Source organism: Mesoplodon densirostris, chromosome 15 (assembly GCF_025265405.1).
Source record: "Mesoplodon densirostris isolate mMesDen1 chromosome 15, mMesDen1 primary haplotype, whole genome shotgun sequence".
NCBI lineage: Eukaryota > Metazoa > Chordata > Mammalia > Artiodactyla > Ziphiidae > Mesoplodon > Mesoplodon densirostris.
In genome coordinates, this window is record NC_082675.1 from 20976250 (window position 1) to 21264607 (window position 288358).

The 288358-nt window shown below is 48.1% G+C and overlaps 1 protein-coding gene across 1 annotated transcript; it reads left to right on the forward strand.

Moving 5' to 3' along the window:
• The first annotated feature begins 941 nt into the window (after positions 1-941).
• Positions 942-157472, forward strand: LOC132502420 (uncharacterized). Its single transcript, XM_060118331.1, has 8 exons — positions 942-980; positions 2114-2195; positions 6026-6130; positions 78057-78243; positions 135250-135334; positions 139328-139443; positions 156256-156439; positions 157385-157472. Exons 1-8 carry the CDS (start codon positions 942-944, stop codon positions 157412-157414), a joined length of 828 nt encoding a protein of 275 aa, XP_059974314.1. The 3' UTR covers positions 157415-157472.
• Positions 157473-288358: the final 130886 nt, after the last annotated feature.

Consider the following 288358-nt stretch of genomic DNA (forward strand, 5'->3'; position numbering starts at 1 on the left):
CTCTGCTTTTAACGACTGCATCGATTTCACAGATATGGATCAACCCCTCAGGGGTGCGCCACTCTAAGTGATAGGCATTTCATTGCACCTCTTTTCTCCCTGCTCTCTCTTCAGTTGGGACCTGGTGGTTATAAGCTCAGGCTCTAGTTTCAGATCGCCTGGGTTCAAATCCTGGCTCTGCCACTTACTAGTTGGGTGACCTCGGACAAGTGATTCAGTTTTTTTTTTTGCCAAGTCTCAGTGTGCTCACTTGTGAAATGGGGGTCATTATAGTCTATGTCTCACTGTAAAAATTAAATGAACTGGTATATGGGAAGCGTTTAGAAAAGTGCCTGGCTCCTTGTTAAGCCCTTGATCCACGTAGCTATTAATAGTCACCCATTTGCCACAAGCTTGTTAAACATTCCTTTGTTGTTAAGCTTTGTGCGTGGCACTAAGGGTTCAGCTCTAAGCAAAGCAGGACCCACCTGGAGGAAGCCCGTCCCGTTAAATTCTCAAGGAAGCCCCACTTTACGAACGAGCCAGCTGAGGCTCAGAGAGGTGAAGCGACTTGCCTGAGGTTACACAGCTGGTTAGTGGCTGTGATGGGATTCTAATCAGGTATGTCTGTCCTTCCCTCCAGAGCAGATGCTTCTCCTGGTGGGGAGGGGATGGGGAAGCCCCTTTCCCTGGCGGCTTCTCTTAACAAGCAAGGAGTTGGCCTCCACATCGTGGGAGAGCCTTGAGATAGCTCTGACCATTTGCAAGTGGGCCTGAGAAGAGAAGGGCTGGCATGTGCTCATGGTCCCAAGCTCAGGTGCTCAGGTACTGTTGGCCCTTGTTCGTGGGCACCAGGCAAACATTTAGCAGAAGCCTCTGACTTGTTTCCTTCTTTGAACCTGGGCACAGTACATCACCACTGTGCCCATTTATCCATTGTACCTGAGAATGACCACACGTCCATGGAGTCCATGACCAAGGGTCATGCACCTTTCATCCCGGTGTGCCAGTCCTTGGAAGGGAGCGGCATCACCCCCTTGCCATGAGTTGTGACATCTGGGCAGCTCAGTGGACAACATTTACAGAGCATTTACGATGTGCCAGATGCTGTTCTAAGAGCTTTAAATTAACAGACTCATTTAATCTGCACTATGACCCCCAGTGTGGTAGATACTATGGTACTCCCGTTTTACAGATGAGAACCCTGAGGCCCCAAGAGCAGAAGTAGCTTGCTCAAGGTCACAATGGGAGTCATTGTTAGACACCAAAATACGAGGTCTCATGGGTCTCAGGAGGAAAGAGTGCTCTTCCTGCCTGGAGGCACCCTACCTGATGTGCAGGGGCACTCAGCTCCGTCCACTCACCCAACCAGCCACTTATGTACCACCCTGGTTGAGCAGCGCACCTGTGTGGAGACCCACTTCGAAGCTTCAGATCAGTATGCCAGTGCTCACCTCTCACAGGGATGAGGACCAGAACACCTGCCTGCGTATAAACATGAGGGGTGGGCAGAAGGTGTTGACCACTACACCCACTACCCCTGGTCTCCGTCAGGCTTGGCTCTGAGCCCAGGTCAACCTCGAGGCATGGCCAGCCACTCACCTTTGCCAAGGGCATAGGCTGCTGTTATGTCAGAAGAACTAGACCACATTAATTAATTCAGGAAAGATAAGAACGTCTTCTTTGCCCTTCTGCTACTATGTGACCTGGGGCATGTTCCTTCCCCTCTCTGGTCCTCAGCATCTCCAGGGGCTTAAACTCCATGACCTCTAGGAATCTTTTAGGCTCAAGCAATTGATGGAAAATTGCAAAGACCCTGGAGCATCTCCCTCAACTAGTCCCTCTTTGCTCCCTTGTCTGGAAAAGCCAGTGGCAAAAACGCCACTCTCTCCTGTCCATCCCTGGATTGAAGAAACCTCAGGACTAGTTTTCTGTTTCCACAATTAATGCTGTTGTTGTTATTGTTATATTAGCTGCATTAACTGGACTGGAAGAGAACAATGTGCTAAGTATTTTCTCTGCACTATCTCTTGAATCCTCGAGATAACCTTGGTACCGTGATGCCTTTCACTTAACAGACGAAGAAGGTAAAGCTCAGAGGGGTTAAGTAGCTCAAGGCCATTCTCCGTGCCAGGTCGGGGAGAAGCTACAGTTTGAACCCGGGAACTCCCAGTTCAGCATCTCGGCTCTCGGCCATGAGACGTCCTGCCCTGCGGGTCAGAAAGCAGATCCTCCTCCTTTTGCCCGAAAGCTCCCCTCACGTTGGCCACCCCACATGGAAATATTCTGCATCCAGACAGCCAAGAAAAGAGAAGTAAGAAAGAGGGAAGAAAAGAAAAATGAAGAACGCTTTGTTCCTTGAACCATTCTCCATAAACACCGTCTCCGCCAGGTACATGACTTAACTGTGGAGGTGACCCCCGACCCCCATGGCCGCCTCTGGTCCCCTGGCAGCCAGGGGGTCATGTGATGCCCAGACAGCCCTGGTTGCTATTCAAGCATGTCTGTGTGAAGCGGCTCCACTGAGCATTGCTCCCATGAGGGGGTTAGGCAGGGCCTGGAGTCAGCCTCGGACATTGCCCCTCACCCTGCACTGGAGGAGCCCCTGTCAGGGCCCGCTGCCCTTGCAAGGATACTGGATGCTGAGCCTGCTTCTGTGCCCCTTGCCCAGGAAGCAGCAGCTTAGGTGAGACAAAATGGCTGACGCAGGGTAGCATCATCACGGGGCTTCTGCTCATTGGGGCTGAGCCTGACCTCCCAGCTTCACTCATTCATTGAGTCATTCATTCATTTGTCCCATCACTCATTCATTCATTCATTTCATACTCATTGAGAAAGTATAATGTGCCTGCCACTCTTCTCAGTAGCTGGAATACGACAGTGAGCAAAATAGGTGATATCCTTGTGGAATCTCCAGTCTAGCAGGGTAAATAGCCATTAAACAATTAAATACCTTATTAATTATTCAATTGCAATTGTGCTAAGTTTCAGAAAGAAGGAGTAAGCATACAATCACATAGAAAAGGGACCCAGCCTTGTCAGACAGCCAATTACCAAAATATAGTGCACTCTCTCTCCCTTTCTCTCTCTCTCTCTCTATATATATATTGCAAAGCAGATATTTGCAAGTACTTAGAATCCTACAGGCCTAAAAACATCAGGCATTGGAAGAAACATCAAAGATTATCCCAGTCTTCATGGCCAAAGGCCATGGAGTGATGTGGTCTAGGGCTCAGACCTTTGAGCTGGATTTCTGGGTTAGAAACCAGCTCTACTCTCCACTGTAGATGCTGGTACAAGTTCCTGAAACAACTTCCCTTGGAAGAATGAGGATTAACAGAGTTCTAGAGCTACGGGAGCAGATTAAATGTGATGCTACATGTGAACAACTTGGCATGTGCCAGCGCAGAGCAGCAAGTGGTTCACGTCCCCCTCTATGATGGTTTATCTCCATTGAGAGGAGGGGAACCACATGCCCCAAGGCCACTCACCAAGCGTCTGCACTTGAACCCAGGTCTCCCAACTGCCATTGCAGTGCTCTGTCCCAGCACAGATGAACTTCGGATGCCCCACGGAGAGCTACCCTTCTCCTGCCATTCACCAGCCTGTCATAAACATACCAGAAAATAAGCCCAAGATCAAGTCCTGAGACTCACGTACCCTGGGTGGCTGCACGACTCTCTTCCAGGGCACCCTGGCTGGTGGGAGGGGCAGAGGAGAAGGCATCCAACACAGCATTGCCGTGGCGGGAATGGTAACTTCTCCTAATTATTTCCCAGCTCCCGGATTCATTAACGAGCCTGATATTAATTCAGATGGTTGCATTTATCCCCATCTGTCCCAGATTCGTCCCTGAGACACTGGCGACGCTAACATGGGGGCTTCAGCTACGAAGACTCACCGATTAAAGCTATTGCTTGGAAGGAGGAGGGGCCCCAGCAATTTCTGTTTTAGAATGAGGAAGGAGAGCCCCTACCAAACCCAGACACACCACCCCCAAGCCTCCAGACCCCCAAACCAGGCAGCCCACGGCCCACGGGCAGATAAGCTTCCACCCTGGCCTCAGAATCATAGAAATTCCTTTTAAATGACTCTGCAGACCTCCCCACCCACTGAGCTCCCCTCTTTGGTTAACAGATGGGCTCGGCTAACCATTCCCAGCTTTCCGATAAAGCGGTGTCAGGCAGTGAGGCCCCCTCAGAAAGGCATGCTTGGATAATAAATTCCAAGGCACCCCCGCCATCTGCAGGCTGCCAATCACGGGGGCGCAGGGCACACCAAGGCTCCCAGCCTGCTGCTGCAAAGGAGCTGGGGTGGGACCTCAGCGGGTGGGGCTGCAGCCCACCCCTGCCCACACTTACCTGCCCCTGCTGCCCTGTCCTGCTCAGCCTGTGACCTGTCCCAGCTGAAGCGGGCCAGGACCGTTACTGCTGAGCCCCCTCCATCTATTCACACGAGACCCAGCATGCAGGCAGCACTTGAATTCAGTGCCATGGTCATGAGCCTCAAAGGCAGCGTCGGAGCTGCTGCCGCATTTTGGCTCAGCAACATTCCACTGCTTAATCCCGGGCAAGCCTTCCCCATCAGAGCCTTGGTTTCTCCATCTATAAAGTGGGAGTTAAAGACATCCCCTCCCTCATAGATTCCATTTAAGGGTGTAAACAAAATGCACGACACAATCTCTGGTCCATGATTATAAGTGGTATGGTGGTGTCATAATTTAGAAAGCCATTTAGCCTGAAAAATAGACTTTATGATTTCTGCTTCATATGATTCTTGTGTTGCAGATGTGATAGTAGGTATGCAATGTCTTAACCTGGTACACGGTAGGCATTCATGAAGTGTTATCTGCCTCTGTTGCATCTCCAGTTTGTTCATTCATTCATTTATTAATGTAAGAGGCATTCACTAAACACTATGCCAGCCTCTGTTAGGCCTGGAGAAACAAAAACAAAACACATGGTTTCTACCTTCAAGTCCCTCATGGTCTAGGGGGCTGATGGAGCAGTCCCTGCAAAGGTACAGGTCCTGAAGGTCTCAGAGGTTTGCCATCTGTCTGGAAAGAGGCCAGGCTTCCCAGATGAGCCCTCCTCATAATAATAGAGGATATTTGTACCATATTGCTTGAGCTCTTTCTGATTGCTGACGTTTCCTGAGGCCAGGGATGCAAAATGAGCAGTATGTGTGCTGTTGAATCCCATACTGGGCCAAGACAGACATCACTAACTGATCACCATTCTCTTTTGCATTGAGCCTGGGAAAGATTCCTTGCTCCTAGCAGTCACAGACAGTTGATTGGAACTGGCACTCAAGTTTTAAACAAACATCATTCCAGACTTAGATTAGGGATCAGCTATGTCCAGCTATGTGAGCTACATCTGGCCTTCCACTTCTTTTTGTTAATAAAGTTTTATTAGGACACAGCAATGCTCATTCACTTACATATTATCTGTGACTATTTTTGCACCACAAGGGCAGAGTTGAGCAGTTGTAGCAGAGACCAAATGGCTTGCAAAGCCCAAAGTATTTACTCTCTGGCCCTTTACAGGACAATTCTTTGCTGCAGGGGTTTACTATAAGGAAGTGAGCAGGATTGTTAGCATTGAACTGAGACTGTTAACACCTCACCAAGTCCTGTCCGCTCTCATACTCACATCTGCTTGCTATAAATGCCTGTGATTCTCTGCTTCTGAGTGTTGTCCTGGCCTTGGCAGCCTGCACAGCCTAACAGAGGGCAGGCTGGAGGTGCCAGTGAGTTAATGTCCCTGAATGGAGGTAGGGTTGAGGTGGGTAAATGCCCCAGTCCCCTGAGCCCCAAGGCCACCACTGCATGTGGCAGAATTTCATGCTAAACCATCAGAGAAGGGGTTTCTATCCCTTGCCCTGGCTTCCCAGTGGCCGTGTCTGCACAAGGTTCTATTAGCTAAACTCTTAGCCTTGTCTCCAAAAGTACGTTCCCACCCTGAAATGCCCTACTTCCCTGCCCAGGGCAGACATCATTAATCAATCACAGCCTGACTTTCTCTTTGCATCTTTTCCGGTAAAGCACGCCAGACAGATGCTATCGACAGATGGCAACTGGTACACCAGATTGAATGCATTATACGGGGGAATGCCCATGATACAAAGCTGAGTGGAAGGAAGCACAATGGTAAGTACGACATAAAATAGTTCTTCAAAAGAGAAACTAAGCCAGTGCAAATGCTAAATGTAGGAAAGTGGTATCTCATAGATGTGTGTGCTTGTCAGGGGCAGGATGGCAATATTCTTTTTCTCTTTTGTGTTACCTCTACACTGAGCATCTACTCATTTGATGCATGTGTTCATTGAGCACCTGTTGTGTGCCAGTCCTGTGTTAGGGGTGTAAGGACGGTCAAGACTAATGTGTAATTGCTTAATTGAAAAGACAATTACAATGCAATGTGATAAGGTAGGGACAGGACCCATTGGGGCACGCTCAGATTAGATCTCCGTGCACCTGTGCTTCTTCTCCATGATGCTCATCGCGGTTAGGATGCTGTAGTTACTTGTGAGATTAAGTATCTCTCTCTCTTCCTCTTTCTATCTCTCTCTCTTCCTCTTAGACTACAGACTCTGTGAGGGCAGATACTGCATCTTTTTGTTTCCTGCCACATCCCCAGTGCCTAGAATAGTGCCTGGCATAGGGCATGGGCTCAATCAATATTTCATTAGGAGGCAGATCCATTTACTAAAAAGTGGGAGTTGGGCATGTGGTCTAGACTGTGATAAGAGATAAAGGTGGAGGACTGACTTGTAAACTACACAAAAGAGTTTTCACTTTGTCCTGAAGGTAGTAAGGCACCTGCTGAAGGTTTTCAATGTAACCAGACAAAAGAAAAACAAACAAAACAGTTTAGTCTTTGCAGATCAACACAAGAATGAACTACCCATGCTAGTGTCCAATTATTAGCTAATCTGTTCTGAACAGGGTTTAATTTTCAGTTCACACATAGGCTCTGGTCCCCGAGAGCTCTAGCTAAAAGCACAGGAACTGACAACACAAACTTGAAATATTGAGGGACAGGTTTGTACCCCTGGAGTGTCAATATGTAACATGTGGTTTGTCCTTAAGCTGTCGGGTCACCTTGATTACTCTTCTTAAAGTGTTTCCTATCCACTGAGGCAGAGAAGGGTTTCCAAGGCAGGCAGTGGAGAGGGAAACAAAAGGTACCACTTTCTGCCTGTGATGCCCAGGTTCCTGAACCACTTGGAGCCTCGATTTCCTCCTCAGTAAAATGGGGTCAATGAGGTTGATTCCCACAGAGTGGTTGTGAGGAGGAAGTTGCTTGACACATTATGAGAACTCATCATCAAAGGCTACACTGGTGATGATGATGATGGTGATGATGATGATGATGATGATGATGATGGGATACTGGAGCTGGTAGAGGTCCAGTTTTGCAGGGGAGGAGGGAAACTGAGGCCCAGAATGGGAAGTGGCTGGCTCAAGGTCACACAGGGAATCACTAGCAGAGCTGGAATCCCAGGGAAGTTCTCGAGAACCAATTCACATACTCTTTCCTCTGGGACTACAGTTCCCAAATTGTGAGCCGGGACACCCTGGGGCACCACAGCAGCCTCCCAGGAAAGCTGCAAGATATTTTTAATTGTCAAGGTCATCCTAGCAATACTTGGCATCTCTCAAATGTCACATGAACTACTAGCTTGAGGTCATTCCCAGTTCCAGCATTAGAGCAAACCACATTCTTTTTGATGATGTCATATCTTTGTGACCCTGGGATTTCGGTGGTTGCTGTGATAAAAAGCAAGGTTTGTGCCAAAATCAACATAGAATGGGAAACGAGGGTGGCAGAGTCCAACCTGATTCCAAAGTTTCAGAAGCTGTGCAGAGCCCAACAGGCATATACATTTCGATAGTAAGTAACTGTTTAGTTAAGACTGAAATAAAAATATTCTTCTTCTCTCAACTTATGTGAATTATTTTTTCAAACTGCTACTAAGTAGTTAGGACATCCATGTTCATTAACTTTGCACCTAAATACCTAATAAACAGAATTATGAGGGATTTCTTTTGGTGAAACAAGGCTGGAACACTCAGGCTGCTGTGAACCCAGAAAGTTTAAGAACCTCTGCTCCATGAAAGGAGGCTCCAAGATTGTAGGGAAGGAGGCAGGCAGCTCTGAGCCTCCATCCAGGACTGAGGCATGAGGGAGGGAGGTGAATACCTTGCAAACGAGACAAAGCAGGAACAGGAAACCTGATCTCTCAGCTGCTGCCAAGCCACTGTTTATTTAGAACCAGTGGTGTGAGTACATTGGAAACTGTGTCCTCGCAGTTCCCCAGCAAGACGGACTACTCGCTCATTCCATGAACGCGTACCCAGTGTTTACTCTATGTCAGACACTGTGCTGATACAGTGATAAATAAGGTATAGTCTCTGTCTTCAAAGGTAGGAGAGGGAAGAGAGGAGGAAGGATGAGAGGCATGAAGGAAGATGGCACTATTTTTATTTTTACAAATAAAGCTCTGTGAAACAGTTTCAGAGAGGTTAGGTAAGTGACCCAGAGTCACACAGCATCAAGATGTTAGAACATGACTCACTGCCAAGACAATGACCTATACCCCTGTGTGTGGGCATTCGTGGTCTTATCTGAGAGCTCAAATGCTGGCATGCAAAATAATATTTGGAGACAGGATTTGACACCACTTAAGAAGGGTATGAACAGTATGGTACTGGCACAAGGACTGAAATGTCAATCGATGGAATAGAATTGAGAGTCCAGAAATAAACATCGATGGTCAATTTTTTCTGAGAAAGATGCCAAGAAGACTAAATGGGGGGAAATAGTCTTTTCAACAAAGGATGCTGGGGACAAATGGATATCTGCATGCAAAAGAGTAAAACAACTCAAAATGGATCACAGACCTAAATGTAAGACTCAAAATTATAAAACTACTAGGAGAAAATATAGGAGCAAGTCTTCATGACCCTGGATTAGGCAATGGTTTCTGAGATATGATACCAAAACCACGAGAGACAAAATTAAAAACAGACAAATTGGACTTCATCAAAATAAGAAATTTTATTCTGCAAATGATATTATCAAGAAAGATGGTGATGGATGTTAACCAGACATATTGCGGTGATCATTTTACAATGTATACAAATATTGAACCATTATGTTGTGCACCTGAAACTAATATAATGCTATATGTCAACGATACCTCAAAAAAAAGCAACAAAAAAATAAAGTGAAAGGATAATCCACAGAGGGAAGAAATTTGTTGCAAATCATATGTCTAATAAGGAATTTGTATCTAGAATATGTAAAAATGTTTAAAACTCAATAAGAAAAAGACAATCCAATTGAAAAATGAGCAAAAGATTTGAATAGGCATTTTCCCAAAGAACATATCCAAATGGCCAGTAAGAACGTGTAAAGATACTCAGCATTATTAGTCAGTAGGAAATTACAAATCAAAACCATTAAGATGGCTATAATCAAAGAGACAGACAATAGCAAGTACCAGTGAGGATGTGGAGAAATTGGAACCCTCATGCACTGCTGGAGGGAATGTAAAACGGCACAACCCTTTGTAAAGCGGTCTGGCATTTCCTCAGAATGTCAACCATAACCTCACGACACGACCCAGCAATTCCACTTCTAGGAATCTACCTAACAGAAATGACAACATATATCCATCTCAAAACTTGGACGTGAATGTTCGTAGCAGCACTATTCACAGTAGCCAAAAGATGGAAACAACTCACATGTCCCTCAGCTGATGAATGGATAAACAAAATGGGGTCTATCCATACAATGGAATATTGTTTAATGATAAAAAGGAACGGGTTACACTAATGAATGAGTGAAATTGCGTCTCCTACTGAATGTCCTTAACAATCATATAAAGTTAACACATTACCACCATTTGACAAGGGGGAAATTGAGGCATAAAGAGGCTAAAAGACGTACCCAAGGGCCTGAAGGTGACACTTCTAGGAGTCCGCACTGACAGAGGTAAGTTGGCTAGGTGCTCAATTCTTAGAGGGTCCCAAACTCACTGGCCATTCATTCATTCTTATTCCCTCATTTAATTTAATACTATTTATTGGGTTCTGTTGGAGCTGCTGCTGCAGTCTTGCTCATGTCTCCTTGGCTTGACCTTTCCAGGGCATTCCAGCCCAACTTCCAACTGCTAGCACGTGTGTCTCTTTGCTCAAGGGGCACTGAGGCTTTCTCTGCCCATGAACATGGGGACGTGAAATTAACGAGCTCTCCTCCCCCACCCCCACCTTCACCCCACAGTGCGGGAGTTGATGTACAAATACCTTAGCTCTCTTCTTCACCCAGTGCCACACCGTCTCCCAGAGGTCTCTGGCAGGGTTGGGCTCCAGTGGCCCATGGTGGTAACCCCATTGTGGTGTCCTCTCCATCCTGTCCGATTTCCCCACTCCTGTACAGGTGCCTCCTGGGATCACCCACGTGCACTGAAGTCCTTGTCTCAGGGCCTGTTTCTGGAGGAGCTCAAACTCAGGCAGGCACCTCCTCCATGTCAGGCACTAGGTACCAACACAGGTTGGTGAGCAAACTGGTGAGGTTTGGTCCTCTTAGGGCACCCAGGCTCAGGAGCCAGCCAACAGGCAGTGATGCCACACCATGGTATATAGAAGTGCTGGTTCCTGATGTCCCATTCTCTTGGAACTAGCATCTTCTTCCTTCTCCTCTTCTCAGCCCAGAACCTGACGTCCCACTGAACACCAAGATTCCCCATGGCAGCCCCACCTCTGCCTTTTGACAACTTGACCAGGAGTAAGGCAGTACTTACCCTGTCTGACAGGTGCTGTCGCAGAAACCAGGGCACTACCCAGGACCCAACTGGGCAGGGGGTGGGTGGGAAGTAGAGACAAGAGCTTTCCTCCCTCCATCCTGCTCGCACCTTCTGTTCGCCCCACCCCAGCTCCAGCCTAAAGCAATGAAGTCATTTGCCGCTGGGACCTGGAGGTGGCAGTAACATACAATCACAAACGTAAACAGTTTTCTATGGTAATTATGACTTCTGCCTATTTGTTTTATCAGTGCAACCCAGACCAAAGATTATTTTCTGCTGGATATAATTCTAATTTTGATCCATCCTCCCCTCACCTCCACCCAACTTCAGAAGGATTAAGATGGGGCTACAGCTGATAATTTGGCATAGGACAGAATCAAGGCCTCTGTTTGCAGGTCTTGTAGTACATGGATTGGACCGTAGTGGACTTGCTGCAGACGCTCCATCCTGCATTGGGCTAAATATCCAAATGGTAACACCCACCATTCCATGGCTGGGCCCAGCCTACACAGCCATCACGTCTTGTCTGGGTTTCAGCAATATTTTCTCCACTGGTCTCCTGGACTCCAGCATCTTTCCTTTGGCTGGGACCAAATTATTCTTTTCAAAACCATGAATCTTTCTGCCTAACTGCTCTTCTCCAGGTGTCCAATGTCTTGCTAAATGGCACCGCTGATATCCCAAGGCATCAGCTAAAATCCCAGGAGTCTTTGTGTATTCCAAACTCGGTCTCATCCCTTCTACTTCCCAAATATCCCCTCCCACAAATATCCGCAGTTCTCCATCTACTCCACTATAACCTGGTTCCAAGTCCTCTTCTCTCACCTGGGTAGCTGAAGACGCTTCCCCACTGGCTGCCCAGCTTCCTTTTTGGTCTGCCCTCTTCTCTCCCTTCCTCCGTCCCCCACTCATAACCTACTCTTCACCCAGCAGCCAGAGTGAACTTTGAAGACATAAATCAAGTCATGCAATGCCCTTTCATTGCACTTAGAAAAAAATATCCAAACTCCTTGCTAGGAGCCTGCATGCCTGGCCTCTGCCTCCGTCCCCACCTCTCATCCTGTACCAGTCTCACCTTCACGCGCTGTGCTCCAGGCATGCGAGCCTCACTTCTCTTTCTCAGGCAAGATAAGCCCCTTTCAGCCTAGGGTCTTTGCCTTTGCTGCTCCCCGCCTCCAGCACTGTTCCCACCTGTCTTGACAGAGGAAGCATCTACTTCTCATTTATGTCTTAGCCAGACTTAGTCAGACTTTCTTTGACCACCCTCGCCCAAGCAAGTTCTTTCCCTGCTCATCCCACCGCAGTATCCTGTTTTAGTTTCTTCTTAGTCCTTATCTAAAATGATTGTATGCATGTATGTATTTACTTGGTTGCTACCTGTGTCCTCCTGCTGAAATGTACACCCCACGAGGGCAGGGATTTTGTCTGATTTGCTCACTACTCTATCTCCAGGGTCTCATGGAGGACCTGGCACATAGTAGGTGTGCAATAAGCAACTGCCAAGTGAGCAAGAGAAGAGCACCCTTCGTGGTTCCCTGGAAAGCCTTTCAGGAGAGGCTGCCAGACCGCCTCTATCCTACAACTACAATTATATATTTATGGGGTAATCAGCAATTGAAAAGTTCCCCATAGTAGTAACTGGAGCTTAACATACAAATAAACTGAACAGCATTAAGGACGTTTTGTGGTCACTGGGGTGGATCAAGTGAGCTAATCGCCCAACTCCCAGCAATTAAGTCAATTAGCCAGTTAGACATATGCTGAGCCATTTCCCAGCTCGAGTTTCCTGGGGGCATCTGTGAAATTTGTGCAACTTATTTATGGTGTAAGCTTCTGGTGGTCGTTCCTAACTGGGATGACTGGGGAAGCGAGAGAGAGAGGTGGCTGGTTAAATAAGAAAAAAGTCAAGGCTGCATCGAACATGTGATAAGCTGTGTGTTTCCCTCTGAAGGCACTTTTCACTCCCTCCTTTCCTGTCTGCAGAAAGGATGGGGGATGCAGCTATTTCTTGCCTTGACTGACGCACCATGTTCAGTGCTGTTTTAACACCTGGTGAGTCACTGAGGGGAGGAGAAAGAGAGGAGAGAAGTGAATGCAGGGTAGCTTGTTGGGACACAGACTTGGTCCTGGGTTCAAATCCTGACTCCCCCCTCAGTAGCTGAGCCTCTGTGTCCTCATCTGGGAAGTGGGGAAGTACAGAGCCTGACTCACAGGGTTGTGGTGGGGATAAAAGAAGACTAACAGTGTAAAGTCTTTAAAGCAGAGCTGGACACAGGGAAAGTGCTACATCAATGGTAGTAACGATCGCTATCATCACTGAAAGGCTAAAGGGCGGGAGATTGAAAGAGTGTGGATAAAGGATGACTTCCGACCCTGACAACACACCTGGCTGGAATCCCGGCTCTTCCTGGTGTTAACATTGCTTTATGCAATGAACTTTGCCTCTCTGAGCCTCAGTGTGCTCATCTGAGAAATGGGGCTAATAATGCCAGGAGGGGTTTTAAGATCAAGCGGGTCTGACCCTTGAAAGGCGCTGGCCTGGTCCTCCTCACTCCACTGGATTCTTCCTTGCATATGCAGAAGAAGAAATGGAAAGGACTTGCCCCAGGTCCCGGAGCAAGTTCAGAGATGGAGCCCAGGTGTCTGATTCTGCTTTCAGAGCTGCTTCCACGTTGCCTTGCTTAGGCATTTTACAGTCATGTAAAACAAAGCCGTCCTTTCAAGGAGAGAGATGCTCCCGGAGATAATTAGCATTTATCGATCTGCTGTTTTCCTTTTTCCCGAGCACTACACAAAGCCTTTCACCGATATTGTATAATTTAAACCTTACAAAGAAATTCTGTGCAGTCTATTTTATGGACAAAGAAAGGACTCAGAAAGGGCAGGTAACTCGCCCTAGATAACACAGCCAGGAAGTGAACACAGGCAGAACCAGGTTCTGCCTGAGTCCGATGCTCTTACCCACTACGCCCTCCTGCCCATGGCGTGTGTGCTGCAGTTTTCTCCATGTGGAGCTCCAGTTTGCAAGGAAACGAAAGCATCCCAATTTCAAGATTAATCAATGGTTTTTGGAGAGGGGCCCTTACTCCCCTCCCCCCCGCCCCAGCCCCAGCTGTCAGCTTCCTCCTCTCCTTCTCTCACTCCCACCCCCAGGCTCCCAGAAGGCAGCGGGTCCTTGGCTGAGGGTGGAAAGCAGCCAGATGGATCGGGCTCCTGAGACGGAGACTGAACCTCCACATCAGAGATCGTCCCCACCCTCTACGTCCAGGGAGCCATGCTGGACCTGCCAATATCCTGGGCCTTCAGGCTCAGCTCAGCCACATCCCTGCATGGGATTTTGGAAAGCACTGGAAGCAGACATCGCCGCACCTAAGACATATCTCTGATCTTCTGTAGCCAGGGCAGCAGGGTTGCCCGAGACTCTGTCTTCCTGGCAACAGTCCACACCAGCCAGTGCCAGAAAGAGGGAGGAACAAATCCCCAGCTGAGAGCATTTCTCAGGTTCCAGCAAGGGCTGAGGCTACCGGCTCACTTTGACAGCGTGGTAAGATGGAGGGGCATTTTTCCTACCTCCTCCTTCTACCTGGATAGAGCTTTATAGTTTGCAAAATTTATTATTATTGGGATGCAATACAATGTATTCAGTATGGTCATAATAACAATTACATTTATGCCTTCTTTCAACCCATGTGTCCACGTCTATATATCTACTGCTTTATCTACTTATCCTTATGCCGGTTCTCAGTCTCTGACTTATAAATTAACAGACAAGAAAACAAACAGTCATGTGCTAATAGAGAGGAGGACAAAAGGGCAGTGGTTATTTAACTTTGGTGTGTGCAAGAATTACCTGGGAACTTTATTAAAAATGTAGAGTGCTGGTGCCAACACCAGAGCTTTCAGCGCTGTAGGTTTAGGTCAAGGCTTGGGAATCTAGATGTTCAAAATGCTACTGAACTGTACACTTTGTCCTGGTTAATTTTATGGTATGTAAATTCCACCACAATTAAAAAAAAAAAATCACCCCAGTGAGTCACATGCCACAGACTAGAACAGTAGGCAAGGCTTCCTGTGAAAGATGCTCTCTGAATCTCCATGGAGATTTCCAGGTGGGCAAGGCAGGGAAGGGCATTCCAGGCAGAGGGCACAGCACGGGGAAAGTTTGGAGCAAGAGACAATATGGGAATGTGGAAAACTATGAGGCTTGATGGGTGAGGGTGGGGAGATGTAGGGGCCAGGACCCAGGCGGCCTCACCGGCCAGGCTGAGATGTTGAGTGTTATCCTGATGGCCCTGCGTGTCCTTGAAGTGTGTTTGATAAGGTTGTGCTTAGAAACGATCACAGGCTGACCCACAGGGACTTGATCAGGCGGGCAGACATACAAGGCATAGTAACTAATTCTAGTGAAACAAAAAGCCTCAAGTTAAATAATGCAGAAATCCATAGAGTCAAAGAAGACCACTTTCCTAAACCACCCTGTTTTAAGCCTTTGTAATATACATAATTAACTTAGCTACATACATTAGACCACGATATATGTGCTATCTAGAAATTACTTTTCTCTCTTAATTCAAAACAAACGTTCCTGCAATACTGCACCTGTTAAACTGTCTCTTTCTTTTTAATGGCTGCATTGTATTCTATTAGATGGATATATCCAGTTGAAATTGTAGATATACCACCATTTTTGACTTAGAAAAATAGGCATTTTGGTTTACTGAACCATTCCCTTCTTGATGGGTGATTAGGTTTTTTTCCCCTATTTTCTTCCCTGCTATACTTAACAATGTTGCAATGGCCCTCAGTGAGGATAAGCCTCTAAGCATCTGTGCAAGTATTGCTCTAAGGTAGATTTCTAAAATGGAATTGCTGCGTCAAAGGGTGGACAATATTTAAAATTTTGGTGGGGGCTTCTAAATGTTCTCTAAGAAAAAAAAGTCATCCATTTATACTCCCAGTGAGAGGAAACTGATACAAGGAGACTGTGTCAAAAACGTTATCTCTCAACACTCACACAAAGATACTGCATAATAAATTACCACAGAATCTCAAGGCATACAAACAAAAGTACGTATTTACTCTTGGGCTCTATAAAGATTATACCCACGGTGTTCAAAAGTGCATATTTTGTAACATCCTCACGAGCAGTGTATGTTATCATTAAAGAAAAATGTGCTGATTGGACCATTTAAAACTGTTCTTGTGGGCCTCCCTGGTGGCGCAAGTGGTTGAGAGTCCGCCTGCCGATGCAGGGGATACGGGTTCGTGCCCCGGTCTGGGAGGATCCCATATGCCGCGGGGCGGCTGGGCCCGTGAGCCATGGCCGCTGAGCCTGCGCGTCCGGAGCCTGCGCGTCCGGAGCCTGTGCTCCGCAACGGGGGAGGCCACAGCAGTGAGAGGCCCGCATACCGCAAAAAAAAAAAAAAAAAAACTGTTCTTGTAAATTGTATTCCTTTTACTGTGAGTGAAGTTTAGCTTGTGTTATGTGCTTATTTGGTCATTGCTGTGCCTTCTTTGATTAATTTCACAGTTATATACTTGCTTCATTTTTTTTCCTATTTATTTTTGTTCTTTGTTTTCTTAATAGTATCAAAGAATTCTTTATATAATGTGTCTATTAACCCTTTGCCCAGTGTATATGAAGCAAGTAATTTTTCCCAGTGTTTTTTATGTCTTTTAATTTTTGAAACTGTAAATATTTTCATTTATATGGAGTTTAATCAATCTGTGTTTTCTCTTATTTTGTTTCTCATTATTTTGTTTTTATACTTAAAAACATTCTCCCTGCTTAAGGTCACAAATTGCTAGCCCACATTTTTATTTGGGGGTCATAGAGTTTTATGTTTTACTGTTAACTCCAGTCCATCAGGAATTGATTTTGCTGAATGGCTGTGAAGCAACAGTTTAACTCTAATTTTGTCCTTCTGTGGTCAAACAATTGTACCAGTGTTGTTTGTGGGATAATCTTTTCCCAACTGAGTTGAAAAGCTACCTGTAGTACATGCAGATTTATACATGTACACTGACCTGTTTTTTAAATTAATAAGCAGAAATGCCTCTAGCCTTTCCCTAGATTACATTTCCTGGTCTCAGCTCTGCTTCTGAGAAAGGGCCTTCCCCCTGTTTTCACTCATTCACTCATCCCTCTGGGCATGCACTCTTTCATTCACTCATTCACTTTTACTCTTTCACGTGAGTTCTAAATGGGTGTGTGGGTCCTAGGATTAATGATACACAGTCAGCTCAGGTGTGTTTTCCATACCAGGCACTGGGCTCTGCAGGTCACCTGCTCCAGTTTACTGACTTCTCCCAATAACCCTGTGAAGTAGGCACTCTTTTTAGCCCCACATTACAGATGAGGAAACTGAGGCTCAGAGAAGCTAATTAACTTGCCCCAAGTCCCCTAGGCAGTAAGCTCCAGAGAAGACATTCAAACCCAGGTCAGCCTAATGCTGGTTTTAACTCTAACTTTGCTGCTTTCCTTGTATAACGATCGCTCACACTCACCATGCATCTACTCTGTGCTGGACATTGTGCTATAGGCAGTGGGAATCCCCAGGTGGCCCGACTCTGTCCCTGCCCAGGGGAGATGGCAGTGTGGTGGTGGAGGCAGGTCACTGAACAGAGGATTATAATCCAGTATGACGAAAGCTAAAATACGCTGGTAAAGAACAAAGCCTGCTGAGGGTTTTCCTGGCAAAGCAAAGGCTTCCAGCCTCTGGAAAGATGACTCTGCTGTCAGCCTGGGAGATTAAAAAGCACATTTACAGGTAAGACCTGAAGGTCCAGAGCCAGGATCTTCTAGCCCTATCTCCCATCCACTTGCACTCTGGATGCAGCTACCGCGCCGGGGATGAAGGACTTTGGGCAGCCTGCATGGGAAAGAGTACAGGCAATGGGAAAAGAAGCAAAAAAAAAAAAAAAAAAAAAATCAACACCCTTCAAATCGGCCTTCTGGGCCCCATAGCTTCTGAAAACCTCACCATCTGTCCACATAAGCATGTTCCAAAGTTTTAAGTACCTCTTTTCATGAAGTCCGTTAAAGTTAACCTGGCTTCAAAATATATGGGGGAAATCTGCTATAAATAGAGGTAAATAGAGATTGTAAAGATAAATAACAATACCAGTATGTGAGGACTGATAATGTACTCTATTTATGGCCCGAGTCTAAAAAGATATGTCCAGCACCGCTGCGTCTTCAATGACTTACTTTTGCCGAGGCAGCCTATGTTCCCTGTTAGGGTGCTAAAGATTCAGTGACACAAAAAGCTTACAGATAATTAAATATTGATTTTTGTTTTCTAATCCTATATAAAAATTGTCCTGGGTCTCCCAATGATGGTTTTATCTCACCAGGACATGGAAAGAGGGGAGGTGTCTGTTAACCCTCTTTGCACCCCTGCTGTGTAATATTGGGGCGTTTCTTCAGTGAGGGTGGGAGGTGTCCAGGGCACATGACCTCTGCAGCCACACAGGACCCTGTGCTCAGAAGGGCCCTATACTTGGCTTTATGCTTTTCTTGTACCCTCTTAAAATTCTTAATAATTTTTGCCCAAGGTGTCCTGCCTTTTCATTTTGTACCAGCCTTGCAATTGTGCAGTTTGTCCTTGGGGGCTGGTCCGACTAAGAAATTGGGGCATCCGGTTCTGGACCCTCAGCTACCCCGCTGCTGCCCAGCATTCTCCCTTCTTTCCTGCTCTGAATTTTGCCAGCCATGCCAGAATCTTCAAATCTGGGAAGAGGGCCAGAGAAAAGTTGGTGATGAGAACAGTTTTCTCCCACCCTCTGCTCCCTTCTCTCTCTCTCTCTCTTTAAAAAATAGAAAAAAAAAACCCCACTTCATTGTCATTTTGCGTCTGGAGTGCGGCAAGGGACATCTGGCAATGTGGTGGAGTTGCTGGCTGGCTGGGAGGGGGTAGCGTCCACAGGCAGGCCAGGCCTTGGGCTCTGACAGCAGACAGTGTCTGAGGCAATAAAGAGTCAGATTCGGAGAGGTGGGTCCTGAGCCACATCTTGCCATGTGTTTGTTGTGTGGCCCTTGGCAAGTACATACAACCCTTCTATGCCTCAGTTTTCTCATCTGCAAAATAGAGATATTAATTCCAGCCCCGTTGCCTGCCTCCCCTCTCCCAGCAAGACTGCTGGGGAGAACTTAAGTTTAAGAATAAGAATAATAATAACACTAAGAATAATAGCTAATGCTTACCTATTGCTTACATGTATCAGGCTCTTTATATAAGTTCATAGAAGCTAATGTATGCTTGCCAAAGACTTTGCTTATTCTCATTCATTTAAACCTCACAATAACCTCATGAGGGAGGTCCTATCATAAACATCCCCATTTTACAGATGGGGAAATGAAGCACAGAGAGACTAAGTGACTCAGCCAAAGTTGCACAGGTAGTATATAGCAGAGCAGAAGTTTGAACTGTGCATTCTGACTGCTGAGCCCTGGCTCCTAACCTCTGCATAGGACCATGTGCAGAGGTTCTTTTGATGCCTCCCTCCTACAGGAAGTGAAAATTAGAGGTCTGCAGGCCAAAATTGGCCCACAGAGCATTTTTGATTGGTATTTGCACACAGTGTCAGCCTGCACTGCGTTTGAAATTGGAATCAGTTGCCAATATTGAAAAAGAATTTCAAGATTTCTACATTAAAGTATAGATTTCCAGCATCTGATAGATGCTCTGGTAAAGATGGGCTCCTGTACCTACATGGCAAAGATCCCCCATCTGCTACAGTCCCTACAACTCCCTATTGTCTCCCTGACACTGACATTCAGAGTCTATTTCCCCATCATTTTACTGCATCTACCCATTGCCCTCACATACATCACCTGCCTAGCCCCTGGGGAAGCTTAGCTTTTGATCCCTTCCCTGGGGTGGCAAGGATCTGCTTATGGAGACAGAAATCTTCCTCCCTGTGGCTTTCTAGGCAGGTCCCCTCTCTGGATAGCAGCATATGTGGAAGGAACAATTAATTTTATGGGAAGGGGGTGGAACGGAATCTAGAGGTGAGTTAGCCCCTGAAAATGAGCTCAGAGTCTGAAGCTCCTTTAAGCTTTGGGTTTCCACGGTCCTCAGTTTAGAGAATTCCAAGAAGCTATGATTGAAGAATATCAAATTTGAAAACAAATTTATAATTACAAAATTCTGAGATTTTATGATCCAAGTAGTTTATAATTAGAAGACCCCCCAACTTCTAGTATTTCATGCCTCCAAAATTCAAACTATTGCAGAGATTCTCTGATCCTAAAATCTCACGATTCAAGTTTACTCACTTTCTAGAAAATGGGATACAGTAGTCCCTTCTTATCTGTGGTTTTGCTTTCCCCAGTTTCAGTTACCCATGGTCAAGCACAGTCTGAAAACATTAAACGGGAGGTTTCAGAAATAAACACTTCATACCTTTTACATTGTGTGCCGTTCTAAGGAGTGTGACAAAGTCTTTCTCCACCTTGCTCTGTCCTACCTGGGTGTGACTCATCTCTTTGTGCAGCGTATCTATGCTATATACGCTACCTGCCCTGGCTTTTAGTCTAGGAAAAACATAGTATATGTGCAGCTCGGTGCTGTCTGTGGTGTCAGACGTCTGCTGGCTGCCTCAGAGCATGTCCTCCACAGGTAATGGGAGACGATCCTGCTAAGAAGGGAGAGCGCTAGAACGCTACGGCTCCCTAGTGCTAAGGTCTCATGGTTCTGTGATGCAGTGATGATCTGCTCTGCAAAATCAGAGAGAAGCTAATCATCAGTTAACTAAACAATAGTTGACAAATGAGGCAGTCTGGTTGTCGTCCTCTTACAAGGCAGGATTGGGATTTTCCTTCCACCATTTAACCTGATGTGACTCTTCCTTCATTTTCCTAATGAGATCAATGCCACCAGGAAGGAGATGTAGAAGTCTGTATCTCACTTTAAACAAAGCCAATATGTAAATATCCTGAGTTAAGAAATGAGACTTAGGGATTGTGTATTCGTTAGCCTTATACACATCAAAACCTTATAAGCATCCCTTCATCAGGCTGTATTTAATGAAAGAGAACCCGTGTTGAATGTAATTCAAGTCTGACTAGATTAAAGGCAGTTTGACCTCAGGGAGAAGAATGTGGAAGGAATGATTTTGGGCATGAGAGGTTTTGGGCTCCTTCAGCTGGAAGGGGGATGCTTATTAGCATGACACTGGAAATGTCATGGTATCCATGGTTCAGACCAATGGGAGATAGGTTTTCAGTTCAGTCTTAAGTTGGAGGTGACTCTTCCCAACACCTTTAGACCTGGCATGGATGGACCACAGAAGCAGCTGGCTAGAGACAGAGTGCTAGGCTGGAGATAGAGAAAGTGACAGAGCCAAAGTAAGAGTAAAATTACCCCTTAGGGTACCGAGGGGCAGACATTTTGCACAATGCATTGGAGGAAACAAATCTTATTGGCTATGTCATTACAAATATCTCAGTACTTGGTGCCAAATTTTGGCAATTACATCCATAAATAGGGAAGTTTCTCTGCAAATACAAAAGGGGAGTCTGACACCAGGATGCCACAGCCAGCACATGAGTCAAAATCGGAGGGAGGTCCTCACTATCAACCCTATTGACATTTGGGGCCTCATAATTCTTCATTGTAGACTGTCCTGTACATTGTAGGATGGTGAGCAATATCCCTGGATCCCCAGTCTCTAGCCACTAGATGCTAATAGCACTCCACCCCCAATTTTTTTTTTTTTTTTTTTTTTTTTTTGCGGTACGCGGGCCTCTCACTGTTGTGGCCTCTCCCGTTGCGGAGCACAGGCTCTGGACGCGCAGGCTCAGCGGCCATGGCTCACGGGCCCAGCCGCTCTGCGGCATGTGGGATCCTCCCAGACCGGGGCATGAACCCGTGTCCCCGGCATCGGCAGGAGGACTCTCAACCACTGCGCCACCAGGGAAGCCCCTTCTCCCCCAATTTTGACAATCAAAAATGTCCTCAGATGTTGCCACATGCAGAACTTGGGGAAAAGAATCCAGGTTACCCAAAGGAGAGCCTGTGACTTTTAGCCATGTCCAGATAAGGATTTCCATCAATGCCCTAACGTGGACATAATTAGCAATTCATATCAGAATTCTACTGTGTGCCACTTGGAGTTTGTTGTGTGTAATTATGCTGAAATTATCAGTAGAGTTCTCCTTCCAGGGAGGGGGTTCAGTCATTCTCAAAGAAGTCTTTGTGGTGACTTATTAGGTCTCAGTTAAAGAATTCCCCTAGGTATTACAGTGGATCGAAGTATGCAAGGTGGGTTCTTCTGGACAAAAACAAATATAAAGCTACCCTTATGGGAGATTGCATTAACTGGTTGAATTTCTCTTTGAAGAATCTACATGGCAATAGAGAATTCCTGATATATAATGACCACTCTATAAACATGAGATAAATTAACAAATAATTCTTATGGGTCATATCTCAGAGATGGAACTTACCCTCCAGGGCCAGGTTCCAATTTATCTGCCAGTTCTGAGCCGTGAATAGTACTGTCCTGAAGCATGCTGTTAAGAAAGATTCTGAGGGAGTGTCCATGCTCAAGAGAAATGTGATTGACAGAGGATGTCTGCTGTGGGTAGGGTAGAGGCTCTGACAGCCTAAGGCCCAGGAGTTCACTCCCCTCCAGGCAGTATCCTGATCAAACTGATGGTAAGAAAGGTCATTTGGGCTACCAAGTGGAGGCTAGATTTAGGAAGGGCAAGATCCAAAGTTAGAAACACAACCCATACCAGGTATTCTAGCAGAAAGAATTTAGTATAGGGCATCAGTTGATCTGGTGTTGACAAACTGGAAAGGCAGAAAGGGGACACTGACAAACGCAGAGGCAGTGATTGCAGGAAGCAGCTATCAATCACCCTGGGCTCAGGGAGAGAGCAGAGAAGATGGGGGAAAAAAAACCCCAAAACTTTGGAGTAGGGACCAGAACTCTGCTCTTGGGAGCTAGCCTGCAGAGCTTGGGCACAGACTTCTGAAGAAAAGCTGCCTGAGGTGATATGAAGAGGCTGGTTATCATTGTGAAGAAGACCTGCCCTGGAACCAGCCGTCACTGCTGGGACTAGGAACCACTGCTGCGGTGATGCTGACAAAAACTGTCGGCAAACAGGGACAAGCGCATCTTTTTCCTGCCAGCCGCCGCAAGTCTCCCACTAGCACCCACTAGGGGCAGAGGCTAACACAGGTCCAGCGGGCAAAGCAGAAGTGCAGTGGGCAGCATCTCAGCCCTGGTGCTAGAAGGCAGAGAATAGAAGGGCAGGTAGTTTAATAGCTTGTACAATTGGGGAGGCTCAGAGAGATGAACCAAGTCACCAAGTGACTAGTCCAGAGCTGGAAGAGGGCCCTCCTGCCTTCTAACTCTGGCCACCTGCTTCTGGGCTCCCAATTACATACAGAGTTGCAAGATACTGATGGACAGGAGTGATGGTTTTCAAGTTACATCCCTCCTAAAAGAAGACTTCCCTTTCTGTTACATCTCAGGGCCCATAGAGAGGTAAAGTTGTTCCTCTAACGCACTGGGCAAAACTCCTTGTGCACAAGCTGTATTCTGTTCCGGAACCTGCACGCTCATTATGCAGAAACATTAAATATTTTACCCAGGGGAAAAAAAAAGTAGAGAGAGATTTCTTGCAAGGTGAATTTTCATCTCCTCTTTAGGGCTTCATCTGCAGTGAATCCTACACACCCTTTTGTGAAGGCAGATCTAGTGAAAACCCTGAGAATAAAAGTGGGGCTTGATTTTATGCTAATATATGTAAAGAATGTGACTGTACAGTCATAGGTAACACAATGAACTTAACTTTTTTTCTCCCTTTTTTATTGAGTTATAATGACTAGTTTCCATAGCAATTACTGCATCACCTTGTACATTACCAGGAAGATCTACTGCACTTTTTCCCAGTCATCCTTGTAAACATTTCTACATTTTTTTTACGATGTTCTAGGAGAAAACACAAGCCCTTTTGGCTCGGCAGCAATTGGAGAGCATATTTCAGGAGATTAATAAAGCCGACCAGAGTGTTCTTATTTTCTAAGTTCGGTGGTTGGTTTTCCATCTTCGCCTTCACCAGCTACTTGTCAGCCAGACAGAGAGGGAAGGAGGGGAGCAGGAGAGAGCAGAGGTGATGGGAGATGAAAAGGAAGGCACACAAGTTACCAGGGAGGGCACGTGGAACTCGGAAGGAGCCGGCCTCAAGGTCCCATGTTTGTGTCTTTGATGATTCTGGGAATTTGAGAGCCATTCCCTTGGACGCACCCCTCTTTTCACACGGGGCTTGGAGGAGAATGGGGGATGTTTCTAGGCTCACAGGAGATCAGGCATGGGAGACACGCAGAGATGCCTCTTGGGTAGCTTTGAAACTGTGTGTCTGAGATCTCCAGTTGCTTCCAGAGCTTCCCAGGGGAGATGGGAATCGAGACACCCCTCCATTCAAAACCCCCACTTCCACTGGCAGCTTCCTGTTAGACTTTTCATCTTGGCCTCTCACATTATGTTTCACTTCTAGAAAGGCCTCTGCAGCTGGTGGTTATTTGCGGACACCTCCAGTTGAGAGGTGAAGGAGGTGCAGCCTCTGCTGTGAGTGAGTCAGGGGTATCGCAGGGGCTGGCCCAGCTGTGGGATGTGTGGCTGGTCCCATTGTTCCCTGCGGACAGTTAGTAGCAGAGGTCACTGTCATGGGCTCTGGTAGACAAGAAGACCCCATGCTGGGCTGTGGGACCACCATACGTGGTGGGAATTCTGAGCTCCCAATCCAAGAGAGGGGGCAGCAGCCACATCCTGAGCCCTCGATACCTTTATTTCATTTGATAACGGGCCTGCTTCACTCCTATTTGTGCACCAGCCCACTGTCCCTGGAGGGATCGGCGGAGAGAGCAATGCCCAGGCGTCGTGAGAGGGCCTAGTGCTTGGGAGCTCAGGCCCTGAAGTCCGGTAGCCTGGGCTCCAGTCTCCTGGCCGTGCCTCCCTCACGATGTGTCCGGGATCTAGTGATTTCCCTTGCTCTGCCTCAGCTTCCTCATCTCTAAAATGGGGCTAATGGCAGAACCCACCTAAGAGTTGTTTGTGAGGATTAAAGGCGAGATGCTGAGTAAGTGCTTATACCTATAAGTTGCCTTGTTGTTCCCCATGGGTACAGATACCCACCTGTGCCCATGGTGTGACCTTGAATGAGTTCATTAACATCTCAGAGCCCTGACTTTCCAACTGTAAAATGCAAAATGTCTGGGCTTCCCTGGTGGCACAGTGGTTGGGAGTCCGTCTGCCGATGCAGGGAACACGGGTTCATGCCCCGGTCCGGGAAGATCCCACATGCCGCGGAGCGGCTGGGCCCGTGAGCCTGTGCTCTGCAGCGGGAGAGGCCACGGCAGTGAGAGGCCCCAAAAAAACAAAAAACAAACAAACAAAATGTCTGCTGGGTGGTCTCAAAGGTTCCTCCTAGCTCTGAAATTCAAGGGCTTTTAGATTCTAATGGGACAGCTGGAGGAAGGAAAGGAGGAAGGGGGGAGGGAGGGAGAGGGAGAGAGAATGAATGTGTAAGAGCAGGTGCCTTAAGCAGAAGGGAAAATTCCCTAAGTGACAAGAAGCTCTGAGTTCACCAAAATGCTTAACCAAGATAAGAAGGATGTAACTGATGTTGGAAAGATTGTTATGAGATTAATAAAAGTGATTAAGGGATTAACACTTCTCAGAAAAGATAGTGAAGGGACCACTGAAGGGAAAATCCTCCCGCACCCTCTGTACTCGGCCTCTCTCCTTGATGTTAAGTCTTCAGTCGTGCTGGCATCTAACAAAATGGTCTCAGCAGACACTCAAATAGAATCCTGGCTTAAGCTCATCTTAGATATTGGAGAAGGTCCCCTGTGTCATATTTATATATCTATTTATACACACACACATATTTATACATACATATATAGTCAAATGACATTTTCTTTCTGGGAATGCCCAGAGGAGTTTAAGGAATGCCTTGAGGGCCTGAGTTTGGGGTCGGGATTAATCAGTGAGGCTGGCCTACTGAGCTTGGAGAAAGCTGCGTCCTGGATGTGAATCAGGCATCATAAAGAAGTCAGGGTGTGTTTGGGGGGCGTGGGGATGCTGTCTAGTAACTGAATGATCCTGATGATCTCAACCTGCTCGCTGAGCCTCAGCTTTCCCACCTGTGCACTGGGGACAAGGATGCTCTCTGTGATGGGACTGAGAGATGCAATGAGTGGGAAAGCACTTTGCAAAGGAATTGCTGGGATTCCCATGCAAAGTGCTTTCCAACACCCCTTCACTGGAAGATTCTAGGCTGCTCTGTGGTTCTAGAATAACAAACAGGAGCCTGGACTGGCCACTCCTCTCTCAGCAATGGGCTCTGAGGGAGACGTGATCAGCCCCAGGGCTTTGAAGCCTCGCGCTCTTCAGTTTGAAACCTGGCTGCTCCTCAGGCGAGCTTGGCCTCCGGGGCATGTGGGAAAGGATGCTAAGCACCAATTCTGGGACCAGCTGTGTGTCCTTAGCTATGTTCAGGTGACAGGAGATAAAGGAGGCCGGATGTGGAGGCTCCTTACAATGGGAAGATGCTCATCAGACCCCCAGGTTCCATTGTGAGCCCCCAGGGGCTGGCAGCGTCTGGGAAGTGCTAACTCAGAGTGGACAGGGAAATTTAATCTGGCACAAAGAGAGTCAGTCTCCTGGCCTGGGAGAGCAGGACCCTCCAGCCCTACTCACACGACTTCCCAGCCCCTCAGCCCCCGACAGTCACAGCACAGTCCCAACAGCATCTCTGGGGGGACAGAGATGTCTATCACGTTGCTGCTGCTGGCAGCTTCCCAGCAGTTGGAAGGAACAGTTACTGCTGGTTCAGCCTCCATGGACCACCCCGGCGAGCTTGAGGAGGGAGGGGCAAGAGCAGGGGACAGCCACAGTCCCAATAACACAGTGATGAGTCAGTGGGCTCCATGCAGGCACCCAGCCCGGAGCAGAGTGACCGACGCTGGGAGCTGACTGCTCCTGGTGGGACTGAGGCTGTCTGGGAGATAAACACCCAGGGATGATGGTATAGTAGGGTGGGGAGTCTGTTCAGAGATGGGGGCACCTCTGCCCCTGCTCAGGGCAGAGAAGCCATCTAGCAGGGAAGGTGGGCAGGCTTGGCCATGAGTGTCTCTGCTGCTGAGGTTGGCCATGCTCCCTGAACAGACAGTCTGAGACCTGTGGACCCAGGCCCCACTCCACAGCCCAGTGAGGGGAGCCCGGCCTTAGACCTGGGCTTCTCAACCTTAGCACGAATGACATTTGGGCTGGATCATTCTTTGTCGAGGCGGGGTGCTGTCCAGTGCACTATAAGGTGTTTAACGTCCCTAGCCTCTGCCCACTAGATGCCGGTAGCATCCGCCACCCCCAGATTTGTAATAGCCAAAAAATGTCCCCTAATGTTCCCTGGGGTCACCGACTTGACCCACGGCTCTCTCTCCTTGGACCCACATTCCCTCTCACCCCAGCTGCTATGTTCTGTGCCTCTTCAGGATGATACACCCTACAAATCCCATGGGCCAACCGAAGCAGAGTTTCTTCTGACCCACCTTGGCAGAATGCTCTAAGCCTGGGGACCTGTGGGTTGTGATCTGAGCTAGGATAAGCTGGCTGACAGAAGAGCGGTGCTGCGGGCCGAGATGCTGCTACGGGGGCAGCCAGGCCTCTCTGGGACACCCCATATCCTGGGAAGAGAGAATGAACAAAGAGTCACATTTGGTCTCCATCCTTTCCTATTGCTCCAGCCTCCACACTGGCCTCCCTGCCTCCAGGCTCTCTCTCTCTCACCCATTTTTATCTTGGCAGCTAGAGCCATCCCCAGCACAGCCAGTCAGATCACATCAGGGTCTCGTGTGCACACCTACTATGGCTCCCTATGGGCTGAAGATCAGAGTCTTTTGTCAGTTTTGAAAATCCTTCATTTTCTGGTGCAGGCCAACCTAAGATCATCAAAATAAAGGCCCTAACTAAAAGATGTAAAGGAAGTAATCCATGTAACATCATGGTCAGGTCTTAATAAACATAAACAATTACCATCGTGATTCTCATCATGTGTGTAACAGTGCATAGCCTACAGCACTCTGCAGAAAGGATTAGAGCAGGGAGTAGCTGGGAGCAGGGCTTAGGGGGTTCACAGCATGTAAAACTCAGTCTCTGAGGTTAGACAGGCCTGAGTTTGAATCCCAGCTCTGCTCTGTGATCTCCGCCAGGTTACTTGACCTCTCTGAGCTTTAGTTACAACTTTTCAATAAAGAAGGGTAAAAAAACCCCTGATTTTCCACATTGGTTGTGAGAACAAAATGATATATGTCAGATATGAAATCACAGTGTGTGGTATACAGTAGGCACTCACTACTTATTATGGCAAGAACTCATGACTCATTTGATCCTCACAACACCCAGTGAGATGGACATTGTTGCTCTCCCAATGTAAAGACAAGGAAACTGAGGCTGGAGGGTGGCGGGACTTGTGCAAGGCATCCTGGCCTTAGTTTTGACCCAGGGCCACCAGACCTCCCTGTCTGCTCCTTTGCAGACTGATTCCCTGAGGCCCCAGGGAAAGCTGGGTACCTGAAACATTATCCCCAGGGGCTTTTCTGAAACTCTGAGTTAAGACAGAGGAAGCAACTTAGAAAGTGGGAAACGGTCAGGTCCCCTCCAGGCCCCCAGTGTTTGCAGCTTGTATCTGAGCAAAGCTGAATCAGGCAGCAAAGGAGCTGCTCCTGAGAGGACTGCTGTGTGGGAAAAATGAGGTCTCCGCCAACCCCTTGGAGGCCCCTGGCACCACTCGCCTCTGACATGAAGGAAATGTGCCCAGACAGGACAGCCGGGCCAGAGTCCTGCCACTTAGAGGAAGATTTAGAGGAAGCAAGTGGGAAGGCCAGACACACTGGCTGCTGAATTTACTGGTCTTTTCAGCAAGGTCGGCAGGAGGGCCCTTCAGCTCTGGGCTCTTGTCTGCAGCCAAGATCCCTGAGTTGGTGACCGTGTCCAAGGCCTCCCTGTCTCCCTGTCTCCCTGTCTCCCTGCACAACGAGGCTGGGCAGAAGAAGCTAACTAGCTTGTGTCCTGGAAACTTTGGGGTGATTCATGGTTATTGCACTATGGAATTTCAAAGCATGGCCGTCTGCCAGGGATTCTGCTTTGAAAGTTAAAAGTGCAGGGGAGCCCTCATCCAAGTGTGTCCTGAGTGCTCACTAGGTACCAGGCACAACTAGCCAACTTAATGGCCGTGAAACTGTTGGCATTATCCTGTTTCACAGACATGGATGTCTCAGAGATGGGCTGTGTCTCTGATCCACGGATATGTATGTATGCATATGTATGGGCTACTAAACCCATCGCTTTAAATAACTGAAGTTTACAGAGATGAGCTGAGTTGCAAAGAGCTCCCCAGTTTATAAGAAATTGAGACTTTCCTATAAATGCCTCCATTTTCTCCCCTGCGAAATGGGTATATTCCTGTTACTTACCTCACAGGTTGCTGATGATATTCCCCAAGATAATGGGTGTATAATTGTTAGCAGTGATCCAGGCACATGGCAGGTCCTCCATAAATGCCAGAAGGTGCTGTTATTCCTGTTTTAATCGGAATGGACTAAAGAAACAAAAACAGGGGTATAAACTTTTCCAGAAGCACACTGTTAAAACAATTTGTTCTTTCATTAGGCAGCAAACATTTATTGAAAAATTGCTCTGTGCTAGACTCTGTCCTAAGATGTAGGTTATGGAAATGAACAAGGCGTGGGATTGTTTTCATGACTTTGAGCAATGAATTACAAAATAAATAGATAGATTAATAGACTATCCTACAAAATGCCGAAGAACAGGTTCTGTGGGCATAAGTGATAGGAGGCTTGGTTTGAGGAGTCAAGGAGTGAACTCCACAGGAAGTGATTAAATTTGAGAGCTGCAAGATAAGTAGGTATAAAATTGGTAGAAATAAAGTGTATGCATGTATATGTGTATATGTGTGTGTGTGTTTATTTGAGGATAGTTCTGAGCATTTCACACCCAGAGAACAGCATGTGCAAAGGTCCTCAGGTAGGAAGGAATTTGGTGCACTTCAGAAATTCAAAGGTCAGAATAATGGAGGTAAGAGAGAGAGGCAAAGGTCAGGTTAAGCTCTGCAATGTCATCTCCCACCCCATCCCCACCCCACCTTCCCTTCCTGGCATTCATGGAGTAGGTCCCCATCCTCCATAGTCAGTACATCTCACTACTTCCATGCTCATCATACCCTCAAGTATGTATCAGCTTCATAACCACATATCTATGTCCTTGACCAGAATAGGACCAGAAGGGCAGAGATGGGAGTCATTTATCTTGGTAAGTGAAACCCCATCCCTAGACCTATGACATCATAGCTAACTCGACCTATTGTGCCTGGGTGAATGAATGAATGAATAAGTGAGTGAATGACTAAATGGCTACTTGCAAATGCCGGGAATGAAATGCCATCAGCACGTCTGCACATATGTTCTACTATAAAAACAGTAAATAGGCATCGTGAGGGTTAGAGAAAAGAGATAAGCAAAAAATAAGATAAAAACATCATGTTCCTACTTTGCAGAGATTGCCTTTGTTAATACCTTAGTATGTATGTATGTGTGTATCCATCCATCTTTACCTATCTATCTATGTCTATCTATCCATCCATCTTCTCTATCTATCTATATCTACCTATCTAATCTATCCATCCATCCATCTTATCTATCTGTCTGTCTATTTATCTGTCTATCTATCTATCCGTCCATCCATCTATCTTTTACTAAAATGTAATCATACTAGCTGTCAGGCTTTGTAACGTGCATTTTTAGTTACCCATCCCCACATTGCCATGAACTCTTATCTAATAACTAGTCTGCATCCAAATCCCCCCTCTTTCCCCCAAGCCTCCCTTCGAGTTCCTTCTGCAGAATGCCCCTCCTTCTGGGTTAATCTGGTGCTTCTCTGTGGTTTCATTTGTCTTGTTGCCCTATCCCCTGTATTTCACAGACCAGACATTGGTCTAAAGGCTGAATGGATTCATGGTAACTTCTTATGACTAGAGCCTTTCACCGGGAGTACTGCATTCGTCTTATAGCCTCAGGAGAACAGTGATTTCTGCATGACCCTTTTTTTGTGATGTAAAATGAAACTGGCCCTGGGTTGGGATGATGTGTGTCATCTCCACCATGCACGTATGTGTTTCTCCTTGAGATGATAAAATGGCATGTGTACAGGGATCCAAATCTCCCTCAACCATATGCCTAATGATTTTAACACCAAATAATAAAGTTGCCTGAATCCGTTATTTCACTGGGAGGTGGCTGAATACTGGTTTACTTATTTTGCATGATTTCTTTTTCATTATTAGTGAGTGTTCTCTAGGGCAATAGATCTTCCCTCCTCACCCAGGTTAGTGGTTATTATGAAATACAGTCTGAATTGTTTTCTTCTGCTTTGCCAGGGCAATGACTGTAAAGTGATCTTATTTTAGCCACCTGTGCTGGATTATTTAACCCAGTGTATCTGGGAATGGGGCTTCCTTGTTGTACCCTCATGGTGATGTTTTTAAGACAATTATTCCAGGGAAAAGTTAAATAAGAAGAGACAGGAGTGTAAAATCAGAGATCTCAAGAGCTATAAAGTTCCTTTAAAGTCCTTCTTGGTTGATGTGTTAATATCCTATGCACCAGCACTCTTAAACTTTAATATGCACACCAATCACCTGGGGGTCCTGGCAGAGAGAAGATGCCGATTCCATGTATCTGAGGGTCCTAGGATCTGAATTTCGAACCAGCTTCCCTGGGTTGCTTATGCTATGGGTACGCACACCACACTTTGAGCAGCAAGGCTCTAGGACATTGCAACCAAGCCTCCTTCCAACTTCTGCTTGGGAGTTTTCTGAACGGTCTTCACAGCCCTACATCATCTGGCTCCATCCACACTTCCAGCCACAGAATCAGCATTCTAAATTATGCATTAAAGATTAAGAGCCATGATTACACTATGCATCTTACATGGATTGGCTAATTTTTGCTGACATGTGCATATCTAACTCCATAGACAAAAAGGAGTGAGAATTTGAGCATCTGCATACTTATAAATACGAAATATCCCTCGGTTAAAGACTTCCTCTGCCTGCCTCTCATATGTATTTCCCAATTCACCTACATAGCAACCTTCACTCTCCATTTCCCTCTCCGAGAAGGTTCTGGCTTCTTCTCTCTGGAGATGTTCAAATTGAGCTAGAGTTTATCTCTATAAACACTTCACCTTATAAAAGAAAATAGCAACAACATTTCTCCTTCTGAGCAGTTGCTATTGAATCGTTTGACAAGGTTTGCAGAGAGTGCCTTTTAAAGGGCCCCCAAAGTAGCTCTTCTAGAAGATGACTAACATGGGTTGGGGGACGGCTGCAGGCACTGACCTGGGCATCAGGGAACCTGGTGGTTGACCCCATTCTGCCATTTTCTTCGGGTAACTTCACAGTCTCCTCCTTCCACCCCAGCCCCTCATTCTGTTTGTCATTCAGTGACTTCATCACACATCTCTTATGTGCCAGACCTGGTCTGAAGAGGTTGCAGCAGGGAACAAAGCAGACCCAATGGTCCTGGCCCTTGTGCGGCTTACGCTCGGGACAGGGACACAGCATGGAGCTGGTGATCATATGAGGACAAAGCTTACTTTTTAAAAAATTTGTTTTGCATTGAAGTATAGTTGATTTACAATATTGTGTTAGTTTCAGGTGTACAGCAAAGTGATACAGTTATATAAATACATATATGTATTCTTTTTCAGATTCTTTTCCATTGTAGGTTATTACAAGATATTGAATATAGTTCCCTGTGCTATACACTAGGACCTTGTTGTTTATCTATTTTATAAACAGTAGCTTGTATCTGTGAATCCCAAACTCCTAATTTATCCCACCCCTTCCCTTTCCCTTTGGTAACCACAGGTTTGTTTTCTGTGTCTATGAGTTTCTTTCTGTTTTGTAAATAAGTTCATTTGTATCATTTTTTACATTCCACATATCAGGGAGGTCCTATGATATTTGTCTTTCTCTGTCTGACTTACTTCACTTAGTATGATCATCTGTAGGTCCATCCATGTTGCCACAAGTGGCATTATTTCACGGGTTTTTTGGGGCTTTTTTTTTTACCGCTGAGTAGTATTCCATTGTATATATACCACATCTTCTTCATCCACTCCTCTGTCGATGGACACTTACGTTGCTTCCCTGAAGCTTGCTTTTGATCACGGTCACAGATGAGCGATGTAGGTTGCTATGAGTAGAGCCAAGGTAGGAGATGGGGACGGAGTGGGAGAACTCAGGGGGCCGAGGAAGTGCAGGTGTCATTGCCCACAAGCCTGGAGGGCTAAGTGAAGGAGGGAGCCAGAGTGAGGGTCCCCAAGGAAGCAGGTGCGGCTTCAGTGTCAGCACCTTCCATGACCCCTGCCCCTTTACCACCCTGCTCCACCGTGTTCGGTGCCCAGGGCAGTGACCCCGTGGCTTTGACAGCATCCATGGCTTCAGGTTCATCAGGCTATGGGAAAGACAGTAGTAGATGGAAGGGTTGGAGGAAACGGTGGGGGGTGGGTATTGACTCCTGCAGCTCCCCTGCTGCAGGGACACCATAAGCAAGGTGTTATCTGAACACCTGAAGAGCACCCTCCAGCCGGCCCCCTCCCCAGGTCCCTTCTAGGCGTGGAGTGGTCCTTGTGGGCTTTCTTCCACCCTTGGAAATAGATTCTTTATCAAAGTCTCCTGAAGTGAGCCAACCTGGGGTCCTGCCTGATACAGTTCAGAGCCCACAGGGCTTGTAGACGCCCACCCTGTGGGCAGGGGGACTCTGCTGAGGGTCCACAGAGGGTGAATGGCATCATCCAATTTGTATGACTTTTATAACTTTCTGTATTGATATAATTTCACGCTTATAGAAAAGTTGCTAGAATAGTACTGTTATGGGTTGAGTTGTGTTCCCCCCACCAAAACAAAAGAGATATTGAAGTGCTAACCCCCAATACCTCAGAATGTAACCTTGTTTAGAAACAGGGTCTTTACAGAAGGAGTCAAGTTAAAATAAGGTCGTTAGGGTGGATCCTAATCCAACATGACTGTGTCCTTATAAAAAAGGGAAATGTGGGAACAGAGACAGTCATGCACAGAGGGAAGAGACACAGGGAGAAGGCCATGGGAAGGTCGGGGTGATGCCAGCGAACATCTGGGGATTCTAGAACCTACAAGAGGCAAGGAAAGATCCTCCCCTATAGGGTACAGAGGAAGCAGGGCTCTGCTGACCCCTTGTCTCAGACTTCTAGCCTCCAGAGCTGTGAGACAGGAAATTCTTGTTGTTCTGAGCCACCCGGTTTTGGGTACTTTGTTATAGCAAAGTACTCCCCAGGAAACTAATAAAAGTACAAAGGAGTTCTGTTTACTTTTCACCAGCTTCACCAATTGTAAACGTTCACCAATTGTCACATTTCTTGATTTTCTCACTAAATTTAAATATATATGTGTATATATTAATTAGATACATAATAGATTAGATACATAGAAGTAGATTATATATATCTCTATATATACTATACTACATATACTATAGGTATATTATAGATATACTATAGATATATAAAGTATTAGATATATTTATTAATATATGTATTAGTATGTTACTAATATATTAATACATAATTGTGTACTTATGCTAATATATTAATATAAATAATGTGTTACATATTAGACATATGTATATAATGAATATATATGTTAGTATAATATTAAATATATAGTCAGTACTAACATATAACACATGGTATATATCATACATATATACTTATATACAATATATATAAATAGTTTTTTTCTGAACCATATGATGTAAGTTGAGTGCTGATTCCCTTCTCTAGAGTGACAAAATCTCCTGGTTTGCCTGGGATTTTCCTAGCTCTAGCACTGAAAGTCCCACACCCTGGGACCCCTCAGAATCATGAGCAAACTGGGACTGTTGGTCACCCAACTGTTAAATATTTCAGAGTGTATTTCCTAAATATAAGAACGATCTCGTACATCACCACAGCACAATTATCAAATTCAGGCCATTTACCATTGCTATCGTGTGTTAGCCTGTACCACAGTCCCATTCAAACCCCACCGATTGTCCCAATAAGCACTTTACAACTACTTCCCCATCCTCATCTCCAGGGCTAGACCCAATCCAGGATTATTTAGATATCGTGTTTCTTGAGTTGCTTCTGGATGTCCAGATACTTCTTCTAGAACAGTTTCTGAGTCTTTTTGTGTGGTTGTGTGTGTGTGACCTCAGTAATGGATTACAGACCACTGACTAAAGTAAGAAGCCATTCTGATAATAAATAGATGCACAGAAGAGAAGGCACAGATCTGCTCTTCAGTAGACAACCAACTAATAAATGCGGAGAAATAATGGAGTTACAAAACCAGCGTTTTGCAGCCATCTTGGCATTAGTAGATTCAGGTGGCTGTCTTCCATGGATGCTAAAAGCCAGGAGTAAAAGTGGGATGAGGATGGGGATTTATAGTTTGGAAGTCGCTGGGTAGAGATTTCAGTCAGGGCCCCAGATCGCTTCACGGTAGAAGTGATTTGCTTTCCCAGGTCTTGCCTCATGGGAACATCAGCTCCCTGAGGCTGGTGGCCCTTTTGCCCACTGCTGTAGCCCCAGTACCTCGCCAAGTACTGGAGACATAGCAGATGCTCAATACATACTTGTAAACTGAACGAGGGACTGGACGAGGAGGGTCTCTTAGGGGCGGGGGTTGGGAAAGTAGAAATGTTTCTGCTGGATCTGTTGTACTTCCCTTTCCCACAAGTGCGCGTTTTCTTCAGTACAGGGTTCCAAAGCAGAAACGGTGGTGGGCGTCCACTCTCTTAAATGTTAACTGCGTAATAAACATGAATCACCAAAAAGTGCTTTTAAAATAAGGTTAATGGAGCTGCGTTTATTCCATTTTGTTGCATGGTTAACTAGATGCAAATAATTACTAGCTCCACATTTATGGATGCTCGTTTTAAGGTTATTTTATGTAGCTCTGTGAAGTGAAGGCTTTTGTTTTTCCCTCTTGGTTTTATAGGGCACTATGGAGTAGAACGTTCAATAAAGGCCTGCTACAAAGGCGTACCCATCCTGGGGGATGACTCCCCAGTGCCCAGGCCCCCTGTGCTAATTCCTATCGGGGACCCAACCCATCCCAGGCTGGGCCATCCCTTTCATATCCTGCATGAATCAAATGCAGGAGTGAAGTGTGGTCCCCTCGGTGTTTCGAGAGAAGAGAGGGCAGCTGACCTGTCACTTGTCACTTCCCCTGTCAACATTATTGTTACCCACTTGGAATTAGGGACCATGCCAGCCCACCCGCCCCCCTTTTTCTCTGCAGTGTGCAGAGCTGAGTGCTTAATCGACATTTGCATAAAATGCCATAAATCATAGAATCTTAAAGCTGCAAGAAGACTGAGAGGTCAACCAAGTGATGAACAAGAAAGCCTGAACGGCCGGGGAAGCCAAGGAGTCAGGACGAGAGACAGGTGGCTGACGGTGTGCATGCTCTTTGGGCACTGCCTCGTTTCATACTCACCTTGCCCTGCGGAGCCAGGATTGCTATGTCCACTTGGCAGATGGGAACACCGAGGCACACAATGATGGCCGGCCTGGGATTCTCAGCAGGATCTGATCTGACTGACCCCACGCTTCACGCTCTGTCCATGGGGCCTCACGGGAACCTGGGGATCTGGTCATCTGGGGGTGCATGACTGAGCCTCCGTTTCTCCATCTGTGAACTGCCTGTGGACACGTTCTGTAAATGAGTTATACAAAGAGTGGAAAACTGAGTCGTCAGCACGCTGACAGAGAATGGGGTACCCAGAGAACCCTGGCTGTGTCCCTGGCAGGGGTCAGAGGCAAAGAAAAGAGTTACGAATGTGGGAGTCAGACAGAACTAGGGTCAAGTCCTACCTTTTCTGTGTGATTTACTGCGTGAACTTGAGCAGGTCGCTTTACCTGCTCTTCTACCTTCGCTTCATAAATATCCAGAGTCGTGGTCAAGTGCAGAGTCAGAAGTCTGACTGTCTGGGTTTAGAATGGCTCTGCCACAGATGACCTGTATGACTCCACACAAGTGATTTATCATCATTGTCATCATCATCACCACCATCTACGTCCTCCTCCTCCTCTTCATCATCACCATCATCAGTATCACCACCGTCATCCTCAAGGTATAGTGCACATGTGATACAATACATAAATCTAAATGCAAAGCCTGAAGAGTTTTTACATCCTCCCACCCTGTGTAACCACCACCAAGATCAGGTTCTAGAGCACTTTCAGCAACCCAGCAGCCCCTGCCCTTGGCCCTCCCAGTCAACCCTGCCCTCCGTCCCCAGAAGTAATCACTGCTCTATTGTCATCACATAGTTCTGCTTCTGAACTTCATACAGATGGAAGCACACAGTGCATTCCTTTGTGTCTGGCTTCTTTCACTCAGCATCGTGTCTGAGATGCATCCATGATGCTGTGGCTGCACAAGTCCATTCTTTCTCATTGATGTATAATATTCTATGGTGTGACTTCACCACAGTGTGTTTATCCATTCTTCTGTTGATGGACATATGGGTTATTTCTAATATTTAGCTCTTACAAATAAAGATCCTATGAACATTCTTGTGCACATCTTTGGCGTCCCTAAATACGTGTTTTTTAGGGGTCTACACTTAGGAGTGGAGCTACCAAGTCATAGTTTAGACCCATATTTAGCATAAGGAAATGTTAGTGTAAGGGTTTTATCTCCTCTCTTCCTCCCCTTCCCCATCTGTAAAATGGTGCCAACCTCTTAAGGCCGTTGTGAGGATTAAATGTGATAATCTATGTTAAGTGGGAAGAAAACAGCAAAATACAGAATGAGATGTACAGCTAGATACCAATTATGTAAAGTTTCAAAACCTGCATGAACAACAAAATATAATGTTTACGGATACATAATTGTGTAATAAACATTTAAAAAATCTATTGACATAGTAAACTCCAAATATAAACTCCTGGTTGGAAAGTAGAAGAAAAAACTGGGATCAGGGTAGGTGCACGGGGACCTCAGCTACAGCTGTGATATCTTATTCCAGTAGAAAAAGATCTGGAGCAAATAGAGGATGCAGTTAAAGATTTTTAAAAGCTAGCGTTTATTATATTTTCTGTATTCTTGCCTGTATGTTGAAATACTTTTCATTAAAAAAAACATTATTACTAAAATGTAATATTGGGGCTTCCCTGGTGGCGCAGTGGTTGAGAGTCCGCCTGCCGATGCAGGGGACATGGGTTCATGCCCCGGTCCGGGAGGATCCCACATGCCGCGGAGCAGCTGGGCCTGTGAGCCGTGGCCGCTGAGTCTGCGCATCCGGAGCCTGTGCTCTGCAACGGGAGAGGCCACAACAGTGAGAGGCCCCCATACCGCAAAAAAAAAAATAAATAAATAAAAAATAAGTAATATTAATCTCCAAAATATTAATACTACATAATGGTTTGTAACCTGCTTAGGATACAGTATGCAAATAAATGCTAGCTATTATTATCATTAATTCTAACAGCCCATTGTACAATGTAATTCTCACCCTTCTTCTTGCTGGGTAAATCACACCTCGAAAATTTGGTCCAATGTAGATCCAGCTCTCACACTCTTGCTGGCACAAAGGAGGGCCTCAGTAAACCCTAGCTCTGGACATTTTCTTAAAATGATCAGAAGTCACCAAGCACGGCGGTTTTGACTAAATATGTCAGCCCTTCTGCGTGTCCAACTCCAATCACACTAGGAAACAAAGACCCCAGGAAATCTGTGCATTGGAGGGAGCCATGGAATGCATGCTCCCAGCTCAGCCCAAGAACCTGGCCAGGTGAGTTATTCTTTTTCTCTCGAGACCTGCATGGGGTACCCAACAGCCAAGCTGCCCTTGACAACAGGCTCCGGCTTTAACAAATGCGATGCTGGAACTATTTATTTTCCAAACGTGTTTGAATTTTGACTCATTGTGGAGATGCAGTTGGGAAAAAAAAATGACCAGGACACACACACACACACACACACACACACACACACATGTTCACACATAGAGAGAATAAGCCAATAGCAACCACCCTTCCCAGGAAAAAAATGGAAAAGATGAAGATAAGCAGAAGAAGCTTTTTCGTATCACTTCAGTTAAGAGGAACAAAATAGTCCCCAGGCATACATGAGTGTGTTTGTGTCTGTGAGTGTCTGTGTGTACACCTGTGTGTATGAATGGAAAGGGGAGAGATTAGGTGGAGAGGGAACAGAGCGCTTAGGGGACTTCCTTGGCCCCCAACCCTTAACCAAAAAGATGCTTCTTGACTTGCATTCCACAAGCTGGCTGGACAGAATAAATGTAGATTTTATTTTAATAATGTCTTAGGCAAGACAAGGGTTCCTTGGCTCTAGCAGAATGGGTGCCCTGCCCTGGCACAGCGTGTAGCATGCAGGATGAAATGTTGTTTCTGGGCTCTGGTGAAAGTGGAGCAGGGGAAGCAGTTGTGCCGCTAATTGCTCCATCGAGGGCTTGGTTTACAGTGATATCAATGCCCTGGCCTCCAGTAGATCAGCATCATAAAAAGAGAGAGAAATAGCAGCCCTTAGGACGGGAAGCAGGGATGCTGGAGAGCAGGTGGACAGGAGCTCCACACTTAGGTCAGCTCTGCCAGTTGAATTTCACTGGTGAAACCTTGGGGACAATGAGGGGTTTCTTCTGCCCAAAGTAAATGGCATTTGGAGCCTTTGGGTTTGAGATCCGCCTCTGCCACTTCCAAACTATGTGCTGGCCCCCTTGAAACTCAGTTTGTCCATCTACAAAATGGAGCAATGCCATCTGCCCTGGGTTAGGGTGACAACTATAATGAAGGATGTCTAGCGCCGTGCCTGGCACAATGCCACTGATGCTGACTGGCTCTTATTTTTAGAGGAAAGTAAGATTCAGACTCTCTGAGCAGGCAGTCTGGTAGGAAAGACATCACATCCAATTGGGACCAGTAGAAAGGGGCTCAGGATTGCGGAGCTCTCTGTAAGAAAGGCAGCCAGGTGCTGCTGGGCACTTGTCTGAAATGCAGCTGGAGCTGGTGCAAATGGCAAACTGGGCTGAATTCTCCAACGTACCTGATTCTTCTCATCAGCAACGGTGACCAGGGGAAGCAGAGGAAACCTCTTTGTTAATCTCCTAATAAGCACCTACCACCTTCCATGTGTTTTACATGCACTGTCTCATGTGATATTTTATCCTTATAATGATGCTATTTTCCTCTCTGCTGGACATCTATTGGTTTTACAGCCTAGCTTCCAATCCTCCTTTCTGCTAAAGATACATTTATACATTTTATTCCAGAATGAAGTCCCCATATGCTTCTGAGAGTGCTGTCCTGTGCCTACTATGGGAGAGCAGGAGTCTGGCCATGACTTAGGCCTGACCAGTGTATTGCATTCCTCTGGTGGCAGCGATTGACAGAGATGAGCATGTGACATATGACAGAAGTGAGGCTCAATTGCAGGATGTTAGCTGGAACTATTGGGAAAGGGATGATCTTTCAGTGACACTTGCTAAACTGGGAGGATATAGGTTTGGAGTTGCTGGCACCCTTTTTGTTACCATGAGGTAAGGTCTTGCCTAAGAATGAAACCAACACAAAGAAATCAGTGTAGAGGTGAGTCAGATGTTTTTAATATTGTTTCATTTTAAAATGGTTTACAGTTGTTCACAAGGAGTTGCGAAAGTAGTAATACTTCACCCAGTTTCGTCCAATGATAATATTTTACATAACCATAGTAAAATTATCAAGACCAGGAAAATGACATTAGTACAATGCTATTAACTTGAATATAACCTGATTTGGATGTCACTAGTTGTATGGGAACTTTTTGGGGTGGGTGTATAGTTCTATGAAATTCTATCACATGTGAGTATTTGTCACCATGAACAAGGTGTAGAGCACATCCATCACCACAAAGAAAGTCCCTCAAGCAACCCCCAAATGGTCACACCCCACCCCACCCTTAATGCCTGGCAACCCCTGATCTGTTCTTTAGAGCTGTAACTGTGTCACTATGAGAATATTCATATATAGCATTCTTTTCTTCATCTTTGAATATTTCCATCTTCCAGATGAATCATATGTAGCACATGAACTTTCAGGAGTGGCTTTTTTTTTCACTCAGTACGATGCCCTTGAGATCCATCCAAGGTGTTACATGTATCAATAGTTTGCTTCTTTTCATTGCTGAGTAGTATTCCTTTGAAAGGATGTACCATCATTTGCTTAACCCTTCACCCACTGAAGGCCAACTTATTTCCTGTTTGTGGGTATTAGGAACGAAACTGGTATGAACATCCATGTACAGGTTTTTATGTGAAGGTAAGTTTCATTTCTCTACAATAAATACCCAAGAGTGAGATTGCTGGATTATATGCTAAGTGTATTTTAACTTTATAAGAAACTGTCAAACTGTTTTCCAGAACAATCCCCCAACAGCAGATTGGGGGGCATATGACCTTCTTGCCCATGTTCTCCTGATAAGCAACACTGCATTTGTCCCTGGATCACAGAAAACATAGCGTCTGTACTTTAGCGTCTGTACTTAGGAGCAAATGTGAAATGAGATTCAAAACTTGCTTTCAAAAACAACTTTTATTTTTTCTGATTATAAACAAGATGCTTGGTCATGGCAAAAGCACAGGCAGACCTCGGAGATATTGTGGGTATGGTTCCAGATCACCGCAATAAAGCAAACATTGCAATAATGCGAGTCACACAAAATGTTTGGTTTCCCAATGCATATAAAGGCTATGTTTACACTACACAGTAGTCTGTTAAGTGTGCCATAGCATTACGTCTAAAAGCCAATGTACATACTTTAATTTAAAATAATGCTTTTGGAAAAATGGTGCCAATAGACTTGCTCGAAGCAGGGTTGCCACAAACCTTCAGTTTGTAAAAAATTCAGAATCTGTGAAGCACGGCAGAACAAGGTGTGCCTGTATTTGGAAAATTCAGCAAAGGGTAAAGAAGAGCTAAAAATCTCCCATAAACTCACAGCCCAGGTGAAACCACCCTTGGGATTTCAGTGTTGGAATCTCAAGGTTCATTCTCACCATCCTCTTTCAACGTCTACAAGTCACCATTCATCCCTGGCCGGTGGCGTGGGTGCCAGGTTTTCTCCTTCCTTTAATAAGAAGAGAACTGAAACAAAACAAAATAAAAAATTGGAGGGGAAAATACGCCCCAGGCCTTGGCTGCTTCCCTCTTATCGGCCTGCCTTCACGGAGCAGGAGTTTTCTCTTACGGCTCTCAGAATAGACACGCTTCTAGTCCTGTCATGCGCCTCCAGGCCAAGCAGCCCATTCTTATCAGCAGAAGCACCTGGTGCATTGTGGGAGAGCCGGCTGGGTGGGGACCCTTCCCAAGAGATTCCCCGACTGGGCCCCTGGCCAGCTGCCCTGCTGACCCGGAGTTGATTTTTGCTTCTCTTTGCAGCCTTCCCCTCCCCACCTTCCCTCACTTAAAGAAGGCTCTGGGCTGAATAGAAATGACTTGCTGGGGTGGTGAGCCAGAGGGACACCCTCTGTGATTGTCCCCAGATCTCTCCAGAAGCCCCTGGGCTGGGAGGGGTGAGGAAGTTGAGGTCATTGGTGAGGGGAGAGTGGACTCTAGGGAACATGAGAACAAACCTGTACACTCTCCGGCCCAGCAGTAGAGACTTCAGATCCACAAGGACCTGTGATGGCTTTATCCCCTCGGGATCCCTGGCATCCTGCTGACTATGATTTTTACTATATATATATATATATATATTTTTTTTTTCCCCCATAGTTGGGGAAATTGATTCAAGTTCATGGTGATAATTCTAATCTGCTAGTGTTTCTCCATTTTCAAAATCTCAGGTCTGGTCACTGTCACACTGAATCTTTGAAATGACCCTTACGGTGGTTGTAGTTATTTTTTCAGGTTTATAGTTGAGAAAGAGGAGGCAGGCACAGAGGGGTGAAAGGACTGACTCAAGGTCACATAGCTGGGAAGGGGCGGAGCGAGGGTTCTGACCCGCCAGTGCCTGCCTGCTTCCGACTTCCTGCTCTTTCCAGCACCCCGGGTCTCAGTTTCCCCGTCGGCACAGAAGGCGGATTCATCTAGATCCTTCCTATGGCTCTGTCTCCTTAGAACTTTTTGATGCTCGTGTTCCAGAATCAAATATTTGCAAAATCCAGCTCAGAAAGGGGCCTTGACCCCTGGAACTGAAAACTTGAACAGAGTCAAGTGTGAATTTGCTAAAATGGGAGAGAACTGGCCCAAATCCAGCCCATCACATGCTGGAGGTGGGTGGTGGGACAGTAAGGCGCCTGGCAGAAAGTGCGGGCAAACAGGAGAGAAGGGAGATGCCTGAGCAGTGCATTTACAATCAATTATTGCTTTGGGGAAAAAAATCACGATTAATATTTTTAAAATGTAAGGAGAATGGAAACTTATAAACAAAAGTCAGCAGAGAGCCTCCCGTCTAGAAAATCCACTCAATGTTTGGCCAAAATGGTTCTAAACATCTCTCTGCACATTTGTATTTCTAGATGAAGAACAGTTTGCAAATGTGCATCGCCCTTGTTTCTGGTCATGGTGTGACCTAGCCCTGGCAAGCTGGACTCTTTGTCCATGTCAGTAAATGACTATCCTTAATAGTCATGGTTTCAGCACGTTCCAGTATTTGAATACATCGCAGTTGTTGAACTAGTGCCCTGTTGATGGATCTTTAAGTGGTTTCCAAATGTTTGTAATTGTGAGCAACCCAAAGCTCAAATGATATCTAGATGGAAGACATTGTAGATATAAGTGATATAGATATAGATGCATGTGTAGGTGTAGGAATTGGTATTGATACCTATGGGTACACATTGATATCAGTATGAGTTTTAACCACTAGCATCAGAGTTTATTTTATAATGAGGGCTTGCTTTTTTTTTTTTTTTTTTTTTTGCTGTACGCGGGCCTCTCACTATTGTGGCCTCTCCTGTTGCAGAGCACAGGCTCCGGACGTGCAGGCTCAGCAGCCATGGCTCACGGGCCCAGCCGCTCCGCGGCATGTGGGATCTTCCCGGACCGGGGCACGAACCCGTGTCCCCTGCATCGGCAGGCGGACTCTCAACCACTGCGCCACCAGGGAAGCCCCAGGGCTTGCTTTTTTGAGGGGTAAATAGCTTGCTAACTGGGCAATATTGATGTGGAAGCTTGAAACCATCTCTCTTCTTCTCATAAGGCAACATGGGCTGAGGGGCAAACACATAGTAAGTTCTCAGTAATCATCCCTTTCCCCTCTCTCTCCTGCCAGCCTCACTTCAGAGACAACAAAGAGGCAGCATTCCTTGAATAATTCATTCAGAAATCCAAACAAGGACTTCACACCTCCTATGCGCCAGATTCTATGCTAGGCATTTGGGACGCAGCCATGGAAAAGGCAGGGACCTCACTTTCCAGGGGCTCCAGGCCAGGGAGAGATGCCCAGATGAAAGGCGAGGTGGGATTTAACAGCAGTGTGAAGAGTTCATGTGAGGAGCCATGAACAAGGTCAAGAGTGACTGTCGTGGTTTGGGGGGATGGGTGGGCATGGTCTGGAAACACGTTCTGGCATCAGAGACACCAAAACTAGGCTTGCAGGGGGGTGATGGGAGTTTGCGGGTGGGAAGTGCACTGCAGCAGGATGGAAGAGAATAGAAAAGGCAGTGGATGAAGCAAAGATAAAGTGGGTGGAACACGGTGGTTTTCTTGCAAATGGCGGGTGAATGAGCTGCTCTGACTCATTACTTCAGTGATGGGGTTGGGATAAGGTGCGTACAGGCCTGGGACAGGATCAAAGGTGAGGATGTTGGAAACAGGAGACACTGCCCTGTCTCTAGGTGCTGGGCACCAGGGGACAGTGTCCTGTGAGGGTGTGGGTCATATGTGGACAGCTCATATAATTTTTCAGGGGGAGGGGAAAATCATATCTTTGACAAAACCCCTCCTGATTTTTAAATATTGGCAAGGGATCCAATCTAAAAACCAAATGAAATATCAACAACCATAAAAACAACTAAAAAACCAACAGCTCCACAAAATGCCTTGTAAAGACTAAACAGAAGGCATCCTGGTGACAAAATTGTACCCAAAGGACCCTGGTTGACCAGCTTGTCACTTGACACCTCCCCAGGGATATGTGACCTTCAAAGACACCCTCCAAATACAAGCTTCAGAAAAGATAAGCCCCTTCCATGTGGCTGGGTTTATTTTTAAAGCAAGGTTTCCTTGTCTGTGTTCAACTCGATGGGTGGAGAAAATAATTAGAATTGATTTCTCTGCACCCGCCAAGGAAGAGAATACGAGGCAACCTGCATCTCTATACACGGCAGAAGAGGGGGAAAAAAAAGAAAGAAACTTCCTTCCAATCTGTGTCTCATCCCACGGATAGTCTTCTCACTTTTTGGACTGTTTTAGGGGCGTCTTTTGATTACAGCATTGGTTTGAAGAGACACTAATTGTACCCTGCTTACAATGCTTGTAATTATGCGTATTACATTTTGATTCATTTCCATATGTCAACACCACTCCGAGATGCAGGGTGGTGGGGTGGCTGAGAACCGCTTTTATAATCGGTTATTGTCTATGAAGAAAAAATCCGCACAGAACATGAGTGAAGTGTTCTTTGTTGAAATTGGAAATAAGATTATACATAAAAGTCGTCCTCTGACACCCAGAAAATGGACAGTTTAAAATAAATTGCCACTGCTGATCAACAAGATTGCTAGCTCCCTTCTTCCCTTTTACACTAATGAGGGAAATACTTTTCAAATCTCTAATAGCAAGATGTTGGAGTGCGTCATTTCAATAGCTTTGTTCTTAATAAAAGGTGACCCCAATATTCCCCCCTTTGCTGAAGACATTGCCCTACCCCGACATATTTGTGATTCCAGGCTCCTTGTAGAAAAGAAACGGGGGAGAGAGAGAGAAAGGAAAGGAGAGGGGATGGGGGAGGTGACGGGGCGGGGTGAAGGGGAGAGTGACAATGTCTCCTTAGCTTGAAAAAACCCAGCGGCATGGCGACAAGCAGAATCGGAGCCCTTCCGGTCTGAAGGAAGATGACTCTGAACCAAAGCAAAAATAAATAACCAAAACCAAACAACAGCTTCAAAGAACCTGTGTGCAGACCGAGCTTCCTCGGAGGACTTTTCCTGAGTGCAAATCCCTTTCGTGCGTGAGATGAAAGGACTTAGGCATCTGGCTGGCATTTCCACGCAGTGGCTGAGGCAGGTTATTGCCTGCAACTCTGGAGCCCGAAAGATGCTGAAGGTTGGCTCCGGATGGAAAATCCTGGAGGTTTGGGGTGAGCCAAGGCTTGAGTGCTTTGGAACAGGATTTGCAAAGGGCTTGGGGTGGGGGGCAGAGCTGGAGGGAAAGGGCATGAGTCTAGGGCACCCCCCTTGTTCACCACTTACATGCTGGGTGTCTATACTGAGTTGTGTCCCTCTCAATTCATATGTTGAAGTCCTAACCCCCATAACCTCAGGATGTGACTGTATTTGGAGACAGGACCTTTAAACTGGTGATTAAGTTAAAACAAGGCAGTTGGGGGGGGCCCTAATCCAATCTGACTGGTGTCCTTTTGGGAAGAGGAAATTTGGACACACAGGGAGACAGCAGGGGTGCACACAGAGGCAGGGCCATGTGAGGATACAGAGTCAGAGGCCACGTCTGCAAGCCAAGGGGAGAGGCCTCAGGAGAAACCAGCCCTGCTGACAACTTGATGGTGGACTTCCAGCCTCTAGAACCGTGAGAAAATACATTTCTGTTGTTGAAGCCACTGGAGCTGTGGTATTTTGGTACAGCAGGGCTAGCAGACTAATACAGTGGGTGATGGAGGGCAGGTCACGTCACCCGGTCTGTAAACGGAGAAGATAAATCCCATCTTGCCCTGCTGCTTAGAATCACACTGGGTGCAGGGCAGTGCCTCTCGGAGCTCAAGGGTGGGAGTTTCTGGGTAAGGAGGTAGGATTTGTGTCACAGTCAATAGATGTATCCAGGGAGAGCGATAACAGAAACTCCCATTGATTGAGACTAAAGCCGGTGCTATACAAGGACTTCCTCATGAATTCCTCCACCAGCCCTGTGAACGGGACTGCTGTGGTCCCTGCTGGAGATGGGAAAGTCATAAGTGGCCGATTAGGATTGGAACCCATTTCGACTTATACAGGTATCCCCTGCTTTTAGAAAGTTCGCTTTATGCCATTTCTCTTTTATGAAACACCTACGTTAGTATCTGTTTTCACTAACTGAAAGAAATTCCAAGAGGAGTTTTGCTTTTACGAAAAAGGGAGAAAAGCAAAAATTGCGTTCAGTATTTGTTTTGCACTGAAATGTTGTAGAGATAGGATGAGCCCCGAGCAGGGCGGGTGGCACCGCTGAGTTCCCTCCCTGGGATCCACACTGAGCATCTCAGCATCCGGCCACCATAGCTTTGAACCTCTGTCCATGAGCATCTGTGCTTTATCTCTATTTATTTTGTGCATCAGTGAGCAAGATGTGTCCTAAGGTAACTATTTCTTCACTTTACGCCGTTTTGGTTTACGGAAGGTTTCGGATAGTGGGAGAAACCTGTCCTGGTTTTCTGTGGTTTGTATCTCCTGATCCTGAGTGTGAAAACTGATCAGACCCACTGTTTGGGAAAATGCCAAGGGCATGATGGAGCAGCCTCTCTTCCAGACATGTTTCCCCAGCTGTCATCCCTCCTCCAGCCTCTAAGTGTTTAGATGTCTTCCCTTCCAGGCCACCACAATGGGAATCAAACAGTTTTGCCCAGACTGGAGGTCAGGTTCAAGGCTCTGAGCAGACATTAATTTCTGCTTTGGAATATTCCTGAGTTTTTCATTTTGCATAGTCTGGCTACACAACAACTACTCCACGATGTGCTTGTATGCTGCCTGGGGACACCAACATGGCATCCTGTGATTTGGTCTTTTCACAGGACTCCACGAGGCTATTGGCCTGTCACTATATAGGACAGCCTCTGGGACAGTTTGCTCCCTGGGGTCAGCTGGCCCTGTTGTGGGGCCTGGTTGTCTGAGTGTTTATGGTAACACGGTCCTGTCACCTATAGAAGGCTGTGCTTTGAAATATAGGAAGAGATGCCCCCAACAGTGGCCTGCAGGCCATCAAAAAGAAATCTGGCTAAGTCCCAACCTGAGAATTTGTTCTCAGCTGTGCTGGCACCTCTTCTGTAACTCCAGCCTGTGTTTACTAATGTGAGTGAATAGTACAAGCTAACCTTCTGTGTCGGGAAGGCCTGTGCTCAGATCTTAGGCTCATCAGAGCATGTCAGCCCTCTGTCCCCAACCAGCCAGCAGGGAGAGGCAAGGACCCCTGTTATTCAGAGGAAGAGACTAAGGTTCAGAGAGGCCCAGCAGCATGCTGAAGGTCACACAGGGGGCATGGTGGAGCCAAGCCAGGATTGGGACACAGGGCTGTCTGACTCCAAAGCCCATGTGCCAAAGCGCTGGGCTGTACTGCCTGCAGCTGCTGCTTTGCCCGGGACCCCCATGCACACCCCACTCAGGCAGGGGCCTCCCGCTCTTTTGGTCCCAGTTGGCCCTGACCGGTCCACCAGCTTCCCCCTGACTTCAAGGCCATTTTGCAAGTGTCTGTGCCCTCTCATAGTGTCCGTGCCCCAGATGACCCCGGATTCTGCTTTTGCCGCCTCTGCCTCCGGGGTCATAATGTGAATGGGAGACCCCTGGGCTACAGGGTCCATTTAGATCTACATCTGGCTTGGGACCTGCAGGAATTCTGCATCGTCCTCCACTTGTTTTTTTGCCTCTGTCTCATCTCCGTGTTTTTTCAACTTGTGTCCTTTCATATTTTGTTTTGATATTAGCTTTTACACTAATATTTACACTAATGCTCGTTGATGGAATTCCAAATAGTCTCTGCCATCCCAGAAGAGTCTCGAGGATGCTGTGAGCCCCACAAGTGCAGGGCCCTCCGTCCCACTGATCCCTGAGTCTCCCTGCCCTACACAGGTCCTGGCTCATGGTTGGTGTCCAGTAAAGGGTAACTAAGCTTCCATGGTCATTATCCATCCATTCCTACCACAGGTGTTTATTGGGCACCTTTTATGTGCCAGGCACCAAGCTAGATCTGTAGATACAACAGTGATCCAAAGAGACAGAAATCTCTGCATTTGTGGATCTTACATTCTAGTGGAAGGATGGTGATAAGGGCGGGAAAGGGGGGGAGGAGGAGAAATCGGAACATAACGGGGAGGAGAGAGAGGGAAGGGGTGGGGGGAGGGAGAGAAGGAGGGCCAGGAGGATTTATGCATAGAAATGTCTCAGAATATCAAAAATAGCAAAATATCAAGAGGTTTCCTTTTTCTTGAGTTCTTCGTCTCCTTTTCTGTTACATTGTCTTGTTTTGTTTGTTTGTTTTGTTTGTTTCTTTTTACCTTTCCAACACTGAGCCTATACAATTGGTTTAATGATCTTTTAAAATGAGGGCTTTTTGGACTTGAAAAGGTAGGAGACCATGATCTGGTCCAACCTGTCCGTTTTATCGATGGGGAAATTGAGGCCCAGAGTGGGTGAGTGACTTGCCCAAGGTCATGGCATGTGAGGGACAGGGCTGAGACTGGGGTTCCGGACAGCCCTCTCTCCCTGCAAATGCAGATCCTCAGGAAGGAAGCTCCCATAGAAACATCCACAGAAGGGTGCCCGGCCAGGGTGGACAGTTCCAGGCAACTTAGACTCGGGCCACAGGGCCCACACCAGGCACAAATGGTGAGGTGTTTGCTTTCTGCCGGGGGTGGCAGTCCCGACCCCTGGCTCAGTCATCACTCCAAGGTCAAGCCTCAGCAGTGGGACACTGGAGCTGGACTCTGCTCCTTGGGCAAACATTTCTGAGAGGTCCCAGGGGAATTGAACCCCCATTCACAGCAGTGACCATGACAGGCACCCTCAAATTGGCCCTCCCTTGTCCCTGTCTTGCTGAACGGACACTAAATAGGTAAATAGTCCTTGAATAAGTAATATGCGTAGTGTGCCAGATGGTGCTAGCAGCTAAGGATAAAATGAACTGACTTTGTGGGGTGGAGCATGACAGGAGCTGCTGTTTTGGAGAGGGTGGCCAGGGAAGGCCTCTGATGAGAAGGCATTTGAACAGAGAACAGGGAGGAGGGAGGGAGAGAACCCCAAGGCTATCTGGAAGAAGAGGGTTCTAGGCAAAAAGAAAAGGAATGCAAACATCCCCTAAGTGGTAGGGTGCCTGGACTAGGAGGAAACGCGCAATGCTCCAGGGTGGCTGGAGGGGAACGAGCAAGGGAGAGTGACGGGAGAGGTGAGGAAATCTAGTGTTAGAGAGATGAATTGATTTCCCCAAGATCACACAGCAGGGCTAGGCTTAGAACCCTGGTCTTTTAGAGTCACTCTTCTATATCACACCAAGCACGGTCCTCAAAAATGTTGAATGGAAAAGAGAAGGAGGGAGGGAGGGAGGAAAGGAGGGAGGGGAGATGGATGGATGGATATAGGGATAGATGAATGGATGGATGTACAAATGCATGATGAATGGATGAATAGGTAAGTGGAAGGACGGCAAGAAATAAGGAAGAAAGAAAGGAAAGATGATGGATGGATGGTAGGAAGGCAAGATGAATGGATGGATGGATATATGAATGGATGAATGGATGGATGATGGATGGATGGATGGATAAATGGATGGATGGAAGGATGGATGATAGATGGATGAATGGATGGATGTATGGATAAATGGATGGATGGATGGATGGATGGATAGATGGATGGATGGATAGATGGAGGGATGGATGGTTAGATGGATCGATGGAGGGATGAAAAGATAGATGGATGGATGAATGGATAAATGGATAGATGAATGGATAAATGGCTGGCTGGCTGGCTGGATCAGTGGATAGAGATCAGGAAGGGAAGTAGAAAGAGAGGAAAGAATAGAGGAAGGAATGATGGTTGGATATATGGATGGATGAATGGATGGATGGATAAGTAGAAAGATGAAAAGGAAAGATGATAGATTGATGTATAGCAGAAAGAAAAGGAAGAGAGGAAAGAAGGAAGGAAGGAAGAAGGGAAGGAGAGAAGGAAGGAATTTTGAATGTATTTAACCTCAGTGCTTCCTGCTCTAAATCTGGCCCACTTCCGTGTCAAGGGCTGCTGCCTGCACCCCGCCCTTTCTCTGCACCCTTCCCCCACAGCCCCCTTGCTGTTAAGCTTGCTGAGCCCTCACCCCAGAAAGGTAATTCTACCCTCTAATTACAGCACTTGTAAAAGTAAGAGAGGAGCTCATTCTTCAGAAATAAATCAATACAAGTTAAAAGGCCATCCTGTTTGTTTCTGTAACAATGCTCTTTAGAAAATTGGGTGCTGTTCCATTTGCTGACGGGTAGCCCATCCGTCATCGGCAGCCAGAGTCACATCATATTATGTTGCCAAACATAATATAGCATGATCGGGATGATGCATCAAGTTGGAGATTGGCAGGGAAATGAATTTTAGCAGAGAGATCTCACTTGAGAAAATACATAAAGCCAAGAAAGAGCAAAAGCTTAGAGGGAGTTTTCCTAATCAGATATGGGATTTAGAAAGCTCAATAGTACAGGAATCCACAAACCAGGAAAATTACACCAATAACAAGATATAATCATAAAAACCAAGAAACATATTAATAATTAGAAGAGAAAGGAAGACAGAACTGTCAGCAATGTTCCCTCCACTGAGACACACACCAACCACAAGAGACAGGTTTTATTATTCCTATTATGTGGTAAGGAAACCGAGGCTCAGAGAGGTTAGGTGAGTTCCCAAAAGTCACACAGTCATTACCAGCAGAGCCAGGATTCAAAGTTGGATCTGCTGATGCTGGACACAGAAGCACCAAGGTGTGTAGATGAACTGGGGCCAGTTTTCTTAATTAGATGTAAATAATACAGTTGATTTTCTAAAAGTCTCAGAAACTTACCTGAGGCACCAGAATATACACATCTCACACTCTTGCCAAGGAGGCATGGCTGGTTTGAATGTGCCTTCCAGCCTTACGGTCCTTTGGGTCTATAAATAAGTGGCACATGGGTTGTGATGGTTCCAGGGAGGGTAACCGCCCTCATTCTGGGAAGCCTGAAGCTCTGCCCATGACTGGTATTTCTGTTGGCACTAAGTAGGAGTTTGATTTTGCACCAAGGGGAAGGTTCGTGGTTAGCAAGCCCATCCTGGATTTATGGCCCTAGCTGGTCCCCCAGTTCTGCTCATGCTGGGGCTTGGAGGAGGATGGGGGTGGCTGTCAACCACAGGGTTCGCTCTGCCATGGCCGGACCCTTTCTCTGTCATGTCTGAGGAACTCCTTTCTTGAAGTCACATGGCCTCTTTTTCCTGGCAGATTCAAGCTGGTGAGATGCTCATGTGAATTTTAGGGACTCCAAAGGGACTTGAACACATACTCTGCCTAGGGAAATTTGGCCTAGTTCCTGCCCTGGAGGGGCACAGGGGAGAGTATGTGTAAACAGACAAGTGTAGCCTGCTTTCATTTATTTGGAAACGGTCTAGTATCTCAAGTGTAGAATACAGTGCCAGAATCATAGTGGGGTTAAATAACTGGGAACTCAGATTGTTGCTTCTATGTAGGAATGTTCAACCATAGCAGCACAAAGGAGAGAGTAATTAACTGAGCCAGGATGAAGCAGTGAGGTTCATGTTGGATTTTGAGGCATGCATAGGAGTTTGGTTGTAGGCAAACCTATTAGAGACAAAGGCATTCCAGGAAAACAGGTTAGTGGGCAGAAAGGCAGGAAGAATGGCATGTTTGGGGAATAACGTAATTTAGGAAGGGGGTGTTTCCTGGTTTGTCAAGTGGAGGTGAACAAAGAATGAGAGATGTATTATAAAACACTCCTTGGTTAGGTACCATGCCACTCTACCTGTGGGTGGCACTAAAGACAGAGTCCACATGCCATGTGCCCCAAACTGCATTTCCCAAACCTGAAGCTAATTAACTGAAATTCAGGAGCACGTAGGACTGTAATGATTCTTTTCCTCCCTTTAGAATCCTCCTTTCCTTCAGATGATAAAAGAGATCTCTCTACTTCAGCAGACACAAAAATCGCTTAGGGCACGTGTGAAAATGCAGATTCTTGGGCCCCACCCCCAGAGATTCTGATCCTGGTGGCCCTTGGACCACACCTGGAGAAACACCACTCCCCGCAGACCCTGAGCGAGGGGCCCACAGAGACAGAGTTCTTTGTGCTGCAGCACCCACACCAGGGATTCAAAGTCACTAACAGACATTCCCCAAAGGAGGCACGGTTGTTTCAAGGTCGTTTCAAGTTGGGAAGAAGGGACATGGGGCGGGAGCTCGAGATTTCACAGCGAGTACTTTGTGAAATCACAATGGCATACTTTGCTGTAGAACCACAGCAGCACCTTATTAAAAAAAGATCAGTGGGGCCCTTGGAATTGATCATAAACTATTTCTGTCAATGTCATACACAACCGTGTTTGGGGAAGTTTGCAGGCACATCTGCTAACTTGAAAGGTTTGGGGGTTTGAAAACAAACAAATAATAAATAAATGAATGTATAATAAAATGAAGAGGGAGGAAAATCACACTTTGAGTTGGGAGATAAGAAATCATAAGAGAAAGGAAAACTGTGTATCCATTTGTGTGTGTGCCTGTTACCAACCTTGTAGGAATATTCAGTAAGTGAGGAATGAATGAATGAATCATGGATAACATATTTCACTGATAGTCTGAAGGCAGCTGTGCCTAGAGCAGGAGCTTAGAAAGGACTGCATTTCCAGTTCCTAGTATTAGTTTTAGTAGTGGGATAGTTTCTTTGTTAAAACGAATTGCAGGGAATTCAGTAGTCCAGTGGTTAGGACTCCATGCTACTACTGCAGGGGAGACGGGTTTGATCCCTGGTGGGGGAACTAAGATCCCACAAGCCATGTGGCATGGTCAAGAAAAAAAAAAAAGAATTGCAAGTTTGGACAACAGTTAAGATGGCAACTTCTTCCATCAGTCTCATTGGGTTCATTGCCTCAGTCTTCCCCCATCAGCTGTGGAATACTGAATTATTCGTTTCAATTCTTGACTCTCCTGTAGTGATATGTTTACACCTTTGCCAGGGCTTCCTAGTGGGGAAGGGTACTTCTCCAACCAGACTTGACCATGTGATTTGCTTCAGCTCATGGGATTTTAGCACATATGACACTTGCCTTTTGTCATGAGTAGTTGATGGTTTAAGGAGGATGGGAGGCATGTGGGGTAGACCCAGAGCTGAGCCCAGTCAACGACAGCCTAGATTACCCCAACCAGCCCTTAGATGCATGAGTGAGAAATCAACAGTTGTTGTTTGCCACTGAGAGGTCTGTGGTTGTTTGTTACGCAGCATTATTGTGGACGTAGCTGACTCATACAGCAGCTGTGTGACCCTTGGCAAGTTATTTAAGCTTCTTATGCCTCCTGCTCCTCATTAGTAAAATGGGGAAGAATATTTTACCCACTGTAATCAATCTTCCAGAGTTATTACAAGAATTATATGTAGTAACACAAGTATTTAGAATAGTGCCTGGCATGTAGGGTGTCCAGAAACTCCGGGCAAGTTAGTATCATCCTCACCATCATCGTCATCGTCATCATCATCATCATCATATGTGAAACCATGAAAATTGCTGTTTACATTGAAAGAGGAATTTGGGGTAGATTCTAATCATGATCAAAGTCTAACAGTATTCCAGTTGAAGGAGATGAATTTTCTTTATGTTTGCAAGTAATAATTGCATTTGCTGAGCCTTCTCTTGTGCCCTGAGCCAAACCCTCAGCCAAATATTATATGTTATTATTTTGTTGAATCCTCAGAACTGGTCTATTTACAGATAAAGAGACTGAGGTTCAGAGAGCTATTTCACCTAGGGTAGAAGTGATGGAGCTGGGATTGAATTTGATGGAAACTCCAGACTCCAAATCTGTAAGCTCCATGCTCACAGCTAAAGATTTCCATGTACTTTACCGATGAAGAAACAAAGGCTCAGAGAGGGGAGGTGCCTTGCTTGAGATCACACAGCAGGTAAATGGCAGAATCAGCTTCCTTTTGATATTATTAGCTCTGTGAGATGAGAGGAAATCTTGGGAGGGTGACTTGGAGATAGAGTCTGGTTTCTGAGGGCCCAAGGATGTATTCTTGAGGTTGGATATAAAAAAGAAACTCTCCTGATATCAGAGAGGTGGTGCCGTGCTGGGCCAGTGTGTGCTGAGGGTAACCGAGCAGACGTTCCTGGACCCACCGCTGGAAAATGTGCAAATGCAGAACTGTTTCCCCTGCAGAGCCGGGTGGTGTGCAGACGAGACTTGCACAGCTGTAGAATCCTGCAGTGCTCGTTGGCCGTGACTCACCCACTCCGCAAAGCCAGCCTGGTCATTTCAGGTGGGGATCAAGAGCACACAAGGTTGAATGTGGCTTTTCTGCCTCCCAAAGGACCTGTCGGATCTGCCACCAGGACACCCCCTCCTCGACTACATCTTCTCTCCAACTGAGTTTTCAGAAACATGGATAAGGCAGAGTCCTAGAAGAAATAATGAGAGAACAGAGAGAAAGGAACATTGATAGAGTGCCTACTGCATGCCAAGCCCTGGCTAAGTCACACTTTTATAAACTCTTGCTCTTCAGAGGCCCATCCCAGCAGCATGGAGAGCTCTGTGGAAATGGTTAGAAATGCAGAATTCCAGGTCCCAGACCTGTCGAATCAGAATCTTCATTTTAACAAGACCCCTGGTGACTCGTGTGCTCATCAGCCCTTTTAAAACTCCTCATTGCCTCCCTTGTAATGTAAGCCCCCCGAACCCCAATTTTAGGGGGAAACTGAGTTTAGAGCTGTGAGAATTTCCTAAGGTCTCCCGGGGAGGAAGAGGCTGCACCATCTGCACTTGGCTCTATCTGACCCCAGAACGTACGATCTTTGGGTCACCTTACAAGCAGAATGGCTCAGAGTTCTGCGGTTTCAGGACCATGATAAAGAGGGGCAGTGTATTGGAAACAGCCTTGTCAGTGGCAACTGTGTAAGTCTCAGCTCTGCCACTAACTTGCTAAGATGTGTCTCTAGGACTCAGTTTCCTCATCCATCAAACGCAGGTGAGGATGCATTACTCTTGGTTGGGAAGTTCTGATTCTAGGATTCCAAGGGGTAGTGCCAGGAGCCTCTCCCATCTCCACATGGGGTCGAACCGCAGCCACCCTCCAACCCCAAGGAACCTCCCAGAAGCTACTCGCACAGCCTGCAGAGACCCCAGGCTCTCGCCATCCCCCAGTCAAACAGAACTGCCCAGCCACCTCAAACACTACACAAAATCGCAGGCAACAGGGCAGAAAACCCAATTATTCTCAGCTGTTACACTGCTTAATTTAATATTTCCAACGGGTTCCTTGAGCTGCTTCTCAAGAATGAAATGCATATTTGGGCTCTGTCACAAAACATTACATTTTGTCAAGGCAATCCATTTTGCTGCGGTAATTTGTAAGTGCACGCTGGCCTCCGTGCAGACTGGGGGTTTTACTGTGTCTTCTGGGAGGAGAGGCCAAAATGGGGATCTCTGCGGTGTCAGGTGGAGATGGTACACTGACAGACCCTGTTGTGGCATCTGTCTTTCTGAAGCTCCAAAGAAAGAGAGATTTGGGGGAGAACAAATAGACCTGGGACTGCCTTTGCAGCTGGAATTACAGAAGCAGGACCTGGGGTTTGGGCGAGGGGGTTGATGGTAAAGGATAATTCTGTTTTTAAACTTTTAAAAAAAATTACACAAATCATCGTTCCTAGGCATTGAAGAAAATATTAATTAAGATAATAATAAGAACAAAAGAAGAAATCACCTACAAATTCTCACCAAGAGATGAAGATGAGTTTTGTTAACATTTTCTTGTACGGATATCCTTTTAAAATGGTTTAGAAACACTGTGCGTGCACACAACCAAATGGGATCCCATATTACATACTAATTTAAATTTAATTTTTGAAATAACTTTAGACCCACAAGACGTTGTGAGAACCTTACAGAGAGTTCCTCTGTACCCTTCCTCCCACGATGGTATTTACATAACCACAGTATGTGATCACAACCAGGAAATTGACACTCTGTGGACTATTTCATTATCTGCCTTCTCCACTTAACACTTTCCCATTAGGTTAAATCCTGGTTCTGCCCCTTTCTACCTGTGGGATCTTGGTCATGAGGCTTTAGTTTCCCATCTGCAAAATGGATTGATAAATGAAGCACTCATCTCATGGCAGGCTTGTTGTGAAAATTAAATGATATAGTACACAATGTGTGACCCACCTGAAATGCTTAGAAGACACCAGATACTGTCTGTGCCCATATGATTTTATCTTTGTATTGTCCCTTCACATCTCAGAGATCTAGGGAGGTGCCTGAGGTGTGCTGGCTGCTAAGAGTGCGGAAGGGCTGAGAAGGCAGGACCCCTGTTTCTCTAGATCCCAGTAACCGTGGCTACTATTTTTTAAAAATCTACTTGATGTATTTGAATTTCATGCATAAAATCTGGTTTTAGGAAAAGGAAGGATTGTGGGGTTTTTGAAATGGAGGAATTCCAAAGGTTTTCCTGATCTCAAATGGCTGCAAAGGATTGTGTTGCATGCTTTACTTAGTCAGTCCCTTCTTGTTGGAGACTTAAGTTGTTTCTGACTTGTTGCTAATACAAACTCCTCTAAAAGGAACATATTTGTGCATCTCTTCTTGCATGTTGACTAAGTATTTCTTTAAGATTAGTTCTTATAAGTGGAATTTTAAGGAAATCAGGGAGACTTGATTAAGAAGGAAGCAATTGCTTCTCTTTCATGAAGCACAGCACTGGGGACCCCTCTTGTAGAACCCTGGATGAGCATCACAGAGAAGTCTCTTTACACGCTTGGCCCTTAACTCGCTTATCATACTGAATCCTCCCATAGTTGGATATGGTGGGAATTTCTCTTCCCATTTTGCTGATGAGAACACTGAGGTTCCCAGAGGAGAAGCAGCTTCTCTCAGGCCATACAGCAGGGAGTCAACCTGTTTGCAATCCAGGTGCACCCCACAAAGTCTCAGACTACCCCGCACCCCCCAACACACACACACACACACACACACACACACACACCCAATTCAGGAACCAGTTTCTAGGTTGTCTTTGAACTGCCACACACAATCTCTTGGTCTCAGTTTCCTCAAGTGTAAAATGGGAAATATATACGTGAGATTATATATTCTAGGGATGTTTGAATTTACATGAAATCCGAGATTTTCTTTACTAAAGGAGTTCTCATAGCCTTTATTACAAGAATGAATATTATGAATCTCTAAGAAGGGGATTTGCAGGGCTGCTGGACATTTATTACCACGGAGTCTTTCTATCAAAAAGCATCTTATGGAGCTGTTGTTTCACAGAATTCCTTTAAGGGACACTTTAGCCAGGTATCTATCCCCATATGTAACTATCCCCAACATTCATTGAACTCTTGGGCAATGCCAGGCATTGTGCTAAGCATTCTGTACATGTAGCTTATTGTTTAATCCTTGTGATCATCTCTGAATGAGTGAGTGATGGTGCTGTTGGGAAAATGGAAGAGTGAAGGAGTGAGGTGTGGGTATCATTCGGGCCCCAGCAGGGGACAGATGGCTCATTCAAAGGGGCTGAGATGGTGGAGAAGAGGTAAAAATAACAACAGAGCTGTTACCATCCCAGGCCAAAGGAAGCAAGGCCAGGGGACGGCAGCAGGGAATTGGGATGAGTAGCCATCAGAGTGGGCTCTTGACAGGGGCCTCAAACCAGCCTACAGCCAACCTGCAGCCCAGCACAGAAGCAGCCAGGGAGTTAATCCTCTGTCTCCTTTCTCCTCCTCCCTCCCATCTCTTGCAAAGCCTGTCATGGGCTGGACCCACCTGGGAGCCCCGAGGGCTCAGGACTGGAGCACCTCTGAGCTGCTCAGCCTCCCTGGGCACAGAGCAGGGAGGAGAGGGGCGGGGAGTGTGTGGAGGGGAAAATGGGAGACATCTCACACTTTGGAGTGAGCTAGTGAAGGAGTGGTGGAGGAAAGCAGCTGTCTCCCTGGGATCCAGCCCCCCTCCTCAAAAGCCACCCTGCCCTCCCTGCTTCAAGCACTACCCAGGACCCAGGCTGGGGGGTCAAACCCTCCTTAGCTTCCCTTATTATCCCATCAGATTGGGGCTGTCATTAGCCCCCAGCGCTGAACAAAGGGCCCTCACCCAGGCGGCCATATCCATGGGGCTAATTAATTGGATTAATGGTAGAGCAGCCCACACTGGGTCTGGCTCGGATAATTTCAATGAACGCTGAACACCAATCCCCAAAGTCATTGGAATATGGATGAGGCAAATTGAGTTAAAATTGAGGAGATTGCTGCATTCATTAGCCCGCCCACCCTCTGAAGTCGCTGGTTAATATGCAAACTATTAATATGCAAATCAGCACAAATGGAAAAAAAAAAAGAACTGTGACTTCCCCCCCACACGCACACTTTTTTTTTTTTTTTTTGGAATCCGGCTACACATGGGCAGCTGCTTCCTGTGAAAGGGAGAGGCAAGGCGCGTGAGTGTAGGTCTCTGAGGCAGGAGAGACTGGGAGCTTTCATGTCAGAAATTAATTAAAAGGAGCGGCAGGGACACAGGACACCTTTATCAGCCTGCAAACACATGTTGGAGTAACTGGGGCAAAGTGGGGGAACTGGATTCCCCGGGGGAAGATTTGCTTTTCTCCCGGGAATAGGTCCCTGCCAGCCTTGCTGGAGGCGGGGGCTCTGTTTGGCTATTAAAAACTTTTATTAGTGTGTGTGCTTTTGTTTTATTTCAACATATATATATATATATATATATATATATATATACTCCATAGACAATACCTGTTCATCTAGAAATATTAAACCGTCAAAGCTTGGTGATCTAGGGGTAGAACGAAATCAGAACCAAAAGTTAAGTCAAATTGTAAGTTGCTTAAAACAAGGAATCATTTTATAAGTGCTGTGTTCCTATATTAAATATTTTATTCATCTTAAATTAGTTGATTCTTCAATAAGGGATACAGGCACATATGTCAGAATTATAAAGGTTAAAAAAAAAAAGGAAAAGAAAAGCAGGAGACAGAGTCATCTGTGTTGTGTCTCCATCGCTCCTCCATGTCCCTGTCACCAGTCCTCTTCCTTGGAGGCAACAATGCTACTCTTCCCTAAATATCCTACGTGCATACAAGCAATTATACTTGTGTATTTATGTATTTTCTCTCTTTCACAAGCGGAGGTTACCAGGTATACTATTTTGCATCTTTGTCCCCCTAACAAAATGTCTCAGTGATTGTCCGTGAAGACCTTCCCTGCCCTATTTACATACTCATGTCATGCTGTTTCCTTCCTGATGCCCTATAGATGGACATTTAGGTTGCTTCCTATTTCTTTGCTATTTCAGCCGATACAAAAAAAAAAAAAAAAACCCTTGCCCATATGACATCTTGAAGGTATAAGAGATGACCCTCAGGGGACACTCCTGGAGGTGGAGTGGCTGCGGTAGCTGGTAGGTACAGGGGTAGGTGACGATGACCATCATCACTGGCTCCCAGCAGCCTCTGCTCCCACTGGGTACCCAGAGAGCCTACCTGCGCACAGCCTCGCCAGCAGAGCTGTTGCCATCTGATAGGTGGAAAACAGCATCTCCTTAGAGGTTCAATTTGCATTTCTTTCCTCAAAAGTGAAGCTGAGCATTTTCTTTATCTTGTGGTTCAGAGCTATTTGTATGTTCTTTCTGTTTACTCTCTGTTCATTCCTTTTTCGACTTTTCCATTACATTTTTAGTTTTTCTTTCTTATTGATTGGTAAATAGAGCTCTTTAAGGGCTAAGAAAATAGTCCTTTCTCAGTGATACGAAACCCTGGCACTTTTCCCCAGTTTTCTGTTTGTCTTGGGAGTTTATGGTTACGGATAAAATGAAAGAATATAGTATATGTTTTCTTAAATCATATCAATATACATTTATTCACCAAACTTTTTTTTTTTTTTTTTTTTTCGGTATGCGGGCCTCTCACTGTCGTGGCCTCCCCCGTTGCGGAGCACAGGCTCCGGACGCGCAGGCTCCGGATGCGCAGGCTCAGCGGCCATGGCTCACGGGCCCAGCCGCTCCACGGCACATGGGATCCTCCCAGACCGGAGCACGAACCCGTATCCCCTGCATCGGCAGGCGGACTCTCAACCACTTGCGCCACCAGGGAGGCCCTATTCACCAAACTTTTGATGCCGGGCCAAGGCTCTACCTTTGAATTTAGCTTCTCTGCCTGGAGGTCACTTCCAGCCTGTGTTTCTTCACTGAACCCACAGCTGCAATGCCTCCTCTCTGGTTACCAAAGTCTCTCAGTGGAGCAAGAATTTAAAACATTTAAAAAGCCACCTGAGCACAGGATTTTTCTCAATCTTTTATGATTCTCCTCTCCTAGTTCTTACAGTTTTCTTGTTCACATCTTATTTTAAATATACATAAATTATTATATTCTAGATTCTATATTATCTTATAATTTATGTATATAAATATATATCTTATTTTATATATTTTTATTATATTACATATGCTATCATATATATCTCATATAAAAGTTATTATACATAATATGTATTTATATTTTTTCTAAATATTTATATATATACATATATATGTATACATATATATACATGTATATATATATGTATATATATATATAATTAAAGCAATTTACTTTTATTGTGTCTTTCCAAGAATTCCACTTAACTTCCTTGGAAACAGCAGCATTTTCTTGCACACTCATTAAGTCACTGGTTTCCCTAAAGTTTAATTAAATGATCTAGTTATGCTTAACTATTCTAACAAGCACAAGTGGAATAAGTAAGTTTTGGAACAAACACGACTGGTTTCCAGTAAGTTGGTGCCTTAACTAGTGGGAGGAGATATACCCAGGTGAGGTGAGGGACAGCCACTGGCCAAGACTGCTGTTTTGGGGTCATGGGCGTTTGCAGTACGTTTGTTGGAAGGGATGGAGGACATTGGTCCATCCAGCCAGGTTGGCAAGTGGAGATTAGTTCAAAGAGCTGCTAGGTCAGTGGCAAAAGGGCGAGGGAGGAGGGAAGAATTTCCTGAAAGTTCCACAATCCCCATCCCTTTGGGACAACTTGTTTATTAAGTACTTATTATTTTCAAGCACCAGCGTAAGTGCTTCATAAGCTTTTCTTCAGTTCTTTAGCCTCATTTTAGACAAGGAAACTGAGATCCAGAGAGGGGAAGTGATTTGTCCTAGTTTGTCCTAGAAATGAGTACTATTATTTTACGAGTTTGATGGATGAGAAAAAAGATGAAAGAAAAATGGAATCCCACTGGATTCCTGTTTTGAAGCTCGTTCTTTCATGTAGGATGTCATACACACTTTTTTTTTCTTTTAAGAAATAAAATTAAATATTGGGCAGATACAGGTGAATATGTATAAAGAGTGTGTAGAGTGTAAATCCCCCTGGAATCCAACACCCACTTTAAGGAAAAGAGCAGCTCGGTGGCCTTTGTCACCATCACATGCTCCCCCGGGGCTCACTCCCCTCCTCCCTCCAGAGTAACCGCCATTCTGAATTTTGTATTGATCAGCCCTTGCTTTCCTTTTTAACTCCTAAGCCTGAACACTATATTGCTTACTTTAGCCTCTTTCTGAACATTCGATAAACAGAACCTTCCTGTTTTACTCTTTGGAACTTGCTTTTTTTCTCCCCATAGGGTGCTGCGGGCGTCCCCCCATGTCAGCTCTGTCTCTCTTCACCCCATGAAGGAGGGTGTACTTGTCACGTGGTTGAACTGACACTTACCCAGCCAGGGGCCGCTTTTCCACTGCACCTCGCTTCCCAAGGGGATCTATTAGGCCATCCTTCCTGCTGATTCCCAGAGTGGGGACGTGACCGTGGCCAGTCTTCTGGCAAATGGAAGATTTAGATTCTGTCCACCATGCAGGTTTGTGGGTGAGAAGCCCCCCGGGAGCAAGCAGGACCTCCAGGCAGGCCTATGAAGGTGACAAGTACCTGATCTCAGCTCAACACCTCTGCTCTCAGGCCTGCCATGGCTCCTCCTTGTCTTGGCTGGACATCCAAGGCTGAGGATGCTTTTGTCTTGCTGTCACCTAGCTCTGGGCTGGAGCAGCACTCAGTAATATTGAGTGAATGAACGAAGGGACCAAGGAAGGAAGTCTCCCCCGATTCTGCCCTGTGCTCATAAGCCATCCCTCTCTCCCCTCTAATCCTGCCAATCCCCTTTCTCTGTCTTTCTCTTATACTACACTCTGTCCATCCTGCAACACTTAGAAATGGAATCTGCCTATGGGTGTTTAGCAGCCTGTGTTGACATGACTTAATCTTAGATGCTGTAGGGACTCATGACTGTATGGATAATGCATTTCCAGTGGCTGCCGCCATCAGAGGTATAGACGTGGAGAGGGTCTTTGCTGGTCAAGATTTTAAGTGTTTCTCATGGAGTCAGCCCACAAATACTGATTAAACATCTGCCGTACAAGAGACCCAGTGCTAGAACCAGGCCAGAAATAGCCAAGAAGGGGCAGGGAAAAAATTATCATACTATTATCATCACAGGTAATGTGAAGTAAGCACTCACTATATTCTGTTCACGCTTCCAAGGGCTTTACATATTTAATTCATTTAATCCTGAAAGCACAGTCTGATGTTAGTACTGTTGCTATCTGCCTTTTTCACATGAGTTAATTGAGAGCTGAAAGAACTTGCTGGAAGCTCACACAGGTTATCAGAGGCAGAGGAGCTAGTATTTATTAAGGTCCTGTGACAGGTAAGCAATTGAACTCTGTGTCTGTGTCAGGCCCTGTAGGGAGCCTGTGAGCTTGCTGATGCTGTTTCCATACTGCAGGCAAGAAGCTCAGGATCAGAGAGGTCAAGTGACGTTCTCAAAATCACACAGCCAGTTAGTAGCAGATCGAGGTTCTGTTGCTTATGAAGGCAACAGAGTTTTACTGGATGGCGGTGGGATGGGAGACGATTGGGACCGAGAGGCTGTTCTTGAAGACACGGTCTAATGGCAGAGGTGGGCAGACAGACAGGCAAGCAGGATGCTGGGGGTAAGTGTGATGATGAAGGGGGCATAGGCAGCTGCAAGGAGACTCAGAGGGCTCCCCATTCTTCCTAGAGGTGATGGGGGCTTTCTAGAAGAGGGATGTGTGTGCTGAGACAGTAAAGATCTGGAGAGAGAAGTGCGGAGAGCAGGGCAGTCAGAGGAAAGCAGCTGAGCCAAGACGTGGGACACGTATGAGCCTGACCCTAGGGGAAATTGCACACCCTTACTGGGCAAGAATTTAGGAAAGCGCAGAGGATGTGGTGCTCATAAGAGCCTTCTTTATTTATTCATTTATTATTTTTGTCCTCCCCCCCCCACCCCATCCCCTTTGGTAACCATAAGTTTGTTTTCTTTGTCTGTGAGTCTATTTCTGTTGTGTAAATAAGTTCATTTGTACTACTTTTTAGATCCCACATATAAGTAATATTACACATTTGTTTTTCTCTTTCTGACTTAAATACTTCACTTAGTATGATAATCTCCAGGTCCATCCATTTTGCCACAAATGGCATTATTTCATTCTTTTTTATGGCTGAGTAATATTCCTTTGTGTATATATGTGCCACATCTTCTTTACCCATGCACCTGTTGATGGACAATTAGGTCACTTCCATGTCTTGCTTATTGTAAATAGTGCTGCTGTGAACATTGGGGTGCATGTATCATTTTGAATTAGAGCTTCCATCTTTTCCGGATATATGCCCAGGAGTGGGATTACTGGATCATATGGTAACTCTATTTTTAGTTTTTTAAGGAGCCTCCATACTGTTCTCCATAGTGGCTGCACCAGTTTACACTCCCACCAACAGTGTAGGAGGGTTTCCCTTTTCTCCACACCCTCTCCAGCATTTTTTATTTGTAGACTTTTTAATGATGGCCATTCTGACCGGCGTGAGGTGGTCCCTCATTGTAGTTTTGATTTGCATCTCTCTAATAATTAGCGATGTGGAGCATCTTTTCATGTGCCTGTTGGCCATCTGTTTGTCCTCTTTGGAGAAATGTCTACTTAGGTCTTTTGCCCATTGTTTGATTGGGTTGTAAGAAGCACATCTATTGAGCACCTACTATGTACTGAGCCCTGTGCTGAGCTTTATGAGTGTTCTCCTCTAATCCTTGCAAAATCTAACCCTCCAAGGTGAGAACTGTTATAGTGCCCACTCCCCAGAGCAGCAGCTGAGGCTCAGAGAGGGGGTGGCGACCTCCCAGGACTCCCAACCATTGCACTCTGCTGCCTTCCTGTTGAAGAAACATCCATCTCCCACCCACCTAAAACAGGCTACAGGAATAATACATTAACTGGTCTGCATTTAATGCCTGTGTGTGCCAGACAGGGCACTCAGCACTTTCTACAAGTAGACGTTTATTAACACGTGCACTCATTCTATGAATTAGGTACTGTTATTATTACTATTATTATTCTCATTTTACAGACAAGAAAACAGGGGCTCAGAGAGGGAGGTGTCTAGCCCAAGTCACACAACTAGGGAGCAGCAAAACTGTGCTGTGAACCCAGGCAGTCTGGCTTCAGGTTTCTCCCACTTAGCCACCTGGCGGCAGTTCAGATGGGTCCAGATGAGCCTCCCCAAAGCAGCCTTGCTGGGCACACTCTGATCTTCAGCACGTCTCTGAGCTAAACAGCAGGAAAGTCAGCCCAAGGAAGACCTCGGGCCTCTCCCTGAAACCCAGGGATGGGACCTGAGCTGGGTCAACTGACGACACCGTGGGTGGCCTGGACCAGCTCATAAATGGAGAATGCCACGGGGCTGTTTGTGCTGGTGACATCATGGCTCCAATGTGGTCCCGGCCGCTGCAAATTAAAGAGAGGGTAATTGACTTAGTGTTAGGATGGCGGCCTCATCATTTCTATGTGGATACTGCTGCCTTAGCTCATGATGGAAAGTTCCTTCATGCCCTCAGAAGAGGCCTTGGCATGGTCTCGCCGGTGGGGCTGATTCCCAGGCAGCTGTTCCCGGAGCTCAGCATCAGCCCTGAGACCCCAAGGCAGAGAGAGAAGGCCTCAGCAAGGTGCCGCTGCAGCTGACAAGGAGGACTCAGGGCTGGCTGGGGATTCACCTCCCCGTCTCCCCACCCCAGCATAACCCGTGTCACCCACTATGAAGTGTGTCCTCCAAGCAAGCTCCTGAGAGCAGAAACTCGGTCAGGCTCACTGCCGTAGCCCCAGCACTCAGAGCACCTCACACACAGTAGGCACACAATAAGTGCTTATTGAACATGTAGACAAAACCGTGAAACTAGATGGAATGTGCACTGAACTATCTTGCCCCCTCTTTAAACATAAGCCAAGTGGGAGCACATGGATGGGAAGAACAGTCTGTGTCCTGATTCTACCTTTCAGTAGCCAGAGCCCTTTGGTGAGTTGTTTCTCTTCTGAGTCTCAGTTCCTTGGTGTAAAATGGGGAGAGTAAGAACTCCTAGCTCCCAGGGTTGTGTCAGGACCAACTGAGCCAATTCACACAGTGGGTTAGGTTAGCACATGCTGGGTCTGTTTGCTCCTTGCCTCTTCTTCACAAACTCTAAGTACCTTCATTAGCAAGAAGTGTATCTATTTCATATCTGTACCCCTTTCCCACGGCAAGCTGCTGGTATTAGTACAGTACATGGCACATAGTAGGTGATCAGTGACTACTTGGAGGATGGATGGATGGATGGATGGTTGGATAGAAGTATGGCTGGAAAGGCAGATAGTTAGATGAGTGGGTGGACAGATGTATGGATGAGTGGGTGGATTAATTGATTAATTAGTGGATGTGCATTGATGGATGGATGGATAGGTGATTGGCTTGATGAATGGATGGATAAATAGATGCTATGTTTTTTTATTTAGTTTTATTCTTTGTCATCCTAGCATTACAAATCAAAATTTAAAAATGATTTTAGGAAAATTCATAATGGCGTGAAAATAATATCCTGGGTGCTCAAATCCATTCATTTGGAGCCTCCTTTCATCTATATCCCCACTTATTGCTTGGGAATATGCAACATCATTTTAAATGCTCTGGTAAGTCCTGCAATAAAGAAACATGTTACTTCATTTAAACCAGAGTTGATTGATTATAGTCAATGACAGCTTTTATTTTCTCTGAGGTTCTACTCCTCTATGGTACACTGTGGTGAATGTAAGTATAAAAGATCTTTGGAAATTTTTTACTTGGCAATCCCTTACTTGAAATGCTTCTGTGATGGGAAAGCCACTGTGTGTGTGTGTGTGTGTGTGTGTGTGTGTGTGTGTGTGTGTGTGTGTTTTCTGATGCTGTGGGCTTGAAAACACTATACTAAGAGAAGGGAGACATTGCATGCCCACCTTGCCAGTGATGGAACTTGCTGTGTGACTATGATGATTCACTATCATCTGTAAAAGGAAGAATATGATGGACTCGGCCTCTAAGTTCCCTTCCAGTTCCTGGCTCTACCCTGCGATTCTGCCTGCTTCCCAAAGTATGTGTCCATATATGGATCACCTACTATGTGCCTCCCTGGGTTTCCCTCTCTCCCAAGATGTCTACCCACTCCATTTGTCTAAGGGACAGACTGTCAAGAAGGGGTAAATTACCCACATGTACTCCAAATATTTAGATACCTTGGTGCTGTGACTTAAGTTTCCATGTCTCCCCCCTCCCCCAAGTCCTGGCAGTGGGGAGGGGGTGGGGAGTGTCGATTTTCCTACCAGGGGCAATCAGTTTCCAGTGCCACTGCTCCGCTCCCAGCTTGGTGCCTGCCCAGAGCAAACGAGCCGGTCACTGTGTTTTGGCCGCAGTCACTTGCTCCTCCTGCCCTCCTCCCTCCTCTGTCTCTCAGGAATCAGCAGCGGTGGCCTAGCTGGCAAAATCATTCCACCTCAGTTATTCCCAAAGCTCCTAGGGGCAGTGCTAGGATCACCATCTCTGCGCTACTGGGGGAGATTGCTGGCAACCCCGCTGAGTCTGCGTGGACCTGGGAGGCTTGGGAAGGTGTCTGAGTGGAGACTGAGGGCCCAGTGCCTGGACTGAGGTTCAGAGACCCCTCAGTGAGGGCTCTTGAGTGTCTGGAGATGGTTATTGCCACCTCCACCATCACCTCTCAAAGTGGGATCTGTCTGCAAACCCCATTCTGTGGACAGAGTTGGAGGGTTGGGACATGGTGAATGGAACCAAACACTGGCACTTAAAATCTATGTTCCCAAGAACCCCTAAGGGTCTCAGCTTGCCTGGGGCCTCTTCCCTCAGTGAGGAGGACAAGGGGGAAGAATGCCCAGCACACTTCTTATACATACTAGTTGCTCAGGAAACACCATATTTCATTCCCTTAAATATGCCATTGATTGTAATATGCACCATTATTTGATGTCTTGCTAAGAAAAAAAACAAGCTACTAATTAGAATATGGCACACCATTCATTGTAAGATGAATCCTGATTCAAAGATAGTAAAATCTAAGTAAGTGCATCGTGGAACCAACTATATCTGGTATCTACTAAGTAAGAGAACCAATGGGTGAGTGGTAGAAGGCTTCGGTTCGTTGTTTGGTTTCTGTTTTATTATGTTTACAGGTGGGGCTGCCATCAACTTGCTTTGTCACCTTGGAGAAACCACTTTCCGCCCCTGGGCCTCGTCATAATGTGGGACCCACCTTCCTCTCCAGCCACGCCATAGGGCTGCTGTAGAAATCAGATAGAACTGGGGCAGTGACCAACCTTTGTAGCTGCCGAGGCATTTAAATGAGAACCCAAGGTGTCAGCCTATAGTGAAATCCTTGTCCGAACGTGCTTGCTGTCAGTGTATTCGCTGTGTGACCTTGGACAAGTTGCTCCACCTTCCTGAGCCTCAGTTTCCCCCATCTCCCCTAGAGAGACAGAGATAAACCTTACAGGGCTGCTGCGATGTTTGTAAAGTGCTGAGCGCCATGGCTGGCACACGGTAAACAGCCCCAGGAATCCTAGTTGCCATGACTATTTGCAGATGTACTTGAATTATCTGAGTGGCAAGAAACAGGCTTTGGTCATTTTTTTTAAGCACCATCATATCACCAGTGTCTTGAAGATAGCTTGTTCGTTGAACAGTCTGATGAACAAATGAATGGATGAATGAATGAATACACGGAGAAATGCATATTCTCAGGTGTCCAAGTAAGACTGAGTTCCATAAGCAGGAGCTTTTTGAAGCACTCAGAGGCCAAACAAGAAATAAATCACCTTGGAGATCTTGTAGCTCTACCCCCATTTCACAGAGGAAGATACCGAGGCTCTGAGAAGTTCAGGAAGTTGCCTGAAGCCACACTACTTACAAATAGACTCCGGTCCAAGCCCCCAACTACCATCGTGGCCTTTCCCCTTCAGCCTCGTACTCTGGGCCAATGTCCAGTGACTCCAAACTCCAGTGACCAAGGCAGGCTGTCGCCAGGTTGAGCACTGCACCATTTCTCCCAATGTAATCTCTTCCAAAGGAGGCCCTGTGAGGAAGCCACTGCCACAGCCTCCGAGACCTCAGACCCAGCCCCTTTATTATTCTTCTCGGTGTAATAAATACATTTTAAGAGAAACAGATGCTGGAACAGTTGGACAGGAAGGGCCCAGGCATGGGAAGAGGAATCTGGTTTGTGAAAATCTGTCGATTTGCCAGACGGTGAGCAATATGGTACCGACACCCAGGTCTGGGTACAGACAGCCAGGTCTGGGTCCGGCTGCCAGGTGGGCTGATCGGGCCTCCCCACTGTGTCCTGTGGGTCCTCTCGGGCCACCATCCTCAAGCGCCCAAATCGGTGTCCAGCTATCGTTCCTGCCAAAGATGGGCCCCGGATGCTCCTTAATGACTTCAGCCACTGAAGCAGGGTGGGGACCTTCATCTTGGGAGCTGACAGCTTGCGTCCGGAGTGGCAGGGCTGGGGAAGGCATCTTCTGATTCAGACCCAGCCACTTCCGTGCGTGGCTTTTCTCTTCCCTATATTGGCTTCACTCTCTGATGGTGCTGGTTACCTGCAAGCAGATACTTTGATACCTGACCCTGTGAAACCACGGTAGGAAAGTATGTCTTGCTGCCTTTCCTGGCTGGTGAGAGTTTCTGTTCTTCTCCCTCCACCACCACTGATGGGAGAAAGAAATGTTGGCTTCTTTACAAAAGATGCTTTGGCTGCTGCAGGTGTAGGGTCCAGCTTCAGTGAGGCAGAGACGCCCAGAGCAGACTTCTTTCTACCAGGCTGGCTACCCCCACACCCTCATCCTTGGCCTGAGCTCACAAATCCTGCCGATCTTTGGCAGGAAGATGTGGCCTGTGGGTAGTGACTGGCGAACAGAACATCAAATGTTTGACCTGGCTTCTTGTCTTCATAGCAATCCAGCAGGTGAAAGTGATGGCCCCCATTTTGCAGATGAGAAAGTGGAGGATCCAAGAGGGAATGTGACTTGCCCAGGGTCACGCGGCTCAGAGGAATCAGTGTTGGGCGGGGCCCACAGGGTTGCCTGACTCTGATTTCTCTCCTCTTTCTGCTGACCCAGCCCCCTCCCTAGGGACAAACTTACACTTCTTCATTCTCCCAAAGCACAGGCTGGAGATGAAGCTGTTCTGCCTTCTCCCTTGCCTTGTCTGTGGTCACAAAGTGGGGCCTTCATCTGTTTCTGGGAGAACTAGTACTGATAACCTCTTTCTTCCCCAGATATTTTGTCCCCCTCCCTGGGCTGACCTACAGAGGGCGATTAACCATGTCATAGGCTTTCCCCCCAAAAGTATGCTTTTCCAATTTTCTCAAAAAGGTAAAAAAACAAACCAAAAAAGACCTGGAAAGTCAAGAATTCTGCATCCAAATTATATTTCTCCATGGATTTCTTGCTCCCAGAAGTAGTATGAAGTTATTATGCATGGTTGTATAACCTGATTTTTTTTTTTTTTTTGGTGGGGGAAGGACTATTCTTTTCTAAAACAGTAATGATAAAAGTCTCACTGCCTATCCTTTGTTGAGAACTTAAGATATTTCAGGCTCTGCACTGAGAGTTGTACACACGTCATCTTATTTAGCCTTCTCAGAACCCCTATAAGGTGGCTGTCCATATTACCATGTCATAGTGACAATAAGGGACACACAGTTAGAAGGTGGCAGAGCTGGGACTTAGTTCCAGGTTTCCTGTCTATGTGTCAGGTCCTCTGGGCGGCTTCCCTGAATTTCCATTCTACCTCCTGCAGCTTGGAGAGGAAGGAAAGGCAACACTGATCTTTCTAGACTCCCTTGCAGCTAGAATTCTGGATGCAGATTCATCCCTACCAATGAGAGGCACTGATGTGACATTTGGGAAGCTGATGTGAAGCCACACTCTGATGACTCGAGGCCACAGCTGTTGGAAAGTCTAGTCACGCAAATGCAAGACTCTCCTGCAGCAGAGACCGTGTGTCTTGGTCCCTCATCCTGGGTCTCTAGAGGCAGTGGTGTTGGATGTGCCGCAGCTCCTTGCTTCCAGCATAATTCCAGCAGTGGCTGTCCAGGTGCCTCTGTTCTGTATCTTCTGGGAGTTATTCCAAGAAGCTTAACCTAGAACTTGCTCCTTCCAGTAGTTCTGTATGCACTTAAATCCCTGTATTAAATCCCATTCCTGCTTAAAATACCTAGACTGGATCTTGTTTCCTGCATAGAACCTAAACTGGTATGCTGTTTTTGACTTCAGGGACACCTACTCTGGGTCTCAAACCTCATTTTCCTCATTTGTACAATTTACGAAGTCACAGAGGGACTGTAATGAGCAAGTAGAAGCAGAAGGGCTTTCCCGCCAGAAAATATTCTCTGGAGAACATGGCCCAGTTGAAATGTGCTCTCCCTAATAGAGAATGTGGGCCATAGTTTCTCCAGTAACTGAGCCCCATCCGTCTTTTACCCTTAAACTCATTACAGAACCAGGTACCTGACCAGCTTGCCGAGGACCTGGAGGGCAGCTGGGGTAGGGAGCGAGGGGGAGGGGAACTGGCTTGTGGCTCCTATCCGCTCATAATCCTCCTCACCTGTAATTACATCTCCTGTGCATTTCACCTGGGATCCTTGCTATGACATTGTGGTAGAAGCTGCTGGCATGTACTCTATTATCCCTGTATTTCTATCTTATGGGGGTCACGGCAGGAGGCTCCAGAAACAAGCTCCCCGATCACTTTTCTTAAAATGGTGCAGCCTCAGGAAGTTGACAGTGTTGATCTGGGCCCTCTGGGGTCTTACTTGCTTAACAGGGAAATGAGTCAGGAGGGGGACGGTCATGAGAAGGGAACCAGATACCTGCCAGGATGCGTCAGCTGCTGTTAGGTTGACTTGTGTGCAAAGAAGCTGGATCTGAGAGGAGACTGAGAGGGTATGGAAGCCACTGGGTTCAGTCATAATTCAATCAACAGTTTTTGACCACCTACTCTGTGCCAGGCCCTGTGTTTGCACCAATAATTCATGGTAAAGAAATCAGGCACAGTGCTTGCTCTCCTTGGGGAGAGAGAACTGAACAGACTTTTGTACAGCACAGTGATTAGTGCTGTTAGGGGAAGCAGAAGGAGCAGTGGGAACCCAAGAAAGCCACCTGACCCAGCTTGGGGGGCGGTAATCAAGGAAGGCTGCCTGAAGGAGGTGACATTTAAGCTGCGATCTGAGGAACATACAGGAATTTTTCAGACAAAAGGGGATGGTGGGGTGGGGAGGGGACAGAATGCTCTTAGCAGAGAAAAAGCTTGAACAAAGCTCTGGACTAAGAATGAGTTTATATAAGGGCTCAGAGTTGTTACTCAGAGACGGGCTGAGTAAGTAGTGAGGGGGCGAGTGGCAGGGCCAGGCCTAGACGCCACAATATCTAAGGTCTCTTCTCCTTTTAAAATTTTATGGTGCTCTTCCTTAGACTAAAAATCCACTCCCAGTTGACTTTAGGAAAAAAACAAAACAGGTTTCACTGGACCCCAGAGGCCTTCTGTGAGTAAGTAAGGTTGAGAAAAGATCCCACTCTCTCTGTGAGGATTTTCTTCCCATCAGGTGGAGAACTGGGCTCTTGGACATCTAACTTTCCTCAGGGGACACTCAGCAGAACCCTTCCAGGAGAAAAGGTGCTGTGCAGTGGCCCAAGTTTGGAAACAAAATGGACAGGAGTAAAAATACATATTTTCTGGAGTTAGGACCCTCTTTGCTCTAGTAATCAAGATTCCCAAAGTACTTACAGCAGCTCCCTTTACACTGAAGAAGGCACGTTTGATGCATTAATGCATGTAGGTCTTACTATGTCTAAAGTGGCAAAAAATACTGCTTTGATTAAGGATTAAAGATTCTCATGTACTCAAATGTAAGCTCCTTGGAGGAGGCCAGAATGGTTCCATTGTTTGTTTCTGCACCTGCAGAGCCCAGGGAACAGCTTAGTGAGTGTCTGTTGAATGACTAGATGAATGACTGAATGAAATAATTTAAATAGTAAATAGGAGGGAGTCTGCTACAGTGCCTGGCACATAGTAGGTGCTCAACTTAATGACATATTTTATTGTGAGCCCCGGATCAGTTGTCAGAAGCCTGAATTATTAGTCTAGCTTTACCTTTAACACAGCTGGGAAATACTGGCCCAATCTCTTTCCCCTCTAGACCTCAGTTTTCCTATCTGTAAAATAAGGGTCCTTCCACTTCAGGCATTTTATGAAATGGATGAGAACTTGGCTCTGGTTAAGAAAAAAAATGGCCTGTACACACAGTGAGATACTACTGCACACTCACAAGTTGGCTAAGATTAAAAATACTGACAACAACAAATGTTGATGAGGTTGAAGAGCAACTGGAACTCTTATACATTGCTGGTGGGACTGTAAAATCGTATAACCATTTTAGGAAAAAGCTTATAAAGTTTCTTATAAAACTCAGCATACCCCTCCCAACCTTATAACCCAGAAATTCAACTCAATATTTACAAAGAGAAATGAAACAAGTTCACAAAAAGATTTGTATAAGAATGTTCATAGGAGTTTTATGTAAAGCAAAGCTAGATATGGCCCAATGACCATCAACAGGAGAACAAACAAATGAATTGTGGTATGTTCACACGGTAGAGTCCTACACAAGAGTAAAAAGAACAAACTACTGATATATATAATGGTATGAGTCAGTCTCCAAAACTTCATGTTCAATGAAAGAAACCAGACAGAAAAGAGTACAAATTATATGCACTTATATAATAAGTTCTAGAAAAAACAAAACTAATAGATGGTGGGAAATAATAAGAACAGTGCTTGCCTCTGGGGGTTAGGGTAAGGATTGACTGGGAAGGGGCTGTGGGAACTTTCTGGGGATGGGTAAGAGGTTTGGGTCACACAGTTTTTTGCATTTGACAAAATTCAGTGTTAGCCCCACTTACGATTTATGTATTTCAATACATTCATATACTTTTTTACATAGAAACTGTAAACACATATTGATATTGCATTGCTGAAATGTTTGCTTGAAATGCATAAAAGATAAGATGAATTAATGGATGAATAGAGGGTTAGATAGATGGATAAACACGATAAAGTGAGTATATAAATGCTAATGGTGGGATCTAGGTGGAGGATATAAACTTTATAAAAAGTTCCAGACTTTTAATAAACTTTCATGAGAAGTTTGCTATAAACTTCTTTCAATTTTTCTGTCTTTGAAACTTTTTATAGTAAAATGTTAGTGAAAAAGGTGGACCCATCTAAGTTTAATACAAAATCCATCAGCTTCACCACTCCCATTTGATTTTTTTAGACCAATGATATGAAAAATAAATTAATCTTAGAAATTTAAAGAGTACATATAAACTCATCTCCTACTTGCATTTTTCTGTCTCTGAACACCTGGAAAAGGATAACTGATGACTGAGTAAATTATTCCTTATTCTTATATGATTACTAATCATTAAAGATGCCTTGGGACTAATAGTACCAACAATCAAGACAGGCTTGATACGGATTCAGCAAACACTTATTGAGCTGGACCATGTGCCAGGCATTGTGCCAAGTGGTTTCTTCTGCTTCATCTTCAAAACAACTCAACAGAAAGTAGACATCTTTTCAACCATTTTACAGACCTCAAACCAAACTCAGAAATGTTTAGAAATTTAACCATAGTCACAGAGCCACTGAAATGGTCTTCAGTGACTATTATTTCTCTCCTTCCAGAAAATGCACCCACTCTTCCTATCTTAAGATAAAAACCCTTATAGTGTAACCACAGCCAGCCCTTTGGATGCAGCAGTTACAGGCATATCTCTGTTTATTGTGCTTCACTTTACTGAACTTCACAGATACTCCGTTTTTTTCAAATTGAAGGTTTGTGGCTGTTCCTGTGTTGTCAGATGATAATTAGCATTTCTTAGCAATAAAGTATTTTAAAATTAAGGTATATACATTGTTTTTTAGACACAATGCTATTGCATCCTTAACAGACTACAGTATAGTGTAAACGTAACTTTTATATGCACTGGGAAACCAAAAAAATATATGTGACTTACTTTATTGTGATACTCGCTTTTATTATGGTGGTCTGGAACTGAACCTGCAATATCTCTTGAGGTCTGCCTGTAAGCTAAAGGATAGTTGCATGACAGGGACAGGCCAATCAGAGGCCTTCTCTGGGATTTTCTAAATTGAGAGTAGTAAATGGACATCTGGCTCTTTCTTATAAATCTCAGGCTCTAAGCTCATAGGTTTGAGGATAGTGGGGGTCATGAGTCCTTGATGTGAAGAATACTTTATGCCAGGATCTCTATACACACCATCACATTCAAACCTCACAGGAACCCTATGAGATAACTTTCCTCTTCCCTTCTTGTGGATGAGGAGACTGAAGGTCAGAGAGGGTAAGTCGATTTCCCAAAGGAACACAGCTAATGAGGGGAAGATTCAAAACCAGGCTTAGTCGCCACAGGATAGGCCTAGAGGACTCCCCAGGGGGTCCAAGGGGTCAGCCTGGAGCTCACAAGGCCCCCTCCAATGCAGAACTGCACTGGTCAGAGCTGTCTACTGCCTTCAGCTCAGACCCCCAAATTCACAACACCAAGCAACTGCTTAACTCCCAGTAACCAGAGCAACCCAGCTAGAGACCTCTGAAGGATCTCCCTGGTTCTCAAGTCCTAGACAACACAGCCTGCCATTGCTTCTGCACAGATTCCCTTCCTGTATCAACAAGATGCACAGCTCAGGATCTGACTGTGGTTATGGGGAAGTGAAGGAATGAATTCTCAGTTCTGGGGGACTTTGTTCCCTATGGCAGCCTCTCGGATGCCAGTCAGTCACAGTGAACTGAAGGCAAAGGACGTAACAGGAATTGGCTTTGGCAGCTGGACTCTTAGATCTGAATCCAAGCTAGACTGTGCCAGTTTATCTCATTTGATTCTTAGAGGTAACAGCAGTCCCATTTTACAGATGAGAAAACTGAGGTCAGAAAAGACTTTTTTAAACTCATCTTTATGAGCTCTTTACTCCATGTAAGCTCCAGTGCTAGGCTTTCTATGTATTTGACTCACATTCTTGCCCCATGATAGGTACAGCCCATCATTCCCATTTTACAGATGACAGAACTGAGGTGTGGAGAGGGAAGTGACTCAGCCAGGAGATGGCAGAGCCGGGATTTGAAGCGACAACTCTAGAGCCTGTGTATCTGATGCCTTGCTCACCTTCTCAGGAGCGGTTCTGCTGGTTCAGGTGTAGGAATGGATTGTGGCTGTGGCCTTTCTGACCCACAGGCGTGAAACTGAATCTGTTATCGATATTTTTTTTTTTTTTTCTTTTTGCGGTATGTGGGCCTCTCACTGCTGTGGCCTCTCCCGTTGCGGAGCACAGGCTCCGGACGCGCAGGCTCAGCGGCCATGGCTCACGGGCCCAGCCGCTCCGCGGCATATGGGATCCTCCCAGACCGGGGCACGAACCCGTATCCCCTGCATCGGCAGGCGGACTCTTAACCACTTGCGCCACCAGGGAGGCCCTGTTATCGATATTTTGAAATCCAAGGTTTGTTTTGTTTTGTTTAATGCTTAGAAGTTTTGTGCTGCCTTCAGATAAAAGAAAGAAAACCTGATGAGGTCTATCTCTCCCACTGCTCACTCCTTCCCTAACACTCACCTGTTAAAAAGTCCCTCGATGGACCCATGAGCCTAAGCCTGGGCTTTGCTGGCACCTACAGCAGCTGAGATGCGGCCACCGCAGGCCACGTGCTGCTAACTGTATTACAGATTTCAGGGGGAGAGGAGGGGAAGCAGAGGGGAAAAGCGACTTTCGCCAGCTCTCCAAATGGTCCCGCCCACTAAGTCTTACTGCGTAGAAGGTGCCAGATCAGATTAGAGTCACCAGTTGCCACATTATCCTGTCTTGACTTCACTAACGCTCATTAAGCTCTGAAAATCCCTTTTACGATGTTTAGGACACCTCCAGAGGAGTTTGCCGTGTAAATATTATTCCACCATTAAATCCTGCCACAAGGCCGCTGTCAACAAGTGGGATTCGAGAAGGTTCCGCCTAGGGGGCTCCGCGGGGTGCCTGTGAAGTGCGGCCAAGGGGCTCCGCCAACAAGCCAGCGCGAGCGATAAAGGCCCCCAGTTCTCCCACGGAAGCCTCCTGCCACTTGGGCCTGCTTAACGGAGCGGCCGCTGGGGCACGATTTGGGTTGAGAATCAAACACACCGTCGGGGGCCCCTGGGAGCCAGGGCCTGCCTTGGACAGCTGGCGTGCAGGCTGGACCCACTCCGGAGTAGGGTCCTCGCGGGCTGCAGCGCATTTGGCGGAGGCTGGGGTCTGGCGCCCGTCTCTACCCCCTCGGCAGCAGATGTGGGCATCGGTCTTGGGGAGGTGACTTTTCCCAGCCGGAGGCCTCTTTGCCTTGGCTGTCCTTTCGTCTGCACGCCTTTATTAATTTATGTATTTGGAGGAGGGAAATCGCTCCATTAGGAGCCATGGATTATTGCGGATGGATAACCTATCTGACTCAGCAGATGCTGCTGCGGCTGGCACGGCTGGCACTGCTTTTTTGTTTTTCTATTTCTTTCTTTCTTTTTTAATTTAATCAATTTCTCTTTTCAGCTGATTTGCAGGTTGCACTCCTGGGAGATGGTGACAGAAGATGGTGGACTTACATATGGAAATTGCACGATGTGGCGCCCGGCCTGGCTTGGGGTGGACACTCATTGTGCCACGAACGACCTTCGAACCCCCTACTCTGTGCCAAGTGCTGCTCTAGGCTCTGGGGACCCAGCAGGGAGCGAGACAGGTATGGTTCCTGCCGCGTGAGGTCACCGCCTAGAGCTCTGGCTGTGCGGAATCCAGCAGTGTCAGTAAGTCCGGGGACGCAGTGGGTGCACAGTAACCTGGGGGCGATGTAATGCACGCACAGCCCCTGGCACTGTGTCGGGCACATAATAATTGCTCAGCTAAGGCTGTCTCTCTCATTCTCTCTTCGGAGGTTGGAGTCCCAGGTGAGTCATTTTTTGCAGCTGTGTGACATTGAGATCATCCTTTTCCCTCTCTGAGGCTCAGTTTCGCCATCTGTGAAGTGGGGATTATAAATCGTGCCATATGGAGCTGTTGAAAGGGTTTGTTTATCCTCATGGGCTTGTGTGACATACAGTTATTGAGCACCTACTGTGTACTTGGTGCTGAGGGTTTAAGCAGTGATTGAGATCTGGTGCCTCCCTTGTGTTTCATAGTCTGCTGAGGAGTTAACAGGTAAATTCAACGACCCCTGCTCGGTGCTGTGATGGGGTAACTCAGGGACACTGTGGAAGCCTCGATGAAGGGCCCTTAATGTAGCCTGCGGGGATCAGCAAACTATGGCCCAACAGGTCAAATCCGGCCCATTGCCTCCTTTTGTACAGTTCCCAAGCTAAGAATGGTTTTTACATTTTTAAATGATTGTTAAAAGTCAAAATAATATTTCATGCCACGTGAAAACTATAGGAAATTCAAATGCCAGTGTCCATAGATAAAGCTGTATTAAAAGCCTGCTGTACCCACTTATCTGTGGATTGCCTGCGGCCACTTTTGACCTATGATGGCAGAGTTGAGCTGTGGCAACAGAGACCATGGGTCCCACAAGGCCTAAAATATTTACTGTTTGGCTCGTTACAGAATGAGTTTGCCAACCGTTGTCCTAGGGGAAGTCGAGGTGTGAGCAGAGAGCTGAAGGATGGGTAGAACTGGTCAGTTTGGGGTGGTTGGAAGGGGCAAGGAGAGGTCTGCTTTGTGGCTTGGAGAAAAAGCCTACCATCTTCGAGGCTGATGGAAGTGCCATGAGGTAAGCTGCAAAGCACCATCGCCACGTGAGTATTGGGAAGAGTGGAAGACAGGTCCATTGACAGCCTCCAGGAGGAAGTACAGTGGAGTAATATTTTTTTTTTTTTTTTTTTTTGGCGGTATGCGGGCCTCTCACCGCTGTGGCCTCCCCCGTTGCGGAGCACAGGCTCCGGACGCGCAGGCTCAGCGGCCATGGCTCATGGGCCCAGCCGCTCCGCGGCATATGGGATCCTCCCAGACCGGGGCACGAACCCGTATCCCCTGCATCGGCAGGCGGACTCTCAACCACTTGCGCCACCAGGGAGGCCCCAGTGGAGTAATATTGATACGAGGTCTCATTTATGATGTAATTACTAGGCCCACTGCTGTAGTTCCCCTCACAGTCTCACATTCAGTCCTCCAAATGGACCCGAGTGTTGAGATCATTAACCCACTTCACAAACGAAGAATCAGGAGCTCAGAGAAGCGCAGACGCCTGGTCAAGGTCACACTGCAAAACACAGATCAAGAACCCCAGGCTGCATTACTCAGAAATCCATGTTCCAAACCCACACCAGTAAACCCAGACATTTCACTGCCCGTATCCTGCAATGTTATACAGCTATGCGTTGGTAAAAAGAAAGGAAAAAAAAATTGAAATGAAACTGGGCTAGAATCCAAAGGATCTTTGCAGCCATTCCTCACCCCGCCCCCTACCACATCCTGAGTGTTGTTTTTTCCAGTTCTCCCCCATCCTGGGGCTCCTCTGAAATCCAGCCACATTGCTGGCAAGGAGAAAGGTGGGTGGGAAGCTAGGCTTCCCAGAAAAGCTAGCAGAGGAGGACTCTCCGAAATGGGTGGAGAGATGCATGTTGAAGGCGCAGTGTGTTGGCAGCCCTGGCTCCCGGCAGCTGTTGGCTGCGCACAGAATAAATACAAACGGATGGATGGGTTCGGGCTGGGAAGCCACCTCGCCTTGCGGGCTTCAGGCAAAACCGAGAGGTGCTGGATGACAGGCCTGCCAGCTGACGGGAAGTGACTTGGGTGTGGGGTTTGTGCTTTTGGCTGCTTGGCACAGGTCTGAGCACCACCGGGGCAGCGGTGAGAGAGATGGGCGGTTCTGGAGGCAGGCACTTCCCGTCTGTGCGTCCTTGGGCGAGATGGTTCATCCACATGAACTCAGTGTCATCATCCATAAGTGGAGATAACGGTACCTACCTTTGGGGACAGTTGTGCAGTGGACACCATGGAGTACCGCCCAGATCCCCTTTCAAGGATCCCCAGATCCCCAGTGGCTGGGGTACCGTTGTCAACAAACAGCTGCAGCTGTCAGCCAGGGACAACCCAGCTCCAGAGACCCACCTCCCCAAGGTCACATCCAAGGACCGATCACTGCAGGGTGTATAGGCCTGCACGGCTCCAAAGGGCCAGCCTAGCTCCAGGGCTGCCTGTGGAGTTGACCCAGGCTATTGTCCTCCCTGCATCAAGGTTCAGCTTCTCCCTCCATCCACTTTCCCTCTTCCTTGCCCAACACAAGTGCTATCCAAAGAGTCTTGCTAATAAATGACACGCATGCTAAATTCTGTCCTACATGGCATCCTGGGCACCCGACCTGGGGCTGTTTGTTTGGAAAGTGCCCATGGTGAGTAGGGGTTCAGTACATGCAGAGAAACAAAGGGAAGATGAGAACTACAGTGAGAACCTACTTCAAGGTGTCCAAATTCCTCTTGATTTCAAGGACAAAGAGTGTGTGCCCTCTTCTGCAGTGCTGGTGTCCACAGAGACATTTGTGCTACTTGATTGCCATCACACACTGAAGCCCAGCTAGGCACTGGGCATGCCCAAACAACCAAAGGGATCATCGTTCCCAAGTGACAGATGTGAAGACTGAGATCGAGAGAGAGAGAGCGATGTACCTACAACTCGACAGAGTGTCCCCTGTGATCATTTATTCATCCATTTAGAAAATATTGAATGCTGGACTCTGGGGTCCCTCACAAAATTCAGAGCCAAGGAGGGAGACACACGATGAGCCAGCCGAGCCATGACAATGACAAATGTCTAAGACCAGTGATGACTGACAAGTGCAGTGTGTGATTTGAGGGTTGGAGTGGGGGACCCAAAGGCAGCCAGGGTGAGTCACAGAGCAGAACTGGAATTCAAGTCTTCCAACTCTGCACCAGCAGCTACCTGACAAATCTCTGTTCAAGGGGGTTATATTGGAGAGGCTGGACTCTCAGTTGTTCCCTGGTTTCTCCCCAACTCTGCTTCAGAGCTAGCCTAAGGACTTCCCTGGCCGTCCGGTCCAGTGGTTAAGACTCCGCGCTTCCACTGCAGGGGGCACGGGTTTGATCCCTGGTCGGGGAACTAAGATTCCGCATGCCGAGGCCAAAAAAAAAGCTAGCCCCAAATGCCCCACCCTCTCTGCAACCAAGAAGCCCACATCCCTTCCCGCAGTTTCTCCTCCGTCAATCCAGGGCTGAGCAAACGCAGTTGCTTTCAAAGCAAGATGACCAAGTTTGGAAGAGACTCTGAGCCCTCTCTTCCCTCTGCATGTCTCCTGGTAAGTGGTCAGCCTCTCCTTCCAGGAATCAGAGCCAAAGTCATCCTAATTGTTCTCCTGTCTCATAGGCTGAAGCATCTGTTCCCCACATAAGCTCTGTCCTGCACTCAGGCACCCCACCCGGGTCTTTTTTCCTGGCAGCACCAGGGAGCTTTTCCAGCCTAGGGAGGAGTCTCTGAGGGTCACAGCTCAGTGGCAACTATTGGATTCCTGGGAAAAGCCAGGTTCAGAGAGGGCGGGAGCCAGAGAGAGGACAGGCAGAGCTGCAGGTGGACAGTGGTGGGTGCAGGAAACTGGCCCCAGCTTCGAAGCTGCAGCTGGGAGAGCACTCCCAAAAGCAGCTCAGGTAACAGGGCTTGCAATGCCTACCAACACAACTCCCAGAAGGTCTGGCCCCTGCCTACCCAAGAAGCATCCTGGCCAGCCCCAGGGTTTTAGTGCCCCTCCCTTAGACCTTTCTCCATGTCAGAGAGCTTTTCACAGTGAAATGTAATTATGGGTTGACCTGTCTCCTTCTCTCTCCAATCTTTGAGCCATTTGAAAGCAGGGACCACCAGGTTTGACTCATCCAAAGGTCACCGGAAGTTAGCTCAGAGCCTGGCATGTAGTAGGTGCTTTGTCACTGCCTGAGTCCATGAGGGTTTCCCCTCTCTCTCCATCTCTTGACTTCATTCTTCAAACAGGCCTCAAATGGTGGCTGGGTTGGCCATCAGCCTCTCTGGACTCATATGCCCCTTGCCTGGAAGCTCATCAGGAGAACAAAAACTAGGGAAGATTCTCATTGGTCCAGATTGGGTCGTGGGTTTCTCCCTGAAGCATCACATGACCTGGGGAAAAGCTAGTTCTGATTGGCCAGGTCTGGGTCAGGTGTGGCTCCTGTGGCTGGGAGTGGGGCCAGCCACATCAGGACCACAGGGCATAGGTTTCCCACAGGAGAGAGGGGTTCTGTGGCTAGTGCAGATGAGGGTATGAGACCAAGAGAGACAGTGGATCTCCACCAAGCACCGTAGTTCAATCTTGGGGAAAAAACTTTTGTTTAACCAAACTATCTGATTATTTTGTGAAGTAACTGGTAGTTTTCCCCAGAAGGAGAGATTCTGAAAGTCCTCATACTCAGAGCCTATATTGGGTTATGAATGCACCCAGTGGACAGCCAACAAATATTTAAACCTGAGGCTGAGAGGTGGGCGGGGCAGAGTGTGAAAGGCCATGAGTGATACAACAAGAGGCCCGGTCCTGTCGCTCAGCACAGTCTGGACCTCAGGATGGCCATCTGTGTTTGTAAATAAAGTTTTATTGTAAAACAGCCACGCACATATTGCTTACAGCTGACTTCACACTCCACCTGCAGAGCTGAGTAGCTGTAAGGGAGACCATCTGGCCCACGAAGCCAAAAATATTTAATAGCTGGCCCTTTACAGAAAGTGTGCTTGTCCTTGCGAGAGAGAGAGAGAAGTGGAGGCACAAGAGTGTCGTAATCCACTCTGTATTTTAAGAAGATGAATTCTGCACTCTAGACAGGGTAAGGAGATATTTTGAAGATTGAGGCTGGACCTTGCAGGTCGTATGGATGTGGTTTGATCAGTTGATAGTGGGCTCTATCACAAGTGGGGTTCTCCAGGAGCTGACCCGGAGACAAGGAATCTGTGCAAGGAGTTTATTTCGGAGGTGATCTCAGGAAGCACCCTTAGGGAAGAGAGGAAGTGAGGTGAGGAAGGGAGGTAGCCTTTAAAGGGGGCAGTGTGTACAGGTTGCCATTCTGGGCGAATGGAGCTCATGCCCACCGTGGACTCTGGGAGCAGTGTGGATCGCACACCTGTGAGGCAAGAGGGAGCCAGGGTATTTATAGACTTAAGTGCTGAGACTAAGACCGACTGAGCCAAAGTTTCCTGAGTTCCAGCCTTTGCCCTGCCTGTTACCAGCTGTGGAGCCTTAAGCAAGTCCCTTTTGCTCTCTGGGCCTCAGTTTCCCCATCTGTAAAATAGGAAGGTTCTAGGAGTCCTTCCAGCTTGGAGAATCGATGACTTTCTTGCCTTATCCCAGACTGTCCCAGGCCTGACTATTGGGTGATTCTGATGACATTGGCTTGTCTCCTGGTCCCTCCAGGACCCAGCTGGAAGTTTCTTTTCCCTCTCAGTGTTCACAATGTGTTTCTGACACACCTTCTAATCTCACACTTTTGTTTTCCTTCATGCACTGGAATTAACCCAATGTCTCCATGTCTGGTTATCCATCTGCAGTAACTTGGTTGTTGCTTAAATGCAGAGTCCTGAAACCTTCCTTAAGACCCACTGAGTGCGAATCTCAGTGCCGGAGGGCCCTGACATCTGCGTTTCAGCAAATGCCCCTGGGGATGCTAAGGCTGCTAACGGTTGTGATTCTGTGCAAAGGTTCCAGGCTGAGGCTGGCATCTCTGACTTGCCATGTCGTTTGGGGGAATCAGCTACTCTCTCTGATCCCTATTTCTATCACAAACACGGAGCTAACCGTATGCCCCACCTTGTGGCAGGGTGAGGCTTAAATGAAACACTGCGTATAGAGCCGTCAGCAAATTCAGGCTACCCTGGCCATCTTTATGTCAGGTCTGAGTCCTGCCTACCAGCTCAGGAGTGTGTGAGATGTCACAGCTGTTTATTTTCTGTAAATCAACTTAATTTCTATTTCCAGCCCCCATCCCATTGGGCTGGAGGAAAACATAACCTTGGACAGATATTCTGAAAGCCCAGTCCCCACCATACCCTGGGTGTTGCCACAGCCAGGGTCTTGGATATGAAACACCAGGAAACCGTGGATCCTGTTCAGTTTTCTGCATTGGCTTTACCCACCCCCAAATGATGACACCGGAGCTGGTGACCAGCTGGAATGAGATGGGAAGACAGAAACGATGCACTGCCCACTGAAACAGAAACGCACACATACACCCAGCAATTTATTTATTTATTTTTATTTATTTTTTTTATTTTTTTATTTTTTTTTTGCGGTACGCGGGCCTCTCACTGTTGTGGCCTCTCCCGTTGCGGGGCACAGGCTCCGGACGCGCAGGCTCAGCGGCCATGGCTCACGGGCCCAGCCGCTCCGCGGCACGTGGGATCTTCCCGGACCGGGGCACGAACCCACGTCCCCTGCATCGGCAGGCGGACTCTCAACCACTGCGCCACCAGGGAAGCCCCACCCAGCAATTTAGATTCAAAATATTGTCCAGACACATTGCCTCCACCCCACCTCACATTGCCTATTTGATTAGACCTTTCCTGAAACACCAGCGAGGAGGGTTTCATTGGGTGGATATGGTTAAAGGATAATTTTAAAAGAAAACTAGAATCACGACTCTGGTGCAGTTACAAAATGAACATGCATCAAAGAGTGTAGTTAACTCAATAATGAGGGAACCAGAAAGATGGCACAACTGGTTCAAAGGAGATTTCAAACAACACACACATATACAGTCAATCAGAAAGGCTGGGGTTAATTTACAAGGAGATGCAAAATTGGTCGATAACTTTAGGGCAATAATCAATTGCATTCTGCTGGACAAAATTCATTTGCATTTCTATGGCATGAGTCATTTGTATTACTACCAGTTTTTTTTTAACTTTTTTTAAACTTAGAGTTATAAAATAGCTCAAAGACAGTGAAAGGCACAATAACCCCTAGGGCTGTGCAAGACAGAACATCCAGCCATCTTTTATTTCATTTTTTGCCTATATCAACGCCATTCGCAATTTTTCCTGACCTTATGATACTGCCACCACCATCCCAGAAAAGAGGAGAGAAGCTGTTTTGTGTCTCCCGTTTCTTAATCTGCAAAATGGGCTTGGTAAGAGCCCTTGACAGCCCAGGGACAAGAGCCCAGCTGTGACACATACAGTGAGAGGGGAATCGTGTCAGGAAAAGGTTCTCAATCTCAGTCACGCGTGTGTCCGCCCTTCTTGATTTTGACCACATCCTTGTTCCACCTTAAAAGAGTTACTATTTCCTTTACAACAATTCTGATTGGATAATACCCACGAAATCAGAGGATGAGGTGCTGGTTCTATTTATTTTACCTTAATACCTACGAAAGTAGACATACAGCCATTGAGATAAGAAAAGTAAGTTCATCCTTGTACCTACTAACCCAGGGCTCGAGGGGAAACCCTGGATGAGGAAGGTATCGGGCAAGAAAGGAAGTAGAAGCCGGCACACAGACTATCATAGACACACATCACCACCACCTCCACCAAGCTCTACAAATCAAGTTACAATTGGCAAGCCCCATCCTGAAAGAAGAGGGAGGGCAAATGAAACCCTATCGAAGGCAGGACTTAGAAGCAGAGACCAAAGGCTGCCCCGGGGAGGGGTTGTCATTCCCTGGACTGTGGGTGGCAGATCCCTGTGCCTCCGTGCACCCCTCCCCCAAGCCCCACACACCCCCCACCTGCCCCTCAAATTCCCCACCGGCTCCTGCTCTGCACCTTTAGATGCCCAGATAGTGGCCCCCTCCTGTGATTCATCCGGCTGGAATGTGGGAGTTCTCACATTGCTTGAGCTAAAGCCTTTTAATTCCCCTTCGGTGATGAATGGGCGAGGCTCTCAAATGAAATGTCGAGGCTCTGTGTCCAGGCCCGCCGTACTCCCCCTGCTCAGCGTAATTATTTCTGTACAGAACGTGTCAAGTGCCCCCGCTTCCCGGGAACTTGTTTTGCATGCAAACATTTGGTGATTAAGTGAGGCTTACTTAATTAAGCACTTTGTAATGACTCTTAAACCAAAGAAGGGTGGATTAGGAGTCCGATTCGTGCTGGTGATGTAAAAAGCGCCTTCGCGTCAGGAGAGGCAGACAGGGATCCAGCCTGGGGAACAGAGTAGGGACTGCAGCAACTGGGACAGCATCATTCATTCACTCACTCATTCACGTACTCATGGAGCACATCCAGGAGCCAGGGTGTATGGTGAATAATATCAATAATAATCATGCCAGGCGTGGGTCTAGGAAGTCTGGTGAATAGCATTACGGTGCATAGGAACAGATAACACTGGTTGAGAGCTGGCTTTCCTAGACACTGTGCTGCTGCCACACATAAGAATAATATTAATAACAATATTAATTGCTTATTTACCTAGTTGTGGTCAGACTCCCCCATAGTGATGTACAGTGAATTCTCTGATGTCTCCTGGTTGCCCTCTGCCTGATGTTGATGTGGTCCTTCAAGCCCTGGAACTCTACTGGTTTTCTGACCGTTACCTTGGCCTTCAGAAACAGCCTCCTCTTTGTCACTGTCTTCCCTACTCAAAGTTTCTCACCCACCAGTGACTCACTTTTCCCATCTGTATAATGGGCAGTTTGATGTGGATCATCTCTAAGTCTCTGTCTGATGCTTGAGGGTCTTTGGAGCAAGGAACGTCTCCTCTGCTTTGGGGACCACGAGAATAACAGTGGCAATTACAGGACCTTGGCTATCAGTTGCAATGTCAGAGAAGGCTTCAGAGCCCAGCCCTGCACAGCTCTGAGCCAGAGCAAGGTTGAGTCTCATCTTTGATCTTCAGAAGCTGTGTGACCCTTATCCAGTGGTTTGCCCTTTCTGAGGCACAGACCCCCTCACCTCTCAAATGACTGCTGTGAGCCATCTGTACAGGCTCATGGGCTATAAGACCCCTTTAAAACTGTCTGCCTGGTGGCAGAAGCCATTGTTTCCCAAACTTGACCCCACAAATATACCCCAAAGTGTCCACTTCCCTACTTGTCTTTGTTTTCTCATTTATATCATAACCTGGAAAAAATGCTTTATAACCTGAATGATTGTCTTATAACCAAGGGCTTCTATGGGACTCTGGAGCCTGGATTGCTATGTGCTTTCACAGTTGTGAGCTTGCTGCGTAAAGACCAAACAGCCTCACAGTGTGGTTCCAATGAAGATTTTGCAGGTGTTTTAAGGGTAGGATGCAGAGTTGCCTCATCAAGTGCCAGATAAAAGCACAGTGGTCTTCAGGAACAAGGAGTCTCAGCCCCACAATGTAGCATGAGACTCACATGTGCGTGGACGTGTCACTAGACCCTAGTTCTGCACGACTGATGTGCAGTCATTCACTGACACTGCGGTTGTAGGAAATACGCGGGGAAGACCTCTCTCTGTTCCTGATGCCAGCAGGAATTATACTGGGTGCTCGTTAAATGATTTCAAAAATCTGTTTCATGCAAAGCTGACTACCATCTTGTCTACTCAAGTGATGCAACATTAACATCAGTAGATTGAGTTAAATGTGAGGTCTGATTATCCTGAGCTAACAAGTAAAGTTTGCCATTTTAGACAGCACCTCAATCCTGAAAGTCATTCTCTGCTTTGGAAGTATACAAGTTAGCCAACAGACCTTGAATGTGGCAACCACTGTTACTCTCTTACCCAAAGTCCATTCTCCCTTTCTTCCCTAGTGACAGGCCCCTACTTTTATCTGAGGTGCTGATATGCCCAGCTAAAGGGTTTTATTCCTTGCTTCCCTTAGATATAAAGTTGCCAAGGCATCATAAGCTGAGGTCATTAGGTGGTATTTCTGACCAGCTTCTTTAAAAAGGGTAGTTGTACCTGGGAGGCATGCTTCCTTCTGTTTTCTTCTCACAGATGCCATAGCTGGAACCATAGCAGCCACATTGTGACTAGGAAGCACCTTGAACTAGGTGACCATGTGCTAAGGATGTTAGTATAGAAAAGACTAGGCATTCCCTCATTTCTTTGACACAAGTGAAAAATAAAACCTCAACTCATTTAAAGCATTGTCATTCTGGGTGCATTTTATTAGTAGTCTTCATTTCCATTCCCAACTGATAGAGTTTATATATAGAAGCAGATCTAGAATGCCATCTTTCTATATTAGACCTGGCATAAGTGGTTTAGATTCAAGAAAGCAGTATCTTCTGCCATATTAAAATAATGTTGATAATTTAAATTCTGTGGCTTCATAGTTATGTTTATAATTATAAGGTGAAGGGGCTTCCTACAAAAATAAGATATAAGAAGTTTATATGTTGACTTAACATTTGTATCAATTTTAAGTCAATTTTAAAATAAAGTGACTTAAATAAATATGAGGGACCTCTTCATTTTCACTTCTTAAAAGAGGCCCATACATTATTTGAGCTCAAGAAGTGCTGGGCCTGGGACTTCCCTGCAGCTGTGGCCACAACTCCTTTTGTACACCCTGACTCGCTGGAGAAAGTGAAGCAGAAGAATCAGGAATTCTCATTAGCAGGTGAGAAGAACTCAAGCTGGTTTTGCTTGAAGTGAGGGTGGGAAATAAAAGAAATGCTTTCTTGAGTTTTGAAAAACTTTCCCACCCAAGACAAGGCCCAGCGGCATTTGTCTTCTCAGGGTTTCCTGGCCCGGAGCGAAGCCGGAAGGCAGAAACTCTGAAGCACCTTGTGAGAGGCTGTTTTTATAGCGTCCCCCGCAAGAGCTGGCCCAGGAAAGGTAGGGGCTCCAAGGGAAACCCCGCCTGATGAGATTTCCAGCTCCAAGCAGGTGGAGCTGCTGTGACTGAGAACAAATTCATCACACATCAGGCCAGGACTTACTGCTGGCCAGATCATGTCCCTTGGTGGCCCCCATCTCTTCATCTGTGAAACAGGACCATGAGACCAACAGAGCTCAAAGGGGCATCCATAGACGGAAAAAACGCGATAACCCATGTTCACACAGGAGATACCTACGAAGGGTGAGGGCTCGTGTTAGAGTTAACTTAGCTTGTTTAAGGTATTTCTTTTCCTTCCAAAGGGATACTTATTTTACCTTTTGGTTGCAAATGACATTTCCAGGTCCACAGCCACATTCAGATGAATCCAGGTGAAGCCTTGGACTGGGTGTAGATAAATGTAGGGGCCGAGGCTGCACCCTGAAACAAGTTCAGAGGTGAAGGAGACTTGGGTGAGAAGAATCATGAGAAAAAGGACCCAGAACAAATCTTTCCCACTAATCGTCAAGTTTAGGGCGGAGGATGTTTGTTTTGAGGAGTTATGAGTGGGCAGAGCTATGTGCTGACTTTAACAAGGTAAAGTTGAACAGGACTAAGCCTGAAGTTGTCCTTCTGGGTCCAAGAAGTCAATGATGTAAGTTGTAGTGGCAGCATTTTTTACTATTATTACAGCTAACATTGGGTATTTGCTATGTGCCAGGCATATTGCCAAGCATCTGTATGTGTTACTTTACTCCAAAGAGGCAGTGGATTCCCCCAGCAAGGGGCTGAGTCCAGCCAGGTAAAGCACCAGGGTGCCTGGGGAATATTGGATGAAGACTGAGTCCCCGTAACAGACCCATCTGGAGTCATTTATTTATCATCCATCTCTCTTACTAGACTGTGAGCCCCATGAGGGCAGGGACTGTCTCTGGCTGGTCTACCCTGAATCCACTGCTTAGCAGGGCATCTGGCACATGTAGCGTCTGAGTGCATTCTGTTACATGCACGAATGCAGGAATGAATGAAAGCCAGCCTCTTGGCAGACATCAGGCCCTTAGTGGCATGTTAACCTCTCTGGTATTCCCAGACCAACCTCGGTTCTGATGTGATTCAACACGTAACAGCCGTGTCATCCAAGATGACACATGGGCTAAGAGTGTGGGTCTAGAGTCATAGTTCTACTGGCTTTGAATCTCTGCTCAACCAGTCTACCAGCTGGAAGACCTTAGGCATGGAAACCAAGCCTCAGCTTCCTCCTCTGCAAATAATACAGAACTTAAGGGAAGAGAGAAGTTGTGAAAGTTAAATAAGATATGTATGCAAAGCCCTGGGCACAGTTCTTGGCCTAGAGTGTGATATTGTGAGCTATTGCTATTGTTATTTGTGGAGTTGAACTTTTGGACCTAGAGCTAGGATTTTCATAGTTCTCTGTTAAATTTCGCTTTGCAAGATCTGGTACAATCTCCAATCACTGGAGATCCTTTGGGGACCTGAATCTTTTGCCCATCAGGAGCCCACTCTCCCACATTTGATCATGAGTACTTGGTGTCTCCTCCCAAACCACGAAGAAAACAGGAGTCCGTGGTCAAGGCAGAGCCACATGGGTCCTTCTGATGGAGCGGCTGTATTTCCACAAAGGCAAAAACAGGGCTGCTAAACAAATTTGATGAAATGGAGTTGGCCTCACTGACCAGGCAAAGAAGGAGCACAGATTTGATCCTGAAGTCCCCAGAGAGGCTCCAATCATGGCCAGCCTTGACCACATTCATCTGGGATCTGGGCACTGGGCTAAGGATTTCACATACCTTATCTCATTTAATCTTCACAAGGACCTGAAAGATGACTTCTATGATTGTCCCCATTTTACGGGTAAGAAACTTAGGCTCTTAGGCTCGCGGAGTGCAGAGTCACACAGGAAGTGGCCAAATGGGATCTGAACACAGTTCTGTTAAGTTGAAGCTTTTAACCCAAGACTTAAGTCATGCCTGACTCAAAGGCTTTTATTAGAGGTTGGCTGCTGTCCGCTTGGCTATGGGAGTCAAGGACTCTGGGGTTTGCAGAGTGACACCACAGGGCGTCTCGAATCCCACCCCAAACTCGCCCACCGTCACTCCTGTGGGCTCTCCCTACAGGGAGGGCTGCCTTGGGAAACACCGAGTTCCCAACTGTGTGACTCCCTGGCTTCAATCACACTTAGGTGGATGAAATGACACTCCCCTCCAGGGACCAGCGCAGCAATTTGTTTTGGCCGTGTTCAAAGCCAGGCTCAGTGGTGAGGGCCTGATTTCCCACACCCTGGAGTGACTCAGAGCATCAGAGATGAAATGAAAGGTTTCGAAAGAGAGAAGATGGAGCCCTGCCTACATTCAGATGTGTGGTGCAAGAAATTTATTGTCATGCATTCTAAACGTGAGAAATGGGAGCCAGCCTCGGAGCCTGACAGTAGGGAAGTGTTTCCACGTCAGCCACTCTTCTGCATCTATTTTAAAATAGGTGCATTCATTTATTCTGTGTTCTGTTGATTCATTTACTCATCAAGTATTTATTGACCCCCTACTATGTACAGAATGCTGGGAAAGATCCTGATGATGCAGCAGGGGATGGGATGGTGGCATCCCTGGCCTGGGGGAGCATCAGTTCATCAGAGCAGACCAGAAATTCATGGGTAATTCCAACACACTCAGGGCTAGGGAACATACAGGTGGCCATCCCTTCATGGGGCCTCCTAGCACGATTACAGGGTAAATTTAATGACCTGGGAAAATCCTTATGCTAAAACATTAAGTGAAAAAGCAGCTTACAAAATTTCTCATGGAGCATAATTCCAGCTTTATTATAAAAATATACGTGTACGTGACTAGGGAAAAAGACTCATAAGGAGATGCATAAAAACGTCAACAGTGGTTATTGCAGAGTTGCGGGAATTTAATATTCTTCCTTTTACCTTAACACAAGGCTCCGGTGCTCAACCACAAGTAGGTATTCATTTCATTTTATAGGTTTATATACATTTTAATTATAAAATAACTTATACTCATTGGAAAACTCCAAAGTCCCTAACTCCCCTCTCCCCACTCAAAACCCCATTATTTTAGTGATGTTCATCCTTCAGGTCACACCCTCCCACAAGCATGCACACACACATATGTACCGCACACTTCTACTATCACTTTGTTTCTGTTTTGATTTGTATTCTGTTTATTATATGGTTTGTTTCCTAATTAAAGAAATACATATTTACATATATATACGTATATATAATTTCTGCAACTTTCCCTTAACAATATAGTTTGATCCTTTTTTCATAACAGCACATGTAGATCTACCCCGATTCTTATTAACAGCTGCAGGGTACTCCAGAGTACTGCTGTAGCATGATTTACTTAATCAACCCCCTAGTGATGGACATCCTTAGATAAATGTCTTTGCATATCTGTGCAAACATTTTAGAGGACAGATTCCTACAATCAGGCCTCTGGTTGGGTCACTGGGTGTGGTCTATTTTTAATCAGTTATTAAATTAGCATTGAAATAACAATCATTCAGTCTAGGTGAGTAGAAGAAAAGAGCTAAACACTCACAATAGTACTTCTTGGTCCCATTTTATAGATGGAGGAACTGAGGCCCAGGGAGGGCCGCTCCTGGCCAAGGTCATGCCACAAACAAGTGCCACGGCCAAGTCTAGAAGTCGGGACTGACTCCCATCAGGGGCTCTTTTCTCCCTCTCACCCCTAGCTCTATACTCACCTGGGCTGGGACCCCAGAGATCTCTCTGCATCCCTCCCTCCAGGCCGCCCTGTCTTTGTCCACAGCTGGTTTATTGACAGCACTTTCAATGTGTGGCCTTGTGGGTGGAATTATTGGCCCTTAATTGAATTGAAAACAAAAGGAGATTGAGTTTTATGGGGAGAGGGAGGCCACGGGAGGGGGGAAAATCAAATGCAGAGCAAGCATGAAAGGTTCTCAGAGGAAGCTCAGCTGCAGGTGGGAGTGTGGGCTGCCTTGGCTGTTTATGGAGCCGCAGAACTTAAGGTCAGTCCCTCCCAGGGGGCCCTCTGTTGTCGCCCCCCCAACTCCACTCCAACTGGATGCTGTCCTCTCCCAGGGTCCATGCTGCAGACTCTGTGAAGCACCTGTACTCCCTCCCATGCAGCGGGACAGAATAGGACACTGGCTCCTGGTGACTCAGGCATCTCAGGTCTGGCTGCCTTAGGTGAGCGAGGGAGGCCAGCCCCTCACTTCAGGAGCCAGGTCTGGGGAGAAAGCACGTCTGCATCATCAATCATCTCCATGCCTCTTTATAGGCCCTCTGTAAGAAGGTGGAGCAGACAGTGGGAAACAAGTCCAGGAAAGTCCCACCACCAGATAGCAGCCTGCTGTGGACTGAATTATGTCCCCTCCACCAAATTCATATATTAAAGTTTTAACCCTCAATGTGACTGTATTTGGAAATAGGCCTATAACGAGGTGATTAAAGTTAAATGAGGTCATAAGGGTGGGGCCCCGATCTGATGGTTTGTGTCCTTATAAGAAGGGATACCAGCACGCGCTCTCTCTCTCTCTCTCTCCCCTCCCCCCACCTTCTCCATGCACTTTCAGCAAAGAAAGACCATGTGAGCACATAGCAAGAAAGTGACCATCTGCGAGCCAGGACTACAGTCCACACCAGAAACCGAATCAGCTGGAAACTTGATCTTAGAGTTCCAGCCTCCAAAACTATGAGAGAACAAATTCTATTCTTTAGGCCACCCTGACTATGGTATTTTGTTAGAGCAATCTGAGTAGACTAAAATATGGCCCATCCAGGACCTGAACTCAGGGCTCCAAATTCCCAAGCCCAGTGCTTTCCCCCCACCATTTTTATCCATTCGTCCCTCTGTCTGGCGTGTGTTTCTGTCTGCAGACTGACTTACTCCAAGGCTGGGCTCAGAGGTTATAGATTATTTATTTCTGTTTCCCAGGGCTCAACTCAATGCCTGGCACAGCCTTGGTCCTCAGAGAGCTTTGCTTAATGAAGAGATGCATGTTTATAGAAACATAAATATTCATGGAGCCAAGAATGTCACTGGGAGCGGGGGCAGGGGATGAGGATGAAATGGCCTCTCCAAGGAGGTGCTCACTAAAGGAAGAGAGAGGTGTGAGCTGCAGCCAGCATGGTAGCCATGGACGGAGGAACATACCAGGCAGAGGGACGATGTGAGCGGAACCAAGGCGACTGGAAATTCAGAGGCTGTTCCACCGGAAATAGCAAATGGCTTTCTGATCAGCCAGAGAAGAGTGGATGAGAACCAGAGGGTGGCAGAGGCCATATTGGGAAACCTGTGTGCGTGCCAAGGCCAAGGGATTGATTATGACCCCATGGGATTTGATTCTTCAACTCGTCTTGCAGACCCTGGAGGGACTCATGGCATATTCCTAGAGGAACACAAAACCACAGGATAAACACAGTGCGTCTTCCTGGAGCATTCATTACCTGTTTAGGGTTCTTATTTATAACTATGAGATTTGCAGCCTTGCAGGTGGCTAAGCACGCAATCTCTGGAGTTCCCATCTAAGTTCAAATCTTCCTTCAAATTGCTGGCTGCATGACCTTGGGCAAATCATTTCACCTTCCTTGTGTCAGCTATCTCATTTGTTAAGTGTAAATAAGCACATGAAAACCTGTACTTGGGTGTTTGTAACACTTTATGCATAAAAGCCCCAGACTGGAAACAACCAGGATGTCCTTCAGCGGGTGAACGGATAAACTGTGACACATCCACACAATGCAATACTACTCAGCAACAAAAAGAACTAGGGATACCCACATCAACTTGAGTGGATGTCAAGGGCATTATGCTGAGTGCAGAAAGCTACTCAAAGCTTTATGCTGTGTGATTCCATTTATATAATAGTTTTGAAGTGACAAAATTACAGTGATGGAGAACAGATCGGTAGTTTCCAGGGACTGGGGTTGAAGGGAGTGTGTGACTATTACAGGGTGGTCTGAGAGAGTTTCTTTGTGAGGATGGAGCTGTGTATAATCTGAGTGTGATGGTTGCTTTTACTCTGTGGCTCTGATAAAATGTCATAGAACTGGGTGGATAGATAGATGATATTATCTATATATCTATACATATACACATATACACACAAACACACACACACAACATGAGATAGATGCATAGATAGATAGATACAGGTGTAAAGAGTGCATATACAAACTGATAAGCTCCAAATAAGGTGTGTAGCACTGGAGCAAAGTCAGTTTCCTGGTTTTGACAATGCACTATGACTGTGTAAGATACTATCGTCATCGAGGGAAGGGTACGTGGGAACTCTTTGGCCTATTCTGGCAGCTTCTTATGAGTCAAACTATTTTGAGCTAAAAAGTTATTTTAAAAATGCAGATAGTCACAGTCTCTACCTTGCGATGTGGATGACTCAAGATGATTTGTGTAGGGTATCTGGCACCCAGCAAATATTCTAAATATTCTAGATATGTTAGCTTTTTGGAAAGGGGGTTGGTAGGAGATGGATTCTGGGAGCTTCGCTGAAGCTGACAGTATTTCCTGATGGAAACTCTTAAGGCCAAAAGAGAATTCAGATTTAATCTCTCAAGAAGAAGGAGAGAGAGAAAGAGAGAGAGGCAGAGAGAGGAGCTCTGGCTTGTGTATGAGCCTACATTCCCCGTCAAGTGACGCCTCCAGACGCTTTGCAAGTTCCTTGCGCAACATCTGTTAATCCCGTGATGTCAAGGCCCGAGCTCACCGAGCCTGGGAAATCGCTGCTGTGTTTTACTGACTTCCCCACAGTTGGCAGTTTCCCTCGGAATCGCCGTGTTAATCAGAAACACGCCGTCCATATTGTCAACACTTTGCTTAACCACTTCTATAAATTCAGCATTACTGTTGGAACGGTCCCGAGTTGATGGATGAAATCGGTGGTGGCCCCAGACAGCCCAACCCCATCAAACAAGGTCAGGGCATGAGGCTCTAAAGAGGGAGACACTTGACATTCACTGGGACACGTGACATGGCAATGACTCACCTCTGGGCTTGAAAGCATGGCAGGTCCTACAAGGAAACAGGCCAAGGAGCAAGGAAGGTCTTCAGGTAGTATCCTGACAGGGAGATTATTGGAGGAGTCTCTGCCCCATGAATTCGGGTGATGCCTGGAATGAAGCCGGGGGACAAGAGAAAGTGGAGGAAGCTTGGGGAGAAGGGAGTCCATGAGATGGCATAACTGGTCCACCCTGGTCCAGTCACGCCCATTCTTTTGAAGCACGTGCTTTGATTGGCTGGTGGCCTCCAGTGATGCAGGTAGATGGGATGCATCCTTCCCTGGAGCATGGCCTTCCACACATTCCTAAGTAGGAGGTACAGAGGTGTCTCCATCTGTCCTTCAGTCTGTCTGTTATCTGCCTGGTGTCATGTGCTGACCACAGGCCTGGGATCTGACAGACCCTGTCTGAGCTTTGTCCCACCCTTGGGCTGGGACACGCACAAATGGGAATGTTTTCATTCACTCCTTGAGTGCCTACTGTGTGTCAGGCCAGGTGCCAGGGAAACCACGGTGAACAAGATGACTATGGTTCAGCTCTTCATGGCCTTGGAGTGGGTGAGGCAGACAGACATTGGCCAAGTAATTAATGCAGAATGCTAGAACAATCTACAAGAAGGGCCCCAGACTTAGTTTGGGGGATTGAGGAAGGCTCTCCCAAGGAGAGGATATTTAAGTGACACACAGAGGATGAGACAGGGGTGGGTTAAGAGCAAACAGGAGGGTTCCACGCAGAAGGAATAGCCCTGAGTCTGGTAGGACCGTGGGACTTCCAGGGTCTGGATGAAGTTTGGAAGGTTGGAGCCCAGTGAATGAGGAAGAAGTTGGTGTGGGGAGAAGTTGGAGGGACAGGCCGGGGCTGGACCTCACAAACTCCCAAGGCTTTTGATTCCAGTGGGGAAACTGAGGCCCACAGCGGGCCAGTGATATGGGCAGCATCCAAAGGCCTTAGCTCATGCTTTGCAAAGCTAACCAAGATGGTGGCCTGCATCCATTGCCCACTCCTCTCCCTTCATCCCTGCTCCACAGGGGAAAGGCTGGCTGGACAAGGCATATTCCTCAAGGCTGAGGCAACAGAGACATCAACCAACTCTTGTCTTCAAGCAGCCTCCTCTCCCCAGACTTTCAGACCCTTGGAGAGGGGACAGGCTTCTGACTCCCAAGAAGAGGCTGCCCAGAGGTGCTGGCCCTTCTCCTCCCACACTCCCCCGTCCCGGCTCCCCAGGCCAGCAGCTCTCCCTTCCACATCCTGCCCACCTCGTCCAACATTTTCCAAGAGCCTGTTTTTCCAGAAACACGAGTTGAGCAAAACAGTCTTCCTCCCTGAACTTGAGTCTGAAATAATAACCCCAAGAAACACACACTTTCTTGGAAAACCCTTCAGAGCCTCCCGCTGCCTTTGGACACGTCAAAGCTGGGTTTGTTAAAATAATAATCTTTAGGAACTCAAGCCTCTCAGCCGCCAAATGCCTTGCATAAGAGTATCACGCACCTCCATCCCTGACCCAGAAAACTGGGCCATGAGCTGATGTCGCCCGGCATCCAGAGTGAAATCACTCGCTCTCTCTTTTTCTGTCTTTCTTTTTTATTTTTTCTCTCTCTCTCTCTCTCCCTCTGTCTCTCTCTCTCTCTCTTTTTCATGTACAGATGGCTTCCTGAATCTTGCAAGGTCTTAAGCATCTGAGTGATGTGCTCACGGAGACAGGATGTTTTGAACAGGGTTGTACTTGGGTTAGGGGCTGGGGAGGGGGGTGTGGAGACTGAGCAGGCCAGAGGCTCTGGAAATTGTGAAGCCTTTGGATTTGGTTTCCACTGAGAAGCATCCAGCAGGACAACAAGGGGGCATCCAGTCCAGCTGACTAGCTGTGACAAGTGTCTCCCTCAATGCCTGCGTGGCAGGCTCGTGAGGTCGCCATCTGCCTGAGCAAAGTGGCCGCCTTCAGTGTCTTCACCAGCCATTTGCAGGAAGAAATCCACATTTCCTAGTTTAGCTGGTGGTGTGTAGACTCTTGGGCTCTGGAGTTGGGTGGTCCTGGGCAGGATCTCTGGCTCTGGTGCTTACCAGCTGTGTGACTTGGGCAAGGGACCTTGCCTCTCTGAGCCCCAGTTTGCTCCCCTGTAAAATGGCAGAGTTAAGAGGATCTCACTCGGGTTGTAGTTAACATTCGGGAAGGTGCTTAGGACAGAACCTGCATGCCGTGCAGTGAGAGCCCACTGCATGACAGGATGCTGAGGAAGCCGTCTGCCACCCTGCCCTGGGTGGCACCCAGGATTTCCTCCAAGTGGCCTTGGGAGGAGGAAGCCTCTGAAGGGGGTTGGTGGAGAGGGCAGGGAGGTACACAGGCAGGCTCAGCTGGCCTCTCACATCTGACCTTCGCAGTGGCTGGGTTTCCACCATTGAAAGCTCATTTTTTTTCTGCCTCTAGGAGTTCCCTGCAAAATATCAATCCCCTCTAGAGGGATGGAATATTTATGGAGCATCAGTTAGTTATTCTAGAGACTTGACAGCCCAGATAACAACCCAAGGAAGCACCTACTAGTCATGTCCCCATTTTAGAGATAAGGAAACTGAGTCCCAGAGAGTTTATATCAACTGATGAAGCCACACAACTAGCGAAAACTGGAGAGCCTGGAAATAAAGCAGGTAATCTGATTCCAGAGGCCCTGGGCTAACCACTTACCTTCACTGCCCCCCAGTGTGTCCTGTGTCCAACTTTTATTCCCATTGCCTGTGTTGGGGAGGGGCCTGCTTATTACCTGGCACAAGCTCTGAACTCATTTCTGGGTTCTCATCTCAGCTGTGACCATTCCTTGCTGTGTGGCTTTAAGCAAGTTGCTTTCCCTCTCTGAGCCTCCGCTCCCCCATCTTGAAAATGAGCATAAAAATAATACCTATGTTTAAGTGCGTAAAGGGACACAATGAAATGACCCACATAAAGCACCAGACGCTTGGAAGATACTTTACAAAGTAATCTAAATGGTGATTCTCTTCTTTTTACAGAGTGAATGGATACACTTATGGCCCAACCACTTAGGGAGTATTTTTGTCCAATCCAGTGGAGTCTCCTCGCCTCTTTGTTTTTTTCTCAACCTTTGCTCAGAAGCTAAATCAAAGCTGAGTGCTGGTCCCTGACAGGCGCTGCCTTCAGCCAGCCGCCAGTGGCCGTCCAGCATGCTTTATGGGCCCTCTGCCTCTGCAATTAGCGCCTCGGCCTCAGAGGGATGTGCTGACCTGAAGGCCAGGCAGCATCCTCTTCTCTCAGGGGCACCAACTCCTAGAACCCAGACAGCTGCCTCATATCCTCCTTGAAGCCGGGAGAGATCTGAGGTACTTCTCTGGACAGTTAGGCACCCCATTTTCACCTTTGGAAAAGAGCACTGGGCTGGGTGTCTCACGCGGGGGCATCAAATCAAGTCCCTGGTTTTCAGCCTGAATTTGTGTTATTGTTGTTGTCTTGTTATGGTTTTAACAGAAGGATGCTTTTTAATTTAAATTAAATCATATCTTCCAGAGATGCTATATAGATGTAGTCGGTGCTGCCCTGCCCAGATCTGCTTGTCACTCACTGTCCCTAAGCCCACTGGCCATTTAGGTGGCTATTGCCTTTGCCCAAGGGCTCTCTCAGGGCCACAAGACACACCGGGCCTGGGCAGTGGGTCAGGCCCGGGATATTGAGGCGCTCACTTCCCTGGGAGCACTCCTCGACCAATAGCTGACAGGAGCTGGAGGATAAATACCCCAGCTGCCACACCCCAGGGTGGGCCAAGTGTGCGGTATGTCCTACAGAGTCCCTAAGAGGTCCCCAGCAGGACCAAGTTCCAGTTGCCCACAGCAGACATCTGCTGATTAGCATATCTGTTCTTGGTTTCTTCCCGTCCCTGTCCCCCTGCCCACCACCCTGTGAGGGCTTCCTGAGTTCACCTCCCAAAGAAGCCACCAGCACTGGAGTCCTTATCTCAAGCTCTGTGCTGGAGGAGCCTGAACTAAGACAGATGCATAAAAGTGATCGTAACGACTCACATTTATTTTGCAGTTTCTATGTGCCAGGAGGCACTGTGCTAAGTGATTGCCGTGGGTTGAGTCATTTAATGATGACAGCAGTCCTAGAGGAAGGGATAGTTATCATGCTCCTTTTACAGATGGGAGACACAGGCCCAGAGAGGCCAAGTAACTTGACCAAGTTCACACAGCCAGGATATGTTAGAGCTTCTCTGTTGGAGACAAGAGTGGGTGCCTGGATTCCACCTGCTGACCCCTTCCCACTTCCTCTACCTTTTGAGTTACCCCAGGTTCCTCCAGCACTCACCTCTGGCCCCGTCTGAGATGAGAGGGGGAGGGTTAAATGAGGCACAGCTAGTGACATGCCTGGTGTGCTCTGTGCCACAGGCTGGTAGCCCTGTGTTCTCTCTTGGGACACATTTCCTAGTTACCCTTATCCTATCTGTATGGGAGGCAGGGGAGGCAGCCTAGGGTCAAGATGGAGCCAGGCTGCTTGGGTATGAAGCTTTATTCAGCCACTGATGAGCCACATGACCTTGGGCAAGTCTTAGAGTTTGGTTCCCCTGTTTGCAAAATAGAGATATTTGTCATAGGAGACCAATCATATCTGTTCATAGAGTTGGTGAGGGCATTCAAGAAAGTGACCTTTGCAAGGCACTCAGAACAGCACTCCAAACTATTAACAGTCTAGGTCACAGCCTGTATAGTGATTAATCTTGCTGAGTCCCACCCTGAGTGATGTGATGAAACGGAACTAATGCAAAGGACATGCCTGGAATATCGTAGCTACTCAGTAAATCATGTGTTTTAATATTGATATTAATTCATTACTATTAGCTAGTGAATATTAATTAGTGTTAGTATTTAATATTTAGTATTCCTGATCTTACTGTAATAGAAATGGCTACCAGGTTCTGATCACTTTCTGTGGAGCTGGGCACACCATGAAGTTCACGTACACATCATTTCACTTTATTGTAGCAGCTGGGGGTGCCAGATAAAATACAGAATGCCCCATTAAGTTTGAATTTCAGAGAAACAAAGAATATATTTTTAGTATAAGTATATCCCCAATATCGCATGAGGTATACTTGCACTAAAAACATTATTCATCATGTCTCTGAAATCCAAATCTGTGTTTTTATTTGCTACATCTAGCAACCATAACAACAATCCAGAAACAGATGCAAAAAGCTGAAGTGACTTGTCCGGGGCTGGAAGAGGCAGACCCTAGTGGGGTCTCTCGGGTCCAGGACCCTTAGGCTCATCCACTACCCTGAGTGTAGCTAGCAGAGGGGTGTTTTCTCAGAGGAAGTTGCTCTTTTGATTAACTGAACTATCCTCCGTATGTCATGATGGGGGTACAGTCTGCTAAAGTTTTGAGGGGTCTGCTCTCACTTTCTCACTTCGCCTGAAGACCCCAGGGACTCTTTAGCACCCCCTGCTGTCTGAGTACTTTGGCTGCCAGGCAGGCTACCTGGGCTGAGCCCCCGTGTCCCTGCTGTGGAGGGAGCAGGACCAAATTCAAGGCTGGCTGGTGTCAGGCAACCCTGCAGGAAACAAACAGACGCAAGTGGAAAAGGGGGAAAAAATCCACCAATTACTTAATGCTTTCCTGGTGTCCAAATATTTCGCCTTGAGTGAACTGAGCTTGGAGACTTGGCTGGGAGAGCAAGATGAAGCAGGGCCCGGGAGATGTTTTCTATGCAAATCCAGAGGGATGGAATTGCGCTTTCAGATCCCACAAGGTGGATCGGACGTCCCTCATCTGAAAACATCTTGAGGTCAGAACCAAGGTCAAGGAGAGGAATGGGGCCTACCTAGAGATGCAGGGCTCCCCCTGAGCTGCCCTCCCCAGCCCCAGCCTCTACTTCCTGCTGCTGTCATTCCAGCCTATTTCCCTCCTGTTCTCCTGCCCCTGGGTCCAGCTCCCCTGCTTTTGTCTAGAATGTGTCCCCTCACCCACACAGGCTTCCCTCCTCTGTGAAGGTGTCCCCAAACACCCCCAGAGAGCCAGACGCTCAGAACAGGGCATCTGAATGCAGCTCCCACTTTACAGATATAGAAACTGAACCCAGAGAGGAGGAGGGGGTTTCTCTGAGGTCCTGGAGGGACCTGAAAGCCGGGTCTCTGGACTCCAACACCGAGTCCCTCTTCATTGCCAAATGTGGTCTATTTCAGCGGTCCCCAACCTTTTTGGCTCCAAGGACCAGTTTCGTGGAAGACAATTTTTCCATGGATGGGGGCTAGGGACAGGGCCGGGGTGTGGCTCAGGCAGTAATACAAGCGATGGGGAGCAATGGGGGGCGACAGATGAAGCTTCGCTCGCTGGCCCGCCACTCACCTCCTGCTGTGTGGCCCAGGTCCTAACAGGCCACGGACCGGTACTGGGGACCTCTGGTGTATTTGACAGTTAAAGGACACCGAAGGTGGGCCCTGCTTCTCACCTGCTGGGGGAACCTTAGGGAAGTTGCATAATTTCTCTGAGGCTCATTCCAATGATGGTGCTATAAAAAGTACACTGGCTGGAAAGAAATGAGACCCATATTTTCGTGCCAAAACTCTTTCTTTCTCTTTCCTTCTTTCCTTTTTTCCTTTTTCCCTCCCTCCCTCCCTCCCTCCCTCCCTTCCTCCCTCCTCCCTCCCTCCCTCCCTTTCTTCCTTCTCTCTTTCCTTCCTTCCTTCCTTCCTTCCTTCCTTCCTTCCTTCCTTCCTTCCTCCCTCCCTCCCTCCCTCCCTCCCTCCGTTCCTCCTCTCTTTCCTTCTTTCCTTCCTTCCTTCCTTTCTTTCTCTCTCTTTCTTTCTTTCTTTCTTTCCTTTCTCTCCCACTTTCCTCATTTACTCAATAAACATCTCTGGACATGTCTCTATGATATTGCTATCCTAGGACCTAAGGACATGGAATGAATGAGACTCACACCAAGTCTCCAGGCCCCCTCAGTCCAGGGGGAGAGGCAGACAAGCAAACAGACACAGACAACCTCGAGGCAGACCAGCGAGGGCTCTTCGTTGGGGGCCCGGTGGGCTGTGGGATTACAAAGCAGGAACACCCCTTCTCCCCTGGCCCCTGGACGGGTCAGGGGAGCCTTTCCCAGAATGTCATCTTGGATTGAGACTTAAGAGATGACTAGGGATTATCTGGGTAAAAAGTGAGGGGAGGGGAATTTTAGGAATAAGGAACAGCCTGTGCAAAGCACAGTGGGCTGGTTCTGGGATGTGTGCAGAGTCCAGGATGGGCTTGGTAATGAGGAAGCAGGTGAGGCAGGGATAAACAGGACAGTGGGGCCACCAACCCTCTTGGGCTCTGTCCAGAGGGCCCTGGGGCCCCAGCTTTCTCACCAGCTTCTCTGTGTGGCTTCACTGAGTCTGGAATCTTCGAAACTGGTTTGGATTAGATCAGAGTTGCCAGCCTGCCGTTCTCTAGTCTGAGGACCCTGAGCCAGATCAGCTCTAAGAGCCCTTCTTGCTTCAAGGTTAAGGCCCTGGTGGAGAAAGGGGCTCAGGGACACCCCACAGCACCACCACACACACGAGCTGAAGCGCTGAGCCTGCTTCATAAACCACAAAGCTGAGCGGAAAGACCATTGTATAGGCGTTGGTCATGAGGAAGAATCTCCCACCTCCTTCCATGCCATTGGGGCCTATGACTTGATAAGCTGGGGAAAAGGACCACATCTGATTTCCCCACTGGTTCTGGGCAGAGTCCTGGACGTCTCTCCCCTGCTGACTCACCATCCTCTAGAACTACCAGTAACAGCCACCTGTTCCCGGGCACTCACACTGCCCTTGTGATGTTCCCAGCAACAGCCTTGCAAGTACTGCTAAGCTCCACCTCTCAGGGGGGGAAATGGAGGCTCAGAGAAATGAAGCCACCTGCTTGGAGTCGCACAGCAAACAAAGAGTTCAGAAGGGATTAGAAGCCAAGCCTGTCTTATTCCAGAGGCACCAACATTCCCCTGAGCCACAGTGGTTCTTGGACAAGGAAACTGGAAGATGCACTCCACCCAGGAAACGGAAGTTTAAAGCCATCTAAATAAGTCCCCTGATGAAACAGACAAGAAATATCTCCTTCCCGAGGAGAAAGGACTCTCAGCTCCCTATGGATCCCTGGATGTACAATAAGCATCCTTGGGTCTCCAGAGGCAGGATGCCAGCTGCCATCTGGTGTCCCAGCAAAATGCCAGAGATGACCCTAGCTGCAGGGGAAGGATCCTGGTGGGGTGATGTGTACATGATAGAAAGTCCAAAAGCTACTGCACGCACACACACACACAATTGCAGTGCACTTCAGAGTTTATAAAGGCACTGCCTCACTGCATTCACATGTCCACCCAGAGGCCGTGTGTGATGCAGGTATCTGCATTGTCCCCATTTCCCAGAGGAAGAAACTGAGGCTTAGCAAGGTTAAGGATTCCAGTGGTGGAACTGGCAACAGGTCCCAGGACTCTACACTGTGTTTGCCCTCCTACGGCCCCAGCACATCATGAGTCTTCAGATAGTGGGCGTGTCGTCCTCACTGCAGGATCCCCCATGACCAGCAACTCACTTGAATCCAAAGAAATTATTCAGGTGAACTGCACGTGGGTGGGGACCAGGTCTGTCTTGTTCACCCCGTAATCCCAGAGTCTGGCATAGCACCTCATGCAGAAGAGACTCACAGTGAATACTTGGGAGCTTGAACTGAATTGCAGGTTTATTGAGATAGTGAATGAATAAGTTAATTAAAATATATAATAAATAGACACAAGGTTAGGTGAATAGTTTCACTAATTAAGGGCACTAGGATGTTTGAATGAAATTAAAAAATAGATGGATGGTAATGGAGGAATGCAGAATGGGTGGATGCCTAGATTTATTAGTAAGTATAAAGGTGTAGGATGGATGAATTGATTAATGTAGATATAAATAGATAAGCAAATCATCAGTAGACAATGCATTAACAGCTGACGGGGTGGAAAGATGGAGAAATGAAGAGGGTGGTGGTTCATCAGATTGGCCCACCTTTCTGGCTGCCCGGGGAGAGCAGAGCCGCCTTGGTCCTCAGCCATGCAGCACCCGCCTCCCACCTCCATCAGAATCCTGCAGTCAGACTATTTTTGTCCCCGCTGTGAAGGGGAGCTATCTTTTTTGGACACAGCTTGTTAGAGGAGAAAGCACACAGAGCCCTTTCCTCCCACGGGTGCCTCTTCAGCTGTACATTCCCCCCTCTGTCAGGCATCCAGGAATAAAACTGAGCAGAAAGCCACAGAAAGTACAAGAAACCCAACACAGAAAGACAGAAAAGGGAACTGGGCAAGCTTTCCTGCCTTCCCTAGGGAGACAGAGATCCACAGGAGAAGGGTTTCTTGGGCTGAGCCTGAAATTGCTGACATCCAGTCACTCATCCCACTGTTACTTAGTGAACTCCGTGTGCCAGGCCTTGGGGACACAGTGGGGATTTGCACAGACACAGCCACTGTCCTCATGGAACTTGCTGTCTAGCCGGGGGGGAAGACAAAAATCCTTGAACAAAAATATAGTGTGACATCAGAGTAAAGGAATTGAGAGTGTGTTAATTATCTATTGCTGCATAATAAATTACCCAAAGCTTAGTGGCACTGTTTCTGTGCCACTGTGTGTCTTTGGCTCAGGGTCTCCTGTGAAGTTACAGTCAAGAAGTCGGCCAGGGCTGCTGTCCCATTTGAAGGCTCCACTGGGGCTGAAGGGTTCACTTCCAAGGTGGTGCACAAACATGCCTGGCAAGTTCATGCTGGTTCTGGGCAGGAGGCCTCAGTTCCCCTCCACGTGTACATCTCCAGGAGGCTACTTGAGCATCCTGAGAGCATGGTGGCTGGTCCCACTCTTAAGAATGATCCAAGAGAAAGCAGAAGGAAGCTCCAAAGCCTCTTATGACCTCGTCTCAGGAGCGGCACACCGTCCCTTTTGCCATATTCTATTCCTTAGGAGCAAGTGGCAGAGTCTAGCCCACACTCAAGGCGGGAGGGGAATGGAGCTTTCCCTTTGAAAGAAAGGTGTGTCAGAGGAGATGAGGTTGAAGAGAGGCAGGAGCAGGACTCTGTAGATCAAGGTGCACAGCGTGGATTCTGAACAGCTGGAGATTTTATTGAGTGCTTGCATGTGCCACTCTAACCACTCAAGAACCTCATGTGGGAGGTTCTCTTATTATTTCCAGGGTAGACGAAGTGAGAATACTGAGGAGCAGAGAAGTTAAGGAAGATCACACACCCACCTGTGAATCCAGAGCCAGGGATTTGAACTCAGGCAGGTGGCCCGAAAAGCAACAATCCTAAAATCCTATGGAGGGAATGTTGCCTTTACCATATAGAGAAATTGGGGTGAAAAATGCCTCTGAAGAGAAAAAAGCAAAGAAAAAGGGAGACCAGTAGAGGCAGAGGGAGATACAAAACGTAAGAGAGGATGAGAGACCCAGAGATATAATAACGGAGAAAGACAGAAGGGGAGATAGAAGAGGATTAGGAATGGGGACTCTTTAGGCAGACAGGCACAAGGAGGTGGCAGGAAAAATAAAGCAAGAGACACAGACATGGAGACAGTGGGAGGCGGAGGAGTGGGTGGGGGGCTCCTGCATGCCTGGGGTGTGCATGTGTGCGGTGTGTGTGCGCTGGGCGGTGCCAGGGCCCTGGCAGCTCCGCGGTTCATCTCCCGTCTTGCAGGAGAGCTGGGGGAGGGAGAGGAAGCTGACAGGAGACAGTGCAATTCCAGTAATTCCAGATGAAATAGCAGCCAGAAAACTTGCCTGCCAGGAAATTGGGGTGGAGTGGCCAGGGAGAGGGAGGGAATGGCTGAAGAAAGTTTAGCAAAATAGCTTTCTGATTCCCTCCTCCATCCATATCCCCAAGTTATCCTAGTCGTGGGGGTGAGGAGGGTTTTTCTGAGCTTGGGGCTGGAGGAAGGACATCTGGATGGGCAGTGGTCCCCAGTGAGTGGGAGGACACCTGTCTCCACCAGCCCACGTGAGGCTGGAGTCTCCGAGGAGCCCTGGAAGGGGACCAGAGGGTGACAGAGAGTGGCTTCAAACCGTAGCCCACCTCGCACGAAGGAGAGTGGGGTGTTGAGGGAGAAAGGGATGGATCTGACCTTCCCCAGGCACCTACTATGTGCATGATGGGTCCATTTCCCTTTGGCTAAAGAAGTGCCTACCCGAGTTCCCTCCACACACCATCTACACCTTGTCTCATTCACACCCCTCCCCACAATCCCCTCATAGCATCAGGTGTTCAGTAAGGTCCTCATTTTCAGGTAAAGAAAGTGGAGTTCAGAGAGAGCCAGTCACCAGCCCACTGTCGCCCAGCTGGAAAGTGGCCGTGAGTGTCCAAGCAGCCTTAAGCCATCAAGCAAAGCTACCCTGCATGTCTTAGTTGAGCCCCTTAAATTCCAGGGATGGAGAGAGCGACACTATCCCTCCTCAATATCAAACCTACAGAAACGTTGGAAGAACAGTGCATGTTTACCTTCACTTTATTTTGCCGTGTCCGCTTTCTCTTTCTTCCTTCTCTCCCTCCACAACCCTCCCCTGCATTTAAAAGTAAACTGCAGACCTCAGGGTACTTATTCCTAAATACTTCAACAGGCATTGCCTAAGAATAAGGAACATCTCTTGTAACCACAGCATAGTCATCACACCCAAGAACTTTTACACTGATACAATCATAACATTATCTAATGTGTAGTCCATTGCCAAGTGCACCCAATTGTCCCAACACGTCCTTTAAGCGATTATTTTTTTAAAATCCAGGATCACGCATGGCATTTGGTTTTCATGCCTCTTTTGTCTCCTTTTCTCTAGAACAGAGTTTTACCTTTTTTTCTTTTCTTTCTTTTTCTTTTCTTTTTTGTTTTTTTGTTTTTTTGTTTGTTTGTTTGTTTTGTTTGATGACATGGACGTTTTTGAAGGCTTCAGACCAATTGTATTGTAGAATGGCTCACAGTCTAGGTGTGTTTAGCTGCTTCCTCGTGGTCAGATTCAGGGCAGACCTTTCGGGCAGTCATGTCACAAGTGTATGTGTGTGCTTCCCGCTTCATCTCTTCTGGGAAAACACGACGCCACTCGGCCCTGTTACTGGGGATGCTAAGTTGGTTAGTTGGTTAAGGTGAGGTCCACTTGGTCTACCGTTTTCCTTGTATAAATAATACAAAATCTGTGAGGTGACACTTGGGGACTATGTCAACATCCCATAAATTGGTAAATTTTTACCCAGTAGTTTTTTGTTTTTTGTGGGGATTTTTGGTATCCATTAATAATCCTTGCCAGAACCAAATATTGCAGTGGTGGTTGCAACATGGAGATTTTCTTTAAAGTTTATCATTCTTTTTTTTACACTTGTTCGTTAATAACTTTTGGTAAAGAGTTTCCCACTGCCTCCCCCGCTTTTTTATGTCATATGTTATCCATTAGCATTTTTTAGTGCTCAAATGGCCTCAGAAATGGCCAGTGGGAGCTCCTCCAAGCTGGCCCTTGGGTCTGTTTGCACATGTCTCCCTCATTCTTGGAGAACTTTATAACTTTCTGATAGAAAAGAATATCTCAGGCTCATCTTGCATTTTCTTTACACCAACCCAGAATCAGCTGTCTCTCCAAGACCACCCAGCTCCTTCCAGCAGAGAATGATATTTAGAAACAAAGATATGAGTCCAAGGTGTGCTCATTCCTGCTAGGGTGTCACTGTTTCTAGGATGTGTCAGAGGAGAGAAGATACACATAAACTCATTGCAGTGCCACCAATTCAAATCCAGCATCACAAGGTTCATCCTCACATTTCCCCGATTCCTTCTCACCATCTCTCTGATTCCACCATAAGAACCCCATTTCCCCAAATATCAAATGCATATGCTCCTCTGTTCTGTCCTATAAGCCACATGAACTAGTTTCAGAATCACACCAGTCCAACTATGAGTGAAAACCTATTCATTAAAGTTTAAGATTTCTTTGCAGTTCTTCTTGCTTTTAGTGTATATTCAATTAAGAGGGTGCGATTAAAGAACTGTGTTCAAAGGTTACTTGAACTAATTCCCTGTCTGAGTGATTCTCTTTTTGTACAGTCTGTGGCTGCTTAAGAACTATGCAAAATGTAGTAGCTTAAAACAATATTAATTATTTCACAGTTTCTGTGGATGCAGGTTTGACTTACCTGGGTGCTTTGCTTCAGGGTCTCTCCCGGGCTTCCATCAAGGTGTCAGCCAGAGCTGGGTCCTTATGGAAGGCTTGACCAGAGTGCAGGGTCCACTTCCACCCTCACTCCTGTGGTTGTTGGTGAGATTCAACTCCTTGAGGGCATGGGGCTGAAAGTCCCAGTTCCTCACTGGCTGTTGGCCGATTGCCACCCCATTCTTTGCCAGGCGGTCTTCTCAACCAAGATAAGCACATGAAGAGAGCCAGAAATGGAGGGTTCTAACAAGACAGAAGTCATAGTTTTTTATGACTTAGTTTCTGAAATGACTTCCCAACACCTATGCCGTATTCCATCCACTAGAAGTGAGTCCCTAGATCCGGCCCATATTCACAGGAGAAAGGATTACACTATAGCATGAGCTCTAGGAACTAGGGGCCCCTGGGAACCAATTTAGAAGTTTACCTTCCAGACTTAGCAGTTTGATATACAGTTAGATTCCTCTGTTTCTGTTTGTGTTCAATTTTAGGGTTTGATGTCGTTTTCAACCTTCTTGATTTTTTTTCTTTGAATCTATAAAACCATTCCCGTGGTTCAAGAGTATAAATTATATAAAAAGAAGTCCCAAGGGACATTCACTCCTATCTCCATTCTGTCACCCTTTTCCCATCCACCTCCTGTACTAATCATTTTCATTCACTTCTAACCAGAAGTGCAAACTATCAGTTTTTTTCTTTTATAAATTTATATTCCATAAATGTTGTGACTTCCAATGACAAGTAATTATTTAGCTCCTGAGTCTGTGTCTCAGTGGGGCTTCCTGCTGAGCACGGCTGGGCGCCCTAATGTGTCTCATCCTCTAGGAAGCTAGCTCGGGCTGGTTCTCAGGGCAGCAGGCAGGGTTCCGTGAGAGAAACAGGAAGTGTGCGAGACCTCTCGAGTCCTAGGCTTGGAATTGACATGGCGTTGCTTCTCCTGTGTTCTCTCGGTCCAAGTAAGTCACGTGGCTGGTTGAGAGTCAAAGGATGGGGAAACAGACTCACTTCTAGATAAGAGGAGTTACAGAGTCACATTGCCATGGGTGCGTGGAGAATTGGAATGTTTGGAAACGTAGGGTCTTTGACAAAAGTAATTTAGCACATGGGATCACCTTACTGAGGCCCTGGTGAGGAATTTGGGTATTATTCCAAGTCAGGGTTCTGCAAACATTTTCCGTAAAGGGCCAGATAATAAATAGTTCAGGTTTGACGGATCGTATGGTCTCTCTTGCAACTGCTCAGCTTTGCCTTTGTAGTGCAAAAGCAGGTGGATAAAAATCTCAGACAAATGACCGTGGCTGTGTTCCAATAAAAGTTTATTTACAAAAACAGGCGGCGGGCTGGATTTGGTCCACGGGCTGTAGTTTGCTAGCCCTGGTTCTGAATGTATGAAGAAGCTATTAAAAGGTTTCAGGCCAAGGAGAGCTGAGAGAAAATCTGAAAATGCCCTCAGGCTGGAGAATGGATTGGGGATGGGGGGAAGCCTGGAGACCTCTCAGGAGGCTGCCGTAGTGTCTGGGAGAGAAAGAACATGACGGTGGCCCTGATCCGAGGGTGGCAACGGGGGTGGGGAAAACTAGATACATTGGAAACTCGCGTAGAAGTGGAATCCGCCAATCCTGCCCAAGGCGGGGTTGAATGTGAGCAGTGAGGCACAGGAGCAAAGAGATACATCCAGGTGCTCGGTGTGGGCTATGCTGTTTGCAGAGATGGGCATGGGTGGAGGACCAGAGAAGTGAAATTGAGGAAAGTCTCTCTGCTTTCAAGGAGCTCATGCCCTCAGACGGGGATAAGAGGTCCTCCGAGTCAGAGAAAGAGAACAACATATACCAGAGATTCAGAGCAGGGGAAACTGAGGCCCACAGTGGCCAGACAGCAATTGGCAGTGCACCCCGGACTCAGTCCTCAAAGCTCATTCCCCTAGAACGCATCGTCCCTCCTCGGTTGCTATCTGTCACCCGACTCCTTAAAAGAGAAAGAAAAGGATATTGAGTAACACAACATAGTAAATCAACTATACTCTAATAAAATTTTTTTTAGAAAAAGAAAAAAAAGGAGAGGAACCTCTTCAGCAGATTTGTAAGCAAGTGCGATGACTTGGGGATAATTCTCCTCCACCAGGGCCGATAGGTCTCTGGCTCAGCCCCGAATAGGGTCTTCAGTTTCTGGAAGCTTAAAAGAAAAAGGATTTTGAGCTCTGAGGCTTTCACATCACAAGGAAATAAAGCCCCTAGTAGAATTAGAGGATCAGATAAGTTGAGACAAAAATGGAATTACATAGAGGAAAAATATCTATCTGGATTATTGCTCCACCCTACTGCTCACAATGAGAAATAGGGGATCGTGCTGGGGAGCTTTATTCTGATGAATAGCATCTCCCCACATGTTTGGGTTCCATGAGGCTCTTGAAAATAGAGGGATGATGTGGGCTGGTGAAGAGGAACTCCAAAACACAGTTTTCCCCTTCCCAGACTCCAGAAGGGATGCTTGCTGGATAACCACGTGGAAACCCCAGCTTCCTGCAGGAGGGACTCTGAGGGTGCAGAGCCTGGCTTATAAACACTCCAATGAAAGAGACAGGTTTGTTCCTTGTTTGTCAGCTTATTTACTGCCTCCTCCAGGTGTGGATAAAGCATCTTGGCTTTTCCTGCCGGTCCACGTCCAAGTGCCGGAGCCCTTAGCTGATGGCAGAAAGGAGGCATGGAAACATGTATACTCAGAGGTTACCCAGACTGGGTTGAATCCTACCTCTTTGTGACCTGGGGCAAGTCTGTGCCTCTCGAAGTGTTGGTTTCCCCCTCTGGACAAAGGGGATGAAGATGGTGTGCACTTGTAGGGTTGCTAGAGAATTAACTACAATGATGTGTGTAAAATAATGACACACAGTGGGTGCCAGGTAAACAATGCTTGAATCATCCTTTTCCTGAGGTCTAATCATTGGGATAAAAGGAAGTTGAAAGAATTGGAAAACAACACTTTCAAAGAGCCTATGATGTACGAGGCATTTCAACAAAACTTATTTCATAAGGTACTCATGTAAATATCCTCTACGATGAGTGTTGTGTGTAATAAACACAGATAAAGACACCAAGTTCCCCTCAAAACTGCCAGTATTGGACCATAAACTCGAAACGTAACAGATAAAACCAGCCTGTCTGTGCTCTGGGGTCCAAAATCAGAACATCTCCTAGACCAGGTGTCCCCAAACCATGGGCCAGATCCATCCTGCCACCTGTTTTGTCAACAAGTCTTTATTGGAACACAGCCACCCATTTGCATATTGTCTGTGGCTTTGGGTTGCAAGGACAGAGTTGAGTAGCTGTGACCAAGAAGGTCTGGCTTGCAAAACTGAAAAATACTTACTACCTGGCCCTTGACGGTGAGTATGCCCGAGTCCTGGTCTGGAGCAATGATAGTAACGCCCCTACGGAGGATGGAATGTCCTGGGTGCCAGGCGCCATTCAGAGTGCGGTATCTGCACTGCCGTGCTGGGTCCTCCCACCTGTCCCAGGAGACAGGTTACTCACCCACCTCCTTAGGAGTGTGGAAGCTGAGATTTAGGGAGGTGAATGGGGTAGGAACTGGGGGGAAACCACACAAGGGTAAGATTTGACCCAGGTCCAACTTGACCAGGAAAATCTCCCACTCAAACCTTTTCAGAACGAATAAACAGAATTAAGGGCTGGTCTCCTCAATGACATTAAAATGGCTAAGCTGTGACTCTTACCCCGCCACTCATTAGAATCACGCAGGGGGGCTTTAAAAAGTAGGACCCCTCCTTTCCCACAACCCCAGTCTGACTTAATTTTAATTGGTCTGGGATGAGGGTGGATATTTTTTATAGTACCCCGGGTGATGGTAATGTGCAGCAAAGGGCAAGGTCCTCGGAGCTAAAATAAAGAAAGATGACCAGTGTCCCCCAAACCCCAGAATGACGGAGAGCCCACCCAAGCCCGGTGCCCTTTGGCTTTGGCATCACTGATCAGGTATCTTTAACACCTGAGCCCTGCAATCATGGCTGCTGGCGTGGGACTCCTGAGAGGATGCACCAGGGCTGAGTCAGACCACCCCCATGACTGTTATAGCTCCCCCCCTCCTATGACAAATCAGTGGCCCTGAGGCACACGCATTGGTCTTCTGTGGGGTTAACTAGTTAGTATTAGGCCACCCTAAAGGAAAAAAATAGGTAAAAAAGTCACTCAGTCCAGCAGAATTCACCAATAGGGAGTCAAGAAACTCACATCTCTTTGCAAACAATGACTTCACTTTGTGGGTATATGAATACCCTCTCTGGGCCGGTCACTGGCTAAGCACTGTGCATTTTTTCCTTTATTTAATCCTCGAGGCAAGTCTAGGAGGGAGGTTCTGTTGTCAACCATTTTGATGGAGAAACTGAGGCAGTTGTGGGGGGCAGGGAGGGGGGTGAGGCCAGGTGCCCCAGTCTCCCGTCTGTAACTGAGAGAGTTGGCGCTGGAACGTGGTCTCCCGCCCACCCCCCCCAGCCCCAAGAACATTCTTCCAGGAGGGGTGTCTTTGAATTGCCACACCGACATCTCCTTGGCCGGAAAAGATCTTTGTTCTGGGAATGCGTACTGAGAAATAATAGGCCGGGGCATTTCTTTTTCCCCTTGCTCGGGTCCTCAGCATCCTCGAGAGAGAACTAAGCAATCAGGGGAAGGTTATTCTGCAGCAGGGCCCCCACGCTGCCATAGGTCTAATAAAACAAAACCCCAGCCAAATTAGGGGTATATTTCATCTAATGGGAGGAAATATATGTGGCATTTCTGCCTGGCGCTTGACCCGCTGCATTTATGCACAGAGAGAGGGTTCGATACATCACAGGGCAGTTATATGCTGCTTAAGTGGCCTCTTGGGCAGGCGAGGGACGAGAAGAAAAATCTCAGGCCTGGGCCTGGGTCTTCATCTTCCTGCATTTCTACTGCCTCGGTCTTGGGCCACCGTTTCCAGGCAGTGTCACACGGTTCTGGCACACGCTTCCCAGGAAAGAGCCCCTGGGAATCCAAAGACCAGTTTATAGTCCCCGCTGTGCCACCCACCAGCTGTGGGTCTTTGGGTGAGGTGTGGCTCCTGGCTGAGCCTTGATTTCCCATCTATGAAATGGAGAGGTTGAGGATCAGTGCCTTCAAAAGTGCACTGAGCAATGATCCAGAATTTACAGGGAGAGGGCTGATTTCTAAGACCACCTTGGGGGGCAAACAGTGCCCTAGAGGTGAAGCCTGGGTCTTCCAGCTCTCCTCAACTTCAGAGCCATGCTACTGTGTCTGTATAATACAGGGGTGTCCAAACTATTCAAACTCAACCCCAATAAATGGATACATGGACATATACAAATGTGCTTATACATATGTATAAACATATACACATGTTTATTGTGTGATCATGGACTACTGTATCCACAGATTATGTACATTATAAGATGACAAAAGTGAAAATTTTAAAAGCTGAACTATATATAGTAGTTTTATTAAAATTCTAACACGCCCTCCCAACCACAGGACAAAAAATCCCACCTGCCCTGATGTGCTTGTTTCTTTCCTTCAACTGTATTCTATAATTCGTGATTTAAAACTTCTGCATTCTCCGGGGCTGAGAAATCAGGCCGGAGGGACGGGAAGACCAGATACTGCACCTCTAGGACTGGGGTTCCTCCTCCGTTTCTAAATAAACAGGTTCCTGTAAAACTGGCAAACAAATACAAAGGCATTAAGAAGATATACTGGGAGCAGTTTATGGAATAATCTGGAGACGTTAACCCAGAAGTGGATTCTGTCCAAAGCTATCTATGGGTAATTGCACTGATCCCATAAAACAAGCTTTAGCGCTTGAGGGTATGTATTTAATGAGAGAGGCAAGATATGCCAGACCCTATCAGGTGTGATCCCATCCATTGCCTCATTTAATCCTCAGCCTCCCAAGGAGATGGGTCCTGTGACTAGGGCCCATTTTTGAGATGAGGAAACTGAGGCAATCTTCCAGCCTGATAGAGTCTGACTTCAAACCCGGGCCTGTCTGATCCATGCCGTTCCCCTGTTGCAACATCTAGCTGATGTGAGCCAGGCCAGGTGTCCAACTGCCCCTGCTGCCCTGGGCGGGTGCATCTCAGAGCTGACGGTCCGTGAGCCTGGAAGGCAGACACGCTGAAGGATGGGCTTCTGGGCTACAGTGTTGGCTGGGGTCCAGGCTCTGTGCTGACTGCATCCGGGGGAGAGAAGAGCCCACTGATTCAGAGCCCGTCTGGATGGACAGCCGACAGGAACCGGGCCGCTCCAGACACTCCGGGAGAGCGATAAGCACGGCCTCAGGGTGCCCCCGCAGTCCTGTCCAGGTATGCCACTGTAGGGGAGGTGGCTGCGTGGAATGCCTCTGCAGGTCCCCGTAGCCTCTCCTCACTCCCCTTCTTCTGACCACGTCCAACCCGTCCTGCAGGTCTCTCCTGCAGGCAGCTGCCCAGCTCTCACCCCGGCTGTCTCGGGGGTCTCCTCAGGGCTCTCTCTGCAGCCCTGGTCACTCGGGGACCACCAATTCATCCGCCTCCCCACTGCGCTGGGAGGTCTGTGGGGCAGGGATGGCGCCCCCTTGTTCACCAAGGCCCTCGACGCACAGGGCCTAGCACTCAGTGGATACCCAATAAATATTTGTGGTTGACAGCGGGTGGCAGAGATCTCATCCTGCTGGGGTCTCTGCGATGGCACCTGCCCTTTGTACCACACCCCCCCTCCGGGATAGCAGCTGAAGTAGCGATAGTCAGAGTGATGTGTATGGAGCACCAGGATGGCCTGGCATTGTTCTAAGCACTTTACATTTAATCACGACTTTCATCTTCATCCTAAGAGGCAAGTAGTCTTATCCCCAGTTTACAGATGATGAAAGTAAAGCCCAGAGAGGTTAAGTAACTTGGCCAAGGTTGCACAGTTGGCCAAAGGCAGATCTGGGCAGGCTGGCCTTAGAGCCCCTGATGTCACCACCCACTGCAAGACCAGGGGCTCAGGACAAGCTGTTGGTGCTGAGCAGACATGAGGCTGGGGCTCAACTGCCCCGAACAGTTTTTGCATTACGTATTGGACAGTGAGATTAACTCTGTGCCCAGCCTTGATAGTCATCAGAATATCAGACCAGAGGGTAATTCATGACCACTAGCCACCGCCCCAGGCTGTGAGCTACCCCAGGGTCTTAACTGCCCAGAAGGTCCTTGGCTCAGGCCCTGAATCTGCCCACACCGAGGGAAGCTTGACCCCATCCTCCATGGGGAGGCTACATACATAATAAAGTGGGGACTCTGGATCAAGAGCCAACTTTGCCACTAATTGGCTGTGTGACCTTGGACAAGTTACTTAACCTCTCTGGGCTTCATATTCTTTACTTGAAAACTGGGATAATAGTCGTGCTGTAGTAGGGTTTGGGGGAGGATTAAATAAGCTAATACACTTCAGTTTCTTAGAACAATTTCTGGTAGAGTGAGCCTTATGTAAGTGCTGGCAACAGCCAGGTTCTTAACTTTTTCATCTCCTACCTTTACAAGAGCAAATCACATCACATGCTCTACTCACTCCCAGGGCAAATGGAATCGCCTCCTCCCCAGGAGAGACATGCCTAGGGCTGCAAAGAACCTCTAGGAGTCTAGGAGGACAAATGTGCAAGCTTGAATCCCAGCCCTGCCCCATCTTGCTGTGTGACCTAACCCAAGTAGCTTGCTGTCTCTGGGCCATAGTTGCCCCATCTCAACAAAGAAAAGGGAACTGTTGCTCTCTGAGGGTCCTGTCAGCCCTAAACTGAACCCTTGACCTCCCCATCAGCAACGTGTGGTATTTCAAGGCAGTGAGGAGATGGTCTGTGTGAGAAGGGCGCAGATTTGGCCCCTGAGTGGGGAGAAAAAGGCCCCAGGAGCTGGGATTGATAAGGCTCCCTTGTCGGCCAGATTCCTGGGGAACTTTTTGGCCTCAGCAGGCATCTCACCAGGTCCAAGGGTGAGCAGCCCAGTGGCTCCAGCCCCCTCCTGCGTGCCACCCCGTGTCCAGCTTTATGGGGCTGGATCAGCTTCCTCCTGCGCTCATTAGCTGGGCAGGCAGCTGGGGCCCAGGCAGCTCTGTTCCCACCAGGTCCTGGGGGAGGGTGCTCCCTCAGTATCCGTCCAGGCCAGGAGGGGCAATGCCGTTTCCTTAATTCTGTCCTGGCTGAGGGTGGAGGGGACAGGCGGGCATGTGAGAGGCCCTGGAGAGGACATACTGCCCCCAGGTTTTCTTCCCCTCATGCCCTGGGTCCACTCTCTTGTCACCCCCGATCCACCCCTTCATCTCTAACCCTTTCCCCTCTCAGCTCTGCATCCATGGCAGCAGGAGCCTGGGCACTGGGCCACACAGACCCAGGTTCATTCCTGGCTCTGCCACCTGCAGGCGGGGTCGCCTGAGCAGCATTTGCGCCTCTCTGAGCCTCAGTTTCTGCATCTGTAAAATGGGCATCACAACTCTCATCTTGCAGGTTTGCACAGAGGGTTGACAGAGATGACAGGGGAGGCTGAGCTTTTCCGGGGACGGGGCGGCGGAGGCGGGGTCAGCAGCACTGCCCCCGAGCTCCCTCTTTGCTTCCCTCCCTTCTGGCCCCTCTCTTTGTTCTTGCCTCATTGTTCCAGGTCCCTGCAGCCACTGATTTCCCTTCCTCAGGGCTGAGGGGTCAGTGGCTGCCTTTCTTGGCCTAGAAATTCCCTGTTCATCTTCTGGGTTTCACTTCAAGTCCCTCCTGAGTCCTGCCTCTTGCCCACCTCTCATCTCTTACTTCTCTCTCCCTGCACCCTCCCCACCGAATCTCATGTTAATCTCCTAACAACCTTTCTGACATCAGCTACATCCCTCTTATCTTGGTTAAGCATTTGGGGGAACTCAGAGCTTCTTGTGACTTAGGGAGTTTTTCCTGCTGCTTAAGGATCTCTTCTTTCTCTCTCCAGCTCTCTGTCTCTCTCTCCCGCCAGCACACATACAATAATGCACATCACCCTGGGGCACTGGACCAGTGGGCTGGTCTCTGGGCGGGAGAAGAAGTCACAGTGTGATTCCTGGGAGGGCATCGCTCCTCATCCATCAGTTAAGTCATCTATTAATAAGATGCCTTTGCACTTCCAAGTGAGCTCGCCCTGGGGGAAAGTGAGGCGAGGGTGTAGAGGACAGGGTCCACCCTTCACAGAGCAGCTGGGGAGACGTGGGCACGTGGAGATATGACAGCATCAGAGCCAGCAAAGGGAGTGGGGACCAGTCAAGGCTTCTGGGAAAGGGGAGCTCAAGCCAGGATGCCAGGAGCACGGCTTTCCTGGAGATAAGGACCGCATGGTAAGTGCAAGGAGGAAGGGACAGATGTGCAGCAGTGACTGCGAGCCAGGATGTGTGCATGGAGGGAGGGCCGTGAGGGTGAGAGCAGATGTCCAGAAGGCGGGGGAGCACCCAGGGAAGGCAACTTGAGGCCACTCTGGGGAAGACCTGGAAAACCAGACCAAGCTCGCCTCCCTGGGAAAAAATGTTCCCAAATGCCCCTGACCCTGAGTCATTTCGTCTCTCTCGGGACAGATTCATAAGCCTCCTCAGCCCTGTGCCAGCTCCGGTCCTGCAGAAAGTCACTGCAGTTAGGCAAGCCTCAATTGCCCCATCCGCTAAATGGGCACATGAATAACAATACTATGTATTAGCCTGGGTTCTCCAGAGAAACAGAACCAGTAGGTACTTTCCTCATAGACTTGTTCAGAGACCCAGTGGGGCTGGTGAAGGGCCTGGCATACAATAGGCGCTCAGTAACTGGTGAATGTCATGGTGGTGGTGGTTGAATTTTGCAGTGCTGGTATGACCACTAGTCATGATTATCCGGTGAACCTGAGAAGCAGGTTGGGGGCTCCCCTCTGGCTCTGGAGGAAGTGGACGCTGCCAGGGAGGGTGAGGCAGCCGGTCCCAGGCCTGGCTGGGATCCTTTCCAATGCAGAGGAGACATTCCAGCCCATGAGACATAAAAGGCCAACTGGGGAATTCATGCCAAGCGTCCATAATCGTCTGTAATTTGGATTCAGCCTCTCGAGGCAAAAGGATTTTGTCAAAGGCTTTTCACGGTCCAGTGGCCCCATAGCCCAAGGTCACTTGGATCGAGTCCTCTCTGACACATATTTATTATCAGGTGGAAATGGCACTTGGGTTTCTCCCAAGCTGTGTGCAGACACTGCCTCGAGCCACTGCCGAGCTCCCCAGCGGGCAGCCTTGGCAGAAGCATGGCTGGGAGAAGGGCTGGCCCCGAGGGCACACCGGTGAATGGCAGTGGCCAGGGGGAGAGTGGGCGGAAGTCTGTCTCTACTGCCCACTCAGCAGCTGTGCAGTCTACCTTCAGGCCAGGATTTAAACTGAGCCTCAGTGTTCCCATCTGTAAAATGTACGTAAGAAATACCTGTAAGATGTTAACTGTGCCCGGCCCAGGGTGAGCCCCTGAAAGCTTGCAGCTGCTACGCTTACTTTTATTAACAACTTCCTCCTCATTTCTGAACCCACGGGGAAACCACAGCACAGCACGTAAGAACTTGAGTGTCCTCCCATATGCCACTGGCTCCCTGGGTCGAGGGACAGTCTGCTTGCAGTGAGCGGCTGGGCTGACACTAGCCCTGGAGGGAAGGAGGGATGCCTGCCGAGACCACATTTTACAAAGCAAAACTAAGGATGAGGGCTATTCCCCTGATCTGTGAATTTCTTTATGTACAACATCTTACATAGGTATAAAACTGACATTGCGTTTAGTTATTCATTTCTCAAATGGCCTTTATGGAGGAGACTATGACCGTGTGGTGGCCTGGGAAAACCAGACTCCGTTCACTTCTCCTCTTGCTGCTGGATACTCTGTGCCAGCTGCAAGTTCTGCCACGGGGATCGTGTTTCAGGGACACCCTGTGCTGGGGTCCCCGACTCCAGATAAAGATGCTGAGGGGTTGTCTAGTGGTATCGGGTGGAGGTGGTTAAGAGCAAGGACCATGAAGTCTGAATGCTTGGATTCTGACCCTTACCCACAGTCGCTGGCTGTGTGGACTTAGATGTGTTACTTAACCCCTCTGGTCCAGTGTCTTCAACAGTAAAATGGAGACATTGTGGAACTGACTTTACAGGATCGTTGTGAGAATTACACTGGGTGAGGACACGTGAGTGCGTTAGCACAGGACCTGGAGAATAACAAGCTCTCGGGAAGTCTGTTTATTACTAGAGAGGGTGAGTCCTTTCTGTTTAATATTCATTCAACAGACATGAATCAAACATCCACTGAATGTTGGTTACTGGGGTGAACAAGACAGAAGAGGTCCCCAAGTGCACAACCTGGGCGTAAGGATGGATATGGAGGGCCATTGGCACAGTTGCCTCTTTAATCGCAGCTCCAAGGAAAGGCCTGGTGTGAGATGTGGCTGCAGTCCCTGTGGCCCCCGCGTGGCCCCAGGATACCCAGTCTTGTGATCCAAGGGCTCGTTGTCCTAGGACCTGCAGGGGCATTTTGGGAGGCAGTGCCCTTGGCCAATGTACTCACGTGACATCAAGGCAGAGACCCCCACCATCAAGGCCACAGAGCCAAAAGCTGGGCGGTGCATGGAGGGGGAAGCAGCAGTGGTTGAGCTGGAAAGACCTGGATGGTGACTCAACCCCAACTGCGAATCACAGCCCTCTTGTCCAGCTGAGGCTCTCTCTGGCCTCTGTTTCCACTTCTGTGACTCTCAGGGGAACTATGGGCCTCTAGGGTACAGAGAGGATTCTCCAGGCATGTCTGTGTCCTACAGGTCACCCAGGGAAGGAGGCAAAGTGGAGAGCGAGCCTGGATTGGGCATCCAAGACCATAGCTCAAGTCCCAGATTCCTTGCTGGCTGTGTGACTTTTGAGAAGCAACTTCTCTGTGTCTTCAGTTTCCCCATGGCTATGATAGAGTAATCTCACTTCCCAGAACCCGCGTGAGGTTTGGTGCAATAAGCCATATGCAAAGGCTGTTAGTTGCGTGGCCCTTCATCAAAGATAGCAGAGCATGTCACCAAGGGGCAGGACCAGGCTTGGGAGTGGCGCTGGGCTGGGCTCAAAACCCAGTGCTACTCATTTCCAGCCAAAGGCACTGGGCATATCACCAGACCTCACCTCTCTGGGCCTCAGCTTCCCCATCTGTAAAGCAGGGATAATGGAAACCTTCCCTGCATCCTTGGTCTGTTGTGAGAGATAGAGGAAATACTAGACCACAAACACACAGCACAGCACCTGGAGGGGAGCAAGGGCTCTCTAAGTGGTAGGTAACATATAGTCAATGGTCAACGAGTGTTTTTTGAGCACCTACTAAGGGCCGATCACCTTTCTAGGCACTTGTGATAGAGCAGGGAAGAAAACAGCTCTCCTGGAGCTTACGATCAAATGGGAGAGATAGGCACAGATACGATGAAATAAACCATAGAATAAGTGAATGAAGGTAAGTGCTTTGGGAGAAAATAAAGCAGGTGGAGAGGATAGAGAGTGTTGAAGGGGGTTGAAATCTTGATGGGGTGGCCAGGCTTCGGTATAAATGTGGCGTTGAGTAGAGAGCCAAAAGCAGCAAGAGCATGAGGCAGGGAATTATCTGGGATAGAAGTGGTCTAAGCAGAGGTATGGTCAGTGCAAAGGCCCTGGGGTACATCCTGGGAGATGAGGAGGAGGAGAGAAGCAGAGGATGGGGTCAGGGAGATGATCAGGCAGATCCTTGTGGACATCACAAGGGCTTTTCTTGGAGTAAAACAGGACCTATCAGAGGATTTTCAACACAGCACTTGTGTGATTTGACATGTTCTGAAAAGAGTACTTTGACTGATGTGTTAAGTACAGACTAAAGGGGAAACATTGGGCCCAGGGACACTGTTAGGAGGCCGTGGTCCAGGAAAGAGGTGAAGGTGATGGTGATGGCGGTGAGGGGTGAATATTATCATTGCCTAGCTTACCAAGCTATTGCATATGTGTCTCGTGTGGGGCCTCATGGTAGGCACTGCCTCAAGTTGCCCCCTTGTTAGCCCATCCTGCCGGTAGTGGCTGCCCGCCCCGTCCCCCCCACCCCCAGCCAGAGTCGCATCTCCTGCCGGCCTCTACCAGACATTTGTCAGCCGCCCTTTAACTGCAGCCCAGCCAAGCACAGAGGTGTCAGCGCCTTTAATCTTCCATGGCGCCAATCTCCCCTTCCCCTTAATCATGGCAGCCGGAGTGTGCTGGCCCCAAGCCAATTTGTCTACATCTGTCTGAGACCAAGGGGCCCAGAGTGAACTCCAAATGCTCTCCGGAAACCGCAGAATCATCCCAGCTGGGAGGAGCCTCAGGGAGACCCAAGTCTGGTGTCCCCATTTCATATACACTGAGGGTTGGTGAGGCAAGCCCCCCTCACGCCTTGCACACTGGTTAGTTGCCCTGTTGGTTAGTTGCAGAGCCACCATTGGAACTCTAGTCTGGGTCCCAACTCTGTATTCTCTGGCTCCACATGGAATGGCCCCACCCTTTGCAAAATGTTGTGCCTCGCCCAGTAAAGACCTCGTCTTTCCACTGTACAGACCAATGTCCCTCCCTCTGCTGACCTGAAGACAGGTGGGTTGTTAACCGCATCTGATGGTGAGCCTGGGGTCCACTGGAGTCCACTGCTGGGTGGCCAGAACTGTCTTAGTTCAGATCTGCCATGTAGGAGGAAGGGAGCGTTGAAGAAAGCAAGGTAGGATACAGCGAATCTGAGCAGAGGCTGTCCTGGGAGGTGGCAGGGGGCTTTGTGTGCTGCCTAGTACTTCTCATGACTTCCCTGGGCTGGCACTATCATGGCACTTGCTTCTCCAGGTGGTCAGGACTTTGCTGCCAGCACCCTCACCAACATGGTGTCAGCACACTGCTGAACTTTGCCCAGACAACAGGTGAAAACGATGGTGCAGCTCTAATGTAATATACAGCATGATGATTATAGTTAATAATACCATATTGCATATTTGAAAGTTGCATAGATGGTAAAACTTCTCATCATGAGAATAAAAGTTTGCAACTATTGTTGTGGTGGATTTATGGTCCAACTAGACTTATTGTAGTGATCGTTTTTCAGTATGTACAAATATTGAATCATTATGTTGTATACCTGAAAATAATACAATGTTATATGTCAATTATATCTCAATTTTTTAAAAAGAATTATTGGGGGACATACTAGGATCTGTCTGCCACACAGACTTTGTTGAAGAAGGTCTTTCAGAAGAGATGACAGTTAAGCTAAAACCTGAATAACTAGGAGACAACCATGCAAAGACATGGGGAAGCAGCCAGGAACAGCAAGTGCAAAGCCCCTGAGGTAGTTATGACTTTGCAGAAAAATTTAAAAGCCCTGTGTGATTGAAGTATATTGAACAGAGGAAGGGTGGGATGACACAGTGAACAAATACAGTGCACGAAAAAACAGAAGGAAATCAAATGAGTGAGAATTAGAGCTAGGAACACAAGACTTGAAATCAGGAGACCCAGCCTCAAATCCCAGGCTAGCCCCCTCACTCGCAGGGTAATCCTGGGCCATTCCCTTTCCTCCTTGGCCCAATCTTCCCCTCTGTGGACTGAAGGGGATCGAGTCTGACGGTCCTGAGGACCCTTCTAGCTTGAGCAGCCCTGGAGTCTCTGATATACTGAATGATACCTGTCGCTAATTAGTAAATGATGCCAAATTAATTAAGGCCTGGGAATGTGATTATATCCACCTTGGTTTTCTCACACTTCTCGGGAGTCATTGGGGGGCAGGGAGAACTATGCAACAGCAAAGAAGGCAACAACACATGAAGGGACAGGCGTGGGGTCTTTCAATCCTCCCAAATTAGTGCACAGCATTCTGGACCCCAGCTGGAGTGCCGCAGGTCTGCACAAATCATTAAGCCCCCTCACCAGGCAGGATACTCAGCCTGGGGCTCAGCCCTCCTCACTGACAATCCACACAGAGTTAGTTTGGCCCATGAAGCTTTGGGATCGGATTTCTGCTTGTCCTTGCCATGGAAAAGCAGAAACATGGTGGTGGTTGGGGGGTTGGGGTGTGCTGGGGATTTTCTTCTTCTTCTTTTTTTATTTGGTCAGTTCCAGAAGAAACGTTGGCTTTCAGCAGACCCAGTGGAAGGAAGGGTGGGCCCCAATCAAAGTGGGACTCTGTCCAGATTTCCTCTCATCACTTTTGGGGAGAACAGGCTATTCCCTGCCAGGATGAGGGCAGAACAGAGGGACGATGGATGTTCTGAACACTCGGTTCCATTGTGTGGTCACCTCGAAGACACAGAGTTCAAAGAGAAGCTGGGAGGTGTTGAGAGCAATTGCTAAGAACTGGGGTTCTGAAGGGAGGGTTGGACGTTCCACTGGGACATTGTCCGGCCAAGGGGCAGTGGTCCTGACAGCCCTCCGCTGCCTGGAGATGGGGAGTTTGGCAAAAACGTCCTAGTGTGTGGTGACGACTGATATTGTTTTTGGAAGTAGATTTATTGTTTTTGTAAAATTGACACTTTCCAGTTGTGTAAGAAAATAGGAGGGAGGGAGGGAAGGAGGAAGGGAGGGAAGAAGAGATGGGAGGAAGAGAGAAAGGAAGAACAGATGCTGAAAAGTTCAAGGAAGAAAGAAAAAGTCATCTTTAGGGCTTCTGAATTAGACTTTCTATACTGTAAGTCCCTTGAGGTGGGGGTGGGGGGAACTGTTTCCCACTTGTACCCCCAGGATCTTTATTAAGGGGGAAGATGGTCCTGTAGCGAAAAACATGGTGAGCTCAGGATTTTCCTAGGAGGGCCATTCACATCCAGTTGGTTTGGAAACCAAGTGTGCCCACACCCCCGGATCTGGTGCTGTTCCCTGAAGGTGGCTCATAGTGCCTGGGTCCACTTCCTACATAGCCTTGGGAGCTTCCTTGGAGGGAGAAAACAGGCAGAGTATAGTATCTGTGATTCATAGAAGAAACTTGCAGGAGGAGATGGGCAGGGGTGGGAAATGGGGACACAGGGCTTTGATTTTCATTCATGCCCTAGGCAAGCTGGTGCCACTTGCTTTTGGTACATGGAAAGGTAAGCAACATCTGGAAGCCTAAACAGGGAATAATTTTCTCCTCCATATTTTGTCTCTGATAATAATCTCCTAATTAGAATTTGAGATGTTCAATTATACAGAGGGAGAGTGTCCAATGGCACAGCACTCTCAGGCGTGCTTGATATTCACCAAAGCTGAGGGTTTAATCCTTCCTCCTCGAAATGGAGAAAGCTGAGGCTCTGGGATTGGAAGTGACCTCCTCAAGGTCACAAGTTTATTCAGTGATAGAGGAAGGATAAGTACACAGACCTTCTCACATCTGGTCTTTGCTCTTATTTCTCTAACTTCATTTCCCACTATTCTACCCCAGGGCTTTGTCCAGCACCAGTTGTGAATCATGCGTGCCTCCCACTCTACTGTTCCTCATTTCCACACTGTTGCTTATGTGCTTTCCTCTCTTTGGAAGTTCTCTGTACTTTCTGGCAATTTCCAAGTTGTATTGGGAGACAGTTCAGATGTCCTCCAGGCTGCCTTCCCTGATACCCCATGGTGAAGAAATGCCTGCCCTGTTCCTGCACTGCATTTGTGCCATTTACATTTATTGTTGTAAGCTTTTAGTGTGTCTCCCCAACTACACTGGCGTGCTTGAAGGCAGTAGCTATGTCCTATTTAGCTGTGCTTCCCTAGAGCTTCACACAGATAAATATTTGTTGAAGGAATTTGAATTTGTAGCTATTCTCATAACTTTATGCTGAAATGACAACCATCATATTAAGCTGCCTCCTTCAGCACCAAGCTTAGAAACAGAGACATCTGACTGCCAATCTTATCCTAATGGTGCTCACCTGAAGATAACAGTGCGAATTATTCTATTCCAGTGCCTGTGGCCCCTCACTAAGCAGATAGGAAGGTGCTAGCCCTCTGTCTCTCACTTTCAGGAAAGCAATATGCCCTCTTTCTTTGACTGTCACCAGCAGTGTGATGAAGCTGATAGCTCATCAGTGATCTGTTTTATAATTGAAATATTAATTATAACTACTTCTCATTTTCTAATGAAATGTCCTTGTCTCAAAGTCCATCAACCTTAGAACCAGGAGATAGAAATGATAAATAGCCAAGACTCTCTAGAAATCCCTTGGAGGATTCAAGGTGGCTTCCTTACCACCACAGATGTTGGCTTCAAGGCTGAGTACTTGTCTCCATAGCCAGCGACTTGCTGTATGAACTTGGACATATCATTGACCTCCTCGGCGCCTCCATCTCCCCACTGATAACATGGAAATAAATATACTATTTGCCTTACAAGGCTGCTATGAGAGGGCTCCAGGCAGTGCTAAGCATGTGCCAAGTCATAGAAGCTATTATTAATATTATTGTTGTTGTTATTAGTAGGGCAGTTGGAGCCTGACTGCCTGGGTTTCAATCTTGGCCTTGCCAAGCTGGATAACCTCAGACAGCTAACCTGAGTCTTTGTTTCCTCGTTTGCCAAAGAGGGTAATATTAGTTCCTACCTCACAGGGTTGTCGTGAGGATTAAATGAGATAATAATGTGAACTAGGTCTTAGAATAGTGGCAGGCACATAAGCAGTGCCTGATAAATCATAGCCATAAGTGGGGGGATTTTTAGGGGTCCTGGAGGAACACCCCCAGACAATTTTAAGGTGCCTTTGCCTCTGGAAGGGAAGTCAAGATGCAAGAAGAATGCACACTTGCTGAGTGTAGGCCACACAGGGCCCCTGCCCTCCTGGAAAGCACATTCTATTGGAATATGGCAACAAACAAGTCAATAGGAAAATGACGATGAAGTAGAGCCAGTTGGGTGCTGGGCTCTCTGGATGAGGAGGTCAGAGAAAGCAATGCTGTTGAATAGGCACATGCAATGCCCAGGCCTCCATTCAATCTCCAAAAGGCTTTTGCCCAGGAGCCCTAAGGGTTCATATGCAAATTAGTACTTGGAGATTTGCCCAAATATCCCAGAGTTCTTAAGGGGAATTTGTAGACCAGCAGCCCATCCCCAACCCCCTTGGAGAATGCTTCAACGCATCTGCCTTCAAATTCTGAATCCTCCTTCCCTCATCTCTGCCGTGTGATTTTGGACAGCTTACTTAACCTCTCTGAAGCTTGGCTTCCTCATCACTAATGCAACGTGGTTATGATAATAATACCAAACTCAGAGAGGCGATAGGAGAATTCAAGGAGATCATATATAAGAAAACACACACCTATGGTTCAAAAATGTTAGCCATTATTTATTCTTTTTCTTTACCTTTCACCCCTCTTTTTTATATACCTTCTTCACTCTGTCCCCCATCTTATACTGCTTTCCTTTCATCCTTTTCTTTTCTCTGCTATTTATTCCCTTTTTTCTTCCTCCTCCTACTCCTCTTTCTTAATTCTTCATCTTCTCCTCCTCCGGGTAAATATCAAAATAGATTTTACCCGAGCAGGGCTAAGAACATCAGTGCCCTCAAACTGTCTCCCAGTGGCCAAAGCAAGAACACGTTCTGCCCAGATAAGCAAAACAAGAAAGTTGGGCTGAGAGACACTGCTAGCCAGCCTCCTGGTGGTAAGTGGGCAAAGGGTTCCTCACTCCATTTCCTGGGCACCGAGACGATGGCTGAATTGGCCTCCCTGCTGTGCACACATACCTCCTCTTCTTCCATCAACGTGGAGTATAAATATATTATGGTCATACTGTGGAGGTATGGGGTGGGGCTTGGGGGTTCCTCTCAAAGGCCAGAAACAAAGGCATATTGCTTCTAACTTATTTTAGCAGTTTTCAGTAATGTAATTTTCAGTTCATTTGGTTATCAAAAACACACGTTTCCCCCCTTTCTTCGCACCAGAAAGGTGAAGTAGATCTGGGCCATGCTGGAGGGTGCTACTGGTTTGGTATTCTTTTTTTATATCCCCACTAATTTCTCCATGCTGTGGAGAATTTGTCACACGCGCAGGTCTGTTTGATTTCATTAAACAGAATATTTAAGCATAAAAATTGTTTAATCGCCTTGTGTCATTATGAGATGAATTTCATTTTGCATACATTTGCATATTTCATCAGAATTAAGGCTGCTAATATGCAAAACAGAGACAGGTTGTGGCTGAGGTGTTTATTGTAATAGCTGCAGGCTGTTCCACTTGGACAGCTTTCTAGGTGGTGGGGAAGGAGGGGGCGGGAGGACTTGGGGTGGCTCAGAACACTTCAGGAAGCCCGTGGGTCTCTGGGGCTTCTTCCTCGGTGGAGCAAAGATGGGTGGGCGTGGCCTGCCTCCCTGCCCTAGGAGACTGGCCAATCAGAGTAGGCTGGGCTGAAGAGGCAGGAGGAGGCCCAGCTGTCCGCCCCAGAGGCTCCTGGGAGCTGGTGGGTACCAGGGCTGAGGTGAGGGACCAGAGCGAGGCTGGGGCCACGCTGTTGGCTCAGATGCATGCATTCCCCACCCCCCCAGGATAGGCACATGACATTCTGGAGGCCTCCGCAGGCTTCTCTCCTTGTTTGTGCTGCTGCTTCTTCCTCTGCTTGCATTTTTTCTTTCCCTTTGTTTTCTCCGTGGCTTTGTTTCAAGCCCTATTGAGTTTCTTCTTACCCTTTATTTCTTCTTCTTTATGTTTCCTTTGCAGGTTTCCTTCCTCCCGTGCTTCCCACCACCCCAAATGGGCTGGCATCCTTGTCTACTGTCTTTTTTTCTTCCTCTGCTTCCTGCCCACTTTGTTCCCACCCTGCTTTGCTTGTCCCTTCCGCTCCCGCCTCACCTCCTCCTTTCTCCATCCTGGACCCCCTTTCTTCCCCGGCCCGACACCCTGGAGAGCATCCGCAGCAGCCAGGAGTGACTTGAGGTGAGGACCGAATTAGGCAAGGCCCCCCACTTGTGCAGCCACCCCGCCCCTCCATCTGAAATCCTTGATGAATCCCTGCCTTCATTTGAAGGTCAGAGATTAGATACCTATCATTTTCCTCTCCAGGGCCTGCCCTGCTGGTCCCCTGGAGAGCAGGTTCATAGCCACCCCCCCAGACAGAGGGGAGGAGAATTCTGTTCTTGGTGCATAATGAGGCTGTTTTCAGAGCATGGAGGGGTTCGATACAGAAGCTACTTTCAAAAGAAAGTAGCGTGGATGCTCCCCAACCCCTCCTGTTCTGTGCAGCTTGTGATGAGTCACACCACTCCCGCAAAGATAAGCGAGGGCCATTCATACGAGCAAAGTTGAAAGGCAGCCTGAGCCAGGCACTGGCCTGAAGAAACTAAGCCCCTTCTCCAGGTCTCAGTTTCCCTATCCATCTCTTGAGATTCTCCCAAGACTTCCCTGGCAGTTGCAGGCAGGAGACGATGTGGAAAGGGCAGAATATGTTTATTAAATTAACCTCAATTTATTGGGCACCTACTCTGCACTGGGCACTAGGTGAACACTGATACAGCTGACATTTGGATGGGGAAGGCAGACCCCCGGAAGAAAAGAACAAAGATAATGTCAGACAGCGATAAATGCCAGAGGAGTGGCGGTGGATGGTGACTAGACCCTACCACTCCACTTTCCACTGCTCCTTTTGGCTTCTCTTGCTGGTGGCCGCTTCTCGGGTCCATTTTCTGGGCTACATCCCCACTGGCCAGTGGCCCCTCCCCTCCAGACCACCCAGAGGGACCCGCGGAGAATCACTCCTTTTTCTCAGACTCTTTGAGCATCTCCCCAGAGCTGGTAGAACAGCAGCTGCCAGGCGAACCCGCCCCGGCAAGATTAGCTTCTCAGGCCTCCATTTGAGAGCTGGAGCAATTAAAGCAGAATTAATGGGCTAGTAGGCAACCACCTTCCTATCTGAGGAGGGAGCGAGCGGGGCGGGCCTGTTTTGCTGAGTCCACAAACTGAACACAATGCTCATCGACCAGGGGCAGTGGGGAGGGGATGGCTAGGCGAGCTGGTGGGAATTAGAGACATCCCTCCCTCCCCACCCCAGCCAAGTACAACTGGTTAGCCACTGGGCTCTGAGCATCTCTGCGGGGGACTCCAGCTTCGCTGGTGCGGAACTTTCTGGAATAGAACTTTGCCTTGGCAGCTTTGAAATGCCCAACCCAGTCCTGTTTTGAAATTTGATTTAATTTTTAATATCTTTATTCTCTCCCCAATAGCAAAAGCAATACATTTCCTATTGATTTTTAAAAATCAAATCTTGCAAATATGTATGGCTTAGAAAGCCCTATAAAATTATACATCTGCATATAAATTAGTATCCGACGGGGTGGGGGGAATCAGCAGGAATAGACACCAAACTGTCCATAGCAGTTAGCCCCAGTGTGTGTGTGTGAAAGGGAGAACTGAAGGAGGCTAGATAACATGTAATGTATTGGGGCACCAAGATGGATAACGTTGCTTCCTGCTATTGTTACTGTGGATTATATTGTTTTGTTTTTGTACGATAAAAATCAAACACGTTCATGGTAAAGAAAGAAATACAGAAAGATGTCAAAGACACCTGAGTTCAGGCTCTTCTGCTTGCCGGCTGTGTGACCTTCTCCAAGCCATTTCCCCATGCAGGGCCTCAGTTTCTTTACCTGTAAAATGGGTTGTAGACATCATCCTTACCTCAACCTACTGAGAGAATTGCACATAGAGAACTTCCCACAATGCCCGGCGCATGGTGAGCGCTTAACAAATGGGAGTCATTCGTACTGGTTACTGTCCACACTTCTGGCAGGGTGCCAAGCATGTATGTTTTTAAAGGAACTTGACTTCTGGCATCAAAACCCCATAGGATGCAGGGGCCACCAACATCTCCCTCCCCTACTTCAGTGCGTCCAAGTAAGATGACATAAATAAGGTAGTTCTATTTCCAGGATACCCAAGTGTCTCAGGAAGTGTCAGAAGATTCTCAGAACGGGTTGTTGAAAGGCGGTGCAGAACCCAGAGGGAGTACAGACAAAAGCTGAATTGCATTGACATTGACATGACCTGGGAGCCCGAAGATCTGACTTCTGGTTCCTGGTTTTGCCCCTTCCCACCCCAGGGGCTTGACTCTTTCCTTTCTCTTGTCCTCTGGGGCCTCAGTTTCCCCACCTGAGACATGGAGCAAGACAAATAGCTAATCTAGCACCCGTGAACAGATGGAAAGATATTTTGAATTCCCGTCACTTTTTTTCTTTGAATGAACTTATCTCTCCAGTGGGCAGGGTCGGAGAGACTCGAGGAGGGATAGCAGCGATGGGAATGCCATCCAGCTAAGTTTCTGTGTTTGGGAATGATGCTTGGGCCCACAGAACTCTGGGCAGAGGGCTATGTTGTCGGGCATTGGATGGAGTGCCCTTCTGGAAGCCGGTGGCCGGGTCTGATGCAAGCGTGCCAGGAAGTCCTGGGCCTGAAGGTAAGTGTTTGTGTAAGAAGTCAGGGCGGGGGCAGGAGGGGGGCCGCAGTGATTGTACCAAGGAGGCCAGAAACCTGAGCACGTCCTGCCTGCAGTCAGACGGGGGTCACCAAACCCAGACTAAATAGTCTGGCGAGCCAGGCTCTGGGCTGTCTGGAAAATGATCCCAGGATGGAAAGAACCCGTCGGGGAGGGGCTGAGAGGGGGGCACAGTTAACAACACGGAGCCCTGTATCAGCAGCCACTCCGAGGCCACCTCCCTAAGGTGGGGCCTAACCATGAACCAGACGGACGGAGGTTTGAATTTTTCATTTCAGTTTCCGCTTCTTAATAGGAGAGGGGGAGGGGGTGGGAGGCTGAGGGGCAGCCCGGGTCCCTCCTCTCTGCTCGCCTGCATGAGGTTCAGGGCTGCACACATCGCTCTGTTCTCCGGGCCTGGAGCCAGGTTCTCATACCTGAAGGGGTCCAAGTGCCACTGTGTGGCCTTGGGCTGGTTAATTAGCCTCTCTGTGCTTTTTTTTTTTTTTTTTACCACCCCTCACTTGTCAAGCAGACATAAGCCTGGGTGCCTATGTTGATTGAGACTGGGGGCTGAGCAAGCATATATGTACCTTTGGGTGGGTGGGACACAGGTGTCCCTTCCAGGCAGAAAATGTCCCCTGGATTCAAACCAGCAAGTCAAGTACTTGGACCAGGCGCCCTTGGGCAGTGAACAACACGCGTAATCACACCTGGCAGTCCTGGGCAGGAGCATGAAAGGGGTAATTCCTAGTACATTACTGAGCACCTGCTCTGAGTCCGTCACCACCCTCCATGCCCACTGACACTAGGAGACGCGTGTTCTCTCCCTCTTCTTAGAGAAGAGAACATGGAGGCTCAGAGAGGTTAAGTAACTTGCCTGAGGTCACACAGCTGGTTAATGGCAGCATCAGGATTGGAACACAGGTCTAATCCTAAAGCCCTTTCTGTAACCCCTCGTAGCCTTATTACCATGAATGTTACTATTTCCCACTAACGTTCACAGCAACACAGTTCACAAGAACGAAACAGTAAAAACCATCCAGGTGTCCACTGATGGATAAATGGCTAAATAAAATTCGGCCTGTCCATACAATGGAATATTATTCAGCCTCAGCGGGAAGGAAATTAGGACATGTGCTACAACATGGATGAACCTTGAAGACATGATGCTGAGTGAAATAAACCAGACAGATACTGCATGAGTCCATTTATATGGGGTACCAAGAGCAGTCAGATTCATAGAGGCAGAAAGTAGAGAGGAGGTTGTCAGGGGCTGAGGGGAGGGCATGATAAAGAGTTATAATTTACTGGCTACAGAGTTTCAGCTTGGGGTGATGAAAAAGTTCTGGAGATGGATTGTGGTGATGTTTGCACAACCAAGTGAGTGTATTTAATGCCACTGAGCTGTACACTTAAAAATGGTTAAAAGGGTAAATTTCGTTACCTCTGTTTCACCATAATTTTAAAAAATCACTTCTTTATGGAGACTTTTGGGACTCCCCACTCACCCCCCAAACAAGCCTGCTCCCACAGAGGCCCCTGCTTCCTCTTGCCCACCCTCTGCACCAGGAAAACACGGGCTTCCCCTCTGGGCCCAGAAAAGACAGTGGCCTTGCCTGCCTCCACCCCAGCACCCCCCAGGGTGCCCCACCCCCCAGGGCCAGCCCAGCACCCGCATTCAGGAGATCAGTCTGAATGAATGACACCAACTACAGATTAACCATAATGCCGTCTGTTTAAATGTAGATGATTAGAAAAGAGTTTCCCCGGGGCATTTGAAAATCTGGTTCGCTGAAGCACACTGGAGAAGCCCAAGGCTGAAAGCCCTGCGGTTCTCATCTGGGGAGTGAAGCACAGACCCCGCAGTTTCTTCTGAAAGTCCTGGAGAAGCCCCTTGACATCTCCTCCTGACCTTGACTCTGCAGAGCATGAGCACAGCGACCAGGACGCGGTGACCTGACTCTGTCCCCTCGGCACGTCTGCAAACTGAACATATATTTCTCCAGTCCTTCTCAGGACTTGGAGTCCTGGCTCCACTGCCCAGCTCTCAGTGAGGCGAGCAGATGGTCACAAAAACAGGTGGTGGCCCCGTCATCCTGACGATGCCTGGGGTCTCTCCCAACACCAGCCCTTGGCTCTTGTGACTTCCAGGCCTCGGAGCATCTCACTCTGCTCTGGGTGGTTTTGGAGCCTCCAGCAGAGCAGTGACAGGTGCAGAGAGATGGGCGATCACGAGCCCATTTCAGAGTTAGTGAAACTGAGGTCTGCACCAGACAGATGATGTGACTGCTCCTTCAGCCCGTTTCCCGGAGCTGGAGGACACATTCATTCATTTTGCAAATATTTGTGAGTTCTTGCCAGGCACAGGGCTGGATGCTGCAGATATAATGAGACGGGTGGGGTGGGAGGTATCCGGCAAGCGTGTCCTACCTTTATCTGGCTCACAGTACAGGGGTGGAGAAAAAAGTTCAGCCAAATCTCTCAAGTAAAATTAAACTGGAAACCGGGATATGGGCTGTGAAAGAGAGGAAAAGGAGCTCGGAGAGCTGATATAGTAGGAACTGATATAGTAAGAACGATTGGTCTGGTCTGGGGAGGTCCTGCAAGGCGTCTCTGAGCTTCCTCAGATTAACGCTTCTGAAAATCAGGCTGAAATCTGATCACCGGGAGGGGGAAGAGAACTTTCTAGACAGAGGGAAAGCCATGTACGAAGGCTGGCGTGTGGACCAAGCAAGTAAGTGCAGATCACAGGAAGGTCAACATGGCCAGAGTCACGGAAGGGGCATGCGTGGTGGAGAGGGCTAGCCATCCCCTTCCGGAAGGTCTCTGGTCCACAACCTGGGGGCCAGAGGAGGCATGGGAGGGGCTCGTCAGGGCTGAGACGTGGCTGAGTTTGTGTTTTGAAAAGATCCCACGTATTGCTGAGTGTGCAGTGGCTGGAGGGAGCTGGCAGAGATGTGTTAAGGCTACTGCAGGCATCCAGGCGAGAGATGAGGGCTGCCGGCATCAGGAAGGCAGCGGGAAATGGTGAGAAGATGACAGATTCAAGAGAGATTTTGGCAGGAAAACCTCCAGGACCTGCTGGATGGTGCGGGGGGTAGGGGTAAGGGAGAGAAGGGTGCAGGGAAGCCCCAGTACTGTGATGGGGTCCCTGGAGGCACGGGCCGGAGTGGGGCGATGAAGAAGCTGCAGTCACAGAAAGCTCTTGGAGGCCAGCTGGTCCTCACCTGTCATCTTACAGATGGGGAAACTGAGGTGCTTAAAAGCAACATGCCTTTTCCAAGAGAACACAGGGAGGCCGTGGCGAAGCCGGGACCAGAATTCAGTTCTCATAGGACCGATGATGAGATGTCAGCTACAGTCCAGCCAAGGCAGAAACTTCATTCATTCACTCAATCAGCATTTTTTGATCCCACAGAAATGAATATATCCCAGTTCCTGCCCTCAAGGAGTCCTTGGTGAAGGAGACAGACACACAGACCTGCCATGAGAACCCAGGGTTGGTAAGGATCCAAGGGGAATTCACTACAGCTGTAGGAAGCACAGAGAAAGGAGAATTCATTCTGCTTGGGAGGTCTTGAGAGGCTTTAAGAAGGAGGTGGTTTTTGAGCTGAATCTCTTAGGTATGTGTTTGCTGGTAGTACAAAGGAAGGAAAGAAAATCAGGCATCAGGAGAGGCTTGTGCAAAGGACCAGGGGCATGAAAGTGCGTTGGGCATATTCACGAATTGAAGAAGTGTTGGTTTGAGTGGAGAGTTAAGTGCAGGGAGCAGGGCTGGCCTAGAGGCCTGGGTCAGAGGGACCTTCTGTGGGAGTGGATCTCAGTTCTCTGGCAAACATTCCAGCCCTGCAGGGGATGGCTTTTGTCATTGTTAACTGGAATCCTCCTTTTGCATGATAAAACATTAACATCCTCCAGAATACAAAAAGATGTGATGGTCATTAGCTTTTCCCATGTCTGACTACCACATTGCTTCATTAAACCAAGAGGCAGCTTAGGGTCACTGCAAACAACGGGGCCCTGGAGCAAGCCTACCTGGGGGGTACAGACCCCAACTCCACGAGACCCTGGGCAAATCACTGTCTTGGTTCTCTTGTCTCTAAAATGGTGATACATCTAGGATTAGGACTAACACACGTACAGGGCTTAAAAGAGTGCCTGGTACTCATTAGATATTAGCTATGCTTGTTGATTTCACAACAACCCTATAAGAAAGATGCTGTTATTATCATCTCTACTTTAAAGGTAAGAAAGTTGAGGCTTGAAAAAGGTTCAGATGGAAGTTGGTAGAGCTGGGATTTGAAGCCAGATCCTGAGTTCTTATCTGTTGTGCTACACAATGTCTGATCTGAACCTGAAAGTCAGGGATACATGCAGGTGATTCTAGACCAGGGAACCCAATTTCAGGCTGGCAAGGGATGTACTTGGCCTTCATCAAAGCAGGGCTGGTTTTGGCAGGCCCCTCCGGGGAGGCAGGACTCAGCATCTAAGCCACGACAATTGCTTTTCCAGAAATGGAATAGCTATGGCAGGAGTATAAACTCTGGAGACAGACAGCTGTAGGTGCAGATCCTAGCTCTGACCACCTCCGGGCCGCGTGACCTTGGACGAGGCACGAACACCTCCGAGCCTCGGTTTTCCCATCTGTGAAGTGAGACGTCTGGTTAGCCTAAGTCAAAGGAAACTTCCAGCACCAACGTAACCTCTTAAGTAATAAGTGTCCATGCAGCTAGCTCAGAAAAAGGAAATGATGTCTCCCTGGGACCCGTTGGACTGTGCTCTGTGGCCACCTAAACTAACTGAGACTCAGTTTACTCGCCTAACAAACAGGCAGAGTAAATCCAAGTGGGGCTCTGCCTCCTTCTCAGAGTTACTGCGTGTGCAGGGAATGTGGCTTTGGAGCACTGCAGCCCGGAGCTTGATTCCTAAATCTGCCCCCAAGGTGCCTTTGTGCAAGTCTGAGTCTTAGTCTTCATCTGTAAAATGGGCACGATAATTCCGGTTTTACAGAATTTGATTGAAGAATGATAGGTCACATATATTTAGCATCTCGTGCAGAGTAGACACGCAGTTAATAGGAAATAATGATAACATCCCAGCTAATAGTCTGGGGTGACTCCTTCAGGCCGGGCACTGTGCCTTCTGAGCTTGTATCATAATTCAGATAAACCATATAAAGGTTCTTTGTAAACTGTAAAGTCCGGTGCACATATATATGGCACCAGAGGAAGGTCATTGGATGACCCCAGGACCTCCTTAGGAGCAGATAGCCCCCATACATGGAGATTTCACAGTCACCACAAGATGGTGGCGTGCACGTCCCGCACCCTAAAAGTTTTCTTGTGTTAGAATTTGAGACACTCCCAACTCAGCAGAGGCATCGGCCGCTCCAGCAAGGCGGCAATGAAGTGCCCATTGGGTTCTTTTCAAGTTCCAGCGGCGTGTAATGACAGCCTTTTCCTCCACTCGTAAACCACATATGGAATTAATAGCACCAGCATCAAACCAGACCAGGCTGGGTTTATTCACCAGAAAGAGTGAGATGTTCAGAAAGCAAGGCCAGGAGAGGCAGAGAAGGCTTTAACAAGCTTCTAGGTAGGATTTTTATTCCCCCTCCCTTTTCACTTTATTGAATCTGGTCCTTGCTGATTTGGTTACAGCCTGTGATTTCGGTTTATGATTCAATAACCCATTTGAAAGCTTGTAAATAGCACGGTTTTGCTATCTGCTCTCTCCTCCCCAAGGGGGTTGCCGCTGAGGATAGAGGGGGAGCCTGCGTGCTCTCACAGCTGGGTGGGCAGCCATTGGAGGGGTGTTCTGAGGGTGGGACCACTGAGCAATGTGGACCTGGGGTGGGGTCTTGACCACTGGATAAGGTGGACCCAGCCTCAAGCAGCAATTGGATCCCCCAATCCAAATGAGGATTTCTCCCATCCAGACATGACCGTGTCTGGGTGTTCCTGATTCTCCCCACCCCAACCAGGGCTGGGGACCCCACTGGCACAAGCCCCAGCTCACCCCTCAGGAAGCTGTGAGTGATCACAGTGGCTATGATTCACAGATTCTGTGTCCTCAGAGCCGGATTTCTTGAGAGGGTCATCTACACTCCCTCTGCCACTCCCCACCCCCCAACCCACTGCTAACTGGCTGTCCCGCTGGTCCAAAGAGGAAGATGAGAGACACGTGGCACAGGACCCCACCCCAAGACAAGCCCAGTCTAGAGCAGAAACCCTGGCAACCAGCAGAGGCATGAATGAGTCCAGCCAAGATGAGTCCCAGGCAAATAACCAATCAATAAGTGATTGTTGATATAACTCACTGATTTGGAGCAGTTTGTTTCACAGCAGTAACTGACTGATACACTATCTGCTGGGGGCTTTTCAACTTTATTAACCAAATGACTAAATGAATAGATGAATGCTACAGTTCTCTAAATCGTTGGGTCCATGAGTTGGAGAGGTCTTAGTGGTGGGATTCTGTGCTTCTGAGTCTCTGTGGTTTAAATTCCTGGAGTAGAAGCTGGGCACGATCTCTCCAGGAGAGCAGCATGATCCGTGCAGAAAGGTCCATGCTGATCTTTGCCCCATCCCACGTTTCCATTTGGCCTTGGTGAGAGCATCCCGGTGCCAGGCAGCTGAGTGTAGGGGGAAGTGGAAGCTGTGGTGTAAACAGTTGAACTGAGACACATCTTCATGACTCCTCTGCCCACAGGGAAAAGCCTAAATGCTATGGGAGGACCTCCAGGCTCTGGTTTGATCTATCTCCTGGTCTTGTCTCCTGCAGCTACACCACCATACTCCCTAAGATGGGACATTCAATTCTGCTCACTGGCCTCCAAACACATCATGCTTTTTCATGGATCCTGCCTTCGCTCCTACCATCTCCTCTGCCCGAAATGCCCTTCCTCCATTTAGCCCCCTAATGAACCCCTACTCATACTGCAAAACCCAACCACCATAGCCCTTCTATGAAATTTTCCCCAAACTGAGCTAGAAAACTCTTCCTTGTGATACTGAAATTACTTAATGGCATGTCAGATCACACACCATTTCCCCAACTAGACTGTGAACTCCTCCAGAGCATGTTCAATGAAACCAAAGAGGGTAGATGGGTGAGTGAGTGATCAGTGTGGGTACCTTTCCAACAAGGTAGAATGGTTCTGTGCAAATACCATGGGCACTGGAATCGACAGATCCTGGGTTCAGATGCAGAGGATTGTTACTCCATGAGACTAGGCTAATTCCATTGTTTCATGGGTCTTAGTTTTCCCAGCTATAAAATGGGACCAAGAGTGATCATGGCAGGACATACTATCTCCAGAGAAAAGGCTCCCTCCCTTCTCCCTGTCAAGGGACTCAGCCCTCCTCTTCTGGGGGGAGGGCTGCCTCTTTGGCCTTCTTCCTGGCACCTCTCCCAGGGGTGGGAGGTCTCAGGAGGATGGGAATCAGGGAGAGGCTGGAGCTCAGGGTTCTCTGAAGGTATTTTTCTCTCCCTAGGGAGTCTCTGTGAGCAGCGTGACACCGTCATCATCATCTTCATCATCCACATCAACTCCTATTTATCAGACACCAATGAGGACTTTCTGTTCATTATCTCTCAACAGTCCTACCAGGTAGAGACTCCTATTATCCCCATTTTAAAATAAAAACGCCGAGCCTTGGGGAGGTGCTAGGACCTGGTGAGATGATTTCTCTCCTTCTCACTGTTCTTCTTGGTCTGAGGATCTTTTATCTTTGACCTTGTATCTCTGGGCAGTTAGTCGTGGGGAAACCATTGTTTGATTTGGGGCCGATCTCAGTGAGCCTATGGCTTGGGTTTCCTGGGCTCCAGACTCTGCTCCCTGGAGACCAAAGGAGAGAGAGTGGGAAGCAGGGTCCAGGAGAGCTCCTAGGGCTTGGAATAGCCTCAGTGAGGTACTTCTGCATTTGTTAGCACCACCTGATGCGTTCTCCCCAGTTCCCCCTGTTTGACAGACATTCTTCAGTGCCTAGTGTTCACCAGGCTCTGTGCCAAGAGGAGGAGATGCTGAAATAAATGTCATTGTCATGCCCTCAAGAGCCTACCAGTCTGATGGCTGAGGCAGCCCTGAAGACAAGCTTCTGGAGGCCATTTATCTAAAGGCTGTAGTTAATGACACTTGGAAGTGAGAAACCATTAAGGCATCATCTTGGTGTCAACTCCAGTCAATTGCTCATGGCCTCCTCGACGCTCAAGGGCTTGGAAAGAAAGGATGCTATGATTGATTAGCAATGTCTGCCGTGTGCACGGCTAGGAGAGTTCTGCCCTGTGTGCCAATTACCTGCTACCCCTGGTTGAGCAATGCTACTTTTTGTAGGTGTGACAGCCTACCCAGTCAGAAAGGTTGAAGGAAGCCATAAACAGGATTTTTGCAATCCTGATCTGAGCACGGTCTACATGCCTTGGAGGAAGGAAGGATTTCTGCTCCTGGGAGAGTCTAGAAGGCTCCCAGAAGTACTGAGAAGCGAGCTGAGCTTGAAGGATAAGATTTCAGTGTCTTATAAGTGATTCCCATTGACATATACTGAACACTTAGTGTATTCCATATATTTTTCAGATGGAGAAGATGTCAGGGAGGACCCTTCAGGCAGCAAGGTACAAGGGACATCTTGAATGCAGTGTAGCGAGGGTGACAAGAGAAAGGAGTATGAGAACAGAGCTGGGGGCAGGGGGAGCAGCTCACAAAGGTTCTGGAGTAGAGTTTGGCTTTCATCCCACAGGCCCTAGAAGTAAGGGGGCACCTTGCATTTGAGCACAATTTCTCTGCATGGAGCCACCAGCAAGGGGGCAGCTGCCGGCTGAGATATCTTCTCCCTGAGTGTTCTCAGCCGGGAGAACAGAGCTCCTGCAGCCATGAGGACACTCTGCTATTTTAAGCTACCTGCCAACAGCCCGCCTGCCTCCCGCCCTGCTGTCTTGACACGCAGCTCCTGGCAGCGAACCCAGTGTCAACCCAGCAGACAGGGCTGGGCGGCTGGATGCAGATGCACACCTGGGCAGGTGACAGCTGTGGGGAACCCAAGCACCTTCCCACCCCTAGCGCCCAGCATCCTTGACCCACTAGCCTGGGTGTGGGGCTGAGGGGAACCCACATCCTGCCCTGCTCAGACAAGGCAGGCAGACTTGGGGGCTAACCTCTGGTCTTACATATGTGGTAAGACATCTCTCTTCTCAGAGACTCTGTTTTTCCTCATCTGTAAAATGGGTATAATGATGAAATAATCATGCTGCCTCACAGGATGCTGGGGGAGCTCTTCAGGGGATCAGATATATAAGGGACCAGCACTGTGCCTGGCACATTTTAGGAGGTGAGAGCATCTATACCAACCACCAGCACGCTCCCCCCCACTTACCCTGCCTTATTCCTCCCCACCTGACATTATGTTGGATATTCATTGGACCATGGCAGCAGAGACTCTGGAACCTTAGCATCTAACAGTGCCTGACATATAGTAGGTGCTCATAAGTAGATCATGAACGAAAGGAATGGTCCTTGTTATATAGTTTCACCTCTCTAAGACTTCGTTTCTCATCTGTAAAGCCTTCATTCATCCATTCATTCACCCATGAGTCACTGAGCTCCTACTATGCCCCAAGCACTGTGTGAAGCTCTAAGAACCAAAACTGTGCAAACGTGAATGGCCCACAATGTCCAGACTGGGTCTGTTTTCATCCGGTTAAAGATTAAATTCCTAATTCTAAAAGTGGACAAAATTAGAGATTATTTGACCTCCAAACAGGTGGATCTGTACCCAGTCTCATCACCATTCATAAAACAAGAGCCAGCCTTGTTGCCATGGCCTGCCATCGCCAGATCTAGTTGGGGAAGAAGGGGGGATAAAGGCGTATGGTGGTCCCTAGTCCAAGCAGCATGAAGGGAGCATTTGGTGGCGGAGAGCCATGTGTGGTCCCAGTGCCTGTGGTTCCTTGAGAAGCCTGGGTCCACCTGGCCAGTTGGGAGAAGGTCAGCAATTCCAACAGTAGGTTCCTGAACGTGTCACCCCTTGGCAGGGAGCAGTGTGTGTGTCCAGATCCTCAGAGACTGGTTGGCCCTGGCTCAGGTACCAACCTAACCCTGCCCAATTATATCTCTCAAAGCCAACTGCACTCTGCCATTGCAAATATAACATCTGCATCCAAAATTCAACCATGTCTGTGACAACCCATTTTCACCTATAATGGATCAGAGCTTGCTCCCTGCCACCAGCCTAGGTTCAAATCCTGGCTTTGCTCCCTACCGACTGTGTGACCTCAGGCAAATTGCTTAACCTCTCTGTGCTTGCTTCTTCATCTGTAAAACAGGGATAATAATAGCACCTACCTTATTAGGTTATTAGGAGGAGAAAATGAGTTGATACATGTAAAGCACTTAGAATAGTACTTGGTACTGTAGACAGTGGGTAAGAATTTGCCTTTTTTTTTTTTTTTTTTTTTTTTTTGCGATACACAGGCCTCTCACTGTTGTGGCCTCTGGACGCGCAGGCTCAGTGGCCATGGCTCACGGGCCCAGACGCTCCGCAGCATGTGGGATCTTCCCAGACCGGGGCACGAACCCGTGTCCCCTGCATTGGCAGGCGGACTCTCAACCACTGCGCCACCAGGGAAGCCCAAGAATTTGCCATTTTTGATGATCATTATCATTTGAGTCATAGACTTCTGGCATTATTTAATGAAGAGCCCAGTCTGGAGATCAACGGGTTTAAGTCTTTTTGCAAAAGTTGGGGCAGTGGGATGAGAGGTCCTGATTCCCAGAAGAGATTGTGCTGGAGACTCCCTCTTGGTACTTAACTCTTCACTCCCCTGTAACAGCATCAGACACCACACCTTGGCCATGGACTCATGTGGGCAACACTTGCTTCCTCTCTTCTAGACACTGAACATGCCCACGTAATTTTCTCTGGCTAATGGGCTATTAGCAGACATGATGCAGGCAGAGGCTGGAAATGTGCTTGCCCCTCTATGTGTTACTGACAGCTACTGAAATGTGGAGGCCATTCTTTACACAGCATTATCATGGTAATAGCTAACTGATACATCTGACAAGGCATTGCCAGCAAAGGATTCTGGTGATGATTATAAGAAAGAATGCATGCAAAGTGTTTAGTATAATGGTAGACACATAGTAAACCTTCAAGTAACCTTAACTATTTTCATCACATCCTCATCATCTTCATCAGTATACCCTCTCCCCACAGCTAGAGCCAAGGTCCCCTTCCCCTGACTCGAGGTCATATACCTTTCAAGGACCTAGCACACATCTCCACCTGCTTCCCAACCAGCCTCTCCTTGATGTTCTGAAGAAATGAGAAAGAAGTGTTAAATTTGTTCTTGGCTACTTTTCCTTGCAACTCCCAGAGGCCCTGCTTACAAACTGAATCAGTTATCAGCTAGTTAGGCTGGCGGTCCCCGGAGGTGCCGCTTGAATACAGATAGGGACCCATGCATTATTCAGTGCGAAGACGGGGAGAAATGAGCAATGCGTCCAAAGCCAGAACAGCAGTGGCAGTAAGGGAATAATTAGCGAGCTGTCACTTGTCCCTGTCACTGTTTCCTCCCTTAACACATGAGGGAAAATAAAAAAAAATTTTTAAATAATTTTTTTTTAAAGGGAGAAGAAAAAAGGCAGGGAAGATCATCTTGCTTCTCGAGGCAGCTGGTAGGTTAAAATGTGACACTAAAGGAGCTTGAAGCAAGGGCTCGGGTTCAGCTCACAAAAGCCGTGGCCTGAGGACCTCCCCCCAATATTTTATCGAACTCCCCTTTCTGCTTGATGATTCATGAGTGCTGCCCCAGCCTTCCAGTCAGATTTGCTGCACGTTTCCATAGCACTGGGAATTAATTTCTCCCGTCTAAGGAAGAGGTGATGGTGCTGGGAGGGGGCAGGGGGTGGGGAGGAGACGTGAGGGGCAGAGCCACCCAGGCCTGCAAAGGTTTGAGGTGACCTTCCACGAGGACACTGGGATGAGGTTGACAAGACCTGCGCTTGGCTCGTTTGGGGACTGTGAATTTGATTATTCATGAGTTTACGCTCACAGAAAGAAATCATTTTGTTGCGTGATTCCTCATCGTTTCTTGTGGAAGCTATTTTTATTTATCTATTAATGTCTTGTTAGAATTTTTTTTTTTTTTCTTTGCTGGTGTGTGCCGGTTGGTTTGCCACTTGCGGTGTTGAGCCAGACGAGTAAGGGTCTGAAATGTGTTGATGGCGAGGCCGGGTTTCTCAACGACTTCCCCTGCCTTTTCCCTTGGAAGAATAGCAGAAAGGGTGGGGCGGGGGTGGGGGGTGTTGTGTCGCAAATATTTGCTTGTTTGATTCATGCCTCTGCTTCCCGTTAGAAATGAGCTGGTTACCTTTGCGTAGGATGGTTGCTTTCTGCAGTTTGGACTGTGTGAAACTCAAGAGGATGGAATGGAAATTCTTTGAATAAGTGGAGTCAGAAAGAGGTCGTAGGAGGAAGCAGGGCTTGAGAAAGGGTATAGGCTAGATGATACTGAGGGACTTTCCAAAATTAGGACCAAGTAGGAGGCAAAGTTGTCCTTGTAGGACTCCCAACTATTAAACAAGTCACCCTTCCTCATAAAAATCTCAGCTTCGTTACTGTGTAATGAGGGTCACTCGGGGATGGAAGATTTGGTCCTGAAAGCCCAGAAAAAAATTAACTTCTTTCACGAAGCCACTACCCCAGATTTAGTAAGTCCATGGCGTGTGTATCTCTCCTCCTTTACCCAGTGCCCAGGGCAGACATTGCTAATCAATCCTAGAACACTCAACCCAGGGCAGCCATCTAAGTATCCCAGGCAGCCACTCAGCATGCAATCAGAGTTACCACTGGAACTGGAGCCATGAGAACTTTCATCAACATGCCTGGGTGTGGGAAAGGGTGGATCCTTAAGGGAGGAAGGCAGAATGTCAAAAGGAATGGAGTTAAGCCTTGCTCAAAAAGATCATGAGTTCTGGATTAGAGAAACGAGAGTGTGAACCCCAGTGGGAACTTAGTAGCTGTGTGATCTCAGGCAAATTTCTCCAGGACCAGGGCCTCAGTTTTGATATCCAGGAAATGGGTATAATACTAACTCATTGAGCAGAATCCAATGAGACACATGCCAAACACAGAGCCCTGTGCCATACGAGCTCCCTCAACCCGTCTCACCCTTTCAGACTCTAGACTCCTTTGCTCATGTCATTCCTGCAGCCTGGAGCATTCCTTCTTCCCTTGCTAACACCTACCCAGGCCGAATGGCACCCCCCACCTTGGGGCTTTCAGGAGTGAACCATCTCAAGTCCATGCAGGGTAAATTACACCCCCTCCATTCACACATCCTCTCTACCATATTTTTACATTTGCTGTGCATGTTCAGAAATGAATGACCAATTTAATCTGTTCTCTCCCTTCCTTACTAGATTGGAGGTCCAGGGGATAGGTTGGGAGATTTTGTCACCTCTCTGTCCCCAGCAGCCAGCGTAGAGGTTGACAGCTGGAAGAGCTCCAGTAAAGGTTTATGAATGAAGGAAGGAATGATTTGCTGTGTGTCTCTGGGCAACCTCAGCGCCTCTCTGGGCCTGATGTCTGGCATTCAGCCCAAGCTTAGACTTAGAGGTGACCTGGCTGTGTGTAGGGGGTTCCAGAGCCCTGGGGGCACAGGCGGGGGATGTCATACTGATCAACCTCCTCGTTGGCTCTGTCACCAGCTCTCAGTGTCTCAAAGCTGATGCTGAGGAGGAAGGTGGGGACAAATTGACATAGGAGAATTATAGACCGTTGGTTAAACTTTTCTTTCTTTTTTTTTTTTTTTTTTTTGTGGTACACGGGCCTCTCACTGTTGCGGCCTCTCCCGTCGCGGGGCACAGGCTCCGGACACGCAGGCTCAGCGGCCGTGGCTCACGGGCCCAGCCGCTCCGCAGCATGTGGGATCCTCCCGGACGGGGGCACGAACCCGTGTCCCCTGCATCGGCAGACGAACCCTCAACCACTGCGCCACCAGGGAAGCCCTAAACTTTTCTTGATTGTAATTCTACAGTTGTCTTTTAATATTTTGTAGCCAATGAATTTGCTGGGGCGGGAGGAGTAGTCTCAAATATTTTTGTGAATCCTTGAAAAGTGTTAGAAAAGAGGTCATGCATTAGAGAAGATGTTTGCACTGTCTCCCTCTTTGTACCGTCTCTCTGTGCCTCTCCTTCTCGCTGCCTCTCTCTGTCACTGTCTCCTATTTCTTTCTTACTGTCTGTGTCTATTTGTCCATCTACACACACACACACACACACACACACACACACACACACACACACACACTCTGAGACTTTAAAAGTGAATGACGTACATGACTTTGCTCCCGACACTGTCCCTTCTCGACACCTTTCTCCAGCCTCCGTAAGGTCATACATGCATCGGGATCTGCCTCCCCACCTTCCATCCTCCCTTCCTTCCCTTTGCTTTTCCACCCACTGGGCTCAGTAAAGGAGAGAACTCCCCCCGAGTACCAAGATCTGCTTCAGTCTTAACATGTGGCCAAAACAAACACCCTCATCAGAAGGAGCCGGGGAGGGAGAAAGAGGCAGATCCAGCCAGAGCCATCGTCAAGAGGAAAGAAGTGAGGAGCTGGCAGCCGGTAGGCCAAGAGCTTGGCTGTAACTGGCAGAGCCTCGGGACAAAGGATTCAGTAGCTGGGGAGCACAGCCCTCCCCACAGAACCTGGGCATGACCAGGGATGCGGCACAGAATTGGCTGGTTCTCCTACAGGGTATTGGTCCTGGGGCCACCACGTCTCCCGTTCAGTTGGTATTTACCAAGAACACCCTGCTTCCTGTGCCTCCCCTTGTGTAGGATGACTCCATGTGGTTCCATGACTTACTTGATCCTTTTAAATACATTTTAATAAACGTTTTTTATTGAGATGTAACTTAATTATCATAAAGGGTACCAATATGAAGTGAAGAACTCAGTTAAGTTTTGCATGGGCATACCCACCACCCAGGTCAAGATGTAGCCCATTTCCAGACCCCCAGGCAGCACCCTCGTGTCCCTCCCTGACATAACCTGCCCTGACATAACCACTATCCTGACCTCTGTCACTTCGCACCTGCCTCTGAATCTCGTATGAATAGATTTATCCAGTGTACACTCCTTGGTATCAATCTTTCCCCTAATGTTATGTCTTCATCTTGTTTCATGAATCAGTAGTTTATACTTTTTATTATTGAGTAGTAGTCCATTGAATGAATATATCACAATTTATATCTCCATTCCACTACTGATGGGCATTTGAGTTGTCCAAATAAAGAGCTGCTATAAAATTCTATCTTGTATCTTTGGTAGTTACAAGTGTTTTTTTTTTTCCTGTAGTTTATATATCCAAGGCTGGAATTGCTGGGCCAAAGTATAGCACATGAGCATATAGCATAAATGTGTGTTTAGCTCTAGTAGGTAGTGCCATATGTTTTGTGAAGATATATATAGATATAGATATAGATATATCTATATCTATCTATCTATCTATCTATCTATCTATTTATCTATCTATATCTGCAGTGGCTCCAGGCATATTTTATTGCTTATAGTGAGAATATATTTTTAAAAGTGATTCTATATAAAATTAAGTTAAAGAAAACTATGAAGTCTATAATAGTACTGGTGACAAGGTAACAGTGGGATGTGACAAAGACCATGGAGGCAGCATGCCCAGTGGCTGATATTCAGGGGCCCCTGGAGTCCCAGCTCATTTATTCAACATGATATTCAAATCATTATTCAACACATACTTTATTGTTGTAGTTCTCTTATCTGTAAAACAGGGGCGATGAAATACCCCCTCCTGGGGTTTAGTGAGGATTAAATGAGTTGGTGGATGTAAAGCCCTTCAAACAGCACAAGGCACAGAGTCAGTGCAAAATAATGTGAGCTATTATTGTGGTTGCTGCTTTTTGAACACCTACTATGTTCCAGACAATAAGAACTCTGTGGATGTCGTCTCACTGAATCCATATAAGCATCCTGTGCATTTGGGGGATGGGTGCTTTGTTTTCATACCCATTTTACAAATGAGGAAACTTGAACTCAGAGAGGCTGAGTCCCCTGCCTGAGGTCACACAGCTCGTGAACAGTAGAGTGAGAACTCAGGTCTGTGTGGTTTCAATGCCCATATTCTCCCTACTACTCATGGAAGAGAGTCACTTCTTGGTCATCAGCAAAGCAATCAACTTTTGCAATGTTTTATCATCAGGGATTGATCACACATAATTAAAAATCCAAATATAAATCTCACTATCATGGTAGGGAATTACTTTTTCCTCATGTAAAAAAAAGTCGAAAGAATGGTGTACATGATGCCATGAGAGATCCAGGTTCTTTCTAGCTGTTGTGCTACCATCTTTAAAGTGTGACCTGCATCCTAATGCTCTCAAAATGACTGTTGGAGCTCCAGCCATCACACCCTCCATCCATACGAGAAGAAAGGGGGAGTCTGATGATGAAGAGATAAGCGATAGCTCAGATTGCCGTCTTTACAAAGGGAGATTTTTGGGAAGATACACCCAACAACAATTTCTTCTACTTACAAGTTTTTAGACAGAAGTTGTCACATGGCCATCCTACATGCAAGTAAGGTGGGAAAATGTAGTTTTTTAATTGGGAAAATTATTACTCATCCTCTGAAAAATAAATGTTCTCTAGATAGAACAGGTAAATAGATATGTATGGCCAACAGTATCCCAAAGCACAAATATTAACCCAGGGATCCAGGGTTCTTGTTTGATTAGGTGTAGAAAAGGATAGTAACTATAAAGTCACAATAACTCCTATGGGCCTGTGTGTGTGTATATATAATAGAGATATACAATAGATATTATATAAATATTGAATTATTATGTACATATATTCAATTATTATTCAAAATATAAATGTTAGAGGCCCAGGGAGAAGGAGCTGCATATTGAAGATCACAGAGTAAATAAGCAGCGACCCCAGGAATTGGGTCTCTGTCTCTGGACTCCAAGTCCAGTGCTCTTTCAAGTATCCCAGGCTGTTTTTCTCCCCCCCAGACTTGGTACTTTCCTTCCACTTCTATCCCAGTTTTTGACCTTGCATGCAATGTAATCATTAGTGTAGATGACCAAATAGTTCTGGTTTTCCTCCCTTCCAGAATATGCAGTGTTGTACTTTCTGCATCCCTGCACTGGGGTAAGGACATGTGAATAGTTCTGGCCAATGAACTAGGGGGAAGAATGGATGTGTATCAATTCTGGGTGATATAATAACCAATGCAAGACCTTTCACAGCTCACTTTTCCCTCTGGCACTCTGACCAGCAACTTTTGAGAAGGTGACTTCCCATTAGCCTGGGTGCCCAAATGGCTGTGATGAGCAGGGCTTCTTGCCAACTTGAGATGAACACAGTATGAGCAAGAAACAAACTTCGAGCCACTGAGAGCTGGAGATTGCTTGTTACTGCAGTGTAACACCTTTTATTTGAAGGATACACATAAGCTTCACGTTTCTTTTACTGAATTTCAGATTAAGTTACCCAAACTGGGGTCGTGGTGCTGCTGAGAACTTCTTCAGCTGTGCTTCTTATGGGCAAGTAGGAACCAAAGCACCATACAAAATTGGAATAAGAGGGTTTCAAGTTCTGGTTCCCAATACAGTAGCCACTAGCCACATGTGACTACTTTGATTCAAATTAATTGCAATTAAATAAAATTAAAATTCAGTTCTTCCTTTACATGAGCCACATTTCAATGCCCAATAGCCACATGAAGCTAATGGCTACCATGTTGGATAACACTGATATAGAATATTTCCATTGTTGTAGAAAGTTCTCATGGACAGTACTGGCCTAAAGTCTTAGAAGTTGAATCCATCTTAGAGCTGAGAAATAGTGGAGTCTTAGAAAGATGGGATACATCACCTTAGAATGTTGGCATCTTAGTACAATGGACTTCCAAGATAGTCTTGGTCATGAAGTGGAACAGCACTTCTCCCACCTCCTTGAAATGACAAATGTTACCATTAAATCATGGCTACCTACAAGGTGGGGATTGGGGGTCACAGAAGTATCCAAACCTGGATAAAGAGGAAAGCAAGTGGCAGAGCATCTCACCTTTGGACCCATCAGGATCAGCCTCCATCTATGTTAACTAGAGGACCTGGTGCCCAGCGTTGGTCAGGAAACCCTTAACAGGCTTTGAAGGAGCACTGCAGGAGGAAGAGAGTTTCTCATGTGAGTGAGGTCAAGGGCAAGATAACTAACAGAAGACCCTACAGCCAGCCGATCAGTGGGTGACCATCACTGGATGACCTCAAGAGAGTTACTCAACCACCATGAGCCTTGATTGCCTCATCTGTAAAATGGCAATAATAGCTTGTATTTATAGAGCCCTTATTCCTGCCAGGCGACTTGCCAAGGATGTCATACACTTCATCTCCTTTTTTATCCTCACAATAAACTCAGAAAGCAGTTCTAAAATTACTTTTCTCCCTGTCTCTCTCCCACCCACCCCCCTTTTTTAACGATTGGCCCTGTCTCCCCACGTTGAATGCGAACTGCTAGAAGGCAGTTCATCTTTTAATCCAGAGCACCTGGTAGAGAGCAGATAATGACGGTTTCTCTTTCTCACTTTTGGGGAGAACACGAAGGTGAGTCTGAGTGAGGTGCCAACCATTTCCCGCTTGCAAGGCAGATAGTTTTACTTCTCCCTGGTTATTTCCAATTCACGTCTCCTTTAGGGAACATGGGAAAATTACTTGAGGATGGGCATGGTCATACAAGCAGATGGAATGTGTGTGACCTCCAGGCAGGAGAAATTAAGAGCTAGGCCCAAATATCCATTCTTTTTTTGCCCCACTGCTAGGCACATGTGCTGTGGAGGTACCATAAGATTGAAGCTCCCTGGATTATTGACTTGCTGTGTAAAGGACAGTTCCTGGAGAGACACCCGAACTCACCATGGACTTTGTGAGAACAAGAAGTAAGCATTAGGGACTTCCCTGGTGGTGCAGTGGTTAAGAACGTGCCTGCCAATGCAGGGGACATGGGTTTGAGCCCTGATCCGGGAAGATCCCACATGCCATGGAGCAACTGAGCCCGTGCACCACGACTACTAAAGCCTGTGCACCTAGAGCCCGTGCTCCTCAACAAGAGAAGCCACCACAATGAGAAGCCCATGCACCACAACGAAGAGTAGCCCCCACTCACTGCAACTAGAGAAAGCCCATGCACAGCAACGAAGACCCAACACAGCCAAAAATAAAAAATAAAAATAAATAAATAAAAGAAAGAAGCATTGCTTTGTTAGGTCACTAAGGTTTGGGGGACTTCTTGTTACTGCAGCACAGTCTGACCTAACCTGTCTAATACAACCGACTTTGGATCCCTTTCATCCTCCCTAAGCCCCAGGGGGCTCCCACCTGGCACTCCAAATCTCCAGCATAGGATGGCTGATGCTTGTGGTCAATAGAGGGTCCCAGGTGGTCTGGACTGGGCCATCAAGTGTACATTACAAAGCCTAGGCCACTGGAAAGGATGCTGGCTCTCTTTATCTCCTCATAAGCAGCTAGCTCTTGGACACTTAAAGTTGCTGGGTCAAGCACAATTATTTGACTTTTTTGAGGCACTTTATGTGGATAACAAGGAAGTTTTCCAGAGACCGTGTCTGTTTTTGAAGCTATCTCCTCTCTCCTTGGAATGAAGGAAGACAGTAGAAAGTTTTCTCCAAAGGCATGTGTCCTGGGCATGCGCTGGTTCTGTCCCAGCATTCTGCCCTTTCCCTGAAAGCCCTGGGCTCTGTATGGAGATACACAGGCAACCATAAGTAGGAGCGCGAGCATGTGACCCAGGAGGAGCCTATCAGCACGCCCCTCCTTCTGACCACAGAGATTGACTCAGAGGTGGGCATGGGAACTGAGCTGTTCAATCAGGGTGGATCTCAGGGCTTTGGGGGCAGTGCCCAGACTAAGACACTCCCTCTCCTCCTTGCTGGGTGGGAACACAAGAACACGTGCTTATGAGCCCTGCAAAGAGCCTGGGGGTAACCAGACTGAGAATGAAGTTGACACTGTGGGAAACAGATGACAGAAAATAATGGTGTTCTTCATGGGTGACATCCTTGAACCGCTGGACCAAATTTCACCAGATAGCTGAAATCTCCAACTTTCCTGTTTCATGAACCTAAGACCCTTCATTTTTAAGCTAATTTGAATCAGATTTTCTATTACTCGTGACATAAATTGTCCTAATTGGTACACCACTTATACATCAGGGGACTAGACCTCTGTCAGCATCCTAGAGTTAGAGACCCCAGAGACATGAGATTATCCTGTCTGAAGCCAGGAGAGATAAGGGACTCCTCCAAGTTCAATCAGGAAGTCCCAGGAAGTTCCTGGATCCTGACTGCCCAGAAGGAGAATCGTGCTGGATGTGCACACATATTTGGAGAGACAGGGAGGGAGGGAGTGGAAAAGAGAGACAGAGAGAGACAGAGAGAGAGGGATGCTCCTTTTGCAGGAATGAGTGCTGGCTGCCTGTAGCATAAATAAATGCAAATTTATTCAGAGAAACTCTGCATGGCATGGGCAGATATAAGCAAAGTAAGGAGGAAAATTCATCTCAGTCCCAGGGATTTTACCTCTGATAGGGTGCTCCTCAGGATGCCTGTAAACCCTCATTATTCCTCTTCTTTTCTCCAACTGGCCCCCAAGTCCTGGCTGATTCTACTTGAACACCCATCTCTCGAACCTGCCCCTTCTCACCAGCCCTGCACCTGTGCCCTGGGTCCTGTCTCATGTGTTCTCTAGGGAGCTATTTCTCCAGTCCCTGCCCTGGGCTTCCTGTCTCCAAATTTGTCCTCTGCACAGTAGAGCTTCCTAAGGTGTCAATTGGCTGGGGCCATGTCCTTGCTTAAGAGCTTCCAATGGCTGCCTGTCATCCCCAGGACAAACCCAAGTTCCATATCCTAATATGCAAAGACACTTCCTCCTTTCTGCCCCACGGGTCCTGAGCTCCAGCCACACACCCCGCTCCTTTTGTTGAATCTTTGGGTGCACCTCACGCCACAAGACTTTTGTGCATGCCGTTCTCCCTGCTGGAAATGCCATTCCTTTTGGCATCTGAGAAAAGCTTCCCTCCTCCATAAACCCAGTTCAGAAGTCATTTCTTCTGTAACATCTTTTCTTATCTTCTCAGACATAATTACTCTGTCTTCCTGTATGTAATAATGTACAATAATATGTAATAACTCAATAGTATGTCATAATCATAATAGTAAGAAGTGCTAACTATGGCCCCAGCACCATGCTAAGCATTTGGTATGGGTTATCTACCTCATCAAATACTCCCAATATCCCTTCAAAGTAGATATCATAATAATAATTACCCTCTTCTGCCATTTTATAGACAAGGAAATCATCACTTGGTGAGATAAAGTTGTTTGCCCATGGTTCCACAGCTAGAAGGAAGCAGAGCCCATGCTCTAACCCGTTACATCATTCCACCTGTAGGTTATATTTTTAAGATGATTTACAGTTTATTAAGCACTTTTACATGTAGTAAGTTATTTGAGTTTCATGATGACCCAGAGAGGTATATGTTAGTCTCCTTCACTTAACCATGAGCTTTATGAGGACCATGCCAGTTTCTTAGTCATTTGTAACCTTAGCATTCATCTTGAAGGTGTTGGGTGGATGGATGGATGGATGGATGGGTGGATGGGTGGATAGGTGGATGGGTAATGCCTGGGTGGGTAGATGGGTAGATATGTAGACAGATGGATGGATGGAGGGACGCACAGATGGATGGATGAATGCATGAAGGGACAATGAGTGGATTGGTAGGTGGATGGGTGGATAGGTAGATGATAAGGTAGATGGCTGGATGGATGGATGGATGAATGAAGGGATGGATTGGGGGTGGGAGTTATGGAGGAATGGATGTGAGAATGGTTAGAAGGATGAAGGGTTGGCTGGCTGGCTGGTTGGCTGGATGGCTGGATGGCTGGATGGATGGAAGAATGAATCAGTGGATGAATGGTCAGACAGATGAAGCAGTAAACTCCCTCCCCACTGTCCATTCCAATACTTCTCTGAATCTGGGTACCACATTTGCCATTAGAGCTTTGTGAATGAGCCTAGGGACACAAGCCCGCTATATTCCAGCCATCTTCTCCCCTTCCTCCATCCAGCTCCCTGCTCACTGCAGAGGAGGTAATGTATTCTTTTGGAAAGGCCGTCTTTCAGCATCTCATCTCCATGGGTGGCTGGGCCTAGCACCCTGTGTATTTGCACTGGCTGGGGCATTGAATTCTCTGAATTTGGAACGAAAACAAGAGACTCAGGACTGGCATCTCCAACTCCCCGAGGGGGAAGGAGACATCCCATGCCACATCCTCCCCCGACCACCGTCATCTGCTTTCTAAATAAACCCTGAGACGGAGCTGTATGGGGTTATAAATCAGCTGGAAATCAAATGCTAACATGTAAATAAATTGCAAATCAGCTGAGAAATTGGTTTCATTTTGAGACGATAAAGCACATTTCTCCCGTGCTGATTTTGTAAGGCGCCCCTTAAGAATTGTAATATTTCTGTGTGGTAATGATAAACATTAGCGAGTTGCTTTAGAAATGAAAAAATAGACAGCCTCTGGGGATTTGAAAAACATATGCACTTCAAATTTGAAAATCCAATTTAACTGTCCATTATAGGGAGAATAAAAAGGTAAGGATAGGATAATTTTGTAGTTACACAGCATTTGACTAAATCTGATTCCACGATGACAGGCACACTTTAAAAGCTACAAGTCTGAATGCGAGGAGACAGCAAATCATTTATTTATGATTGTAATCTAGCTGCTGTGTCGCAAGTTAGCGACTGAGCCGCTTGCTCCCTAGCTACGGACGGCATGTGTACACTTGTCAGTGAGCACTCTTAAAAACACTTCTCATGGAATTTCTGGGTTTGGGAGGAAAAAAGATCATAAATGAGAGAGAAGACAAAAGAGACTGTCCTTGTCAAATTTACCCAAACAGGCAGATGTTGAAATTACGAAAGTTTAGAAAGAAACAAATCTTTTTTGCTCCTTAACTTCTGCTGAAAGCAACTATGAAAAATGTGTATGTGTGTGTGTGTGCAAGCATGTATACATGCTCACATGGGTATGTACTTTAATGCAATGCTGAACACACCCAGGGCGGAGACTTTGCAATTGGAAAATTCACCTTGCAAAACTTGCACTCAGTCGATTTTCCCATGGAATGTTGTCTTCTGTCCTATTGTCAGCATCTCTCTGGTGATGTCCCTCTGCCCTTACTGCCTACACCTATGGGGGCCCCGCTCCTGCAGTTAAGGTGCAAGCTTGTTTTCTCAAAATAAGACAGAGTTTCCCCAGAAACACACTTGGAAGGTGCTGGAAGTCTGACATGGAAAGAAAGGTCAGAGGGGCTAAAAGAAATGCAGTTTTTATGTCCCCACACTTCTCCAAACCCAGGACTCCATCAATTACATAGTATTCATTTTAACCAAGAGTCAGCCATACATGACTTCCCCATAGGAAGAGCTCGACCCTTTATGTATCTGGGATCTCAAAATCCCACCATGCTGTGAAAGATGGCAAGTTACTATACCCATTTTACAGATGAAGAGACTGAGGCTCATCCAGGTTTAAGTTGCCCAAGATCACAAAACTACCACGTGGTTAAGCCTAGAGCTCACCCGCCATCTGTTTTCATCTTGCGCCTGTCCTATCTGTAACTACATTCATTTACTTGTTCAGCCAAACAAATATTTATTGAACGTTTAATATATGCCAGATGCTGCTCTAGGTCGTAGGGATACACCTATGGGTAACAGACAAGCTTCTGCCCGGGTGGACCTCCTAGTGTGTGGAAGGCTCTGGAAATGAAGAAAAAAGAAAAGGTATTAGATAGCTTCCATTAATAAGTGCTATGAAGAAAACCAGATGCGGGTAATAAAAAGAGGGTGATTTGATGAAGAGTGATGACTCTAGGTAAGGGGTCAGGAAGGGCTCTCTGAGAAGGTGGCAGAGGAGGAAACCTAGGTGACAAGAAGGGGGCAGCTCCCTTAAGATTCCAGGGGGTGGGTGGAGGGCATTCAGGCAGAGGGAATGCGAAGTGCAAAAGCCCTGGGGTGGGCATGAGCTTGGGTTTGTTCAATGAATAGAAGGCATCCAGGGCAGCTGGAGGGCACTGTGGGGGGCAGAGCTTGTTGGGGTGCTGTGGGAAGCTGACAGGGAGTCTTAAGCCAGGGAATAGCATTTAGCCTGTATAGCTGCCCCTGCAGGAACCCTGTACCCGGCATTGAGTCAATGAAACCCGTAATCACTGTTAATAGACTGGCCTGTGTAAAATGGAGCAGAAGGCAGGCCCAGCTCCCGTCATCAAAATCAGCTTTTCTTGTCCATACAGGGCTCGAAGCACCCTGACTCAGACCCATGGAATGATGGCGGGGATTTATTCCCACTCATCTGGAGGTAAACTCATTTTTACCAGGGTGCCATTCAATCAGCAAATCAGAGAGAGAGGGAGGAAAAAAAGCAAGTTATTTCTCGTTCATGCAGAAGGTGGATGGATGGAAGAAAAACTCCAATGGGTAAGTGGATTCTTAGGGTGACCTGCAGTCTGGGTGTGGCAGGCACATGATTTCTTTTGGAGGGGGGGGGGCTCAAAAATTAAAACCACACATGGAAATGTCCCTGTCAAGTGTGTTTAGGTAACAACAGAGGAAAAGGATTTGGGAGCAGGACCGCTTCTGTGTTCAGAAATCACTGAAAATGTGGTCATGACCGAAACTGTGATTATTCAAACGACTATTTGCAACAGTAATAATAAAACCAGGATTTATTGAATCCTCTGCTCTGTGGCAGACCCTGGACCTGGGGTTTCACCAGCAGCACCTACAATTATGACAACAGCCCTGTTGTGTTGCTGCTTTTATTATCCCAAATTCGAAGCTAAGAAATTGAGTTCAGCAAGGATTGCAAACTTGTTAAAGGTCACACAGATCCCAACAGCCGACGCTGGATTCAAACCCCGCCTGTCCAGCTCCCAACCTGGCCTCTTTCCACTCTTGTATCCCTACCAACAAGGTCCCATTTTTTGACACCTTTGAAGAGGCATTGCTATAAATATATGTACAGTTGTTGAGAACATCTGGCAGCCCATCAGACAACAAAATCTCTCTCGTCCAGGTGGTGGTGGTGATTGTTGTAAATATCAGCTACTGACCCACTGGAATCTGTAGGATCTGGTTGTGATTTTCCCTGTGCTTGGTCTTTGCTTGTCACCCGCAAAGTTTACGCGAGATTTGTTCAGAATTTCACGAAACCAGGCAGAGCCTGTGTGGAGCTGTCAGATGAAATAATTTGTCAGTGATGATTGTGTGAATTCGTAAATATTTATGAATTCACAAGTTATAAATGTGCAGCTTTCGGGAGGGTGGAATTTGATGCTCACCAAGTCACAGATTACAATGAATATTTACAGAAACCCCAATCTAATATTAGTTCTTTGTGCTTACGAAAAAACCCTTCTTCAGATTGTAACCCTTTCGGGATCAAGTGACTGAAGGAAAAGAAGGAGAGCGCAAGGAATCATTCCCCCAGTAAAAATAAAATAAAACCATGATACATTCCATTTGTGTCACGTTTAGGATTCTCACTGGATTCGCACATCTTTATGGCCCTCGCTCGCTGCTCTCAAGCTGTTTGTCAAATCGTTTTTGAACTGAATTGGATTGAAAAAGCTCAAGATGGCAGGGGGTCAAAAGACCAATTTTTTTAGTGCTTGCGGAGTGACCTGCCTTTTCTGAGGTCTTGAGCAAGTCTCTGAATCCCTCGGAATCTGTTTCTACAAAGGGTAGCATTTTGCAAATTTCGTCCCACACGTAACCACCTTAATAGCGCTTCCTTTTAAACACGGTTGTCAGGAAGGCACTGAGCCCGAGGCTCACTCTCTCTTTGTTAAAAAATATTAGTAAGCATTGGAGAGGTGTTAAAGACAGAGTGACATCAAGTTGAAGCTTTCTCCTTGATGAAGTCAGAAGAAAATGAATGAGAAGTCAAAATGGAGTGAGTTTCTTTCTGTTCATGAGAAGCCACACAGAATAGCATATGGTAGTTGGGATGGAGACCTGGGGGCCCAGCTGCTTGTGGCTCACGACCTTGGCCGAGGACTTAACTCTCTAGGCCGCGGTTAACACATCTGTGAAATGGGGATGATAATAGTACCTACTTTTAAGGATTGATCTGACTGGGATAAAATGAACTAATGTCTGGAAAGCACCAGAGCTAGCAAAAGATAAATGTTCTATCTGTGTTTATTGAATAAATACATGAATAGGGCCTAAATCCACCCCTTGTATTGTGTCATCATGAGGATATAAGAAGAGGCAGCGAGGTGGGAGCCCTGGGTGTCTGATCTCATTGAATGGATGGCCCTGGCCAGTCTCTTCCATCATCTGTAAAATGGATGAGAAGGAGGGTTTCAGAGGGGAGAGCTGGACTAAATGCCCTCTATCTTACAGGGTCCATGAGCAGCCCAGGACCTGGACAGGCTATGTTCTCCCAGGTATAGTGCCTAGCAGGACCTTCTGGGAAGCAGCCTACAACCCACTTCTGGCTTCCTCACACCCTGTCCCACCTGCCAACCCCAGTCCAACGCTCTGCTCCTGAGAGGGCAGAGCTTGGGAAGACTTCATCGTGGCCCGTGATGAAACTTTTCTCAAAGGCAGCCGTGGTTTTGAAAAGAAAGACAGTCACCGTCAAAGCTGTTTTCCAAACTGGAGTTTTCCTACATCGCAGATCGATATGGCTTTGCATCTTTTGAACAACTATAAGACCTCAAGCCTCAGTCTCCCTATCTGCAAAATGGGGGCAAGAAATTATTATCTATATCTAACACCAGGGCCCATGGTCCCTACAAGGACTTGTGCCAGTGAGCCTCCACCTTCTTGTGTGGGTCCACACAGGAGGCACAGGCACCCACGGGGCTTGGTCGCAGAGCTGAACACATCTGGAGAAGCTCTGCCCAAAGGCACCCCTGGGGGAGGAGAGGACCATCACCTTCCTAAGCTAGAATCCTCTTGGTGAGCAGGGAGTAGGGGGTTGAGGGGCAGATGGGAACAGGCATAAATTAATCATCTTCTGTCTTCCTAAAACCTAAAGGAAGATAGTTAAATTATCTCTGAAACACTTAACGTTCCTTTCTTTTTCTTTTCTTTTTTTTTTTTTTTTTACAATCCAACTATCTTCCTTTCATAGATATTACTGCCCTCATTCTGCAGATGGAGAAACCAAGGCACAAGTTTTTGAGGCATAACTAGCTGTTGTGAAAAAGCAAAGCCACACAGATCTGGGAGACTCTAACAGCCAAGAATTTCTCATGATGTGCAACCCACATGGATGTTTTTCCACCTTGTCTTCTAATGATAGCAGTGAATATGTGTCTGCCAGGCAATTTTCCAAGCACTTTATATGTACTGTCTCATTTTATCTTCATGACTGCTGGGAAGTGGGTACTTTTATCACCTTCAGCTTACATCCGTGGCAGCTGAGGTTCAGAGAGGTTAAGTAAGTAGCCGAGGGACACACAGCTGGGATGTGAGGGAGGCAGGATTCAACTCAGGGTCCCTGGAACCCTGAGACAACATTAACAATGAGTGTAGCCAGGGCTGTAAGTCTTCAAGGGTTGGGACTGCTCTGCCTTCATCCAACACAGAGCCTGGCACCGAACACGCACTTTGCAAATATTTGTCAAATGAATTTTTTTTAAATGCACCAGTCTCTTGATCCTTAAAAATCTCAACTTATAAACAGATATGTCAGGGAGCAATTATTCACATTACTCAAGATGTCTTCATTTTATAAAAAGGATTTACATCAGAGATCCTTTAAATAGCAAGTCCTCCAGTGAATTTAAAAATATGTTTCAATTTATAGCTCAGGATTACACACATACTTTCAGAAGCCCTCACTTGAGTAATGGAATCTGGCATGAATGTCATTCATTCATCTAGCTTTTCAGCAAGCAACTATTGAGCACCTACTATGTACCAGTGCTCTTTAATGAGCCTGGGATTCAGCAGTAAATATCATGGCCCCAGCCCTCAAGGGGCACCAAGTCTGGTGGGAAAGGTGGAGAAATAAACAGATGAGTGTTCCAGTTGAGGAATGGATTGATGTTTTGGGAAAACAAAGGAGCCTTCTCTCCAAGCATGCTGGGTAAAGAGACTTCCCTGAAGAAGGGCAATGTGAGCTGGGCCTTGTGAGATGAATAGGAGTTCACCACTTAGAAATACCCCCTGTATTGAACAATTTTCTCAATCTTGAGAAAATTGTTTTTATATATATTCAAGTCCATAAGCAATATTGTTTCCAGGCAAGTGTGGTTGTGTCTTATCCTCATGTCAATATTTTCATACAATTTCTTTCGGTTGATTCTCAAAATCAAAACAATATGGTGAGATGAGAATAGCATAGAACTTTCCTTTTGTGTTATTTTATTTAAAAAGTAAAGCACACACACTATAAAAAAATACAAGCAAGTGAGACCCCAATATGATCTCTAATTCCCACCCCCAACATATCCAAAGTTAATAGTTCTATGTATATCTTTTGAGGTCTCTCTTTTGGTGAATGTGTAGTTTGTTTGAAAAAAGAAAAAGTTTCCATGTCTTGCAACCAGCTCTTTCAAAAGCTATGATATAACACAGGGAGAATATCTATCTATCAATATGTCGTTCAACATTTTTCTACAGCCAGTCTTTAAATGGCTTTGGGCTTTGCCATTCATGTATATATTTTCTGACTAATCCCCTAGTGTCGGATAGCTAGGTTGTGTCCAGTTGCTTTCTCCTAATGTAAGTAATGCTGTGTGGAACGTCCTTGTAGCCACATCTATGTCATCATATTCATGTTCATTTTCTTTACCACCTCATCCCTGCCAAGTAACATCAAAGAACAGGCAAAGGGTAAGGCTCTGAGGGCAGGAGGCATGATCCCCATTTTACAAGAGAAAAAATGGCTAGTCCAGGTTTCCGGAACTGGAGTGAGGTCTCCTGCCTTGTCAGCCCCAAACCTTCCCCTCCCACAGGTCCACCTGGGTCTTCTACCATCAGAGGAAAACCAACCGCACATCCTCCAGAATCCTATGAGTAGGAGAAGGATTGGGCAGAGAGAGAAGGAGACATGAATTAATGCAGCATGGTTTTTTTTGTTTTTTCTGTTCTGATCCTGTTTGGGGGCCTGGAGATGCAAACAGAGAAAGCTTGTCCAAACAGAGGCAAGCCCATGCAGTGTCTCACCCTCCTTCTCACCCTCCATCCCAGCCTGGAGGTCTCCTGGCGATTAGAGGGGTGTCGCCTGAGCATCCCTTGTCAGACGCACAGGCTGGTCTGTTCAGGCAGTCAGACAAGCAGCACTTACTGGGCTTCTGCTGATGGTGGTGCTGGGAGGAGGGGCAGCAGATGGGCAGAAGGCTCTGTCCCAAACGGCACCTGAGACCTTGCAGGGGGCTGGAGGTGTGCTTCTGCCCTAGACTTCAGTTTTCCCGAATGCAGACAGGGTGTGGCGTGTGGGGACTGGCGAGGCTGGGGGTGCAGCTTTCCCAGCATGAGCCCCAAGTCCCAGCTGGAGCATCTTAGGAAAGTAGCTTAACTTCTCTGAACCTTCTTTAGGTCAACAGAGACTTAAGGGTGCCCCGCTGTGTGTAGATGGACACTGGTTCCGGGGCTGGGGATGCAGAAGTGAACCAGCAGCCACTGCTCCCTGGGAGCTCACGTCCCGGTTGGGAGAGTCAGACAGTGAACCGGCTGCTAAGCAAATGACCAGGCAAGGAAATTGCCGATGGTGATAAGTGCTCAGAAGAACAGAAACCCAACAAAGTGATGGGGAATGGCTGTGGGTGGGAGCACAGCTTTAGATATGGGTCTCTCTGAGACCGTCATGTCTGAGATGAAACCATGATAAATGGCAGGGCACCGGTAGGGGATGGGGAGCTGGCGTTCTCCATCCTGGAGACACATGGGTATCAACCAGGGAGCATAGAAATGCTCGAGCACAGGCCCCAGGGAGTCTGATGTAATCCCTCTGGGGCGGGGCCTGGGAATCAGCTTTTTTTTTTGCGGTACGCGGGCCTCTCACTGTTGTGGCCTCTCCCATTGCGGAGCACAGGCTCCGGACGCGCAGGCTCAGCGGCCATGGCTCACGGGCCCAGCCGCTCCGCGGCATGTGGGATCTTCCCGGACCAGGGCACGAACCCGTGTCCCGTGCATCGGCAGGCGGACTCTCAACCACTGCTCCACCAGGGAAGCCCTGGCATCAGCATTTTTAAAAGCACTACAGAAGGTTCTAATGTGCACCCAGGGATAAGAAGTAGCAAGTTCAATTTCCGGGACATTTCAAGCAGGGGGAGCAGCAGAGGCAAAAGGCTCAGAGGTGAGAATGGGTTTGTCCTGTTTCTGGAAAGGGAAGGAGAACGGCAGGGTGGCCCACACTGAGCGGGGCGGGGTGGGGCGTGGGGGGACAGGGTGCGGCCAGGCGAACACGTAGCTGGAGGAGAGAGTCAGGATTCGTTTTCAGGCTGTCCGCAAATCCAGAGCACCTCAGCTGTCTGATTAGTAAATTGGGCTCATGAGGGTTCCAACCTCAGTGCGTTGTGAGAATTGAGACACCTGAGACCCAGAGAGTCAGCACCAACCATGAGAACGGCCCCAGGGGAAGCAAACGGAGGGGGTGGCTGGTGCTGGGCTGTAGGTCTGAGTTCGGGGTGGTGTGAGGATCAGGCCATTGAAGAGGAACAGCCACAGTCTGCTGTGTCCCCACGCGTATCCCACGTGCCCGTCCAGATGCTCCTTAGCACAGGGCTTCCAAAGACAGCATGGTTCTCCTGTTTTTCAAAACACAAGGCATGCCTGTGCACTGAAGGCTCTGACAAGTCCTGCAGTCAAGAACTTTATTGAATCTGTTCCAACTTACAAAAGCAAGGCTGTTTCCACCTCCTCGTGCAGGAGGTAATGGAAATCTCATCACCACTCAAGGGGGCCTTAGCAGACCTTCCCTAAAGTGGTCCTCCCCTCCTCTACCCATCACACCCTGTTCCATCACCCTGGGTGTTTTCCTTCATAGCGTTGGTCACTAGGTGAATTTAGCTTGCCTGTTCATTTGTTTACTGGTTTCATGCTTTCTCTTTCAGAAGGTAAGCACCATACGGGCAGGGACATGATCTGTCTTAACAACTGCATGATTCCTGGGTGTTTAAAAGTTGTTCGTTGAATGCAGAAGTGGAAAGGTGGGAGGAAGAAGAAAGTGAGAAAGGGAAAACAGGACGGAAAGATGGGAGAGAGGGAGGGGGAGGGGGAGGGGGAGGGAGGAGGGAGGGAGGGGGAGATTAGAACTGGTGTTTCACAAACACAGTTGGTTCCAGAATTATTATTATTATTTTTTTGCCACATACCTGTTTATTGCACAAGGAATGCCACTTGAGACAGAAAACAAAACCCACTGGCAGTGGTAGGCTGACCTTGTTACAGAGGGAAGAAGGGACCAGCGGCAGTCACAGCCCCAGACCCCTTTAGCACTCACTAGTCCATATACATACACCATCTGATTGATTTACTTTTTAAAAAGTTTCCAGCTTCTTACCTTCTCCCAGACAGCGGCAACCTGATGGCACACACGCGCCGGGCACCACATGGCGCCGTGTCACCGCTTTGCTGCCACAGCCCAGCCCGGAGTCTGCTGTTGGCACCTCGCAGCCACCCGGGTGGGTGCTCAGCCCGTCTGCCTCCTGCTCCGAGAGCCGTGGGTCCTCGGAGCATCAGCAGAACAGCCGCGAGAGGCTGCAAAGCCCGCGGTAGCGCCCTCGATCTGCATGGAAACATATGGATCTGAGAGGTGTGGGAGTCTGTCTTTTTTAAATTGCATCAAACCCTTCCCTTGCCTTGAGAGCACTACATTTTTCAAAGCCACCCAACCCGATGCCAGCCGGCAGTTTGCCTTTCCCGTTCACCTGCCTTCAGAGCACCGAAAAATAATGAACCTCCCCTACCTCCCCTCCAGCCTGCAAAAGGCAGAAGGAAAACAAGCAGCCGCCTTCTTCCTAACCATTTAACATGTCTTGACGCCTTCTCTTCACCCAAAGAAGGAACTGGCATTTTTTTTTTTTTATTCCTCTTTTTGCAAGAGGTGTTAGCAGCATGCAGATCAAACCCTTTTATTCCCAGTTTCTTGTAAACGCCTGTGTTCTGCAACTTCAGAATGCCACACAGGGAAGGCGAGGCTGGGTCCTATGGAAAACAAGACAAGGCGCTGACTTGCAGATGGAGGGGTTTCCATCCATCCATCCGTCCATCCATCCATCCATTCATTCATTCATGCACTGAGTTCCTACCCTGTGCCTGGCACTGTGCCCTGGGCACCAGGAACACAGACGCAAGTTGCAATGAAGCCAGCTTCAAGGAGACCACACTTCAACTTGCAGATGTGAACCCTGCATTATGTTTAGCAGCAAAGCTAGTTGGAACGCTCAATTAGCAAAGGCTAGCCCAAAGAACGGTTTGAATGCCTGTAGGGAAAAATTGGAGAGGGAAGTGGGGGTGGGGAGCAAGGAGCCAGAAGCACCAGGCACGTTTGATTCAGGCCTCACCCTGTAACCTGCAGGTAGGCACGAATATTCCCATTTTACAGCTCTTGCTGATGGGAAAACTGAGGCCTGGAGACACAAAGGGGCAGGACCAAGCTCACGCAGCAGGAAGGTGGGCATGGGTCCCTTGTGGGTGAGTAAATGGCCAGGACCACAATGGTTATACTAAGCTCACAGCAGGGTGGGAGGGGGCATGAAGAGGGTCCCCAGATTCACTTCATTTTACTCATATGGACTATAATCATACAGTCCCCCAAGGAGGATGGAGTAGGTTTTCTCATTGTCCCTGTTTTGCAGATGAGGCCATCTAGGCTCAGAGAGGCTGTCGGTTTACTGAAGGTCACACAGCAGTATGAAAACCTACTCCTGGATTGGTTTCAATGCTCCCTCCAACTCCTCTCTCTCTCTCTCTCTCTCTCTCTCTCTCTCACACACACACACACACACACACACACTCAGCTCAGCTTCATTCCACCCACACCAGCCTAAGGACAATTTGAGCCCTGAGTGTGGCTTTTCCCGACAAAGCCAGCACTCAATTATTGGGAAGTGCCTCCCCCAGCCATTTCTGGATCCATTTGAGAAAAATAAATAAAGCTGGAGCCCGACTCTCCCGTGATGAGATGACAGCGTCGGATGGAGAAGGAGGTCAGATGGCTTTGCAATGCCGCTGGTGAGAACGCACAACCTTCCCTGTGGCTAATGGGGTTCAGGTAACACCCCGCTGGAGCCTGGGAGAAGTGCTCGTAATTGAATCTGCATAAGAACTAAGCTTTCCCCACTCCTTCCTGTCCATTTGCTCCCATTCCTTTTTTGTTACTGCAGCAGTGCCTCTCGGATGGTTCAGATGAGATGAAGGTGACGGGAATAGAGGGAGGGATGCATATTTTAGAGTCAAGTGGGGCCAGAGAAAAACAGTTTTCAAGAAGGGTGGGCTCTGTGTTAGGTCAGGTCAGCAAAGGGCTTTGCCTATGTAAGTCTCTATCGAAAAACCGAGATAATTCATCTAGGCTGGGGTTGTACCCACCTGTCATCTCCCTTCCCCGACTCCTCCTTTACCTGAGGAGATGTTATTTTTATTTTAAATGGAGATTATGATCCTTCAAACAGAAATATTGCCTCCAAATTTGGAGTAAGCGGATAATGAGGCCACTCTGGTAATTTCACACTGATGACAAGAGAAACATCTACATGACTGACTGACAGTTGCCATAAGGAAACAGAAACCTCAGGAATCGCTCTGGGCTGGCTGGGGAGGGGTGTGGGGGGGATGGGACTGAGGCTGGGAGCTCTTTGAAGGCTGGGGCGGGGCGGGGGGAGAACCGGTGGCCCCATCACCCCTGCCCGCAATCTGTGGGGTCTTCACCACCTCGTCAGACATTCAAGCTGACAACTGTGCGAAATTGAAATTGTGGCGTTGATTAAATGATGTATTTAAGGCTTCATAAAAGGAGGAGGTGGGGTTGGGGCTGGGGGAGAGGGGAGTTGGAGAGATGAAGAGAGAGAGGGAGAGCGATGAGGAGGGGGGAGGAGAGAGAAGGCCGGAGAGAGAGAAGGAGAAGGAGAAGCAGAGACGGGGAGAGAGATGGGGAGAGAGGCAAGCAGGAAGCAGAGGGCGGAGAAGCCCGAGTTGGGGGCCGGGGTGTGCTCCCTCCGTCCCCTGCCTCTCTCCCCTGTAATGTGGGGAGGGTTTATCTCACCGGGAGCAGCAGGCTCAGTCACTGATCTAATCAAATTATTCAGCATTAAAAAACTGCCAAGACATTCCAGTACTTTAGCTTCCAGAGCCCCAGCTGGGATCAAATGCTAATCAACATCGCCGCGATATTTATTCCCACTGTCAGGCTGCTGCGTGTTTGTTTTCCGAGGGCTGCATACTAAAGCAGGGGAGCGAGATGGATCGGCCAGTGGCGATGGGCTGAGGAGCTGGGCTGGTCAGGAGGAGGTCGGCAGGGCGGGCAGTTGGGGGCTTGGGCAGGAGAGGGAGGAAACCCACAAGAAGCACCCACAGAGCGGGGGAAGGTAGCCTCTAAATAGCTCCTCCTGGACACCAGCTAACAAGTCCTAAGAATCCTTTTCTGAGCAGCCTGTGCCCACCCATCTCCACTCTCAGGGGGCAGGTGGCTTACCCTCTCTGAACTTCCATTCCCGCCTCTGTTACGTGGGGCCCTGAAGCCCACCCCGCTGGCATGCTGCGGATTCAATGAGGGGGAGATGATAAAAAAGAGCAGGACCTGAGCATACCAGGTGGTTGCAGAGCTAAGCCTTGGCCGTGTGACTTTGTCCAAGTTACTTAACCTCTCTGTGCCTTGGTTTCTTCCTTTATAAAGTGGGGATGATAAGAACAGTACCAATCCTGTGGGGTTATCTATTGTGACATTTAAGGGAGTTATTACACGGAAAGCGTACAGGGAGCCTTCAATGGATGTTAAGAATAATTCTTAGCTCTTAAGATTATTGCAAGGGTCAGATGAAATAATGCATGGGAAATTTAGCAGGGGAAGTGGAATAGAGGAGATCTGATGATGAAGATGATGATGGCGATCAGGATGAAAGGATAAATGTGTCTAACACTGTCACTCTTTAAAGGATGCTAAGCCCTTACCTTTCTCCAGCATCCCTCCCTGGATCCCCATCAGCAGGGCCTCCAGCCCAGGCAGAGAGGGACAGAATTCCCAGGATGCTCCAAGGCCTCTGGATTCCTTCTCTGCAGGGGCAGCAGAAGCCAAGCGGAAAGGACAAGCCCAGATTCACCCCTCTCCTGGGATCCCGCCCAGCCCTTGCCCACTCCCTGAAGGTCACAGTGCTGGGGGTGAGGGTGGGGGAAGACTAATTAATTTCCTTTGTTTTTCAGAGTTTCATTTTTAAATTACAGCCTTCCCTCCTCTCTAATAAATACTCAACAATTAAAGCTTTTTTTCCCAAAGTGTGATTTCAACATTTCAATGTCCCTCCCCTCCTGTCACCTTCCCTGCCATAAACAGATTTGTAAAAACTGCTTTTGACGCCCCAGCTGCCATTAGCCACTTAAAATCCCGTAATTATCATCCTATCATGGGCCTGTTAACGAGCAGTAAAAATAAGGCCATTGAATATGGTAATTTATTCGTAAATTAGCCTAATGAGAATAGGTTTCAGACACTGTTTACTTGCGGGCTGCCTACTCCTGGCCGAGACAGCGGTGACGGGAGTGATGTGCCTGGCAGGACAGCCTGGCGTGGGCAGCGAGCCCACTGGTAGCAATGCCCCCCCCCATGGCTCTGCACCCAGGTCCTTGATTCCCATTCCCTCTATCAAGGCAGTGCCTGGCTCCTGTGGGCCATGGGACAGCGACAGCCCTGCCTGCCCCTCACCGGGCTCCAGATGGTAAGACTTGGCCTTTGCATGAACACCAGGGCCTGTGGTCAGTGCTGACTGCTGCTGGGAAACAGAAGCTGGGGGACCTTGGGCACATCACTGTGTAGCCCTCGGTTTTCTCATCTGTAAAATCGGATTATTGTGTCAACTAATGGAGCTATTTTAAAGATCAACTGAGGTATGTATAAATGCTTACAGCAGTGCCTGGCATATGGTAGGGGCTTTATACATATGATTATGGTCATTAGAATTGTTAGGGCTTTAGCAAATAAAATCTGGAACTGACTGACTTGCCCTTAGAATGGATCCCTACCGTAGTTGGTTGAATCCCAACAAAAGCCGTGTCCACCTGGAACCACAGAATGTGACCTTATTCAAAACTAGGGTAGAGGGAACTCTAAATCCTTGACTGGTGCCCATAGTAGAAGGGGAGAAGACTCACAAAGCACAGACAAGGCCATGGGCTGCAGAGGGCGGAGAGATGCGGCCACAAGCCAAGGAGTGCCTGGGGCCACCAGAAGCTGGAAGAGGCAGGAAGGCTCCTCCACTAGAGAAGGGATGTGAGTCAATGACGAGGCCAAGATTCTGGCCTGAACACCTGGGAGGATGGAGGTACCATTTTCTGAGGTTTGGCTTCTGCTGAAATGTGGGCTGAGCAAGAACCTGGGGTCAGAGCCACATCATAAGCCCGGGCTCTAACATTCAGTCCAGCTCCCTGAGGGCAGGAACTCTTGTCCACTCAGCTCAGCATAGCATATTTGGTGCGTAATTAATATTTATTGAGCAGATACCCAAACTTGGAGAGTTGTTGGGTCTTCCTCTCAGCGGCGACGGGAAGTTTCACTTGGAGGGAGGGCAGCCTGAGCAAATTAACGCAGCGAAAGGGTTCGACGGGAATGTGCGTGGAGGCAAAGCAATGACCTCGGAGGCGGTTTCATTCATTGCCCAGAAGGAATAAATAAAAGGCTGGAAGAATCAAGGGATCCCAAGTACAGCTATTCAGGTTGCTGACTGCATGAGGGTCTTGCAGAGCCACAGACCCTGGGGCAGGGCTAGGTCCACTTGAAGAAGGTGTTTCCTTTTTCTGGAAGTGCTGTATGGGGCTATGCCTGCCGTGTTAGGAAGCAGCCCATGCTCCTGATGCCCCAAGTCCTGAATCCAACGCAGTCACCGATTACTACAGATAAGTTGTGCCCATCGGTCCTGGACTCTGAGACAGTCTCCTGTCTCTCCACCCTCAGGAGCCCTGGCACATAGTTCCTCCCCTGAGTGGGGAAGATGACCCGGCCCAGCTCACAGGGAAGGCAGCCCCCTTTGGAATTTCCTCTGAACCCAACCTTTTGGATGACTCAGTACTTTGCCCCCTGGATCATCCCAGGTCTCACAGAGGACAAGTAGGCTGGTCCTGAGAGCCATCATTGCCTCTATTTCTCTCTCTGCAATTCATTCTCTCTCCTACTCCCTCCCCCCGCCCACTCCTTTTCCTGCCCTGACCCCCCACCCCCGCTCAGGTTCAGGTTCCCATGCATCCCTTGCTGTCCAGGGCAGGTGCCAGGTGCGTGCAAACCCATCTTCTCAAGGACACCTTGCCGCAGCCCTGACCCTCTCATTTTCATGAGAGAGGAAAATGGGGCTCAGAGAGGCCCAGTGACTAATGTGAGGTCACACAGCCCGGAGGCGGCAGAGCCATGGCTCAGACTGGAGTCCCTCGCCTTGTCCAGGGATTTCCCTCTGAGGGGGGCCGTCAGTCAGGAATAACCGCCCATTCAAACACCACCACTGGGGCTTCCCTGGTGGCGCAGTGGTTGAGAGTCTGCCTGTCGATGCAGGGGACACGGGTTCGTGCCCCGGTCCGGGAAGATCCCACATGCTGCGGAGCGGCTGAGCCCGTGAGCCATGGCCGCTGAGCCTGCGCGTCCGGAGCCTGTGCTCCGCAACAGAAGAGGCCACAACAGTGAGAGGCCCGTGTATAGCAAAAAAACAAAAAAACAAAAAAACCCACCACTGGCAGCGCATCCTAGAGCAATCTGTCCCCTTCAGCTGTGCAAGGAGAGTGGGACCCCACTTTGGTTTTTATTTTCTCCTTGGGGTGCATGTTTTAGCTCAGGCTCTGCTCACACCTCAGCTCAGAAAAGGTCCCCGTGAGGATGGAGCATGAGCAGTTGGAACCCAGATGAGATCTCTTCTCAAAACCAGAGGAGACGTGTGGCTTTGCCTTCCAAATCCATAAGATTAAACCCCCATATATGTAGGTCCTTGTAAAAGTTGGGACCCTTGGGCAACATTTTTTAAAAATCACCCAGCCTCTGCCCAAGGCAGCCCCACAATGCCCCTTTGTGGCCCCATCGCCTCGACTTCGGCTGGGGACCTGGACCATTTTTCTTCCATCCCCTGACAGAGGCTGCGTGTTTTCAGGGGCTATGGTGATGAGGTTTCCAACCGACTTTTGACCAAACGGATTTCCAACTGCATTTGAAAAGGAAAATATCTTTCCAATGTACCAAATAATGAAAAATGACTGGACGAGTTTATAACTCTTGATTTAGCCACCAAGATCCCCCCTACCAGCCCTGGTTCTAGGGAGGTTTTCACTGAGCATTAATTCACTCTCTTTCTCGGTGCGCAAAGAAATAGGCCCTTCCGAACCCATTCCGCAGCGCATTAGCTTCAAGGCCTGTTGCAAATGGTCTAGCATCTGATCTTAATAGACATCGCAGCAAACGGGGTGGGCGAGAGCTGGAACGGGGACCCACAGCGTCAGGCAACAAACATCAGATCTCAGGCGAGCAGCATCCTGAGAAGCCGTTGCCTAGAACAACCACAGGACATAAGCAGGGGGTTTGGATTTTGCGGGGGGCCAGTGGGACACAGAAGTGGAGGCCCCCCACCGGGTGAGCTAAGCCACACGTGAGCCCTTCAACCTTCCCGTGAAGCCACAAAGAAAGGTTTTCCTATCGTGCCACACCTTCAAAGCATGCAGAGAGCTTTTAAAACTCAAGGTGCCTGATGCTCAATGATGCCCAGCCACACCCCTGATCAATTACATCAGAATCTCTGGGAAAGGATCCCGGGAATCAGAGTTTTGTTTTGTGTTTAATTCCTGCAGGTGGTTCCGTTGTGTCACCAAGATTGAGAACCAGTGAGCTAGGCTGCTGGACCAGTGGTTCTCAGAGTGAGTCCCCAGACCAGAAGCATCAGCATCACCTGGGACCTTGTTAGAAATTCAAATTCCTGGGTGCCCCCTGCAAGACCTGCCTTAGGTGTGACCTGACCTCATCACACACTTCTGGTGTGGGCCCAGCAATCTGTTGCTCTCCAGGAGATTCCCATGTTTGTACAAGTTTGGGAGCCACTGAGCTGGCCCTTGTCAAGGTAGGGAACATATATTCATTCTCTCGGCCATTCACTCACTCACTCACTCATTCTGCCAATTACTCATGTATTCAGCATGCAGTGTCCCTCCTAGGAGCCTAGCACTGTGCCAGGTCGTGGGCATCCAGTGATAAGTCAGATGTGGATTTTTCACTCAAGGAGCTTGCAGTCTCCACATGGAATTTCCCAGGTAATAAAGGCAAAGGTGAAGGTTATCGAAGTTAGGAAAGGGTTGGACCTGAGCCTTCCAAGAACAGCCTCAGTTTCTGTCTCTTCTCTGCCTGCGTGCATCAAGTTTGAGCAGCTGGCTTCACTGCCAAGAGATTCACGTGCGCGTTCTCTTCCCCACCCGACAGTCGTTCCATAAGCACTTCCTTAAGCATCTTCAGGGCACCACACTCCATCCTAGAGGCTAGAGATTCAGAGAAGCCCAAGTCTCCCAAGTTATAAACTGCAGAAGGGGGGAGGGCCCAGAGCAGACCATTCTTGTTGGAAGCTCCCTTAATGAGAAATAGCAGCATGGTTCTTCCCAACCTGGCCAGACCCAGGGACCAGTCAGTTTCCTTCCTCACTCAGAGAGGCAGAAACATACATGAGTCAAGACTATGGATTCTGTCCTGAGCAGCCTGGGTTTGCATCTGGCTTTTAGACCTACTAGCTTGTTGGCCTTGAGCAAGTTGCCTTATTTCTGCACACCTCAGTTTCTTGATCTGTCAAATGGGGATAAAAATGACATCTGCCTCGTTGGGTTCTTATAAGAATTAAATGAGAATCAGCACAGTGCTTAGAACAATGTCTGGCACACAAGTACTGTTATGTCTTTGTTAGCTAAATCACAAACATTACTTTTGAAAAAGTTGCTCAAAAATAAAATCCATTTTAAAACCAGATTGCTTTCCTTGTTCCATGATGGCCATAGGGAATTCATTTTATAAAGGGAATAACTTGGTTAGCCGTGTGTTGAATTTGCGAAAAGTGAAGTAGGCATGCTGTCGGCTTCTGACAGGGGCAGGAAGGGAACTTTGTTGGGAGGTGTGGCAGGATTGTTGTGAAATACCCGCCTCTGAAGGATCTGGAAGTCCCTTGAACTCCCTTATTTTGCCTCCATTCCAGTCCGTCTCTTTTCCTCCTTTGCCCCCAAAGTTCTTGCAACACTGGGAGATGACAAGGTGTTTTAACTGAGAGCTAGTAAGGGACAACATGTCCTGCTTTCTTAACATCTCAGGATGGAAAATATTAAGAACTTTTGCGAATCCACAAGCCAAGCCTGCTTTGAAAAATGTCTTCCCTGTACATTTCTCTCCACTTCCTGTACCTTTCCCTCCACTTCCTGTTTCACAGGAAGTGTTGAAACAAGAAGGGGTCGCCTCCCATCTTTTGGGCGTCTTCACCAAGGTGCTGTAATCATAAACACTCCCCTCAGCAGAGTCTTGGGCAAGGGCTACCCATCAATGCCTCACACCCAATGACCCAGGATGACCTATGAGCATCACGGCCCAACAGATGATCTCAAACTTTTCACAATTATTACAGGTGTCAACAGATGGAAATCATGCCAGAAGCTGTGCTGAGATTCTGCCATCAAGATCCAAAAAGGAGCATTCTGCTTCCCGGCATTTCTTGCCAAGGATGATCTCAGATTCATCTGTTCCCTTTCACAGTGAGCACAGGCCTTGGTTTTAATAAGGGTGTGGCTCCGCTTCTCCTGTTCCTGAAATTGGGCTGGGTGGGGACGCTGATCGCCAGAACTGGGGCAGATCCAGGGAAAAGTGTCATCATGTTGGCAGCTGGAAATGTCTGCTACCTACAAGGGTTTTGGCATCTCTCCTTGTGGTTCTGCACTCACACAATTGGCTCTCTCCTGAGGGCCTCTGCCTGCCCCCATCTCCACGGACCCATTTATTTTTTTAACGTTGAACATTTATTCTGGGAATGCAGAGTTGGATGAGACACAGCCCTGTCTCGTGGAACTCACAGCTGGAGCACAGGATAGGGGCAAGTGAACAAATAAACAGGCAGTTAAACACGGTGGGAGGAAGCATGACCCTGGAGGCAGGGGTGCATAAAAGCATGGGAAGAGGCATTAACACAGACTGGAGAATTAGGGAAGGTTCTGTGAGCGCAGGGATCCAGTGCAGCATCTCTATCAGAACTTGCCTGCATCCCTCAGACCTTATTGATTCGTTGTGCCCAGCTGCTGCAGGTATCTTTGAGTCTGAGGGATTGTTCTAGAGATCCACAAGGTAGGCGACAAGTGCCAGGGAATTCACCAACCCCAACACAGAGCCATCCTCACTCTTGGGAGATGGTGTATTAATACCCCAGCGCTCTCGCTCCTCGAGTGGGATGATGCTGAAGCTTGTGTTTTATGGTGTTTTCTAGAATTTCTCTGCAGGATCCAGCTCCAATCACCCTCTGTGAAAACCGGCTTTATAACATACCCTTTATTACCTGCCTCACCTTCCCACTCCCCTATGAGAATATCCAGGGATCCCTTCCCCAAAATACTACCTGGTGTTGAATCCTTCAAGTTGGCTTCTGGGGAAGATTCAGACTAAGTTTGTGGGGAGGAGAGTGATGCGGTCAGGTTTGGGTTTCTGAGAAGGGCTGTTCTTTTGATTCGTGTAGTTGGGAGGAGTCTCAGAGTTGGACTTTCGTGTCTCAGAGTGGACAGGTGAGACAAGATAGCAAGTTGTGATCTGCCCGGACACTAGGATGAAGCACAACCTTCCAGATCCGGAAATGCTAAGAATGTTCCCCTCTGTATCCCAGAGAGCATTCTACCCCTCCCTTGAGCCTCATAATCCCCAAGAGGCAATTCTTTTGCAGATGGAAACCCTGAGGTCTGGAGCTGGGGGACATGTGACTTGCCCACGGTCACTCTGCTGTCACCGGGTAGAGACAAGATTGAGGCCAGGAAGACCCAGCTCCCAGGCAGCTGGACGGGCATATTTTGAGGAGGAAACTGAGGCGCAGAGAGGGGAGTGATCTACTCAGGGAGACTTCTGGACCCAAGACTACTCAGAACCTGGTGGGCCCTGAGCACCTGCTCTATCATGTGCATGCCAAGGGTTGACTGTGGACATCCCTGTCTGCTCTGTTCTCCAAAATGATCAACAGGGTCCTCCAGTGTCCTTTACATGGCCAGGTCCCTAGTGTGTCTCATGATTTCAAAGGAAAACTAACCATTACTAGAGAGGAAGAAAGAAGGGAAGGAAGAAGGAGGAGGAGAAGTAGGGAAAGAGGGAAGGAAACAAGTCTCCGAAGCGTCGTGTGCCAGGGAGGTGAATTAGGATGTGAACAAGCTGTCTTCGGTCCCCGGTTCCAACCCCTGAGAGCTTTGCATCTGGCAACTGGTTCCTAGATGTCTCAGTGCCTTGGGTTCCTTATTCACCCAGTGGGAGTCTGCTTAATCCATTCTTGAACAACCATAGCAGCAATGTGGATGACAACAGCACTTCTGTAGGGCTTGCTCCATGCCTGGCCCTGTTCTAAGTACTTTGTGATCTTGGCTCACTGGAGGCTCCAGATGACCCTGGGAGGGGTCACTACCCTAACCCTAACCCTATCATCTCCTTTTACAGATGGGAAAACTGAGTCACGAGCATGCTCAACTCACTTTTGCAGGGCCACAGAGCTAGGGGGTGGCAGCCCTGGAATGTGAGCACAGGGTTGGGGTTTGTGGCCACCAGGCCACACCGCCTCTGTTCTCCCACCAGGCAGCAGGCTGATGGGACCACTGGCAGCTGGATGGGAGGACATTTGCATGAGAGCCTGGCACGGTGATGAGCACACAGTAGATGCTCAGGACACGCCCCTTGCCTGGCCTGCTTGCTTCAGTCCCTAAGAGCCAGGCTTCTGAATCCATAGCACCCTCCCCTCACCCAGGGCATCTCTTAATTTAATCACCGCCTTGCCCTGTCCCTATTAGGATGACCAGTCCCAATAGGAGTTCTGGGCCTGCACCTTGGCCAACCAGTGGGCGCCCAGCACCCCATCATCATTCCGCTGCCTTCCAGCAGAAATGATAACCACTTTGAGTCAACCCCAGCCTCCACGCCGAAGGAAAGCGATTGAGGTCAGGAGAGGCAGACAGCCTACCCATCACAGCCGCTGCGGCCATTCCTCACGGGGTGACATGCAATCTTCTGCCGAGGGTCACCTCTGGAGAAGCGATTCCTCCGAGCACAGAACAAGTGCCAAATTGCAGCTTTGCCGAATAATCACGTGGAACACATTGAAAATAGCCGCCTCCGTGATAAATCGTTAACCAAAGCAGCCCCTTCCTCCAGTATAACCAAGAACGCAGTTACTGTAAATACATTAACTTATTCGTGCTGCAGCACATGGCCCGGAACCGGCTCCGCGGGCAGCAAAGAGCAAATCCCAGCCAGCCTGGGAGGGGGCAGTGCGTGGGAGGAATTTGTCAGCCAGGGAAAGGAAGAGGTAAAAGCAAAGGCGCCCAGGACAGAAGAGCCCACTGCTGGTCCCGAGGCTCCATCCCGGGGAGATGCGGCCAGAAGGGGACTGGGCGATCTACATCGTGCTGTCACTCTGTGCCCCACGGGATCTGTGAATTAAGACTGGATCCTAGAAGGAAGCGTCCGTGTGTCTTCCTGCTCGCGTGAAAATCAGTGGTGTGGCAACTCCAAACTCTCCCGGATGAGTGTGTTTGGGGAGTGGGGGAGGAGAGGAGAGAGAGAAAAGGGAGAAGGACAGAGGGACGGGGGAGGGAAGGGTGACGGTGAGAGGCAGAAAGATGAATGAGAAACAGGCCAAGAAATGGAGAAGGTGATTGAAGACGGGAAGAAGGGGGAGAAAAAAGAACGATACAGAAAGAAAACGGGCTGAAGGAGACAGAAGGAGAGGAGGACAGAGGGACAGGGGAAGTGCGGGGAGAGAGAGAGGGGAGAGGGCAACGGTCTGCCTCTTCGAGGCTGGGTTTTGTTTCCACCGAGAAGAGAAAGCGTTCTTTGTTATCAGAAGCCTGAGTGACACCAGCAGACCCCCGGACCCCCTCTCCAGCACACCAGCACCAAGACTAGTGCGAGCGCGTGCGCACACACACACACACACACACACACTGACACACGGCCCACAGTCAGTCCCCTCCCCCCGCCCCCAGCGCTGAACACAATTCAGTCCCAGAAGAGAAAGAGCAGTAAGTGGTCCTCGCCAAAGGAAACAGGCCCGAACCAGACTGGGGATGGGTGTGGGGGAGGGGAGGGCGGAGGAGGCAGCCCAGGTCAGGGGCCCAGAGAGGACGGACGTGCAATCGGAAGGAAAAAGAACCTGGAGCCCCGCGGCTGGAGCCCTCCCCGCCGCCCCAGGCCTGCCTCTTCTTCATCTGAGCATCAGGGTCCAACATTAATGGTCCATGGCCCCCTGCTAGCTAGGGACCCTGCAGGCCACCAGCTTCAAGAGGGGAGACACCCGTGCAAGGAGCGGCCAGTTCTGGGCCAGACGCTGAGCTGCAGGCTCCCGGTGCCTCCCTTCTGAAGCGGGTGGGCAGCTTCCGGCCAACCTTTTGCCTCTTTCCCTCTCGCCGCTCCTGCCACCTCCCAATAATTTGCCAGAATTAACAGATTTATGGCAGCGCGCTGGTTTGGATCAACTTTTCGTATGTACTTTGCGAGAGAAAAACATTTTCCTCTTCCCCGACTTTCTGTTTGCCCATTAATACACTCCATATTTGCTGGTGCTTAATGACTGTTCCTAGAGAATGTTGTTGTTGTGATTAAGGGTGCCAGGGTTCCCGCAAGTACAAACACACCAAAACCATAAAAAGGGCAATTAATTCTTTAAAAAAAAATGCAGGAGAGTGGGAGACAATGGATGCTCCGTTTACAGAAAAGCAAGGCAGAAGACAGATGTGTGTCAGAGGTGTGCTTACAGGGCAGTGATGTCTCCTGTAAACCATTGGGAAGATGTTGCCCAGAAGATTCTTGGTCATCGAAAGGCTGTGTGTCAACCACTTACGATAAGCCCGATCCTGGGCTGGTCACTGGAGGAAGCCACAGAGTCTGGGCGAGGGGGATATTCTAGCTGGGATGGAAATTCCGTCTCTGGATAAGGCACCTACTGCCTCTGAACCTTGGTTTACTCATCTGCAAAATGGGAGGCTGAACCCCCAGAATGGCTGTGATCTTTCAAGAGGAAAATGTCTATCAAGGGCTTAGTTAGGTGACTGGCATAGAGGCATTTGAGAATGACCTGGTTCCTCATTCACTCATGCGTTTATGGACCCCCTTCCTGGGTCAGGTTGTGGGCTGGGTTCCGAGGGTTCGGTGGTGAGAAGGATGTACCAGTCCCTGCTTGTGTCGAGCTGATGATCTAAGACTGGCAGTCAGAAACTCTAAGCCTCTAAAACCGTGATGTGTCCTATAGTGACAAATGCTTGCAGAAAAGTACAACAAAGGAAGAGAATAAAAACGTCCTGGTGGGCTATGTCAGACAGCGGACGGTGGGGGGGACCGAAGTGGGGAAGGGACAGGCAGGAGGGGACTTGAGCAGAGACCGAGCAGGGTGAAGGGTGAATTTTGTTTCTCAATCCCTTTCATCTCTCCTAAAAACACGTTTAACAAGCCCTTGAAGGACCAGGGAGAGATGGCCATGCATGAGCAACTGGGACATATTTCGGGAGTCGTGAAAAAAAAAGTCAGGACACACTCAGTGAATATTTCCTGCCTCCTGGCACTCAGAGTCGTGGGGGGCTGGGGTTCAGGCCATAAACTAACCCAGACACTGTGATGATTTCATCACAAACTCCGGCAGGTGCCACAAGGAAGAAGCAGTGAGCGCCGGGACCTGCAACAGGGGCCTGACCAGAAGTGACAATGGAGGTGAACTTGGAAAGATGAGTAGGCGGTAGGGAGGTGATAGGAGGGTGAATGAGGGAAGAGCATCCCTGACGGAAGGAACAGCATGTGCGTGGGCCAGGCCAGTGGGAAAACAAAACACACGGGCTCTGTTGTCAGACAGACCCAGGTTCAAGTCCCTGCCCCCCCACCTCCCAGCTGTGTGATCTTGGGCAGGTAACTTAGGGTCTCTGAGCTTCAAGGTTGTCACCTGTAAAGTGACCTCACTGAGGCTCCACTGGGCTGTCCTGAGGACCTGAGTAAGGGAAGTGTTTAGCAGAGTGAAGTCCTAAACCAAGGCTGGTTTCTTGCAGAATTATCAGATCTGGGGAAGGGATGGGCTCCAGGCAGTGGTCAAGACATTGGCATCCAGCTCCTGTGCTCTCTGTCACCTTGCCTCCATAAATGAGGGGTTCCAGTCCCTATTTTAGGAAAGTAACATTCAATCCACAGAATAGATATTGATCGAGTGTCTCCCAGGCGCCCATCAATGGACTTAGGAGCTAAGGTGACCTGGTCCCAGTTTTGGTCAGGGTCAGTGTGAGTGACTTATGTCAATCCAGTAACGACAGAAACAAATTCCAGATCATCCTCCAGATGCCCCTTCAGTCGGCCAGTTGTGGGTTCCCAGCAGCCACGACTCAGCCAGTGCAGTTGGATCAGGGTCAGCGTCACTTCCACCTCCTTGGGAGGGGTCCTTGTCTGGCCTCCTGGCAGCTCAGATCCGCTCTGCCCACCCCACCCCCACCCCTGGTCACCGGCTGTGCCCTTGGTCTGCATCTGCGGTGCCATCTCCTTCTGACTCCAGGGTCATCCTATGGTCCTTTCCTCTCTCTGCCTGGACTCCCTCCTGAACTTCAGCCTTGCTCGCCCAGCTGCCCGCTTCTCACCTCCACTCTGACATTTATTTAAACGGCACCCAAGCTTAACACGATCAAAGCCGACTCTGATCCCCACCTGATCCCCCAACCTTTTCCACCACACAATGTCCTCATTTCAGCGAAGGCCGGTGCCAACCTTCTTCTGTCCCCGTTTCGGGCAGAAGCCTTGGCCTCATCCTGGGCGCCTCTCTTTTGCTCACACTCCACACTCAGCTAATGCTCTTGGTTCCAACTTCATAATTCGTCCAGAGTCCAAACACATCTCAGCACCACCACAGCCACTACCCAAGCCCGGGCCACCGTCACCTCTCGACAGGGTTATTGCAGAAGCCTCCAAATAACTTCCTGTTTTCTGCATTACGCCCCACAGTATAACTGAAAGCTAAGATGCACATCAGGTCACATTACTCCTGCACTCCAGGACCCCCAACGCATCCCAGCTCCCTACATCCCGTTCCCCCGCTGCAGCCTCGCTGGTGTGGTCGGCCCGAGGGCCTTTGCACTCGCTGACCCATCAGCCTGGAATGCCTCTTCCCAACATGGCCACTCCCTCGCCAATTCCAGGTCTTTCCGGGTTGTCACCTCAGGGAGGGTGACAAAATCAAAACACTCCCTAGCCCCAATTCCCTTGCTTTAATGTTCTACATGGCACTTGGCCCCTTCTGACCTGTATCTGTTATCTTTTCATTCACTCAGAGTCTCTTTCCTTCTCTGCACTAGGAGGCTCGCTCCTTGAGCTTTATTTTGGGGGAGGGGGCTGCCACTAGTACATATTTGTTGAATGGATGATGTCTGTGACTCAAGCAATGATGAATTCAATGGCGCTTTTGCTCTTAGAAAGATGCCAAAAGGCACCTTCTAGTGAGACTCAGAGCATCCCACCTTCGAGGGGTCTGACTTCCCTTGAGTTTGACCAAGATGTCTAGAGGCTGACCAGAGAGAAAGAGGCAGTAGAGAATCATGCTTCAACAGAAACTGCTCGAATCCCAGCCCTGCCATTTGCTGGCTGTGTGACCTTGGGAATTCCCTCCAGGTACCTGATACTCAGTGTTCTCACCCATAAAATTGGAACATGTTATGGACTGAACTGTGTCCCCCGCAAAAGATATGCTGAAGTCCTAACCCCTGGGAATGTGACCTTATTTGGAAATAGGGTCTTTGAAGATACAATTCGCTAAAATGAGGTTATGCTGGATTATGGTTTGCCCTAAATCCAATGATTATTATCTCCATAAGAAGAGGGAAATTTGAAAAAAAAAAAAGAAGAGGGAAATGTGGATGCACACAGACAGAGAGAGAAAATAACGTGGGACAAGGGAAGCAGACATTGGAGGGATGCGGCCACAAGCCAAGGAACACCTGAGGCTACCAGAAACTGGAAGAGGCGAGGAAGGATCCTCCCCTAGGAACTTCAGAGGAAGTATAGCCCTCCAGATGCCTTGATTTTGGACTTCTCGCCGGCAGAAACCATGAGAAAATAAGCTTCCGCTGTTCGAAGCCGTCCAATATGTGGTATTTTGTTATGACAGCCACAGGGCGCAAACACAGAATGATTACCCCCATTTGCTAAGGTCTGCATGATGTACAGAGGGCTCCCGAGGGCCCGGGTCCTAACAGTCCCTCCTTGAGTGTCCCACGGCCCCTCTGACATGCTGGCTGCTACCTCTGCCAGCTCTGAGAAAGGGAAGGGCTTGGATGAGAAAGAGGATGCATGAGTGACAAGTCGAAGATACTGTCTGATCCTAGAGTCTGCTTTGTCCCCAGGATCTGGGCACGCAGACCCACAGAGCCTTGCAGCCAGCCCCTCTCTCCTGCCGAAGAGCCAGAAGTCTTGACGCACAGCAACCATTGCGAACCCTCAAATCTCCACTGAAATCTCTGCTCCGGGCCTTCGGAGCCACTTCTTGTCCCTGATATCCCTGCAGAAACACAGCCAAATTCTCCATTGGATTCTGCTAAATAAATCCAGTCCATCCATCCACCCACCCGCCCCACCACCACATCCCACCTCCAACTGCCTCCATCCCCTGACATTTGGACCCAAGAGCTAATTGCAGCGGCTTCATCTAAAAGGAAACCACAAACACGCTCTCACCCGCGTTTTATGACTTTATAACTCACCAAATAAACCTGATTCCTATAACCATAAAACAAAGCAGAAACGAGTTGGACATGTACCGGCCAGGAGAAGCAGGAGGGGGGTGGAAATTGCCGGAGGGGGCTCTCAGCTGCGGAGCCGCGGTTCTCTGGGTGGATTTCGGCGCCACAGTCTCGAAGAAACTTAATATTCCAATCAGCACCCAAGCAAGGCATTAGAAGCCAAGGAGTGCATGAGTGCCCCCATAGCTGGGGGAATATTACTCACCAGGTCATGGTCGGCTGCATAAAATACAACCCTCATATATCATTATAACTGCCAGCCAACGACAGTTATAATTGAGACGGCAATAACTAGGAGAGAGTTCTTTAATTTAACATCCAATTATTACAAGTTATCACTTCTTAATAAATGTAATATAACAGACAATCAATGTTGCATGCGACGGCCCGGACTGCAATGGGATGGGAAATTTATATCCTGGGGAAGAAAATATACTCTGTGTAGTGTGTGTGCGTGTGCGTGCTGGCGTGCGTATGTGTGTGTGCATGTGTGTGTGCGCGCGTGCGTGTGTGTGTGTTTTGGCTTTCTGAAGTCTGCAGCGGCTGTGATAAGTGTTGCAAGACTCCAGCTATAAATAGCTGAGTTTGCCTCAATAGCTGACATCGCCTCATTTGCATATGTACAATAGCTCCAGGCCAAGGCAGAGGAAAGAATAAGAAGGGAAAAAAAGATTTCTTCTCCCCTGTACTGGCTCTGAGGGTGACAAGTGAAGGCAATGCCCTCCCCCCGCTCGGCCCAGAGGGCGCCGAGGCCCAGCAGGGTGGCTGGCGAAATTGTCCTAAACCTAACTTGGCAGGGAAATACTTTTTTAAAATAAATTTTTCTTTGATGTGTGACAAGCACACAGAAAAGTGAATAGATCATGAGCGAGCGTGCAGCTAGATGGCTTTCTACAAAATGGATACACCCAAGGATTAGCAGCTGGGCAAACAAATAGGAATGAGCAGCCCCCAGAAGCCCCCCTCCCAGCAGCATCCCCTCCTGGCACAGCCAAGATAACCTCTCTCTCCCGATTTCCACCTCTACAGATTACTTTTGCTGTTTTTTTTTTTTTTTTTTTTTTTGCGGTACGCGGGCCTCTCACTGCTGTGGCCTCTCCCGTTGCGGAGCACAGACTCTGGACGTGCAGGCTCAGCAGCCATGGCTCACGGGCCCAGCTGCTCCGTGGCATGTGGGATCTTTCTGGACCGAGGCACGAACCCGTGTCCCCTGCATCGGCAGGCGGACTCCCAACCACTGCGCCACCAGGGAAGCCCACTTTTGCTCATTTTTGAACTTTGCATAAACAGAATCACACAGTACATTCTCTTGTGTCTGGCTTATTTCTCTCAGTACTACTTTGTGAGTTTCATCCATGCTATTGCATTTAGAAGTGCTTCATTTTTATTTCTAGATAATACTCAACCTTGTGAATACCCCACAATTTATTTATCTGTTCCTTACGTTGGTAGACTTCTGTGCTGTTTTCAGTTTAGGGCTCTTACATATAGTGCTGCTACAGACATTCTTGTGCAAATCTTTGGTGAACATATGTAGATGATTCTCTGGGGTGGGTACCTGGGAGGAAGACTCACTGGTCTCCAGGGCAGGTGTATGTTTACTTTAATAGATGCTGCCAAATAGCTCTCCAAAGTGGCTGTACCATTCTGCATCGCCAGCAGCTGTCTACAAATGTTCCGGGTGCCCCAAATCCTCGCCAGCACTTGACAGTATCCATCTTCCTGGTTTCCATCATTCAGGTGGATGTGTAGTAGGATCTCGGTGTGTCTCCATTTGCATTTTTCTAGTGACTAATGAGGTTGCCTGCCTTTATGTATGTTCATTGGCCATTTGTATGTCCTTGGTGGTGAAGGGATTGTTCTAGTGTTTGTCCTAGAAAAGGACAAACAACCCATTCTGTTGGATAGAATATCTTTGTCCAATCTTTGGACAAAGATACCAAACTTCCATATCTTTGGATACCAAATCTTTGTCCCTTGGAAAGATTGCAAATGTCTTCTCCAGCTCTGCTCTGCAACTTGCCTTTTCATTCTCTTATTGTCCTTTGGTGAAGAGATGTTTTCAGATTTCCATACAGTCCAACCTGCAAATATTTGCTTTTACAGTAGTGCTTTGTTCTGTACAATACAGAATTTTGATCATCTTTAAAAAGGGGAATTTGCTTGAGATAGTTTTTAGTTAAGCTTCTAGGAGAACAAATTGTTGGGCACTTTGTGGGGGGTTTGCCCACCTATTTATCCACACCCCTCAGCTTGATGCACATGGATTCAGTGGGTAAAGATTAGGGCAAATTATCCACTCACTGTGCATCCCTCTATCTATCCAGTTACTCATTTATGGAGACTTGTGTGCCAGGCGCTGTGCTTCTAAGAACTTGAGTCACACAGATGAATATGACAGACACAGTTCATGACCTCAAGAAATATAAAATTCCCAGAAGGAACCATAGTGTAAGATTCTTAGTGAACTTGAGTTTGGTAAAGATTTCTTAAATAAGAGATGAAAAGAACGAAACTGCATGAACTATAAAAGCAAAAATAAATCAATATATTGGACTTCATCAAGATTAAATAATTTTGCTTTACAAAAGACACTGTTAAGAAAGGCTGAGGGCTTCCCTGGTGGTGCAGTGGTTGAGAGTCCGCCTGCCGATGCAGGGGACGCGGGTTCGAGCCCCAGTCCGGGAAGATCCCACATGCTGCGGAGCGGCTAGGCCCGTGAGCCATGGCCGCTGAGCCTGCGCGTCCAGAGCCTGTGCTCTGCAACGGGAGAGGCCACAACAGTGAAAGGCCCACGTATCACAAAAAAAAAAAAAAAAGAAAAAAAAAAAAAAGAAAGAAAGGCTGAAACAAGTTTTTCCTGTAATCTCTTTTTTTTTGAATTTTATTTTATTTATTTTTTTATACAGCACGTTCTTATTAGTTATCCATTTTATACATATAAGTGTATATATGTCAATCCCAATCTCTCAATTCATCACATCTTTATTTATTCATCCATTCAGTATTTACCAAGCACACACTATGTGGCAGGGAACATGGTGGGCCCTGGGGAATCACACCAGAGAAGAATGGCCAAGTAAACACGTCACAGGATGTCCTGCAACAGGGGCTGTGGTAGAAATAAGTGCAGAGCTTGTGGGAACCATGAGGAGGACACCTGGAAGGCTTCCTTGAGGAGGTGATATTTAAACATGGCCTTGAAGGATGAATACCAGAAAACAGTCACAGGCTTGGAGGCAGGAAAGAGGTGGCAGGTTCCAGAACTGAAAGTCATTTTAAGGTCTGGTGGGTCATCCAAGGGAAGGGCAAGAGGTGAGTCTGGAGAGGAGGCATCCAGAACCATTTCTCAGAAGGATCCAAGTGTCCGGAAGAGGATTTGGATTTCATTGTGAAGGCAACAGTGATGTCAGGAAGATGAGAACATTTTGCAAGTAAGAGCGAGTGGAATTTCAGAGCAGCGACTTGGAGTTTAGAGACCAGGCTGGCACTGGGACTAAAAGACCAGAGCCACTCCGTGCCTCAGTTTCTTCATCTGTGAAATGGGGATATTAATAATGAGCATTCACTGATGACTTACTCTGTCCCCAGCACTGTTCTAAGGGCTCTATGGCTATGTAATCCCTTCGGTCTCCCTGTGAGATGGGTTAAATCATCATCCCCATTTTACAGATGAGAAAACAGAGGTCACCCAGTTGGTGAGAATCAGAATCGGGATGTGAGCCCAGGCCGTTTTGTCCCAGTATCTGGCTTCCTAACCATCGCCTGATACTGCTTGATGGTCCGGCTGGCCTCCTAGGGTTGCCATGATGATTGATGGAGGCAGTGAACCATGCAACCCAAGCGCCTTGCTGGGAGCAGGGCTGGGTTCTCTAAGTGCCAGGGGTCGTTAATAAGCAAGCCAGACCAACCGAAGGCTGTGAAGGACTCTAACCAGGGGTGTTGGTCTCTAGCAAGACCTAGGTCCCCTCCAGCTCACCACTGAGTTACCAAACACTGTTCACATGCAACATCTCACCAGGGCCTTATCCCTCTACCTCAGGGGGGGAACCCAACGGAGCCATCACACCCATTTCACAGATGAGGAAGTGGAGATTTACGAATGGTGTGTCCAAACTCCCAGGAGTGTCACCAGTGGGCTGGTGTTTGAAACCCTGTCCACGTGCGTCTCAGTCCTGTGAATTCATCCAGGCCCCAGGCCCAGTGTAGACCCATCAAGAGAGTAGCAACGAGTTCTCCAAGCAAAGACAATTCATGAAAATCATTTAATACAGAGTGTATTATTCAGCTTCGGCTGCCATAACAAAATACCACAGACTGTGTGGTTTAAACAACAGAAATTTATTTTCTCTCATTTATTTATCTGGAGGCTGGAAATCAAGTTCAAGGTGCTGGCAAATTCAGTCTCTGGTGAGAGCTCCCTTCCTGGCTTGCAGATGTCCACCTTCTCGCTGTGTCCTCACATGGCCTTGCTTCTGTGTGTGCTCTGAGGGAGAGATCTCTCCGGTGCGTCTTCTCCTTATGAGGACACCAGTCCTATCGGATCAGGCCCTGTCTCCAAACACAGTCACGTTAGGGGGTTATGGCTTCAACCTATGAATCTGGGGGGAGATACAATTCAGTCCATAAGACAGAGAGAATGAAAAGAGAATGAAAGAGCGGAGGGAAGAAAGAGAGAACAAAGTAGAAAATAAGAGAAGCAAACAAAGAGGATGATTCAAAAGAGGAAAGGTGGGCCAGCCTGGGGCGATGACCCGGATAAAGCCTTGAACACACCATCACTTGCTGGGGACATATGCAGCTGCCAGAACTTGCTTGTCTGGGACCTCCAGAACAACTAGGAGTTTTCTGTTGGCAAAAGATGGAGTTTCCGCACATACAAAATATCTATATTCGAGATTCATAAATAAAGACCCTTTGTTATCATGAATCTTAAATGAACAAAAACCTGGTGGCCATGGTGTGAATGCCCTTCAGAGTCAACGCACCAAATATCTTCATTTTGCAGTTAGAAAAGTGGAAGCCCAGAGAGGGGAAGACACCTTCCCCAGGTCACACAGCCCACTCCAATTCAAGTTTTCTGACTGCGCCTGCAGTGTTTCTTTCTGGAGGTCAGAGGTGGCCAAGAGAGGTGGCAAAAGGTGGCAGATGTGGCAGATGGGGGAACTGAGGCTCAGAGCAGTGAAGAGGCCTGTCACAGAGCCACCAGCATGTGGCTTTATACTCAGAGCAACGGTAATAACGATTGTCAGCGACGTACTGGGGGCTGTCCCTCAGCTGAGAGCTGTGTAGGCGATACCTTGCCTAATACTCAAGGCATTATCGCCTCCGTATTCCCACATTGGAGAAGAGGAAACAGAGGCTCAGGAGAGGAAATGACTTGCCCAAGGCCACCCGGACATGTCCACATGTCTCACAGGGTGAGCTTTGCTGCCAGGCTGGACCTCACGCAGGTTTGAGGCTCCCCAGGCTTGGGAAGCAGGGACCAGGGCTTCTCCTCCATCCCCATCCTCCCCTCCCTTCCTGGCATCCCCTGGGGGGCCAGCGCGCACGGGGCGGGAGTGACACCCACACTCCCCAAACAGAAGGTCCCCACGTGAGGTGTCAGCTCCGCAGCTGAGGCTCTGCAGCCAAACCCGCCCTCCTTCTGGGGGAGGTGGGATGTGGCGGGGCTGGGGGCCGAGGGGGAGGGTCGCGCCGCAGTTGCGCTCCGGCTCGGCAGCCTGCCGGGCAGACTGAGGGGCTCCCAGCCAAGGGAGGTGTGATCTCCCCAGGCTCGGCGTCCTGGAGTGCGAACTTCAAACGCCCGATTCCCAACATTTGGCCGAATTTTTTTTCCCTTACCCCAAAGCAAATGCGGCTCCAACGTGGGCGCCTGGCGCCCGACTGGGGCGCAGTTGGCTGTTTTGCGGGATGAGAGGGGCTGCTCACACAGGAGGATCTGGGAGGGGAAATCTGGTGGGCGGAGGGGGACGCGAGGGAGGGGGAACTGTCCGTGCCGCGCGGACCTCGGGAAGGGTCATTGGTGCTGGGTCGGTGGGAGGGTGGGTGGACGGGCAGACGGATGGAAGCACTAACCGAAGGCACCCCGCAGGCAGTGTGGACAGGATGGGACCAGGACCCATCATTCCCTCTGTGGCCGGGCGCCTGTGCCCTGGTGATCACGACGAAGGCTCCTGTCCCTGTCTGTCTTCTAAAGGCTGAGCCTTACCAAGCTCCGCGTGCCTGGGGCTGAGCACAGGGTCTGACATGGACCCACATCAGAGTTGAGGGCGGAAGGAGGGAGGGAGATGGGAGAGAAAGAAGGAAGGAAGGAAGGGGAGGTGAAAGGAGAGAAGTTTGGTCTCGATATAAGCAACATGACATCTCACACAATAAAGAACCATCTACTGCTACACGCATCACGGATCTCACAGACTACACATTAGCAAAAGACGCCAGTCACAAAAGAGGAGAGACTGTACAATCCCATCTGCCCGAGTTTCAAAGCAAGCAAAAGTAAGCTATGCAGGAGGGGTCAGAAGAATGGTTTCCTCTGGGGGGAGGTAGTAACTTGGGGGGCAGGAGGGTGTTGGAAATATTCTAAATCTTGATTTTGCTGAGATCTGGGGGCATCCATATATGTAAAAGTCTATCAAGTTGTAAGATAAAGATAGGTGTACTTTGGAATATACTTTCCTATATGTAAATTTTATAGCTTAATCATTTTTTAAAATATTTATTTATTTATTTTTGGCTGCGTTGGGTCTTCATTGCTGCGCGCGGGCTTTCTCTAGTTGCGGTGAGCGGGAGCTACTCTTCTTGAGGTGCACGGGCTTCTCATTGCGGTGGCTTCCCTTGTTGCGGAGCGTGGGCTCTAGGTGCACGGGCTTCAGTAGTTGTGGCTCATGGGCTCTAGAGTGCAGGCTCAGTAGTTGTGGCGCATGGGCTTAGTTGCTCCACAGCATGTGGGATCTTCCCGGACCAGGGCTCGAACCCATGTGTCCCCTGCATTGGCAGGCGGATTCTTAACCACTCCGCCACCAGGGAAGTCCCTAGCTTAATCGTTTTAAAAAAGTAGATAACAGGACCGAAAATGGATGGATGGATGGATTGATGGATGGATGGATGGACAAAGGACAGACACTCTTTCAGTGGATATTTATGGACACTAGGTGTGAGCAGGGCTCTGTGCTGCTTTGGGGGCCCAGAGGCAAACGAGTCCCACCCCTTTCCTCCAAAGAACTCACAGTCAAACCGGGAGACAGGTGCACACAGGCAGGCATCACAACAAAACAACAGGAGGGCCGCAGTCAAAAAGAAGGCATGGGCTGGATTAGAGGAGAGGGAAAATATTTGCCAAGAGCATCAGATGGGCAGAAAAGGATAAAAGCAGAGAAACATACTGAAAGCAGAAACCTAAGCAGAAAGATATGTGAAAAATAGAAGTGGATCGATGGATGGATGGATTGATGGATGGATGGATGGAGGGAGGGAGGGAGGGATGGGGGGAGGGATAGATGAATGGGGATTTTATTTTACTCCTTGAAGGTTAAAATTGCCTTGCACGTAGTAAATGTTTAATTAGATGTAGAATGAACAAGTAAATTAATCTAATATGTTCTAATTTCCCTAGCATGGTTGATAACAAGGTAAGTAAGCAAGGATCTTAAACATTTTGAGATTCTTTTAGTCTGAATATCTACCTGCTCAGATTCAGCCTTCAGAACAATCAGGGATGCAAGAAAGACCTCCCGGACAAGGGATTCATAGTGGTTTATTTATAATGGTACAGGGTAGGTGGCAACCCCCAAAAGGTAACAGCAGGGGGACCTTGATGCAGCCACTTGGGAATTACATAGCCCTACATATGACAAGGGGGAAAGTGTCATTAATGATACAAGAAAATGTTTAGGATGGAAAATAAGGGCAAAATAAAATAATTAGTATATATAAGTAGTTATACAATATGAAATCACCAATGTTTGTGCTTTTTTCTTAAAAAAAGGACTTGGGAAAACATTATGTCAAGGCATTTCTTGTGGCTTTCTCTAAGTAGCAGGATAATTTTGTTTTCTGCTTTGTTACACATTCTGCATTAACTAACCATCATGCCACCACAACAGAGATCTTTAATCATCAGGCAAAGAAAAGCCATTCCTGCTTTGCCAACCTCAAGGAAAAAGAAAAAGGGAATTTGCTCTAAAAAATAATGATGGTGTCAGTGATGTAACCATGACAATCAAATCCAAAATATTCTCACCTTGAAGTCGTTCCTTTTCAGTTCTCATAAACACTTGTGTCTCTCTGAGCACAGTAGTACTGAGAAGCTTAGGAGAGACAGACCCATTTTTCCCTGGGAACAGTGCCTTATTTTCCCACTACATGTTTATTGAGCACCTACTATGAGCTGGGTAGGCCAATGGGGTGCACAGGACTCTCTTTGCTGGGAGTGAATATTTTGTTAGATATCAAGCCTGGTCAAGCTGGACTGTCACCTCTGCTCACCCAAGCAGGGGATAAGAAGAGTGGCTGACATCTATGGAGTCCTGACTCCACGCCAGGGAGCTGGCATGCACCACAGAGACTAAATTCGATCCTGTCCTGTGAGGTCAGCACTGTGTGCATTTCACCAATGAGGAAACTGAGTCTCAGAGAGGCCAGGGAGCTTGCCCAAGGACACATAGCAAGGATGTGGCAGAGCAAGAGCCTGTGGTCACACCTTCAAGGCCACCCTCCCTCTGTGAGACCTGCTTTCTCTTTGTAATTACAGTCATTCAGAGGGAGAAGGCAAACAAGAAACAATGAAAAGATAATAATATAATATCATGCTGTGTAAAGTTTTATGGAGGAAAACCAAGCAGGATGAAGGGCAAGGGATGACAGATGTGTGTGAGGGCAAGTTCAGATAGAAGAGGTTCCATGAAGTGCGACACATGAATGAAGGAGAAAACCATGTGGAGAACTCGGAGAGTGTTCCAGGCAGCAAGCACAGCAAGTGCAAAGACCCTGTGGTGGAATAGAGCTTGGCACAAACAAGGAACGGGGTACCAGTGCAGCTGGAGTGAGGTGGGCAAGAGAAAAGGGATGAAATTGGCTGTGGATGTGTGGTAGAGAACTCCCCATCCCTGGAGGCAAACAAGCAAAAGTAAATCAATCACTGCATACATATAGGCTTTAAGTAGTAAGTATACTAGGTTATCTGTATTACATCTTCCAACCTTAATAGCCAAGGCATAGGTCATTCACTCATTCACATGATTATTCAATCAATTACTGAGCTGTACTATGCACCACGCACTGGGCTTTTAGCTAAGACACACACACAAAAATGTATCAACATGGTCCCTGTCCTCGTGAGGCTTTACAGTGAAAGTGATGTCAGGTGCATTTTGGTAATATTCACTCTGTTATCAAAAGTGTTGCCGGCAGCCCCGGGATGCTCACATCTTTTAACTTCATTAAATTTTCTTCAAGGAGGGATTGGCATGCTCTCTTCACAGGGGAAGAAACTGAGGCACAGAAAGTGGCAGGGACCTGCCCAAATGGTGTGTTAATGGCAGAGCCAGCACATAAACCTGGATTGGCTGAAGTCTGCATGGAAACTTCCTCCCCAGTTAAGGAATGCATCTAAGATCCCTATAGAAAACACTGGGTTCCTTGGAAGACACCTTCCACCCCTCCTTCCCCCCCAAAACCGCTCATGCCAATTTGCCAGGTCAGAGGATGCTATGGGAAGTCCCAATCTTCCTTCTCACTTGCCAGGAGGAGACCCTGAGCCACGAGCCAGGGCACTTTCTTCCCAGCTTAATGTATTCTCGACTAAATTAAAGTCATACCTCATTTTAAATTAAGGGGATTTAAAAAAAATAAAATATCTACAACATTTAAATATCATTAGTAATTACATTTTATTTTATTTCGAGCTGGTTGGAAACATTTTATTTCTGATTAGGTACATTTGTTTTTAATATCCAGTTTACTGAACAGAAAGACCTCTCTGTGATGAATGGAGGACAGCTGGGGGTTTTGCTGGGTCCATCACGTGATCCAGGGAAGGAGTCTGGGGCTCTGTGGAGATCAGAAGACACCCCCCCCCCCCCCGACCAGACCCAAACTCACAGCTCTGGAGCCAGCATCTCCTCCGGTTATCAAAGAAGCCATGGAGAAAATACAGAAGTGGACGCTAGTTAAAGCTTATAACAATAATCACGGCCAACTTAAAAAAAAATGTTTTTTAGCATTTACTATTTCTAAGGCACTTATGCTAAGCATTTTACTACTCGAAATGCCACTACTAATGATTATAATCAGCTAACGTTTATTGAGTATTTGCCATATGCCAGGCACTTTGTGTGAAGGATTTGTTTTAATCCTCACAAGAAACTTTTCTAGGTGGATTCAATGCCTCATTCTCAATTCTATAATCCAAAAAGCTCTGGAAACTTCAAGTCTTTAAGTAATGCATCTGGCAGCCATCCTAACCTAACCTGATTTAAGGATCCCACCTACTGGGAGCCCACAGGCTCTGCTGCCCCAATGCTCCTGGGATGGTCCTGGGCTCTGGCCCAGCCTGCAGGTAAAATCTCTGAAATCTGAAAGGGATCTGGACCCCGCCAAGAGACTTGGATGAGGGATTGTGCACCTGTGTTTCTGTTCTTCCTGTTTCACAGGTGAGGAAACAGGTTGGGCCGTGAAATAACTCACCCCAGAGTCACACGGCTCAGGATTTGAATCCACGTCTTCCTGTTTTACACTGTTCAAAGCAGTGGCCCTGACTGTCTTTCACACACTTATTTCTTCTCCCTCAGTCCTGGCAGGAGGCTGAGTACCCCAAGTAGGACCAGAACCCAGGACTCGGCTTTATTGCCCGTCTCTGTCCCTGTTCAGCTCACTGGCCAGAGTGTTTGTTGAGTGGCTAAGGGACCTCACAGCTTTCACCCTGAAAGGATGACCTTGAAGTTATCTCATTACTGAGTTGGAGGGGACCTTGGCTGTTATGGAACCTACAGTTCAAACCTTGGGGAGGTTTTCATACAAAATGCCACTGTCTGAGCCCCACCCAGACCTGTGGAATCAGCATCTCCCAGGGTGTGGCCCAGGAATCTGCATTTTCAATATTCACAGCTCCTTCACGATCTGATGATGAGCAGCTCAGATACTGGGCTGGCACTCTAGAGCTTAATCACCTCATTCCCCACCCTTCTCTATCTCCACACCTTGTATGACTCCTGTATTCAGCCTCCCTGACAGAGATGCTTGGCCTGTTTTTATTTGCATACCTCCAATGACAGGGAGCTCACTCACTCTCGTAGCTTTTAAGCCTATACCTGAACCTGATGAAACACCCTAATGCTGATCTCTGGAGTCTTGCAAAAGGAACAATTGCTCCTGCACAGGTTAACTTGATTGGGGGCAGATCAGACAAGTGTGTACATATGTGACAGAGGCAGGAGAGGTGGCTGGGGCCATACTCTAATGCGTTTAGAAATTATCATTCAGGTAAAGGAATTGGAATGGGACTTCAGACAAAATATCACATGTGCACACATGTGCACGTGTGACCATTGGATTAGATGGCATCAGGCATAGTCCACCAAATGGGTGGTCAGGAGGTACCACCTCTGCCCATAATTTCCCTGTGACCTCATGTGATTTTCTCAGGCTCTCTGAGCCTCAGTTTCCTCTTCTGTATAAGGTAACAAATAATAACTACCTCTCAGGGGTGTATAGACTGAATCCCTGCAGGAAAGAGATGGCATGTTTCAAATTGGGACCATTGAATAAGGGGACTTATTCACCAAGATGGGACAGAATATAGGGAAACCACTAGGAATGGTGCAGCACCCCAGGGTTACTAATAGTGGGAAGCTATTGCCACCTAAGATATGAAAGGGTGAACTAGGGAGGGATTACTGGTACCTGGAGAGAGAGAGAGCTAAGGGGGAAGGGCTTTTCGGCAAGAGGAGCTGAGGTCTTCGGACAAGTGAAGATGCCTGTAGCAACACTGCAGGGAGGAAGGACAGGGCTGAAGAGTAAATACCTCTGCCTCTCCCTTGTCCCGCCCTCAGATCTCGTGCTGGGGCTCCCTATTGGCTGACCCAGCCAGCAGCTGGAGGGCAAGGGAGACTGTTGATGCAGCCCATGGAAGACAGCTTCCTGGGGTCTCTAGCAGAAGGGAGAGGGAGCACAGAGGACCTGAGGGGGAAAATGGACAGCAGAGAGCACATCTTTGCTGAAGATTTAATGAGAGCATGGATTGCAGTAGCTGCCATGGTCCCCAGTGCCTACGTCAGCCACGGAAGGCAAGTCCTCACCTGCTTTGCCATCTCTGCCACCCGTTGGCATTGACCAACAGCTCCAACAGAATACCTGGCTGGAAGAACCTTAGGCCATACCCTTCAGGGCTGGGGATACCCGCCAAGTGGCCAGTTCTGGGCTCTGCACAGACACAGGGCACAGCTGCTCCAGGAAGCAGGCAGGCTCGCGGCCAGGGGCCTCTGGGGCTGTTTGTGAAATTCCGGCTGTGTGAAGCTGTGAGCTGTCGAAATCAAGAGGCTGACATTTAACATGCAGCAGCTTCCTGTGATGGATAAATATTAAACACAGCACGACTGACAAGACTAAGTAAATATCTATTAGTCTCCACGATGGAGTCTGCAGACACAAGGAGAGGATGTCCTAACTGTTCACCCTTCTTGTAATATTAAATAAACGCCCCACTAGACTTCAGCCAGGATGGGTTGTCTGGCTTAGCTCTTCTCTCTCTCTCTCCCTCTCTCCCTCTCTCTCTCTCTCTCTCTCTCTCTCTCTCTCTCTCTCTCTCTCTCTCTTTATTTTAATTATATCAAGTTGAACAATCTTACATTTTTTGAGAACAGCCAGAAAAGGGAAATAGCATATGGAAAACTAACCATTTCCATGACCTACCTTCAAAGACTAGAATAGCAGGGGAAACTTAGAGATGGTCTAATTCAACCCATCACTTCACAGGTGCTAAAACATACGTAAAAAATGAAGGCCAAGGAAGTATAGTGAAAAATCACCCCTGCAGCGAGCTCTGACTTCTTTCATGTACATTAGAAAGTCTAATTCATATGTGTGTATAAATATGTATGTGATTATATTATTATATACATTATAATTATTATTAACATATATATTTATACACACACACATCTTGGCAATGAGCAACAGGTCCAGGAATGAGTACCATGCATTTAATCAACCAACAGGTGTTCACTAAGCACCTACTGCAAAAGAGACACTGTGCTAGGCCCTGAGCTAGAACAGCAAACAAGACAGAATGAGTCATTGCCTGTATTAGCTAGCTGCTGCTGTATAACAAATATCTCACAGTCACTGTGGGACAGGAGTTCAGGCACAGCTCGGCTGGGGCCTCTGCTTCAGGATCCCTCATGAGGCTGCCGTCAAGGTGTCAGCCAGAGCTATGGTCTCATCTCAAGGGTCAACTGGGGAAGAACCTGCTTCCAGACTCACCTACTTGTTAGCAGAATTCTGTTCGTTAAAGGTTGAAGAATGAGGGCCTTCCTGCCGGCTATTGGCCTGAGGCTGTCCTCAGTTCCCTGCCATCTGGATCTCCCCATAGGACAGCCTACAACATGACCACTGGCTTCACCAAAGCCAGCCAGGGAGAGAATGTCTCAGCGAGACGGGCACAGTGGTCTTAGGTACCATAGTCACAGGAGTGACATGCCTCTCTCCCAGCTTCTGGTGTTGCCAGGAACCCTTGGTGTTCTCAGCCTGTAGACGCATCACTCCCGTCTCTGTCTCTGTCATCACACAGTGTCCTCTCCCTGAGTGTGTGACTGTGTCCTTTCTCCTCTTCTTATGAGGACACCAGTCATGTTGGCTAGAAGCTCCCCCACTGCTGCAGTATGACCTCATCTCAACTTGCATCCTAATTCAATCTGCAAAGACCCTATTTCCAAATGAATTTGCAGTCACAGCGACCAGAGGTTAGGGCTTCAATGTATCTTTTTTGGGGGGGTTGTTGCGTGGGACAAAATTCAATGCACAAAATGCAGTTATTAGGAGGTTTGAAACAGAGCAGTGACCCTTTTTAAAGAACCTTTTGCTACTAGCCTGGAAATTACACACTGGGGACAAGACTGGAGGCCTGCAGAGTAGTCAGGATCAGAGGGAGGGTGTGGTGAACACCCAGACTGCGACGAAGACAGCGTAATCAAGAGTGGAAGCGATGGTGTGGAAGGCGGTTCCCGAACGGGTGCAGGTGCACTGGGGGCGGGTGCTTTCTTTGGGAAGGATGTGGAGGGGCATCTCCTGGCTGTGACCTCCTGGCTGTGATATGACATCTCAGGATCCTGGGGAGACGGCCTGTGGATGGAGGACAGTAATAGCAGGAGGAGGCATGTGGAGGGGCACACCCCGGAGAAGGTGGGCGGAGGAGCTGTGTACAAATATTCTACCTCCCGTTTCACACAGAACGGAAGTGCGGAATGTGAACAGAAGCGAACAGAAGTGATACACATCACTTCCAGGTGGAGTTTTTAGGGCCAGCATGGGATTTTCTACAGAAGACAGATGACACTATGATGATAGCGAAGTCCCCAATGGTGACACCTGATCAGGTCCAGCCTCACAGGTGCGCCGCCTGCACAGACACCCAGAATTCCACATTTAGAAGGACCCTACATTTGGCTTAATGCTCAATTATTGCCATCTTCAAATTCTCAGTAACTTTCGAATGGGGGGTGTCAGGGGGAGTCCTGCATTTTCAGTTTGCATGGAGCCCTGAAAATTTCATAGCTGGTCCTGCCTTTGAGTGAGGACCGCCCTGAGCAGAGCCTCAGCCAACCCATGGGGAACATCCAGTGTAAGTGACAAATAAACAGTTGTCTCAAGCCACTGAGATCTGGGGGTTATTTTGTTACTACAATACAGCTCAGCCTATCCTAACTGTTCCCAGAGGCAACCTCAAGGCCCAGGGCTTCTGGAGAGGAAAAGAAGGAGTGGAGGGGAGAGAACTAAGCTGTGTGCGAGCTTGCCCTACCTGGGCACCAAGCGCTGGGTGAGATTTGCCTGGAAGGGACTTTTGTTCTTACCCCAAGAGCAGCTGCATTCCTGCTCAGTCTATGCTACCTTGGTGTATATAGTAGCTAAAAGCTCTCAGAGTTACGATGGACAGACTTGAGTCTCATTACTGTCTCTGTGACCTCGGGCAGGTGACTCAACCTCTCCAAGGCTCAAATTCCTCACCTGTAGAATGGGAGCCAGGTGGCAGTTTCTCCGCTGCAGCAGCGGGGCTTATGATCCAAGTAAGTGCTCATGTAATAGTAGCTATTATTATTAATGCTTGTTGTTGACTAATAGAGAGCATTCAGCTTCCCCCAAAGCTGGCTTCTCTGTCTGACCCCTCTGAGTCTCACCCACAAGGTCGGAGTGGATCAATCTGGGAACCTGCTCCAAGGGAACATTTAGAAAAAGGAGCACCCAGCAAAGGAGAGGTTTGCCGGGGATCCCACAAGTCAGGAGGTGCAGAGGCGAGAACACTAGGCTGGGGCTGAGTGCTGAAACCCCTCTGTACAGCAAGGAAAGGAAGGCCAGCCCTAAGCCCTGCTGGAAGTCAGTAGTGGACCTAAAATTCACACTGAGACTTTTTTTTTTTTTTTTTTTTTTTTTTTTGCGGTACGCGGGCCTCTCACTGTTGTGGCCTCTCCCGTTGCAGAGCACAGGCTCCGGACGCGCAGGCTCAGCGGCCATGGCTCACGGGCCCAGCCTCTCCGCGGCATGTGGGATCTCCCTGGACCGGGGTACGAACCCGCGTCGCCTGCATCGGCAGGTGAACTCTCAACCACTGCGCCACCAGGGAAGCCCCACACTGAGAATTTTTAATCTCAGAGCCTGGTCGTCTTAACACATCACTGCAGGCTTTTTGCTGTGTTGGATGAATCCACCCTCTTTGTTATGCCTTGCCCTTTATGCCAGTAACTAACAAGGTCCATTCCCATGCAAGTTTCTTTCAAAGTGATCACTTGCCTTTGTAGGTGACTTTCTCCGCTCTCATCAGAAATCCCTAACCGTGCAAGGAAGGTAAGTCTGGATGGCAGGGCATTTAGAGCCCAATTCAGTGCTCATGGGCTTGAAGTCATTTGTCACTTTGTGACCCTTCAGGGGCCTCTGACCTCTTCTCTCTTTTAAAATCTCACCTCTGCCTCTTGCTAGAAGCAGTGTCAAGTCCCCCAATTGATGAACAGAATCAAAATTTTTACAAACGTCCATACCAACTGAGTTATCTTAGAATATGTCCGGGCATGTACAGGGTTACCACCAAAGCCCCTGCTGTTGGTAGAACCGTGAGATTCTAGACAAAGTGGTTCATTGTCATGCCTGGTGTATCAGTTATCTTTTGATGTAATAATGCTGTGTGACAAACAACTACAAAAACCTCAGTAGCACACAACAATGAGCTTGTATGGCTCATGCTTCTAGGGTGCTCAGCCAGCTGGCTCTGCTGGCCTTGAATGGAATCACACACAAGTCTGGGGCTCAGCTGGCTGCCGGCTGATCTAGGCTGGCCTCCGCTGGGAAGAGGTGGGCACGTCTGTTCTGCTGTATGTGTCTCCTCCTCCAGAAGGCTATAGCTTATATACGGAATTCTTATGGCAACATAAGGGGGCAGGAGAGAGAAAGCTCAGCCACACAACTGCATCTCGTGCCTTTATATGTATCTCACGTGCTGATTTGTTGGTCACACCATGCCATGTGAGTGGTCCAGAGTCAGTGTGGGAGGGCACTACAGGGTCACATGGCGAGAGGCGTGGGTGCAGGGGTGGCTAAAGGTTTGGGCCACTGTCCCCTTCTACCACCACGACACTGGGCTCAAGCCACACTTCTTTCTAACAAAAGAACAAGTCAAAACGGGGTTGATGGAAGGCTACACAAAATGCTTACTTCACTAAGCCTCTTCCAGTTGGAGTACCTTCTATTAATTCCCAAAGGTACCATGTCAGAAAGATGCTGGATCTCTTTGATTCAACAATCCCACCCCCAGCAACTTTTTTTTTTATCCTAAGGAAGTCACCAGGCAGGAGACAAATGTGTATGTGCAAGGATGTTCCCCCTGGCAGATGGCTGGACACCTAAATGGCCATCAGTGAAAAACCAGCAAGTAAATTCTGATACATTTATGCAATGGCCAGAGCAAGTCGCAAGGGAAATAAAAGGAGATATATGAGGCCCTCGAAGAGATATGGAAAGAAATAAGGCAAGGGAGGGGACGAGGTATGGGGGGCAGGAAGAGGGGACTGCAGTGAAGGGTGAGGCCGGGACTATGACCTCAGGGTTATGAGGTAATGGGGGAAGAGGATTCCAGGAAGAGGGAGCAGCACCTCAAAGGGCCGGCAAATGTGAGGAGCCCTGAGGTTACTGACTCTGCCGCCAGCCCCCGACACCCAGCTCTCCCTGTCCTTCTCCCCTCCCACTCTGTCCCTCCCCCCTCTCTCCGGGGCCTTGGTCTCATGCCACCCCCCACCCACCTTGCCCAGGTGACATCCCCCCCACTAAGTCCTCTCCCATGGGTCACATGGATTCCCAATGGTGGCAGTTTGGTTCCATGAAAGCTTCCTATTTTCCAGGCTTGAGCTATTACCGAGAGGCCAGGGGTCTTGGTAGGTGTCTGCCAGGGGTTATTGCATTTTCCAGAGACGAGCCAGCGAGGTACCAAGGCAAAGGTGTCGTACCTGCACAGACCTGCTGGAATAGCTCTTTTAAAGGCATTAGCCAATGGTCCTAATAGGTGTGTGGCGGGAGCAGCCTGGCAGGGTCTGGAAGCAGCCTGGGACAGAAGAGAAGTGGTGGGCTTCGAGGCAGCTTCCCCCGGCCCGACCGTTTACTCACTTTGTGACCATCTGCACATCGCTTCACCTCTCTGAGCCCCAGCGTCTCCCTGTAAGTGAGAAAGCTACACAGCTGGCACAATACATGGTGCATTGGATACGTGGAGCCAGAGGGTGGCCAGATATTATTATTGTTCTTGTTTTACCCACTCCCCCAATTCCCTCTTCCTGACTCTTCAGAGAACAAAACCACCAAAGCATTTCAGCCAGGGCCCAAGCTTCTGTTTAGTATGCAGCTGACTGTATTTTCCCCAAACCCTCTTTTAAATTTTAGATTATAGGTTTGATTAAGGATTCAAGATATTAGAATATGTGAATACAAGTAGCATCCTATTTCCTGCTGTGGATCCAGGATTTCTCCCCCCATCCTTCCATCCCATGGGCTTTGCCACGTGGTACCTGGGACATGGGCGGCTGGCACAGGCTGCCCTCATAAGGACTCACCTTATGGGTCCGAGTGAGGGTGGTCAGTTAGCACCTTTGTGCTGCATTCATTCATTCATTCATTCAATCAAATTGCTAAATAGGAACTGGGCACTTACCAAGTGCAGGGAGTGTGCTGCGAACAGGGAAGCAGGGGATGACAGTCAGTCCCAGAGCCAGCCCTCAAGAACTCAGCACCCTAAATGCCATGATGCCATGATGATAATAATGAGAGCTCTTCACCAAACACTTGCTGCAAGCACTACCCATATACTTTCTAATCTCTTTCTTATAACAGCCAAAACCCTGCCACCAGCCCACACATCCCCCAGGTCCCTGACTCGGTTGCAGGACAGGCTGGGGTGCCCAGGAGAGAAGGCATCTCTACCCAAAGAGCAGAGGTGGCCACCTCTCTGTGCCAGGCCAAGTGCTCAGAGAGGCCTGAATAGGAAGGAGGACCTTGCAGTGACTGCTCACCATGGAGGGGGCACTTCTCAGCCCTACAAGCCCACCATGGTCCACAGTAGGCTGGGACAGAGTCTCTGGGATTTGGGCAGTGGCCTCTGGTCACCTGTGAGTGGCTCTGAGTTGGATGGCATGTGACATCACTTTTCACTTGGGATGGTGAGTGGACAGTGAAAGCTCCCCCTGTCTGCTGGGCCTGGTCCCAGCCAGGGGGAAGCTAGACAAGCAGACTGAACATAATGCGGGTGGTAATAATAAACATCTGGGTGTCTGCTCATGTGCCCACTTTACAGAAAGGCAAACTGAGACTCCAAGAGTTGAGCAACTTATTCTCATAGCAAGCAAGCCAGCATGAGGTTGGGTGGAGATTTGAACTCAGATCTACTTGATATGAATGGTCCAGGTCTTCACCACCGCCTCCTGTGTGCCCAGTGGTTGGATCTTGGGGAGATGAGAGGGGACTGGTGTGGTCTGATGCTCAAAGTCTGACAGTGGATACAAACTGCCAGGAGCAGGCGTCTGTGATTATGTTTACCTTTTACATTCTTTCTTATTTCATGGGTTTTGACATATGTACATACCATAAAATCATCACCACCCTCAAGATCACACATGTATCAGTTACCCGCAGAAGTCTCCCCCAGCCTCTCTGTAACCTCTCCCTCCTTCCAGCCTTGACTTCTACCACCCTCCCAGCCAGGCAACCAGTGTTCTGCTTTCTGTCACTGCAGATGACTTTGCCTTTTCTAAAATTCTGTATGAATGGAGTCCTACACCATGCAATCTTTTGTGTCTGGCTTCTTTCACTTAGAATAATAGTTTTGAGGTTCATCCAAGTTTTTGTAAATGTCAATAGCTCATTCCTTTTTATCGCTAAGTAGTATTCCATTGTATGAATATGCTAGTCTGTTGATCCATTCACCTGCTGATGGGCGTTATGCAGATTGCTTCCAGTTTTTGAGCTATTTCAGATAAAGCTGCAGTGAACGTTGATGTAGTCTTTTTATGGACACATGCTTTCAGTTTTCTTGGGTGAGTACCCAGGAGTGGAAAGCCTGGATTATCCGGTAGCAGGATGTTTAAATATTTTAAAAACTGCAAACCATCTTCTGAGGAAGCTGTACCATTTACATTCCCAACAGCAGTGAATGAATGTTTCAGTTTCTCTATGTCATCAGCACCTGGTATGAACAGTCTTTTAAATGTTGGACTTTCCAAGAGGTGTACGGTGGTAACTCACTGTGATTTGAATTTGTATTTTCTTAATGATGAATGATGTTAAGCATCTTTTCACGTGCTTCTTTGCCACCTGTATATCTTCTTTGCTCATGTGTCTATTCAAACTTTTTTGCCCTTTTCCTATAAACTAAGCATCTTATTTTGAGATAATTGTAGCATCCATTTTGAGCATGTGCCCATTTTTTAATCAGGTTTTTTGTTTTCTTATTATTGAGAGGTGGGAGCTGTTTACGTATTCTGGATAAAAGTACTTTATCAGATATGTGTTGTGCAAATATTTTCTCCCAGTCTGTGTATATTTACATTCCCTTAGCAATGTTTTTCAAAGAGCAGAAGTTCTTAATTTTTATGAAGTCCAATTTTTCAGTGTTTTCTTTTATGGATCATGATTTGGGGGCGGAGGTTGTATCAAAGAACTTTTTGTCTAAACCAAGGTTGCAAATGTTTTCTCCTATGCAGGGGTCATCTCCAGTGCTCTTTTTTCCTTCATATACCCATATTCCTCTCTGGTATCATTTTCCTTTGACCTAAAGCGCTTCCTTTCACATTTCTCACAGAGCAGTTATTTAAACTTTCATGTATCCTTTTAAAGAAAATATTTATTTCACCTTTGCCTTTGAAAAATATTTTCTCTGGATATAGACTTCTAAACACATTTTTTTTCTTTCCATACTTTTCCACTGCATTGTTTCTGATGAGAACTCTGTGATAATTCTTGTCTTTTTTATCTGTATGTAACTTATCTTTTTTTTCTCTGCATGCTTTTATTTTTTTATTTATTTTTATTTTTTTATTTTTTTGCGGTATGCGGGCTTCTCACTGTTGTGGCCTCCCCCGTTGCGGAGCACAGGCTCCGGACGCGCAGGCTCAGCGGCCATGGCTCACGGGCCCAGCCGCTCCGCGGCATATGGGATCCTCCCAGACCGGGGCACGAACCCGTATCCCCTGCATCGGCAGGCGGACTCTCAACCACTTGCGCCACCAGGGAGGCCCTCTCTGCATGCTTTTAAGATTATTTTCTCTTTACCACTGCTTTTAGGCATTTGATTATCACTTGCTTTACGGTAGTTACGTTTGGTTTCTTGTGCTTGGAGTTTGTTGTGCTTCTTGAATCTGGGTTTTCATCAGATTTGGATAGTTTTCAGTCGTCATTTCTTCGAAGGTTTTCTCGGCCACTTTCCCTTCCTTCAGAGCCTCCAATTATATGCGTATCAGGCTGCTTGAAGTTTTCCCACAACTCACTAATGCTCTGTTCAATTTTTAAATCATCTTTTTCTCTGTGTGTTTGGCTTAAATAGTTTCTAGTTGAGTGTCTTCAAGTTCATTAGTCTTTTTTCCTGCAATGTCTAATCTGCTGTTAATAACAATGTTATATTTTTCACCCCAGCCATTTTAGTCTTCATTTCTGGAATCTGTTTTTATATCTTCCATGTCTCCACTTAATGTGCTCAATCTTTTCTCTAGGTTATTGAAGGTATAGCATATAACTGTAAAAGCTTTCAATGTTCTTGTCACTTGGGGTCAGTTTCAGTTGGTTGATTTTTCTCCTCATCATGGGTTATGTGTTCCTGCTTCTTTGCATGCCTGGTAATACTCCAATCTCATGCCAGCTATCATGAATTTTACACTTTCAGTTGTTGGCTATTTCTGCATTTCTATTTATTTATATATTTTTTTGCAGTACGCGGGCCTCTCACTGTTGTGGCCTCTCCCTTAGCGGAGCACAGGCTCCGGACGTGCAGGCTCAGTGGCCATGGCTCACGGGCCCAGCCACTCCATGGCATGTGGGATCCTCCCGGACCGGGGCACGAACCCGCGTCCCCTGAATCAGCAGGCGGACTCTCAACCACTGTGCCACCAGGGAAGCCCTATAAATATTTTTGAGCTTTGTTCTTGGATGCAGTTAAGTCACTTGGAAACAGTTTCATTCTTTCAGGTCTTGCTCTTTAAGCTTTGCCAGGTGGGACCAGAGAAATGTTTGGTCTAAGACTAATTATCACCCACGACTGAGACAATAAACTTCCGAGAGTCCCACCTGAGAGAACAAGGGTTGTTCCTGGATATTGTTCTATTATTGCTTTCAGGCACTCTTCTCCTTTACCTCAAGTCACTTCCTTACAAGCATGTGCTGATAGATATTCTGCCAACTACTTGAGGATAACCCTCCACAAATCTTTGGAGCTGTTTTTATGTGCACTCCTCTCCTCTCTGGTTCTCTGCAAATTGTAGCTCTCTTGGCCTCCCTAGACACCCAGCTCCATCTCCTCAACTCAAGAGCACCCTGATCTGTCTGGGTCCCCCCTCTCTGTGCCAGCAGCCTGGAGTGTCTCTCTGAGCAGTAGCTGGAGTCACTGCAGGGCTCACCTCATTGGTTTGCCATCTCTCTGGGATCACTCTTCTTTGTTGCCCGATACCCAAATGTCCTGAAAACCATTATTTCCTATGTTTTTAAAAATTTTTTGTGATTTGTGATTTTATTTATTTATTCTTTCTTTTTTATTGAAGCTTAATTAATGTACAATATTATATAAGTTACAGGTGTACAATACAGTGATTCACAATTTGTAAAGGTTATACTCCTTTTATTGTTATGTTTTTCATTTTATTTTCAGATGGGAAGGTAAATCCAGGCCATGTTATTCCATCCTGGCTGGAAGCAAAAGTCCTCATATGATCAAGTTTTGATTAAAAAAATGTGAACAGAGGCTCTGAAATGGGTGCCATCTAGGCATTTATTTGCTACCAGGCCCTCCAAACTGCCCTTGGCATGGATCATCTTGCTCTGACACTTGGAGAGCAGGTAGCCAAGATTCCAGGACTTGGAAAGAGCTGTCCAAGGTCCCAGAACAGGGATTTGAATACAGGTCTGTCTGATTAGACTTGCCCTCTTACCTCACCACCTGGCTTGTTCACTGAAGAGCCTGAAAGAAGGAATGAAATGGTAAGATGAAATGAGCGAACACATGCAGGATTATTTAGGATGTCTGTGGGTCCCCTCATTTCTCACAAATAATCAAAACTGCCAGTGCTAGAAAGGAACACCTGCAGGTCATTGTGACCCATTTCAGAGGCTCAGGGAAGGCAAGGAATTTACCTAAGGCCACACAGCCAGAGAATCAGCTGCCAAAATCTCCCCTCCTCTCCTTCTTTTTGAGTTGAGGCTCATAAAGCCAGAACTGTATTCTGATAATATATGTGTATACATATAATATTTGGCTTTAAAGATGTATGCAGCTATGACTCTTTCACCTGGGCTTGCAAACAGTCGGGTTTTATCTGGACAAATTAGGTTTGAGAGCATGGCGGAGCTCTGGGTGAGGGGACAGGGGTCAGTGCTAAGAGGAGAAATAAAGCAGGGATGTTCGGTTAGGCTGTGTGGAGGCTTATTTAGAAAACACGCTTGGTCCACTTTCCCTTGCAGCTGGGAACTTAATCTGGAGGGCTGTCCTCCCAGACTTATTCCAGGCTATAGGTACTCCGTCGAACTCCAGGACTGTTTTCTTAGAGAACCAGTTTGGAAGCAAAACCATTCAAAATGACTTGCATTAAGGAGCCTTTCAGTTCAGACTGAGAGGGATGTAGGGATGAACGTGAGTTCGGAATGAGATAAAGTCCAACCTGGGTTCCAACGGTGTACTAATTAGGACTCTTTCTGTTGTAAATTATATGCTCCAATTCAAACTAAATTAATAAATATATATGTGTGTTATGTGTATACAAACACATTTGTATGTTTTGTTTCATATGTAATCTGTTCATATAACTAGGAAGTCTGGGGTGGAGTACTTTTAGGTAAGCTCAGTCCAAGTGCTTTTGTCCCCTTTTAAAATAATGTTATTTGTTGCCATTACAAAATAAATCCATGGTCGTTTTAGAAAACAATGTTTTAATATATTAAAAAGTGATAAAAACATAAAAATTACCCAAGACTTTTCATCCAGAAGTAACCAGCCTTTTGTTGCTGAGCTTTTTAAAAAATCCTTAAGATTGATAGGTATGTAAATATTGTAAATTCCTATGTTTGCCTTTTTCTTTCTGATTCCAAAATCAATAAACTCTCATGGTCGAACATTTGGGAAAGAGACTAAATTATGGAGTAGAAATAATCAATCAGTATCCAACCAACAATGAGATCATTTCTGTTAACTTTGTGAGATTTGTTTTTTAACTTTCCAGCTATCTTTTCATGTGTATGATATATACTGTATATTACACATCATTATATTATGAATATATAGTTGAATAAGTCAATATAGATATTTATATTCATCTATATGTATAAATATTCAATTATTCTATATATTCCATTTTTATTCAGTATATATTGTTGAATATATATACAATTTTTTTTGTGTGTGTGTGGTACGCAGGCCTCTCACTGTTGTGGCCTCTCCCATTGCGGAGCACAGGCTCCAGACGTGCAGGCTCACGGGCCCAGCCACTCTGCAGCATGTGGGATCTTCCCGGACCGGGGCATGGACCCGTGTCCCCTGCATTGGCAGGCGGACTCTCAACCACTGCGCCACCAGGGAAGCCCTCAATTTTTATTCAATATATATTTGATTTATATTCAATTATTCAATGTATATTCAATTTATATTCAAGTTTTCAATATATATTATTGAATATATATTCAATTTATATTTACTTATTCAATGTATATTACTGTGAATATACATATTCAATACACATATATATTGTGTGATAGATAGATAGATGTAGTAGCATTAACACTGGATCATTTAGGGATCCCAGGCAGAAAGCAAAAGGCTTAACATTGTGATGTCACCTAATATCTACCACTAGGCAACCAATTTGTCTTTCTCTATTTCAATAAAACCCAGAGATTCAGGTCATTCAATGCCAGTTTTATATTTGGAAAATAATTTCTCAACTTCCTGAGTAGAAAAAGTAGCTTCTGTGACACTTTCTGAGGCTCTGCTTTTGTGGGCACAGAACAGGTCATGCCCTCGCCTGCCTCCGGTGAGTGCCCCGCTCCCACCCCGCCCCCACCCTGTGTGAATGTTCCCACCATTGCTGGCCAGGGCTGAGACGAATGAATATGTTTTAGGAGTTATCAGTGTGTCCAGGTGAGCGTAGGGTTAAGTAGGACTTAGCCATCCAGGGCTCTGCTCACATCTAGCAACAGCCCAGGAAACCTTGAGCCTAGGCTTCTTCCCTGATATCATTAAAGAGATAATTGGGCCCCAGTTGTGTTTTATCTTAAAGGTATACGAAGACATTTGCTCTTGTGGGCTTGGCGACAATCCGCTTGTATTTGGACAGATTTGGCTTGGCGGTGAGGCTGGGGCGATGGCCAGTGAAACCTTGCACTGCTCTTTTAAGGACTGTTGTTGGGAGGGAGATTGGTTAAGAATCCTGTACATCCCTGCTCCCCGCTCGGTGTGTAAAGAGCTGCTCTGGGGCACAGGCTACCAACTTTCAATAGCCCTGACCCATGGGATGAGGCAGACCTTTCCACAAATCCCTTTCCATCTTTCTGATTACATGGGAAGATCCCACTTGTTACTACTCTGTTTTTAACACCTCTCTAGCATTTGCTATTTTCTCTTTTTTTAGCAGCAAGCGGTCTTCAGACACAGAACTTTCAACAAGACAGGCTATCTGACCAACTACATGTAATAACATAGAATTACCGTATTTCACCCACTCGAAGGCACAGTGATTGCAAGATGCACTGTTATTTTTGCATACCTCTAAGAAAGAAAAAAATGCCAATAAATTGTAAAAGACCATTCATCATAAGTTCCATCCCAATTTCAAAGTTGCTAAAATGTATAAAAAAATTAAAAAATAAGAGAGAGACAATAAAATGAATACAAATTAACAACAGCTAAATAACTATGTATATCCTATTAATAACAAAGTTCAATATTTTCATTCTTTTTATATTTGTGGTTGCCTTCTATTTATGGCTGGCAATGAGGTTTCCCATTTAAAGTGGTTATATAAATTAGTTTTGGAAATAAATATGTTTTAATCATTAAATTTTATTTTAGTTAATAAAATGCTGTAAATTAAATATTAAGTAAATATGTGTATTAAATAAGTTTATGGATTTCTTTAAAGGAGAATATTAAGCAAATTATAGCATTCCTGATACAGATACTACATGTTGGTTAATGAACAACTAAAGATTGGGAAACCCCACTGCAAATGATTTGGCAAAGCATGGGTGCTATGTAATCTCCAAGCCTTTCTGAATACTGGGGGAGAGTCCCTTCTGACTGGAGATACCCTAAATGAACACTTGGCTCATTTTCACCTTTCTGCTAGATGGGGAAACTGAGGCTAAGAAGGAAGAAGGAATGTAATGTAAGTTCAGTTCAACTCAGTTGTACGTCTTCTCTTTCTTTCCCAGGACCAACTTCTAAGCCCTACTATTCACTACATTATTCAGATAGAATATCATGCTGGATCCAGACCAAGAAATGGTTTATGTGCAAGTCCTTTCTTACCACCATTTAGCTGTTCTTGAGTCCTGGATTTTGATTCATCCCTTTGTTGGCTGGAATACTTCTTCAATTAATTTTTTTTCCAGAAAATTACATGAGAATATGTTTTTATTTTCCAAATCCTTCAGTGCATAAGAATGTTTCCTTCTGCTGTTTTCATACATTAAAAGCAGTTTGGCTGGGTATAAAATTGTTGGGTCACAACTTTTATTCTTTTAATATTCCTTTTTGGGAGAATTTATTATTGTGGAGGAGAAATCATTGTCTTTCAAAGATAAAATGATTCTTTTAAGGTTTCATTTTTTCCTGTCTAGATTCTTATAGGTTTTTTTATTTGCCTTTGGGATGCAAAGCCAGAATTCATCTAGTCATGGTCATCTTTTCATTATTTTATCTGTAATGTCTTTTGTAATTAGCACATGTACAGTTGTATATGTATATATGTGATGATGCTTTTCAAATGCATTCTCAAGATGTTTCTTTCCATTGCATCTTTGATTAATGCTGGAATTGAAATGACTGCCTCTCAGGATGGTCATTATAACTAAATTAGATTTCTCCCCTAGTGCAATTAGGGTGATTCCTGGCATCGCTTAGGGCTCAAAATTTTAACCCCCTTTCCTGTTTCCTTCATAGTTATTTGGGGGATAGTTGGGCTTCTCATTTGGATAAATTTTGTATTTATTCATAAATTGGTGTTTCCCATGATTATTTTTTGCCAGATCCCTCTTATTAGGTCCAAAACAGGTTGCTTTCTGATCTCCTAGAACACAAGAGACACCTTCACCTCAATGAAAGAGATTTGAGATTTGATCTGAATCTCTAGAGAAGCACCAGGCTTTTAGTCTCATACAAACCAACAGCAGACTTTCATGAAACATTTTGAAATTAGTGACATGCATTCTGAACTTTCCGTGAGTGAGAAGACATAAAAATTCAACAACTGATAAATTCTTTTTTTCTACAAGTGCAATTAGGCTGGCTAAGCAAATGTAAACAGGATAAAAGAGTGTCTCCTAAAGAGAGGAAGAACTTTTTTCAAGCAGTTATTAAAGACCCATCTACAAATTGCGTATATGTTAATTATAAATCAAGTACCCTAGAAACACCCATTGATAAATGATTTCTATGCAGATTCTAAATCACTTAAGAGAGCTCATTCACAAAATGATCTAATTACAAATCAAGCAACTTAAACACACCCATATACAATTAGTCTATGTGCTAATTGCGAAAGACACTTTAGATATTCTCATTTTCAAATTAAATATGTGCTCACTGTCCACTAAATAATTTAGAAAATTCTATGCACTGAAGATTTTCATGCTAATTACACAACAAATAATTTGAAACTCATATTTACAAATAAGCCATGTGCTAATTACACAAAAAACACTTTAAAAACACTAATGTACAAATGATTTATGTGCTCATGACGCACCAAACACCTTAGAAACTCCCAAGTTCAAATGCTTTATATCTAATTACACACCAGACACTTCAGGAACACCCATGTGCAAATGATTTATGTGCTAATTACACCAACACTTAATCTCAAAAATGTCAAACAACAAATTATTGTATGCTAATCACAAATCCAAACACTTCCTTGCAATTGATTTATGTACTAATTATTAGCTGTTCTTATCTGTTTCCTTTAATGACCCATTTTCATCGACAGATTGACAGCTTTCTCCTGGTTGATACTCATTATAAATACAAATAAAATTTGAGTCCATGATGAAAAAATTTTAGGACCCTCTCTTTATCCTTCCTTCCTCCCTTAATCCTGCCTAATTATGGCAGTCTGGTCACATTTTGGGGGGTGCTGTGAATCTGAGGAAACATCTCTTAGAGAGGGCTCACAGGTATTATCTAGGGTAGGAATATTCTCTTCCCTTTGTCTGTTTGGAGCTATCCAAAGAAATTAACAACTAAAGTACAGATGTTTATTTCCCACTCAGTTTATGTAATCATCTTGAACATTCAAGGGGGCAATTGCTGTCCTCAGTTTATACAAAAATGTCATTATGTTGTCTATCATGGTCACTACTAACTTCTTATGCCTCCTCTAGCATGTCATAGCTTACAAAAACTTTCCGTACCCATTATCCTATTGGACTTGCATCTCACGAAAGAGGGAGAAATCAAGAATAGGGATTAGAATTGCCAATTTTGCACATGGGAGAACTGAGTCTCAGAGTAGCAAAGCCCTATTTGACCTCGTTCCAAAGTCTGCCAGACTCCACCATCCGTGGTCCTTCTGCCTGGTCTACGGTTGTCATTTCCTCCACAAGAAAACCGCAAACTGTCATCCTCCCAGAAGCCTCCATAACCAAAACACCAACCTGCCCAGAGGCCCCACTCTCCCTTGCTACCCCATGCCATTCTCTCACCTCTCCCAACAATCTCAGGTCCCTGGCCTCTCCCTCCAGACCATGCTGGCATTCCAAACCTGACTGGGGACCCCGGCACGCTTCTCACCTCTTTAAGAGTGAAAATGTATATCCCCGAGATTGTGGCTTAATTGACTGATTAATAACAGAAAACCTAATTGAATGCTCCCAGCTTGTATGTACGATGACTTAATGTTAGAGCCTTGGGAATAAACGCACAGTAGGGGAGTCTGAACTGCAGCACAAGCGCTAGCACTTGCAATTTAAGAGTCAATCTCATTATACAAGAAGCTGTTCCCTTGATCCCGCTGGAAAAGCTCACGCTCTCAAACCAGATTCTCTTCGTACCAGCGTCTTCCACTCTGTCCTGTCTATGAGATGCAAATGCGAAATGGGTTCTGTCTCTCTCTCTCTCTCTTTCTCTCCCTGCCTCTCTCTCTTTCTCTCTCCTCTTTATTATTTGTTCTCCCCACTGCATATCTGAGCAGCTCAGCAAATATTCATGAGATGCCATCGTGGGGTCTGTGAAGAGCACAGACGTGGGCCCTGAGAGGTGATGTGTAATTTGGAATCACCAGCACTGAAGGGTGAAGGAGACAGTGAGATGCCTCCAACTGAGACCTCTAGCCACTGTCTACTCCTTTCAGCTTTCTCCTTCAGGGTGGCCTGATTGGAAGTCTTCTGATGCTCAGAGAGCTGAGGCCGAGTTTCTGGGCTGGGCTTGGAGTGATGAGAGAAGGCTCACCGGACCCCAGCCTGGTGCTGCTACCTGGTAGTCAGTCACAGCATCTCTGAAGCAGGACTGCAGCCTCCTGGGTGTCTGTATCGGTCAGCTCTGGCTGCTGTAACAAAGTACCACAGACTGAGGGGCTTAAACAATGGACATTAATTTTCCCACAGGCTGGAGCCTGGAAGTCCAAGGTCAAGGTGTCAGCAGGTTTGGCCTCTCTCCTTGACGTGCAGATGGCCACCTTCTCGCTGCGTCCTCAGGTAATCCTCCCTCTTTGCATGTACACCTGGTGTCTCTCTGTGTGTCCAAACTTCCTCTTCTTATAAGGACACTGGTCAGATTGGATTAGGGCCCATACTAATGGCCTCATTTTTATTTAATCACCTCTTTAAAGGCCGTACCTCCAAATACAGTCACATTCTGAGGTCCTCTCAGTGTGGTTAGGACTTCAGCATATGAATCCGGGGGGAGATGCAATTCAGCCCATAATAGCATCTCTACTTGGGTAGCTCCAAGACCCCTTTAGCTCAGCCCTCCCAAACGCAGCCTCGTGATCTTACACTTCTGCCCATCCCCCTGGTCCCCTTTCCTCTTCCCCAGTAGGCAGAGTGCTACCAACACCAGCTGGAGGGCTAGGACACTTTCTCTGTTCTCCCTGTTTCCTCACTCCCTGCCCCATCCTCTCCTACTCCTCCCATGGACCTGACTCTCCAAATACCAAGGCCCCAAGCCCAAGTTCCCATCCTCTCCTCCCTGGACCTCTCCTGTAGCCCCCAGCTGTCTCTCTGCACCCCACCTTGCCCGTCTGCAGCCTCTTCTTCGGAACAGCAAGGAGCATCTTCTACAGTGCATCCCCACCCCCACTGAAACATCCCACCTTGTCCTCTCCTCCCCCACCCAGTCCTGATGTCCATAACATCACTGTCTCCTGGAAGACCTGTGAGGTGCAAGCCAGACCTCAACCTCCTCTTCCTTAGGACTCAATCCCATACCACACGTTCATCCACTTCTACAGCTTCAGTTACCTGCTCAAACCTAGAGGCCAACTGCTAAGGCTCCTAGATCATTCCCCCAACCCGGACCTCCCAACCACCTTTCAAACCCCAGTATCCTATGTGCTTTAATCCATGATCTCTAATCAAGATAATACTCCTGTAGAATAAATATCTATAATGAGATACTTGGTGAAGAGGAACTTATTATTTTTATTTTAATTGAAAGAACCTACCAGCCACTTCTCTAAGGGAACCCAGTAAGTCACCAGGGGTAAACTTTTGGATCATAGAAGAGCCACATACATGGTCTCTTCAGTTAAGAGGATGAACACCCATTGATCAGGGAAAAGTGCAGCAGAACCATTGACACATGAATGCCCCTTGTATTTCTCCATGAGCAAGGATAAATGTGCCTAGTGGGAAAGGAGCCTCCTGATAGGAAGTGTATTAAGACCTGAGCTCATTTCCTTTGATGACTCAACATTTTAAGAACTTCTCTGCAGGACTGGGGAGGTCTCAGATAAAGCGAATTGGCTGGTGAGAACATGGAGGGCCCTGCAGAGGATTTGCTGTGAAGGAAGGGGAGTCTGGTCCGGTGGTGCAGCCCCCGCCCCCCAGTAACATCCAGGTGTTTGGGGGAAATGAGTGTGGGTGAAGTGGGTATGTGGCTCTGGCCACAGCCCCCAAACTTTATTGTTTCTAAAACACAACCACTGACCTAGGGTGTTCAGTGACTGAGGGGTGGCTGTGACCCCTAAAGGACTTGGTCCCAAACCTTCATCCTGGAGCATCCCTGTAATCTGGGCAAGGATGTGGAGCAGCATCCTCAAAGCAGAGGACAGGGGTGCACCAGGCTGCCTCAGGCTAGTTTTCAACGGTGTCACCTTGTGGGGACTGGAACCTAGATCCTGATACTTTATGGATGAGACTGTAGTGTATTCTGTTTGGCTTTAGAAGCAGGAATGACCCTTTCAGATCATACTTCTCGGAAAATTTTCTGGCAAAGGAAGAGGCCTCAAGGGAGTAGAGGGAGAGGTTGGACCCCCTGGTAAATTTGTCAGGTGGAGGGTTGATTGATACATTTGAATAGTTAAAAAAGACTTTGGTTTCAAAAAAGAAAATTTCCAAATGGTCCCTAAGCATATGAAAATGGCTCAACATCATTCTTCATCAGAGAAATGCAAATTAAAACCATAATGATGTATCACCACACATCCTCCAGAATAGCTGAAATAAAAGGCCTGATATTATCAAGTGTTGGGGAAGGTATGGAGCAACTAGAACTCTCATACCCACTGATGGGAGTGCACCTTGGTCCAGCGACTTTGGAAAACAGTTTGGTCATAGCTACAAAAGCTGAATGCATAGACTGTGACCCAAGAATTTCCTTTCTGGGTCATAATGCATGTATATACACAGAAGTGTATACATATTTTTTTTAACAAAGGACCTACAAGAACATTCACAGCAGCATTATTCATAATAACCTAAAACTGAAAACTACTTCAAAGCCCATCAACAAGTGAAAAGATAAACAAGCTGTGATATATCCACATAATGGAATACTACTCAGAAAAAAAGAAAAGAAGCAGAAGAAGCAGAATGAGGAAAAAGAGGAGGAGGACAAACATGTGACAGTCATAACATGGAGGGAAAGAAGCCAGACACACACAAAAGAGTACATACTGATTGATTCTATTTGTATGAAGTTCAAGAGCTAGAAACACTAGAGTGATAGAAGTCAGAGTGTGGTCACCTTTGGAAGGAGGACCATTGACTGAGACAGGGCATAAGAGAGATTGTTGAAGTGCCTGAAATATTCTTGCCTCGTTCTGGGTGGTAGTTTTATGGATATTGCTATGGATTGCTATTGTGTTGCCCCAAAATTCATATGTTGAAAGCTTGGCCTCCAATGTGACTATATTTGAAAATGGGGCATTTAGGAGGTAATTAAAGTTAAATGAGTCATATGAATGGTAAGGTCATTATATGATAGCATTAGTGTCCATATAAGAGACATCAAAGAGCTTGTGCTCTCTCTCTCCCCACTACACTGTGAAAATTAATAAAAGGAAACTTCAACTAAAATTGGAGTCAAGAAACCCTACCACTCACCATCAATTACCCCAACAGAAAGACCTCAGTCACTGACCCCAACAGGGAGTGATGTACCTTGTCCTCCCAAATAGGAAGTACAACTACTTCTCCACCCCAGCAGGTGGAAGGAGGATTTCCTTCCTGCCCAGCAACAAGCCCAGCTCATGGAAAATGCTGCAGCTCAGCCAATGAGAAGCCGTCATCAGCTGAATTTTTACTTTCCTCCAATGAACTGACATTTTTTTTCTTCTTACTTCCTTTGCTTATCCTGCCCTCCTTACTGTAAAAGCCTTCCATGTTGTGTAACCCCTCAGAGTATCTCTGTGTCATATGAGATGCTGTCCAATTCAGGAATCATTTAATAAAGCCAATTAGGTCTTCAGATTTACTCAGTTAAATTTTGTTTTTTAACACAGCACCAAGGAAAGGTCATGTGAGGATGCAGTGAGAGGGTGGCCTTCTGCAAGCCAAGAAGAGAGTCCTCACCATGAACAGAATCAGCCACACCTTGATCTTGGATTTTCCAGCCTCCAGATCTGTTGTTTAAGCCAGCCAATGTGTGGTATTTTGTTATGGCAGCCCAAGATGACTAAGACAGGTATATACATATATAAACTCGCATCCAGCAATTTGTGCCTTTTACTCTATGTAAGATAAACTTTCCCCAAAGTAAGTAAAAAAAGAAGGAAAGAGAAAGAGCAGCCTGACCTTGTTTGTATCCCCCAGCTGGTGAGTAGGTGATGCAGGTTGCTTATTACCATGCCCATTTGGCTGACGAGAAAAGTGAGGCTGAGAATGGTGAAGGGATGGATGGCTGCAGTGGCAGAGCAGGGTACACGATCCAGCTCAACTTGGTGCCACCTGTGAGGGATGCCCTCTGCCAAGCCCCATGCTAGACAATGGGGTCATGATGTATAGGGCCCAGATGGCCCTCCAGGAGGAGCCCAGGCATGACACGGAAACAGGTATTTACAATACTGCGTGGTCCCCACTGTGATGGGCTTCAGGGAGCTCTGCCAGAGGGCCAGCCAGCAGCCCAGGATGCCAGGAACAGGGGCTTCTGGGCCAAGACTGAAGGGTGGCCAGGCATAGAGCCCATTTGGACCCAGTGTCCAAGTCTGTGCAGGGAAGTCTCTAAGCCTTGCTGCTTAAAGTGTGGTCCATGAGCCAGTAGCCTCCCTGTCAGCTGGAAGCTTGCTGAAAATCAGAATTGTGGCCACATCCAGACCTGCTGCATCAGAATCTGCATTTTAACAAAATCCCTGGGGAAAGCGCGTATGCTGGAAATGTGCTGGTCTCAATGTTTCAGAAAGATGTGAGAAGCCAGGGAGAACTGTAAGCAGGAGAGGCACCCTCTTAGAGGACCGAATCCCTCCTCTCTATCCTGGCTGCAAACACTTTTGGGTGCCCAGCTCAGGGCATCCACTCAATCCCCACTGACCCAGGCACCCAGGTCCCCTGGGACCATGTGTCTACACTCAACCTCCCTGACCCAGCAGGTGTGCTCCAGCAGATGTGTGAGCCCCTGATCGGGCAATTAGTGTGCTGGTTGGAAAGTGGGCTGCTTCCCTGCGACAAAGGGGGACTTCTCCTCTCCGAGACCTTGGATAAAGAAGACTTCCAGGATGGCTAATTACCTGATAGGTAGCAAGGCACTCTCACCTACTGGGCCTATTAGCTCAGTTAATAAAGCAATTTGTCTGGGCTTTTATGCTTCTCTTGTGATTTCTTGGCTGATACAGGTTTTACAAAATAAGAAGGTTATACAAAGCCTGCTTGCTCCAGGATTCAGCAGTTAGAAGAAGGAGGTGTAGCCAGGGTCCTCCAGCTTGTCGCTGGGCCACAAGAAGGTGAGGACCCCTGCTCGTGAAGGGTCTACAAATCCGACAGAGTGTCTGCACCTACCATGCAGGTTATCCTGGAACTAATTTTAAGATTATATATGTAAAAGGAGCTCAGTAAACTGTGAAGCTCTATTTAAATGATAGTGATTATTTTCTTAGACTACATATTGAAATTTAACAGGGGTGGTTTTTTTTTTTTTTTTTTTTTTTTTTGGCAGTATGCGGACCTCTCACTGTTGTGGCCTCTCCCGTGGTGGAGCACAGGCTCTGGACGTGCAGACTCAGTGGCCATGGCTCATGGGCCCAGCCGCTTCGCAGCATGTGGAATCTTCCCAGACCGGGGCACGAACCCGTGTCCCCTGCATCGGCAGATGGACTCTCAACCACTGTGCCACCAGGGAAGCCCAACAGGGGTGTTTTTAATTTCAAAATACATATACTCTAACAACTAAGGTGTCCAGTCATTCTTGTCTGCCTGAGACTCAAGGGTTTCTTGGGACATAGGACTAAAATCAGGACAGCCCCAGGAAAACCAGACAGTTGGTCACCCTACTAACAGTTCGGGGCCCAACCTGATTCTAGGCACTGGGATTATAGCCGTGAGCAAGACTCAAGGCCCTGTCCTCATGAAGCTGAATGTCTAATGGTGAGAAAAGAAAAGAAAAACAAGTAAATAAACTTACAGTGATAAGTGTTCTTATCTCCTTGGAGCTGGGGGGAGGGGCACATATCTTTTAGTGTGTGGGATCCCACTTTTCCAAGGTGGGGGGTGTGGGTTAGTGAGTGAGGCTTTTTCTGAGCTTCTACCTTGTTGCATCTCCGGTTCCTAGTGCTGTTAGGACCCAAGACCTGGCCTCGGGGTCTATATATGCCCTGACCCTGGCAGGGTGCTTTCCTGCCAGCTTCTCATATGGTCCTGTCTTCCACTTCTGTCTTTGTTTCTGGATCCTGGGGATTTTTCTTCTTCTGTCATCTTAGGAGCATTTTTATAATTGTGTCTACTATTTTATTATTATATTGTATCCAGAATTCTGTGTGTTTGTACTTGGGGTGGGCTGAGTCTACACCAGCTCCATCCACCATGTCCCTGAAAGTCCACCGTGATCTCATTTTCTTAGTAAAACATTTCAATCGAAACATAACATACAAAAGCATGAAAAAGACACACATCCTAATGTACAGCTCAAAGGATATTCACCAAGTCAATATACCCATGTATCTGGCATCCAAATTAAGAAATAGAATACAATCTGTACCCTAGAAGCCCCTCCATGCATCCCATTGTACTCAGTACGCCCCAGGGTAACTCTTACCCTGCCTGGGAGCCCACACATTAGTTTCTTGATTTTTAAAAAATGGAATCACCATAGTTTGGTCTCCTCTGTGTCTCGCTTCCTTCAGTGTGAGATTCATCAGGGCTGTGTAGATCACTCATTGTACCACCGTACAGGACTCCATCACGGCAGTGGACCACCATTTTTGTCTCCATTCTACTGCTGATGGGCAGTGTGTGCCTGTCACAACCACTGCTGCCGTAAGTATTTGGTGAACACACAGAGGCAGGAATGTTGGGTGCACACCTCGAAGTGGAATTTCTGGCTCATAGGTAAGCACGTGTCCAGATCTACATGCTAAGATCCTTCTTGCCCTCTTGAAATTGTCTCCTCAGCTATATTTGAGTGCCAGGTCCCCGTGGTCATTCTCTGCTGTCTACCCAGTGCCTTGTACGCGACAGGTGCTTAATGAATGCTTGTCGAATAAATGAAGGAATGAATGAGAAGATTGACAGTGAGGCCAGATGGCGGATCCAGGCTTGCCTATTCATCTTTCCCACACCTACCTGCTCCCTGACCCCTGGAGGGTCCTTGGGGCGGAGGGTGGGTGTCCCCACTCAGATGCAGCAGAGTTGCCGGCCCCGCATGTGAAAAGGATGGGCCAGCCCTGGATGCTTGGGTCTCCAGACTCCTGCACGGTCCCCACAAACACCCCTCACCTTTCCATCTGAGCCAGGCCCCTCCCCCGCCCCCGGCCTCAGCCCCGCCGGGGCTGAAATCACAAAACACATGACCTGCAGCCACCCAGGAGCCCTGGCCCCCAGAAAGTCCAACCAGATCTGTCCTGGTGCTTAATGTGGGATGTCAGGCAGCCTGGAGAGGTGCTTTTGTTCCCAGGCTCCTGGCACCTCCAGAACCATCTGAGAAGCTGACGGTGCTGGGAGAGGAGGGGATCCCCCCTTCGAGCAAATCAATAGAAGAACTTCCTGGTGCTTCCTGCCTGGGTCAGACGCAGGACATTCGGCCTCAGAGTGACTTGGCTGCATTATCTTTTTTTTTTTTCTTTTGGGGTTTTTTTTTTTTTTTTTTTGGTCTTTCAGGTTGGTAAGGACACTGTGCCTTTAGTACAGACCAAGGGCACAAAATGTTTGGGTCCTGAGTCCTCTGCTGTGTTCTCAAGTAAGTGTTGGGGGGTGGGGGGGTGGGAGTAGGGGGAGTGCCTGTGACACAGAGACAGGAAATTGGGAGGTGGGAGGAGTCAGGACAAAGAAGAGCCTAGTAGGAAAGAGAAAAGAGCAAAGTAAAAATGACATGGAAAGAGAAGGTGCTAGAAGGTGAGATGTAAGAAAAGGGAAGTGAAAAGGGGACGAAGAAATTGTGAGGAAATGAGGGGAGAGGGAGGAGAGACAGGGATGGAGGAATGAAGGAGAAGGAGAGGAGCAGAATAGCCAGAGAAAAAGGAGAAAAGGGAAAAAAGAAAACGACTGAAGAGGTAAGAGAGAAGGAAAGGAGAAGAGAGAAAGAAGAGAGGAACTAAAATAGAGAAGGCATTCAGGAGAGAGAAAGGGGAGGAAGATGAACAGAATGAAAGGGGAGAGGGACCAGAAGTGCTCCCAGAGTCCCGCCCAGGGTGTCAGGGACACTCAGGGTTTTTCAGGAGTGTTATTGCTGGCGGTTGTCAGACAGATTCAGGGGAAACCAGAGACCCAAACAGCAAGGGGAGGTGCCCAGGTCCCCACGAGTTTGTCCTCTCTGCACTTCAGAATGGAATTCGGACAGCTTGAAATGTGGCTGCAAATCCACTCTGAGCCCCCCAGTGGCCCTAGAGAGGAGCGGAAGCAGTGCATCAGCAGCAACAAGAACTTGGGTCTTCGCCTTTCCACAGAATTCTGAGTGTCCCCAAGTGGGTTGGGTCCAGCACCCCAATCAATCCATCTGTGTCCCCCTCCCCCATCCCATGGGCCCAACTGAAGCCAAAGGACACTTCACCCTTAGGGAGAAGGCAGCCCCCAAGCCTCTCAGAGAGATAACACTATTTGTATGTCAGTATATGTATATTATATGAACTTCAACTGACTCAAAGGCATATTATGTCCCCATCTGGATGATCTCCTCAAAGAAAGATACTTTGGCATAGAGCTCCTCTTACATAAACACTTTGGGTGTTGTGCGATACAGGGTGCATAAGACCTGTACCATAAACACCAACTAAACTGAACATTAAAAAGCAAAGAGATGGCTTCCCTGGTGGCACAGGGGTTAAGAACCCTCCTGTCAATGCAGGGAACATGGGTTCGAGCCCTGGTCCGGGAAGATCCCACATGCCGCGGAGCAACTAAGCCCGGGCGTCACAACTACTGAGCCTGCGCTCTAGAGCCCGTGAACCACAACTACTGAAGCCTGTTTGCCTAGAGCCCGTGCTCCACAACAAGAGAAGCCACCGCAATGAGAAGCCCGTGCTCCGCAACGAAGAGTAGCCCCCGCTCGCTGCAACTAGAGAAAGCCCGTGCGGAGCAACGAAGACCCAGTGCAGCCAAAAATAAATAAAATAAAAAATAAATTTATATTTAAAAAAAGCAAATAGAAATTCAATTCCTTGTCTTCTGCTTTATAAAAAATATTTGTACCCCATTACTTTGGGGAAAAATGATTTCAGAAGCTTCTTTAGAAAAATGAAAAGAATCATACCATAGGACTAATAACTATGGGAATCCAAAAGGAAAACAAAATTGTTTAAAACCCCAATAATAAATTTCTGGCATAGGAAGTAAAATCTTGCTTGGAGCGTTCTAGAAGCCTGGGAAAAAATAAAATGAATTCATTTAAAAAGAAGACGAAAAAACTTTGTAAGAAAATTTTCTTAATGTTGACCAAACATATCCTTACTCTGAAAGAAATCTATCAAATGGGACTTTATTTACAAACCAAAAGAATGATTCACGAGCAGTGCCCTCAAAGTAGCAAAATCCATAGTGACGTCACCCCAAGAAAGATAATTCTGCAAAAAACTATGCTAGTGTGGTCTAATTCTATTTCTTATTACTCCTTGCTAAGTTGCGTTTCCTGGCTGCTTTGTTCTTAGCTGCTAAAGAGGCCTAGTCCTTTTGTTTTTTCTTAAAGTAGACTCTTGCTTTGTTATAAGTATATTGTGTACATTCAATACATGACATTCGCGGGGACCCTGAAGCTAAACCATTTAACTAAGAGCAGTGAGACAGATACCCATTTGTACCAGAATCTTACTTAAAGATGTAAAATATATTTTATCACATATATGTAATAAAATAGATGTGTACATGTATGTGTATACATATGAGTGCACCTATATATATACACACAAGTGTTCATAAGTGTGCATTGCATACATACATACGTGTGCATGACTGTGTATGCATATGTGAGTTTATGTTTGTTCTTTAAGGTTGCAACTTCATTCATCACGAAGATCTCAATTTTGAAAAAGAAGAAAAATGCAATAAGAAAACATGAATCCTTCAATGACCTCCGCACAGCAATGAAGGTCTTTGGCCGGGCAGACCACACCTGAGGCGGCCTCTCCCGGTGCCGGCCATACGTGAACCAAGCCGGACACCCAGAGACGTGTGAGCACAAGCTGCCAGGTGTCTTATGGCAGGTGTTCTACCTTTAATGACTCCAAGGTGCAGGAACGTGGCCAAGCTCTTTTTCCCCAACTATTTATACATTCAACATGGACCCAACTGGGGGAGGGAGGAGGTGGGTAAGAAAGAGATTTTAATCTCATGAGATTTATTTTTTGTCGTAAAATGACTTAAAGGGAAATGAGGTGGGTGGGTGGCAAATTGTCCTGTATTGAGAGCATGCTGCGTGCCAGGCGCCACACTGGGGGCTTTATAAACAGCCCCTCATTTAACCCTCGTAGCACCCCTACGTGGTGGGGATCGCCATCGCATTTCCTGGATGAGGAAACGGTCTCAGAGAGGTCCTGGCGGTTGCCAGAGGTCACTCAGCCTGCGTAGATAGGTCTGGAAGCCTGGTCCGTGTGCTCACAAAGCCTGTGCCTTTTAGCCTGACACCAGGTTTTCTCTGGATGCCAAGGGTGACTGCACCAACTCCTTCTAACAGCCTCCCGGGAGCTGAGTGATACACGTGGCGTGTGTTCAATCCTCTTCTCCAAAAGTGTCCCCCTGTTATTCCTACCACTTGCCCTGCTCAATCCCCAGATCCCAACCCAGTATTTCTGGACCTTCCTAAGGCAGGGAGGTTTGGGGACATGAGGCTAGATGTTTAAGGGGTCCCCCTGGCCCTGGGAGTCTGTGAAATACTCACGAAAGCAAAAGGACTTTCATAAAAAGGCAATTTCTTCAGCACGCAGTGGGGGATAAAAGCCACAATATTTTCCCATTCTTTTTCTTCAGAATTTGATGAAAACATGAGACCATGCACAGGCAGGAAGCAGAAAATGATCATTTCACAGCAGGCAGCCACTGCGCCTATACACAGGGCACGTCGAATGGGAGGGGGGATCGGGCCAGTGCCTCTGAGGGATGGTCTTCTCTCTGCCCAGTGGGGGCCCTTCACCTCTTGGGGTCCCCATTGCTGCTCCAAGACCCTCCTACTCTGATGGTCTCCCACGGTCCGGATTCCCTAGTAAGGTCAAGGGCTGCCTGAGCCTGGCACTCTGCCGTAGCCCCCCCACCCCCCAAGGGGTGGCATTAGATGTTAAAGAGGTCCAGCAAACACCTTCTGACTTCTGGGAGGAGCAGATGTCCAGGGGCGCTGGCAGATCCAAGTTCACGCACCTCTTACTAACTGTTTGCCCATGTCAAGGACATCCCTCTGGGAAAGAGCATTCCTCCTAATCCTGATGCTGCTGGGGATGAAGGGGAAGGCTCAGACACTCATCCCCACTTCCGACAAATCTCTCGGGCTTCTACTTTGTTGGAGTAGTAGGCTTCTGCAAAAGATTATTTTTAAAAAGAAGCAAGTCCAACAGACACTGGTGACACAGAGAGCAGGATTGAAATCTACAGGTTGTGTGATCTTGAACAAGTCACCCACCTTCTCTGTTTCCTACCCTACAAAATGGGAATAGGGGCATCTACTTCATTTGGCTGTTGGACAAAGGCAAGACCTAAGAGCACAGACTGTGACCACAAGGGTTGATCTTCTCCCATTTACGAGCGTTACACAAGCTCCGATGGGTTATTTCAACCGTAAATAGGATGAAGACGCAGGAAGGGCAGGAAGACAGGGGGTCAGGGAGGTGGGGCATGGGCAGCCTAGAAGCTCGGTTGCCCGGGATCGTCCTGCTTTTGTGTATGTGGTGGAAAGCACCTGGAAAGTTAGCTGGGGGTCTCAGCAGGACCAGCTTCATGGGCATGCCACCTCTGCGGTCACTCAGGGTCCTGTGGACCCCTGCACTTGGCTTCACGCTCTGTTTTCATGCTCCTGAAATTCACATAAATTTTGAAGAAAGGGCCCCATTTGTCAGTTTGCACTGCGCCCTGCAAATTATGTGGCCGGTCCTAAGACTCAGCCCATGTAGGTGTCCTATGGCTGCATGTTGGCTTCGATGTCTACAACACAGGCACACTGGATGGTGACAACATGATGCTACAAGTGACGAAATGATGCCTATGCTCTTCTGAGGGCCTCCTGGGCTGTGCTGAGCACTTCCCATGACTCACACGGTGTGCTTGGCCCCAAATAAATATGTGTTAAAACACTCTGGTGAGTTTGGGACTCAACGCCCAGTGCCCATCCATAGAACAGTGAGGAGTTAAATCACAGGGATTTGGAACCAGTGGGACCTGGGTTCAAATCCTAACCCCTCCATCTGGCAGTCATGACCTTGGGTACCACCCTGCCCTTCTCTGCAACTTGGTGACTTTATGGTTACAATGGGTGTGATAACACTACCTCTTTTCTAAGTTGCTGGAGGGTGGGGGGAACATTTAATGAGATTATGTGTGTTGAGCACCATGCCGGGTGTTTTAATAGTAACCCTTAAAATGCATTTATTTATTAACGGAGTACCTACTCTGTGCCAGGCACTGGGCTGGGCTCTGAGCACACAGAGGTGAGCAGATGCAGCCCTGACCCTTATGGGGTTGTCAGACCAGACGGAAGACGGAAAATAAAGAAGCAGAGGCTGCGGGATAATTTCAGATGGCGACCAGGGTAGAGAGGCGGGCTCTGCTATGGGAAGGAGGTTATTAATCACGTGACAGTCCATTCTGATTCAGAAATTAAACTCTTTATGAGCTAGAGCCGTGGGTTTCAACCCCACCCACTCTGCAGCACTACTGGGGGAGGGAAATGTTTTACAGGAATTTCCAGACCATCCTCCCCAACTCCACATCTGGAGAAGATGCTGCGTCTCCCCACCTCTGGGAGAGCCAATCACCCCCAGAGGACCCCAAACAGAGCCCCTCGCCCTGCGGCCCTGGGACCCCAGCCCGGGACTGCTGAGTGCTAAGAACAAATAGAAAGGGAAATGAACAAATTATCCTGATAATTTGTTTAAGAAGAGGGGGAAAAAGGCACCCAAGAAAAATGATATCCAATAAGACGGTGGGCTTCTAATGAATGTGCAGATAATGAAATAAACCCGTTTAGGCCACGCTTGGCCCTGATCTTCCCAGGCCTAGATTAAAAAATGGAACATCTGTGATGATTTAATTTACATCTTAATAACAAACGGGCCTCGAGAAACCCGCGGATAAATGCCTTTTATTGCCGGCGTATCTTTTTCGCTGCAGCTTGAATGAAAACTCTGGTAATTAATTGTTTTAAGCGATTCTATTAAAAAGTGTCTGCAAGTGCTGTGTGCCGAATGTTTATGTGGACCGGGCTGCCACAGGAATACAGACAAGCCCAGGAGCGGACACAGAATGAGGTGCCTTATTATTTTTTTTTCCACATTCATTGCTTTAAAGACACGCAATCTTTTTATTTATTCTTTCAAAAGAGATAGACTCAAAGCCCGCTCACTTCCCTTCCGTGTTTTTCAAATCTTAATTGTCAGTCTTCTAAGTGACACAGGGATGGTCCCCCTCCCTACCCCAACGTTGCCTTCAGACTCTCCTCCAATCCACGCGGGGAACAGTGGCCACATTGCTTCCTCTTTCCAAACTTCAGATTCTTAATTTGGAAAATGGGGACATTACTATGTGGTGTCTGACTTGTAATATGTTGGGACCTCTTTTGAATAATCATTTCTTCAAAACAAACTAAGCAGGGCAGAAGTGCCAGGCAAGGTGCTGGGTAGAGCCCAGGGCATGATTCACAGTTTCTGACATTTGTGAAGCTCTCATTGCAGAGCTGGGTGGGTCCTGCTTCCAGCCCTGGCTGCACATTAGAACCCCCCTGGGGAGATTTTAGGGCAAACCCTGGCCCCCACCCCCAACCCCTCGGAGGTCCTGATTTAATTAGTCTGGGGCGGAGTCCAGGCATCACTATTTTTTGAAAGCTCCCCAGAGGATCACAGCATAGGATTCACAGATATTTCCAACTCAGCTCAGAGCCATGAAGGGAAGAGAGGGTCTCAGAAGGGAGAGTCTGAGAAGCAATCACCTCCTTGAGGTGATGATGTTTGGGCCAAGACGTCCATGCTGAGGACCCTCTGCAGATCTGAGGAAGAGTGTTTCAAGCACAGGGAACAGCATATGTGAAGGCTCTACAAGGGCTAGGTGTGTTTGAGGGGCAGAAAAGTGGGTGTTTGTGCTGGTGGCGGGGTTGGGGGTGGGGGGAGGAAGGTGCTTCCCCAGCTGGCTGCCTCTCCTCATCCCCAGATCCCTAGTCTGGATCAGGCTCTGCCCTGTACTCCCTTACCCTTGAGCGATCCCATCACAGCCCAGAGCACCGTGGAGCATAATTTCCTTTGTCTATACGTGGAGTGGTGAGGGGGCTGGATTCTGGACGGTAGGTGGGCCACAGACGACCCACCCATCTTCTCGGCTCCAGCATAAGGGCTGTCTCCGTGTGGGACCTTGTCCATATTTTCGTCTTTCCAGCCCCTGTCCCATCCTAGACCCAGTGCCCACCGCAGTGAATCAGTACGGTTTGTATCCACGGAGGGAAGTGAAATCAGCCTTCCGGGGACAATCTCCGGGTCTGCTACCTGCTTTCTAGTTCCCGTCTTCATTTCTTGCATCTGAATATTTTTCACATTGTAACTTTAAGATTATTCCTCCCATAAACAGAGTCTTTACAAAAGTGGAAATGTACCTGGTTGACAAACATATGGGGAAAGCTCAGCTTCAATGGGAATCAGAGAAAAAAGAAATGAAAGCAATTAACATTTAAAGCCTTTAATTTTAAAAAAATCTTGTTGTTGTTGTTAAGGTGACTTGTCCAAGAAAATCAGGATGTGGTGAAAAGGGCCCCCTCATGCATTCCTGGTGGGGATGTAACACAAGGGCAGGATGTCTTTGGAGCGATGTGATGCTAACAGCTAAGCTCTTCACAAACAGACATGCCCTGGCCCTGAGCTCCAGCTCCTGAGGCAACACCTTCGATACTGAAAGAAAACAATGCATAGAGAATGATGCTCCTTGTAGCATTATATATGAGCCCCCAAATGGGCAGTGACCTAAATGTCTACCCAAGGGAAAATGAAAAATGAATTATGACTTATCCGTAGGCAGAATATTATGCAGCGATTGAAATGTTTACAAAATGAGTAACAACATGGAAATATAATTGTAACTTAATAGTAATTGAAAAGGAAAAAAGACGCAAGATTACATAGCAAATATGATGTCAAGTATTAAAAAAAAGAAAAGAAAAAGGCACAGGGCAAAGACTCTAAATAAAACAATAAAATACCCTCTCATTACATTGACAGAAATGGAAATTAAGGCATCTCATGTTTTGTTTTGGTGAGAAGGGGAGAGGGTCTACCATAGTCTATTCTTCTCTTCTAAGAATTATGAGGTTTTTTTCCCCATCATTTATCTCCCTTCCCACACAGAGGTAAAAATCTCAGTCTTCAGAATAAGGCAGGCTAGGCTGAATCCCATTCAGCTGCTCTTCCATTCACCAGCGCTGTGACTTTAGGTAAATCACCTCCTCTGTGTTTCAGTCTCCTCATCTGTAAAATGGGCCCATTCATGCCTTGTGAGACCACCAAGGGGAACTTATAACGAAATCAAGGTGTAAAGTCCTCAGTGCCAACCTGAGTGTTGGTCATCACATAACAGTGTCATGATCATTTTCAATAAAATTAGAGATTTTTAAAAATCAAAGGCCATTCAGTTTTGCATATTAAAAAAATAACTATCTTTTTAAATTAAATGGCCCTCCAAATCTGGGCCACAAACTAATAAAGGAAGACAAACCTGAATCGAAGTTTCTCGGAACCATATTTGTCAGAGCTTTCCCACATGCCCTGGGAGGGTCACCCCCATTTCCTACAGACTTCGGCCACCCACACGAGATCTTTAAGAACCCCCTTACTAATGGGGTAGATGGGAGCAGGGATACAGGGGGGGTATGGAGAACCAGGCAGAGCTGTGAGAAAGTCAGAGATCTGGGTCAAGACTCAGAGACCAAGACCCTCAGTTTCCTGACATATGAAATGGGTGGTTGGATCTAGATTGGCTTTTCCCAGCAAGGATGTGAGTCTGATGCATCCTGTCCAATATAAGGCCCTCCTCTAAGACATCAGTTTATTACAAAATGCATTTGGCCATGGACATTCCCCCAACAACTGTTATTGTTGCTTTTGTTGCATAATAACATTTACCAACGTGCAAACACCGCTTGGGAAGCTGAGAGTAAAGAATTCATTTCACCCACATCTATTGGGAACCTGGTGTGTGTCAAGCAGCATCATGGGTGCTGAAGATACAGCAGGGAACAAGAAAAGAAAAATCCCTGCCCCTGAGGAGGTGGACAAAATGAAACTCATAAGTAGGTAAGTTATAGAGTTTGATAGAAGGTGATAAATGCTATAGAAGAAAAACGCAAGACAGAGCAAGGGAAATGCAGGGACCAGAGGGAGGGGTTGTGATTTTCAATAGAGTGGTCCCCGGGTGCATCATTGAGAAGGTGACATTTGAAAAAAGACTAGAAAGATCAGAGGGAGGTGTTTAGGCAGTTATTGCAAGGAAGAGAGTTTCAGGCAGGGGGAACAGCCAATGCAAAGGCCCTGGGGCAGGAGTATGCCTGGCTTGGAAGAGCTGAGTGGGGCTGGAGAAGAGTGACCAAGGGAGAGTGGAGAGGACAAGGACAGAGAGGTATCAGGGCCACTATGAGGACTCTGGCCGGCATTCTAAACATCTCACAACTCACGGACTAGAAGTAGGGTTCCCCATCCACGCTTTTCTCACTCTACCTGTATGCAAGAAATACTGCCTCACCAAAGGTGGGCAGAGAGGCTTCCTTTCCCTGTACACGTCACACAACCCCATTAGTGGTACGCACAGTCTGCAGGATCAGTTTCCTCGTTCCCCAGGTACAGAAGATCAAAGCGAGCTCGGCAAGGTGAAGTCTCTCGCCCACCGCCTCACACACAGGACCGGTGCGGGGGAGGTGCAGATGCAGGTCTAAAGGGTTCCATTGCAGGGCCAGCCCTAGAGAGACTGAGGTCCATGGTGGAGGAGAAGCCACATAAATCTCTCCCCTCCCCTCCCCTACAACTCCCCTCCCCTCACTTACAGCTACAGGGACACTCAAAGGCATTTTAGGAAAAAATTAAAGTGCTGTAGTGCTTTACTCAGTGGGAAGTAAACATATGAGACTCATTATCCCAAGAGGTGGTGCAGGCTAAAAATACATGTTGGTTCACGGAGAGTTTCGATTAAAAGCAGGGATGATGGATTCGGAGAGTGTTATGAGGGAAAGCTAAGCAGCTAGGCGAGGGGGCAGTCCTGGAAGGAGGCGAGGTCACAGAGGGCAGAGGACACCCTTAATCCAGACCCCTCTGGGAGCATTGGGGAGGCAACTCAGAGGAGGGGTTTACGGGACCCTGGAGCCACGGAAGCCAGGCTTGCAGCCCCAGCTCCAATGTGCGTACACCCTGAGCAACAACCTCTCTGACCGCAGGCTCTTCTTCTGTGAAATGGGGAGAGCAGTAAGCCTCGTCTTATGGTAGTGGTGTGACGATCAGATGAGATCATGCATGTAACCAAGCATGCTTAGCAGTGCAGGTGTTTGTTCAGTGTCTGTCTCCCCACCGACACTGGGAAGCGTCATAGCCCCCTCTCTGCCCGGCTGGTGCCTGACACACAGGAAACACTCAAAGAATATTTGTTGAGCTACATGTCAACTTCCTGCATGACCATGTGTATCTATCTGGGTGCCAGATCAGCCCCTTCTGCTTCCTCAGGGTGCTACAGCCTTCCTAGCAAAGTCATACCAGCCCGGGGAACCACCCAACCAGTTTAAAGGATGAGCCTCTAGCCAGCAGTCAGAGGAAGAGACTCAAGACCTCAAAGTCTAGACATATTCACACTGCTGTATTTAAAATAGAAAACCGACAAGGACCTACTGTATAGCACAGGGAACTCTGCTCACTCTTCTGTAATATCCTAAATGGGAAAAGAACTTGAAAAAGAATAAGTACATGTATACGTATAACTGAATCACTTTTCTGTACACCTGAAACGAATACAACAGTGTTAATCAACTATACTCCAATATAAAATAAAAATTTTAAAAATAAAATAGAGGGTTTCCCTGGTGGCGCAGTAGTTGAGAGTCTGCCTGCCGATGCAGGGGACACGGGTTCGTGCCCTGGTCTGGGAAGATCCCACATGCCGTGGAGCGGCTGGGCCCGTGAGCCATGGCCGCTGAGCCTGCGTGTCTGGAGCCTGTGCTCCGCAATGGGAGAGGCCACAACAGTGAGAAGCCCACATACCGCAAAAAAAATAAAATAAAATATAAAATAAAATATAAATTTTACAAACAAAAAGATAAAAACTAAAAATAAAAATGACTTCTAATCCAGGCAGACATCACCCTCAGCTGCCTGATCCCCAAGGAGTGGCAGGAATGGAGTGGGGTATGAATGGACAGGGGACCCTTGAAACTGACATTTCCAGTCTGAGGTTTCATTAATCCTTCCATTCTAAAAATTGTGAATTTCAGTTGGATGGAACATTTTCTTTTCTCTACAATAAGAGAACAGTCCAGGGCTTCCCTGGTGGCGCAGTGGTTGAGAGTCCGCCTGCTGATGCAGGGGACACGGGTTCGTGCCCCAGTCTGGGAAGATCTCACATGCCGCGGAGCGGCTAGGCCCATGAGCCATGGTCACTGAGCCTGCGTGTCCAGAGCCTGTGCTCCGCAACCGGAGAGGCCACAAAAGTGAGAGGCCTGCGTACTGCAAAAAAAAAAAAAAAAAGAGAGAACAGTCCAGAGGCTAATAGCAACCACAAAGAAAGTGGTCTCATGTCTCAGTGCAATGAGGCCTGTGGAATACCTCCTTGGTGACAGGGACAGTCCTCAAGTCCTGGAGCAGCCCAGTCCCAGAGGAACATAATGCAAGCCACATATGTCATTTTACACTTTCTAGAAGCCACCTTTTAAAAAGCAAAAACAAAAAAACCCCCAAAAACCCTGAGAAATTAATTTTAATATCTTTTCTTCAACTCAATGTATCAGAAATACTATTGTTCCAACTTGCAACCAAAGTTAAAAATGTTTAATCATGAAGTTTACACTCATTCTTGGGACCCAGTCTTTGAAATCCAGTGTATATTTTACCCTCACGCCCCGTCTCAATTCATTTGAAAATGTAGATTCACGTGGCCACGTTGTTCCAAATACACTTAAACATTTTCCAATAACTGAATTGAGTATCTGATTTTAGATTTAACTAATTAAAATCTAGTTTAACTTAAAATTCAGTCCCTCGGTCCCACTAGCCATGTGTAGAACCCTGAGTAGCCACATAGGGCAAGCGGTTACCCTTGAGAATTCTTGGGGGTCAACGGCGTTCCCACTCCCTCCACCCTGTAAGGCTTTTCTTATACCCTCGTGTCTCCTGCTGCAGGTCCCCCAAAAGCCTGGAGAGATTCACAGAACTGACAGAATGGGGTCAGGCTCCCTGTCCCCAGACCCCCAGACTGGGAAAGGCCTCTCCAGTGGCCCTGGCACAACATGGAAACAGCCTCATATACAGAACCGGAAGCATTTAGAAATTCTCTCTGCGGGGCTGGAGGATGAGGGCCCTTCCCCTCCACCTGCCAGCCCCCTCCCTCCTCCCAGACAGAGGCTCCTCCCCTGCCCTCCCCTCATCCCTCCTGGATGTTTGTCTCTAGACTTGGCTGCCCGGCCCTCTCCGGAGACGCAAATGCAGTGCTTTTCTTGCCAAAGAGTAGGAGGTGGAGAGTCTGGAGGAAAGGAAGGAGGGACGCCAGGGGAGCAGGGGCGGATAAGAGAAAGGGGAGATGGTAGGAGACAGACAGACAGAATGATGGAGCCAGACAGAGAGACAGGAACAGAAAAAGGACCAGAGAATCCTTGAGAGAAAAGAGCTCAAGATATAGGATGACTGACCATCCCAGTTTGCCTGGCACCAAAAAGGCACATGGGATATGGAATTTTCACTGCTAAGACTGGGTAAGTTCAGGGGGTGGGGGGGAGGGGTCACCTCACCAAGAACCACAGACACCAAGAGGTAAATCCTGAGAGATGCAGGGGGTGGTAGGGAGAGAGTAGGAGATGGTTAGAAAGGGGCTGGCAGGTGCCTCAAGCCCAGGCCAGGCTGGGGTCCATTGCTGGGTGGCCCTGGGGGGTTGCTTGGGGTAACGGGGCCCCAATCCCACAGGTAAAACTCAAAGAATCTTCCCCCAAATGCTCATGAACCTGACCTTCCTCTCTTTGAAGGGAGGCAGGAAGGGGATACCTGTTGCTATGGACTGAATGCTTGGATCCCCCCCAGATTCATATGTTGGGATACTACCCCTCCTGTGGGGTGGTGTATTAGGAGGTGGGACCTTCAGGAGGTGATTAGGATTAGACGAGGTCATGAGGTCATGAGGGTGGAGCGCTCACAGATGGGATTAGTGTCCCTATAAAAGTCAGGAGAGAGCATGCTTCCTCTCTCTACCGTGGGAGAACACAAGAAGTCAGCGGAACTCTGCCATGCCGGCACTTTGATCTGGGACTGCCAGCCTCTAGAACTGACAGAAATAAATTTCTCCTGTAGATAAGCCACGCAGTCTATGACATTTTTGTTATAGCAACCTGAGCTAAGAGACCTGTCCCTCCCTAATGCAACCTCCCCTTTGAACAAAGGAAACCACAGACGTTTCTCCCCACCCCTCCAGCGGAGCTCCCCACTCCCACCCCTGCCCTCCCCCATCTGGGTGTCTGTCTCACACCCCTTCCCAGGTGGTCTTGAGGCTTCCCAGCCTGAGTTTGCAGAGCCCTAGCCCCCAGGTAGAATCAGAAGAGGCGATAGAATGATGTAATCATCTCCCTGTGTGACACTGTGTGACCCTAGGCAGGTGACTTGACCTCTCTGAGCTTTAGCTTCCCATCGCACTGAGGGGGCAGCAGAACTCATGCTATTGTCCACACGCCGCCCTTTCAGTCAGTCCTCACCACAATCCCAAGAAGAGAGGATTATTAACATCCACACTGTGTAGATGAGGAAGCTGAGGCCCAGGCAGGCTTGGGGGTGTGCCCGAGTCACACAACTCAAACTTGGCAGACACAGGATTCAAAGCCAAGTCCACCTGGATCTCAAGCTGTAGCTGTGAGTCACAACTCTACAGAGAGATCTCCCCAGAGAGCTACTCCTTTCAAAGCTCTGACAATAATTCTAAACTCCAGGACACATCTGGACCCGAGGCTCTGGCTTTGGATTGTGGCCTCTGAGACATCTCTTCCAAAACTGAGTCTTAGTGAAGTCACTTACTGAGCATCTGACCTCTGACACCACCACTCCTGCCCCAACTCAGGCTTCAGCATGTCCATCTTCAGCTGGTTGAGCTGTCGCAGAATCCCCCAGCCTGAAATATCCTCGAGTCTAGGTGCCCGGTGATTTTCTCCCCCCTTTTTCTCCCTTTGCTTTAAAATGTTAACCGTGAATGGATTTATTCCAAACCAAATCTCCTTTCCCCGTTTCCCCGGGAAAGTATGACAGTTTGCAAGGCCTGTAATTCTTTTCTCCCAGGTTAAGGTTTGCTAGAGAAAAATGGATTTCCCCACGTCGCACAAAGAATGCAGGGGAGAGAGGAGGAGATATAAAAAAAGAAAAGGGAAGCATTTGTCAGATTTGGAGAGTGTGCGTGCAGGCGTGTGTGCGCGTGCGCGTGCACATGTGTTTCCTGCCATCAGCCGATATGTCACAGAACTTTGTTCTCACTAGTTAGTACAATTAACATCACAAGGAGAAGTCAGGTATAAATCAAAGTTCCTTTACATTTCACCAGGAAGATGTGCATCTGACTCTTCACTCAGCGTGCACTAATAAAAGATATGTGGTCGCCTTTGGCGGGAGAGGCAAAAATAAGCAATTTAGGATCTTAGAAGCTAAGAGATAATAAAAGTAATTAAGATAATTAACCACCCTGAAGAGAGAAGAAGTTACTGCTGTAAATTTTGTATTTTGTTTTGCTTGGCAATATCACAGCTGCCACTCTGCTTAATATACAGCACGTCAAGCATCTGAGAGTCTTTGGCTGTCAAAAATCACATACAGGGCTCCCCTGGTGGCGCAGTGGTGGAGGGTCCGCCTGCCAATGCAGGGGGCGCGGGTTCGTGCCCCGGTCCGGGAGGATCCCACGTGCCGCGGAGCGGCTAGGCCCGTGAGCCATGGCTGCTGAGCCTGCGCGTCCGGAGCCTGTGCTCCACAACGAGAGAGGCCTCAACAGTGAGAGGCCCGCATACCGCAAAAAAAAAAAAAAAAAAAAAAATCATATACAATAAAAAAATTTTTAAAAAAATTTTAAGAGATGAGGAAGAAGGGGAGAAAGATGAAGGCTGCAATTACAATTTTTAAAAAAATCTGGTTAATTGAGTTTGGAGCCAGGAGCTCAGCCTTTCTTTGCATCTTGCCGGTTTGGGGAGGATGGAGGTTTAGTCTCTCCACGTGCTGTCTCTGCAGCCACGTCGGGATTCCATTTGTACCACCCTGCGCCCCCTCGGCAGCGGGGGCAGGTCTATTCCTTTCCTTGGCTCCAGTGTCACCAACTCAGATCAGCCCTTATTCTCTCTGTCCTGGACTGTCTGGTTCCTACCATGCTGTCTCCATAAGCATCAAAGAGGTGACTCTAGCATCCCAACAGGGGGTCTCCCCGGGACCCTTAGGTTTAAGTCCTAATTCCCAGCCTGACATTCAAGCCTCTCCAAGACTGGGTCCCTGTCTCAGCCCTGGGTCCATCCTTCCTTCTTGCAAAGGTTGACACTAGGCTCTGTCAGGTCTCCCTAAGTGATGTGATGTTTCCTTCTCCTGGACCCTTAAGCCACACGAGGCACATGGCAAACTCCTGCTCACTCTTCATCTGTCAGCTTGAGTGTCATTAGCTTTTGGAAAATGCCCTCAACAGATCCCCCACCTCCTAGGACCCCCATGACACTCCCACTCTCCTGTGACTCTTGGATCATCCATGCATGATGTAACTGATCTCCTTTTAGCTTATTTTCTATTTACTGGTCCCCACATTTAGTTGAACAACCACTTAGCCCCTATTGAATGCCAGCTACTGCACTGGATGTTGTAGATGCAAAGGTACCTTCGTTCATTCAAAGAATTATTAGTGGAGCACCAATCATGTTCCAGTCACTGTCCACGTACTGAAAATGTAGTGGTGACATAAAGAGACAAAACGTCTGCCTTCATAATGCTGAAATTCTAGGGGGAGGGGGGAGGTGACAGATGATAACCAAGGGACAAATAAATATGTATCGTGAGAGGTAGTGATAAAGGCTTAAAATAATAGAGTAGAGGAGGGCAGAGAGATTAGAGTCAAGCAGAGACACGAAAGAGAGGAGGGAAGGAGGCAGGCATTTAACTGGGGGACCAGCACTCCTGGCAGAGGACTTCGTGCGTGCAAAGGCCCAGAGGTGAGACTGAGTCTGGAGTGTGGGAGGAGACCCTCTCGTGTGGCTGGGGTAGGCCAGTGAGGGTGGGTCATAGGGGCTCAAATCACTCAGGACCCCGTAGACCATTCTAGGACTCTGGCTTCTCCTTTGGGAGGGCCAGGACTGGAGGGTGAGGTCCGGAGGGTGACCAGATCTGCTTTACTGTCCGCAGCTCATCCTGGGCTGCATGCCGTGGAGGGAGGGGGCGGATTCAGAGTCGAGTGGGGAGGGGAGAAGAGGAAAGACCCGGGAGAAGGCTGTCCTAGCCTTCCAGGCCAAAGGTGAGAGTGACTGGTAACGGGCACTAAATGCCCTGAGCATCTAGCTGCCACCCGGTGCATGGGAGCCTTTCAGTTTTGGTGCGTGCGCACACACACATGCACACACAATCCACACCGTACAGCCTGGAATTTAAGTGGTGAGCAAACAAGGTCACACTGAGTGAGCACACTTGCTTTCTTGCAAAAAATATACATTATGCACTGACTGTTTCTCTGGCGCCTGGTTTAATAAGAGATTCTCTCTCACCTCTTGAACCTTTGTATCCACCTCTGATGCATGATGGGTACTCTTGATCTCTTTATTGAATGAATGAATGAATGAATGAATGAGAGGGGGAAGAGAGAGAGACCTGTGAACAAGTAGATATCATGAGATAACTCTAAACCAGAGACACGAAATGGAATCATAGGTATGAACGTGCGGCAGGAACCCGCTGGAAGAATCCAGATGGCTCCCCATGGAGGCTCTGCTGCCCTGGCTCAGACACACCCCATTCTAAGTGTCCCTCTGATCCTCCAAGTCCCTTCTCTCTGAGACCCATCAGCTGCCCTTCCCCACGGACATGTCTACCCGAGGAGCCCGCCCAGCGCCATGTAAATCTGGGCCCAAAAGGTGGGCACCTCAGATCTCTCAATAATTAGACTTCAAGTGGCCCCCATAACTCAGTAGCTAATTACCTCGCCGGCTCCGTCGGCTCAGCCCTCCGAGGCAACCAGCCCATTTCTCTGGCAGGCTGACCCATAAAAATCCCCGAAACAGGGCTTCCATGATGGTGCAGTGGTTGAGAATCTGCCTGCTAATGCAGGGGGCACGGGTTCGAGCCCTGGTCTGGGAGTATCCCACATGCCACGGAGCAATTAGGCCCGTGAGCCACAACTACTGAGCCTGCACGTCTGGAGCCTGTGCTCTGCAACAAGAGAGGACGCGACAGTGAGAGGCCCGCGCACCGCGATGAAGAGTGGCCTCCGCTTGCCACAACTAGAGAAAGCCCTCGCACAGAAACAAAGACCCGACACAGCCAAAATAAATTAATAAACTCCTACCCCCAACATCATCTTTAAAAAAAAAAAAATCCCCGAAACACATGGATTTACTGTATTTATTTATAGGGATTTGGAGAAATATACCTGCTACCCAGGGGCCTTGGGATGTGGGGACATAATTTTGAAATGCAGATCGGTAAAATAAGGGGGAATTATAAGAAAGAGTCAGCAGGCTCCCACTCTCCCAGGGAGCAGAAAAGATGGCATTGGTGGTTAGTTACTGCTCTGAATGTAATGGAAGCCACGTGAAGGTGCCCCAGATGGAGGTTCTACAAGGCCCCTGATTTCCCCAGAAAGTTAATCCTACCATGGGGCCTTTGCACTTGCTGTTCCCTCTACCTGGAACTCTGTTCCTTACACACCTTGGCAAGGCCGTTCTTCTTATTGCTTACTTGGTTCTCAGCTCAAACGGCACCTCCACGTGGAGGCCTTCCTTGATCGCCGCTCCATGCTGCACCCACCCAGGCAGGCTATTCTCTTACCTGCTTCACATTCTTCTCCAATTTTCTCCACTTCTGAAAGTAATCCGTACATCTTCTTGTGGCCGTGGCTATTTTGCTTCCTCCCAGGAGAAAGTGAGTTCCTTGTGCATCTCAATCACCTCTGCATTCCCAGTGCTGAGCTCAGGGTCAGGCCCACAGTAGGTGCTCAGGACATATTTGTTGAGTGATTTAATGATCTGACCTTGCAGGTGGAGGGGGGACGGGGGCTCGCGGCTTTTGCTTGCTCCCCTCCTTCGACCCTCAGCGCCCTTCCCAATCAGTTTATAAGCATTATCTCATTTGATTTCACGGCAACCCAATAAAGTGAAGGTTCTTCTTAGCCTCACCTCACAGGTTGGGAAGCTGAGGTTCCAGAAGTTAAGCTATTTCCCTGTGGTTGCTCAGGAAGGGAGGGGCAGTGATGGGAACTGAACCATCCCCTCTCCTGTCAGTTTCAGAGTGTGGGGAGTGTGTAGAGCTGAACCTCAGGTGGCCGCAGCCTGCCCTGCTACGGGGTCAGAGCCCTCTGAGGCTCCATCAACATGCGCTGACTGGATGCCGTTCTCACGCCAAGCAGAGTGAGGCCCTGGAAGTCATTTAGTCCATCCCCTCATATTCATAGCCCACATGGGGAAACTGAGGTTCAGGGACTTTCCCGAGGCCAAACCTCGTGCTTGGAGCAGAGTGAGGACCAGCGTCCAAGTGGTGGAGTGCAAGAAAGGTGGACTTTGGAGACCTACCACCCTGGTTTGGTGCTAAGCTCTGCTTTTCCGCTTAGGCTCTGAGACACTCGATCTTCTCACCTGTAGAGTGGGATGGAGGAGTTCCCTGGTGCCTAGTGGTTAGGACTCCGGGCTCTCACTGCTGCTGCCCAGGTTCAGTCCCTGGTCAGGGAACTGAATCCCACAAGCCATGTGGCGAAGTCAAAAAAAAAAAAATAATAATAAGAGTGGGGAGAGTAATATCAGCCCCAATGTAATAGTGATGAGAGAGCACACGTACGGCATCCCTGGCACACAGTAAGTGCTCAACAAATAGTAAGAGAAGGTATGTATTGAGCTCATTGCCCCTGCCCAGCCCCATGCATGGCACTTTTCAGGTGGCTTTTCAGTTCTTCCTTATACCAGCTGTGAGATAGGAGCCATCACCAGTTCAAATTCACAGAGAGAAAAGCAAGCTTGCTTGAGGTCATCTGGCCAGCCAAAGGCCGAGGCAGAATTTGAGCTCAGCTCCATCTGACCTCAGAACCTGAGTCCCCTGTCATTCTACCTGGTTTCCTCATCTCTAAAATGGGAAGAACCATGCCAGCAGTCACCTTGCAAACCATTGGTGTGTGCTGGCCGGAGAGTTGGGGTAGGGGGATGGATGGGTGGATGGATGGATGGATGGATGGAAAGGTGGATAGAGAATGAGTTGGGGGGCAGATGAGTGGAAAGGTGGAATGAAGAAAAGGTAGACGGATGAAGATGCTGGACAGCAGATGGTTGTGTAGATGGATGAATGGATGGATGGGTGGATGGATGGATGGGTGAATGGATGGATGGGTCAGTGGATGGATGGATGGATGGGTGGGTGGGATGGGTGGAAGGGTAGCTGCATGGATGAGTAGGTAGATGTATTAGTAGACAGATGGAGGGGTGGGTGGTTGGACAGTTGAGTGGGTAGGAGGGTAGATAGGTCAGTGAGTAAGTGGGTGGGTGGGTAGACGGAAGGAAAGAAGGAAGGGTAGGTGAACACTGAAATACTCCCCGCACACCACAAGTGGTATTTCTCCCTCTGAAAGGCCATTCTTCTCTGAATGGCACCTGTTTCTCTCCCATCCCTTGATCCCCATCACTCACATATACAGTCAGGTCCTCATCACTCCTGCAGGGGCCCTCACCTATGCCCCCCCCCACACACCCCTAAACAGCACAAAGGCGCCTCCACAAATGCCCTGGGAGCAAAGAGACCCAGAAGGTGGTCCTTTGGGCTTCTTGTATTAGCATATCGATGCAGAACCCAGAGCAGAGGGACTTGGATTTGGCAAAGCAAATTATTCATTCCATAGTGAGACTTCCCCCAAACCAATCTAAAAAGAGGGAAATTATATTCTATTTCCCGTGCTTTGTGTCCCCAGAGGGTCTGCCCTGAGCTCTTCCAGCCTGTTACAGTTCTTCCCCGGAGGGAGGAGAGCTCCAGAGGCCGCCCAGGTGTCTGGATGTCCCCCACCCGGGAGAGCTCTCTGGAACTTTCTCTGGAGTCACAGACTTGAAACCAGCTGTGAGGCTCTGGACTCCACATTCACATCCCCGGGCCTCAGTTTCTGTCCTGGACTCTGGGACTAAGGAGGTCTTCTTAGTGGGGCTTGTTCAGTCAGTAGATATTTGCCCAGCACCTACTGTGTGCCCAGCTTAACATTCCCAGAGGACATGCAGCAGGAATCCAGCAGAGGCTGCCGTGAGGGTTAAAGGCGATGGCGTGGGCAAGGCCTCCACAGGGGGCCTGATGTGCCCGTACCCAATGAGCAAGTCTTTACAATCAGGATGTAGATTACATATACCTCACCCCAGCCTGAATCAGGACCTTCCTGGACCTACCTGGCTCCTGTGAATGCTTCTTGAAAACTCTGAGATCTGGTAGAAGAGGCTCCAGGGCTGTCCTGGGTCTTAGTTTCCACCTTCCCCCTCACTTGTTGTGTGACCTTGGGTGAATCACTCACCCTCTCTGAGCCACAATTGCCTGACCTATAAGTGCCTAGGTTGGTCTAGTCCAGTAGTTCTCCACATTTACAAATAGATTCTATTCTTTCTTTGTTTTTTTAATGGGGGAACTAAATATTTATATACTTTATCATGTATGAGCACTGCCAACCCTGAAAGACAACACTCTCAATATCCCCATTTTACAAGTCACAAAACTGAGAAGGCTAAGGAGGTGAGGGTCAATGGCTCATAGGCAGAGTCCACACTCACACCCTGTCTGTCTGACACCAGGACCCGTACCTCTCATGGATTCCCTTTGCTATATGTATGCTTGGAAATAGAAGTTTGCTGCATTCTCTATCTCCACACATCAATCTCAATGTGCGGGGGTGGGGGGAGGGGGAAGGCCAAGTCCCTCCACATGGGCATCTAGGACTACCCCAGATGAAAAGCATTTTAAGGTCAAAATATAGCGTGATTCCTCCCAGGAGAGTTGTCTTTTTAGAGCCTGTGTTTGGAGAATGTGACTTATGACACAAGGGGTTAGCTATTTACCAAGTGGTGACAAGAATGTGTGTTCTATGCAGCCCAGTTATACCTGCTTCCCTTGCTGGAACAATGGCAGGTCCAAGGAGGAAACTGGAAAGGAAACACGCAACTCCAACTCTCCTCTCCCTGCTCGCCCTCCTGGAAGCCTGGCCCAGCACCACCATCAGCTCCCAATGCATCAGCAGCCCTGCTTCAGTCCCCAGCTTGCAAGGGCTTGTGTCCTCCCAGAGGCAGGATCAGCCATCAGTGAGAGCCCCTCCCAGTTACTCTGGGAGAGTCACCTTTAAGTCCCGTGGAAGAGAGGCAAGAGCAAAGAAAAATGGCCCCAGTCTTAAGAGCAAGATTCTGGTGCCAACACTGCCCTTATTTTACTCACTGTTAGCCTTGACCAAGTTGCTCTATCTTCTGCAGGCCCCGGTCTCCTCATTTACAAAATGGGTATAACAATAATGTCATTCAATAACCACCTTTCCCACAACCCTGGCACCAAATCACTTACTTTCTCAAAGCCTCAATTTATTCACCCATAAAATGGGTCAATAATAACGAGCCTCACAGAGTTACCTTGAGCCCTCAGTGCCGTGATAGATACCAGAGGTCAGCAAACGTTTTCTGTAAAGGGCCAGATATTAAATATTTTCGGCTTTGCAGGCCAGATGGTCTCTGTTGCAACTACTCAATGCCGCCGTTGTGGCATCAAACCAGCCTGAGACAAAATGTGAGCGAATGGGTGTGGCTGTGTGCCAATAAAACTTTATTTCTGGACACTGAAATTTGAATTTCAGATAATTTTCATGTGTCACAGAATAGTATTCTTCTTTTGATTTTTTTTCAATGATTTAGAAATGTAAAAAATTATTTTTAGCCCACAGATCCTACCAAAACAGATGGGTGGTTTGCAGCCCCTGATACACATGCCAGTTGCACTGTACCTGGCACATGGACCCTCAGTAAATGTTCATTTTCTCTATTTCCACTTAAATGTAAGTTTTAGGAAGAAATTTTGAGGGCAGTCACCCAGTATTACTTCCACTTTCAGAAGCTCATTCATCAGACTTGGGGGAGAGAGAGAGCTGGCTGTTGGCTTTCTGAATATAAATCTTCTAAGATGGGGTACTTGATTTCATCCGCAAAATCACTCTTCCATCTCTGGCCAGTCTATCCCAAAGTCATTTTACAATGAAATAAAAGTATGCCTTGAAATAAGCACACTTCAACACTTATTTTACAATCCCTATGTCCTTAAATGCTCACAACACCCTATGAGGGAGCTGCTATTATTCACGCCCATTTTTCAGATGAGCAAAGTGAGGCCAGAGCAGTGGAGTCATTCTGCCAAGGCTTGCAACCACTGTGGATGGGCAGAGTCAGCGTTTGAACCCAGACTGTCTGGACCAAATGACAAGGCTTCATGGTACAGAGCAAGGTCTTTCCACCTTTGAGAGGATGGAGGTCACAGCACCACTGGCCATCAGCTCCCATCTCCCACCATCTCCCCAGGAGAGACCCCCACCTCACTGCTCCTTGTAGTTAGTTACAATCATTCCCATGATTCAGTGAAGCTGAGCTGTTTCCCAGCAAGAACATTATTCTTGCAGGGAAGCGAGGTTCTGATGTTGGGGGGATGGGGTGGGTGAGGGAAGGGGGTGACAGGCAAGAAATCAGCCCATAAGCAATTAAAAGACATAAGATTTTTTTTTTTTTTTTTTTTTTTTTTGCGGTATGTGGGCCTCTCCCTGTTGTGGTTTCTCCCGTTGCAGAGCACAGGTTCTGGACGCACAGGCTCAGCGGCTATGATTCATGGGCCCAGCCGCTCCACGAGATGTGGGATCTTCACGAACCGGGGCACGAACCTGTGTCCGGTGCATCGGCAAGCGGACTCTCAACCACTGCGCCACCAGGGAAACCCTATAAGACATAAGATTTAAAAAATATATATATTGCTTCCTCTGCACGGCGGGCTGCAGATCCTGGTGGAGGGTCGCACAGATGCCCAGCGCTATTCGGTGGCGGGAATGTAGGAATGGATTCCGTAATTGAACCCTCATGTAGTGCGGGCTGCAGGGGGACCTCAGGAGCGATCCATCTCCCCTGGCAGGCTCATCCTGGGAGGCAGACGAGGGAGGCCTTGTTGAGCGCCTTCCAAGACGAATATCACCGCGGCACGAGGAACGGCTAGCAGGAACACCCTCGTTTGTTTCTCGTTTTTTTTTTTTTTTATAGGACTGACATGGCAGTTTTTCTCCTGATTTTTCAAAAGCTACACTTATTTACTGCTCTTTGTGCATCTTCAGAGAAATGTGACCCCAAGTCTTTGTCTTCTTCATGGCAGCAGATGGGAGAGGAAGATCAGAAAATGGAATTACCCCATTTTCTTTTAAAAAAAAGAGAAAAAAATCACATTCTGTTTTATGTTCACATAAGATTTAAAAAATCTGACTGCTCAGAAGGACATAAAACTAAAAGGTCAAATTCCTTCTCCTTAGAAATATTAATTCATCCATCTGAGAAATATTTATTCATCCATCTGAGAAATATTTTTGAGCACCTACTATGTGCTGAGCTCTGGGGATATAGAATTGAACAGAACAGCAGAGTCTCTGCCCCAGTCCCTATCCTCGGAGCTAATTAATGTTAACTATTTATTGCATTATCTTCCTGGAAATCATATATATATATATATATATATATATATATATACACACATACATATATATATATATTTTTTTTAATGAGTTGGATCATACCAGACACTATGTTCTACACCTTGAAGTGACTTCTTTAATTTAACAAAATATTTGTGGCACTGTTTTTCTTTTTAGCAAATAAAAATCTGCCTAATTTTCTTTCTAAATGGCTGCATGATACTACAAAGTGTACCTGTAGCAACATTTAATTAATCGCCCATTGATGGACATGTTGGTTGCTTCCAGCTTTAGGCTATTGCAACCAGTGCTGCAGTGAACATCCCTGAGCAAAATTTCTGTTTTCATAAATGAGGAAGGAACTCAGAGAGGACCTATGTGGTGGTCACTCACGTTGCCCACCTCATATGTCTTGTTCTCCCCCTCATGGTAGGGCTGTGCTTCCTTGCCCACTTAGAGATAGGTGTGGCTTGGGACTGGCTTCAATGCCATATGTCATATATTTCCTGCATAGTAGCTTTGGGACTGAGATTCTCCCCTCTTTTTTTCCTTCTGCCACTGTGGCCAGTCATGCTCCAGAAGGTGACTGCTTCACCCATCAAGGTTCTAAGCTACAGATAATGGAAATGTGTAGCAGATCCCCCAGCCAACCTGCAATGGACATATAGTGTGAGCCAGAGAAAAACATTGTTTCATACCATTGAGATTGGGGGGATATTTGTTACTGCAACATAGCCCAGTTTATCCTGACAGATGCAAGTTACTAAAATGCTTCCATTTTATAGACAGGGAAATGAAAGCTACATTTACTGCCCCTAATCACTCGGGTTTAAATCTTTTGATGACTCCCCACCACCTCCAGATTAAAACTCAAACTCCTTAGCATATTATTAATAAGCTTTGGTTATTTTATAAACACACACCAACGATTTCAGTATTATTTCCACTAGATTTACCTTGTGCCCCAGGCACACCTAAGACTCACCATAACTGCAAATTCCACAACTTGGTTCGTGCTGTTCCCTAGGCCTGGAGTGTCCCTCCCTGCCTTGGCCTCAGGGTGAACTCCTACTCATCTTTCAATCCCCAGCCTAAAGAGGTGCCCATCTGTCAAGCCTTGCCTGGTCCTCCTAGGCAGCTGCTTCCCCAATACCTTAAACAACCTCCATGTGGGACTGTATTATACTCTTTCCTAACTGCTTATTTATGTGAATGTTTTGTCCACCCCCAGATTGTGATCCCCTTGCGAGCATGTAATCTATCTTATTCATCTCTCCCTAGTGCCCAGCACAGAGCCTGACATATGGTGGGTACTAGGTAAACGTTTTACCAATGAATTAGTAAATGAATGGATGGATGAATGAATGAATGAATCCACAATCTTGACCTTCCAGCCCTGTCCACTACTGCACTGGTCTCTCCTTCCATAGTCCTTCTAGAAGTATCTCATCACTAAAGAGCTAGTACCTGATTTGAGGTCTCCCTGCTAACTCTCAGGTAGAAATGGATAGGACATTGATGGTAGACAGAAGGTTTCAGGACACCAATGCGATTCCTCTAAAGGCATCATTAAGGTCTGCACAGTAAGACAATAAGGCAGTTTGGCAGGTCCTCAAGAAGCTAAACGTGGAATCACCATATGACCCAGCAATTCCACTCCTAGATATATAACCAAAAGAATTGAAAACAGGTGTTCAAACAATTCTTGTCCACACATGTTCATAGCAGCAGTATTCACAATCACCAAAACATGGAAATAAATCAAAGGTCCATCAAAGGATAAATAGATAAACACAATGTGGTCTATCCCTACAATGGACTACTCTGCAGCCATAAAAAAAGAATGAAGTACTGACACATGCAACAATGTGGATGAATCTTGAAAGCAGTATGCTAAGTGAAAGAAGCCAGACACAAAAGGACACCGATTGTACCGTTCCATTTATATGAAATGTGCTAAATAAGAAAATCCGAAGAAGCAGAATGTAGATTGGTGGTTGCTGGGGCAGAGATGGGCTTGTGCGATCTTAGTTCCCCGACCAGGACCAGGGATTGAACTCGGGCTATGGCAGTGGAAGTGCCGAGTCCCAACCACTAGACCACCAGGGAACTCCTGGAGAGTGAACTGTTGATGGGTAATTTTGGAACAATGGGAATGTTCTGGAACTAGATAGGTGTGATGGTTGCACGACCTTGTGAATGTACTAAAAGCCACTGAAGTGTTCACTTTAAAACAGTTAGTTCCATGCCATGTGAATTTCACCTCAATTAAAAACATTTTTTAAATAAAATAAGCTAGGAAGGCAGCTGGCACATTCCTTCCTGGCTTCCTTCTGGAAGCAGCACGGTGGGTTGAAAGCTGGGGCAGGGCAGGCATCCTGAGCAAACATGCCCAGGCACTAAGCAGCCTGTGTCCCTTGAGGGTAATCCCTGCAAGGGGGCAGAAATGAAACGCAGGGTGTCAGTGGGATGCACATTCTGGAGGAGAGGCAGACACAGGGCCACAGAGACAGGGAGAAAGAGGGAGAGATGGGGAAAGAGGGAGAGAGAAACAAAGCGGTAAGAGAGAAACTCAGGGAGGGACAAACAGGGGAGAGGGCAGAGGGGGGAGGAGGGAGGGGTCTTGGATGAATTAAGCAAACCAGAAGGACCACAGAGTCCTGATTGCTCCCTGCCGGGCAACACGTGAATAAGGAGCTGAGAAAAAAGAAGCAGAAAATCAGGTTTTTTTCCTCCCAGTGACAAATCCATCCCACCAGCCAGATGGAGGCTCAGCCACAGGCCTTTGTGTGGGCCTGGGGAAGGAAGGCCACCTCGATGGTCCCCACCGTGGGGGGGGGACACATTCCAAGGGGCTCTCAGGGATGATGGGAGGGCGGGCATCCTATGTGGTGTGGGCCTGGGGAGTCTTTCCTTCTCTGAGCCTCGCCTGCTTCATCTGTAATTAGAGCACATTGTGTTTTCCAAAAATGACTACAGCAACATTTTCAGAACTTGCCAAACGAGAAATACAGACTAATTCCCCTCCCTCTGAATAGTGGGCAGGTCTTTGCAACTGCATGGACTTGAAAGAATGCAGCAGATGCTACATGACTTCTGAGACGAGGTCATGAAAGGTAATGTGGACATTTGCCCTTGGAACCTGGCCGCCATGTTGTGAGGAAGCCCAGCCCACATAGGGAGGACATAGCCATGTGTGATGTTTCACACAAGAACCTCAGCTAAAGTCTCAGCCTACAGCCCCCGATCCAACAGCAACCACAGGTATATGAGGGGACAAGCCTTCAGAAGTCCTCACTCTCAGACTTTGAGCCATCCCAGCTGGCACCCCATGAAGCAGAGACCAGATATACATGATGAACCCTGCCCAACTCAAGATCCATGAATGAAATAAGTATCATTGTTTTAAGCCACTGAGTTTGGAATGGTCTGTTATATAGCAGCAGACACCTAGAAGGAACAACAGAGTACCTGATGCTTTGCTATCACTCCTGAGATGTTTGCTATGGATGGATGGGCAGTTCTCAAAGGGCCGCCGCCTCCCCTACAAGGTAAAGGCTCCATCATTCTTATGGGCTGAACTTTGTCCCCCAACAAATTCATAGTGTGTCCCCCCCAAAATTCATATTCATATCATATTGAAATCCTAACCCCTGGTAGCTCAGAATATGACGGTATTTGGAGATATGGCCTTTAGAGAGGCAATCAAGTTAAAATAAGGTCATGGGAGTGGGCCCTAATCCAATATTCTAGTGTCCTTATAAGAAGAGGAGATTAGGACACAGACATCCTCAGAGGAAAGACCCTGTGAATATAGTGGGAGAAGGTAACCATCTACAAGTCAAGCAGAGGGGCCTCAGAAGACACCCACCCTGCTGACACCAGGACTTCCAGCCTCCTAAACTGTTAAAAAATAAAGTTCTGTTGTTTAAGTCATCCAGTCTGTGGTGCTTTGTTATGGCAGCCCTAGAAAACTAATATAATCAGTGAACCCACTTTACAGATGGGAAAACAAAGCTCTAAGAGTTAGTGCCTCACCAGGCTGCCCAACTAGCAAGTGATAGAGTGGGCTTGGATCCTTCCTGCCTCTCTGGGGGCTGGGGGTGACCCCATATGCTAGGCCTGAATGTAGCTAGATAGAGTAAACCAGCACTGATTACTCAAAAACTCCAAGCTGCACCCAGGGCAGACATTGCCAGTCCATTGCAGCACACTCTCCCCCAGCCCCAACGTGACCTGAATCTCTTTTTCCAGCCAGGCAGTCCCATGGGGGCCAGGAATGGCCAGAGGAAGGCAGATGGTCTTGGGCACAGCTCAGAGGGGCCTGCCTATGGCTGCCCTATTTGGATAGCCCTTTGGGGGAGCTGGTCTGGCTCTGTGCGGGTTATTATAGTGCAAATATTACCCCAGGAGGCCCTTATGGTTAATTCATCAGCATTATGGTCACATGGCATCTGTGAGATAAGCCAGGATTCTACACAGAGTCTTATCCAGGGGGCAGAGCTGGGCCTACCAAGGGGAAAATTATTGATAAATATATTCCTCAAGAGGAATCCTTCTCCCTGTGCGTACCCCAGCCATTGGGTCAGGAAAGTTTAGCAAGACCCCAGCCTTGGAGTCTGAAGGACCCCCAGTCTGCACCACTGAAATCACCCAGAGGATTAAAATAATTACCTGAGCCAGCCCCACCTTCAAAGAGTCTCATGGGATTGCCCTGGGGAGGGTCCAGGCATAAGTTTTTCTTTAAAGCTCCCTGGAGATTTTCTCAGACTCTGAGAACCCCGATATGAACCTCATTGGGAATCTGGAGGTGCAGAGGCAACCCTGGGTTCGAGGATTACCTTATGTCTCCTGTCAGTTTCTCGATGGGGCAAACTTGTCACTGCCACAGGACCTTTGCACAGGTTGTTCCTGCAGCAGACTCTACACTCCACCCTTTGCCGGTTCCTAATCCTCCTTTGGACCTCAGCTTAAACACCACCTTCTCCAAGCTGTCTCTCCCTGATTCTCCTGCTTTTTTTCCTCTTCTCTCTCACCATTCCTTGTTCTTTTCCTTTAGATCTCTTATATTTCCCAATGTTGTATTCCTTGCTGTTTTCTTTGCTTACTGTGTGTCTCTCCACTAAACTGTGAACCTATGGGGGCCACAACTGAATCTGTGTTCTTCACCACTGGGCCCAGTGCTAAGAACGTAGTAGGTTCTCAGCAAAAAAAAAGTGAACGCATTTAATGACAAAAAGTCAGTTCTCCTCCCCGAGCCTCACTTTGCTGGGAGAATTAAACGACTTAATTTCTGTAAAGTTCTTAGAAAGTTCTACTTCATGTTAATTAAATGAGCTGGTGCATATCAGATGCTTAGCGTAAGGCCAGACCTAGAATAAGCTCTCATTATTGATGATGACTTACTATTACTATCATAGTCATTGTTGTTGTTGTTTGCCCTGTCCATAGCACAGAGTAGGTGCCTAATAAAAATGTGAACTATCAAGGTAATGTAGCCTTGGACCGGCCATGAGGATGGAAGACATGGCTGCCGGAGGGGCTTCTGTTCTGGTCTGATGTGGGGAAGAAAGCATGGCTCAGAGAGGGGAATGCACTGACCCAACGTCACCCAGCAATCTGAGGCAGCTCCAGGACCACAAGCCAGTGGTCCCTTAGGCAGATTTCTTCCCCTCTGTGTCATTACACAGGTCTGTTGGCTCTGTCAAGGTCACAGAGGTCAGGCCCACTCCTGCCCCCAGCCCCAGACCCCAAAGCCTGCACCATGTTGACCTGGGTGACCACTTGGTGGCACTGTGGAGTCGCCGCCGACTGGCAGCCAACCCAGGAACCCCAGTCCAGTATAGTGTGACCAAAAGACCTCAGAGGAGGCAAAACCAGTCTGAAAGGGTGTTCTGTGCTGCACTCATTCCAGATGAGGAAACTGAAACCCAGAGAGGGCAGGCGCTTTGCCAAAATCACACAGTTAGTCCGAGAAGGAAGAAAAAGAAAATAGGCCTTTTATTGAACACCTACTATGTACCAGGCTTGCAACTATCTCATCCAGTTCTCACAACTGCTGGATGATGTGAGAACTACTCTCCCCATTTTCCAGATGAGGATGCTGAGGCACAGACAGCTTAAGTGGAACTACAGGAGCGAGGATGATAACAATAACTGTTGTAGATAGTATTTACTGAGCTTCACCACACATCGCAAATGATGCCAATGCAGCTGGCCAGTCCCACAACAAGGCCGAGGCTTGGACACCAGGATCAACCCATTTTAAAGAGATGAAAACTGAGGATCAGAAAGAGGAAGCCGTTTGCAGAGGTTGCACAGCTGGGAAGCGTCTGTTGCCAGAACTTGCTGCTGTCCAGAGAGGATTTGGCTGATTCCTGCCCTCCCTCCCCAGTACCCCAGTCTCAGGCAACTCCCAGCCAGTATGACCTGACCTAAGCCAGACCTAGGCTTCCAGGGATCTGGAAAGACCCAGCCCCTTCCCAAAACCCAGAGCTGTCCAGACTGGCCTCCACAGCTGGCTGGACTGGGCTGCAGTCAGGGGTCTGGTGCCCACTGGAACTTGGAGGTGTGTGGAGGGGTCCTTGCACCTCTCCACATGGGTCCTGGACCAGACATGAGCTCAGGGATGCTGCTGCCTGTCCCTGAATGCTCTCCAGGATGTCCTGAAGGAAGAGGATGCTGGGGTGAGAACTACAGAGAAAAAGCCACGGAAAGATCATGAAATAGAAAGAGCAGAGACAGCATAGAGGCAGCAACAGAAAGAGAACAAGGGAGCCAGAAAGACAGAGAGAAACAAATTCAAACAAAACAGAGAGGGACCAGCAGAGCCAGAAAGACAGCAGGCAGGGAAAGATGCATACCAAGACAGACAGACAGACAGAAGCAGAGAGAGATGGAGAGAGAGACAGAGACAGATAAGGAAAAAGGGACAGGGAGTCACAGAGATAGAGAGAGTCGTGTTGGAGTTGGAGACCCAGAGAGAGACAAGTACCAAGAGAAGGACCTCAGAGCGAACTCTCAGGGGAGAGGCACCAGGAGGTTGGGCAGAGAGAAGCCACCGAAAAGCAAGGGCTGGAGGAAGCTGAGAAGAGAAAAAAAAAAAGATCAGAGAGAAGCAAAGAGGAAGCTGAGATTGCTGAGAGAACAGAAGGGGGAGAAGCCAGACGGGGAAGATGGGAGGGAGGAAGACAAGACCCGAGACCGTCAGAGGGTGGAGGCCAGGCCAGGGCAAGTGCGGCCCTGAGGTCAGGGGTCCTCCCAGCCTGGAGACCTTACCTGGGCCCTGGACACTGGGCAGCCAGGGCCCTCCACCACCTGCCCCTGGACCCTGGAACCTCTCCAGCAGCAGGGACCTGGCCCGGACCCTGGAGGGCACAGGCCAGGAGGTTGGACTCCCTGGCATCTTCCATTGCCGCCCACTCAGCAGGCCCCAAGCCCGTCTTTTGCATAAAACAATATTCCTGTGGGGGATGCTAATGCGCCCTGCTATTTTTGCCTCTCCTGGATCGTGGTTTGCATACATTTGCATACCCTGGGAGAATTAAGCTGGGATCATGTAAATGAGCCCACCAGCTTGGGGGTAAGGGAGGCTCCTGGCTCCCTGCCTCCTAACAGGCTATGCAGGCCCCAGCCTCCCCCTGGGGCTGCCCTGGGCAAGACTGGTTGACATGAAGTCTCAGCTGTATGCATTCCCATCCTGAGGCCACTGTCCACCCAATTTTGGGGTCACCAGAGGGAGCTTTCAGAAACCCAGATCTGAGCCTGTCACATCTTTCTTTAAAGCTTTCATGACTTCTGAGGTCTTAGAATAAAGGCCCAAACCCCACAGGAGCCACAGGGACGAGCCCCTGTCAGCTCCCTGTAACCCACAGTACCCCTCCCTCCAGACACATGGAACTTGCTCCTCTCAGGGTTCAGCCTCACCAGGCTTATGCCCACCACAGGCCCTTTGCACATGCTGTCCCTGCTGGCTACAACGTTTTTCCCTCCCCCTCCTCACTTACTTAACATCTAATTCATCCTTCAGACTCCAGGCAGAGTACCACTTCCGCAGGGAAGCTTTCCTGTCATCTCCAACCTCCTGAGCCTTATTTCCCCTTTTGCAAATTGGGAACGGTAGAAAATTTCTTTAAAGGGTGGGGTGCATCAGATGTTCCCACCATGCCTGGTACATAGTAAGCCCTCAATAAACAAACAAGCATCTGGTTATTGTTATTATTATTGTTGTTGTTGTTGTTAGTGCTCTCTCTCGTTTGGGTCTCAGGACTCCAGGTCCAGGGCTCTTTGAGCTGCCCCCCAACCCCACACTGCCCCAGAAGCTGGACACACCCATGCTGCCTCTTCCTCCTGTGGTTGGTGTCCTGAAGCCCTGCTGACAGTGAGGCTGAGAACATGTTTGAGTCTCAGAGCAGCTGAGCAACACTTGCCCTGGAAATGAAGTGTTTTCCTCCCAGAAAGTTCTACCCCTGATGTCAAGGGTCTCTCCTGTTCAGCAAACCAACACTTATTAGGAGACTTTCAGCTGCCGGGGCAGGGATCAGCCTGGTTAGATTTGCACAGGGGCCGGTGTGCCCCTCACGTGAGGACATCCGTGGTTGGCAGATGAGCAGGGCCGGGTGTGGACAAAGGCCCTACAGGAGGGTGCGGTGGGCAGGAAGGCATCATCAGGCAATGCTGCTCCAGCCTGCTGTGTCCCGGCTTTCCCAACAGACATCAAGATGCTGTGGAAGAAGGAGAAAATTATCTTCCTTACCTTAACTGTCTCTTTGGGGAGGAAACCCCCACTGGTCCAGCCCACACAAGAGTATCTGCTTGTCAGGAGAGACCCCCAGGGCTACCTCTTACTAAAGGGGACCAATCCTTGCTGAAGGGTAAGGTTTCCACCTGGGAGTCATGGTTCCACATAGCTGGAGCCCCATCTATTCAGCCGAGGGAAGCAGACGGTCTCCTATGTAACTACAGAAGGGGTTCTAGCCTCACTCCATCCTCCAAGCCCCTCCAAACGGATATGAATGCCAGATCTGGACTGGAGACACCAATCCCGCTTCTGCACTTGCAAGCTGAATGCTGCTCAGAACCACCTCAGAGACTCAGTTTTCCCATCTGAGAAATGGGGACAGCACCCAGATTTACTTCATTCATGGGGCTGTGGAGAGGGTTAAAACAGTGCAAGCAGCTCTGCACAGAATAAGTGCTCAATAAATGCATCTTCTTTATCCTGACAATTTTCATTAAGTCTTAGGTTCCCACCGAGTTTATCACCATCTCCCCATGTGACTTTGGGCAAGCCCTTACTCTGCTGTGGATCTCAGTTTCCCCGTTTGAAAAGCAAGAGGGTTGGTCCAAATGACCTCCTGGGACTCATACTATTTTACCATTTCCGGTCCCAAGTTCTGTCTCTCGAATTCTGTTTCTCTACAGCCATGATTGGATTCACCCATTTCCCAGAAGCATCAGCCTAAAGGGTCGAAAGGTTAACTTGAAAATATAATTCCCAAAGGAGATAGATCCTCCATAAAATCACCTTCCCAACTCTGCCCACGACCCCACCCCCCAAAAAGGGGGCTCTTGACAATAATAGTGGCCACACTGACATAGCATCTACTATGTGCCAGGTACTCTTCTACATACAACCGTGAGATACGACCAGTGCCTCCATTTTACAGATGAAAAAAACAGAAAATTTAGGCACAGAGAGGTTAAGCAACTTTCCCAGGATCACTCAGCTCTAAAGTGGTCCGTCTGGGATTTGAACCCAGACCACTGGGCTCTCAACCCCAATGCCCCCTCAACAAACAATGGAATATCGCGTATGCTATAGATCAATGGCAGGTGACGTTTGGGTGAGCAGAGCCTCTGGGGTCGTAGACACTGCCCCGTTCTCAGCAGATGCCCCAGACTGGCCTCATGGGATCATGATAGGAGGCCTGCTCAGCCCGGGGGAGGCCAGACCACCCCCCTTCCAGCCTGTTGGTTTAAAGAAGATTCAATTATCTCAGCCGTGGTGCACACACTTGCTCTGATGAGCTGAAAAGGGAAAATGAGGAACCTGCATCACATCCTGTCGGAGATAATTAGAGGTAACACCACTTCTAAGGAAACAAGCCTGTGGCCAATTGTTCAAGATTGATTCAGTTGGTGGCCAGCACGGGCAACTGGGAAAGGGACAGCAATCTGCCCTGATCACATCACTTGCATTTGGCAGGGGCCATGGGCTGGGTTGGGTGGCCAGGGTGTGTGACTGCCAACCCCCAACCGACAACCTCCCTGCACCAGGGGCTCCTGAGAGCTGCTCAAATGGGCATTTGGGGGTGGATGTGTGCGAGGGCCTGCTTGCTCTCTCAGGGCAGGACAACGGCAGATTTCAGGCCTTGCCAGACTGTGGGCATGAGCTGGGTGGCCTCGGAGAGGGGAAGATATGTAAGGACCATCAACTCACAGCAGTTCAGCCATTGTCTATTGAGCATCTCCCATGCACCATGAGGATACAGCCTGAAAGTGTGTTCCAAGCAGAAAGGGCACTGTGTGCAAAGGCCCTGAGGTAGGGGCAGGCTTGGCACACTTGAGGCCATGCAGGAAGGTAAGCCTGGCAGGAGTGAGGAGGCTTGGGAGGAGATGGCACCAGATGAGGTCTTTCGAAAGCTGTGAATGAGCCACTGACATTTCTCAAGCATTTCCTCTGTGCCAGGCATCGGGCTCCGTCTGCCCCACAAAGAAGGCTCTGAGATGAATCCCAGATCGTAGATGAGGAGTCTGAATGTCAGAGAGGTGAAGTCATTGCCAAGGTCCCATAGGTAATACATGGTGGAGCTGGATTCCTTTTCTAACATGACTTGTCCCATGAGCCCAAACCCACTTGCCCCAAACCATAGCTTCCCAGCAGGACAGAGCCTGGAGGTGACTTTGAAAGGTTAGTAACAGGAAAACTGAACCTGGCACGGGGGAGGCAAGGTTCCCACCGCCATGTTGAGAATCTGCCATTCTTGCATTGGCCCCCCAAGGGGGCCACAATAAAGCAGAGACCACCACGGGGAACTGTTATGCCAGAGCCAACGTGCTGGTTTTCTATAAGCTAACGGGCATTATTTTTTGTTTGAAATTCACCACCGTAGAGCATTTCCGAACAGTTTTGGGTACGCATACCCTCTGGGATGTCTTCTAAAAGTCCATAGTTCCAAGTCTCTTGAGTTTGTAATATGCTGCCTACTGCACTCACTTTGGAGAGTCGCCATGTGTATTCATTGTATAAAGGCTCTGATAAGTCCTGCTGCAAAGGAACCTGTTTCTATTTCTTTAGCCCAGCATTCCCCAAATTCATTTGAGCAGGTAATCTTTACAAACATGACCAGAATTGGGATTTCCCAGGTGTGGTAATGGGAAATGCTGGTCCTGGTAATTAAGAGAAGCTAAAATAATCCTCTGACCTTGGAGGAAAAATACCTGAATGTTTTGGAGGATGGGTGAGATGATGAAGTGAGAGAGAAATATTTAAAGAACCAGGGGAGCTATTTCATGCAGAGAAATGAAGATGCAGAAAAAGGCATGGTGGCCATGGTGGCCACCTTCATATCCCTGGGAGGTTCCCAAGTGTTCTGTGGGGACACTAGTATTTCCTCTCTAGTTCCAGAGAGCAGAGCTAGGACCAGTAAGTGATGTTAATGTAGGAAAGGAGTTAGACCTTTCACTGGAGACCGGCTGTCTCGGTAGGAAGTGAGTTCCCCATCACCAGAAGTGTGCAAGTAGAAACTAGAAGACGATTGTATTAGGACTGCTAAAGAACAGATTCCGTCCACAGTTCTGGAGTTTCCAAGGCAAAGACACGTTGACCCAGGCCCCAGCCATGCTATATTCCCCTCTTCTCTCAAGGCTGGGCAGAAGGAAACCAGGCACGTCACATCCATCTGACATTAGGAAAATTCTTATAAATAAAATAGTTCCTATAAAAGCTGTATGAGCTCTCTCCAGTCCATCTCATCTCGACAGTAATAAAACCAAGCCCGTAACTCCAGCATTGCCTTGCCATCCACAAGAGGAAACGCTTATTTTAAGAAGTATAAAAAGAAAAGTAATTTACAGTCTATTAACATTTTAAAAAGTGTGTTAGCAAGAAGGGGGAATACATTACGGGCTCAGTGAGGGATCCAGAGAGAAGTGGAAAGTGGAATCGTATAAATTTTCCTTGGTCTCCATTTTAACCTGCAGAACTGCAAACTCATCCTGAATCCTTTCCCCTTTCCTGCAGAGGAAGGTCTGGTGGAGAAAGAGTGGCCAGGAAGGGGGCAGTGAGGTGGGTCCATGAGGCAGTGGGAAAGGCATGACGGGGCATGGATTAGGAAATCGGATCTAAGTTCCCATCCCAGCTGGGGTTCCCAGGGGCTCTGCCAGCTGCCCACATTCTATGTGCCTCAGGCAGATTGTCTAATCAATGGACATAATAGATCCCAGGGTCCTGTTGTTTCATGTAAAAGTCTTAGCTTTCCAGCAGACCTGGGAGGGCTCCGTGACTGGAGAGGCGCCTTGTGCGTTGTGGTCCTCATCTAGCTCCGTTGTCTCCTTGCCCGGCTGCGGGCCCTCCATCTGCGGTCCCAGAATGGAGCTAGGTCCTGGGCAGGGGAGTGGAGGAGGGCGGGGATGGACTGCAAACTACAAATCAAGGGAAATACATGGAAACAATTATAGAAGGATGGACTGGAAGGGAAAACAAACCGTTCCCTCCAAGGAACGCAGCCACAGAGGACTAGCCAGAGGGAGGAACTGGGACCTTGGGGGAGATGCCAGCGGCCGAGCAGGGGGAGCAGGCACTCCAGGAGGTGGTGACATTCCATGTGGTTGGCACATGGGCCCTGAACCCTGACTCAGACCTTCACCTGCCAGGACATGCCAAATAAGCCCCTTCTTCCAGGGCAAGCATCTCACACACACACACACACACACACACACACACACACTATAACTTATATATACACGTAGACACAGGCCAACACAATCTCACACATGTGTATACATGCACATAGAAAATACGATCACACACACCTATGTCTTCCATACACACGGGCCATCACAATCATACATGCATGCACATGCACACAACCTAACTTACCCACACACCCTCCAAAGCAATCACACATGTGCTCATACACATCCAGTTCTTGTACACATGTGCCAGTGTAAGCACACATGTGCATACATGCCACACCTCACTCCTATTTGCATGTGTGTGTCTGCACAATTGCCCATGTGCACGCGCATATACATGTGTGCTTAGTGCACACACCCACACTCACGCACGTTCCCAGTCATTTGCATTTACACATGGGTGTGAACTCACGGTCGACATACCCATAACTTGACATATGTTCCACACACTCAGCCACGTTCTCAGCATGCACCTCTGCCCACGTGCACACGCACAGACAAGCGGTGACCTCCCACCCTCTGGCCACCAGAATGCAGGCCCAAGTGCCACACACATGCAGGTTCTCCCAGGAAAGCGTCCGTGAGCGCCAGCAGCCGGACAGACGGCTTCTCACATCCCGGCTGCCTCCCTGCCTGAGCCTGTGTTTGTGCAGCTGTTCCCTCTCCTCCGAATGTGGGAAGGGGGCAGGCCATGGCCAGCCCTAATCAAGAATTTCACACCCCCATCGGGACCAGGTCCCTCTGCAAACCCCGCGTCCAGCTGGGTGAAAGCCCAAAGCTGGCTTTGTTCGCAGGGCTGCTGGGGACGGCAGGGGCCCCACTCCGGGACATGCCCCCACCCAGTTCAGAGGGCTGAGCTCCAAACTCGCCCATTGTAGGGCTGTTCCAGGCCTGAGCCCCACTTCCCCCAGCTGGGTGTTCCGCCAGTGGCCAGCAGGCACCAAACGGGCCTCAAAGAGCCCCCCTGACATGGCCCTTTCCCAGGCCTTATCAGTGGGAGGGTGGGGAGAGAGGATGGGACCCAGACACATCAGCAACCGGCACACAGGGGTGCCCAGTGAGGCTGAGCACGTCTGCTTTTAAGATTTGAATCTGGAGAGGCCTGTTCTCAGAGCCATACACCAGTCCTCCCTCCCATTTTTCCAGCCCAGCATCCTCAAAAATGTCGCAGGGTCTCCCCTCTTGGCCTTGGCCCAAGCTACCTACCGCCCATCTCACATGCCTTTCCTCTCTTCTCAGCATGGACAACTCTTACTCATCACCTTTCAAGACCAGTGCTGATGCCTCCTCCTCCAGGAAGCTCTCTCTGACTCCCTGCTTTTCCTGCATCTTGCCCCTCTCACGCCGCGCTGTCAAATTCTTGCTCCACTCATCTGCATCCTGGACCATGAGATGCCGAGGGCATCCGACTGGGCTTCCATCACCGTAGCAACCCTCAAACTGGCACAAGGCCTGGCACGTGGTGGATAATTGTTGAAGGAAGGGAGGATTACTGAGTGGAGAGACATGGTGAAGTTCTGCATCAGTGCCTCACATCTGTGGGCCTCGTGCAATGAATTAAGTCCCTTAATTTAAGAGTTAAATAATACTACACATATATTACAAAAGTTAGGTAAATTTCCCCTTCCCTCCTGTCATTACCTAGAAAGCTGCCAACTTCTAGATTATAATTATGTACATGAATAATGAAATTAGCATATCTACCAGCTCACTCCCTGCTCATTACATACCAGCAAGAGCCATGTGTTCTGATTCCAAATCACCCACCTCTGGAGGCTAGCTGGGCTCCGGGCTCTGGAACAGCCCCTGAGGAGAGGCTGCAAGCCCACCCTGCACACCCTCAGCCTGGGGGCTTCAGGGAGCCCTTAGAAACCCTGCTGGTTAGATAGTTCATGTCCCATCAGGATTTAACCTCATCCAATGGGTGGATGGGAAGAACTGGTTGAACTGGCAACGGCAGGGGGCTGGGGCTGTGGGATGATGATGCTGGGAAGAGGACCTGAGTCCTGGGTTCACTCTGCACTGCTGTGGGCCTGTGGATGGGCTTCCTCCCCAACCCGTGAAGTGGGTGTGGCAGTGTTGTCTGCTTCGTCAAGGACTGTGGGTAAACAGGATGTGCTCCTAAAAGCAGTGTCTGGATGCAAACAAGCTTGGGTTCAAGATACGGCTTCACCACTCATCTGCTAAATGATGTCACTCTGAGCCTCAGTTTCCCCTTCTGTAGAATGGGTATGATAGGCAAGTGAAGTTCCAGTGTGCCCATGATATAATATACACTCAATAAACATAAAATATGGTGGGTGTCTTTGTCAAGATTGGTGTTCACCCCTAGCCTGAGGGATCTCCCTCCCTGTGATGGACTAAATGTTTGTCTCCCCTCCCCTGCTCCACCAAATTCATGGGATGATATTAGGAGGTGGGGCCTTTGGAAGGTAATTAGGATTTATGAGTTCGTGAGGGTGGTGTCCTCATGATGGGATTACTGGCTTTATAAGAGTCACCAGAGAGCTTGCTTCCTCTCCTGGGTCTGCCACGTGAGGATACAGCAAAATGTGGGTAGTCTGCAACCCAGAAGAAGGCTCTCCCCAGAACCTGACCATGCTGGCACCCTGACCTTGGACTTCCCGGCTCCAGAATTGTGAGAAATAAATGTCTGTTTATAAGCCACCCAGTCTGTGGTAATTTTGTCATGGCAGCCCGAGCTTGTGAAGGTATTCTCCCAGCAGGAATCCTTGTCGTGAAATGGGACCAAGATAAAACCCAGAAGTCAGCACTTGGATTGACCTTGCCTCTCTACATGGCATCCCCAACTCCTGGATCCCCCTCGAATTCTACCAGAATGCCAGGTTCTGGACTCTCTCCACCCGACACCATCCAAACTGCCTTCCACGTGGAGCTGAAGCCATGACCAGGTGGATGAGTAAGGACTGGCTCAGTCCTGCTCATGTGCACTCACACATTCAAACTCTTATCCAAGGCTCACTGTGGGCAACATAAGAGGCAAAGGGGAGCCAGCGAACGCTGGAGAGCAGGGGAGAGTTGGCTGCACCGTCTGGCCCTGCAAACTGTAAAGTGCTTTGCAAATTGTAAATGTCAGATTGCTCTGGGGACCTTTGTCCAGACTCCCCTGACCCCACAGAGAAGAACTCAGAGCCCCAGCTGGTGCCATCCTTGCCCCCCGACTTTGCCTCCTCAATACTGCAGGGCTGGCTGGCTTCCGCACAAGCCCACCAGCTTCCCAAATTGGCTAGTCACCTTCACAAGCATCACCGTTGCCCCTGGGGGACCAAGATGAGCAGGGCCACCTCCTAGTACATACCATCTGGAGCTTTCCCACCCCAAGCTGAACTTCTGTGCCCAGTGACTCTGATTAGGTCCATATTGTACCCATTTCACAGATTAGATATGAGTCAATCCCGGATTCATGGGTAGAGTCAATGAAGCATCTAGCTGAGACCCACGAGGCTGGGCATCTTCAATTATAAAGAATGAAATATTGCCTTTTGCAGCAACATGGATGGACCTGGAGACGATCATACTGAGTGAAGTAAGTCAGAGAGAGAAAGACAAATATCATATGATATCACTTACATGTGGAATCTAAGAAAATAATACAAATGAACTTATTTACAAAACAGAAACAGACTCACAGACATAGAAAAAAAACCTTATGGTTACCAAAGGGGAAAGGGGGGGAGGGATAAATTAGGAGTAGGGAATTAACAGATACACACTACTATATATAAGATAGATAAACAAGGATTTACTGTATAGCACAGGGAAGTATATTCAATATCTTGTAATAACCTATAATGGAAAAGAATCTGAAAAAGAATATATTTTTATATATATTCTTATATATGTATTTTATATATATATATATATACACATAACTGAATCACTTTGCTGTAACCTGAAACTAACACAATATTGTAAACCAACAAGACTTCAATTAAAAAAAAAAGAAGAGGCTACACATTACTCATAGTTTTCAACCTCCTCCACACTCCATCTCCCCCACCCCCCACCCCGACCCCCGCTCCCATAGCCTGGGCAGGACACACCCCATGTAGGTAGCTAACAACCTGGCCACTTACTACATGCTCTATGCCCTTTGCGTATATTCCCTTATTTAATCCTTGCAAAGCACTGAGCACAGTGCCTGGCACATAGTAAGAGTTCAATAAAGGTTTACGGAAAAGATGAAAGAGTGAATGAATTCAACAACAACAACAAGAAAGCAAATCTCATGACTTCAGCCCAGTGCTGGGAGTCAGACAGACCCGGGATCAAATCCTTGCTCTGCCATTTATCAGCTGTGTGACCTTGGCCAAATTACATCCCTCCCTGGAGACTTTAGTCTTCCCATCTGTGAAGTGGGCATGGTGATGCCTGCCCATCAGATTGGTGTGAGAATTAAAGGAAGTGCAGCATATAAAGTGCTCAGCACCACACCTGGGTCAGCCCAGAGCACAGACAAAAGGCTTTTGTTCTTGTCATTGTTGTGGATGAAGTCGCTGTTTCCATCTGTCCCCTCAGCTTGCAGTCACGGGTCAGGAAATTAGAGCCCAGAGGTCACACATGCATGGTCTGGAGGCCTCATCCGGCTCCCAGATGTGTTTGGTTTGGCTGACATGGCCCTTCATCCAATTTTTTTTTCTAATTGAATTAGTTGCCAACATTTCAAGATTGAGGGATTTCACTTAAAATATAGAATTTTTTTTTTTTTTTTGGATCTCTCTTGGAACTTCAGAAGTTTGGGCCACATCAGAATCACATTCAGCCAGAGCCAAGGTCAGCTGAAGCCAAGAAGCATCCACCCCTGGGGATGCGGCAGGAGCTCGCCCGTCTGCCCCAGTCCCCACCCCTCCGTATAGCCTCACTCCCGGCCAGCTTCACTCATTTAGGTAATTCACCCGCCCCTGGAGGATTTTGCATTTGGAAGCCCTGCTCTAGATTTTCTCTGCTGTGAGATGTACCAAGGAAGGTCCAAGTCATCATTAACCAAGTGGAGTTCAACAAGAAGAAGGAAAACGTACACCTCACAGTGATTCCGTGGGCTTTTCTCACAACTTCACAGCCGGGGCCCGGAATGGAGTTCACATTCCCACCCCCCCGAAAACTCCATCACCCCGTGGATGGTGAAAACCACCCTTCCACCCAGGCCCACTTGAGGAGCCCACAGAGAGCCTCCTAAACGGCCCCAGCCCCTCCCGGCAGGAGGAGGGTGAGCAGAGAAAATAGCTCCCATCTGAGCAGGCCGGGCCACCGCTTCTCGACTCTAATTGGGATGCAGCAATTAGATGATGCCAGAGTGTACCCAGGGCTCAGCTTTCAGCCTGAGGTCCCACCGACAAACCATCCCATTTGGAAAGTTCGCCTGACATTCCTGAGCCGGGCCGCCTTGCCAAAGAAAACTCAAGCGAGGCTTGTCTTGGCGCTGACTCAACCCCCAGCCTCAGCAGGAAAACCAAAAACATTTACACAGCTGGGGCTGCGACGCCCGCTTCCCTCAAGAGTTTGTCAGGGCTCGGACAGCTCAGCCGACTCGGGGGGCACCTCTGAAGGGGCCTGTGTTCCCGAGCACAGCCAGGCATGGCCGGCCAGACAGAAAACACTGTGGCTGTCCCCAGGAGGCGGGAGGGAAGGCACTAGAAAATAAGGATTGGGCAGGGGCCTGTGGGCCGGGGTTAGATCCATCCTTGATCACCACCCCCTTCTCCAGCCACATCTGCACAGGTCATCCTGGCCAGCCTGGCACCCCACCTGTGCACATGGGCCAATAAAATGATCCCAAGAAACAGCTAATGGGACGCTGGGTGCCTGGGGCCCACATGCTGACAGTTCTGAGCAATGGCCTCTTCACCACTCTCTCTTTGCACTCAGTTCCCCATCTCTTTTCCTGGCTACCTTTCTGTGGGGTTCTCCAACGCTCTCCACATCCTGCCCCCTGCCAGGCACCCCGTCTGGCCTCCCTGTTCTGATGACCAAGGACTATGGTGAAGAGGTCCCCGAGGGTGTGGTTAAAAGCCAGAAGCCAAATGCATCGGTGAGCACGCTGTGGGGGGGGGGGGGAGGGGGTCGCCAAATTATCTGCTAAGTCCCTTTGGAATCCCTCTGCTTCTCTCTGTCCCACTCGCCCACCCCCCCACCCCCACTCTCACACACACAGTCCAGGCCACCATTGTCTCATGCCTTGGTGGCTGTGGCAGCCTCCCCTCTGGCCTCCCAGCCTCTACTCCTGCCCCTAGAGCCAAAGCCGGCACAAGCATTTTTTATTCTCTCAATCGTGAAACATAACTAACATATAGCAAAGCACAGAAAATGTAGTTCAGCACAATTTAATGATTAATGATCCAGCAAACACCTATGTACCAGACAAGAAATGAAATTTCGGAAGCACCTGCTTGCCCCTCTTCCGTGCCTCTCCCTCCCCTCTCCCTGTGAGATTTCATTCCCACCCCCCGACTCTGATGATCATCACTTCCTTGGGTTTTCTTTAGACCTGAGAACAACATGGCTTCGTATTGACTATTTCTGGATTTTATATAAATGGAATAATAGTAGTAATCATGTCAGTATTATTTTGTGTCTGGCTTCTTGCCTTCAACATTGTGCAGTAAGTTTCATTCATGTTGTTGCCAGGAGCTATAGGCCATTCATTTTTCACTGCCATATAATATCCCATTGTGTGAACATAGAAGAGTTTCTTTATTTTACTAGTGATGGATTTTGGGTTGTTTCCAGTTTGGGGCTATTTTAAGACTATGGTTTTATCTTCTGGTGCCCAAGTACATGGCATATAGAAGTTTTACAGTCTGTGATCAAACACAAGATCAAGGAAAGCTGCATTACGCAAAACTAAAATTGCTTGTTTCCTGCAGGACATGTCAGAGCTTTTAATGTATTCACGTGTTGATGTGCACTGTGACTCTCCCTGTGCCAGGCACAGATGATGCAAGGGTGAACAAACCTGCCTTAGTGAGTAAATGGGGTGGATGGGAAGTATTGGCTTTAAAATCTGGTCATGGTCGTTACCTCTTCCTGATTTGCTGTGCAGGTTTGGGCAAATCCTTTGCCCTCTCTGAGCTTCCATTTACTCATCTGCAAAGTACAAGTTGAGAAATTGTGATTCCCAAGGAGACTTCCTCCTCTGATACTAAAATACTCTGTACGATTGTTTTAATTGTTTGTTTGTTTTTACTCTTTTGTTTTAACAATTGTTAATTGTTTTAACTGGCCAAACTCTGGAGGAGAGGACGTCTGATCTGTGTCTTGAGTATTTGGATGGGGGTGGGGGTGGACGGCAGCACCACCATATGAGTAGAATATGGACCTCCCGGAGCTAGTTTAGGGGGAAGTAAGGAGAGCCGTGGAGCCCATATGGAGGGTTCATCCAGTGGAAGAGGAAAGAGAAATGATTTATACAAATCCAACCCCTCATTGCCAGCCCTCTTCCTATCCCTGCCCTACCATGCGAGCAACCAGAGACAGGCAGAGAGACCTTACAACCTAGAGGATGCATTCTCAGCAAGGGTGAACTTTGCCCCTTGGGGAACCAAAAAATCTTACAGATATACATACAGAATATGAACAGTTATCCAATATATCTGTGGTATTAAAATTTCACCAGAGGGGTGGCGCAGTGGTTGAGAATCTGCCTGCTAATGCAGGGGACACAAGTTCGAGCCCTGGTCTGGGAAGATCCCACATGCCGCGGAGCAACTTGGCCTGTGAGCCACAACTACTGAGCCTGCGCGTCTGGAGCCTGTGCTCCGAAACAAGAGAGGCCGCCATAGTGAGAGGCCCATGCACCGCGATGAAGAGTGGCCCCTGCTTGCCACAACTAGAGAAAGCCCTCTCACAGAATCGAAGACCCAACACAGCAAAAAAAATGAATTAATAAATTAGTAAAATTCCTACCCCCCAACATCTTAAAAAAAAAAAAAATTCACCAGAGGGAGAAGGGACAAGTCGGGGAAAATGTCTAAGACAGTTCCTTAGGGGGACAATAATTTTTAAAAGACTTAGGACACTCTGATCTACAGGTGACCAATTCAAATGCCCCCAGGGGCCAAGCAGGAAACTCAGGGAGTAAAGTAAGTGGTATATGAAGCAATAAGGGGGAGTGGGGGTGCTGGCAAACTGGCATGCCCACACTAAATGCATTATTTCCATTTTTTTTTCATTACTGTTCAGGCAAAATAAAACACATCTGTAGCCTGGCTCAGCCCTGCCATCCACCAGTTTGCAACACCAGGTTTAAATAAAGAGCCAGACCAGGCCCAGTTTCTGTGGCCGATGCAAAACAGCACTCAGTCTGCTTCTGTGCCAATTGGCTGCCACCACTTGTATGTGTCCCTCATCCCCAACACACACCATGCCAGCAGCTTCCTCCAGACACGACCCGAAGCCTTGTTCCACAGCATGCACACATGCATATAACGGGGATTAATGCTGCATGATGCATAATTAATGATACTGAATAAATATGCAGATTGGCAATCACCGATTGACTGCTATGATCAGATTCCTGAACACCAGCTAATTGCCTGGCTGCCTGCAATCACCATATCCAACACTGTTTTCTTCAGCACATGTGCAAACCAATCCTGACAAGGCGGGGCCGGGGTGGGGGTGGGGGGCGTGGTCCTGTCGGTTCTAAGTCACCTTCTCCCATTGTTCCAGGTGAGATGTCCTTGGCCCCTGGTTCTTTCCCATCAGTTGCACTAATGGTGTGCTAGGGTGGGCCAGGTGCCATGCAATTGTCCAGGGAAGTATAATTATTGCCATTTCACAGATATAGAAAGAATGGTTTGGAGAGTATATATATATATATATATATATATATATATTTTTTTTTTTTTTTTTTTGCGGTACGCGGGCCTCTCACTGTTGTGGCCTCTCCCGTTGCGGAGCACAGGCTCCGGACGCGCAGGCTCAGCGGCCATGGCTCACGGGCCCAGCCACTCCGCAGCATATGGGATCTTCCTGGACCGGGGCACAAACCCGCGTCCCCTGCATCGGCAGGCGGACTCTCAACCGTTGCGCGTCCAGGGAAGCCCTGGAGAGTATATTTTGATCAGGGTCCCACAGCTAATAGACGGGGAATCCAGGATTCCAACCGAGTCTGTTGACTCCAACAGCCCAGCTTTTTCCTTTTCCCAATAGTTTCTGACCTCCTGAAGTGGATGGCACAGCAGGGGAGAGAAGGGATTTACTCACGGATTCATCCAGTACCTCCTGGGCACACCCCCTGTGCCAGGTGGTGCCCCAGACATGGGACACAGCAGTGAGCCAGACAAACTCCCATCCTTGTGAGGATCACGCTCTGGGACAAAGACTGTGTTCTGAGAGTCCCGAAGGGAGCATCTCTCCATATGTATCTCACGGAAGAGGTGTTAATTGAACAGGATTTTGAGGCGTGGAAAGCATTTGGAAAGAAGGAGATTGTGAGAAAGCTAACTTCAAGGGCAAGGGCAGCGGAAGATGTGTGGAGGTGGGAAAATAAAAGGTGGCACATGAGAAGAGGCAGATGGGCATTTGGAGGGAGATGGTGGGAAGGTGGCAGTGGCAGGAGTAGGGAGCTGTGCGGTGAGATCCTTGAATGCCAGGGCGAAAGGGATGGGCCGGGGCAAGACTGGGTCCTCAGCCCCACAGCACAGAGCAGAAGCCAGCATCAGGAGTGTCCTTGGGGACTGCAGTGGGTCTTTGCTGACTGCTGTCCCCATATGTACCTCCAGCCACCCATAAGTCACGTGTTCACACTCTCGTACACACTCACACTCTCCAGTGTACACACTCACATTCTCCAGTGTTCATACTCACACATGGTTCTGTGGCTTCCAGAGGCATCCTTTGCTAAAGTCAGAAGCTGCGGGTTGCCTGGTCACGCAGTGTCCAGCACAGGAAGCCCTGGCTGCAGAGAGCAGCATCCCAGAGAGAGCCGGGAGCCAGGGCCCTGACCAAGTGCTGGTGGCACCATCACTCCGGGCAGCAAGGAGGAAGCCTTCCTGGTTCCAGAGCCCAGCACCGGGGTTCTGGGCACGCGCAGAGTGGACCTCCCTCTGTATGTGCTACGGGCTCCCTGCCTGGCTGCTCCGGTCCTCCAGGGAGGTGGTTGGGCTCCTACATAAGAGCTCGGCCTTCAGAGGCAGCACCAAATTCCCGTCCGGCTCCACCGCTTCCTCGGGCAAGTTCCTCACCTCCTCGTGGTCTCAGTGTTTTCACCTGTAAAATGGGACTAAACAAAACCCACCTCAAGGGTCTGAGTCCAAATAAGACGATTCATATAAAAGACACTTGGCATTTGCCTATGGCAAAGCTCTCAACAAATATCAGTCCTTATGCATTGTTAATTGTTATTATTTGTACTGGGATTTTGGAAGAGGGCTGCTGTTTTGCATGAGTGCTGTTGGAGGTGTGGCAGGGAGCTGAGTGTCTGTAGCAATTGGAGGGGAAGAAGCCAGACTAACCAGAAAACACAGACGTTGGGGCCCATTTAGCTGGGGGACTAACAAGCAGCCTCGTGACACCCCTCAGCATTGCCCAAAGGCCACACCAAGTCACCAAGGAGAGGTTACCCCAGGCTCATTCCTCTGCCTCAGCTGAGGCCCAGGGTCACATCTCTGCCCTTGTGAGAAAAGCTAAGAGCCAGCATACGCCCCAAAATGAGCCTCGTTTTCTTCCAACAGGTTGCAAGGCAGAAAGAAACAGGCGCCTCTGATGCCTCAAACAATTTCCTTGGGTTGTCCTTCAACTATGCAGAATATTCAGGGACAGAAGACACGATTAAAGCAACGTATGAGTCGCCATAAATAATAAATCAATAACCCTCGGTGATTCGCCCATCCCTCTTCAACTGGGTTTAAAACAAAAAATTAAATATAGAACAAAGGAAACTATAAAGGAAATACACGAAGCAGCGGGAGAGAGATTTTCCTGCTGTTTTTTGCCTTAAAAAAAAAAAAAAATCCCTCCAAGGAAATCAGTCTTGGCTGAGGGTGAGGGTTGGGTGGCTCTGTGGGAGGTCACCATCCAGGCAAGCTGCCTGACTAAACACTCCCCCGCTGAACCACGGATTCCATGCCACAGCATACAGGGTGAAGCCCCCCAGAGCGGGGCCGGGGTCTGCGGTTGGGAGAGCTGAGGTTTGGGCGTGTGGCACTGGGCTCCAAGCTCTGCCACTGAGCTGCCCCTGTGAGCTGGGGCTTTGCTGCTCCTCCAGGATCTCCAGCTGCAATGGGCGGGGCGGAGGGGTCTGCATCTTCCTGGGACTGTTGGGAGGGGGGAATGAGATAGAGCAGAAGGGTCTAGAACCTTGGAGACGAGTGAACTCATTCAGGTCAAATGCTGTTCTGGTCTGAAAATGGACCACCGTTTTTGTTCAAAGCAGGACCTGGAGTGGTCGTTTCCCCTGTGGGGTGGGGCGCCTCTGGGTCATACCTGCTTCCATAGCCTCCCACTATGTGCATCGGCACCAGCATTTACCTGCTGACCCACAAGGGGTTAATCGTCCAGCCTGCCTAGCTGTGTTCCTTCTGCTGGCGTTTTGTTGAGCACCTACTATATGCGTGCCAGGTGAGGCCTCCGTGGCCATCTGAGCTCTGAGGTTTTCTCTCCCATGAGATGCAGAAGAGGGCTGGGAGGTGGCAGGAAAGGAGAGGATCACCCAGAGATCCAGCTCCGCTCTCAGCCACACCACCGGCTTGGGCAACCTCTCCCCTCCCATGGCCTCAGGGACTGTCCATGATCAACAGCCTCAAATCTCCAGTCCTGGATACGCAACAGTCCTCTGGTTTCTCCACGTGGCTGGTTGGACACCCTCTCTTGGCCGCCATCTTTCTCCCCCTCTATATCCATGCCTTTGACTACGTGACTTGCAGAGCCCTCCCCCCACCCCAACTCTAGGCTCAGCCACCTGCTTTGGCCAATGGGAAGTCAGCAAACATGATGCAAGCAGAGGCTTGAAAAGCACTTGCGTGACTGGGCTTTTTGCATCTCCGCCGAGACCATGAGGACACGCTCAGGCTAGCATGTTGGAGTATGGGATGTGTGAAGCTGAGCCTAGATCAGCTGGCAGCCGGTCCCCTCCAGGACTTTGCACCGTCTCAGGTAAGGTCAGCCCAGCCCAGTTCAGGTCACCTGGACTCCATGGACACACAAGCTGAATAATTATTGATCACTGAATTCCACTGAACTTTAGTGGCTGTTTGTTATGCAGCATTATTGTGGTCATAGATAACTGATACACTCACCAACTCCTCAGATGTGACATGTGTCCATCTAAACTCATTTTCCTTGCCCCGAAACTGCCTACTCACCCCCATCTCATGGAACACCCGCCCCTTCCCCCCAGCTGCCCAAGCCAGAGATTTGGGCATTACCCTCAACTTTTCCTGCTCCATCACCCTTCCCACTGACAGATGCTATGCCACAAACTTCATCCCTAAATGTGTCTGGACTTGGACTCATCTCACCTGAACATCTGGCTCTCAAGCTTGGTTTACTCCCCCAATCACCTACCTCTGAACTAGTCTTCTGCATCCAGACCTGTCCCTGCCAATTGAGTATCCGCCCAGCACCGCCCACAGGAAGAATTTTCTAAAAGGGGCTCTGCTTAAAACTATCCACCAACAGCCAGAAATGCACCCCAGCCTGGCTTGCCTCCCCAGATGCGTATTCCTACTTTACTCCCCAAAGCATCCTTCACTCCAGCACACAGAACGACCACCACCTTCTCTGCAAGCACCATCCTGCTTCATGACTCTGTGCCTTTGCATGTGCTGTTCCTGTTGCCAAAGATGCCCTTCCCTGCCTCTTTCACGTGGTTACTTTCTATAAAACTCCCTCTTAAATACTGCAAGTGCTACCTTCTCCGGAAAGTTGCAAGCTGCCACAAGGGAGAGGTGCAACATCCCAGAAGAGCCTTTATCTGTGAGTGGGAGATAATTCACTCTCCTCCTGGAACTTCGGGAAAGCTTGGTTTGGGACTTTGACCTTTGACTTCCACCAGTCTGCTGTGGGGAGTACAAGCATGGCCCTGGAGACACACAGAACTGGTTTTAAATCCCAGCTCACCCTCTCCCAGACCCCCTCTCAGAGGCTCGGTGTTCTCAGCAGGCACCAGAGTGGCTGGTGGAGTGTAAGAGCCAAGGACCCGTCAAGCCACGTAAGGGGTACAAGGGCTCATTGGATCCTTCTCTGAACCTACTGTGCAGGGGAGGAAACTGAGACTTCAACAGGATAAATCATTTGCCCAAGGAGTTGGAGGTTCACCCGCCAAGGGGCATTCAGAGAACAGAGAGAGAGCGCCCGGACCCTCCCACCACCATCTTCCCTTCCCCCATCTCCCTCTTCCAGAAGTCCTCGCTGGCCTCCTCTTTCATTCCAGCAGTGCCCCTGACCCCTTGTCCCTGGGGCCAGCATTAGATTACAGATAAAGCTCCGCCAGGCAGGCAGGGGAGGCCCCTCCCCAACCCATGACCTCTGACAAGGGATGAATGGGGGGCGGGGGTTGGGGGGCAAGAGGCAGAGACAAGGCTGCGGAACAGAGTGGGGAGATAAGAGCATAAAAGACAGCTGGGGCGGTGGGGCCAGAGTCAGGACCAGGGACCATGGGGACCTGGGAGTGGGGAGAGAGCATAGGATGGGCTCGTCACAGATGAGAAACCTGAGGCCCCATATCCCACTGACTCTTAGTTGCCACTCTGAGCACAGACCCCCAGACTCCTGATCCAGTGCTCCTGCAAACGGCGAGAACAAGCCCCCCACCCCACCAACCTCAGACAGAGCTCCCCTTACCCTTATCCTCCCTACAACCTGGAGAGGCAACATGGGCACGCCTAGGCCCATTTCACAGACGGAGAAACTGAGGTCCCGAGTTTGTACCCTCAGAGGGATGGGGGAGGGGCTGGGATAAAACATCTGGGTCTGAGGTCTCCAGGTCAAGGTGGACACACACATTATTGGACAAAGTTGGAAACGGGGAGAAGGGCACAGCAGGAAGGCACTAATGTTGGTTGGCACTTCCTGTTCACTGGGCACTGGATTATCAGGTGAGCCAGACAGGTGTGGTCGCTACCCTTTCACGGCTCACAGCCAGAGGCGGAGACACAAGCACAAGCAGGATGGTACAGTGGGATGGGCAGGGATGGGGACCAGGAAGGTGGGGCTCAGAGAACCTCCTTTGCTGCACTTGTCTTGACAGCAGTTCTATGAGACAGACCGCAGGGTGATGCTACACCAATTTCACAGATGAGGACGAGCAGCTCAGAGCTGGGGTGGTGACTTGGGCTCTAGCTGACCTCAGGCTCCCTTTCCCATCATCTCACTGCCCTTCTTATCCTCAGGACCATCCTCAACCTGGATTCTCTTTGCTGGTCCCCACGATCAATGGCAGAGGCTTGGCTGGGCCACGGCAAGCCCTGGACATCCACCAGCATCACCAGTAGGCTTGAGAGCCTGAGATGGACTCCCCAGTCGGGGCCAGAATCCAGCCCCCCGGCATGACGGGGGACTCTGGCGTGCTGTGGGGTCTTGGGATGGGGTGTCACTATGGTGAGTGTGAACTCACTGACACACACATGTGCACACACACACGCAATCTTTTTGGCCTTGGAAGCAGCTAGCCTCTAGCTGCTAGAAGTCAGAATCAGCACCAAAGTAAACACAGAAATCAAACTTCTCTCAAAAGGACTGGCAACCCGTTCCTGTAGGGCCGAGAAATCCTCCAATCTCGTGGGCTGTGATAGAGGCCGAGTCCATGACAAAGTAACCACAGCCTCCTTCTTGCCACCCGGTTTTCACCCTCCTCTGTGTTCCCAGGAGAAGCCTCAGCCTCGGTAGGCTCATTTTACAGATCTGGAGACTGAGGTCTGGGAGGGGGCAGGAACTCGTCAAGGTCACATGGCCTGGAAGTGAGTCAAACCCAGGCCTCTCTGAGGCCAAGCCCACGGATTCCAGCCACCTCCCCATAGACTTCTGGAAAATAATCTCGGGATCTTTTTCCCTTTTCTTTCCTTTAATTGCTCCTCTCTCTCTCTCTGTTTATCTCTCTCCATTTTTTTTCACTCCCTCATTTAAGCCTCCACTTGCCCCTCCTCCTGTCTCTTTCTTTCTTCTCTCTCTCCTTGGCTCCTTCCGTGTGTCTCTCTCTCTCTGTCTTACTTTCTCCATTTCTCCACTTTCCCATCCCACTCTCCCTCCATCCTTCTCAATTCTCTCCCTGTCCTCCCTTTTTCTCCCAAGATCCCCGTTTCCTCTCCCCTGCACCCCCTCTCCATACTGACCTTCAGAGGGTACCCCCCCCCACCCCTGGCAGCATCAGCACCGCTCTGCCCAGTGCCCCAGCCCGAGCTCCACGGAGGGGCCTGGACCAGCCAGGAAGCTGCCCCGCTCCACCCCTCCCTCCCCCGGGACCACCAGGCCACAGCCCGGGCTGTATCCGTAGCCACAAAGGAGCCACCACCCCGAGTGAAAGAGCAGGTACCTGATGGAAGCGGGGCTGGGGCTGCAGGGACATGAGTCCTGATTAAAGAATGTGCTTCCCCCGGCGGCCTGGTTTGCATTACCTCCGCCGGGCCGGCTCCAGCCTGACAGCTGGACACACTTTTCCAGGGTGCAGGGAAGGGAGTTGGACCGTCTGTGTGCACACATGCGTGGGCTCCGTCCTGGACAGCCCCGTAATGGCTTTCGCATGGAGGAGGAAACAAGCTTCTCCAACCTCAAGCAGCGATTTTCCTGTCAAGAGATTTTGGATTCCAAAAAAAAAAAAGAAAAAGAAAAAAATTATAATCACAAAGAAAAGGGCTTTGCAGTTTGCACAAAAGGGCCAAGCCCTGTGAAGTCAGATTCTGAAATGGAACCAGAATCTGGAGACAATAGAGCAGGGACAAAGAAGGGGAGAGGGGCCAGAGCATCTATCCAGGCGGTGGCCGGGCCTGAGTGGACACTCTTGGCCCAAGAAGGACAGAGTGGAAAAGTGTGCTCGTCCTGCCCATCCCTTCAGTACCATCCGCCCCACCATCACCTCCTATTTGTCCACCTCCTCCCCAGGTAGGAGAGCCCTAGGGCGTGAACCCAGATTCCAGCATTTGTTCCTGCTTTGAATCCCAGCTCCTTCACTGACAGCTGTGCTGAACCCACCGAGTCCCAGCTTCCTGCTCTGTGAAGTGAACCCGTGTGCCTCCTCCAGGGGCTGCTGAGAGAATTCGCTTGAGCTGAGACATACACCTGGCTCAGGTGGTGGCTTGAACATCTCCCAGCTGGAGTGAGCTCTTCCTCCTAGGAGGAAAGCACTGGGCTAGAAGGTAGCAAACCCAGGATCCGCCCTGACTCTGGCTCTCGTCTCTCCCCAGGCCTTAGTTTGCCGATCTATAAAACAGGCAGGCAGGCTCCTGAGCCCTTTCACATCCTCCTAGTTTCCTGACCTGTCCTAGAGCCTGGCCTGCAGAGGGCCTCACAGGGCCTCTCCCTGCAGTTCCTCCCTGTTTCATGGCCTTTGCTCATGCAGCTCCCCCTGCCTGGAAGGCCCTTCCCCTCACCCACAGGCCCTCGGGGAGGTGACTCCTGCTAGGGAAAGTCCTCTCTGAACCTCAGCGGACCGGGGGCCTCAGATTTCATGAGTGTAACCCTAAACAATCACTTTATGACACCCATTATTTCTATGAAGAAATAGAAATTTCCCCTGCCAGTGCCCACAGTACTCAGCAATACAGTGGCATGTCTAATTATAAGAAATTGAATATGTACAAAGCACCAATTATGTGCCAGGCATTTTGGCAGAAATAGCAAAGGGATAGGTGGTTGGATGGATGGATGGGTGGTTGCATGGATGGATGAGTGGATGGATGGATGGGTGGATGGATGGATGGATGGATGGGTGAATGGGTGGATGGATGGATGGGTGGATGGATGGGTGAATGGGTGGATGGATGGATGGATGGATGGGTGGATGGGTGGATGGTAAGAAATGAAAGCACATGCTTACGAGGCACTTATGCCAAGCCTTCTACATAAATCATCTTATTCGATTCTCACATCAACTGTTATCCCCATTCTACAGATGAGGAAGCCCAGAGAGGTTAAGTAACTTGCCCAAGGCCACATGGACAGTGTGATGGAGACAGGATTCAGTCCCTGGCAGTCTGGTTCCAGACCACATGGGCTCAGTCACTCAGCTAGACTGGGGCCAGTTTGAAGAGATCATGAGGGTTCTCTGTAGACATGTCTGCCCCACCCCCACTGGACTGTGGGTCCCTGGGAGCAGGGATGGGGCTGGCTCATCTCTAAGGAGCAGCCTGGAAGTAGAACAGAGAAGCAGGGCGAGGCCACCCTGGGAAGTGGCCCAGATCCCAGGTAGGGTGGTTTGGGCCATTTTACAGCTGTGAGGAGTTGTGGAATCAGACCTGGCTTTGAATCCCTCCCTCTCTTCTACTCTACCCACGCAAAGGGACCAATTACCAGCTGTATGACCTTGGGCAGGACACCTAATTCCTCTGAGCCTTGGTTTGCTCACCTGGGCAATGGGAAGGATAAAATCTGCCCTGCAAATTAATACCCTCCTATTGCAAACATGCACCCACCCAGCTCAGGGCTGGGCACGTCCAGGGGCTCCACCCCAGGCAATGTTTCAGGGGCAGCAGAGCCTCTGCCGGGGAAGAACTCACGCCTCCCGGGCCCAGCTGGCTTCTGGCCTTGGTCCAGCCTGGCCGCAGCCGCCAGTCCTCCGGGCTTAATATCCTTGGCGGCAAGGCTGGAATAAGCTGCCTTTCAAGAGGGGAACTTTATTTATACGCTGATGCCAGTCGCGCTCCTGTTATTAGAAATTTCATCGGCTCCTCTGATTTAGGGCTCGCCACGAGCTGCCAATCGCAGCCGCCTCCAGGCCCGGCCCTGTGGCTTGGCCAGCCTTGTTCAGCTCACAGCAGCAGAAATGAGCATTATTTAATTTCCCGCCAGCGGGCAGTGAAAGCCGGGGCTCCCCCTCCTGCTGGACATATTTATTTAATCCTTTTTGGAAAGAGTGTCTGGGGAGAGAACTGATGGGCAGCTCTGGGGACCCTCCTAATCCCCCTGCCTTGCAGGTGGGGCCCGGGGACCACTGAGGGGAGGGGTCTCTTGGGAGGATTCTAGGGGTACCCCAAGCTGGGGGCCCAGAGCAATCTGCCACCCCCTGACCCCCAAGAGTCTTTGTATGGGAGGCGTCAGCCACAGACCCTACGATAAGCATTCCAGGGCCAGTTTATCTGGGAGCAGATCCCAAGAAGCACCCACAGGAGCCGGCAGCCAAGTCAGGCTGCATAAATGAGCAGGTTTCCACTGTGGGCACCTGGGGCTCAGGTGTGCCGGGGCCTCTGGGAAGCTACATAGAACACGCATCTCAGGGTCATCTCCCCAAGGGGCCAGGAAGGTGAGGGATTTGTACCCCAGCACCCATCTGCCTTCAGGTGAGGGCTGCTTCCCCCAGGGGAGGGGCGGTCCTTCCCCTATACTTTTCTCCTGCCCCACGTTCAGACCAAACATGCGCCTACAGCCATCCCTTCAGCTTTCAGGGGGTGATATGGCCGGACACTGACCTCATGAATCTGTTCATCCTCCTTGTCACCTGTCAACTCCTCCTCTTTCTTCAATGGATATCTCCTCCAGGAAGCCCTCCCTGACCAGCCCAAGAAAGAGACTGTGACCTTGTCATCAGATATTTCTTTCCTAACCTGTATTATGAGCCAGGATCAGCCATGTGTTTGTCTGTTTGTGGGTTTATTGTCCATCAACCTCAACTGGACTGGAAGCCTCCTGAAGTAGGGAGTTGCATCTAACTTAATCTCCAATATAACCGTTGCACAAAGTAGGTGCAACAAATGCTTTTGGAATGGATAGGGGATGCCTGACTTGTGCAATGCTCCAGGCACGAGGTCATTTACCCCAGCACTGGGCACCAGGCTCGGCTTTTTACATGTGACGACAGATTCTTTAACACTCAGGCCAAGCTTTCTGGAAGGTATTGGCATGCCCATTTGACAGATGGAAAGATGAATGCACAGAGAAGACACTGCATCAAACTCAGCAGTAGATTTGCATAATGCCCACATCTTGCTTCTTCTTCCCTGCAGCCCCAACGAACAGGTAGAAAAGTCTTTTGGACCTCATTTCACAACTGCGAGAGCTGAGGCTCTCTGGGGTGGGGGTGGGGGAGGGCAGATGGGGCCTCTTCTCTCATGGAGCCTATAGTACCAAGTGCTGGAGGATATCCGTGGAGAAAAGTATCCAAAAGAAATAAAGCAATCAGGGGATGCTCCCTGGAAGAGGTGACTTTTTTTTCTCTCTTATAAACAGTCAAACAAGAAAGAAAGGTAGTCCCTTGAAGTTTGGGAGAGCAGGAAATTAAAAATATTTGATGACCCATTACTCCTGGCAGCATGGCGCTTAGAAACTTTTATGCACAAAATACTTCCAAATCAGAATTTTTAAAATATGTAATGTAACATATAATGTAAAGTTTTATATGTAATAATTTTTAATATGTAATGATTCCAAATTGCCTAAGCTGGGAGATTAAATATAGAAAAGTTTAAAATAAAAGGGAAAGAGAACACAAGAAAAAATTTGTAACTATATGAGGTGGTGGATATGTTAACTAAATTTATGGTGGTAATCATTTTGCAATATATACATACATCAAATCATTACATTGTACGCCTTAAACTTACACAATGTTATATGTCAATTACATCTCAATAAAGCTGAAAAAAATAAAATAATAAGTAAAACCAAAATAAATAAAAGGGGAAGGGAGAAAATCCAAGGCAAAGAGGCAAAGTGGACTGGAGCACAGGTGGGGAGAAGCATAACTGTGAGCTACTGATTCAGCACAGGGGATATGTCGGAGCCTTTATCATGGGACACAGTGGCAGCATTGGCCCGGGAGTGTTAATCGTCTGTGAGCTCTAATAGGTGTAATATTCTCGCATGTTACATGTGCATTAATTAAGTCACACTGCATTTAGCTCCAAATCATGCAGAAGCCTTGGGTGGTGTTTGCACAGGCATAAATATCCTCTCAGTTACCAAGTGGCTGGCATGCTTTTCTCTGTGTCCACTGAGGTCAGAGAAGGCATCCTGGGGAAAATGGGGAGTAGTGGAGTCAGCAGGGAGAGTGGGGGGCAAGGAAAGCCTCTCCATCCCCCAGGATGGGGGGAAAGAGGAACTGAAGATAAGCTACTTATATAGTATAGCTAGTGGGCTCTGAAGTCAGTCCGATGCAGATTTGAACCCAGCATTGCCACTGACTTGCTGTGTGACCTTGAGCAAGTGGCTTGGCTTCTCTGAGCCTCAGTTTCCTTATCCAGAAAACAGGATCATGATAGGACCCCCTTATGGAGTGGTTGTGAGAGGTCGAAGGGGTGATACATGGAAAGTGTTTAGCACAAACTGCTCCACAATATGTGGGGGTGATTCTAGCCTCCTTTTGTGATTAGATCTGGGAGTCTCTAAATTGGGGTCTGACCCCAGGTGAATCTTCTGGGTTCAGGATGCACCAGGCAGAGCTGAGACTGTAGGAAGCAAGAACGGCACCCTGCTCAGTGCAGTTCAGAGCTCTCCACGTGGGAGGGAAGCAAGTAGCAGCAGCAGTTAACCAGGAGAGGCAGCTCAGGGTGGGAAGGGGGTAGAATTGTCCGAGGATGAGGGCACAGATATGCCATCTCATCCTCCTTCTGTCTCCTGCAGGATATGATTTGGGCTTCGTCCCTCTCCTGATCTGAGCTGCAGTCATCAAAATGGGGCGATAATTTCAAACCACCCTGAGATGAGTTGATGGCAGGAAACCTTACTGGAATAAGAAGGATGTTGCCATTGACAACGAGACAGGGGAATCTAGAGGGCAAGGGGAGGTCCCAGGGGTCCTCCCTGTCCCCACAGAGCCATGCTGTGCAAGGAGAGTCAGCCTCACTTGAAGCTCAGTGGGTCCCCCCAGCACTGTCAGACCTCTTGCCTTCCTCCCCTTCTGCAGATGGGGAAACTGAGGCCCCAGGAAGGGAAGTGACGTGCTCAAGGGCTCCTTGCCATTGGGTGGCAGCCTAGAGCACAGAACCTTGACTCCTGGCCCTAGACCCTCCCCTCCATCCTCCTCCAAATCCGCAGCAGCCCACCCCACCTCCGGTGACCAGAGCCACGGGTTGTTTTTCTGTTTTATACACACGCGTCTCTGTGTTTTCGCTTTTTCTTTTAAAAAGGGCTCCGGATTCAGGAAAACCAACGCAACGTGCATAATTTGGCAATTATTTCTTGCGTTCATCCTCACGGCCGCGCCTGCATACAGATATTGGAATTTGCATAAAACAATCTTGCTACCAGTGCCACTGCTCCCCGGGAAGAAGCCTCCTAGGCGGGGGAGGGGAGGTTTAGGTCGGGCCCTCCTGTCCCTGCTCTGTCCTCCGCCACAAAGAGAAATTAGGGGAGGGGGCAGGGGCTCAGCCATTGGTACCCACACCCGGGGGAGACAGAGAAAGGTGGGACATGGTGGGGCCTCGGGGAGCAGGAAAAACACCCCATGGCAGCCTGGAACCCTCCCGATTAGTATTCAGCAAGCATCTCGCTCAGAAAGGATTAATGGAGTCTGATGCTTAATATCCTGGAGAACAATTAATTTGCCCACAGTTTTGTCATGGTTGAAAGTCAAGTGCTGGAACAGATCGATGCTTGCGCGGTGAGCTGGAGCCCAGGAACCTTCAGCAGGAGTGGAATTTTAATTTTCCCATCCTGGGCACCCCCTCCCCATCGCCAGCACACCCACTTTCTAATAGTTCTAAAAGCCACTTTCTCCGTGTACAGTGCGTGTCATCTTCAGGGCAAAAGTCCACTGGAAGTCTTCGAAGGCAAAATCCTCCCCGACTTCCATTATGGGATTAAAGTCAACTGACCTTCCTTGGGCTTCTGACCTGTTTTATTCCAACTGTCCTCTCCAGCCCCCCAGTCCCACCCCCTCCCCTGGCAGGGCCCCTGATGTCTCAACATTGTCACCAGGACACTTGTTCTGAAAGATGCCGGAGTGACATGGGACATGGTGGGATGTGGTGGGGATTTGCTTATTTATTTGCTTGCCAGGGTTTCACCATTTGTTTATTCCAAAACGTTGGCTTGGCGAGGAAATTGCAGGCGTGGTGGTGGGCTTGGGAACACAGGAAATTGATAGCTGGGAAGGAACGTGGGCTTTGTTTAAAAATCGCTTCCAGCCAGGCTGGATGGACGAGGCGACTGTGGCAACTTGATCCAGGTCAGCGGCTTAGGGGTCCAGGTTGGGGGCTCCATGGGGGGACAGGGTGCCAGAGGGGAGCTTACTGGCCATCTCGTTTGACCCGGTCACCTTCCAGTTCGGGAGACTGAGGCCCAGAGAGGCCAGACTTGTCCAAGTTCACACCACAAGGCAGAGGACCAGAACTGACACCAGGTGAGCATTTAATGCTTCCCGAGGCTGCCCCTGAAACCCTAAACCCAGCTCCTCCAAGTGTGACCCGGGGCCAGCAGCAGCGGGCTCCCCTAAACTTTGTTAGAAATGCAGACTCTCAGGCCAGCTTTGTGGGCATCAGACCTCTGCTGGCTCATGTGTTTAATTTCATGCTCTGAGATCGACGTCTTGAAATCCTTTTAACCGACTGTTGAATAAGGATCCCGCATTGTCATTTTACACTGGGTCCTGCAAATCAGATAGCCAAGTCTGTCGAATCAGAATCTGATTTTTAACCTGCTCTCTGAGTGATTCCTGGGCACAGTGAAGTTTGATCGAGGCTGATTTAAGATCCCAGACACCAGCCCACAATTTGGAGGACTGACCAATGAACGCCATCATCTAAAAATCACGACAGAGTCAACGGATACCACCCACCATCTCTCCTCCAGGAGGAGAGAGCCAGCCTCAGTGGGCAGGTTTTCCTATCAGGCTGCATTTCCGCTTATTCAGCATGGACCTTGTGCCAAGGTCCCCACTTCACATACCCCTGAAGCAGGCACTATTCGTGAACCCATTTTACAGGTGCAGACACTGTGGCACAGGGAGGGGAAAGAAATGCCTTCCTCAGGGCTGCAGGCTGGGGGAGTCTGGGGAAGGCTGAGTAAGGGGCCAGTTGTCCTCCTGCACTGGGGTTCAGGCCTCTCAAGCCAGACAAGCTGTGGAAGACAGATGATCCCGATGGTCTGATCCCTCTTTACACATGAGGTGACTGAGGCCCAGAGAGGGTGAGTGACCTTCCCTGGTCACACAGCCAGCCAGCTGGGACCTCCTGCTTGGCCCAAGGAAGCCAGCCCCAGGGTGACCTCCACATGCGTGGGTGTTGGGGGACTGAAGAGCTGGGGTCCGTGAGAGCTCCCCAGCCCTGGGAGAAGGATCCAGAAGGTTCCTGCAAACCCGCACCCCTGCACAAGTGCTTTCCCAGCCCACTCCCGACCTCGGGCTGAACCCGAGGCTCAGAGAGCACCCCTCCCAGCCCCATGTGGTCAGCCAAGGAGGCCCTCGGCATCCAGGGCCACAGCTGGGGCCTGCTCCGTGGACACCAAACATCTGGCTGCCGGCTTCCAGAACCACAGACAGACCATGGGGAGAGAGGCCCCTTGAGAAAGCCTCTGTCTGATCTCCCCCAGGAGGCCCCAAGCCTGGATCTGCCCACACACACAAGAAGCAAAATTGGAATGAACGCAGGGAGAAGCATGAGCCTGCTTCTCTGCGAGGTGGGCGGGGGGCTGCCTCAGTTCCCTCATCTGCAGTCTGGGGACAAGAAGACTCCACTCACAGACTCCAATGGCACTGATACTGCCAGGCTCAGGGTAAGTGCTCAGTAAGTGGTCACTGCCAATATCATTTTTTTAAATTAATTAATTAATTTTATTTATTTATTTTTGGCTGCGTTGGGTCTTTGTTGCTGCGCGTGGGCTTTCTGTAGTTGTGGCGAGCGGGGGCCACTCTTCGTTGTGGTGTGCGGGCTTCTCATTGCCATGGTTTCTCTTGTTGCAGAGCACGGGCTCCAGGCACGCGGGCTTCAGTAGTTGTGGCTCGCGGGCTCTAGAGCGCAGGCTTAGTAGTTGTGGCGCACGGGCTTCTTTGCTCCGCGGCCTGTGGGAACGTCCCAGACTAGGGCTTGAACCCGTGTCCCCTGCACTGGCAGGCGGACTCCCAACCACTGTGCCACCAGGGAAGCCCAATATCATTATTTTTAACTAGAAATACAGTCATCCCTAGGTATCTGTGGGGCACTGATTCCAGGAACCCTGGCAGGTACCAAAATCTCCAGGTGCTCAAGTCCCTTATATACGCCCTCCCGAATAATCCTCTCTAGACCACTTATAATCCCTAATACCAATGTACATGTTATGAAAATCACTGCAAAGACAAGGTCAATGCTATGCAAATAGTTGTCTGCACATGGCAAATTCAAGTTTTGCTTTTTGGAACTGTCTGGAATTTTTTTCCCCAAATACTTAGGATCCAAGGTGGGTTGAATCCACAGATGTGGAACTCGTGAATATGGAGGGCTGACTGTATTCACCCCACCGTGCACACTCTGAGCTCCACTTTTAACACAGAGAGTTCAAGGTCAAGGAGTTCATTGGAGATCAAACCACTAGGAGAAAGGCAGCACATGTGGAAAATGAAAATACAAGGGCCTGGGCTCAGCTGGGCTTGGGTTCAAATTCAGTCCCCACTTCTTGAAATCTTGTGTCCTCAGGCACATTACTCATGGGGCTGAGCCTCTGCTTTCACATCTGTAAAATGGGAACAGCACCAGCATCACTAGGCTGCCTGATGATCACACAAGGCACTGACCGTCGGAGTATCTGATCAAGTTCTTCGTTACCACTAAGTTTTTTACGTCACCGTTGTTTTATTTAAATGCCAAGCCCTAGGCGGACTGTTGGTCCTCCTAGGACCTGATATGATGGTGCCTCTGAGCTGGTTCTTGTCCTCAGGTAAGGCCCTTCCGATTTAGCCTGGACTCAGTTTTGTCTGCTGCACAATGGGGAGAATGCTTTGGCCGAGGTCGAGGGCCCCGGCCCCAGCATGCCCTCCTTGGATATGGCAGAGGAGCCAGAGGCGGCCTCCCATCAAGGGCCACATTCCCTGAGGAAGGTCGGAGACAGGGCTGGGCGTGGCGGAGGATGCCGGAGACACCATCCATCTTCCAGGCCTGCTCCACGTGCTGGCATGGTTATTAGCGCCGTGAAGATCGATAACACTGCTCATCCGTCTGGGAGCCACATCACATCCCAGCTGTCTCCTGCATCCCAGGAAGGGAAGAATTAGAGACGAGGCCTTTCTTTATGGCCCTGGGGATGGCGTGTTCCCACTGAGGTTATCCCGAAAGAACACGGGGGTCGGAGCGTGGGTTCAGATCCTGACTTTGCCTCCTCCTTGCTGCGTGGCCTCCCCTCTCCTGGTCTCAGTTTCTTCATCCATAAAACGAGGGTCACACTCAGGATTGGTGGGTGCAATAGCTCGGATCATGCTGGGCACACACAAGTGCTCAGGAAACAGGAGGTGTCGGCCTTACTACGGAATCAGCAGCTGTGTGAACCACTGCTTCAGTCTCCAAACTCTCGACAACACTCTATTTATCCACTGTAAGTGGATTTAGGAGTCATTCAAAGACTCAGCGGTGTTTGGGGGAGCCCCAGGCTGGGCAGCTCGGGGCCAAGGGGAGAAATGGCAAGAGTTTGGTCACCAGACCTGGCCAGGCCCAGGTTCACATCCCAGCCCTGGCCATCCCAGCTATATGAACTCAGCTGACCTCTCTGAGTCTCTTTCCCCATCTGTGAAATGCACAGAGCATCCCTACCTCAGAAAGGTTGCAGAACATTCTTGCATTAACTTAATGGGAGAACCATCCCGGTATACAGTAGGAGCTGGATAAATGCTCTCTTTCAGCACTTTGTGCTCGAGTCACGTATTCTATCTTTATTAAAGCAACTTACCACGTTTTACTTGATAGGGAAAGATGTGCTTTACTCACAGATATCCAGTTTTAACTGTACCTATTTCACAGATGTTTCAGAGGGTACCAAAGTGGGGGGCAAAGCAGACGGGGACTCAGGAGTTCCAGGCTGGGGAGTCCAGTCCTACCATGAATCTGTTCAGTGATCTTGAGCAGGGTGCATCACCCCCCTGAGCCTCGCTTTCCGGGTTTGTGAATTGAGGAGGTAAAGATGGTTAACCATGATCACTTCTACGGGAGAGGAAAGTCCTTTGACCGCACCCCCGCAACCTTCACTGTGGTTCGTAGGCATTCAGGAATGGCCAGCCACTGGGAATCCTCAGATGAATGACATCAAGGGGTTTGGGGGTGCCTTTTGCAGCCCCCTTGAAGCCAGCATAAATGAGACAGTGTCAGAATTTACTAGAACCGAGGATGGCTGTTACCCTGCACAAGTTCCCCTGGGCTGGTCCCACTGTTCCCTAACTCTTGGCTCCACTGTGGTAAGGACCCACCCCTTCAGTCCTTCAAGGGGGCAGCAAGGACTTCCAAAGCCATTTTTTGAGTTAGATGCCCCCCGCCCAGGTCCTTTCTGAGGACATCTATGAGACATGGTTTTGGGGTTGGGGCTTGCCATGCAGAAGCCCCCTCTCATGGAGGCTCAGAAATACAGAGCAAGGGGTAGCTCACTCCTTGAAGGATGGCATGGCCACTGGGAGGGGATGAAGGAGTCTGAAACTAGCCCAGATGTCTGACCAGATCCAGTCGAATGCCATTCCAGAAAGATCAGGTACTCTGGATTGTCTGTCCAGACCTGGAAAAGCGAATAAGGTTTATCTCACATGCCCTTTTTGGTAATCGATTGATTATGGCTGCCAGGAACATTGAACTGAGTTACTTTTTGAAGTAGGATGTCCAAACTTTCTGGTCTTCCCATGACTGTCCCAGTTTACACCTGTTGTTCAGAAATAATTTTTAATCATGTTCCCTTTCACTCTCTAAAGTGTCATGGTTTGCATAATAAATTATGTGATCGCCCTGTTTCAAGGCCATGTCCAGCTCAGTGTAAATAGTTCTGTGATCAGTTAGCAATGTCTGCAAGGAGCATAGAATAGAGAGCAAGGGCATCAATGTCATGTACTCAGAGTCAGAGCCCACTCTGGGAAACATTCACACAGGTACATGTCCTCAGAGGTAGACACCAACCTGATTTCATATTTCTAGAAGAGAGCCCTGGAGATGATGGATGGATGGATGGATGAGTGTATGGGTAGGTGGATGGATGTGTAGGTGAGTAGTTAGAGAGATGAATATATGGATGTACCAATGAGATGAGTAGATGGACGGATAGTGGATAGAAAGATAGGTGAGTGGATGAATGGGTCGATGGATAGTCAGGAGGGTGGGTAAATGCATAGTTGGATGGATAAATGATGGGTGCATGAAGAAAATAAATAGATGAATGAGTGAATGCTTAGAAAGGACATCAAAGGAACAGCTAAGTGAATGAATGAAAAACCCAGGCATTTTCTAGTGAGAGAGAAGTCCTTCATCTCCTCTCCAAATCAATCTAAACAATGTCTCTGGAGCCCTAGCACCTCTCTGGGATGTTCCATGGATGCCCGAAGTATGAATAAGCCTGGTTTTCCACCCGCATTTTACATGCTCCCATCCCCCATCCCACTGCCCAACAGGAGAGGAAGCCCTTGTCATATTCCTTGTGCCTGAGGACCTGTCATAGCCACTTAAAATCCAGTGGCCTGGGATAGAGAACCATCTAGAAAGGACTCTCCCAAGCACCTCAGAGGCAAAATGGGATGTTCTACAGAACCTGGATCTGGGAGCCCACTTGGGAAACAGTCTTCCAACACAAGCAGCCTGACCCTGGGTTCTGGGATGCAAACCACCAGCCCAAAAATTTTTCACCAGAGTCTGCTCAGTGATGTCCTGGTATAGCTGCTCATGCAACCACTGACTTATTCATTCAATCAGCCGTTTGTCCATCTGTCCATCTCTCCATCCATCTGTCCATCTATTCATTTGTCTGATATACTTATTTGGTGCTTGTTACATGCCGGGTACTGTGCTTGGTGCTGGGTACCATAGAAATCTTGTTTGGAGCTCCAAGGTGCCAAGTCGTCAAGGTTTCATAGCCCAACTTGCCAATTATACAAAGTGGTAAAGGGAGGCGCAGAGAGAGGAAGAGAGTGGGGTCTCTGGTTCTCCTATTCCCCCACCTCCCACATCCCTCTGCCCTCCAGCCTAGCAGTGGGTGCCGCCCAGCTCACTTGGCTGATCAGGCCGCTAACTTGGCCACTTGCCTTTAGCATTTAGCACATTCACATCTTTCAATCCAGTTCACACCAAGGTGTGAATGACTGAATACTCCCACAGTATAATCTATTGAAAGTGAAAGCTGCTGAACCCCAGGGTCTCTCTGAGACCTCTGGGATTGCAGACGGAGAAACCTAATTAAGGAAGAATTTGAGACAAGATCTCAGTGGGGGAGGCATGATGGAGGGGGTCTGGGGGTTCTGGAAAGCCCATTTACATAACAGCCTAGCTTGGGAGGGGAAGAAAGAGCACCACGGAGTCAGGAGTCTACTGTCCCGTGTTGGGCGCAGACGTCTCAGCTCATGCTCCTGTGCACAGCACTCAACAGTTTGCATGGCAAGACTGGGCAGACACATCCCATCCTGCAGTTGAGGGGACTGTCCTAAAGGCAAAGCCAGCGGTGCCCTCTTTCTATTGCCACTGATAATGCACACGCGAGACCCCTTCCTCCCAGAAATGCACTCTGAGGTCCAGAGTCAGGAAGAGAGGAAGAGGAAGAAAAGAAGGAAGGAAGGAGGGAGGGAAGGAAATAAGGAAGGAAGGAAGGAGGAAGGAAGAGCTCTGAGCGCCCACTGTGCGTAGGGTTCTGTGCTAGCCACCACCACGGACATGACCTTCTTTACTCCTCAGGACAGCTCTCAGGAGTTTTGACCACGAGGCTGTGAGGACACCAGAGTCTCTTGGTCCAGGTATCGCAGTGAGTCAGTGGTGACCAGTCCAGGCCAGCGCGCCGTCATCTCCCACCCGGACAACCTCAGCAGCATCGTCTCTGCTCTCCCTGTATCATCTCCCCACAGCCACCTACCACGGGCATCCCCTCTCCATACAAGCCACGATGATGTCTCTGATGTCCTCATCCCCAGCCTTCCAGCGAGACCCACAGTGCCTACAGGGTCTGGGTCCTGCCCCCTCCTGTCCTGGGTACTGCTTCTCTTCCCCTCATTCTCCTGCACCAGTCACGTGGCTTCAGCCCTCCAAGGCACCATGCTCCTTCCTGCTTCTGGGTCTTTGCGCGTGCCGTTCCGCCTTCCTGGAATGCTCTTTCCTCCTCGTCCCCCCACCCCCACGCTGGTGACTATTTAACTGCTTCTCAGCTGTCAGATTTTTCATATGTCACTTCTTCCAGGAAGCCCACCATCATCCAAGTGTGGGAGCTGTCCATGGTGCGCAATGCCACACCCTCTTGACCCACTGATTTCAGCACATCAGGAGTGAACACTACCCTGCTTCCCTGCCTCAGGGTTTTCTCGAAGCTGAGACACAGTCTACGCTGTTTCTCAGAAGGTCCCCACTGGCGTTGCGCCCCTGTTGCCCACAGTGGTACCCAGATGAGTAATACACCCTTCCCTGGAAGTTTTTCCTCCTCTGTCTCACCCTGTGTTCCCTTACTCCTCAATCACCTCCAAATACATCTCCTTGTCCCTAAATCTGTGTCTTCAGTCCTGCTTTCATGGGGACCAAGTTAAGCCATTTGATGAGCAGCTTTTTCTCCCTGGCCACACTTGCTGGTTCCTTGAAGGCAGAGCCTGGACACTTTGGGGTCACTATAGCATCCCGTGCCTGGGACCTGGCCCAAAAATGACCTTGGAGGGAAGAAAGGGAGAAAGAGGGAGAGGGAAGGGGGAAGAAAGGGAGGGACAGAGGGAGAGAGGAAGGGAGGCAGAGAAGGATACAGTTCTTGAAACTGGGTGTGTCTTGCTTCATGTCCCAAACATGCTGCGTCCTCCCCGGATACAGCCAGTGTAGACAAAAGGAGCAGCTGGGCGGGCGCCCTCCCTCACTCTTGCCTAGTCATCATTCAGCACAAGCCTCGTTCCCACTTCCCTCGCTCACTACCCTCCCCCACACACGTGCAATGAATTATATCCTCGGGTGATGGGAGTCCTGCCTGGGTATTAAAAAAAAAGGCCCATGGTAGAAAACTCTACCAGCCCTTTTTTTCTCCTTTTTGTCCCCATGAGCAGGTGCACAATGTAATGTCCCTGATTTTCAAGATCTGATTAAACTGTCATAGGTGCTACACAATCGCAATAACTCCTCCGCCTCGGTGAGGCCCCAATTATTTTGGACCCGTGCACACCCCAAGACGCTGTAGAGAAGGCCCTGTCAGCGTTTCTATTACTGGGCCCTGTTTGGGGGATTTGTTTATTTAAATTGGACGCATTGGGTGCGCCAGGGAGCGATGGATGGGCTTGACAGCGTGGGTGGCCGCTGCGGGGGAGGAAATGTCGCCTTCCTGCTGCCACCCGTTGACGTCATGTGTCTCGAGTTGAGCGGGACACGGCCCGGTGACTGAGGGCAGGTGGAGTGGGCAGAGCAGAGACAGGAACCTGCAGGAAGAGGGAGTCACAGGAAATACGATGGGGAATACGGGGTGCGGGAAATGGCACATCCATGCTGGGGCTGACTTTGGAGGGAAATCACAGCGAGGGGCTGAAAGGCAGTGGGGTAAGGAACCAACAGACTTTGAAAAGGTACCGTGTATAGATGACTCCCTGCCGGCCATTTGGGGCATGATACATGTAAACTTGAACTGGATCTCACCAGCGTCTTCCCTTCTAAACTGTTGGCCTTTGAGAACGGTGTGATCAGGCCTTGCCTCTGACACACTCCCACCTCACTCACTCTGCTCCAGCCACATTGTCACTCAAGTCCTTGAATATGTCAAGCTTTTGCACCACAGGGCCTTTGCACAGGCTAAACCGTCTGCCTGAAATGCCCTCCTCCAGCTGGCTCCCTCTCACCCTCCCAGCCTCAGTGTAAATCACTCCTGTGATGACCATCCTTGACCAACCGTCCAAGGCTCCATCCCCACTGCCCACCTCAGCATGATCTCTTTAGAGCATCCTGTCTTTTGCCAACAGAGCATTTATCACCCTGAGTAATTATGTCCTTGAGTGTTTGTTTACTTGTTTACTCTCTGGAGAGGACACATGTTGTTTTTTTCTTCCCACCCTCCCTTCTTTGAAGAAATCTCTCCAAAGAGATTTGGAGTCTCTTGTTGCGTGTGCCTCCAGCCTGGCTGCAGTCAATGTGCACACTGGCCCCAGAAATAGGGGTGTGACGCAAGCCTGGGCAATCACAACATCCCATCCCCCAACAAGAAGGCCTGGTCCAAGGAGTACACAGGGGACCACAAGGACAATCAGAGACCACAGAGCAGAGGCTATTTGGTGGTTTTTTTTTTTTTTTTTTTGCGGTATGCGGGCCTCTCACTGTCGTGGCCTCCCCCGTTGCGGAGCACAGGCTCCGGACGCGCAGGCTCCGGACGCGCAGGCTCAGCGGCCATGGCTCACGGGCCCAGCCGCTCCGCGGCATATGGGATCCTCCCAGACCGGGGCACGAACCCGTATCCCCCGCATCGGCAGGCGGACTCCCAACCACTTGCGCCACCAGGGAGGCCCTATTTGGTGGTTTTAAAACATGGTGGCAAATTCGTTGATACTGCTTGCTCCCCAAAAAAAGGTGGACTCTGGTTCTCCTCCCCTTGGATTTGGACGGCCTTTTGTGACTGCTGCAGTGAACAGAATACAGCGGAAGATGCTGCATGGCCTCTAAGGCAAGGTTACAAAAGGTGACATAGCTTCCACCTGGCTCTCCCTCTCTTGGGGCACTCATCCTTGGAACCCAGCCACCATGTTGTGAGGAAGCCCAAGCCACATGGAGAGGCCACACGTTTGATGTTCCAGCCCCAGCTGAGCTCCCAGCCAAGAGCCAGCATGAACTGTCAGATGTGTGAGCAAAGGAGACTTCGGATGATTCCACTCCCCCCCCCCCGCCTTTGAGTCACTATAGGTTATGCCAAGTGGAGCAGAGACAAGCTTTCCCACTGAGCTCTGCCCAGATTGCAGATTTGTGAACAAAATAAATGGTGTTGTTTTAACACTCGGTTTTGGGGTGGCTTGTTATGTAACAATTGAAGAAGGGAACTGGGTGCTTAGCTGAGAAGATATGGTGTGAGGACTCTGGGCAACCAGGATTCAAACCCAGGCAGTGTGTTTTTTCTCAATGACACAGACTCTCTTTGAACAAAGGGTGTGTGGGCTGACTTCAGGGGTGAGGAGATAGGCCAGGCAGTGAGGAGAAGGAAAAGCATTTCTTATGACCTGAGCACTCCTTGCTGCATAGAAACAGTGTAAAGAGAAATAATGGGGCACAGGGAGGTGGGGGGGTGGGGAGGGTCAGAAAACTCCTACTCAACCCTCAAGACCCCAACTAAAATGTCCTTTCCCCTCTGACCTCACATAGGATATAGTAACTCTCATGTCTTGTGATTACACTATAAAAATAACAAAAGCTAATATTTATTGAATGCCTACCATGTGTCAGGGTCTGTTCTAAGAGTATTACACAATTTAAATAATTCTCATCCTCACACTGACCCATGAGGCGGGTATTATTGTGATCTCCACTTTTCAGGTGAGGAAATGAGACACAAAAAGATGAAATGACTTGCTCACGGTCACCCAATTAGTAAGTGGCACAGCCAGGATTTGAGCCCTAAGCAATCAGTTCTTGCCACCTTGCCAGGCAGTTGGTACCTGGGTGTGTTCCACGGGCCTCTGACCTTATGGAGAATGAGGCTGGTCTGACTTAACTCTGAACCTCCCAAGTCTCCTGCCACCAAAAGCCCTGAGTCTTCCCTCCCATCCCAGGGGTCCACCCTCACTCCTGGGGACCCTGGTCTCATTTGTCATACTTGCCCCTTCATCAGGCAGGGTTCTGGGGTGGAGGCATCCTGGAACGTGGGCAGTTCTGACAGTCTAAGGCTCTCCTCAGACCCAGCAGGGCACAGCGGGGACCCAGAGCATCGGAGAGAGTCCACACTGGGGTCTGCAGGGTCCATCCCCTCGGCGTGGGGACGCAGAGAGGCCAGCGGCAGAGAAAGTTTCTCCCAGATGAGTGGGGAGGTTGATGCAGAGACAGGAGGGGAGAGGAGCGAGAAACATGGAAGGAAAGATACCCAGGGACAGACATAGGAATGGGAGAGAGACAGAGATAGTGAGGAAGACAGAGACACAGGGGAAGAGAGAAGTGTTGAGGGAAAGAGAGAGAGACAGAGGCAGGGACAGTGAGGGAGAGATGCCGGTAGATACCCGCAGAGGGGAGAGAGAGGAGAGACAGAAAGAGGAGAGAGCAGAAGAGGTGGGAGAGAGGGAATGGCATGGAGGGGGATGGATGGGGAGGGACACATATCATGCGGGACAAAGGACAGCAAGAGGGAGGCAGAGACACCAAGGCACAGAGACAAAGGAGGAAGACAAGGACACCCAGGGATGGAAAAACAGGGAGACAGAGACCCCGAAACCGAGAGAGACCAGGGAGAAGCCAGTGTGACTCAGAGGCAGGTGAGGATCCACAGGTCGCCGGGCGAGAGGGGAGACGGCAGGAAGAGGCTGTAGGGTAGGGGCTTGCGGACACCCCATCCCTGCCGTCACCCCCACTGCTCCTTCCTGCACAAACACCCGCTTGGTTAGCCAAACAAACCTGGGCGGAGTCTCAGCTGCATCTCTTTCGTGTGGCAACTGTTGCC

Bases quoted from the DNA above. Each gene is read 5' to 3' on its own strand.
- LOC132502420 (XM_060118331.1), top strand. From the start codon at position 942: ATGGAGTCCATGACCAAGGGTCATGCACCTTTCATCCCG. The intron at 6,131-78,056 runs GTAAGTACGACA...TTCTCTTTTCAG, and splicing joins GAGTGGAAGGAAGCACAATG to CTGATTTGCAGGTTGCACTC. The intron at 139,444-156,255 runs GTAGAGACTCCT...TTGTCCATACAG, and splicing joins TCTCTCAACAGTCCTACCAG to GGCTCGAAGCACCCTGACTC.